Genomic DNA, 288358 nt, shown 5'->3' on the forward strand with positions numbered 1-288358 from the left:
AATCGATCGTTGTACCATAATAAATGTCCATGAACCCTCTGCTTGTGATCAACAACTTATAGAGTTGGCTTTCCTCGATCGATTGGTGATCGATAAGGCAAACAGATGGGACTGTAAAGCAAGAGATAATCACATGTCGGCTGGTGTTGGGTGGGTTTTCAGGTTTGCGCTTGTTATTGACGATAATGGGAACAGCTTCTTCCTGCGGCCCCGCTTGGTGTTAGCCAAGGACGGACACATGATACTGCAACATACTGATCAATAGTTAATGCTGCTCCTTCCATAACTTTCACAAGTCGCAGCTAATGATAATGTTTATGAATAACTCATTATGTAGAATGTGTGTCTCTGTTGATTCAAAAATTGTAGTTAATTGCAGACCTTTGATCTACAAGCAGAGATACGTCACTTTATGTACATTCAGAGTTCCTTAAATGTGCTGTAGGTAGGATTGTGAAGATCCAGGACTTAGCCAAATAATTTGAACATCAACTTCTCAGTCCCTCCCCCCTTTCTGCTAAAGCCCAAAACGATCTCCTAAGCCCCTCCCCCCACAAGGGAGAATGAATGTGTGAGCAGTGATTGACATGCAGTTAGACACCCCCCTGGCCCTGATTGGTGCATCTGAACAGGGAGCTGTAGATTTTTGCAAATCGCACTACAGGCTGTAGGTGGTGCCAGAGGAGCCGGATTGTTTTTTTTAAATTACCTGCTTGATGTAGTTCTACTTGAACATAGGGTCAGTTTCAGCAAATATGATAGTTTTATAAGTCTTACCTACTGCACCTTTTAAATCCAAAGTACAAGGCCGCAATGCGTAGAGTTTTTATGTGATCATAGCAAAAGTTTTGTTCATAGAAAATGATCAGATCTGTGGGGGTAGACTTGCATTGCTGTCTTCCACTGTGTCTTGACTCATGATTATCATTGTAAGAATGAGGTGCATAAGCACTTTTAAGAGCTTTACTTTGGTCTGTTAAAGCAAGGCTGTATAACTTCTGGCTGTTCAGCAAAAGTTAGACCTAAACCCGCTCTAAGGATCAGATTTTACCCCGTGATATGACTTTTTCCATGTGCATTCCACCTTGACCTAAAGTGTGTTTATATACCTGTTTTTAGCTTGTTTAGCACGTTTGCATTTGCATGATGGCTATCACACGTATCCTGTGTGGTTCTAAGTGCCAGGAATTAAAGCTACTGCAGGCATTTATAAGTTGTAGTTAAAGGGATTGTTCGGCTATTTTGAAGTCGGGCTGTATAAGGTAATAATAATAATAATCCATATTCAGTGTATTACCTACCTTAGAAGCCGGTCGGTCGATCAAGGCAGCGGTAGACCAGCAACTCTCGTGTTTTGCGAGGTAAAATTACTGTTTTTATCAAAGGAGTCTGGTGGCTTAGAAGAGAGCATAGATAGTGGCTTCAGTTCCCCGTCGGAAAGTGCTGTCTGACAGCAAGGTAAAGCGGTGAACATATTCTAAATATAGGGTAGACTTAAACTGATTTTTTTTAGGTGTTTAAAATACGTTTAAATGCTGCCCGCCCCCATCCACAGCAGTACATTGCTCCGCTTCAATGCCAGTACTCCAGTTTTCTTCTCCAAACTGAGGGAGTGCCGACCGCCATGTACTATAGGCAAAATACTGACTATGGCTGAGTAATAGTAGTTTTAAGGTGTTTTATGGTATAAATTATATGGTTCAGCTCACTATAGTCATCCATAGAAGAAGAAGAAAGAAAACATAAAAAAAGTATTTTTAATGAACTGGAATACATTTGTGTTGATTCAGTAACAACATTAGACATTAGATTGTGATGTGTGAGAAGATTCACTGACAGAAGAATTACTGCTAATTATTTTCGAGCAGTTCTGATTCACTTCATTTAAATCCGATTCAAACTCCTCAAAGACTTATCTCTGCAGACTGACACATTCTGCATGCTGTTGCTGTAGGCTGGCATTCATAGTAAACTATAAGGCTTGGCCGAGCAGGTGGGCTGAGGGAGGAAGTAACACATGTCAGGGGCGGCGGCAGAGAAAAAGGCAGGCATATGCTCTCTCTTTGTGGCCTGGCCTTCCCGCTTCACCGGACAATATGGCAGAGAAGCACACCATCCTCACAGACGGCAAACCAAACGTCATCTCGGCCGTCTCCGTGGCTCAAACTCCATGCGCTCCTCTTTTCTATCTGGGTTAGCTTGGAGCTATTTTCAGAAGTGTTCTTTTGACTGAGGCGGGGTAAAACAGCAAAGTAAAAGGCCAAACTTGGCTGTTGTAGATCCCAAGAGGGAGGCCGGATTTATCCCCGTCGTCTCCAAGTATTGACCAGTGTCATCTCGGCTTACACCTTGAAACCTGTGTTCCTCTGTTGCACAGTGAGGCTCTCAGTGCTCTCTGTCTGCTTTAATCCAATACTACTGCTTCTTACAACACAGTATAAATCCCAACAAATATTAGTTCTCATCATGTTGTTTGTTGATGAATCGTTGATGAATCAAATGTCTTGATTTATTTGCCCTCTTTTCAAGAATGAACATGTGCTTGGCCTACAGTTTGTGGCGGTGGTGTTCAATAATAGCAGCTATTAAGTGAGTATTGATTTGTCTCTTTTCAGGTCACAAGGAGTCCATAAAACTGTTCTAAATTTCAAGTTTTTTTTAGGTTACATAGAGCATTGATTTCAGTGTGAAGCAAGTCCTACCTGCACTATACTGAAATATATTCATTGAAATCATGTTGAAACAATGGTTATAGATACGTTATCTAGACGTTTTATGTCTTGCAACTTAGCAAAGGTGACTATTCACAACACTAGTTTTGGTTTATTTTTTGGTTTGTTTAAACAACCTATTCTATGTTACTCTATTGTGGTCATTAGAGAAATTACTTTCCTCGCTAAGTAGCACAGGTGGAAATAGTGTTTTTTTAATAGCCTTTCAGAACCTAGCAGCGGTGAGGTTTGGGGTGGACTGTTAAATTGCTAAAATGTCTTCAAGCTGTGATTTCAGTGAGTTTGTGAAAAATTTAGTTTTATATTCGACAGCAGCAATGTTTATCTACATTTAACATTAAAACCTCATCTGCAAAGTAAATGTAGTGGAATTAGAAAGTTCAGTATTTCCCCACAAAAAGAAAAGTAACAATACTTAAAACTTCTTACTTAATCCCCACATATGTTTAGGATTTGAAAATTGTATCAATGTTTTATATGAAAAAAATACTTTGTGAATGAAAGAAATCTGACCAGGGGACACTGAAAATTACTTAAACTTGGTTGTCCTAAAGGCGAGATTTGTGTTAAGGCCAGGTAACCCAGATTGAACATAAAACATGATACAAAATATGTAGACATATAAAAACAAACACACGCTCACATAAAACATGGCAACACAAAGCCTGAAGTAGGGCTGAAACGATTCCTCGAGTAACTCGATTAATTTGATTACTAAAAAACCTTGATGCAAAATGATTTGGCTCAAAGCTTCGTTTAATCAATGTTACCAACGTTGTATCGCTCACTGTGTTTCCGCACTGATGATTATTACTGTCGCACACCAGAATGACGCTGCCATGAAGACTGAAGGCGCAGATTACAAAATGAAGAAAGTGAGTGTAAATAGTGAGGGGCTAAGAGAAGAGACAGACTGGAGAAAACAACAGAAAGTGTCCAAAGTTTGGAATCAGTTCAAACGTAATTAAAACGAAAACTCTGTGCAGTGTCTCTACTGCAAAATCGAACTAGCTTACCACAATAATAGCACGACGTCAATGCTTCAGCATCTCAACAGAAAACATTGAGTCTAACTTAATCATCCATTCCACGAAGCGGACCCGACAAAAGTAAATCAGAGTCGTATGGACGATGAAACTACACCAAACACAACAACTACCAAAAACAAAGACAAGAAAATACGTAGTGGTGACCACAATTTGATCTAAAGAGCTGACTTGTTGACTATCCCTTTGGAAAAACAGCTGATTGTTGCGCACCATTTTTTCACTCTCTCTCTTCACGGAGAAACGGCTGATCAACGATCTACTAGCATAAGTGTAACAGAGCTGTGTGACATTGTAATCAAATATATAAATGAAAATAGGTATATAACTCATATTTACATATAGGCCTATATACAGATCAGTCTCAGGTTGAAACTTGTAGTTCTGAAAGTTAAGTTGCACAACTTAAGGTAATGTTTATGTATGTTTAAAGGTCCTATGACATGGTGCTCTTTGGATGCTTTTATATAGGCCTTAGTGGTCCCCTAATACTGTATCTGAAGTCTCTTTTATATAGGCCTTAGTGGTCCCCTAATACTGTATCTGAAGTCTCTTTCCCGAAATTCAGCCTTGGTGCAGAATTACAGCCACTAGAGCCAGTCCCACAATGAGCTTTCCTTAGGATGTGCCATTTCTGTGTCTGTAGCTATTGAGGAGGAGAGAGGGGGGGGCAAGGTGGAGGGTGGGGGTGTGGCCTTGACCAACTGCCACTTTGCTCGTTTGAAAGCCATGATGTTTCTCTCTCATGGGTGGGCCAAATTCTCTGGGCGGGCAAAGCAGAGAAAGGGGAGGTAATCTTGCTCCTTATGACCTCATAAGGAGCAAGATTCCAGAATGGCCCATCTGAGCTTTCATTTTCTCAAAGGCAGAGCAGGACACCCAGGGCTCGGTTTACACCTATCACCATTTCTAGCCACTGGGGGACCATAGGCAGGCTGGGGGAACGCATATTAATGTTAAAAAACATCATAAACTGAAATGTTCATGCCATGGGACCTTTAATATATGCCTTAGTTTGAGGTTGTTATTGCATTTCAGAAAATGTTTTCTTTAAAAACAATGTAATATGGCACTTAACTGCACTTAATATGTTTAGCTTTTGTGAGATATTGTAAGAAATGAAGGCAATAAAAAGGTTGCTTTTTCCGAAAATTAAACCAAACTATTGTATATTATTGCTCTTCAATTAAACAAAAGTATTTCTTTTTTCTTCCGATTACTCGATTAATCGATGGAATAATCAGTAGAATACTCAATTACTAAAATAATCGATAGCTGCAGCCCTAGCCTGAAGTACATCCAGCCATCATATTGCAGCACAATCATACAAGTGCCATCAGAGTTGTTTGACAGATGCTATCACATATAACTATAAATATGTTTAAAAATGTAAACAATCTGTGAAATTCTCCATGATGTTAACTGTCCTGTGGCGTCGTTCAGCTCTTCGCACCTCTTTTTTACCAGCCTCAGCTGGCGAGTCCGCTGGGTGTCCTGAGGCCGTCTGGTGTCTCCGTCCAGCAGCCAGTGGCGTTTCGGTCGGGGCCTGAGAGCCTGGACACAACTTGTCATGCCATTAAGCATCTGTGCACTCTGGGAACTCATGCCAAGCTGAGACCTGTTGCCTGATGGATGATGCGGTCACTGTAAACAACTCAACAACAGCGCTCAGGCCTCTGGTCCACTTTCTCTGTTTCCTACCATATGTCGTCAAAAAAAAAGTAAACAAAAATGATCTAAATATACAGAAAATGAGGCTCTGCTTAATTTGTATAGAGCCTGTTTGTTTCCTCACACACTATCTACCACCTGCAGCTGAGTTTAGCTTGGCTCTATAGTCACAAACGAGTGTACACAGAACCGATGTCTTACAATCTGCTACTGATAAACCTCCGTCAATCTGCTACTGATAAACCTCCGTCTTTGTCAAACACGCATCCTGGTGGCAGACACATGGCGGTGTTACGCCGTAACACACAGAACTGCACACCAGAGGGGAGAGATGTTTGCCATCCAAAGCTATTAGCTCAGCTGTCACAGAGTGATGGGACGCGTCTGTGTTTCTGGGCAGACAGTTACTGCAGCTGATGTATGCGATAGAAAAGTTAAAGATGCATAAGTGTACTGCAGAGGCCCTGTGGCTAACTGTGCTCCAACAAGACATCACAACCTGCTTATAGGCAAGTGTAGTTATTGAACCCCAAATCACAAGTGTGTCCCAATAATTTTTGATACTACTAGAAGACTTTGATACTTGATACGAGCTTGTCCACATACTTTTGTATACTGTTGGTCTGGGCTGTTTTTAATAGTTTGGGCTAGGCCTCTTTGTTACAGAGGAGGGAAATATAAATGCAACAGCATACTGTACATATGTTAGACAATAGTGTTCTTTCACCTTTGTGTCAACAGTGTTTGTCCTTTTTCTGTTTTAACATAACAATGCCTGTGCACAAAGCCAGCTCCAAATTGAAATGGTTTTCCCAGTTTGGTGTGGAAGAACTTGACTGGTCTGCACAGAGTCCTGACATCAAGCCCGTCCAACAGCTTTGGAAACTTGAACGTCGACTCTAAAGCCAGACCTTTTCACCCAACATCAGGACCTGTTGGACCTCACTAGGGCTTTGCAATATGGCCAAAAGCTTCTATCCCAATACAGGTCATGTCATTTCTCTTGTTTTTCTGGTTATTTTATATATATAGAAATGACAATGAAAAATATCTACGATAGACGTTTTGACGATGTATATCGTCATATTTCCCAGCTCTTGCGGCTGAATGGGAGCAAATCCCTGCAGCCAGATTCTAACATCTGGTGGAAAACATGAAAACAGAAGAGTGTACTTCTTTTGGGTATCCACATTCTTTTGGATTCATGAAGACATGAAGTGCCTCTGTTTAGTATGTTAAATTTAAATACATTTTTCAAAAACGCCTTCGGTGTTTATTAATACCCCAAAGTGTTTGGGGTGTTTATTAACACCCCAAAGTGTTAATGAAACAAATCTTTTCAAGTCGTGATTGGTCTTTACTCTCCAGTGTAATGATGGGAATTTAGATCATCATATTTTATCTTTTTGTTTCCTCCTGTGTGCTGTAGCAGGCTCAGAGGTCTGATTGAGGACGTTCTCTGCAGGTGAGCGTCACTTGTTAGCACCATCCCCGAGACTTCACACACATGCTGCGGCTGAGAAGTGTGTCCTCAGCACCTGCACAGACAGCTGCTGTCATCACCAGTGTGTCAGCGCCCTCTAAAGGCCGCTTAGAGAGATAATCTGACACCAATTAAACACTGTTTTAGCATCCAAAGCTTTGGCCCTTTTGGCTCAAAAAGGGGAAATGTAAAAGAAAAAAATACATTGAGATTGTGAGGTATCCACAATTTCCATGCTCTACATGCAGGGCACCCACCTGCATGGGCCTTTTTTGGCTTTGGTTCTACTAGAGCAGCCTTGCCAACCAGTCCTATAATCCACAGGGTGAATAAAAATGGATTTGGCTGGAACAGACGCCCGGTAAGCCGCCTTAAACCAACGGGCAGGATCGTCCATAACACAGATTCACTCATTCATGTACATCCTATTTTTTCCCAGGTCATACTTTCTCTGCTGTAACACCAACCTGCAGGTCTGTAAACACATTTTTATTCCAAAACTTTTCATCTAAAATCAGATTTGACATGCAAAGACAAAAAAAAGCTATATTTTATCATGATCCTCCCAGTCTATTTAAGACCAAAGGTGCAGAATAAAGCATCTTAATCCCATTAATAATAATGCCCAGCACAGATTGAGTGATCAGTTTGACAGCAAAGAGAGAAACCTCTGGAAATGCCTCTTCACAACTGAAGGCTTGAGACCACCTGGTCATGTTTTTTTCCACCAATGAAGCAGCATAACTGCACATGTTTGTGGAGGACGGAGGCTGTCAGGGTGAGCGAGTGTGTTCTGGCACGCCATCCTCTCCTCCCTCTGTCTCCAGAGGCCTCGGACAACAGACGGGTCACAGCGAAGCCACGTTTTTAAATCCGGTGTGCAGATGGACACCAGTAGTTGTTCTAAATCCTGAGCGCCTTGGCAGTGGGCGGCATCAGAGAGAGGAGAGAGCAGGCCTAGACCGATACTTCTTCATGTCGATATTGTGATTTTACTATGACCCACATCTAGGCTTTATCTGAGATATCAGAGCTGTTTTTGCAGCAAAAGGTCCCCAGTTATGCTCCATTTGAAATAACATACATTAAAGAATTATATTTGTTAAGGTGAGATGCAGTTGTGATAATTACAGCATATTATTGACTGAAATGATTCCAATGTGCTGCAGTTGTAGCTCCAGGCGTCTGAATCATAAAATCTGTGATATGATTAAATTAGCTTTTCAGGATTAACAATCCTTCTAAATGTCTGCTAATTTCTGGCTGTAGCTTCCTTTGATTTTAGTAAACATATTTAATATTTAGATTAAAAGTAATAATGCATCACAGTTTGCCCTCATTTATTCCCCAACTATAATTAACTGTTAGTAATTTGGGTGAATCTTCTCTTTAGGTTCATTTACGGTGGAGACGTTTTGTGTGCAATGCTGTTATCAAAGACTTCCTGTGACTTGTGGCAAGTTATTATTATACATAGGTTGGGCTGTGCTCATCAGTTGTTCTCTCTATTCTGTATGACTTGCTGCGTTTCTTTCAATTCCACCTTCCACCAGAAGTAAGAAATTCTGTGTAGTGTTTTAAAAAAGGTTTTAAAAAATATTTGTAATTTACTGTCTTTCAGACATATAGGTCTCACCGTAGAGGGCGGGGCTGATTGAGTCAGAATGGGAGAAGTGAGAGAGATCCAGAGAGAGAATAGAGTTTCTCAGTTATTTTAATTCTTTAGTTCTTTGTGCATTATTGCCCAATTAAAAGTGTATCCTATGTAGTGATTAGTTGATTCGTCATTTGTCAACAAAAATTCCAAATCTCTGGATCCAGCTTTTTAAATGTGATGATTTAATGCTCTTTTATATGCCTTTCGATTTATTATTTTCAAGTTTTGAACTGTTGGTCTGACAAAACCAACAATTTCAACATGTCTAGATCTTGGCAACTTTTTTTATTTTTAGACTATACATTAGTTTATATTAAACTCATGATTATTTCCCCTCACACTTCTTCTCCTCTCTCTCTCTCTCTCTCTCTCTCTCTCTCTCTCTCTTTTCCTCTTTCCTCAGCCTCATTTCCTCATGTCTCCATCTGTCTCTGCTGTCATTGATTCTCTGCCTCGTGCCAACATAGTGAGTTTTCAAATGCCCGGTTCTCACATCACCCATTTTCCTGTCTGACCTTGCATTAGGCCGCGTGCTCACCTAATTCCACAAATTGTGGTCGGAGCTCGTGTTCTGTTGAGCCCAGCACTTTTGTTTCCCTTTATAGCGTGGTGTTTTTCAGGATTCTCGTGATTACTTTCCCTAAAAAGTTGAAGAAGGGAAGGTGAATTTCAGCCCATCTAAACTCCTGAAGACAGCACCTTCCACACTGTTGTAACAAGTATTAAACCACAATCACATTAAGCTCAGAATGGAGCGAGTGTCACACCAGGCCAGTATTTCTTCTTGCCTTTGTGCTTCATGTGTGAGGGTGGGAGCACCTTGCGACTGAGGCTGAACAACTGCTTTAAAGGTATATGTGCAGCATGGCAGGCTGAGAAACATCCATTTGTGTGCTCTCGGTCAAATATAAGACATCTTCTATATTGTTGGAATGTGAACATGGTTATACTGTGTTGACCTTTTGTGCATTCTTATGTCAGCCTTTTTTTAACAAGTCGCCGGTCTCATATCACACCATTCCTTCCATCCCTTCATTGGCTTCTGGTAAAACTCAGAATATAGTATAAGATCCTGTTGATTACCTACAAAGTATTACATGACCTTTCCCCCCACTACATTTCTGAGCTCCTTGTTCCTCACTCCACTATACACCCACTCAGATCCTCAAACCTTGTTTTTTAGCCATTCCTCGCTCCAACTACAAGACCAAAGGTGATCGTGCCTTTGCCATTTTAGCTCTAACCCTTTGGAATCTTCTCCCTCAGTCTGTTAGGTCTGCTGAATCTCTGGACTGTTTTAAGCATATTTTAAAAACCCATGGTTCATACATTAGCCTTTCTGTAAAGGGCTGCACCCCTTTTATGCTGTATTTAAAATTACATTTGTATTTTGTGGCTCATGTTTAATTAGGGCCCGTGCACCGACAGCAGCGAAGGCCCTATTGAAAGGAATTATTATTCCTTCTTTTCTGCAAATGAATCGCCTTTTTGAGGGGCTTAACATACTCAAAAACTCACCAAAATTGGCAATCGCATCAATCCTGGTCAAATGTATGTATTTCACAAAAATGACGTTTAACGTAGACTAACGAACCTTTGTACACATATGTAGCATGTCAAGACGTACAAAAAAGCTCATTGGAGCCATACCCTAAACCCAACAGGAAGTCCGCCATTTTGAATTGAAAGTTCGAAATTAGTGTGATTTTGCCCATTTCCACATGTCGTACTTTAACGAACTCCTCCTAGAGATTTCATCCGATCAACTTCAAATTTGGTCTCTGCCATCTTAAGACTTTAAAGATGAAAAGTTATTAAAAGCAAAACATTTCGCTCAAAATGGCGGCCATTTTGAGCATTTATCGATGAACGAAGAAGTTGTTGTAACTTTAGTCCAATTTGGCCGAAATTTCTCACGATTGACAAGGGTCCAGGCCTGAGGACATTTATAGGCCAAAATTGACTTTTGGTCATAGCGCTGGCAACAGGAAATCAGCCTTATATGACAAACATCATCCGATTTACATGAAACTTATAATGTGTGGTCTACATGTGATACTGAGCTGCCCCCTATACTTTAACCATGCCTACTTACTCAGGCCCACCCCCTTTCATAACATTTGAACCGTTTAAGGTAGAGTCTTGTGTGAGGTATCATTGAACTCAGCAGAGAGTTCCTTCTTCTTTGGTGATGTTTTGGCCCACCCTCTATGCTTAAACCACGCCCCCTTTCATAACTGGTGACCCGTTTAAGGTAGAGTCTTATGTGAGGTATCAATGAACTCAGTAGAGACTTCATTTTTTATTGGTAAAGGTTTACCCCGACCCCTATGCTTTGACCACGCCCCCTCTCACAGCTAATGAACTGTATGACGGAGAGTCTTGTGTGAGGTATCATTGAACTCAGCAGGGAGTTCCCTTTTTATTGCTGACGATTTTCAGTGTCTGAGTGCCGCACAAATGCACGGTCGCAAGGAGCGCCGTCCGCCAGTAACCCCGACGCGTGCAGAGGCGCGAGGGCCCATCCAACGCTGCTTGCAGCTTTAATTTGATTTATTTTTTCATTGTATTGCGCATGTGTGTGAAGCACTTTGTAACTGCGTGTTTTTAAAAGTCCTATATAAATGAAGTGTTACTTACTTACTTACTTATACAGTAATCAACAGCCATAAAAACACACTATAAAACTTTTCCCAATCCCAAATGTACTCTGGGTTTTTTAACCACATCACAAGCAGGCAGCTGCTGCTGATGGATAATTCAATACGAACTCATGCTGTTCAGCCAAACTTTATACAAACCCTCAGAGCTTTGTGGAGATCCCAAAGTTTTCAAAGACACCAAATACATCAGGCTGAATTTTGTAGAACTTTGACTAAAATGGTGCAAAAGACATCCAGAGAGTACTGGGTTTGAGTGTGAACATCATAAATCTTCAATAAAGAGGTGGAACACATGACAAAGAATATGATACTGTCAGACTGTGGGATTACAAACAATACTTTTGGGAAAACAAAAGGGAAAAACTATGTTAAGGGGTGAATACCTCCACACTGATATAAACTGTTGAAACACTATTATTTATAGTGTTTCAACAGTTTATATCTTTAATATTTATTATTTTACATACAATGTGTCATCCTCTTAAGTAAATCACAACTTCAGCCGGCATGTAAAAATATAACCAAAAGTACAGTAAAATACAAGATTTTAAACATTGTACTAGTACGGTAATAGTAATTAGTAAAGCTTGTTTGTATATCTGGTCAAAAATTTAGAAGAAATTCTATTGTTTCGAACATCACATCCTAAAACATCACAATTTAAATGTCAAAGTAAATCTGGTTAAAAAAAAGTAGAGTACAAATTGTTATTCTTTCACTAATCTGCTTGAACTTCGAGGGTTCTTATGCTAATAGGTTTATTCTAGTTGCACTGCACTTTTTCAGCTAACAGCAGGAGTGGCAGCTTCTTTATTATTAACTTTCCACTCGGTAGCCCCATTCTTTTCTTTTTTAACAGTCTAACATCTGGTTCAACACAGCCTGAGAGAATATTTCTGCCTTCACAGCAGTTTGGGCTTTACAATGCTTCCAGAATTAACATGATGGTACACTTGTTCAGTGATGTGCTCTCAGTCTGATATTGAGCTTATATTATGATCGTTTGCCTGATGTGTGAACTGTTCTCTTTGGGTGTCCAGAGCTCTGCGTGATCTTTGGGCGTTTGTCTACCTCATGTGGATCGACAGTGTCATTACAGCTTGTTACATTGGATCACAAACCTTTGGACACTGTGCATATTCAAGCTAAATGCTGCCAGAATAATTAATGAGCCCTTAACATTAGGTCATTTGCGCAGGAAATCTATCAATCAGTATGTTGGATGATTGATGCAGCAGAAGGAGCATGTGATACACAGCTTTTTGCCTTTTATATTCCTCTTTGCACAAATAGGATCAACACTGTTTCATGAAGTAGCTCCTGTTCTTGTCTTTAAAAGCCACTCAGCACTTGTTGTGAGTCCAAAGTAAAACTTCTCAGAGCGATGTAAATGAAGCTGGCTGCAGATGGCTCTTAGCTGGGCCGAGCGCTGCAGTGTGAGCAGCAGATGGTGTAGCGCCGAGCTGATGGATGCACTGTCTAAAGCTCCAGACAAGAAACCTGCTGCTGCAGCTCCCAAACATCCAGGCATCACACACACAAAAGCACTGCAGCACGAAAAAAAAAAGATGATGTAGATTATGCAACTGATTAATGCAACATTAGTTGATTTATGAGAGTAGTAAGTAGTGTTTTTTTTAATTCTCATTTGATACTTGTTATAGTGTGTGATGGGACAACGTCTGTTGAGGAATTACGGTTTCTGCAGTTTAATTTAAGACCTTTTTATAATATCACATAAAATGCCATTTAATAAAAAACGGACATACTGGCCAAAGTGTGAAGGCATGATGGAAAACCAAGCCCAATATGGCCTGGAATTATTTATTATTATATCACATTTCTGCACTTCCCAGCAGTATATAACAATAACTCTAAAATTATATAATTTATTAATTTATTGTGACCTGGATCCATATAAGCGACATTAAGTGTATACCTTTATCGACCCATTAAAAATGATTCTGGTCTGGTGCTGACTGAAACTCCATAAAAAAAGGATTAAACATCCTCTACTGTCAGCTAAGATGAATCATTGTCATATAAATACTTGAATAAACTGAAGAGCGAACTGTGTTCTCAGCTGGTTTGGATTCATTTGGCTCATGAATCATCTTTGCTAATTTTATTTGCCACCAAATGTACATGAGGGAACTCTGTACCTACAAAATTGTTGGCGCCTACAAATATTTGAGCCGTGTTTTTCTTTGACACCATCAGACTTGCCGTTTTGTCAGCCGCTTTCGCGTTCCCCTCTGCTAGATGTGCCACGGCTTGATATATTGGGTCTTTTAGCCCCTGCTTTGGCTCAAATCCAAGGCCCATTTGTACAGATGGGGTTTTACGTGGGCCATTTTAGCAAAGCACCCTCCCCCATAAAGCCAAAGTGTCTCATCGCTTCATAATTGTGTGATTATGGTCAATTGCTGTGGTTGGGGTGACAGATTCTATTTGAGTCCAACAGATGCTTTTATAATATTTTAGATCCCCATTTCACCTTAATCAACCGTTACATGTATAAATAAAACTCAGAGATAATATTTCTCTCCTGAGGTGGATCAGGTGTCTGAGAGGAGCTGCTGTGGCAGAGGAAAGGGTGAGGCAGTGAGGGAAGATGGTCAAAGCTCAAAGCTGGTGCTGTTGAATGAATTATATGACTACTGAGGCCTCCAGTAGAAACATAAGAGACAGATAGATGGTGCCACCAAGTGGGATCAAGATGACATTGCACCTACTGTAAGGTAACATAAATACCGGATAGCAAGTGGTTGTTATATGCAAATATACTTTGACTATATTATAATTGTTGAGTTTTGTATCCATATTTTTTTGTTTCTTTATATATATTTGTACTTTTTTCAACATACTATGACTTTTTTATACTTTTTTCGACATACTATATACTATGACTTTTTTTGACATACTATACTATGACTTGTTTTGACATACTATACTATGACTTGTTTTCGACATACTATACTATGACTTTTTTTATACTTTTTTCGACATACTATACTATGACTTTTTTATGGCTTTTTTCGACATACTATATTATGGCTTTTTTCGACATACCATACTATGACTTTTTTCGACATACTATACTATGACTTTTTTTTGACATACTATACTATGACTTGTTTTTGACATACTATACTATGACTTTTTTTATACTTTTTTCGACATACTATACTATGACTTGTTTTTGACATACTATACTATGACTTCTTTTCGACATACTATACTGACTTTTTTCGACATACTATACTGACTTTTTTATGGCTTTTTTCGACATACTATAGTATGACGTTTTTCGACATACTATACTATGACTTTTTTTATACTTTTTTCGACATACTATACTATGACTTGTTTTCGACATACTATACCATGAGTTTATTCAACATACTATGATATTAAAATGGGTGACTTGTGTCTTGAAGTGAGTGAAGTGAACCTATAACTTCAAGGTTGGTGGTTCAATCCCAGGTTAATATATTTTTTCTTAACTGCAGAAAAAGAATTTCACTACATTGTACAATTACCTCTTTTTTTTCCCAACATTCATTAAAACAAGATGCTTGACAAAGTGTCAACATGGTCACACAAGATGGTACAGATACAGATAGTATTGACATGAAATTACATACACAAAGACAGACATATGGCAGCACAGTAACCCAGTGGATAGCACTGTGTCCAAAAAGGTTCATGGTTCGAATCCCTTTCTGTGTGGAGTTAGCATGTTCTCCCCATGTCTGTCTGGGTTTTTTCTGGGTGCTCCGGTTTCCCCCTGTAGTTTACTATACTATGACTTTTTATGGCTTCTTTCGACATACTATACTATGACTTTTTTGGACATACTATACTATGACTTTTTTTATACTTTTTTCGACATACTATACTATGACTTTTTTATGGCTTTTTTCGACATACTATACTATGACTTGTTTTTCGACATACTATACTATGACTTGTTTTTGACATACTATACTATGACTGTTTTTATACTTTTTTGGACATACTATATTATGACTTTTTTGTACGTTTTTCCAACAAACTATACCATGAGTTTATTCAACATACTATGATATTAAAGTGGGTAACTTGTTGCTTGGAGGTGTTGCTTTTTTTCGACATACTATACTATGACTTGTTTTTGACATACTATACTATGACTTTTTTATGGCTTTTTTGGACATACTATCCTCTGACTTTTTTGTACTTTTTTCCAACAAACTATACCATGAGTTTATTCAACATACTATGATATTAAAGTGGGTGACTTGTTGCTTGGAGGTGTTGCTTTTTTTCGACATACTATGACTTGTTTTTGACATACTATACTATGACTGTTTTTATACTTTTTTCGACATACTATACTATGACTTTTTTATGGCTTTTTTGGACATACTATCCTCTGACTTTTTTGTACGTTTTTCGACATACTATGACTTGTTTTCAACATACTATACTATGACTTTTTTATACTTTTTTCGACATACTATACTATGACTTTTTTTCGACATACTATACTATGACTTTTTTTCGACATACTATACTATGACTTTTTTCGACATACTATACTATGACTTTTTTCGACATACTATACTATGACTTTTTTATGGCTTTTTTCAACATACTATAGTATGACGTTTTTCGACATACTATACTATGACTTGTTTTCGACATACTATACTATGACTTTTTTCGACATACTATAGTATGACGTTTTTCGACATACTATCCTATGACTTTTTTATACTTTTTTCGACATACTATACTATGACTTGTTTTCGACATACTATAGTATGACGTTTTTCGACATACTATCCTATGACTTTTTTTATACTTTTTTCGACATACTATACTATGACTTGTTTTCGACATACTATACTATGACTTGTTTTTCGACATACTATACTATGACTTCTTTATGGCTTTTTTTTCGACATACTATACCATGACATTTTTGGAAATTTTATACTATTACTTTTTTGGACATACTGTCTGACTTTTTTATGGCTTTTTTAGACATAGTATCCTATGACTTTTTGCGACATACTATACTATGACTTCTTTATGGCTTTTTTCGACATACTATATGACTTTTTCCAACATCTGAAGAATCCTGAGGCCAAAACAAAAATATCAAAAATTCTCTTTGGCTTGCAATTTCTTCTCAACACTGACTGAGTGTTTTCCTAATGCACTATGACTTGTTTTCGACATACTATACTGTGATTTTTGTAAGACTTTTTTCGACATACTATACTATTACTTTTTGGACATACTATATTATGACTTTTTTCCAACAAACTATACCATGAGTTTATTCAACATACTATGATATTAAAGTGGGTGACTTGTTGCTTGGAGGTAGAGTAATTCCCCTATAATTTCAAGGTTGGTGGTTTAATCCCAGGTTAATATATTATATTTATATTTTTTTTTTTTGGAACATTCATTAAAACAAGATGCTTGACAAAGAGTCTCACACAACATGGTACAGACACAGATAGTATTGACATGAAATTACATACACAAAGACATACATGTGGCAGCACAATGGCCCAGTGGATAGCACTGTGGCCTTAAAGCAAAAAGGTTCAGAATTCGAATCCTGGTCGTACCTGGCCTTTCTGTATAGAGTTTGCATGTTCTCCCCATGTCTGCGTGGGTTTCCTCTGCGTGATCCGGTTTCCCCCTGTAGATTAGGTTTTCCGGTCAGTGCTCTTGATAGGCACTGGCACAGATCTGGAGTTGGTCCCCGGGCGCTGTAAATGGCTGCCCACTGCTCCCTCGAGGGATGTGTTAAATGCAGAGAATGGATTTTGCTATATGTATGTGCATGTGACAATAAAGTACCTTTACCTTTACATACCACTAAGAAAAGATAATGGGGAAGAGTTACTTTCCTTATTGAAAATGACCAGTTCAAATTGTACTTTATTCAGTTTTCTGTATAACAGGTGACCACCTCTCTAAATAAATGTCCACCCTGAACTGTTGTTTTATGGTTATATTTTCCACACAGTTGACAGCTTTGACTCTTTGGATCCATTGGTCTAAAGTAGGTGGGTGGGGTTTAAGTCAGTTTCTCCTAATCATTTTATGGGCAACCAATACCAGAGCTCTGAGCATATAGAGTTTGGTTTTTCCCAGCCCTCTTACACGTGTGTGCCCTAAAATGATTCTCTGTGGTTTAACTGTAACGTTCAACTCCGACAGCTCTCCAATTACTCTCATAAACTCCCTCCCTTTTTTATACTTTTTTCAACATACTATACTAGGACTTTTTGTCGACATACTATACTATGATTTTTTTATACTTTTTTCGACATACTATACAATGACTTTCTTCGACATTCATTATAACAAGATGCTTGACAAAGAGTCTCACACAACATGGTACAGATACAGATAGTATTGACATGAAATTACATACACAAAGACAGACATATGGCAGCACAGTAACCCAGTGGATAGCACTGTGGCCTTAAAGCAAAAAGGTTCAGGGTTTGATTCCCTGTCGTCCGTTGCCTTTCTGTGTGGAGTTTGCATGTCCCCATGTCTGCGTGGGTTTCCTCTGGGTGCTCCGGTTTCCCCCTGTACTTTACTATAGTATGACTTTTTTTATGGCTTTTTTGGACATACTATACTATGACTTTTTTATACTTTTTTCGACATACTATACTATGACTTTTTTCGACATACTATACTATGACTTTTTTATACTTTTTTCGACATACTATACTATGACTTGTTTTCGACATACTATACTATGACTTTTTTATACTTTTTTTCGACATACTATACTATGACTTTTTTAGACATACTATACAATGACTTTTTTCGACATACTATACTATGACTTTTTTATACTTTTTTCGACATACTATACTATGACTTGTCTTCGACATAGTATACTATGACTTTTTTATGCCTTTTTTCCGACATTCTATACTATGAATTTTTTTAGACATACCTTACTGTGACTTTTTTTATACTTTTTTCGACATACTATACTATGACTTTTTTAATACTTTACTATGACTTTTTTTGACATACTATGACTTTTTTCGACATACTATACTATGACTTTTTCTAACATACTACACTATGACTTGTTTTCGACATACTATACTATGACTTTTTTAAGGCTTTTTTTGACATACTATGACTTTTTTCGACATACTATGACTTTTTTCGACATACTATACTATGATTTTTTTCGACATACTATACTATGACTTTTTTATGCCTTTTTTCAACATACTATACTATGACTTTTTTTCGACATACTATACTGTTTTCTTTTTCCATTTTTTCGCTTCAAGCTCTTTGACAGTGACATTTTTCCTGACAGCAGGCTTTTCTTCCAACAAGCGTTTTCCACCAATCAGCACAATGCAAATATAGTAAAAAAGTAATAAAAAGTCATATTATAGTATGTAATACATTTCTTTACAAAAAGTCATAGTATGGTATGCCATAAAAAGTCATGTATGACATTAGGAAGTCATGGTATAGTATTACATAATGTCCCAAAGGTCATAGTATAGAATGTCAAAAACTCTGTCCGTTACAAAAAGTCATGCCATAAAAATGTAATAATGCATAGTATGTCATAAATAGCCATAGTATAGTACACCATAACAAGTCATAGTAGAGAGTGTCACAAAAAGCCATAGTATAGTATTTGATAAAAAGTCATAGCCCATGCAAAGTTCTTTGTTCATTCTCAGTTGGCAGAAATTTCTAGTTTTAGTCAACAGTCTGAACATAAGTACCTTTTCTTTTAAACCCTGATTGCTCAATGTAAATGATAAAAAGAACTAAACGTCAAATTTAATTGGCTTTTAGTAAAGGCCTCAGGCTAAAAAACATTTGAAAATGATGCATAGCACATTCACCTATTGATGTGGAATAGCAGTGACACAAAAAAAACAACAGTTTTCTCAATTTTTCTTTCTATCTTTTTTTTTGGGTGTGATAAAAAGAATCCCATCTCCCATTGTTTGTAGAGGCTCAAAGGATTAAACAAAGTCAACAATGATGGAGAGGCACTGATCTTTTGAAGTATTTACATTTGTGTGTTTTTGCGTCTCCTTCCCCCTGAAGGCGTGTGTCTATATTTTTCCTCTCACAAGCTTCAGTCTGAGTTTGTCTTTGCTCCGGTTGGGTAAATGGCGGCCTCGGCGACAGACAGGTGCACTCCATCTTGTAAACCCGGAGGGGGTTTGGCATAAGACAAATGGGTCTGGGACCGTCACCCTGCCCCATTCCACCTGGCCCATCTCACATGCAGAAATGTTGTGTCATGGGATTTGTAGTCTTACTGCAAGTCCCAGTCCGCCCCAAGCAAGCAGTAACTCATCACTCACCACAAAACAGCGCTGAGACATCGCGGCTGAAGTAGACAAGTTTATTAATGATAATAATGAGGATGATGAGGATGATGATAATATTAATCATTAGTCATAATTATAATAACGTTAATGTCATAATAAATAGAACTCTTCATCTGAAGCACATAAAGAGAAGCATACAGAAAGAGAAAAAACTAAAACACAAAGTTCAGAGTACAGAGCCAGAGGAGGGGGCAGGGACTTCTAGAGACATTTTTTTAACCTTTCAATATATCCATTTAATTTTTTAACATTTTTAAACTTTATTTAACTGGAACATTTACAAAAAGGAGAAAGAGATAGATTTTAAAAAATCCTTATAAATAAATTTTGTCATTATTAGAACAAAATACAAGATTTCGGGTAGTCAGAGGATGTAGTTTTTTTTTCTTTTTCTTTTTCCCCCTGAAAGGACAGCTGGGGGAGAAGGGGAGGGGTAAGACGGGGTGAGGGTTATTATGTACAGAACACCAGGAATACAAAAGGGGCCAGTCGACTCACATACTAGAAGACTAGGGATGGTGGGGGGAGGGTGTCGCAGGGGGCAGGTGTGTCGGGGTCAGTGGGGGAGGCGGGGGGACTCTCAGAGGGGACATCCTGCTAGTGTCACAGCTCAAGCAGTTGTGCTCAGGAAGATCAGGACCAGGTCATTATACTGAAGGCATCTGAAGGAAGGAAGGGAGGGTCGCTTTAACCCCGCCCCCCGCTGAGGTGCAGGCTGGAGCTTTACACAGACATATTTGTAAAGAATGTAAAAAATGTGTGTCAACGAGCTGAGACAAACAGCCACAGTTTAGTTAGAGTGCCAGTTAAAAATAAAGAAGAAATAAAAAAGCAATTAAAAATAAAACCCATACCTAACTACTGATGTAAGTACTGCTACTAACATGGAAGACCAGCAAGTCTAAATAGTTCGATTAGATACATTAATATTCCACCAATAAATATTTTTTCATATTGACAATGGTTTAAAATATGATGTGAAACAGGTTACACATTTTCTTGAACCCACAGAAGATTTGAAGGCAATACAATCTCAGGTGTGTTTTTAAGTGATTATTCTGTCAGTATTCAACTACCGCTCCCATGAGGCTTAGCCAGAGAAGCACTATCAAAGCCTTATGGGAGCTGAGGTTGTGGAATGCTAACAAAATGGAATCTTTGTTTTATACAGTAATGCAATTAAAGCTAAGCGAACAGGAGCTGACTCTCTTGTTTTGTAGTTTCTGACTTCTTCTGTCCCCAAGTGCCCAAAACAAATTCTTACTACTGCAGCTTTAATGTGGCTAGACTGCATTTCTCTCCCCCCCCAGTTTTTACCAAAACAACAAAAACACTTTTAAAGTAAGCAAGCTGCTTTCTCATCCATTGGCTCTGGCTTAGTAAGAGTTCTCGACACATATCTCATACATCCTCAGTGGGAACCAATGGGCTTGTAGCTGTGAGCCAGACACAGGAAATCAAAGTATCAAGAGGCGGACCAACGCATTGTTGGTTTTGTTGTTTTCATGGGATTTTTTCGCAATAAAAATATAGAATAGCGCCAGCCACACTCCTAAGATTTTAGGAACTACTTGCTAACTAGAATAAGTAGATAATAGTGGTGTCTTCACATGACATCATATCTGTTTTTGTTGCAGAGTGCATAGATCATTCAGTGGATCAAACCTTAATGATAATGAGCCAAAAAAAAAAAAAGCTGTGGTTCTTCATCTCTGCCAGTTAACGCCAGATTTAAGCAGATTTTTGCCTCCCAGGAAGTTCCTGTCAAAGTAAAGCTCCAACCTGCTCCTGAGTTGTTTCTGACCCACCACAAGTCTGTAGCGCTGTAAGTAGGCCAGATGAATCATGTGACTCTCAGAAACAAACCTACATGTATAAAAATGCTAAGCCTGCATGTGATCGCTGCATGGGAGAACAAATGACCGACTTTACCCCAATTAGACTTCACAACAGTTAGTTGCCATGATATAGATACTCTTTGTAATATATGAGAAGCTGTCTACAGATGAACAGAGGTCGCGTGGGTAGGAGCCCTGATTCAGAACGTTTTTTTTTGTTGTTTTTTTTGGTTTTTTTACCTGAAATAAGTTAATCAAGAAGTGTGAGGTGAGATTTACTGTACAGGATATTAACAGTACACACTGTAGTTTTTTACAGGAAGTCAGGAGCTTAACCTTCTAGCAATTCACACAAAACCACTACTGACTAAGTAGTGTACCCTGAACTCTCAAACAAAGTTGTGCTTCACCCGAACCTGCTCGCCTCTGATAAAAACAACAACTTTCTTTTCAGAGCCAGCAGGTTATTTCCAATACGCAATAAAGCAGCCTGCCCACCAGGGTCAGCATGAGAACAGCAGTTCATAAGCCTGCTGCAGGAAGCTGCGAGCTGGGCTTCATCAGCGGGGCTCCTTTATATTAGCAGAAGAGCGAGCTCTTCCTCAGTAGTGATGAGCGAATGAAATCTGGGTCACGTCAATACACATCCGGGCTCCGCTGTCATCACAGAGTCTCACTGTCTTCTGATCAAAGAGCACTGGGACTGTGTGTTGAAATCATACTTTGGTTCAAGTAAGGAAAGAAAAATCAATATTCATAAACTTTTTTTATCTGACACCCACAACACCTTGCGCTAATTAGCAAGTCTTCCCAGCTCCAATAAAGGGCTGAAATTACTGCAGATGAGGTTCTCTGTCGGGTAAAAGTAGGATGTGATGTTTTGCATTTGATGGGGCAAAAATGTAGTATTGTTTGTAAATCTGCATGTGTTGCCAATCTATGAGCATCAGCACAGAGTGTGTGTTTGTGTGGTTAGGGGGGTGGGGGGGGTGGGGGGGGGGTTCAGGGGAGATCATTTCACACTATCACCATCACACTTTCAATCATATAACACATGATCACATGTTACAGTAAATATCAGGGACATATTTAGTTGGAGGGGGTCTGATAGCTATGTTCGGGGGCCAGAGGCTTTCCTGCCCCCCCCCTCTACTCCCTGACATCACCACAGCCCATATAATAGATATGTATATATATTTATATACAGAAAAAGAATACATACTTATTGGACACCCTAGACATTAATGTACATTCAAAGAACTGAACCAACATTCTTGTTTAAACACGTTTACAGTGACTCTTCTGATATAAAGAATTAAGGTTTCGCTTTCACCAAATTTAAACTTTTTTTCCACTTTAAAAGTTTTCAGTGCTGCAAAAAACAAAACAAAAACACACAAATATTCTCAGAATACATTGACAAAAAAAATTGACATATTTCAGCCCTCGTTCCTTGTTACCGTTGGATGGGCACTACTGTATTTCTATAATGTTTTTATCTAGCGACATAGTCTATATGCCTCAGGCTTGTGTTTTGGTTATGCACCTGCTGATGTAGTACAATGGGATTATTCGATTATAATTCAATTTGTTACATGGACGTTGATGAGTTATTCTCGTCAGGTGGAAACGTGCATCCTTGGAAGTTGTACGCACCTTATCATTGTTGGTCTGATAGTTTGTCCGTCGGTGCAGAGTGACACAAAGGCTTGGGCTCGGAGTCTGGCAGGTGAGTAAAGTCGGCGACTTCTGCGCCATTTTCTCTTAACTAGTCCTCAGTCATTGACCTCTGCTGGGGCGTGGAGAGGGGCAGACCGGGGAGGCTCGGCGTTATACCCTCTCACCGTGGCTCACCCCCCCACTCCCCAACGCTGTAAACCAGTGACGCTGCCCATTGGGGAGGGCGGGGATGCCCAATGGTGCTGCCAGGAGAAAGTGACATCACGACAGTATCCACGGGGGACGCTGCTAACAGTAGGCGCTGCCGGCCAGTGACACCGCAGAGGAAGGAGCGACATCACCAGCCCGAAAAAAGGAAGGAAGTAAGTAAGTAAGGAGGTCAGGGAGACTGAAAGGAAGAAGGTGGAGCAGTGAGACCAGGAGGCTGACCTTTGACTCCACCCACAGGAAGTACAGCGTAGAAAGTGCTTCTGCCTGGATGCCGAGCTCTCCCTGCCACCTTTCTGTTTATGTTTTTGTTTTACACGACCTCGGCGACAGAGCAGTTTGCCATAGAGAGAGGAGGGGGGGCTCCTCCCTCCTCCTTCCTGCATACCACAGAATCAGCATCAAGGGCCAACTGTTCATCTCCCTTACCAAAAAACATAAAAACAGATTTGTACATATATACTGCTTTATACACACTTTTTTTTTACCATTGTAAATCACAAAAGTATAGAAAAATAAAATGTTTTATAATAACGGGACACTTTTCATTCTCTCTGTCTTTTCTATTCGGCAAAAAGGTGGTCCCTGGTGGAAACTGGCTCACTCCGTCTGTCAAGTTTGTGGCTGGTTTGACACCGCTGCTGCGGCGCCACTTTGTACGCCTCCCGTCTTCCCCCGCCAGCCTCAGTAGAGGGACTCCTTCTCGTCTTCTTCTTCTTGTGTTATTTTCTTAAAGCTAGCTCTCCTCTCTTCGTTGTTTTCATCTGTGATGTCCATCAATACTGAGTACAGCTCTTCCTTTTGTATTTACTGGAAACAGGAGAGAAAAGTGGGGGAGACTGGTAAATATGCAGACTGTAATGTTATGATAGGCATATACAGTATAATGAGAGGTCTTATTAAAAGTCAGTGTGGAGCAGCAAGTTTATTACTTTCTGAAAGTTTTTAAGACTGAGGATCTTGTCACAGAAAGAAAGCAGAGGCTAGATAATAGTTCTTTGAAAAAAACCAAAAACACAAGTAAACATATTGGATAATGTATGAAATAAACAACACATTTTCTGTAAAGCCCTCCCGACCCGACATATTTTCCCATCTATGTAATGTACACTGTTAAAAGGAGTAAACGTTCACAATGCAAGGGTTAAGACACAGCGACGGAGTCAAAACAGCCGAAAGGAAACGTCTAAAACTCTACTGCAAAAAGTTTGAGAGCAGAGAAACAACAGCTTCATTCACTTTTCATCCCGGTCTTGTAATGTTGCATAAAAGCAGCTGGAGCAGAGGCCTCATGCCTGCCAACACTAGTGCTACTCCTCTCCCCAGAATAAAGATCAGAGTGCTCTGTAATCATACAAGTGGAGATCGGCAGTTTGGCAGTGCAAAGTCAAAATCTCAGTGTAATGGGGCTGGATGGAAGCAAAGGAAGGTTGGGAGGGGGTTGGTAGGTTTGTTGGGGGCAGGCAAGGCGAGTGTCCCAGGACCCTCCTCATGACAGATGCTTGCTAATTCGGAGTGATCTCAAGCAACTCCGTAGAGCTTCTGACAAAGAAATAAAAAAAGGAATGAAAGAAGACGAGGCTTTAATTTGAAAACGCCTTTGTAGTGTGTTACCCCCCACGCCCCCCTCCCCCAATCCAGAGAGACAAACAAGTGGCATGCTCAATCAGCCTCCACCCTATCTGCCCTTGCATCTATCTCATGGAGGAACTGGCCTCACCGCCTCCCCTATCTATCCTATAGCTCAGATTTACTGAGCGCTCGCTAGGGACCGCCTTACAAAAATATCCACATGCAGTCTTATAGCCCAGCAGGGAGGGAGCACAATAGCACCGAAGCCACATATAGTCCTCACTGACAGGCAGCCTAGAACTGGAAGGGCTGCCGAGACAAATATATTAATCACCCACGGACGTGAAGGAATCTGGGGAGGGTTAGTTTAGGTATTTGAGCCTGTGCTCCTTTCGGTCATAGTTTGTTAAAACAAGTCTATCTTTAGGAATTAAAACTGGAGCCCGTTAAAGGGTCTGTTCACCCAGATTACAGTAAAATGCATTTCTCTACTTAGACCATAATAGTAATATCAAGCCATGCAAACTGTTTTGATATATGTGTTTCTAAGATTGGAGGTGAATAGAATTTAGTTTGTGGTGCTCACTGCAGTGTAACTTTTGAAACTGACATACTTAATGCAGAAACTGTTTTGACAACAAAACTACTTGGATAGGTTTAGGAAAAGATTGTGGTTTGGGTTAAAATAAGATATTTGTTAAGTCACTTGCGTACATGGCGTTAGTTAAGTATGAAAGTTACATAATGTCGTGGCGAAAGTTAATTACGTATGTTACATACTGTTAGTTAAGTATGTAAGTTGCGTAGCAAAAGTACTACAAAATAATTTTTGACTTTTGTGGTAACAAGAGACATTAACAGAGGGTGAAAGACCTGTTTCTTTGACCCATCCATCCACCCTGACCTCTTCCCTACGTGGACTTTGTCACACTTTATTCTATGTCCCCTGACTTCCTCCATCAGCCCTGCATGTCCTGGCTCACGATTACGCGGATTATATACATATTAAATAGTGCATTACCTTTCGTAGGTATAAGTATGGCCAGTGAATGTTTTGTTGTGTGTACATTGTGTTTTGAGTGACATATACATCCCATTAATGCCATTTTCAAACAACAAAAAGCTATGATAATGGTTGCTCGGAGCAGTTACCTCAACTTTATTCATGGCTAATGTGATTTCTTAAATGAACTTACGATGACGATAGTTGCGTTGATCTAGTTCACGCTTATCGTCATTTTTGTGGCTTGTGTTTTGTGTATTTGTAGCACGGTTCGTTGTGCATGTGTTGTCGAATTGGTGAATATTTCTTAACTTGCAGTGCTTTTCAAAATGGAAAAGATATTTTCTTCTTTTGTTCATGTTTCCTTAAGTCACATAGCATTGAGCTCTCTGGGCCACCATAAAAATAGTCTATTTGCAACCATCTGTATGGCCAGACACCACCAGATGTATAAATATAAATAAGGTGCACACATACAAAAAAAACACATCCAAAATCAGATAATGATGAAAAACCCTTACAACAGCATCAACGACATCCATGTGTGAAGGCAGACATAATGTTCTCATAACTGCTTTATTCTGACACTCAAAAACAATCAGAGATTACTTATGTCACATATTGACAACAAAAATAACTCATGAATGAAGAAATGAGTCATAATAGTATACTTTTACCCCAAAAAGAAAATTACTTTACACCTTTCAGACAATATATTCTCATTATATAAATTACATACAATTCAAGAACAAGTTCAGCTGAATTGAAAATACACAGATAACCCCACTTCATATAGGAATACATATAAAACAGTTACTCAGAGAATTGCGATATAGTGTGTGTGTATATACATTTAAATGTATTTACAAGTACAGTAGTGTTTTTTGCTTGGTTCTCGTTTGTACAAATCTTTTATGTGGACTACCAAATGCACCTGCCAGCTTATCAGGGTTTAGTGAATATTCAATATAAATGATGAATAGAGAGTATTTTTTTCTGCTGATATGTAAACGCATTTCAATAGTACTATCATTAAGTACGAACACGTTTGGATCAATTCAAGGTCTGGTTGCATAAGCTGGTTATGAAATACAATTAAAGCAAAGTGAACCAAAAAATATCAAAGTGTTTTGTTTTATAAATTCACATTTAAATTACCACTACAATACTGACTACGAGAGTTATTTACATGTTTAGTCTTTAACATTTATGCCTTGATAAGCTGACACTGAAACAGTTAAACTATGCTAATTTTAACTTTTTCTGTAAACTGTAGACAAACCCGTGCAGACAGTTCCAAATGACAATACTCAAACTCGTCCCTGTAATAACATGGCTGTCGTATCGTAGTCTGTAATGGACCCTCATGCTGAGATACTGTATTTGTTGGGATAACGTATTACTGGCTGTGCATGCACACATTTTCATGTCTGAGCAGTTGACCATCAGGCCCTTTAACATTAGAAAGCACAATAGAACTGCAGCTGTCTGTTCATTTTGGGAATAATCTTGTGATTTAGGAGGTTAGAGGAGGTTAAGGAGGCAACAAATACTGCCGGATCTGTGAGTCCGATTATTTCCATTACACGTGCTAATTCTCTAATATACAGTGTAATAATTACTCAAAGCAAATTACAACGACTTTAAAGGATCCAAGAACAATATAAATCACTAATCATTTGGATGAATTATTAGTAATCTAAATATGAATTTCAAATTTTGAAATTGAACATGAATTAGTATTTTGAATTTATATCTGAATTATTTTGAGCGGAGATTTTTGGATATACATCAGATGTTGTCAAACAGCGTCTTTTGAAATCTCTTAAAAACAGCCTACATACTTAAGTTAACATTACATGCTGTTAATTTGTGAGCAAAAATTACAAATTTAAGAGCGCAAATTAGGATATGAGTGTATGACTAAACTGATATTCTAGACTGTAAATTGTCGGCTGATTGACTAATCAGTTAATACCGCTTCTATCTAGTAAGACATTGTCATGTTTAATATTGCAGTGTGTAGTCATATTGTATTGGACTGCATCAACAGTCCTCAATCATTGGATACTTTTTTTAGTAATCTCTACAAACTGGTTAAAGTTAATAATCTTGCCACTGATATATTGGAGGTCAGAGTTGAGGTATTGTGATGTTATTACAGGGACTTAGAGTGAAGTCATGTAAAACTGTACTCTAACTACAGTATGTTAGCAAACTGCATTCACTTTCTCTCTCTTCTCCCCAACACACACACACACACATTATATATATGCGCGCGCACACACATTCAGATCAGAAAAGCAAAAATCCATTTCATTCAAGTGTAGCTTTCTAATAGTGATCACTAACTGAAGACCCACAAGAAACTCCAAATGGACAAACTTCCTATTTGAAAAATGGTAAAAATAATATTCAGTTTGTTTCGACTCATATAAAAAACCCCAAATGGTGCATACGTACTAGCATATAAAAGGAAGAACAATGTTTGTTTACCCACATAAAGATTTTCTTTGACTCATGAAATTATGGGTTAATTTTTTTTGTATGTATATATATATGTATATACACACATTACTCTATATCATTTTAACATCTTGACTAAACATAACTAGCTGCATATGATACTTTTTATAAATAAGTTATATCTCGTAAAGTTTTTAAAAAGCTGAAAACAAAGTGCAACAAACACATTTTATTTTGAGACCAAAAAACACTTTTGTGAGTACATATAAATTAAATACCGTTGGTAATAGCTTTGAGTTGTATTTCCATAGCTGCACTGAAATGCTGACAACTAACCGCTACATAGAGATTTTCTTTTTACCTCACGTAGCACAAAGTTGTAATAAAAGCCAATGCAACCACTGTATGTCGACTAAGGGGCGAGCACTGCTGCACTCTACACACATTTATATTACGTTTCCTAACTCCTGGGTGCTTCTATATAATATCTTATTGTACGTGTATGTGTGTGCAGTGTTAAAGTTGTTATACAGTATATGTCTACATATATATAATACAGTAGCTTTAATAAAGAACAACAGTACAGTCTAATTTTATCATCCTCTCGGGGTCTCTGCTTAAACAAAAATCATCTCTTGTAGAAAGCTGTGTTGCAAAGAGGACAAACCTGCTGGTTGTGTTTAAATGATTAAACTATCCTGCCTGCTGAGAAGCGAATAGCACTGTATTGTAGTTTGTGAGTTTCAGTTAGCTTATCCTGAGGTAAAACATTTTGTGCAATGCTTAAAAAAAAAAAAGAGACCGGTGACTCGTATAACAGAACAGCCCTCTGTCAGGTTCACCCGCCTCAGTGCTGTGTCATTTCTGTGTGTGAGTGTAAGTCCATGTGGAAACTGTTTGGTGTTATAGTTAGGGCTGAGTACCTATTTAGATAGGCACTGACCGAATTGCAGTTCTTAGTATCGAGTATCGAAAAATGCCAAATTTCAATACCTAAGGAGTAAATCTCATCAGTGAGCCAATAAGCATGCAGCATGCTTCTACCAATATCTAATAATGCTGCTGATTGGCTGTCTAACGTTACACGTTGTAGAGTCATGCAGGAAAAACTACGTTACCCACAGAGACAGGGCTCACGTGGTAGCAGCTGAAAAATAAATAAAAAGATTTTTAAGATTATTTTTTCGGCCTTTATTCTTAACAGGACAGATGAAGACACGAAAGGGTGGAGAGAGGGGGAGTGACATGCAGCAAAGGGCTGCAGGTCGGAGTCGAACCCCGGGCCCGCTGCGTCGAGGAGTAAACCTCCACACATGGGCGCCTGCTCTACCAACCGAGCTATCCGGGCGCCCAGGATTTTTGAGTTTTGTAATGTTGAAACTTCTTTTTGTTAAAATGGATTGTATAAAATTATTATTGAAAAAAGTTCGGATCATCGTTCAGGCACCGGTATCGAGGTCATGGTATACGATACACGATACCCAGCCCTAGTTATAGTGCACCTTGAGTATAGTTTATCTCCCGTGGTGTGTTAGTGAGGATATTCAGCCATGTCTCCTGCAAATTAAGTTCATATTCAAATATTTAAGCTTAGCGGTTAGATTTTTGAGGAAAGGAACACTGCAGACAAATATAAAGCGATTAACCAATGACATTTAGTCTGTGAAATGTTGGAATCAATAACTTTTGGCCATTTTCTTTAACAATCGTCTATGTTAATTGACTACTTGCATCCAATCCAGTCTTGTAATTAATCCTATTTAGAAGCTACAGTCTGTTCTGTCATGTTTTATAGTTCTGCATTATATTGTGTCCACCAATTCTGCTCCTCCATATTTGAAACGCCATCCATTATGATGCATTCCAATAAGACAACATTACAATTTGTAATGCTGACACAGTCATAAAAACTGACACAGCTACTAACACAAAACACATTTTCTTTAAGTAGGCTTGACATATGAGACAGAACTATAATCCTGCAAACAGCAAAACACTCAGTGCTAACTTTTTAGAAATAGAAAGGCAACTTAAAAAAGGGTACTTTTTTTTAAAACAAATTTTCGGAAAGCCTGTGTTAAAAAGACTTGGCGGTTTACCAAGCAGGGTGTAATGCAAAACGAATACCCCTTAAAGTAAAGTCATTTACAGCAGCTACTGTAAGAACACATGGTTCATTTAGTCTGTCTAAATTTGCAATCGGTCCTGTGAAGTTTAAAAAATATCACTGCCAACTACTGGCATGAGAAGCAATGCAAACTCAGGCTGCTGGAGGGAAAGGAAAAACGCTCACCCTTGATATTTACCTTTTGGTTGTTCTTATTTTGAAAGCCACGTGACTTTGTCCCTGAAAGTAACCCAGCCAGCGTTACATTTCCCCCTAAAACATAACCGCCAATACAGAATAGTTGCATATAAATGTTCAGTAATTTGCAGGAGACTGGGCCGGAGTGTGAGCATTGTGAATCCAAGACAGAAAACTGGCCTTCATGACCCTTTATGCCGCATGCTGTCATACCACATAGTACAGCTTGTAAGGTTCCACAGTAGGACACTCCAACGTTTAAAGAAAACCAAAAGCAATCAGAGCAGTGCCGTCTTTGAGCTCAGAATTACCAAGGCATGTCAGTCAGCGTGTGGACTGATTGCATGATTTATGCACGTTAAATGGAAGGTTAGAAAAGTAATTGGAATGGATCGGTGATCAGTGGCAACCTGATCAGACTTGGTATGTGTCCCGTTTGTACGGTTTATATTTTTATATCATAAAAATGCCCCAGTATATTCTTAGTCAGATGACAGCGGCTGCACACACACACCTCTGAGCATGCATCATGCGTGCTGCAGTAGGCTCACATTGGTTATGGTGACACAGCACCCATCTACAGCAATCAAGATAATGCATATGTGCATAAAACTTTCCAAAAGAAAACCAAAAGCACAAAATGAATACAAAACAAGAGCAGACCAATGATGACATCAAATAGGTTGTTGTAGAAATATCGGCTTGAGAGGGTGTCAGGGGAGGGGCTCAGCATGGGGACCTGGAAGCTTTTAGTTTGATTTAGCTCTCCACCAAGGACCGGGCGTTTGCTTGTCACGTGTTTGTCTTTTTTTTTTGTATTTTTTTTTTTAAAGATAGATTTTTGTTTGTTTGTTGGGGTAATGTCTCTGTCTTTTCTCGCTTTTTTTCTTTCTTTTAGTAGGGAGTGAAGCGACTGTACCCTCCTCTGTATAGGCTAGCCTGCAACATCAAAGATGAAAAAGTACCAATCAGTATTCAGTTGACAGCTTTAGTCGGTTTCTCTTTCTCCACAAATTTCCTTCCGTTTTCCATACAAGTTATTTATAAAGGTTTTCATATGGCAATGATCGTGATATATTTAAGCCAATATTTGGAGTGTGTGTTAGGAACAGGTACATTGGGAGTAAAGACGGATTAGACTTGGAGCAGTTGATTAAAAAAAAAGTATTTTAATATAGTAACATAGAAAATGGCACTTTCTTAAAATAAATAGAAAGCACTGGGCCTGAGCTTACGTATTTTATTTAATTAATTACATTAAGAAATACATTTAAAAAATAGTGCTATTTTACTCGGGGAAAACTATTCCTTTTCAGGCTGTAACAATATCAAAGATTCAACCAAAGCAGAATAAGTTCAGAGAGGTTTAATCACAGCTCCTTTTCAAGTCTAGTGGAGGTGTCGGCACATTTCTGGAGGGGCAAACCACCACAGGATATTAGCCCTTAGATTTAGCACCATGCTCAAGATATCTAGGGCAGACACACACATAAAGCATGCAAGTGGGCCTATGCATGCACACCTGTACATGCACGCACGCACACACACACACACACAGTCCCTCTCATCTTTCGGTGGCTCTGCTGCAATTAGGAAGTCAGACAAACTCCAAAGGCTACTGAATGTCTTCAAAGGCTAATTTTGCCTAATTTCGGGGAGCCCTCTTGCTTGTACGAAACTTTTCATCCATACGAGATGCTTCTGTATGCTGGAAATGAGTAAAGAGAATCTCCAACCTCAACCTCAGAGGAACTAATTATTGTATATCTTTAAAATGCAAAAATGACTCCTCTCTGCTGGAGAACCATTAATCAAACATGATTAAAGAATTAGGAACCAAACTGGTCTTTTCTCTTTAGCCCTTGAGTTTATTCGATGTTGGCCCCAGCACAGCCCATCTCCCAGTAGCCCTGCCATTTGTTCACACACACACACAAACACACGCACACACTTGAGTCTGTGTTAACTCCCAACACACACTACATTAGCTCTGGTAATTTTAGGGGCCAAATCCAGTCTTCTACTTTCATTGAGAGGACGATCAAAGTGTCAGAGAAATGGAAGGAAATTTGGATGAAAAAGAAGAAAGAATAAACATTCAAGCACATTTTTTAATTACGTAAATGAAGAGGAAAAAGAAATGCCTTAATTAATGAAAGCTTTTAGCTAGCAGCTGCACCGGGGAACAGTACGGGTTTTTTTATGTTGTTGAAAAATCGCATGCATGCCGGAATGGTAAATTTCAGTCATTTCTCAAGCTGAGAGCACGCCTCCGATCAAGCTTGTGGGCAGGAGGGGAGGGCGAGACAACTCCCTCCCTCCGTCTTGCTCTCTCTTTTATGTCCCACGGCACACTGCTGCATGCGTTTGAACGTCCGTAATCTCTGGTTTTGGTCTGTGAGCCCAGTCCCATTCCCTCATCATCATAAAACAAAAACAAAGAGAAGCTCTCTCTGTTTAAAAAAAAAAAAAAGATGCTCTTTTATTTATCATCACTTTTCATCTTTGATGTTACAGTAGCTGCAAAAGCTAGCTAAAAACAGACATTAACAATTCAACTTCATCCCTTCAAGTTTGGTTTGGCTGAATGGGAAAAACAAAACACAACAAAACAAAGGTGATCCAACTCACTCTGTAGCGAGCTAAGTGATGGAGAACAAACACTTGGAAATGCTTGGAAATGTAGTTGTTGCAGTATGTCGAGATGCAAAGTTTGTGTAATAAAAAAAACGCACTGCAGTAATCACTCTCTCATTTCAGGAGGAAAATGACATTGCATGAAGTGGAATAACATAACTTTGTTGCACTAAATGTCTGAGCCAATTTCCACATGCCAGGGTTCTATAGTTCTGCTCAGCTCCACTAGGGTGTGCCAGATAGCATGACAAAAACTGAATCAATTGATAAATAATACATAAATAAAAACCAGTGACCGTTGTAGTCTCTGGTCTTTATTTTTGGAGTGTGAGTCTTGTGTGTGTGCTAGCTTGTATCGTGATGTTTCAGACGGGGTGCAGACAGAAATAGGTGGTGGTCTCATAGACTTACCATAGTCCCCACACTGTATGTGGCAGCAGGGCCAATCGTGTGGTGGTAGGGGTCTGCTGTTGCATAGACTCTGCCATAGCTGCACAACAGGAGACACAGAGAACGCGGTCATTGATCTATCATTGACGAGGAGAGCGGAACATTTATGCATGCTTGTTCAATGCTCAGCCCCCTCAAGTCAACTCTTTCAAGTCTCTGACACAATCAATTATTTCTCTCCTCAGCCTCCTGGGCTTCCTACATTATACAAGGTGGTTCAAAAAGGGGAGTTCAAAGGTTGGTGAATTATACTTGTCTTCTCATTGTCATCTTGATTAGGTGGAGGGAATGGGTAATGAGCAGAGAGAGGGAGACGGAGAGAAAGAAAGATGCAGAGAAGCAGTTGGTGCTGGAGGGCTTGGTCTCTCACCCTGTTCTTGTTTACCCAGGCTGCACACTGGGCTCACGCCCCTGTCTTTTCATTGTTGCTGGTTTGGAACTAATCCTTCCAATTTCCTTCTGAGACAGGACAAGATGTGTCTGCCTCATTTATTTATTTATTCAACTTCACATATTCCTCTATTTACTTTCCCTTTTTTTCTCTTCTTCTTCTTCAATGCTCGCTTGCAAATGAGGGTCTGCACGGAGCAGATAAGGCACACCCAGCCAAGGACTGAGGGCACCAAATCAACCAGGAATAAAAAGTGGAGAGAGGGGAAGAAATTCTCCTAGAGGAGACAACAAGACATACAGCGTTCATGCCTTCTTTTTTTTTTTTGCGTACGCTACATTGAGTTATACAAGATCTAAATATGGCTCGGCACGTTTAAGTCCGGCAGCACCCAAGGTCAGTGAGCAGGACGTGTAATCAGAAAGGCTGTCTCGGCCTCTTGGGGAGGAGGCCAGTGCCATGAGATGGTCATGGGAAGTCTCCATGGTCCTCTTATCTTCAGTGAGCACTGAACCCCACAGGCCCTCTAAGGCTAATATATCTACAAAATGACTCTCACCAGAGTGGCACTGCTGACGGCCGGCAGGTCAAACCACCCTGTTCAATGTCACAGAGCCTCGACAGAGCGGATTGGAAGCCGCCAGCGTCTCTACAATAGAGCTCAACAGTGTGGCTTTCATTTTCAAGGATTTTGATTATCAGCCATGATGTCTCAACCATCCAAGGTAGACTGACCACATGCTACGAGGATGTCAAACCAAAGTTTCTGCTCCTGTAGAAGCGAGAAGTCCGTATGAAACCTGGTTTCGAGAAAAAACATGTTTTATTCGCAATCTTATGGAGAAATACTACATTACCCACAATCCAAAGTGTAACAGCGACGTCTCTGATTGGTGGAACTCGAGGTTACCATGGAAATGTCTACCGCAGCCGCGAACGGCTAGAGCAAGCTTCTACCATTAAAGTCTATGATCGTTTCTGTACACAGTACAGTAATACACAATAATGTTATTTTGCGCCAAATCAAATGTTTTATGGTCACCATTCAGATCATAGCTGGTTGGCTTGGTTCCAGGCTGAAAACTCTCTATATAAGCATTTAATGAAACGTCAATGGAGATATTGAATGGGGGAAACACTTCCGGAACCAGAGCCGTTAAAAAAGTGGGCGGTCACTTGCTCTGTATGACTGTCTCCTCACAATGCCGCTTTGATTCATCAGACTCACTGGTCATGAGCTCTGTTTAGTTACTTAACGGGCTTTGGTAATGCCGGCCTGTGAGCACTGTAGGCTTTTCAGATAATAAATGTTTCATATTTTGCAGGGGTTTCACATGCCTTCCACAATCCTGGTGACCTCTTCCACGGTTAAGTCTGATAAGGTATTGCTGAAACAATACCAACAAACCCCTATTGATCCAAGACAATGACTTATTCAAAAGGAAACAAACAGACAAAGCAAAACAAACAACTTGGGGGCGAGTTGCATTAAATCTCAGGGAAAAGTATAGGCAAGAGAAAGAGGAATTAAATCTGTGAAAAATTTCTGCTCTCGCCGAGCACGGCTGCTCATAATTCGAGCCGCGGCGAGGCCTGATAAATCTTACATTATCGATATGATCTTCAGGCTCTCAGGCAGGGTGTACGTTATCACAAGTGACATGCTCAATCCCTCCCAGATTAGATTCCCAAACCAGCCCACATCCTGGCTGACAACGGCTTTGAGAGGCCGAAATGAATCAGTGACGCCTCCTCAAACTGAGCACACCTGAACCAGATTGACATCACTCAGAAGTGATGGAGTTCCTGCCGGTCCATCTCTCCCTCTCTCTGTCTCCCTACCTCTCTTCCACAGACCTGAGGCCATTCATAAATACCGCAGTGATATACCCACTCTCCCATCACAAGCAGAGAGTCAAGACATATATCACTGCTTTTCTCATCCAATCCAACAAGGTTAGGCTTTTTTTGTGTGTTCTTTTGCTCCAAGCTAAAAAGAATATGGTGGTTTCCCTAATAGATAAGATAACTGGAAAGGAAGAAGAAAGCCCAAGAAACCTTAAATAACCTACATAGAATACTGTAAAATGCTGAAGCAGCCCCTCATTCCTCTCATATGTTCTCCATTGGCCCGTAGGCGTGTTGCTTTTTGTTAGGAAAATGCTGTAATTGCTCAAACAACTTTTGATATCGTTCTGTGATATTTACTGCATTCTGACACTTATTTTGTGAAGAAGTGTGTTTTGCGGTGTACTCAGTTTCCTTCAATCTTCCTCATCTAATTCTCCTTCAGTCTGTAATTTCCTCTATTTGACAGCCTGCGGGATCAACTTGTTGCTTTAAATCGAAGTTCACATCAACAAAGAGAGCTTGTCGAACACAGTGCAGACGTGTCTCTCATTTCCCTCTAAACTCACCATTTGTTTAATTTATTTTGCATTACATTCTGTTTCTTCTGCCTACTGCTGATGGGGGAACAAATGCAATCTCTGCCTGCTCTACGCTCTCTGTGTTTTCTTAAACGTGCAAAAGAATAGCTTGAGAAATACACCAAAAAAATAAATTAAAGATACCTGTTCAGACTGCTATTCAGTAATGCTTGTAAAACATAATGGTACATAAAGAAACTGGATGATAGGGGTTCTCACCTGTCACTGTAAGCAGCGGTGGTGGTGGGCTGGGCAAATCTGTATGCTGCATAGCCACCCTGTAAGAATACCACAGTGTTAATCAATGATTAAGCTCAACCTGCACAGAGGAAACAACAATACAGACGTAGTTTTAAATTGGCTTAATAGTTAAATATCACTGCACAGTGTTTTGTTCATTTGCCCACATTCCCCAACTGCACGGTCCCTTTCAGACACCAGAGGGTGCTGTTTGATATATGGTTATTAGGCAAGTGGTGGCAACAGGGGAATGAATGATGTTCTGAGCGGCAGCATATTTGGGGGGGGTCAGGGGGGGAGCGAGTTATTGTCACACTAGAGGCTCATCTGAGTAGCAGCAACAGCATAACAAAAGGCCACGTGAGCCAACTTCCCAAATTCAGCCCATTTTTAGATTGAGGAGGCTGTGCTGCTACATTATTAAAGAGACCCTTTTTCCTTTACACGACCCCCCTGGCTCACAAATGAAGGAAGAAGGCAGGAGACGGTCGGACCGTTGGGAAGTCAGGACCGCTGTATTCATTTGCCAGAGTGGGGAAGGAATTAAAGAGCTCATTGTGGAGTGCTGCTATTACTCTATTTGAAAAATGAAGCTGTTCTCCCACTGTTTTTCTATTAGTGCCAGTGGAGTGTGTGCCCATCTGCGGCCATACCATGGATAGGTGGCTTTTAATAATGCACGTTTTCATTCATTTTTAAACTCAAGGGGGAAGACGTCCAATGGAGAGTGGTGCAGACAGGCAACGGTGGGATGGTCGCGGCTGCGGCTGCACATGAAATCAGGTCAGGGGCCACAGCTATTGAATCTCTCTCCCCCCCAATTCTCCTTTAAGGTTTTCCACGGAGGCAGGCAGTCCCAGCACTTGAGGCAGATGACTTCCTGTGGGACAGCCCTGCCTTGGGACTGTGCTGATTACAGCAACAGCCTGAACAAACACAGACCAATAAATCACTCTCCCACATTGTCAAATCCTGCACACAACAGTGCAGCACATTTGTTATTTTGTCGTGGGAAGTGTGTGTTTGTGCATTCATGTATGTGCGCTTCTACATAGAGGTGCATGCATGCATGCATATGTTTTAGCACGTGAAATGTATGTAGAGTATATTCATGTGTTGACCTGCTAATGTATTATCAGGTCATCTATTTCCAAAAAGAAGCTTTGACACATCAGCTGGCTGGTTTTGACAGCAAGCCAGTGTCCACCGTATGACTGTGGAGGACACTAAGGGCTAAGGGATGGCTTCCTCTTGGTCACTCGAGAGCTTTACGCACACTCAGCCAGTCTGAAGCAGTGCAGTGGCCAGTGCCAAAACTAATGGCAGTAAAGCACCAGGGGCTGGTGTGACGGGTTGAGTGATGGACCAACCTGGCCAAGTTTTGGTCAAGGGACGTCGGGGTGCAGGACTTAGCTGGAGGTGGCAGAACGAGTGTGAGAGACAAACAATATCTCTCAGAGCACAGCCCGGGTCTCGTCTATGGTGGTGGATGTCGCTACAATAAAAACCCAGTGAAATACAGTCCTATCATGTGGGCTGGTGTGTAAGTCATATATCACTGGGGTTCAGCATTTCGCTCCCAGACACTGGTCGTCAGGGCGAAAGTGAGAGGCAACTGTCATTGCTGCTGCACCAACTGTCTTCTCGTTATCTTGGCAGATGGAGGCAGGGGAAAAAAGCAGCAGAATCAAAGGGACAAATTACCCCTCCACACACACACACACACACACACACACACACACGTTTGGACTAATGTCAAAGTGGGGCAGCGTGGTAATTTCAGCATTATCGCCACAGCGTCCATGCTTTTCTCTGTCAAGGGCGGCGTGCAGCAGGGCCAACCCCTGATATGACCCTGCCTACACGGACAGCTCCAGAGGGAAGGCTAATCCCTTTATCTGCTGCTGCTCCTCTTATCTCCCACATGGTGATGGCTGGGGGGAACCGGCTCCACTCGGGCCTGCACAGACCCCTTGGGGCAGGCAGGGATATCCCGGCCAAATCCTCTGAGTGTACACAAACACAAAACAGGAGAGAGGAGGAAAGGGGTAGCGAGAAAAGGGGGGAGGGCTGCAGAAGAGAAGCCACCTCAAAAATCCAAGGCAAAATAAGTAAGAAATGACCTAACTTGACACGAGACACTGAGCCCGGGTCTGCCTCTTTGCCAAAGTCTGAGATCATAGGAAGAGAGAGGAGAGAGAGGAGGGAGGAGCTGAGGGGGTTTTAAATTTTGTTGTTGGGTTTCTTGGCACAGCAGACAGAGGCCTAATCGACGCCGGTTTGGCAGCGAGGCTTGGAGAGCGCTGGGGGCTGAGGAGATCACGTTTTTCTCTCCAGGGCTGGGCTTTTTGTCTACTTTACTTCTGTTTCATCTAAGCAGGCAAGAGGAAAAGCCAACTGTACTTACATAGATCTCTGCACCATAGAAGCCATCTTGGTACACCACCCTGTGAAATCAGAGAACAGGAAAGAAGCGTTAGTTGATTCGGTGTACGAGCTACCCTACTGAATCTCAGCCCTTGACGTTCTTTCTTATTTCAACCATTTGAGGGTCTGTGGGGTCAGCTCTGAGCAGCTTTAGTGTACTGTACCACAAATAATGAATGACACATTAAAGCGAAACCATTTCACATCCCCGTCCAATTTTCTGCTCTGGTAAAATTGTTTGTCTTTCCAGTTGCTGCAGTGTTGTCAGGAGGGCTGGTGGTGGTGGTGGTGGTGGTGGGGAGAGGAGGGGAGGACAAAAGAAGGAAGCAAAGGAGCTCCATCACATGACTCCGCTATATAAATCAAACAGCTGCCATCAGTAGCAAAGGGCCCTGGAGTGGGAGGGAGGGGAAAGGGGACGTGGGATTTCCAGTCTCGGCTTCGGCAGCGAGTCTCTCTGCAGTAAGACGGATCCTGATCTAATCACAGATAGACAGCTATACTGGGCCCTCGGCCGGCCTCCGTCAGACCTCTCCCACGGCCACACAGACCACTGGTGATAAGAGACGAGTGTGAGGCAGGGCTGCACAAAGCCAGGAGATCAGCATAGACCCTAGTCACAGTCCAGTGAGATCTGCCCAGTAATACGCTATCTCAGCTCTCTACAGCTCTCCCTGTGGCTTTGTTAGTTCCTTCTTTGTCAATAGATAATGTACAAATATATAGGAGTTAGGGCATGTACATACCTAGATACAAACAATGATTTTACTCCCCAAAGACCCCTCTAGGGAGAATAACAAAGTAAATGGACAGCAACACCTGATGACCAGGTTTTTTTTCATTTTAACAACCTGTAGTTACCCCAAATGTGTTTAATAATAAATGAGAAAGCATGGTCTTATATACGACTAGGACAAAACAATATATTATAACACTGTCCCCTGTTGAGAATAAAGTACATGTTCTTCAGACATAATCACATGTCTCTCCTCTTTGAAATTGTGACACACCTGAAGTTAGACAAATACAGTATATGTTCAACTCCAGCATGTGCATCCAAATAATTGGAGCCTGAAAGTCTTGCATGCAGACAACACCCTCCACACTACAGCATGAACACAACTAGAAGTCAGGCACTGTCGGAAGCACTCATTGTTGTTGTTCTAGATTCAGGTTAAAGATTCAATACTCACGCTCCATAAGCTGGGATTGGTGGTGGCGGTGGAGCTGTGCGGAATGTGTTGTACACAGCCCGCCCCCGACCTCGCAAGTGGGCACCCCTATAGGCCACCGTAGCGCCTGTGGCAGGGTAGGGAAACCCTGTTACTATGGAAGGAAACACAGGAGAGAAGGGAAAATGACTTTCAGAGAACATCCTCGAGTTGGCATTGCTTACCTTATGACAGAATACATTAGAGAGAGACGTGTGGTACTGCTTTCCCTATGACAGAATGCATTATGGTGAAGACAAGGAAACAATAGATTTAATCTTTTCTAGGTGCGCCTCATCGACCACTCTCCCCTTTCTCAGCTCGCTGCTTTGTGCCATACTCAGCAAGGATCCACATTTGCTGTACGCATCCTTTCCTGAAGCCTGGCGAGGGGCAGCCTTGAAGCATAGGCAGGTAATGGATGCAATACCACTAGTTTCGCACCACAGCTTTTGCATAGTTTAGACACAATGGGCTAGCAGCGAGGAGAACAGTGGGAGGGTGGACGGGGGAGAGGTAGAGGGCGTTTCTAGGTTTTGGCTACAGTCAAATGGGAGGTGAACGTTGGTGAACAACCTGACTAGATGTTCAGAACGTTCCCCAAGGGTAAATGGAGCAGATGGGCTGGCCCAAACCTCAGCATGACCCCCATCTCGAAACCCATCTGGGACCATCTTTAGCCAATCACATACAGTATGTCCTCTGCTGATGGCCACCAGTGAATGAGAAACGGAGGGTTGTGGTGAAAGGCTTCAGGGTGGGTACAAAGGTTGATGTGATGGCGCGGCAAAATGTCGTGGTCACAGATTAGAGGACAGGCGATGTGATCCTCAGCTCTCTACTTAACCTTCAATCAGTCCAGCAGCTGTCTGATTACAAGCTGTGGAGGTGCATACAAACACACCGATCTCTAGACATGATTAAGTTGGCCTCCTCTCTTCCAGCAATCGAAATTCCCTCACATCCCCCGTCCCTCCGTTCTTCACCCTCTCTCCCTCCCCCAATGCCTAGTCCATCACAACACAGTCATCCCCATTATTCTTCATCCCCAGCCACGCCCCTTCATCACCCTCACCTCACCTTATTAGTCTTTATTCATTTCCATGACATGTTTTAGGCGAATTCATCATAGACCACTTCCGATTCTCCAATCAGAGATCAGGGAGCTGTGGAGCTCCTGTCTGGTCTTGTTGGGTGGGAGACAACATGTATCCGATGTGTTTAAGATGAACCCGCTGCCATCATGGAGACGGCAGGCAGTCCCTCGCAATGGCAGATAAACTGAACTGCAATAAAGATCCATGGTAACTCGTATATAAGCGGTGGCGTATAGGTTTTTGCCTGGGGAGTGATGACCCGGCGTTACTGTGCCGAGTGCAGCGTTAACCCTGCAGGTGGACGAGGCCAGTGAACACCCTAATGAACAATGCACACCCCAGCCACGCTGCCTCAATAAAGCTGACAGGGAGACAGATTATTGGTGCTTTTAAAAACACAGAGAGCCAGGTTTAATGTCTTCTGCCATTAACATCACACTCCATTAGTGGGTCTGCACACATATTCAAACTCTGCGTCTGATTTGGCCAGGTAATGCCCACACAGCCCCCCGTCCACACACACACACACACACACACACACACACACACACACACACACACCCACACCAAGGTGCATGGCACTTTGTTTGCTGCCCATGTACCAATAGACTGCCTGGTCTCGCAGGGTGCCCCCTTTCCCCCAAGTGATTTATAATGCTGACCTTGACATTTGAATTAGTCTCCTTTTTTTGGAGCAGTGGACATCTGAGTGCGGTTGCTAAAGGGCAAAAACAATCCTCTTTGATAGTTTCCAAGGTGTGTTTTTTCCCCTCTTCTTAACAAATCACTACTATTTCTGGGCCCCAGAAAAGTCCAATTGCCTCCTTCTTTCTCTTTTGGATATTTGTATGCAATATGCATGCAGTGATGTATGTGAATGTAAACTTATAATGAGTTGGCGATAGGCTACACTGCTTCAATAATAACCCATAAATCAAAGGCACTGTCACACCTTGGTAAGCCTGTGAAAAGCAACAACAGCTACGGTGTAGGAGAGCACAAACCTGGTCTAGCCACCAAAGTCAAACACCTTTTCCGGGAGGGGGGCTGGAGAAAATATGAGTTATGCGCTGGAGGGCGGCGGGGTCACGCTGCACCTCATATGTCATATGTGTCAACTTGAGAGAAGCTCAATACCTGCAGAGCCAGTTGGACCTGAGGTAATCCAGCTCTGTGCCAATGATGGGGTCATAACCGGCTCCCATAAAGAAAGATCTGATTTTCCACAAGGTTGATCTCTCTAATACTTCCTGCTCAAATACATCGGGCAATGAGCACTTAATCCACGCACCGGGGACCAAAAACAGCTTAATCTAATCAAGAGTCTGGAGTTTAATTATCCCCCTAACGTACACTCCAACAATGAAAGGACCTGTCTACATATATTAAGATGGCAATTAGCCCTTCTTTTCTGTCATTTACGCAGCTGCTAGATTTTCAAAAGTCAAGTCCTCAAGAAAACTCCACCTTAGTAGCAGAAAATGTGAGCCGCTGAATGAAAAGCTACTCATCTCCTGTCTCCTTAGGAATTAGCTGCAGAGGAGAGTCTCTCTCTGTTTGCCCGAGGGGACTGGCCACATGAAGAGGTTTCTAAGTGGCAGCTGTCCATGGTGCTGAAAACATCCAACACGAGGAACAATCCAGAAAAGTTTGCCAATTATTGTAAAATGAGCTAAACGGTGCAATGTATTGCACCCAGATCTCCCTCTGACTTACATTTTTTATTAAAAGATTGCATGTTTTGATATAATATCTGCAACAGTTTTGTTATTTCACATACTAAATATTAAAATCCATTTAAAATGATCATACAGATCCATATCTGTGCATGTATACATGCACACATACATATGCAAATAGATAACCAAGATCTTTACCCATATACGGAATATAAACACAAATTAACACTTGATAATATACTGTATATGAAGATATAAAGATGTTTATACACTGTCCCTATACACACTTACATTTGTACTGAACCCAATCACCTTGCTACTCTTTACTGGACCACGATCCCAACTCCTTCCTGTAGCAAGCTTATGGGGGAGATTCGGATGTTAGGCGGCAACAGAGGACATGGACTCTGGGTTTCCGCTGCCTGCCTGTACCCTACCAACTACTCCCTACACCCCTTCTCCATCAGTAGGAGGGGCCAATCTACCCTGGAAGAGGTTAAGAGCGGGGAGCCTGCATGAGGCTCTCATCCGTCATTCTCCTGAATGGGTTTTGAGGACAATAAACCTGTAGCGCCAGGACGAATGGAGACGAAGTGTGCTGTCACCGAGCCAGGATTTATGGCTCCCAATTTCACTGATCTCCCGCACAGAAATGAGGACTGATAAACAGTGATTAATCGCCTTTATATCCCATTTTACTCCCACCAAAAGTATATTAACTGTAGCTATGATGATTTTGGAATATGTCATGAATCCGGTCAACCTGATTCTTGTTTTCCTTTTTTTCTTAGGGAGGGGAGGAACATCATAGGCAAAGGCATGGTCAGTGTTTTTTCTGCGTTTTTTTTTTTCCTCAGAGCTAAAACGGCCTTTTGCTGCTCATTAGGGCAGTTTTGTTTCAAAAATGTATCTCTTATTTATGTTTCCCATCTTCCCAGCTGGCAAGCATATGTTGTCGTTTAGGCTTGGCAAACTCCAGTGCCATGTCAAGACGACTTGAAAAATTAGCAGCCAATAAATCACCCAACCCCTCCTGCTTCCCCTGCCTGGAGTGGTGGACCACACTCCCTCTGATTTATGAGATGATTTGGAAAGTGTGTGTGTGCGTGAGTGTGTGCGAGTGTAAAATGGAGAAAGTGTGCATGAAAGGGGAGACATGTATTAGTGTCTGTGTTCTACATAGGTTATCTATTTCTGTATGCTGGAATGCTTCGGTCTGAGTGCCGGGGATGGTGTTGTGTGTGTATATAGGTCAGTGAAATTATTGTTTATGTAACTTAAGACTTACCTAATGTTCACATTTTGAATCTAGGGATAATTCCACCTGACCATGGCATAATATGTTTGAGCATGTGCATGCACCTACAGAGGCATGTGTGTATGTTTATGTGTGTATAATTATCAGGGGAAGATGTCGAAACCAAGGGAGTGCTGGGGGGGGAGGAGGAGGTGGGTGGGAGGCAGGGGAGGAGGCATGGAGGGGGTGAGGGGTTGGGGATGAAATAAAAATGATAGATGACTGCTTTCTGTCATGGACAGTTATTTAGAGGTTCGCCGTAAAGCTGTCCGGGGAATGAACAGATTTTAGTCTAATGAGCAGAAAGGAAAGCCGTTAAAGTGGCGCGATGTGCTCAGCACTTCTTCCAAATGAAATAGTACCATTTCCCCCTCATTAAAATGCAAAGGGTTCATATAACATACAGCAATAAAGCTGGCACATCGAGGCAGAGAGAGATAGGGAAAACCCCACTGAGCTCTTCTCATTCCTCCATTACTGGGACCAGAAGGAATAGCGGCCTTCGACAGGGTAGGTGCCAACAATATCGCTCACTCAATCTCCCTTATTCGGTTAGCTCTGTAAAAGTCAATCTGGCGCACTTGGCAAATCCATCCACAGCAGCAGCCTCCACAATCTGATAACAGTTGCAGGGGCGCTTGCTCTTGAAATCATTTTTTTTTTCTTCAGCTTTACAGTTGCACACCGCGCAAACAATGGCTCAGGCTCCCTCGGCCACTCAGAGAGGCTTGGATCATCCACTGCTTATCTGGGCCGCTCTCAGATTCACTTTGATTTGAGGCGAATTTCATGTTCAGTAGGTTCAGGATGAGCCCGATTGTAAAAATTCAGGGGTCAGATTGGAATTTGCTGCGGCTGATAGTGGCCTCAGGTACAGTGCACTGCATGCGGTGGAAAGTAGATGGAAAAACTCAAAGATACTAACTGCAGAAACTGCAATGTAAGTCTCTTACCGGCATACAGTTCAGGACCATAGACAGCTCCCACCACTGGATTCAGCTTCCAGCCTGGTGAACAAAAAGAAAACTCAACTGACAATGAGAACTAGGGATGTTAATAATTAACAGTTTAACCGTTAACCAACATTAAGAATTTTGACCGATTAATACCAGTTGAAAACAATATCATTTAAAAAAAATGTTTAAGTCATTTTAAAAGGTTTGTTGCGTGGTAAAAGGAAAATAGGCTATACAATCTATTTCTTATATGCTAGTTGATTTGCTAGTGCGATGTCAAAGTAGGGGAAAGTAGCCTATGTCCGTGCCTCGTGGACAGATAAACTGTTGTGTGCTGGTCGGTTAATAGTTAATAATCGGTTAACGAGGGTCGGCTATCGGTAGCAAACAAATCTAAATTAGCATCCCTAATGAGAACTAACTTATTATTGTTAACTTTCATGATACAGTCTGAAACTTACCATTCGTGTAAGGGTTGGCCACTTTTTTGTTTGTCATCACTCGTGCTGTTGCGTTGTTCACCTGTTCAAAGCAACAAAACACAGCCTGTTATCACCGACTTTCACACTCACTATCCAGATATCTAGGATGGGCCAAAAGCATGCAGCAAACCAAGAAGAATCAAGACAAATTCATAAAATAAGAAAGAAATAAATGGTTATGTAAATGTGGCACTGATTGAGTTTGTTTCACCCTTTCATGAATTTATTCATCATTTCAATTTTCTTACAGATTATCAAATTACTGGAAATAGGGGGAAAGCATGCACCAATTACCCACAGGTATGAATAAAAAGAATAACATCCTCCAAATTCAGTAATTGGTTGGATACACAAATGGATTCCAAAAGAAAAACACAGACAGTGCTTTGATTTTCTTCTATTGACCTGATGAGAATGACTGAGTGGGGGCTCGGCTCGTCGTAAACAAGAGCAGAATTAGAGCAGGCAAGACTAAACGACAGTGACAGGGGGATGCATGTCTTCTCAGATTTTGACAGGAACCCAGAGGATGATGGCATGCATTCATTCTCCATTGTCAGGTAATGATGGACAACTGGCGTGTCCAGGTTGACATGTATGGATCTCGCATTCTACTAAGTTATATGCACCATTATGCATGCATGCATTCAGGCACACATAAATTCAGGGATGCAGATATCCACACATACACTCACAGCAGCCACATGCTAATGCATGGGTTTATAGGTAGGTTTAGGAGGCAGCAGGCAGGAAGTAGAAAATGATGGGGAAAAGGGAAAAAGTGAAAGCACCTCTATTTTGCGTCCCTCTACGATTGTACCGTTTAGTTTCTCCCGTGCACGATCAGCATCTGTGCTTGTTTCAAAAGTTACAAACCCAAAGCCCTGAGAGCACCACGTTAGCCACCGGTAGAGAAAAAGAAGAAAGAAAGGATGGACACACACACACACACACACACACACACACACCCCCACACACACCCCCACACACACCCCCACACAGAGGAAAAAAGAAAGGGTAAGGGAGGAGAGAAGGGAAAGAGAGGTGAGAAGACAGGAGTGGGTGAGCAGCAGCGGAGGCAGAGTCGAGTTGTAAGCAGCCAGATTAATTAGAGGCAGTTAGTGAGGCGTCAGGAAACAGCAAACAGAGAGATCCGAGGAGGAGAGGATAACGGTGACATGACCTCACACAACAACACCAACAAACCTGCCTGCTTTACCCAATTAAACAGCACAGCACCGCTGCCATGGGTGAATGTCAGGATGCAGCGGATGCAAAACACTGTTAGCTGACATAATAGTCGTATAATTATCTACACAACTTCGGCAGTGCGGCCGCTCAAACGGCCCTGTCTCCCTTTGAAGAAGTGGGCAACAGGAGAAGGAGTGAGTGTGAATTTTCCCGAGGAGAGATGCTAACTTGATCTCCGACTATTTCTAATTCACTGCTCTAATAAGTGGGACGTTTTTATGGAGGCAAATTTACACCAACTCATTGATGCAAAAAAGTGAATGGTGTCGCTGCAAATACAATCCTCTGTAATAAAGATGAGCAAGGATATTGACTTTAAACCCTGACCAAAATATACCCAACCACTCATTTTCATCCCCTCCCCCCCAACTCTCTGACTCCCTCGCTCCCCTGGGGGGGTTTGTCACTTCCTTGAGTTATGTGGACTGGGCTCTATAGCGGCAGCATTAAGATATGCTGGCCAAACAAGTCCCATTCCTTTGGTTTCTATATATACTTCTAGAGGTATGGGCAGGGGAAGAAGGAGCATGGCCGGCGCTGCCTGATAATTGCTTGAGGATGTAATACATGTGAGAGATGGCGAGCGGTGTGATCTCAAATGCATACACAGGATCTCCGGGCTGCTATTCCTAGCTTAAATAACACGGGACCTGTCCTTGGGGAAAGAGAGATAAAGAAATAAATTCAAAAAAACAAAATTGAGGGCAAAATTAATCCTTTGGACATTCACCCGACTGTGGTTACACCCTCTATCTTTTTTTTATATCATGCACAAATAATTAGCTTACAAGAGGGGAGAGTGGGGCCACCATTTTTCAAAGGAGACAAACATATTGAATGCAAATTGCCAAAGCTTCATAGAAAATAGATTGTTTATTAATGGCCTGGTAGGTTCATTATATAGCACACGGGGAAGAGAGAGAGAGAGGCATCATGGGTAATGGCTTTGTAGGGCACAAACAATAAATGCTTGTTACGGCGGAGGAGGCAGGTTTATCCGGTGCTCAATCTTGTCTGGCAGAGGGGGCTGAGTGCGGCAGCGTTGCCTGGTTCCAGAGCTCCCTGCATGCCTGTATACGAGCCCAAACTACTCCCAGGTATGAATGGGAATCAATAGTATTCATGCCTCAACACCCAGCCAGGGATCCTGTCTCCTTTATGAATGGAAAGCTGTGGAGCTTAGTACACTCTATTAAATGAACAGCTGGATGAGTAGCACTCGGCTGTTCACACCAGAGCAGGCTTCACCTGTCCATGGTAGGTGGTTAGGAGACTGATACTGCGGTAACGCTGCATCGCTGTGGCTATTTTTCTGCGGGCTTGTTGGTATTCGTGCTTTAGGAGTTATATTTGAAATGCATACATACATGATCAACGCTGTTAGACACTCTTAAATTGGATATTAAGAGGTAAAATTTACATTTAATATTTCAGTTTTTTGTTTGTTACGACTGACCTTAGGGATGTCCTTATATTTAATATTCTTAATATCAACAAATTACCATTAAAAGTCAAAATATAAAAAAAAAAAAGTATTTTCTGTTCAGTCAAAGCCTGTTATATGTTATCCCTGACTACCATAGAGCTCCATTGTTGTCCACAAAATATCAATGCACCATCACAAACTCATAGTGTATTTGTAAGTCCCATATTCACAGTCATGCTGCCAGAAATACTCACTGGAGCACCAAATGTGGATTAATACGCGGCTGAAAATAGTCCCCAACAACGGCACTATTAAGTCCTGTTCAAATAACGCTTACTGAAAACTACAGTTCCCAGCTGTTTTAGGAAAGTACTTACTTAGCATAAAAAATATATAAATCTGTATATCCGTGACCCAGTTTTAAACACTGTCTGGGCTGAGAGCAACAAGGGGAAGTCGGAAAGCGCTGAGAGACGGACTAAAACAGTGTTGGTTTTGGCCTTTTCATGGGTTCATCCTTTAACTGGCTCCTTTAAAATCCCACATTAAATTAGCTGGGATGTGGGCATTGACTCTGTGGATAAAAACTTCCATACAGCAAACACATGGTGTCCTGTTTGTCCAAAGCTTGAAATGTGAGGGTCATTTATTTACAAAACGTCCCACAGAACGTTAGTCTTATCCTGAATTATAGTATGTGTAAAAACAAAATGAGAAAACCTGAATAATGTAGGACCAACACCCAGGCTTTAAACACCCGCTTCTTAAACAAGCAGTTTCAATTCCATAAGCTTCAGAAACCTGCAGCCTGCTGGTGGATTAAGTGAATTGTGAAACAGCTCAATAATGAATTGATTGACAGGGCTAATGATTCACAACTTGGGTTAGAGCTGCAACAACAAAAACAATAGGGAGGGAGCGAGGGAGAGAGAAAGAGAGGCATGGTGGATGCAGCTCTCCAGGACCAGGCTTAGGGACCACTACTCTCAGCCAATGTACACACTACACTAATGCCATCATTAGGAAACAGAAGAAGTACATGGTAATGAAGCAGCTGGTGTTCTAGTTCACTTACCTTGGATCCTCGCTCATTAAAGATAATCTCCACATCTAAAATCTTTCCAAATTGCTGCAGAGAGAGAAAAGAAAGAGAGAAAAGTGGGCCAGAGATGGAGTTAGAAAGCATCACTGACTGTGAATTCATGAGAAGGACGACTGGAGAAAGAAAAACCATTAAGGCAATATGGAAATGTTACTTTTGTGTGGAAATGCTGGTCAATTTGCATTTGGTAGCTCGGTAAACAGTTCTTGAAGCCGGCTGGCACGCTTTAAAAAGAGAACTGCGCTTTTGTATTTCTATCAGTACTATATGAAATGAGATCACAGTATCTGTAAAAATACTGGATCTTTGATTACATATCAGCATTTCTGATGTTTGCTTGCTTGCTTGTTTTAACACGAAAAAGAAGAATTAGATTACATTTTGATTTTGTGAGATGTGATAACCTGGGGAAAGTTTTTCAAGTTTCCTGAGCAGATAACTAAGCTTTGACTTGGGGAGAGTTTGGTGCATCAGTTGTAAATATAGCTTTCTATACTTTCACATGCCTTTCTCTGTCTCTTCTTTATTCTCTCCTCCTCTCTTTGTTTGTTTGCTCTCACAGTCAACAGGACCTGAGGGCCAGTCCCCAGGGGTTAACATGCTCCAGCCTTTCGATTTATAAGGCCTGCCTTCGGATCATTAGAAAACAGAGGCATGAAAGTAAACTGTAAGTTCCTCTAATGAGTGGAGTGAGAGCGACTTTTAATTGCTGTCTAAAATGGCCTTATTATTTCATTAAAAGTAATTACTCTGTCAAGCGGTCCGCGTCGCCTTCATTTCGGCACAACAGGGAAGAAATGGGCCTTCCATGTGGTCGACACTCAATGGGAATGGATGGATCGTTTGACTGAGCCACTAACAGGGGTTAGGAAGAGCTGGCTATTATCTGGCTGAAGTGAGTGGAGTGGACTTGAGGAGGTGAGGGTTTATGGGTTAGCGAAAACACGTCCTCTCCCACTTGAAAGGGGTTATGCGGTGACCTAACCACATCGAGTTAAAGGCTTGGCTATTTAAAACCTCCTCTGTTTCAGCAGGGTGTATCTCCTCCCCTATATATCTGCTCTGGAAGGGATTCCATAGAGCCCATCCGCACATCTGCCTCATATGGCGCTCAGCTCCATTGATTCGAATGGGAAGCATTGGCTCGATCACGCACACAGGCATTTATATCCCAGCGTGATGTCCCTTTCTCGCCTGAGATGACAATGCTTCCCCCACGCAATGTGCAGATGCTAATTGTTTTAACCGAGCGTAATGGGCTTGTGGCGTCGATTAATTAGTTTCAGAGGAAGTCGTCTTTGTGGATTTCCACATGGCGCTGGGGACTGCTCGCTGCTCACCCGTGATCTCATGCACTCCTATCCCCGCCCACCCTATCTCACACACACACACACACACACACACACACACACACAAACAGCTGCATCAGCAGCACCGATAAACAATAGCTTCAATGGGAGGAGTCTCCAGAGGGAGGACAAGGGAGACTGACGTCATCTAAGAGGCTGCAGCTAGATCCATCCGTCAAAAGACGACAAAAACAATTCAATATCAATATGAAAAGAGGGACATAACAGACAGGTTTTTGCATGTTTTATCCCCTTTGTCACATATTTTTATTTTTATATTACAGCTGACCATTTTGCAAATCATGCTGCTACATTTAAGACATTGGAATAGGGCTGCAACTAACGATTATTTTCATAGTCGATTAATCTGTTGATTTTTTTCTCGATTAATCGATTAGTTGTTTGGTCTCTAAAATGTCACAAAATGGTGAAAAATGTGGATCAGTGTTTCCCAAAAGTCCAAGATGATGTCCTCAAATGTCTTGTTTTGTCCACAACTCAAAGATATTCGGTTTACTGTCACAGAGGAGAGAAAAAACAAGAAAATATTCACATTTAAGGAGCTGGAATCAAAGATTTTTTTACTTTTGTCTTAAAAAATTACTCAAACCGACTAATTGATTATCAAAATAGTTGGCGATTAATTTAAGAGTTGACAACTAATCGATTAATCTTTGCAGCTAAATTGGAATGTTTTTTTCTACCATTCCATGCATCCATTCATTTCTATTTCGATATGGCTTCCATTACATTCTCTACTTCAAATACATTACGGAGAAATAGAAATTGGATTGATATTTACTCAGAAAAAAACCTGGAATAGTAGAAAAAAAAGACATGGATGTGTAACATACATACAAAAAAATGGTCAGTAAACATGTAAAGCAAACATGATTTGCAGTTAAGGAGCTAAAACATACATATTGTCAACACACATACTTGGTATGGTATTTTTCGGTATGGTCTTAAACCGTAAGCCTTCCAGTGTGGAAGCAAACAAATAATATTGAGGCCACTGTGCCTCCACCTTTGATTTGCTGCAATATGTCTTAAGCTGTTAAGAAACCTTTAATTAAGCTACAGAAGCCCTGTGTATTCATACAGTAGAGTGCCAGTGTAGAGCATGTTCAGGCATAGCAGTCAGCGTGACAGCAGGATGGGAGGGGGGGCGGCAGAGGTCCTGATTGCTCCGGGGGAATGCTGTGAGAGCCCTTACATGCACCGAGAGAAGCACTGCTGAAGAACCCAGTCGCACAAACGAGGGCACTCTCGAGCAGCGCAGCATGGGCGCCGCACAGAGCTCGCTTGCGCTTGGAGTGTTTTCATTTCCCCCGTACTCGCTAGCTCTCAGAGATCACAGTTTCTAATTACTGATTAAGGTCCGCTGTGGTCGTCCTAATGAGTCCTTCATTCAGCGCCTCGTTAAAGGCTCACAGGTTTCTCCACACCCTTAACCCTGGGCGCATCTCAGACCCTCCCTTCTTGTTTTTAGGGTGCCAGGCTCCAAAGAGTTCTACTGGTGCTGCCGCCGTGTGTAGACAGAGCTCCTGGCTGCTTTAAGGGCCTTCTTAAGTGGACTGTGCAGCACCTCCACTCTCCTTCTTCTCTGTCCCCCCCCTTGCATGTCTGTGGATTTCACTCATGCGCAACAGTAATGGCGTATTGAGCCAGTGGCGCTCCAGAAGCCATTAGAGCTAGAGGGATGAGGCTTTGCACACGCTGATCACACAAAGGCCCATTGTGGAGGCCATGTCAGAGGGTGGAGCGGACCAGCTATCTCCTTGCCAAGTTCTACCCAAGACAATCAATCCCACAATCCTCTACTATGCCAACCAACCAAGAAGGGGAGGGGGTATGTAACAGGAAGGCACGGGCAACACGTGGGTGAGTCGGGTGATTGAGGGGGACTGGGTGGGCTGCGATCAATTTTGTATCGTATATCTGCATGCGTCGGCCAGGCACACAAAGCCTCCGAGCTAATTACTGAGGCGATTTGGATTCCACACGACCTGCACCAGAGCTGGGAACAATAAAGCCAACAATCAGAGGGAGAAAGAGAGAGAGAGAGAGAGAGAGAGAGAGAGAGAGAGAGAGCAGCCATGTTGTCTGCAATTTATAAAGCCACAGCCAGGGCTCTCAAGTAATTAATATCATCAGCTGGATGTTGTCTTCATAACGATGAGAATTAACGCCTCTGGGTTCTAATGGTCCAATTAGCGCATAACATTTAAAGTACATTTTTGGCAATCGTCTCCATTCAGATCCATAATGGTTATTGAATTGGGGATGTATGGTTCAATTCTTATTGAGGCTTTTGTGAGACACGAGGGTGAGCTGTTGAACTATTCATTGCCTCATTAATTGGGCGAGAGAGAGAGAGAGAGAGAAAATTTCTACTGAGGGCTTCTGGTATGCTGATATGTAATCTGATTGCATTTGTCTGCAGCTGACAGCTCTGTGTGTGTGTAACCTCTAATCAGGTAATCAGGAGAAATAATTTTTCTTTCCTGTAATGGTCTAAAGGCTATTTAAGCTTTTGGGGAAAACTCTAATATATGTGTACTGCTAGTGACAGAAATAAAGGAAATTAGTTAAGTGAATTGTTTTGTTTTTCATAGTTTTGGCCATCATTACAATTGTTAATAACACCATCATTTTCACCAAGTTAAATGCTGACATCTGGGGAGACAGCAACATTGCTAAAAAAAGAAGTCTGACAGGGCCACCAACTTGAGCACATCAAGTTGATCAAATGGGTTTTAAATCAACCGGTTCGCCAAGGCAGAGTAGGCAGAGTAGAAAAAGATGGACGGTCAAATGATCACTGTACTGGGTTCCACATCTCAACTAACTTCAGCCTGGTGTAACAGAGTTTTTTCTCACCCATCAGCACTTATTGTGACTGATTAGGCTGTTTTTCCTTACTTTTCCCAACTTGTAAAAACTCAGGAGGTTCTCTTGTTTCCTGAAAATGTAGTTACCACTAGTAGTTAGATGCTGGTTTAAGCAATTGCCTCACTCGTTAAACACGTGGCCTTTGTTGTGTGATTTAGCCCCACTACTATTTTTCTCTGAAGCTTCAATATTTGATTCCTTCAGTGTAATAGAGTCTTCTGATATAAGCAGAGTCACTCTTTGTTTCAGGCGAGGTTGGATGCCACTAATATAAAACTGACTTTGTTGTTCTGTTGCTACCGTGCTCCCAGATCGCAGGAATTAACTTAGTACAGTGTTACATTAACCGATAGAAAAAAGGTAGCACCTACCAAAATCAGTTGTAATGAATTGGAATTTTCTTTCAAGTTACTCACCCCAAACATTTGCCTTAGGTCAGGGTCCCGGAAACGGAAGGGAATGTTGGAGACATGTAACCTTTTCGGCTGCTGCTTCTCTGAAGAGTCTGAGTGCTGGAGCTGGAGCTGCTGAGAGCCCTCTGTTTGCGTCACATCATCTGTCTGCCAGAGGGAAACAAACAGAAAAGACACAAGCTGCTCATTAGCTGCTACAGTATACTGTACCTCCAGGTCCTGAAATACGAGAAGGGGGGGGCTAAAACAGGAGGGAGGCGGGTGCAGGGTGGCTAACTAACTTACTCAGCGTCTGCCATTTTTCAATCCGGCGAGAAAGCCAAAGCGATAAACAGCCAATGAATTATAGTGTCAAACCTGAGGTTGTGCATTACAAATCCACTTATTAATCTCTTGCACTTAGCTCTTGAGCAACAGGGAAGATTGAAGGCGCTGACAAAAAGGCGTGGATTTAGATCCCACGGAGCCCTGACATGTCTAGACTAAAGACACATTATTGGTGACGTTTGCACACAGCTATCAGAGTGCGAGGCCCAAAGCCCTCAGCGTTGTTGTTTCCATCATTATGCGAATGCTATGCTGACATTTCTATATAAATGACGTGTCTGATGTCAATGACAAATTCCACTTGTTTGTCCCTGTGACACCGGTGATGGATTTCACTGAGGGGGCTGGTGGCTTGTCTGTTTAGATGGACCTTGTTTTTGAGGTGGTTTCTTTTTCTGATGTATTTTCTGTGAACAAAACCTCATTGGTCAACAGCATAGTCCATTCTCTCTTCTATGCATCACCATATTTGGCAAAATAAGACATTGGTCAGTGTCTTTCAAAACACATTTATCGGTTTTATTATTCATACAAGTGTTTTTTTTTAACCTGCCATCTCTGTGGTTAAGGTTTGGTTAAGTTTAAACAACTAACTAATTAAATTAGAAGTTCAACATTTTGGAAGGTAAGATTATTTGCTTTCTTTCAGGAGGCAATTAGCCTAGCTTAATAAAGGTTTTTGCCAAACAACAGCCGGATGCAGTGACTTTCTGAGTCGTCACTTTTTAACCTTTATTTTACCAGGGAAAGAATCACATTGAGATTACAATCTCTTTTACAAGTGAGCCGTGGCCAAGAAGGCAGCAAATAAAGGATACACTTTAACAGACAACAAATAACAGACAAACAGGGATGGACTGCAAAAATAAATAAAAAATAAAAACAGAACACATTTTAAAAACAAGCGCAGACATGTTGATATATTTGATTTAAGTAGGTCTTGAATTCAGTATGTGAAATAAAAACCTGCAGTTTTAGCTGATTTTGCAAGTCATTCCATGAAGTTGGAGCACTGTAGCTAAAAGCAGTTTTGCCAAACTCTGTTTTAGTTTGTGGAACATCATACAGTATACATTTACTTGATCTTAGATTGTATTCAGATCTATTAGGTTGCCAGGTTTGGTACCATCAAGCCTCAGACCTACTGTTTACTTAAGGCTGTAATTACCGACCGTATCTGCTCAGTGCACAGAAGCGCTGAGCAGATGGATAAACCATTGTTTGTTGAGAAATATCAGCTCCTTAAAACCACACATTGACATTTTGTATTTCTCCTTATGTACCGATAAAACAAACAACCATAGAAAAGAGTTACTTATTTAGCTTTATATTTGAACTTTGTGGAGAGCCAGTCATGGTTAAACGATAGCAAAGTTGGCTGTTGGTAAAAGACAGGAAGTGAACTGCAAAGAAATGCTGTCAAAGTCACTTAAAAACCATCGCCTGATTAGCAAATCTATGCCAGCGTCGTACTACTACCACCTTTGCGTCTGACAGAGGACAGGAATTACTTGCATGATCACAAGAGGTCACTCATCAGGGAAACAACATGTTTTTTTAGCATGTTTTGAACAAACAGCCAGTGCTGTAGTCTTTATGGTGGGAACTGTCTGCAAATGATTGAAATGAACAAAAACGAAGCCTTATTTAGTGCTGGTGACTCGGAAAGGGACTAAATAAAGAAACACAGGAGGAGGGGAGGATGAGAAATGAGAGAGTGGAAGTGGCAGATATTGAGCACAAAAGCTGTTTGAATGTGATATGTAAACTGCAAGGTCTCCTGGGAAGTGCTCTCTGAGCATGGCAAACACACTATACTGGCTGGGAAGTCACATACACAATCTTGTACTGAGATACAGACGTGAAAAGGGAGTAGGTTGTTGCTGGAGAACAAACGGTTCAAATGACAGGCGCGCGCACGCACACACACACACACACACACACACACACACAGCTCTAAGGCTGTCACACGGCTGCAGGCCACTCTTAGTGATACATTTCCCACCATTTAGGAAATGGGATAGGGATTTATTCATTATAATTCATCATCACAGTATTATCATTATCATCATGATCGTAATGATGATCGCCTTTATTATTCTCATTATCATAATCACAATCTCCACTGTAATGGCCGTCATTTATTTGGTTTTTATGGCCCATTCAGAGATAGTGACATACATTGTTAACAGTGACAGTTGTTTGATTCAAGGTCCCACTTTGTCTCCCCTGCAGCCATCCAGGTAGGGCAGGTTAGTGGCAGCTTCCTAAGTCCTGCCTGGGCTTGACGGCTTCCGGACCAGAGGGTAACAAGTGGCGAAGGACACAGGGGCCGGAAAATGAACCGAGCTGGCCGGCCGGCTGGTAAGGAGTGGATTTGTGACACAGAGAGACGGGCGGAGGGGTCTTAACTCTGCCGTGTCCTCGCGTGCTGGAGGTTAATAGCCTGAGTAGCCATGTTGGGCCCTGGGGGTGACACATTGCAGACAGATGCTGGGACCGTAGAGGGAGACAAGGTACCAGAGCCCCGCGGGTCAATCTGTTTCATCGGTCACACATGACACTATCAACCTTTAGCGTGTGTTGCCAGACTACTGAGCACCGCTGTCCTCCAGCTCTGTCTGTCTGGCTTTTTATCACGGCAAGCGCAGTCGCGTTTGCAAACATCCAGATTAACTTTCACTCGGCGCTCAGACAGGCCAGCAGCATGCTGACATCGGGGGCAAATACACATACGGAGAACACAAATGCTGAACTGCTGACTGCCGAGCACACCAGACTGCATACTACTAACTCAATAACTTGGAGTGTCACTGAGATCTGGGATGCCAGCTTCAGCGCATCGCTCCCATGGCTCCAACCTGCCTGCCTAGGTTGTGAGATGGTGGTTTTGCAGTGGAAAATAATTACCTCCGTATTACCATAGGAGGCCACCTTCAGTGGCACTTTACTGTCCCGACAGCTGCTGTCACGGGGAGGAAGAGGAGGAGGTGGGATGCAAAACACGCCGTCACCGCTAAACCCAGCAAACCAGAGAGTGAGAGAGCTGTCAACTCCAGCAACTCTTCGGCTTCCTGTTCAGTCATTTCTCTAAAAGACTCCCTTGCTGTTATTTGCAAATCGCCTGCAAAGTGCTCTGCTCAGCACTTTCCCCCTCCTCACAGAGTGGCATTACAAGAGCATAATTGAAACTATCTGATTGGAATGCTGCCAAGCAGGTAGATTACATCCGATTAAATGGGGGGGATACTGAAGAGAATTATAATGCCTGAGCTTTATTTCATTATTTTCCTCTCCCGGTCTTCCACTGTTTGTTTTCTTTTTCTAAAGAAGCTGCAAATATATCCTCTTCATCACCTGAGAGAGCAGGGAGTGTGCCGCTCCCACCGCCCCCACCCCCCGATTTATATAAAATAGCGAAAGGCAGGAGTTATTTTTGGCGTTCACGTGACAGTACTGAGCTGTAACATTGTCTGCGTAGACAACTTTAGGTGATTGACAGTTGGCTTGGATAGACATTAAACTCTCCTACTTGAATTAATCAATGCAAAAGATGAGCAACTGCGTTAGAAGAGATCTGGTTCTTTGATTAAAAGAGAGGATATATACAAACTAAAGGAGGGAAGTCAACTACAGGTGCATTTCAGCGAGAAGCATCACTGAGCTTCTGGATGAATTCTACGGTGCAGTGTTTTGGTCCCAACTGCAACGAAGAATGACTGGCTCTTTTAGTAACGGTGGCTGAGGCTTATGGGTATTGTAGTATGTAGAGGTATCCTCCATGGTAAACTGACAGAAAAAACATGATTTCACTGAAACTTGAAACAATTAAACTGATGGACAAACCATTAACCTATAGTGTCTTTAAATGATAAAACTGGTGATAATCTATAGTTTTTATTAGGGGTGTTGAAATGAATCATTGCATCGATGCATCGTAATGCCGACCTGGACGATTCTGCATCGATGCAGTGACAGACCATAATCAATTAATGCCTAATGATGTTACTTGTCGATTTTCCAGGTACTGCTTTTTTTTGTTTTTGCCTTTTGTCTGCTGTGTTCAGACTCCACTACATTCAGGAAGTGTCTTTGTTATGATCAGATACAATAAAAAGAGGGGTTCATATACTGTATATGTGACTGCTTGAATTTGTTGAAGAAAACCATGTGTAGCAATATACATGTATAATAATATTGAGGAGGTGATGCATCGGGATATCGAATCGATTCGAATCGTCGACAGGATAACCGTAATCGAATTGTGACTCCAGTGAAGATTTACACACCTAGTTTTTATAGTCAACATATCCCATCCAAAGACCAAACCAACAGTGAATATATTGTGTGTCTCAGAGCCTGATATATCTTCTTACTCTGTGCCATTGAGCTCCATTGTTGTTGTTGCCAAACTGTTGCCCTGGCAGACATGTTCCTTCATTACCACGGATGGCGGTTAATGCGAAACAAAAAATAGTACACAACATATTCACAGTTTTTTTCCCCGTTTGTTTGATACAAACTACAGTGACCAGCTGTTTTACGAAATTACTGAGCGCATTTTCTTTTAATGTGAGGTGTTTTTAAAGATTTAGAGGCACAGACAGGGAAGAGAAGTCAGAACGTTTTGAGAGACGGACTAACACATTGTTAGTTTGGTGTAATTTGTTGACAATGAGAAAAATATCGAATAAAACCAGCATTTTTTTGTACCTTAAAATAATGTTTCCAAAATCGTTTCAGTGGTTCATCAACTCGTAACAGGGTGAACGGCACTTCTGCATTCGCTTTGCGGCCCTCTATCGGCTATAACCGCACTATGCAAGTTTGCCAGATCGGGTAGCGGATCGGATAGTTCAACTGAGACATGAGGGTTACGGTAATGGACAATTCCGCTTCCAACCTGTAGGGGGACCGAAGAGGAAAAGTGCTTTGGTGTTGCTTTAAATGATCCAGGAGAGGATTGTAGATATTTATAATATCTTTAAAATGGGAATTTACAGTGGTGGAAAATCAGCAGTTCCTCCCACTTCCAGATAACACAGTCATCCCCTTTTTAATGGTGGCCTACATGCTGCCATCAGCGCCGCCTCTGAAAGCTACACCCTGGTGGAGGCTCAATCCCTTAAACGCAGCTCGCGAGAGATGAGTGTGCGTGCGCGTATGTGTGAATGTTTGCAAGTGCTCGCACGTGTTTTCCACATGCCCTTGTGTGTTGGTGTGTGTGTGTCTATGTTATCACAGTCCCCCAGAATACCCTTCGGAAAGTCTTCATGCCGCTGACACGGGCTGTGAAAAATCTGGAATTGAGTGCTGCCCCAACGCCACTGCCTTAATTTGTTATCTGAAAAGAGAATGATTACTCATGAAATTCAACCAAACCTCAGACTATTTGAAATGAGCCAGATAACGAGCTCAGTTTTTTTTTTTTTCATCCAGCAGAGCTCCCTGGCAGCCCTCTGCTACCCTCATCTCTAAGGATTTGGAGAAAAGTTGGGGGCTGCCTCTCTTCCTCAAGTCGCCTGCTTTCAAGTCAGCTTGTTTGAACATGGCACAGAGCGAGGTCCCAGAGGTCTGGCTCTGGACAACGCCACCTTCCCAGCATAGACGGGGGACTGGTTGACACAGACAGAAACAGAGAGGCAAGCAAAGAGAGTCCCTGCGCCTCATTAAAACATACACACTCTCCGCTCACTGCGGGGAATTCACACAGAAGCCATACGTTTCACTGAATTTTCACTCTCTCTTGACTCTTTTTAAGTCTTTAAGTCGAGAAGATGTGCAGAGTAAAGCGTCTTCGTGGGGTAGAGGAGCTGAGCGCAGCAGAGTCGAGCCTAGGGAGGAGGGTGAGGGGGGAAGATTCGCAGTTAGTAGCTGATCTGCTCCCTCAATCTGTGTTTCTGCAGGGTGCCCTAATCAAAGGCACCCGGGCCCGTCTGTGGCACCCAGAGCAAACAGGCTGGGCCTGTCATTAAAGCTGGGGAACTCAGCGGTGGGCGACACTACACCAGCGGCCCCTGAGGATTAGACTCTCTGTTTACACCCCACTAATCTCATCCCTCTGTCCTCGCTCAGAAAAGATGGGTGGATTTGGGGAGAGCGTGGATGCAGAGAATGGAGAAGGAGGGAGAGTGAGGACGGCGCGAGAGGAGGAAAAGCACGAAGGAAAGTAAGGCGAGCTCTCATCTCTCCATGGCCACCATCTCTGGGCTTTCTTCACAGCGGGTGAGCAGATGAAATGAAATCAAATGCGAAATGGAGAGAGAGGAGACAGTGAGAGATAGCGAGTGGAGGAGTGGTGTACGGTGTCGGAGGGGGAAGAGGAAGGAGGAGGCGGCTAAACCTCCTGCCAAGTCTCTCCTCACTTTAAACTCTCTTGTGTGTCAGCCATTACTGTAAGTGTGGTGCATAACCGTGGAGCAGTTGGAGAGCGTCACACAAATCTTCAAATCAAACATTGCTACATTACAGGCCGATGGTAATACGCTATGCAGCGCTATGGCTCTGCTTCTGCCGTATAAGCACTTTTCTGCCGCCAAATGTCCGTAGCTGTACGGCTGTTGTGAGGCTCAGAAAATGGAGTTATTAACAATGCTCTTTATGAGTGACCCATATCCCTCTCAAGAGGGCTGTGGCCTTGCCGTGACCCCTCCCAGCAGCTGTTTTCATGCTAAAAGGGGAAAAGAAGGTCTGGAGGTCTTTTTTTTCCCCATCTCTGCCAGCATTATCCGTCTTTCTAGACACGTCTCTAAAGTTTGGAGCTAAGCTGTCCTCCCTTTTATCTACGTCCGCCTCTTGTGAAGGTAAATCTCAGGTCACGCTATTTCATATCAGAGTATCAGTACACAAGAATGAAATGCATAATATATAATTTAGAAATTCACTCAGTCCCAAGCTGCGTATCTCAGCATGCAGCATTGCCAGGGGTTTGTTTTCCACTCAGGGTGCCAATTCTTTAAACATATGCAATCTTATGGTGAGGGGAAAATTAGTGTAAAAAAAATAAGTATAATGAGGTCCTGGCACAGTTACTGTCCTATGTTTAAAGGAGCGTCTCAAACATCTGCATGCGGTAACAAAAAATTTGCTGATTTGACTCAACAGCAATTGGTTTGGGCTGACGGAGAAAAGTGCATCTCTCCTTTGGTCCTTTAACCGACCGAAAAAATGAGGAGAATAGGGCGTGTCCTCCTTTCAGAGATCCTGAATCATTCATGTCTACAGCATGTTACATCTCCTTCACGCAAATAAATAAAACAGCACAGGCTTACATGTTTTTTAAGGGCTCTTCAGAAATGCACTTTCATTTTAGGATTATATTTTTAGCCAAATACACCTCCTACATCGCGCACAAAGCATTGCCATGACATCAGTCTTCTGCTGCTTATTAATGATCATCTCGCTCTCACAGCGTTACTTCTACTCTCAACCCTCACTTTTTATTAAGAAAGGTCATTTTTGTGTTGGTGATGCAGAGAACATCCAAATTGTCAACTGAAATAAAGAAAAAATTAAAAATGTGAAATCACTTGTGGTATGAAGTGGTATGTGTATCTAGGGTGGGGGCATAGATGTACCCCATTACAACTCTACTGGTATAAGTGCAAAGTTTCCAAATGCAAATCTGGATAAACCTTATGAAGCTAAAATGACTAATTTATTTATATATATATATATATATATATATATATATATATATATATATATATATATATATATATATATAAACAATACAGAAGGATCATATTTGAAATTAAGACAAATTATCTCTCTTGAAGTCTCTTCAGATATTCCTTGATTAAAAGCATGTATAATATTATGATTTATGCCATGTATAATTAAAAGGTCTAGTTATTATTATTTCATCACCATTTTACTTTTTGAAATGTTGTGTAAATATTCATGCTATATTCTTTCCATATTAAACTGATGGCAAGTTACTTATCCTCTAAACTGCTTTTAACGCTGGATTTGTGGCAAACCTGTAAATCTTCTGTGTTTCTTTACAATACAGAGAGATGTTGCTTTATGGCACATCAGCAGATTACAGCAGATTTTCTTCCAGCACAAATGGTGCTGAAGCTTTCTGGTTTGAGGCAATGGCAGACGATGGAAAGAGTGAAGGAGTGGCAGAAAAAAAGCCAACATTCCTCTGTGAATCTAAAGTCAGGGAGAGGAAACAAGTAGCAAAAATAAGAAGATTTAGCTTTTCAGTCAAACTAGTGTGAGATAAAAGCCACCAATCATGTTAACTTTTGTCTCTTTTGATAATGGTAAAAACATACATAGAATAGAATTACAATTAAGCCATTTTAAATAGATCTTGAAAATTATACACACACATATATATATATATATACACACACATATACACACACACACACACATATACATATATATATATACACACACACACACACATATACACAGTATACTTTTTCTCTAGACATCATCAACGTTATGTAAAAAAAAAATAAAATAAGAAAATAGTGATAATAATATATTTTTACTTGCTGACAGCGTGTTGAGAACAGTGTTTGCAGATGATGAAGGACACTGACCGGTGCGGTCGTGGTGGCGGTGATGGTGGGTGTGCTGTTGTCAGTGCCGGCCGGATCGCTGTGCGTCTGTGTGGGCGTGTAGAGGGTCATGGCGTGCTCGGGAACCCGGCTCTGCCCGCTGTAGTCCTGGGTTGGAAGCGGGTGCGGTGCCGCAAACTCTGCGGGGATGCCATTCTGTGGGGGAGGTGGGTACTGGGCTGGGGTGTACGGCTGGGCCATCGCTTCTGGGGGGTTGGTGGCCTCTTGGTTACCCTGCGAGAAACGCACAACAGGAGGCAAGTGTTAGAACTACAGTTGAGATGAAAGTAAAGTACATTGTTTGACTCGTACAAGCAGTGTGAAAGACGTGCGAGTTCCCCCCAGTTCAGAAGGCAACTGGGGAAGAACAAACCAACTAAGTCAGGGGGAAACAGCCATCATATCACATCTCAGCTCGGATTAGAGAATGCCTTGATCATTGCTAATGAACACAGTTTATGTTGTAGAGCATGGCTCGCTGTTGGAGGGGCAAGAGTCAGGGGGAATCTCAAATGCACTTGTGGCAAAGCACAAGAGGAAAGATCAATTAATTGATACAATTTTGATTAGGGCCTTTGATTTCAATGACAGGTCTGTTAAAGCAGCAGCTGCTCCCTTTCCAAGCTCTACTCTCCTACTTTAAACATTAACCTGTGTCTCACTTCATGATACCTCTCACTATCCCTGCCTTTGTTTCTCAGGGTTTTATTTGGCGTTTTTGTAAGCGGCGCCAAAATGAGGATACTCGTCTGATTTCTTTTTTTTTTTTTTGATACCTCTTTGAAATCTCAAATGCACCAAGGTTTATTTTTGAAGTAGCTGTACAAGAACCTTGGCAACATAACATTATGTTTAAAACTAGCAAAACTATTGTTTACCTATTCTTTGAATGCTAAGAATGTGACCAAGATTCATTCTTTCCAGATGTCAAGTGCCTTTTGGTACTTGACAGTTTTTAATATTAATTGGAGACACATTGCAGTTGGTACTCTCGTACAACTCTCATTCTTCCATATGCTCCCAGAACACACACTATGTGGTATCTGCACCACATATGTTTTTTAGGCTTTGCTCCTGACTTAAGTGATAGATGGCCCTTTGCAATGAAGCACTTTCACAGACCTTTTGTCTCGTGCGGATGCTTGAGATGATGAGCTGCAGTAATAATGGACTTTTCTTGCTGGTGCACATTGTTAAACTCAGTAATAGTTGGACTACAGAAGTGCATGTCTTATTGTTGCGAAGCACTAGGCTCTGTGAATCCAGACTAATGAGCAGAACGGTGAGATCAGTGCTGCTGGAGCGGATATCCATCCCAACATTAAAAACTCTGAGGAAAAAGGTGAGACAATAACACAGAAATCCAATAACACCCCCTGCAAATAACCTCAATCAAATTTAAAGATACAGATCATGCGAGCGCAATGCATAACTCTTTCGATAAGAGAGAAAGGAGGAAAAGGCACCCAGAAGTAAAGGTTTATGATTGGAGAAAAACAATAACAGTAAACCGATAGAGAAGTTGCTGTCTCTTCCTTTACAAGCTGGCTGAGGATGGTGAGATAGGATATAAATGTGTTATACTCTTTTTTTTTTTTTTGCTACTGCTCTGGTGTTTGGCCTCTTTCTGCACACTTTCACAGAAAGCTCTATCTGGGTAGGACGAGGCTGTGGTTTTAATGAGAGAGCCGAGCATACACTATGCTGTAAATGTAGTGGAAATAATTCTACTCTGACGTGTTGGCAAACAAACCTCGGCTTAAACTGTGCTCTGCCAATTAAGGAAATGCTCCATTATCTAAATGAAAAAAGAGAGAAGCCTTGAGAGAGGAGAGGGATTGACCAGCTTCCTGCAGCCTGCTGGGTCTCGAGGCTGCAGGAGTGGACCTGACCAAATCCCCCTTCTCTTTTTTTATTACACTGTATTTCTATCTCAATCCATCCTCCCTCCTTTTCCCTTTCTTGCCCCCCCCCTCTCTTTTTATGCAGAAACTTTTTTAATCTCTACCCCTGTGCTCTACTTTTTCTCTCCCTCCAGTCATGGCATTATATAACACACTTGCATTGCGGGGCATCCTAATTCAAGCAAGCTCTTGATGTTGGCAATTTTCAACTTCTAAGCGCCCATTTTTAAAAGGAGAATGGGGTTGGTTACCTAAAAAAAAAAAAAAACATGCACCTCCCGGTATGACAACTCAAAGTACGAGCAGACCCTGTGTCTTCCTTTTAACCAGCCTGAGCAAACCCATCAACACATCGGCGTTCAGCAGTCCAGCAGAGACGGAAAGCTCAGCAGCCTGGAAACACAAAGGTGCTGTGCTCGACTGTACATCAAACACTGCTCGTGTCATTAAGGAGATCAAAGCTTCAGTTATGTCTTTACGGTTAGTCCCTGTCAGGAGCGCCGCCCTTGGTCCTGATATGTTTTTTAAGGATTTGTGTGGCGTTACTGAGTGTGTTTACACTAATACCAGGTTATAATCAGAAAAAAAACATCATCATATAACATTAAATCCTGCTTTCAGAATTAGGGATAAACCTTTATCCCAGTTATGAGAAACCTCATTATTTTAGCTGAGTTATTCAGATTTAATTTGGAAACTGTGGCACCTGAGGCTGTCACAACACAGACTCCTCATTAGGAGTAGAGGTCTCGATGCAGAGGCCTCCGGGAACACAACACCGGGTCATGCTGCAAAGAGCTTTAACCTGTCTCAACTTTTGCCGCAGCAAATTGCACAGTCACCCTGCACCACACTGCTTTGGCCAGGTAAATACATGCAAGCATTCATTGCTGGTAGATTACTTTGTGATGCCACCGCTTCTTCTAATATATACCTCACAACTGTGGAGACTGGGGATAAAATGATTGTCGCAGTAAGTTGTAAAATTCTGTTTTGTAGTATTATAAACAGCTATGCAGTGTTTTTCCCGCTGATACCTCTTCATGCTCATGGATGTATCACTCACATTGGACTTCCTGGACCATATTTTATCTACTCACTGGTACCTGAAGCAACATGTCCCCACCAAAACAGTGCTACTTTGGTTTTCTGATTACTCTCTGCCATGTGCACAGCTGTGTTCTCAATTCAACCTACAATTTTGGTTGATTAATAAATCTGAATGTTATGATCGACATGCTAAAATAAGGGTGAAAGGCTGAAGATGAAGTTGTATTGCATTGTTGCGTCTTGCATAACCAGTGATTAGATATTGACGCAGAATTCAGCAAAGTGGTAAAGCAACAGTGTCACAGTAGCCAGAGACCAAATTTGCTCTCAACTGCAATCTCAGAACCCATCGGCTATCGATTTAGCCTCTGGGGACAACGGCTAATTTTTTGGGGGAGGTCCGATGTAGCCAGCGGATAGCCAGGCCAAGACTTCCTCTTCCGTGCACCAGGTCCAATTAGCAAACTGAGACGTGAGAATGGAGTTGGAGTTGAGCGATAACTAATATCTATAAACAGAGATCTGCATATGAATCCAGATAAATAAAAAAAGCGAGAAAAAAAAAAGGTGAATCGTCCACCGATGGGCTTCGAGATTGCACTTCAGCCAACAAGTTCCGCCTCTTTGCTCTACACACGGTGCGTGTACACCGTTTACCTGCATGCAACCTAAGCCTGTTAAAACGTGATGGGTCAATAAGACCTTTTTCACGGCAGACATGTTGACATGTCATAGTAGGAAAAGCACAGGTGTATTCAAAACCATTAATGATGGCTGCATTCCACTTAGGAGAGGCCCTGGTATTTGTGCATGCTGACTCACTGAAACAGCTCACTGGGACACTTGATGGAATTGAGCCATTGTTAAGGTTATCAATTTCAGCTGTGCTTTTCCTACTATGACAAGTCAAACTGTCTGCTGTGAAAAAGGTCCATACTACCTGGAGTACAAACGGAAATCAGAATGCTTCTGATAACACAATCTTGTCCCGTTTCCTACAGATTCTGCATTCATATGCAGATATCTGCATGTAGAGATAACAGTTGAGGTGACTGAGTTGGGAAAAAAACGACAAGAGTGGCTGAGATGTATAGGTGTCAGAGACACACATGCACCAATGCAGACGGTCAAAAACTGTGGAATCATGTATGCACAGAACTAAACAACCAGGTTCCTTTGTGTTTCATGTGTTAATGTAATATCCCATATATGATCAAACCAGGATAAGACTTAAACTCAGGACACTAATGTGCATGTAAACCATCACACTATGATAATGTAGACTTGGACTGTAGCATTGATCAGCAGGTGGTGTTGACTATATTCTTAGCTTGTATATAGCCATGGTGTGATGAAATAAAAATCTAACCATACCCAATTTCTCTTGGGTGCTTTATTCTGTCTATTTCTGATGAGCAAGTTGTAAGAGATCTTTCGCTTTCAGTTTCTTGTTTGCTCAAGCTATTTATATGACAGTTCCTTGGTTTTGGGGAATCTCTGATTTAGTTTACTTTTCTCACTAGCAGTGCTGGACACTGTTTCTTCTTTATGCCTGAGTTCTGTATTTGTCATGACATGTTCTATTAAACTTGTTAAATCATCATCTGCCTTTGAGTGTTCCCTCTGCGCTCGGGTCAGACATCTGAATAGTTACACTCACAAGGCATACAGGCCAGTGCATCTGTGTCAGGTCTGTTGCGACTTGAGCCTTAAACAAGTGCAAAGGACTGAGACGCTGCCGAGTGACACAAACAGGATAACAGCCTGGAGCGCAGTTTTGGAGAAACGAAAACTACTTGAGCGTTGTAGCATCAAGGAGGCGGAGAGTACAGGCCTCATTAGTGAAACACAAAGTAACACTGGCTCTCGTATGATCTTCGCCTTCCTCTGATGTTTGTGACAAACGAGTTATTCAACTGGAAATGAACTGGGAGAAGAAAAAAGGGCCTGTGCAAATCAGTGGAGTTGTGCTCGTCCCAGTGCGACCACGCGCCCTCTTCGCTGGGGCTGACTCGCCGTTGTCAAGATAACCCATGCTGCCTAATAAAAAGACCTTCATGGCAAAGCAGTAAGGTACACAGCACATCTCATTCCACTGTAAGAGATTGCTGTTCATTATGGCTGCGAATGAGCCATACGAGTCATTGTTATATCGGGATCCTGGGCGAGTGTTTCTCTACCTGCAGGCCTGTTTATGGGAAAAGAGCAGGTCCCTTTGCGGCACTTTAATGCCCCCCCCTTACATGGCCTGCTGCCATGAGCCACCAAAACCTCGTCTCCACGGGCACAAACGACGAAGAATAAAGGCAACCAGAGAGAGCAGCTTTTATCGATCTCCCATCCTTTTCATTCCTCTTTCCCTCCTTCCCTCCATCTCTCCTTTCACCCTTTCTACTCCTATTACTGAAGAGCACAATAAAAAACACTATCTCTAATCTTAAGCACTCTCCTTGTGTAAAATTGGATTGGACACCCTTACTTAAGGAGATCACTTTTAGAGCAGAGTTTTTGTTTTTACAGTCGGCGTCAGGAGCCAAAGAGGTCAAGAAAGGCCTCGCGGCGATGCCCACTGCTGAGGCTGGCAGTCTGAGAGAAACCCCCAGCATACAGTATTCAGACAGAGAGACAGAGGCTTTTACTGGCTAGCCCCCGTGCACATGGCCAAAGCTATATTCCATCTCAGCAGGTACGTCTTGGCTGCTTGCCAGCGATTCGGTGATCCTCTTTAGCAGTGCTGAGAGGGACGGTGTTGAGAGGCCAAAAGGAGATGGGCTGTGCAAATACAAGAGCTGTTAGGAGGAACTCATATCGGCAGAGTGCTGCACTGACTCATACGTGCGACGGAGGGTCAAAGAGCAACGCAAAGGCAAAATACAGCAGGCGACTAATTGTGCTGCATTAAATCCGGAGGGAAATCACTCAAATGGGAGCGGGCTGATCAATCTCAGCGATCTCTGCCGTGATGGAGTGGGCAGCTTTATGGCTTCGGCTCAGTCACACGCAGCTTGGATCATTTTTCAGCGAAGGCCTTTCTACTTTACACCTTTCCTACTGTGTGACACATATAGTCTCAGGCAAGGAGCGTTCTTCCTGATTCTATACACTAAGCAATTCAAGCAGATTTATGAACAGCTCTGCAGTGTTCTTGCATAATCCAAACCGCATGAATAGTTCAACGTTGACTTAACATAAAGCATCGCTGTCTCGTTCTTTCACGGAAAATGTACACGAGCTACTTGCTTTGTCAGATTACAGATGACACAACATTTTCTAAGTGGATCTTAAGCTTTTTAGTGCACTAAAATTGTCCTCGTCTCATCTGCCGCGTTGTGCACTGAGCGTTCCTCTCTGAAACAACGCTCATTCGGTTTTAATGACCTCCTGACAGTGACAGTGGCAAACTTGTGACAAATCCCGCTGGGCCGTCACAGAATGAGCCGAGCAGAGTTGATGGTGAAAAGTGTAACGTAGCTGAGCGGAGGCCAACGTGCAGCAATCAGTTGACGCAACACAAACGAAACACTGAGTGCTTTCCAGCCAGCTGCATGAAAGCCTCTTGTTGTCCCCGGCTCTGCGGCTGATGCTCCGTTAATTGTACCCTGCACACAGACAAGTCAGGCAGGCGGGCAAAAAAGACGGCCTGAGATGATTTCCACTGGCAACTGGCATTCATTTTGTCTTGAAGGCGCATAAATAAAGGCTGTCTAGCCAGGTCCGTTATAATTAGGCAAGCCACATAATCTTACTCCAAGTCTCTCTGTTAACACTCACCAGAGGCTGCAGCGTGTGTTAATTACAACCACATGCCAACTAGTGAATCCAAGGTGAGCCAGAAAAGAGAAACTCAGAAGAGGTAAACAACAACAGAACACCTTCAGCTGAGTTTCTCATGATGAGGCACATATTTGGTGCAGCAGCTATTCCCCTCCCCCCCAGTCAACCAATTACAGCACCATGTCTGCAGAGAGAGCGAGAGCGAGAGAGAGAGAGAGAGAGAGTGAGAGTGAGATAGAGAGAGAGGGGGGAGATGTGGAGAAGTAGCTCAATTTGATGCAGATTCACAACACACCCCCACCTCAACAAAAAAAAACAACCCCGTCTTCCTCACCACTACAGCAGGTTTATGATTTCAAATAGGCTGGGGAGAGGGTTATTGTTTTGTCTCACATTTCCTCCCTTGCAAACTCCCGTCTTTCCATTTTTCCACCTCATTTGTGGAAAAATCAATTCATGGAAATAAACACTCTGTATCTTCGCTCCACGTCCGAGTCAATTTAGATTTTGAGCATGCTTCTGCCGCTCTTTTCCGAGAGGCTTAATCGCTTCCACACGTCACATATGTTTTCCTAGTTATTGGGAGCACTTATTTGCTCCACGGTCTTTGGATGGAGGTATTAGAAAGAGAGTTCATTTTCCCCAATCCCCTGCTGATTTCTTCATTATGTTGCAGGCGAGGCGCTGCACATGGAGCCTCGCACCGAGATGGGACTGCTCTTAGCGGTGCGACTGCGAGTGTTAAAATACCTCAGAGACGCTGGAGCGCCACTTAATAAACAGAGTAGACAGAGGATCACTTTGAACTCCGGTGACATGTAATGAACCTGTCTGTCTCAGCCACAGCTCCGCCTGGGCTCAGGCTCGGCATGGCAAAAACGCAGATAAATAAATAAGCAACACCACATCCAAATAAGCCTAGAAGCCCTGTGAAAAAGCCATCAGTTACACATGGTTAGACTCATAGCATTAGCCATAAGAGGAGATAATTGTCTGTTTCAGTGCTGTTGCCTCTTTTGTTGCATAACAGATATTTACATCTGGGACTAATTACTCCAGACTGGGTGTCAAAATTTGGATTAATTTGTGGGATGCATCCACGTTGGTGTTTAGACTCATTTATTAGCCAGCACAGACACCGTGATGCTATGACCCCATCAAAAACACACCAAATACCTTTTTAATCTACTTTTCATCTTGTTCCTTTTTTTTTTTGTTCTTCTAAAGTTGTCTGAACAAAGTGATATTGACATATATTCTATTAGAAATCCTCCAAACTGAACGACTTCTGTGAGATTGCTATTGATCACTAAGATAAAGACCTGGATGAAATGAAAACCGATAACTGAACTGTGGGATGTTCTGGCATTCTGGTCATATAAACCCGTAAATCAATTCCACAGCGCCGTCATGCCAGTGCACTGTTCTTCTGAATACAGATGAGTCTTTTGAAATTCTGCGGGGTATAAAAATGCCAACATTTGTTTTAGAATCAGCTGATTGTCATGTTAATTCACTCTTCTTTTTTTTTCTCCTATTCGCATGCTGGGATTATGATACAGGGGCCAGAGGTCCTCGTGGGGACAAAATGCCATTACTTAAGCATGCAGGAATCTCGACATGACATTCCTTGACCGCTGTGACAATGGCAAACATATGCAAATGAAGGAGAGTGCCACTCTCATTATGACCCTGTCACAGAGACTGACACCTCCCACTGGACCCCGAGCATGTTAGAAAAAGAGGAAAACTGAAAAAGACAGATAAAACGGAAAAGAAGCCACGAAAATGACCGAATTCTGCGAGGGGAACAGGTGTAACATTCTTGTTTATGTTATCTCTACCTTTGTTCATGCTCTCTGCACTCTTATGACCCCCTTTTGTGATGTATTCCATTGGCCTATTTGCCTCACTGAAATTTTTTTTTTTTCTTCTGTATTTGCTTTGCAGTGGAAGAAAGAACAGGTTTACATGTGCGGGATTCTTTGAAGTGAAAATGCAGACTACTCCCTGCTGTAGCCAAAGCTCATCTAATCAGGGGCTAATTCCAGTTATTAAGATTTGAGAGATAACTTTGATTCATCACAGTCCATCTACCCCTATCGGTTAATCACTGTCGCGCTAAGCTCTTTTTTAGGCATCCTTTTGTTTCCACTCCCTCTGGCACGCACAGAGGGGCAATAAGAGAGATAGAAGAGAAGGAAAGGGAGAAGATATTAACAATATTAATGACCCGTGATTCTCGTCTCCTTAATGAGAAGGGTTATTAACTGTGATTATCCATGATGAAATGGTGGTAATTCCTGAAAGCTTGAGAAAACTTGTACAATCGCTTGTCTGCTGATTTTTTCCTGTGATGTTTAAGAAAGAAGAAGGTGAGTGCGGTGAGAAAGAGAATTTAGAGGATAAAGAGGCAGGGGAAATCTGGGGAAACAAAGACGCTCGCAGCAGGAAGCTGGGAGGGAATTTATTTTATTTATTTTTTTTAAGAGAGGCTCAGGCAACTGTCTCCAGTCCCAGTGCTGCTGCATTTCAGACAGTTAAAATCTGTCTTCTTCACAGAGATGAATCCAAACTCTGAAGTGTTTTCTAGCTCTTGAAACCCTTGGCGCTGCGTCGCCTCTCACTTCCTCTCCTGACTCCTGTCCCGGTGGCTAACGAGTGGGCCAGGGTACGCACCCGGTCGCCCATCTGCTGGTTGACACTGCTGAATGGCTGTTTGAACACCTATGCTGCTCTCGCCAGATCCCTGATACAGCATTTCCACCACTATCCCTTTTTTCATTCCAATTATAGAAAGTTGCATGCTTGTGGAGTCCCTGTCGGCTCCATATGATTCCCTCAACGGAGAGGAGGGTGGGGTGGGGGAGATGGGGGGGTGCTGTCTGGTGAATCATTGATGTGCAGTCAGACTGTTTCATTGCAGATCTGTGTGCGTGTGTGCATATGTGTGTGTGTGTGCGCGAATGTGTGTATGGTGGAAGGAGGAGGTTAGCAGCAGACGGATAACATTCCTGAATTATGCATGTCTGTCGCGCGCGCGCGCGTGTGTGTGTGTGTGTGTGTGTGTGTGTGTGTGTGTGTGTGTGTGTGTGTGGGGGGGAATGACGACAGACGGGGATGAGCCACACTTTCTTATCCCCGGGGACAAATTTGGATAGAAAAGAGCTACGTGGGGAAAAGTCGGGACCACCGTGAGCGCTACCTGACCGCTGCAGACCTCTCTTTAGCTCCACAAACTCCTCAAACTCTGATGGCTGACAACTGCAGACGCTCCACTCGCTGACGCACAGGAAGTCAGTTCGGGAAACGGCCTCGTTATGAAGCCTGATGCTTGGTGATAATACTAATGGGCCGGAATGTGGCACATTTTCCAACTTATTTGTTAGATGTTTCTTTTTAAAAGCATCTCTGGGAATTTAAGCCTGGACCACGCGAAACACTATCACCCTCCTAAAATTACAGTGTATCACAGAAACACCTGCTGGGCCCATTCTAGATAATAATCCCATTTCTACATGCCAGTACAGCTCCCAGACGGGAGAAATTGGATTGTTTGCATTACTGACCTGTGGAGCAAGGCAGTCTGGGAAAAGCAACAGCCTTGAGGCTTTATTAGATTCAATCGTTCTTTCATAAACAAAACCTTACTTTTCAAAAAGGGTAAGAAAAAAAAAAATCTACTAAATGTGGGTAGGCCAGCACTTTGTGGACACACTCCATTTATTTTCTCCAATTAAATCTCTTTAATTGGATTGAGGGCCGGCACCTGGTTTACACTCTGTCAACCACGCAATCCACAATAATTGATGCCAGAGCCTGTGTGTGTGTGTATGTATGTGTGTGTGTGTGTGTGCGTGCGTGGGATGTGTAGCGATGGGGGAGGGATTTAGAGCATGTCTCACTACTCCACAATGCCACTGTGATCAATTTATCAATGGCCGCCTCGCTGTCCACCAGCGTCCACTGCACTGAGATGGGAAATGCCTCAACACTTTGGTGTGCAAGCCAGCATGCAGCCACACAAACACACAAGCTGTGGTGGAGGAAACAGGCAGATCCTCTATGAAGGCAATACTACAATTAAAAAAGTATATTATCATCTAGATAATACTAGATTCTACAAAAATAAGTATTTTGTGGAGAAGTGGCCCCTGTACATTTTCAATTTCTATTACTCAGGCATTACTGGGCAGTTCAATCTATAGCAATGGATCATATTGTATACTGATGATGTTTTTGGGTTGTGTCTGAAATCACTTTACTGTATTGTGAGGTCAACATTCCTACTGTTTTCCCAATGTTTCTTGAGAATTAACATTCCCTTTTACGTGCTCAAATGAATGCAACAATGTATTGTTGAAAGTAGTGCACAATCTATGGTCATTAACTGAGAAGTAAGTCATTATATTCATCTTCTAGTGTGTGTGTGCCTGTAAAACATTAATTCATTCCAATAGTTTTTTAACCCTACAACTTTGAATGAAGCTGAAAAGAGATCTAAATGAATTACAGATCTACTTGAAAATACTTCATATAGGCACTGTATATTCCTGTAAGCCCCGTATGATGTGAAATGTGCAGTGGATACTAAATTAATGAATTATTTCTGTACATAGCCCTGATCTGCAGCTGTTAAATACATGTACAGAAGTGGAGTAAAAGCCAACAGTTCCCTTGGAAATGTAATAATAATAATAAGTATCTTAGAATTGTAGTTAAGCCCAGTACTTGTGCCAATGTTCTAGTTTACTTTCCACCTCAACACTATGAAGAAAAAAACACACCCTCACATATATGAACATTTAAAGGTTCAGACACATGCTAATGCTGCAGATTTACATACCTAGTTGCGAGCTCTAATACATAGGTGAATGTGTACACCTAGAGAACCTGGATCCACTCCTGAATACAAATGCGCGCGCAGAATACAAATGGTGTGCGCCCACACGTGGAAACACGCAGAGATACAAATCCAAGAGATGCATCACGGTGCGCTGACAGCACCTTTAAGACACTGTGAGAAACACCCGGCTCCTGAATACCGAGCTCCGCCGCCATACAAATGGAGAGAGGCAGAGACAGAGCGAGAGGGAGGCCAAGGGAGACCCGACACAGTAAATAAAAATACAATTTCCTCCAGTGACATGCCCATTCTGTTGGAAGCCTGACTCTAATTATTCTAAGCACTTTGAGGGATGGCTTTCCACTGCATTAATCTACACATCCCACTAGCCCATCCACAGTCGATGCACTTTTAACTACCTAAGGACGCCCCGAAACTCTGCTTAAAACCTCGGGAGGAGGAGATTGACTTTGTACAGTGATGGGGTAAAGTGCTTTGCCTGAGTAAATCTTTCTCTAAATCTCACAGCACAACACCATGCAACAATTTTCATTTTCAATTTCAAATAGCGTATCTCTCCTCCCCAAAAAAATTATCAGATTCGAAGGTAAAGTGAATTCTCATTACAGGGCTTGTGTGTGTGTGTGTGTGTGTGTGTGTGTGTGTGTGTGTGTGTGTGTGTGTGTGTGTGTGTGCTTGTTTTCCTCTAGGCAGAAAAAAACACTCGTAGCTCATTTGGAACCGAGATGAATCGATAAATCACCTGGGACCATTGATCAATCAATGAGCCTATCAATGCTAGCTGGATGAGACTCCTCCCACTGCGAGAGGCCATCTTTGGTGAGAATATGTCGGGCAAATGGGCTTTTAACATAATAGCTCATTCCATTTGTGCTGAGTGCAAGATTGATGCTGTGCAATGTTTGCATGTTGACACAAGCTGTAATAGTGATACACAGCAGGTCCCATGTTTTATGTAAAATAATCAGTGCACACGCACGCGCACACACACACACACACACACACTGTGTGTGTCCTGTTTATCAAAATCTAAACAAGATCAAACCATCTTTGAAACAGCTCTGATCGAGGCTTTGGCGCGCGGCAAAATATCTACTCTTTATAAACATCTGCCCCCTCGACGGAGAAAAAAAAAGGAGGGATACAAAACTAGAGGGGCGGAAGCAGGGATCTAGCTTTCCTTATTAATCACCACTCGTTTTTTTAAAGTAAAAACGGAGCTTCCAGCGGCTCTTCCCGCCCACCCCCGAACAGACGCAGAGGCCAAACTGCACGGCACATTATGAGGAGAGTGACATTTTGATGTGAACCGTGGGGCGGCTTCTCTCTGTATTCAATATGCTCAGGACAAAACGCAGAGTAGGGATGAGGCTGCAATAACAAGTAGCAATGTTTCTGTTAGAAGATAAGGCTGGTGGTGATATTTTTAGTTCTCTCACAGTCAGCAAATTCCATGAAAAGACCAAACCAACAATGAATTGATCGTACTAACAAGTATTGTCACACCGCACCGAGCAACATGTTCCTTCCTTCATTACCGTGAATGGACACGGACATGGACACACATATACACACACACACACACACACACACACATATACACACACACACAGTTTTGACTCATTCCTGCACCGTCCTGCTGCCCCAAATACTCACTAGAGCACCAAATGTGAATTAATCCACTGCTGAAAATAGTCCCCAACAAATGCACCATTTGCTCCTGTTTGAGTAACATTTGCTTAACACTACAGTGGCCGGCTGTTTTAGGAAATTACTGAACCTTTTACAAGAATTAAACTGAGCCATTTTGAAAGATTTACGTCTTCTTGGCTTAGGGCATAGTGCCACAGACAGGGTATGGAAGTACAAGATGAGCTAACACATCGCTGGCTTTGGTCTTTTCATGGAATTTGTAGACAATAAAGGAAATATAGAATAACACCAGCCTAATCCTTTAATTTAGACCAAGAAAAAAAATGATTATTATGATGGAAACACAATTTGAATTGCTATATGCTTCACATTACACCTCATTCATTCTAATGCATTTCATTAACTGTATAATACCTAAAATCTAGTATTCAGTAAGAGGGATACATTTGTTATCAGAAGTAGCAGAAACCTGGAATTTCTTCTGCCAAATATAATTCTGCACGCTTGCTGCAAGCGTAAAGTGTTGGCGGGTAAATTTACTTCCCTCTAAGTTACCATCTCCAACCTACGTGCCCTTCAGCAAAGCACTTATCCCCTAACTGAGCTGCTCGGTTGCCATCAGCAGAAAAGTGAGACTGAGAGTTAACAGCTGTGAGAGAGCACTGCAGGGTAAGGCCTGAAAAAGAGGTTGCATACTCAGCAAACACTTGAATTAAAAGGGAAAAGTAACGAATGAATAAACAAGCAACCAAACTAATGTGTAAACAAAGTTTTCATGTTTTTATCACTACAAAAATCACTACAGCTGAGGACCGAATGTGAGCAGTTTGTTTGAAAAACTACGGGGATTACAAACACTGATTTACATTATGGGAAAAAATAGGCTGCTGCATTGTTTTTTTATTCAGGCACCTAATGAAGGATTTGAGACTTTTAAGATGCCGCAAATCTGAAAATGAGCAAATTGCAAAATTAAATAAATGTTGTCAAAGACACAAAAAGAGCTTGTGTGAATTCTGTAGCAGCATGAAGGACAGTGTGGCAAGGCAAATAAATGACATGCAACTGAAGAGAAGGAAATAAAGTGAAAGTGGTCAAACTGACTGAATGTTTTCTTTATGCTGGGAGCCTGCTGATTTCATGGCACAGCCTGACTGTCCCGGTCTGGTCCTGATGATGGGCGAGTAATAAATGGTTGTGCACGAGTTGGTCTGTTTGCATTTATGTGCACGTGTCTATAACAATTGGTGTGAAGACAGGATTATCAAATGTTTTCTGAGACCACTCAGTCAGTAAAAGAGATGAAACCAGTGAGGAAAAACAAAAAAAAATCAGGTAGGCTTGAAGCTTCTAACAGCAAAGTGACCGAACCCACTAATTTAATCTAAATGCTTTGTTTTACAATAAACAGACCCAAAATGAACAGTTAAACTGGAAACAAACGCAAGAAAACTGTAAAATATTATAGATATTCCCACAGTCAAATGGAGAAATAAAAAAAGAAAATATGTAGGCCACATTACCAGATGGTAATACTAAAACACTAATGCTGTTTGTATACTGCAAGTTACAAACGGCAGCCATAGGAGGGCCACTATTGTCCCATAAGTACCCATTAACGATACAGGTACTTATTTAAATCAATAAGAAACACAAGTTTTGTCCAATCACAAGCACTTCGAAAAAACATCTATACCTCGCTAAGGCTGCACATAATCCTCTAAATCTGATAGGAGACAAGGTTCAATCTGCATCTGGATCAAAATACATGTACACACGGTGACAGACAATTATACATACATTTGCCATTTGCTTTTAATCCAAAAAAAGGGCAGTAGCTCATGAGAACATTGTGAAAATGTTAAGTAATCATTTAAAAATCTCGGATCCACACCAAAAACTAATTACTTAAGTTTCTAGCCCATGTCCCAATTTACAGCAAATTTCACTGGTTTTTGGGACACTTTATCCTGCTGGCTAACAACCAGAACAGCCACCAAATTGGACCAAAACTCCTCCTCGGCAGAGTTCACAACTTGGGCCCTTATCTATTTAATTGAAATGCGATGAGCTTGCATCATATGAGCCTGCCTGGTGACATCAAGTGCCAAAATCAGCCGCATATATTGACGTAACCCGAGTACACAGACGTGCATGTGTGTCTGTGTGTGCTGAGGCTCTAAATACAGTGCTACCATGTGGCAGCTGACACAATGGAAACAGATTGCCATGGTTTCTCTGCAGCTTTCCATCACATCGCAGCAGATAGAGGGAACGTGCAGGCCTAAGGGTCAGCGCTGTGGCTGCCTGCAGACACAAGGCACGGGGCCCGGCCATTACAGTTAGCTAATTGGAGTTTTCCTCTGGGTCAGGCTAGCCATCTGTGGTGCCTTTACCAGCGAGGACCCCCACTCAACCCCCACATCATTTTTAACACTATGTCACCGCTTGACATGACTCGGTTTCCCCCTTTAAGGACAGAGAGGTGGGGGGGATTAAGGAAAGAAAGTGATCTCACTCCACCGCAGCTGCTTAATAGGAAAAGTCTCTGTCTCCTCTGTGCACCATTCATCATGTCAAATGGTAATATCTTTAAAGGTCAGGCCGAGTCATGAAGAAAAAAGAGCCTTGGCTAAACTTTCCCTGGGATTTCGAGAGGTCTAATCACCAAATCTGAAGTGTCTCTTTTGATTGGCTTTTGACGGCATTGATTCAAAGTGAATCATAGAAAAAGGACATTTAGAAGACCGGTAGCCAGCTAATTTTTTCTACATAGTAACATGAAGGGAAATCCCTGTATGGAATGAACCAGCATGACAAAAAAGAGAGAGGAAAAATAGTGGCTGGAAATAAAAATATGAAGGAAAAAAAAAACTGCAGTTGCATGATTTATCAAGCTGAAAAGCAGCAGGGTGCACAAAAAAGGAGCGTAAAAGCTAGATAAAATGGAAGAAGAAAAGGTGTCAGGAAATAAAAGAGAGACAGAGGAGCTAAAGACTGCTACTGTCTGACAAGTGTCACACTTGCGCTTCGATCCAGCCTTCCTCTTGCGCTAATGACTGTCAACACGACAAGCAGGGCCGTCTGAAGGGGGAGAAAATTACTCGCTGAAAAGCAATTGACTGACCCCCATCATTTCTCAGGGAACCAGTGACCTGTGAATATTTCATTATGGGGAAAGTCGTGAGGCCCATATAAATGTGCTGGGGGGGGGTGTTGATCTGCCGAGCTGTGCTGTCCCGAGCCGGAGAGGGAAACTGGGGGCAGACCTGCCTGCCTTGTAGCCTTTTTACTGCTCCTACAATGCATACTTTAGCCAGAGAAAGAGAAGAAATGAAAGGCCTACGTTACCGTTTGGAGAAATGTTTTTCAGCAGACCACAGTGAGAGCTAATGTAGATAGAGTGGGAGCGCATCTAGCTAACAGAGGTGCTTCTTTACCAAAGTCTGAAGAGAAGAGAGGGGATTTGAAGTGGGAGAGAATGAAAGTACAACAATAAAAATAAAAAAACAGATGTTTTGTAGGTGTGGGTCAAAGCAAGCCATTCTTTTACCCTCTGCGCGACATTCGTCTTACATTGAGAAAACATCAGAGGCCTCGGAATCGAGAGGGGCAGGAAGAGAAAGAGAAGACGAGAAAGATGAAAGAAAATCAATCCCTCGGCAAGCCTGATTGATCGGTGGAGTTTTGGACAATTTCATCAGAAGACTCCACTAACCAGAGATGACACGACCCATATTGGAGGGAGAACGCATTGTGGAGATTAATACCTGCATTAGAGGCATCAGGTCGGATAAACGTGGGCTCTGGCAGTAAATACACTGGGCCAGCGTGCCCCTTCCATGACGACTTAATGCTGGAAAAATCCTTGCAACCCACACTTTACTTTTCAAACTTGGACTGGACGGGATAATTGAGTCAATTAGGAGCACCTTAATCTGTGGAAGGGATCTTCAAAAGAAAAATACAGAGTCAAGGTTTGGGTTCGGTCTTAAGGATATAAATAAAGAGAGCTCAGAGATTGTCTCTGTTTATCCAACGATGGAGGCAAAGAGCAAAAGGATTATATCTGATCTCATTCAGGAACCTTGTGTTACATATTAACTTCTACCCTTGACTGTTTTAGGAAAACTTGAATTCATCATTTTTGTGGGGAATTGCAGCAATAATTACTTTGTGACAGTTAAGTATCCGTCAACATTGAGGGAGTTATGTTCAATCTGTGGCCCAACCAGCACTGATATGATATCAGGAATGGATTTGATTAGATAAGAGCAGGAGAACGGGGTATAATAGGGTTTTCTCTTTATTCACCATTATTTTCAAAGACGGGAGGCGAAAGAAAGTCAATAAGCGCACCGTGATCTAAAATTTCCACAGAACCCACCTCGGTGAAAAAGCAAGTTCTCCGCTCCGCACCGTGTATGTCAAACCAATGGAGGGAGGAAATGGACAGGGTGAACTAGGGGGAAGTGCAGAGGGACAGAGGGAATACTGCTGATCGAGCAGATTGGGCAAGAAAGCATGAAATACTACATTACAGGGGGAAAAGGACAAAAGCAGCCACCAGGGCCTGATCATGTAGGCCTGACAGGGAGGCAGGGGGTGGAAGTAATCGAGGGTCACACAGGCCAGATGACTGATCGGGGGGACGGCGGGCAAAGTGACAATTTTTGCGGATGGTAAATATTTCAACAGTGCTTGGTTGTGCGGTGCAGGTCAAGCAAGCTCCATTTTTAAAACACAATAGACAGACACCTTTAATAAAACATCCCACATAAGCACACATACCAGAGCTGCTCACAGGCCCTCTACACACACACACACACACACACACACACCAAACTCTCACTGTTCTTTTTTCTTACAGTAATGGTCTAATTTCCTCGGTTGCAGCCAGAGGAAGTTGCTTTTAAAAAAAAGGCATAAAATTCAGGTCTGTGCTCACAAGCAAGTGGGGGACGTGACCGTGACTGTCAGTGACATTTTGCAATGATCCGCATTTCACACATTTTAATGCAACAAAAAAGACCTCCTCAGTCTCTGTCTCATATCTGGTTTAAAAGCAAAGCCTTAAAGAGCATGTAGGATTCTTTCTTCCCTCTCTAAGTGCACTGCTGACGAGGGGAGGGGAAAAAAAAGTAAAAAGTAAAATAAAAAAATCCTTGCTTCCAGCTCATCAGACTGGCATCTCTCCAGAAGTGTCTCGTTGATATACAACGCCAGTGCCGGTGTGACAGCGCACATGGATCTCATCCATGTATTGCTGGCTGAACATCACTTGCAATAGCTCCTGTGGACACATCCAACTCAAACCCTTTGTGGACTACCCACAGTGCTCCTGTTCTCTTTGTCCGTCAACACCAGTAGCACGTCAAAGCGCAGAGTGACAAAGCCTGAGTCTGGTCCAGAGGCTTTCTGCCACCCCCCCTTCCCTCCCAGCTCCTGTAAACTTGGCTGCTGAGAGGGGTTGGGAAAGCAACGTTCCCCCGTGTGCCCCCCATCCTTACTTTGTCGGTGATAAGGCAGCTGAAGGGGAAGGGGGGTGTTGTCATAGTGTCAGAGACAGGATTGGCCTCTCATCCTCCGTTTTACATTACTGCATGTGTGCAGGAAAGTTGATTAAAGCCTGGGCACAGATGTGAACTCCTCACCTGCTCTTTGCTTTTCATCACTGTTGGAGTGGGGGAGCATGGGGCGGGGCCTCCTGCCCTGCTTTGCTATGCTGTGTATGCATCGAGATTATGACCATGAACGCTACCTTACAGTGCCCTCAAAGGGCAATCAGAAGCCTGGGGTGGGTGGGGATACAGTGGCCTGGGTGTGGGTGGCTGCAAAGTGCTGAACGGTGGGTGCTCATTTATCAAACACCTCCAGGATAACCTCCCTTCTCTTTTCTTTCTCCTCCATCAAAAATGTGCCGAGCATGAAAAAGTCGCCACTGCCTCTCAACCAGCTTTGCTTTGAGCCTGAACCTGTGCTTTCTGGTGCACCATCCTCGTGGCAAATTAGCATTCATAATGAGCCGGAATCCAGCCCTCAATGCCTCCATTAAAAAGGGCCCTTGGGTCCTAGGTAGACTCTGTGACAAGACCATCAGTGCGTTAAAGCGGTGAAATGCATACCCTAGACCTCAAGCATGTACCGATTGAACTCTTCACCCCCCCGTCTCATCTACATCTCACATCGGGCCCCTCCGACACGGTTCCTCAGAGCTGTGTTTCTTGATCCCAGAACCCATTCACCCATTTTGAAACAATGAAATGGTCACAATGACTTATTGGACCGGATTCAATAGGTACTTCAAGAAAAGGGAAACCTGCTGGGATTGGCTTAAATGATGAAAACTATTGTGCTCAGAAAGAATCAATTGGTGCTTTTCAGCATAATTCGATTCTATTCACAAAGGGGCTTGGGAGGCAATCTTAAAATGGAAATGCCAATTTGCTTGGAGTGGGTGGGGAAGAGATGAAGAGAAAGAGGGATAGTTTGCATGGCAAGACACCATCTCCTACGGTTAGAACACCTTTCAATCACGTCTGCATGTGTCTTACAAACCACTGCAGAGTTTGTGCTGAGTGCAACAAAACTTGACTAAAGTGGGTTATCGTTTTCAGCCAAATAATTACGGTGATGTGGGTGGGATGCACCGCACCTCTTCCCTTACATCCACCACAAAGCAGCCTCACGGCGGCTGGAATTTTAAATTGGTCTCTGCTTACATTTTCACAAACCGCAGTCCTTTAATTGAGCAATATTAGAGCAATTTAAAAAGACTTGCGAGTTCAGTCGGGACTGGAGATCAGTTTCCTGAAAGCAGAAAAAAACGGCTGTATTATTCGTTTTCGAAGGAACATGGATGCTGCGAGTTCAGGTAGTTGCAGCAGCCAAAAAGCCTTACAGGTATTTAATGTGGGGGGCTGTGTTACATATGGTTGCATACGATATAAAAATACGACAACCTCACGATAACATTTTGCTATCTAATCAAGGCAGAGCCACACATTGGTACATTCAGCTGGTTTGATAAAATAAGGCCAGAGGGCAGTCACAAAATACAAGAAAACATTTTTGTGCTCTAATCAAAAATGGCACCTTTTTCCTGGATTAAGCGCTTGCAAATCTTGGTCTGCACCTTGAGACAAGCAGGTGGACAAACTGCATTAGGTGAAAATAACTAAACATGCACAAGTTGATCCTGCAGAAGTAGAGCTATGATGCGTGAAAAAAGAGAAGAATGGGAGTGCAGAAAGGAAGAGCCAAAAAACCAACTTCCCTCTCGATCGCCAATCCAGCAGGATGCCGCTTATCTCTTGGGTCGGTAAAGTGCGGTCGAGGCTCCGGTCAGCATCCTTAACCGCTATCTGTCACTCTACCTCCTTCCCTTTCCCTCTCACCTGCCTCCCCCTTTGCTGCTCTGGGACCGGCTCAGTTTCAACCTGGCTGTGGTCGGAGACGGACAGGATGAGGTAGACGGGGAGTTGGACTGAGTCTGCAGGCAGGCAGGCAGGCAGGGAGTGTTGGGCATGCAAGGGTGGGGGTGCATTGTTAGAGGCTAACCCTTGGGGCTCTTCAGTTCAGGGGCCCTTCTCCTCTACCTCTGTCTGTCTTGGCAAGAGAAGAGGTAGTGTCTCCTGCATCATTAATGAAGGCGGTTGACGCCCCATATAGCAGGGCCCAGCAGCCAAAGTCTTCTGCCTGCCACCAGCTTGAAAGTTTGAAAGAGAGCTGATGTATAGTGTATATCTATACTATGGTAATGACAGAGGTAAAGCCAGGCCACACTCTGCTTTGGCGGTCCATGTTGTATAATCAGCCATGATGAACAGAAGATCCCAGGAGATGGAGAGGTCTGCTAACTTTAGGCTGGCACATGTTGGACTCCATTGTGAACTTTATGAGTTTATTTAATAAAAAAGGAATATTCTAAGACACACCATCACGTGAAACTTCTAAACATGAAAGCCACTGTCTGTCTCAATGAAATTTTATCTTGACTGAACAGTGAAGAACAATGAACTAATTAAAATGTGTTTGTTTTTTTCCATCCAAAATTCAAGTTTGATTGAATCCTGGATAACTTACATCTCAATGAGACGGAGGCTCTGTCAGAGAGTGTTTACTGTAAAATGCACAATGGAGACAGACAGAGAGGAGAAAAAAAACAACCTCTACTCTCCTTTCATCTATAGTGAAGACAACCATGTCACAATTGTTGCCTCCTCAGATTTCCTGATCAAAGTGCCTTAGTTGAGTTCCAAGCCTTCAAATCACAGCCATACTTCATTATGGGAGTTGAACTTTCCGTCCGTGCAATCAATACTTCTTTTTGGTTTCAGCTGAAGATTTCCACTTCTCAGAAATCTCAGCAAGCAGATGACAACAAGCATCTCAAACCAGGGACCAGGGCCTATCCCTCTGAGGCCCAATATGAAGCATCCTGGTGACAAAAAGTGGGACTACAAGTTCTGACAGTACATTCCAGTTTGTCAACACTGACTAAATTCAGAAGGCCAAAGAATCCTGAAAGTAATAACTGACTGTTCAAACTAGCACATGCAAATGGACGCATGCAGAAATATCAATAGATTGTCTTTGTATAGATTACAATCTGATGTCACATTGGTGGAAGAGTGTTTTTGTAGTTTCGGAGCCTTTTTTTTAAAGAATTATTATTATTTCTTATTATTATTATCATTATTATCTTTTTTTTATAGATTTACTCAAACATTGTAAATGTTTAAATTGGGCTCTCTTTTATTTAAATAATTTTCTCTTAATGTACTGTTTATTGTATTTCTTCTGTCAAAAGTCCTATATAGTAATACAGTTTATTATCATTGGATACTGATAATTATTTATCCAAGTATAGTATATTGTCAATTCTGATATCTAAAGATTCTGTGGAGTGATGGTCAACAACTTTAACTAATAACTTTAACAACATAACATATAGAGTAAGGCTAACTGAGACAGCCAACAAATAGGGAGGCTGATGAGAGGCAAGAGTTAATTCTAACTGCAGACAATTCCATTTCCATTTGTGGTCTTGAACATTAAGCTTATTACACACCTGCAGATGCACCAATTTTTTCCACGTTGCAGATAATTAGTATTACAAGTAGTTGACCTAGCTTTACTAGTAAGCCTTCAAAGCCTTCGGTGTTTGTGTTGACAAGCTGCCCAAACACATCAAAAAATAAGTTGGCCACTGTTGACTTGGTTTTTTCATGAATTCACATATTATTATACATGAAGAGGTGGTGTGCAGTAGGTGTACAGCTACATGAAATTGTGGAATGCGTTTACTTCTGCGACATATGGACTGGAGTTGGGTAGATTCAGAGAATGCTATTAAATATTTTATTCCACACCACCTGTTTTAGAGCAGAGCGATTGGGCACACCAACCTGAGAGTGTTACCCAACATCTCACAGACTCTTGTTTGCATTGTCTGCAGCATGGCCGACTGAGGAGTATAACACAAGTATGAATAGCTGAGATATTAACAAAAAGCCCAAAAGCACTACAACATATGCATATAGATTAAAGAAAAAGAAATCTGTGTGAAATCCTGAGCGTATTAAAACAAACCTGCATCCGCATAGGATTCAACATTTCAAGGAGCTCTTCCACAAAAACGTATACAGTACACTTCAACTACATACAGTGGAGAGATTGTAAAGGGGACATTTGTGCAACTGTTGAGAAAGTGCTTGTCAGTTCCATTCAAATGGGAGATTTTACAGAGAGAACTTAATGCTAATCGACATGTGAATGAAGCCAGGGAGGCGAGCTTATTCAGGAAGTGCACCACTGCAGCCCTCCACTCCCAGAATAGCCTCCAGCTTCACTGTATCTTTGGCTCTTTGTTAGCACCTCGCCTCTAGCCTCAGCCTGCTGCATTTGTGCAAAAGCGACAACAAAACACTTGTTTTTCGAGGGAAGAGCCCGAATCTGATTCAACTTCAGAGGATTAGAGTAACAATAGGGAGCTCGTGCACTCATACATGCATTCACACACTCACACTGTCTCTCTCGCTCTCTCACACACACGCAGAAGCAGTCCCTGCCCAAGTGGGAATGAACTGCTCCAGAAAGGCCAGGGCCTTGGCAAGGTAATTAACCGAGGGTGCTTGTTTCACATGGCAGAGTCCATTAAGTGCCATGTCACACTGATGTCAGGGTAAAGGTATTGTGCGCGCACGCACACACACACACACACGCGCGCACACACACACACACACACACACACACCCACCCACCCACCCACACAGCTTTCAAATGGGGGCAAGAACTTTTGAGGTGGCGATAGTGAAGTGAGAACGACAGAGGAAAACGAACAGAGAGAAGTGGCTGTGGCTTCTCCGGGGCTCTCTGACCGATCCCCTCCCTAATCAGCAACCCCACTCCCCCTCCAGGTCCAGCCATCGATCGGCAGCACTACCACCCCAGCGCCGTGATGAGGAGCAGGGGGAGAAGTGGATGCGTTACCCCTCCATATACCCTCTAATTGCCCTGTCTGGGTTACCGCCACCCAGCTTTCACAGCAAAATTGCCCCCCGCACCAACTGATGGAGCAACAATTTTGCTGGCAAAGCTTGGAAACGGGCCCCAACACAAGCCCATTAGGCACAGATGACCACACCAGACGCTCCAAGAGTGGAGGGCGGTGGGATGAGTGGGAAGGGCTGCCATTAGCTACGGGAGGAAGTGGGTACACTTGGCCCCATAACCACAACAGTGAACAAACCGCGATGGCACCACACACCTGAGAGTGTATGCCTGCTTGTATGCACACAAGTATCAACCAAGCATTTGCACACACACACCAAAGCATATACCTTTCTGTGCTTCTCAGAGTACTGCTGCATCTCAGATAACATTGTCCCCACAGAAGAGACTTCCACACAAGCTAACTGAGGTTTATCTCCCACTTAACAGATGAGCCAAAGGTAACAAGAGAGGCACTCAGGGACTGAACGAAAAGAGGAATTAGGATAGAGGAGGGGACAAAGTAGAGGTAGCGATAGAGAGAGACAAGCCAGAGCAACAACGAGGCAAAGCAACAAAGTGGCGCTGCAACACATGGCTGCCTGTGTCGGGCTTTAGGTGATACTGCACTATGAGAAGATGCAAGTGAAAGGACGATCAGCGCAGGCAGGTTTCTCAGACTGCTCTTAAAACAATGATCACGCTGAGCACTGCCTTAAACTTGATTGCATAGAGTGAGTGTGTGTGTGCGCACGTGAGCGGTGGACCGTGGCGGAGCGCGGTGACGGATGGATGTGCGCCCGCAGCCCTATAAGCTGCCGTTACGCTGCCCAGAGCAGCACTGCAATTAAACCAGTAAAGGCATGAACGCTAAGACCGGAGGAGCAGGGGCCGGAGAGCTTTGGACGGCGAGTGCTGAACTAAACACTGTGCTGATTTGTGCACTGACTGTCCCCGAGAATAGGGCCATGTATTTTTAATCAATGTCAAAGTGATGAAGTGTGTGTTTGCTTCAAAAAAAATCCCCTGACAAACACAAATAGAGAAAGACAAACTCCCCAAGGGGCCCCTTTGTACACACACACACACACAGATATAAAGCGCCACAGTGCAAAGAACATTCCAGCAACTCAAACAGCCTCCTCTATCTTACTTTTAGTCTGCAACCTCATAAAAAAAATCTCTTCCTCATTAGTATTACATGAAACGGACAGGAAAAGCAGCCTCATTTGGAATGCAATCAACATTTTTAATAACAATAAATACTCTTCAGATAAGTGGTCGGCTGGCCGATAATTAGAAATTGGCCGATCCATGGCCATCCCTCAAGACAGACACATGCTGACTTTTCTGCAGGTTATCTGGTATTGGGAATCATTCCTGAAGCATAAACAAGCCAGGGAGATAGGCTGGCTAGCCTCCAACAGCCTGTCTCCTCAATTTTACAGGCCTCTTTTCCCCTTTCAGCCAATTCAGCCCCAAATATCGATCAGCAGAGAGAGAGAGGAGGGAGGGAAGAGTAAGAGAGAGAAATTGAAAGAAGGAGATGGGTAGAAAAAAACAGAGAAAGGGGGGAATTGGAGAGATGGGATGGGGTGAGGGAGGAATGGCGGAAATGGAGGCCAAAAAGGTGAGCTATGTGGCTAAGTTGCAGAAAGGCAGAAAGTTTCTTAGTGAATTCTGCGCGCACACACACACAACCACGTGACTTGAGTGAAAGAGTGGTTACAAGGCGGGCGGGTACTGTACTGTAGAAGAAAAGCAACCAAACAGAGGTGTGAAAAGGATGAGAGATCATGTTGTTGTCTCAATCCCTTGCAAACCGTGACGCTGTAATAAGATCATTACCCCAAAGACCACTGACCTAAGGAGAATGCTCAGTGATCCCTGACTGAAACTCAGAGTATTAAGGAGCCTTCTGGATGATTGCTTCAGAATTATGGGACCACAGAACATGAGAAGGCTGGCTTGTGGGCGTAAATGAAGCCACAACCACAATTCTGTGATACATTATTCTCATAAGTTCCCTCAGCTTTTATTGGACTCTTTACAATATTGCCCCCCATTTGGACTCCACTGCACTGTATGTAATCTGACTAGGGGCATTGAGGGCCTGATGCAATTATATTAAAAAAATTAAATTACAACCCATTCATTGCGTCAAAGCACTATGCCTTGTCAAAACCACAAAAAAAAACCCTGATTGGAATGCTACTTAAAGAAGCGCCAGATGTTATGTGGCGGAAGACATTTGATGATCCTTGACCCTGTAGGAGAGCCAACAACGCATCCAACAGGCCTCCAGCAGCATGAGGAGGGGGCGGAGGAGCAAAAAGGGGGCAAGTCAAAAGGCAGGCTGCACATAGTTTTACACACTATAAAATATGCATTTGCTAAGTGGTACAGCATTTTGCCCTTTGAGAGGTTCATGCATTGTTTAGGCAGCAGAGCAGAGGAGAAGGAGACCGGATGGTGGTGGAGGAAGTGCTCGGTAATGGGGCCAAACTGGAGTGCTGATTTATGTGCACAGTCACCTAAGTAAAAAAGAAGCACGGGGAAAGAAAAAGGAGGAAGAAGTAGTGTTTCACCGATGCTCTATCTTCAAAAGCAATTCCCCCCTTCTGTACTGCAACGCGTTTGGCCCAGCTATCAGCGTACAACCATAGCTCAGTGCTCGTGATGCGGAGGTTAAACCTTTTCCTAAATAGTATCTACTGTATGTTTCAATTGTGTCTGTTCTCAACTGTCTATTAAGTTAAAGTGAAAAGCTACAATAGTAGCAGATGTTGGCCTGCAGAGTACCACCCAGCAGCTCTGACTGATTGGTGGCATGTGCTGCTGACAGCCACACAGCCTCCCTGTCTGCGGCACAACACAATGCAAACCCAGTGATACTGTCATCAGGGTATTATGATATAAAAGGCCTACCCACCCTTTTAATCCCTTCTGGCTCATTCACACTAATATTATGGCAGCCATACGTAACATAAAAACTCAAAGTCAAGCTAGAAACAGAACATGACAGGCTAGAACTGACTAAATTCTCAAAACGCAGTGGGTGAGTTGAGGAATCGTCTCTGTCTGTATACCAGGACCCCCAGGCCTCTGGGCCTGTTATGCAGTGGACCCTCCCTGCATCCCACATTCACAACAGTAGCATACGCTAATGCATGGGCCAGAAGTGGATGCCACATTCCTGGCAAACACAACCCAATCTTTAACCTCTTTACAGTGTGCATGATATACTTTGGAAGAAGAGGCCAAGGGGTTATCCATTATGAATGAACCCATATTACTCCAGGCATTAGCAATGTATGAGCTGGGCTTTAGAAACACAAGGTCTAGGGGTTTTCTGCCTTCCCTTCCTACCCCCCTCTCCTTCCATGCTGTTTTCCTCCCTTCCTAGCCACGTGCTGCTGTTCTCACACAGCCTCCCATGGATGCCCTGACTCCTGCCTGACAGCTCATCTGGGCTGAGCCCCGCCTGTCCGATCGGCAGCTCCGTGCACGCAGGGCGTTGGAAGAGGCAGGGCCACGCCTGGGGCTGAAGCCCTCCACTGAACTTAGCTTTGCTCGCTCTGCAGCTCAGCACTCCTAAGCCGGCCGACCCTCGACTCAGCTTCATCGCTCGCCGTGCCCTGTCTCAATGCATCTACTGCCTTCGTGATGGTATCTGATCTCTCAAAGCCAGCCGACTGACACTTTCATAAAATGCAAGCATTAAAAAAAATGAAATAAAGGCAGAATATCCTATTGTGCTATTCTGACAATGCACACAGCTTACAGCTTTTAAGACATTTTTCATGAATCTGTCAATTCACACAGACTTCATATGGGTTCTTTTGTGTGTTGCAAGTGTGCGCAGAGTCCGTTATCAGGAGGTCATGTTGAGAAATGCCGAACAGACCGTAAAGGCATGTCACAAATATGTTCAAAAATGTATCGACACCTAGCAGAAACCATAGATAACTTCTTCTTTTCATCAAGCACACTTCCTTCCTCATCAGATCCAACAAACAAATCAATGAGGGCAGAGCTTGCAAGGGAGCGCTTGTGATGACTAGAGCATCTTTACTGCTTACTTTTAGCATTTTGGCAGCGCAGCGTAAGGTGGGAAGATGGAGCAAGTGCTCTTGCTGGAGCCAGGGACTCCCCAGGGCTGCAGCCCTCTTCTCCACCTCCTCTCTCCATTCCCTACTGTGAGACAACGAGATTACAAAGGTCCCTCGGGAGAGCCCAGCTCCAGGCGGGCGCCATAGTCCCCCGCTGGTTGCCTCTATGAGAAAGAAAGCGCACTACAAAATCCTCTCTGGCCCTTACGTGGGTCAGCCTAATAAAGAGTATTCAAATGAACAAAACAACACACTCAAGCCATTAACCTCTAGTATAGTCTTGCATCGCATTACAAGAAAATTGCACTGGCCAGCAGAGTTTGAACAATGTGGTTTCAAAGACCATAATGATTCGAAACGGACCGAATGTTAATAGCTACAAGGTAAAATGTGAGCACTTGTCCCATGTTGTCCCCGTGTAAAAAGGGAATTAACATAGTTTCAGCCACAACAAATAGCGGAGGACAGGAAGGAGTGTGGTGAGCAGCCGAGCAGTGAGAGGCCTGGACAAGGCCTATTATGACAGGAAGCTCGACTCATCAGCCATTCAGGGCGCTGTAAGAAGAGACATAAATCAATGGTGTGCCAATTATGACACCACACTGAGCCGTGTGAGTGCAGGGAATTAGCCGCACAAATCTCAGTATCAGGTTCAGTTAGATGGGCTGCTCTGGAGTGGGGAGGGAATGCCAAAGAGACACCACAGGGAGGATAGAGGGGAGGCAGGGGAACGGAGAGAGAGAAGAACAGAAGTAAACGCTGAAATGTGAGGCAAGTCATTACAGTTGATAAGGAAATCAGCCAAATGCATTCCTGTTGATCCCTTTTGTTCTTTTTTTTCCTGCCCCATAAAAACCATAGTATTTATTGAAGGACGGAAGTTGGAAAGGCTCTGCAAGCCCCATTATCAAGTCTTCACTGAAGCAGCGAGGAGGCAAAAGCATCTGAGGTGAAAGCTGTAAGACTGCAGTCGCATCACATCAAGCACGGTTCTCATATTTCATTCTGTCACACTGAGATTTCTCTTTTAAGAACATTAAACTACACCTGACACCTCCTTCTCTACGCACACACACACACACACACACACACAGTGCAATCAAGCAAGCGTCTTGGCCAGTCTCTGGAAGCGGGGTGCGCGGAAGCAGGCAGACAGCAGCAACGTTCAGCTGGGCCTGAACACGAAGCCTCAACACCACTGAGCACACAGCTGTATCCCAGAACTTAGATTCTGATTAAATGGAAACAGAACAGCCCATTAAAGTCATTAACATACATCTAGAGTATGCATGAGGAGGATGTGCACCAAAGGGTGTGCATGCACAGTAATGTAGCGCATATATTAAGAGAAGATCCGCTGATAGGACTTGAAAGAGCATATCTTGAAAAAGCTTATATATATTATTTATCACTCAGACATCAAAAAGGAGACTTTGTAATGACCTTTTTAATTCATATGCAAAGGTAATGCAGATTCAGAAGCTGGAAATCCACCCAAAAGCGCATGCACAATTACAAGAGGCTGTAGCATGACTTACTGGCCTGGCATGGGTCTTCATTTTAATAGCTGCCTGTATGTTTAATTTAGTGTTATACTGGATATGGGACTGCTTTATCTCATATCATGGAGCACATATGCTCCTTTTAATTTCTGAGATTAAAAATGTGGTAGTTATCTCACTTGTGTGAAGATGAAAAAAACGTGGGGGAAAACGTGTAGAAGAGAATGCGTGACCAACACGGGAACGTAAAGCAAAATAAAAATTTCAAATCATTTCTGCATCGCTAATGGAATTTAGTGCTTTTAGTGTAATTTAGTGAATTTAGAGATAATTTGTAAAAAAAAAAAAAAAACTAGTCAAGAATATGAAGTAAAAAAACCAAAGTATTTGTTACCAAATATTGATTTGCAATATTTCAAGAAACTAATATCTCTTTTCATCTTGCTGCAAACACAAACATTAGCATATATTGAAATATAGAGATGTTGACAGAGATGTATCCTGTGTGTCTGATAACTCATCACCTCCAGAGTCCACACACTTGGGAGAGTGTCACTCTGGACTGAGAGTCATTTGATACCCCCAGTGAGCCGCTCAGGTCACACTCCCCCACACTGTGTGTGTGTGTGTGTGTGTGTGTGTGTGTGTGTGTGTGTGTGTGTGTGTTCAAGCCATCAAACATCAAGGTTTGTTGCCTGCAATCCCTGCTGATTTTGGTTTCTGTTCGTTGGTTGATAAATCATGAATGTTTTAATTGTACGCTGACCTTGATGAAATGAATGGACATCATTTGTCAATTAGGAGTGCAATGGGGTGAGTTAGGGAGAAAGTGTCTGCTGACAGAATTATTTTTCATCTTGTCTTTGGCTCGGTCAGCCTCCCTCTATAGTGTGCCCCTTTAAAAGGCTTTCTCAGGCTGAAACAATTTTCATCTTGCAGTGATGATGTTTGTCTTTTTATTGTTATCATTACTTTTTTTTCCCCCCCGCTAGTAAAATCGCTCCCCTCGGTACAATCCTCAGCTGTTTATCAAGTATAATTCTAAAGGGGGAAAAAAAAAAAAATAAAGACAAAAATGTAAAAAAAAAAAAAATGAGAGAGAGCTAGTGTGACCGGCCTAATCTGTGCGTGGGTGCTTCAATGTGCTTGCACAGTATGGCTTTTCATGACATAAACATCAAATCCCCAGAGAATACAGCTGCCATGATGAGATGTGTTTTTATGGGGATTTAGGCTCTGGAAGAGAGATTTGAGTATTACCTATTGTCAAAAAATGTGCAATGTTAGGAGAGCTGTAGCGATGGAGGATGGGGATATTAAACAGGCCTGTTAATGTTTTACACAGTGTTGTTGATGCTTCTGTAGCCCTGTAAAGTCTTGACAGTAACTCTTGGTGTTGAGTGGTAAAGGAGACTTATTGAAAAGGTGGTGAGTGGGAGGTACATAAAGGAAGATAATTCCTGAGGGTTTTGGAGGGAGCTGCAACCCCCCCTCCCTCATCAGCCATTTCTTCCTAAGAGCAGTCTAGCATGCAGAGGGACATCGTTTTTCATCCCTCACAAAAGGCTCAGTGAGCCCTGTCTTTAACCAGCTAACCACAGACCAGCCTACCCTTTAGTTCTTCAGACAGCTAAATGCTGGCGGCGTTCATTTTAGTCGGGCATTGGAGAATCAGCACAGGCCAGTTTTTCTAACCTGGAGTGTAGTCCAACAACGTGCCCAGATAGAAGTGTGACCACGAGCCAGAGAAGCCCAGTGCCGACCTTTTGAATGCTGGGCTGCCATTCTCAAACACCGGGCCCCAGATTGACTTCGCCCTCAGCCAGATGAGAGAGCCTGCTCATGTGTGAACAGCCCTGACTGCCTGCATGGACTTGCCAGATCCAAATGCCCTGCAGGTCTGAGGGAGCATTTTACAGCCTGTTTAACAGTAACTTCAAAAATCCCCCTGTCCTATTTTTTCTTCCACAAAGAGGTTTCTCAGACATCAGGCCTTGCTTGCTGATTGCCTCTGAACGTGGTGTTGATTAAAAAGTCAGCATTGTTCAGGCTTTCTTGTTTTCTCTTTCTTGTGGATCCTGGGAGTACAAACAGCTCGATAGGCTGCGTGTGAAAGTCTTCGGGCCTTGTGTCTGACGAGGGACCTGCGGTGAGAGAGAAAGGGGCCTGCTTGCCCAGCTTTTGGAATTCAATAAAGTGCTTTATTCCAGGGCTGGGGCCGACGTGAGGCTAATCTTTGATCTGAACTGGAAGCTGAGGGCTCCGGAGTGGGCCACGCTGCCCGATTATTTATGGGAACTTCAAAGGTTCCGCTGATCACACTTGTGTCTCTTATCTAGCGAGCGAGAAACAGCCACAACAACAAAAAGTGACTTTCCGAGGAGAGTGGAAATTCAGAGCACGGAGAGTAAGGCAGGGATAAAGGTGTGTGCGTTTGAATTAGAAGGGGGGGGTGGCGGGCGGGGCGGGAGATCTCCAGATTAGAAGTGATCAGGCCGCTGTATATGGGCCATCTGCCTGGGAATGTGCCTCTGGCTCTGTCCGAGAGACAATTGGACCTGAGTGGGATAAGTGCTCCTCCTTTCCTCTCTGTTCCCATGGCGGAGAGGAAAGGCCGCCAATGTCAGGAAAGCCCGCTCTCCTCTCTAACCCTTTTTCTTTTCTTTTTTTTCTTTTGCCCTGGCCGTCTCCCTCACTTCCTCTCTAACTCCCCCCTCCATCCCTCCTTCCACTATCACCACCGCCACCTCCACATCACATCAGAAATGTGACTGGCCTCAAACTGCTGACTTGCTCACAGTCCATTGAGTTTCCTCTCCTTATCAAATTACAGCCACCTCAATAACCCACTCGCTGCAGCACGCCGGAAGAAATGAGGTTTTCTCCACCGCCCGCCCCTGGCATTGCACTCTTTCCCTCGCTTTTTTCTTCTCTCTCACATTTTTCTTTCAAAAACAGCAGACGGGGGAAGAAGGAGGGGTGTGAGAGGACGGGGGTGGCTGATGTGAATGTTGGCGTATATTTTCGAGTGGGCGTACGATCGTAATGTTCGGTACGAGCATGTGCAAAGGGGGTAGAGATGGCCCGTCGGCTGCACATTGCTGATTTGCAGACATGGGCCGATGTCCAGATGGCAGGCGCCTTCCGGGAGAGCGTTTTTTTTATTTATTTTTTTTAACTTCCACACCAACAACTGCTCAGTCACAGCAGTCCACCAAGACCCCGGCTAGCTCCTAGCATCAGCTACGCTGGGTCACTTCTGCTTTTTGAGCCAACGGTCGTCAGAAACGGGCCACCATCTATCTCTCTCTCTCACTACGCACCCCATCGCCTTCCTTCCTTCCTTACCCCTCCAACAAGAGAACTACCACCACGTCTCTGCAGAGAAAATGACAGTCCCATCACCTGTTATATACCTGCAATGAGAGAGCTTTGGGGACCACGCAAGGTCATCCGTCTCATTTTGTGAGTGAAGCTGCAGTTATTACAAAGTCAAAATGAAAAGCCTCATCCCCAGGTCAGCTGTCTGACAGTTGATGGATGTCATTTAACCTTCTCAGCAGCTGGTTACTGGTTTAGACACCAAAGTAAATAAAGGCAGGCGGAGGAAAGTTGAAAACACCTCTACAGGCCCGGGTCCATTTTCTCCTCATGTGATATAGTGGCTTTCGAAGAGCAATTGATTTTTTTTTTAACGTCAGCAGCATTGATGTTTTTTGAGGTTGCAATTGCCCCTGCGTTAATGCATGCAAATGAGAGTTCAGGATACATTTACAGCAACTTGTACAGCCCCCCCCCCCAACACACACACACACGTTCTCAAATGTGAATTAACGTCAATATTTATCTTAGTTCTATTATCCAATTCTTACCTCATTCACATGCTAATTGCTACAATTACCATTAAATAAGGGCCCCGGTTCAGAGGAAATAACCTGCTGCTGAGCACTTGAATTACTGATTCGTCACCTGTGTGCACATGATGCGCGTGCACACACACACACAGACAGACAGACAGACAGACAGAGCGAGCATGGAGAGAAGAAAGAGAAGGTATGTTAACATCTGCCTTGTGGTTGATTTTTTTTAAATCCCACAGCCCCTGACAAAACTACAACGCAACAACGAGTTTATACATATTTTTGGAAAGCTATCCTGTCAGTGGCATCATGGTCGGTACTCTGACATGAGACGACAGCAAAGATAACTCATCGCTAGAGGAGCCCAAATTGAGAATGAGCGCTCATGTATAATGATTGGACGGGGCCCAGAGAGGGTTAACATGAAAGCCCAGCAGAGTGCCAGCCCCAGTTACCTGCAGAGCCGCAGTCGACGTGCTCTGCCTTCACCTGTTTTATTGGAGACGACGCTGGCGTGTCAGTGACAGCCAATGTCCAAGTTGAGCGGGAGTAGATTAGATTAACTCCCCTGTGAAAGAGCCTTGTCTGCTTCCATTGTGCATCTTGTCTAGTTAAAACGACACAGGTATGCCATGGCAATAAGCAGGTGTGCTGACATCAGAGTTGTGTTGGGAATACTGCCACTGATTGGAAAAACCTATAGAGTATTCTTCAAACACAAACACCCCCCCCCCCCCAGAGCAAACGTCTTACATGAAGATCAAGTGAGTGATTCTTTAAAGCCACCGGGGTACAAACTGTACTGTACTGCACTGCACCCACCAGACTCCATGCTCGGTCCCTTAAGGGGTGTTTCTCCCTGCAAAGACATCCATTTTGTAAATCGACATGGTGGAAGTGCGAAGTGTTATTGAAAAAGGCCTTGCAGGGAGTAGAGACTAGAGCCACTGCTGCAACCAAAAATAAAGGCCTGAAACCTAACTGGATAGAGACACAGAGCCCAGTGCTAACTGAGTTGTAAACTTCTATTGCCCTAGGGCTGCTTCTTCTCATCGAATCAGCCTGTAACGTAGAGGAGTAAATTCAGACCTTCAAGTCAAGAAAAATAAATAAATAAATAAAAGCACAGAGAGACAGTGTATACAGAGAGAGAACACGAACAATGCAAACTAAATAAGTAAGAAAAATAAGTCAAGATAATCCAATTCTCCTCTGAGGAACAATATCAATGCTTTTGAAACTTTCAGAAAAAAAACTCTTTACTGTAGTAATGCTGGAAAAATAAAAAAAACTGACGTCAGAAACTGATCCAAAGAGGCTATCTTTATTTCTTGGTGGGTTAAAAGTTGCCTACAGTAGTTTAGGATACAGAGCGCTATTCTCCCTCAAACAGAAATATGCATGAAGAATAATTACCAATGTCAGAGCTGTCTTGCCTTTTGGCCTGGCCTCATGCTCATACAGCACAATCAGGGGAGCTGATGACCTTTGCTGATGGTGAAATACCTCATCGTGAAGGCCTCTCGTAAAGTAGTAGACACGCCGCGCAAGATCTATTAGTTTGCTCTTTTATCTGTAATAATCCTGACAGAACAAATAATATCCAGGCATATTCTGAGCAAAAAATAAAGGGTGAAAAAAAAAAAAAAAAAAAGTATCATAATCATTCAAAGTGATGCTTTGGTAATGAAAGGAACGAATGTGAAAATAAATTCAGTTTCGATAAATCGACCACACTTGCAGGGTCTGAAGTGAATGGAGGCTGCGGAGTCGATGGATACCATGGAGCACTGTCTGTCTTACGCACACAAACCTCCCTCGTAAATTATCTTGAGCCATGTAGAATTTATGAGGCAGAGATATCTCACTGCCGACCTATCATTTCCATGGCTCTGTCACCGTAATTCTCTCCAAAACTGCCCAAACCCATAGATAAAAGCCGGCCACTGCAGCCACAGATGAAAAAGCGAGAAGAGGCAAAAAGGGACAGTAAGTGAAATGAGTGAGCCTGGATGAGGAGGCTGTGGTCTCAAGTACCCACTACATCTGGGTAAAAGTGGCCGGAGAATATGCAAAAGTAGAGTAGAGGAGAGGACAAGTGTGACAATTAGAATTTTCTCTGTTTACGTTGCGTGAAATCGAGTATCGGTCGGAAATTGGTGAAATGGAAGATGAGTCAAATTGCCAGGCAATACGCTGCTTATATTTTTACCTCAGCTGGTGCGGCTCCTCAGCTCCACAATGACTTTTACCTTTTGAAATATGTGTTTGTGTTTCCCTGTGTCAGTGGGAGTGTACGTGAGTGTGTGTGAAGAGATTTGGGGGAGCTTTTAGAGCGCTATCATAGAGTAGGTGGAGGACGGTGGAATGTATCAGAGAGGGCAGTCCGCACATGCTGCCCTGTGAGATTGGATTCTCACCCATGAAATGTAAGCACACAGAGAAAAAGCGCTCCGCCGCAACAACCTCCTATTTACACAGACATTTTCCACTCACTCGCGACAGAACTAAATCGCATTTGTCTCCCTGCCGTTGATACCACGCTGTCCTAGAATTTCATTCATATCCAGTTAATTAGCACTTCCTCTCCCGGCACCAGAAAGAGCAATCATTGGACAAAATGTGCAGAGTAATTTATTACAGTTTATTACAGTTCATTGAGGAAGCCAGAAAGTGTTGGATATTAGAATGATTACTTGTGTTTGCGCTGATAGCAGTCTGTGTGACAGGAAGAAGAAAAAAAGTTATTTACCCAAAACAGCTGGACGTATAAATTAGCCCCTTTCTCTGCATGACAGTATCTCCCACTACTGCGCTGTTTCAACAATTCTGGGTGAAAAGCAACGTCTCTCAAGCTTTACTCCCTCCTTTGAAAGCGTTAATTGCTATTCATTACTCCCTATTGCTGAATGATAACAATGTTGGAGTTACAATTCTGAGTCATTAAATTAGAAGGAAGGGGAAGGGGATAAATAGGAGTGGGCAATGGGAAATTCTCATCCCTGCTGAGCCTTGACAGTGCGTTACCGTTTAAAGGGATTCATTGTCTTCTAGTAGTATCTAACTATGCAGTTAGTTCTGGTTTGATTTGCAGAGTTTTTGAGATTTCTGCCTCCACCACAATGACGGGGAATGGAATTGAATTTGTGGTGCTCAACTTATTGGAAAAAAAAAAAAGACACACCCACTGTAGCAATATGTCTTTTTCAGGAACAATGTGTTTCGTAGTCAGGAGTTCTCACAGGGACTATGCATTCAGTGGAAAGTAATTCCACTAACAACTGTTCGCGTTGAGGCACCACAACTAAAATCTGTTCACCTTCACTGACTCATAAATATCTACATGGATAGGAACCTGTTTCCTAAAATGCACATTCATACTGTGCATTACTGAATGGTTTGCCAAATGTGTTTTGAGGGGAAACATAATTGCTGCATGGATTATGTTCACCAGCAAGGTTTTATTTTTATTTTATTTTTTCCTCCAGTGTTGAGTTATTGTACTGCACAGGATTGGTTAGGAGGTGGTTGAGGTAGATGGTGATGCTCACGTCCTGCGCTAACTACACTTTAGTTGCCAGGAGTGGATATACACATTAAATGTGTTGCGAGTGAACGTTATGCAGACGAATGCACATGTTGTCAATGTGCAGATATGTTAAATAGGGCTGGGTGTCGTTCAAAAACTTTTGATATCGGTACCGATACCAATACTGTGAATTTGATACCGGTTCCTGCATGACACATTTCCCGATACCAATTTTATGAAATCCATTTTAACAAAAAGAAATTACAATATTACGGCCCAAATCCTCCTACATGAATTAAGGTTTTCCTGCCTGCCTCTACGGCGTGTAACGTTAGACAGCCAATCGCAAGCAATATTAGATCTCGGTAGAAGCATGCTGCGTGCTTATTGGCTCACTGACGCTGATGAGATTTAATCCTTAGGTATTGAAATTTTGTATTGAATGACGAGGCATTTCTTTGGATACTCGGTACAAAGGAGGCAATTTGGTTGGTGCCTCAAAAGTATTGAATTACCCAGCCCTAATGTTAATTAAACATGTTTCCTCACGATGTTCGTTTAAAAAAAAAAAATTAAAAAAAATAAATAATCATATTCAGGAAACATTTATTTCAAAAACATATTTGCTCTTGCAATTACATAGCATATAAACACACTTTTTAGGAGACAGTGTTGATGGCAAGGTAACACTACAGGTTAAGTGAATTTATTTATTCGTTCATTTTTGCAATTTGGGTTCATTCACTTAGCCAGCAGGTGCAGCAGTGGCGGACATAAACACATCCATGTGACACTCGACCTCTCTCAAACGCACACAGAGCCATTCCTTCACCAACTGGCCACACTTGCATCTGTCTCTGCACAAACACACTCACAGCAACACACACTCAAGAGGCCAACGCGCGAGCCTGCGGAGGCTGTAATCTGTAATTTGTAAGTTCCATTTGTTTTTAACACACACCAAAGCAGTGGTCCTGTGGGACCTAATAAAACCTCATAAGCACACGGAGAGGAAGCCCGAGGCGCTGCTCTTTCCCACAGATCTCACCTTGATAGATGATTTTGGAAAAACACAGAGGCGTGCTGCACTAACAAAGTGCTGCGAGAAAAAAGCAACGCTATTTAGACCCTACATCTGAGGAGAGGAAAAGTGAGGAGGAGGAGGGCTCTGATTTGGGCCAAATTACATGAGCTTCTCTCCTTTCTTACAGATTACCCAAAGAGAAGCAGAGTAATCAGTACGATACCTGTTTGGTTGCCCGCGAGGAAACAAAGTCTGAGCTTTTGCTATTTTTTTCCCCCCCCTCTTGTTGTCCATGTAAGACAGAGCTGAGATTAACTAAAAACGAAGGCCCCATTTTTCTATTTTCAAGTCCATCCCGTAATCATTTGTTTCATAGTGTTAAAGGGAGTAGCCAGCGGAGATGTGCTGGGAATCGTGGCCATTACTTTATATTGCTTTAGGTCTCTAAAAACGAACGTGGCATAACTGGCAATTTCGGACCCTCAGCTCTGCAATATAGAAATAATAATAATAATAAAAAGGCTCATTTAATTTGGAGAATCAAAAACAATTATGAATCTGCCTGGGTGGAGGTCATCCCCTCTCTGCGGCACTTCTCTTGGTTTCATTTCAGAATACCTGTAGACTTTTTTCAAGGAGTACTTGAAATCAATTTCAAGCCCCATTTAATTTTATATGCCTGTACATGCTGACCCACGCTGACCCACAACAGCGTAGTTCAAATATTGATCTTCTTCAGCGGGTGACCCAGGGTGCCTCTTAGTAGTCAAAAACGCTGTACGGTTGCATCCTTTAAAAAAATGAAATGAGATCGAGGCAAAAGGAACTTCTCAGGGCTGTTTGGTAGGGTAAATAATTCCCTCAAACTTGGTTTCCATGCAACAGGCCTGATGAAGACAGATAATGACCTTTTGAAAAACAAAATTTCAGTGTTTGCCTGGAGATCTATTTGTCAGCAGCAGCAGCAGCAGTGTGACTTCTGGCAGTGGAGGCAGGCTTGCAGGAGCACAAGGAGAAGCAGTAATAATGCTTCGCTGTTCACCAGTGCTATTAAGTCACTGGTGATAAAAAGGTGCAGTGCTTTTAATGGCTTGTGATAGCTCCTATTTTTTATTTTTTTGCTTTCACTTGTACGGCCACTCTGTTAACTCAGCACACAGGGTAATACGTCTCATTTGAGAGGATCCCGCCGAGAGGAGAATGCTTGAACGACAGCATGAGAGTGACACTACATTATAAACATACTAATCACAGCTGGCTAAGATACTGCAGTAAAGAAATAATTGGACTCAAGCTGGTCTGGCTGCTTAAGCATTTTAGCGTGCCATTTGCAGAAATAGAAAAACCTCAGGACAGATTATAAGGGGAAAAAAAAGGCTTCAAACGGTTTCTACTGGGAGGTTATCCCCCTTTCTTCATCCTCCTGTAACTGTATGCGTGTCTGTGTGTGCGTATAAGTGTGTGTGATGTAGTGAGAGCTCTGGCACTGTAAAGACAGGGAGGTGTTGTGTCGTGTGTCTTGTCTTTTCCCCTCTCGCCAGTCCCTCTACTCGCTCACTGTCTCTGTTTGGCCTAAAGGAGCGCTCAAGCGAACCGAGTAGCAGAGATTTCAAAACCAAGCGGACATTCCTGCTGTATTAAACGGCCTGTGTGGGAAGTAAGGCCGCTGCAATGCAGATTTGACAGCAGCGAGTGTCAACCGCCCTTAGCAACCAGCGGCCTTTATCTGAACCTTTGCAGCTTTCGATATCCAACCCTACTACATTTGTGGCACTGACCAACAATGTGTCAAAGTTTTGTAATCTTGTTGATTTAGTCTTTAATCTGCAAGTTCAATCAACATTTTAGATTATTTTACTTTTAAGTTCTTATATGTTTTTAGTTTAGACATTTATCGTTTGAGAACCTTGACTTCTTTTGTTAAATCAAAAAGAGGCTTACTAGAAAAAACACAAGTAGTAGTAGTGAAATGCAGGCATCAAAACACCCATACTAACCAAACATGTCCCGATGATTCCCAGCCCTACAGATTAGCAGGTAATCTCCTGTGGTGTTATATTGTTTCCTTTCTGTGTGATGAGCAGCAGTAAATGTTTGATGACCCTGATGTTAATTAAAAGCTTCATTAGAAATGTGCCATCTACTAAAGAAAAAAAGGTTGGTAATTATTGTGAGGTGAGGACATCTGCAACTGCAGCTTTGTTTTCCACAAGTGGAGTGTATTAGCATCAGCAGCAGCACCGTGAATGCTAATTCACTGACACTATAGGTCCAAAATATAGACAGGAGCACTCCTTGCTAACGCTCAACATTAATGACCGCAGGATATTTAGCATTATTGGCAAAATGTAAATAGACTTTTATCGATGCAGTGCACGGCACCATGTGTGCAAAAGCCCTGCAAGCATCCACCTACAGATGACAAGAATTTCTCACAGGCAGACAAATAAATATACATATCTAAGCTCAAATATGTATGCTCGCATTAAAAATGCAGCCAGACCCCCGATGAAAAACCTTTGTTGGTTAGTAATCTATTGCACTGTTTGTGCCATTCTTCTATAGAGGGAACAAATTTAATTTTGTTCCATTTACAAAGGTCTAGTGGAGTAAGACGGTGGGTAGCCTTAAGAAAATAAAACACACAAGTCAGCCTGAATGTGAAGTCTCTCTAAAGAACAAGGCAGCACTCGCTCACACACCAAATGAAATTTCAAAATAAACGACTGAGCTGTGATTTACAATTCTCCTCCGGGGCAGAAAGAAGTGAGAAAACATTTCAATCAGCCCCTCCGCCTTTGTTATGCCGCTATGAATCAGCTGTTTAAGGGACAAAACAGCTGAACAGCAGTGAGAGAAAGACTCTGAATGATTTCACACCAAAACATAGAACATATTGAGAGGTATATTCCAGAGCCCATGAAATTGGGTTTTACGTTTTTATTTTTTATTTATTTGTGCCTGGTTGAATCTGAGTGAATTGTGCTTGCTTAAATTGACTGAAAAACAACAAAGCTAGCATTGCTTTATGGTATAATAGAAATATTTCAAATACGGCGTTTACCTATAACAGCACAACAGAGGGAAATTGGATAGCTTGTGAAAGCGGATGTAACAAATGCCTAAATCTGAAGATCTGGGTTGGAATCAAAGTGGATGAAGTACAAGGCTGGTGGTTTTCTTCTTGTTAACAATTGTCCAAAAAAACAACAACAAGCAACAATACTCTCTGACGCGTCTGTGGCACTCAGCCCCAAGCCCATTGGTTCCCTATGAAGATGTAAGTCTTCTCACAAATACATTTTTAAATTTCCATAAAACAGATGGTGACATTTGCTGTTACTCAAACAGGAGGAAATAGTGCATTTGTTGGGGACTATTTTCTGCTGCGGATTTATCCACATGTGGTGCTCTAGTGAGTATTTATGGAAGGACAGAGTATGTTAGCCTGGTCCTACCAGACTCTCGTACATTTCATTTGTACAGAGAGTCTGGCCACACTCCATTGGTACTCGGTTGAAGTTTAAAACTATTGGATCTGCCCAGAGCCACTCTGGATCTGCCATAACCAATCGCTAACGTTTGGTCGTGACGTCGGCTTAGAATCGCTAGCGTTCGCCTTAGCCAACTCCTTTACCACTAACGGAGCGAGCTGGAAAATCTAACTGTTCCCGAACCCCGTGGGGAGGAGGGCCACAACTTCATGGCCACCAACAAAACTCAGCAAAGATTGTTCTTGCTCTGCCGCCGCCATTACGGAACTACAACTCTAGCACACGGCCTCAACGTCATCGTTCTCAGCCACTCCCTCTGTTTATTCATTGGACCGCCAAAATTTGGCTGGAGAAAACCCAAAACCGCAAACCCAGATGTGGTACTGAAGGGAAATGAAAATACGTAGGAGTGCGGAGCCAGGCTAAGAGTATGTGGGATTGAGTCAAAATAAACTCCAGTGTGTGTGTTCATGGTAATGAAGTGTGGCTTATTGATGTCTTTTTTAACAACAATGGAGCTCTATGGCACAGAGGAAGAAGATAGATAAGGCTGTGATGCAGGCACAACACTTGTAAGTAGATACATTCACTGTTGGTTTTGGTCTTCTCAGTTTTTGATGACAATGGGATAGGATGGCAATAAGAAAAATATAGACTATCACCAGCTGTATTCTTTATAGATGGTGGCAGCGTATACACACTTAGAGTGTAATATATAATGAAACAGAACCAACTATTGTCTGTTAACCCTTTTCCTGAGAGGTTAGGAGGAAAATGCCATGGCGGGGGTCTCTCGGTCCAATTTGAAGCCCAACGAGGCTGTGGCTCATTTCTCAAACTCATCTCCAATGCACCGCCACTGGCCTGACGAGAGCCCATGTAGGGACAAAAACCTATTAAACCTCCCCAGTCACAGACACCATCTCCATTTACAGCTGTCAATAGTACAGCTTGGCCTACAATAATTATCCCCCAGGAAGCAGCCGTCTCTGTGCGGTTCGCATTAGTCCTTCCCCCCGAGACCGCCAACCTGAATCCTTCGATATCTAAAGTCCCCGTGAATAGCAGCGCTTTGGGAGGCAGGATCAAGGCCTGAACCGAGGGGGAAGTGTGTCACGAGTATTCCCAGTCCTCTCCTCTCTGCATCCCTCAGCTTTAACCAGATGTATCAGTCTGTGTGTGTGTGTGTGTGTGTGTGTGTGTGTGTGTGTGTAAGGAGGGAAAGAGGGAAACGCTTCCAGTGCAGTCGTAGAAAAGAGATCAGCATGAGTAGGAAGGGGAGAAGGAGGAGGAGGAGGAGGCCGCTGAAACCAGAGAGCCCGGGCAATTCCTTTCAGGATCCACCGACACAGAAAGGATCGCATCTCCTCGGTGACCTAACCATTTAGAACGATACCGAAGCCGTGTACAGTTAAGGGGGAAATTCAAAACAGGCCGACCAAAGAAGCCACAAAAAAGAAATCAATAGATGCAACAATAACAATAGACATCAGCACAGTGGAATGCCATGATCGAAAAATCCAATTACAAATCAAAGGAAGGCAATTTTAGAAAATGGGAGATCTCGAGATAAGTCCGAGGCAAAGACAGAGAGAGAGATGTGACATGAAGACAATAACAACTGCTGCGTTTTCCTCTTTAGACATAAGTAACACCCTGCTTCCCACCCAACAGCACCGTCTTAGATAATAGAGTTACATTTACGAGCATTGCCATATGCCCACCCAGTGCCTGGTAAATAGAAAATCCATGAGATGCCATGTTTTTATGGCTCTGAAGACAGCTACTAACTACCATGAGCAAACCTGAGCTACCCCTTCAGCTTCGGCTTGTGCCATAAATATATTTATACTTAAATACGGGCCTACAGCGGTGAGCATTGCATCCCGTAAAAGCCTCCCCACACTGTAATTCATAACTCCCTCAATATCCAGCGCCATAACTCATGAAATGAGCCACTACAATACAAACTGACGCTAGGAGAAAAGTGACATCATCCTGCGGAAGGATGAAGCCGGCACCCCATGTGGTAGAGAAACTCTCCCCGTGTCGAGAAGAGGGACGGCCCTTCAGCGGTGGTGCGATACCACCACTTTTTTTTTTTTTTGGTAATCAGAAGCCCACAGTTCTCCCACCACACCGCAGGGAGTCTCTCCTTGTGTTAATGAAAACAAACATTTAGCCGGGATTTATATGCGCCGCAGCCGACTACAAAGAGCATCAAAGCAAACTGCCTGAGAACACACACCCAAACACTGCTGCACACAAATAAAGGCAAGGTATGCTCCACTAATCTTTTATGTAATAAACTCCTGTCTTCCTGTGATATCATGCGGCGCCATGTTCACACATAATAAGCAAAGCTGTTCGCAACCCAACTTAATACAGTGTCTTATTTGAAATGCAAACAAACTGTGAGGCAGAGGCTATCACCTCAATCTATTCCCCCTTCTGTTCTCTAGCTGTCATCTCACGCGAGCCGGCGCTGTAGCCCTGCACTGTGGCGAGGGGAGGAAGAAGCAGGAGAGTGGTGGGGGGGGGGGTGGGTTAGGAGGAAGGATGCGTGATGTGGGGAGGGAAAGGGATGGTGGGGGGGAAAGACGCTGGCCACAGTGTGATTCAGAGGGTTGTTTCCCCTCACAGCGCTGCAGGGCGAGGATTTACCGCAAAGGGGAAAAAAAAAAAAAAAGAAGAAAAGAACAAAAGCTGCTGATACATTAAAGGGATTTGAAACAAAAAGGGATGTTTCGTGAAAATAGCACACAGGAAGTTTCAATTTCAGCTCTGTCTTGGACTTTAAAAGGAACCTACTAAGGCCACACACACACACACACACACACACACACACACACACACACACACACACACCCCTAAACTCAGTTTGCGAACATTTTTACTTGTGAAAAAGAGCTCAGGAAGCTTTTCACAGCTTGACATGGACATTTAAGATGTGAAATATAGTTGTCTCTAAAAATATTATGAATATGAAGTTATATTATAATCTATTAAGTTAAAAATAATCTATTTAAATTATTAATTTGAAAATTGTCATGATTGTTTCAACCTGAGGTGACAGATTATCCTCTTTATCACCCCTACCCACAACAAGCCAAAAAGTGTAATATACTTCTTTATTTTTGAGGATTATTTTAGTATGAGAATTAGTTTTTGGAGGCCTTGGCTCCTCTACAGTGTGCGTTTTGGTGGCACCTGGTTGTCCACATAGCTCCGCTTCCCCCCCCCCAATCCCCGGCTGGCCGGCGGGGTGTGCCCGCTTTGGACAGATGGGTGGGAGGGGGTGAGGGCCATTACCATGATGGTGGGGGAGAAAGGGGAGGAGGAGGGTTCAAAATGAGAATGTTTCCATCGCGAGCAGCCTCACCGTTATTTCCCCTTCACTGCAGTAACACACATCGTTTATTGCAACACATGCAGCCGGTAGTAAAAACTAAATTGGACACTCGCCCCCCCCCCAAATCATCCCATCACTAACAGCACTCCCGTCCCCAACTCGCTGAATTAAAACGTGTGAATAATTTAGCAGATAGACAGGCACACAGGCTCTTAAGAGTCACCTTGTTGTTGATTTTTTCACCTCCCTTCAGAAAATTGCAGTCTTCAGGTTTTACAAAACAAGCGGATCAGTGATGGAATCAATTTCCAAAGAAGGAGGACACAAAATAAGAAGAAGGGGGAAATCAATGTTAATTTGCAGAGATGTATAATTATTCAAAGTGTTGTCACTTGGATGGTGATCACCATTAGAAAAATGAAGGGGTGTGGGAGAGATTGAAGTGTTCTCTGTGGCCTTTTTCATAAACTGAGCCATTTTGGGAAAAAAAAAATAAAAAAAAAAAAAATTTTACAAGTCAGAATGTAATGTGCATTTTAAGCAAATCTATGGATGTTCTTTGATCTGTAACAGCGTGATTTTACCATGTAAAACAGCCTTTAAATCAAAGGGATGTTTTGACAATGATAAGCCAAAAGCTGTGATGAGTAGAGATGACACAAACAAGAAAAATAAATAGAATAAAAGTTTTCTATACGTTTTCACATCATAAAACTAAAATGCACTCAAGCCGAGTATATTTCTTTATATATAAATGAATGCCAGAGGCCTCACAGCTCTAGCTTCCAGAGTTTAGGGGTTGAAATTGAAACAGGTTATTCATGTTTAAATCAGCTGAAATCAGTTTTCTGCAATTTTGATCAGATCTAGGGTTTCGATCAGGTGACACATTAAAAATGCACACCGCACCGCGCCGCACAGATACACAATGTAGATCAATTAGGTGGTTTCTGCGTTATGATTAGCAGACAGCTAGAGAAAAAGTTGACATCCTTATGCATTGAAAAAGTCAAGTAGAAGAAGCAATTTCTTATACTTGCAAAACTGCAAAACAGCCTTATCTCTTTAGCAGAGATGTGATGGGAAGAATGAGCACAACAAACATTGAGTCATGAAGTGACTGATGTACACAAACACTGCGTGGCTCCGCGTTACAGTAACTGCTAATTCACTGCTTTATTTCACTCAAAAAGGGGAGGGAGGGAGAGAGAAGAGGAAGACAAGAGGAAATGAAGAACAGGATGGTCGAGAGGATATAATTAAAGAGGTGACCCCCCCCCCCCACCACCTCCTGTCTCTCTTTTTTCCCCACAAAGGCAGGGTGAGGGTCAAGGGTTAAGGGGGTGAAAGTACTCAGGGCAACAACACAAAGCGAGCGCGATGCTATCACGTGCCGCGGAGGAGCGCACGGAGGAATGAAAGGCACGGATGGAGAGCGAGGGAGAGGAGAGGAGAGGAGGGGGGAGGGGGGGGAGGGGGAGAGAGAGAGTGCGAGGGCGACAAAAGCAAGCTTTCGTTCAGTCAGTCTTACCTCGTGCAGGTAGAGGAAGGCAGGGGGACACTGGAGCGAGTGTGGTAGCATCCCGGAGCCGGAGAGCAGCAGGCAGCCGGAGTTGGCCATGGAGCTCAGCGTGGGGTGACGGGACGCTTTGCGCATTTAGCAGGGAGATCCTTTTCGCTCGACTCGCTTTCTTCCTCTCTCTCTTTCTTTCTCTCTCTCTCTCTCTCTCTCTCTCTCTCTCTCGCTCTGGCTCGCCTGCTCACACTCACTCTGCTTCTTCGGATCACTTCCTTTCTCCTGCCTCCTCTTGCCTTTTAAATTTCCCCTTTTCGCTGGCTTTTGTGTCTCTATTGAAGATGTAGCAGGGAGTCGAGCGGTGCGCAGACAATGTGCATGTTCAACCTTTATCACTATTGCACTCTCTCTTTCTCTGTGGGTCTCCTCTCTCTCTCTCTCTCTCTCTCTCTCTCTCTCTCTCTCTATCTATCCCTGGCGCGACTCTGTTTACTTTGAGCACGATAAAAGCCAACAGAAGCATTCAGACAGAAGGGGAGGTTCTGTGCAAGCCGAGGAGGAGGGGTTGTAGAGCCGACGGGGGGGTTGGGTAGGTTAGGGTGGGGTTATAAAAGTGGTGGTGTTGGTGCTGGTAGCAATAAGGGAGGGGAGGGGGGTTACTGATGAAGTCCCCAATGGATTCATACATCAAACAGGGCTGGCTGAATAACAGAGGGGATGTGAATGACATTAGAACAGCTGATCCTGGGCATTAGCGCCTCATGGGACACTGCATGCTGCCTTTTAATTGTGGCCCCCCCACACCGCAAACACATACATAAACACACACACACACCCTTGGTGGCCAGCACCACCTCCCTCTTCTCTCCCGCCTCTCAAGGACACATACTGTACAGCATGTATAGCAGCCATATCTGTGAATCCGGGGGGAAAATGCATTAAAACAAAAGATCTTGTTATTTGGGCCGATAGTGACATCCTTCTTCATCTGCCTGCATGCGTCTACTGAGCTAGTAATATGCATCCAGCCGAGCATGTACCGTAGCACACGCTAAACAGTGCAGGCAAAACAACTCAGGGCTTCCTTTTAATGTATCTTTTTGATTCATTCTGTTTGATACTGCTTTAAAAGAAGCGGACAAAGAGAATGCACAAGATGGATTCATTACATCATAGGCGCCAGTTGGGGTATGGAGATTCCATTACCTTAAAGATGTAGAAAAAATGCAAGAAATCTGTCTTCAGTCTTATCCAACACAACCCTTGCTCCGAAACCTTGATGTCTCAGCAGAGATTGGTGGAACATGAGCCATCGCCAGGGTACGACGAGGTGTGCTTACCCTCGATCTTATAATTTTTCTTAATACAATCAGGTCAAGTCAAGACAATTTATAAAGTCCAAAGTCACGCATTTGCCTCTAAGTGCTTTACAATCTCTACAATGCCCTCTGTTCTTAGATCCTCGAGCAGGACACTATCACATGCCACCAAAGAGTGCCCGGAGGAATTGAAGGCATGGATGGAGAGTGATCGAGAATGTGCCAGTCAAGAGATCCAACTCGGTCCTTACAAGATGATTTCTATCTTTTGGGTGGCCTATTTTTTTCAGCGATTCAAAAAGGTCTAGTGTTGTGCTGGTTGATGGCTGTTTCCCCCGGTTGGAAAAAACAACTAAGACAATCGGAGCTCTTTAGGCGGGATTAAGAAGGGGGATGTTATCTTCCTGAGCCAGAGCCAGGATAATGGCAACAGAAAAATTGCCTGAAAAAAGGCGACAAGCATGGATGAGATTAACGCAGCTGTACAGGTTGTTGGAAATCAACTTAAGGCTTGAATGTGCTTCTGCAGGCTCGATGTAAGCAAACGGGGACATTTTCTTTTTTTTCATATGTATTTGAGCACAGAGTTGTTTTGTTTTCAAATCTGCCTTTTGACATGAGTCGGGTTAACCAATCAGCTTGCTAGAAGCTCAGGTCTGCACTACGTGTCGTTGAGGTCTTCTCTTCTGTGACCCAACACCCTTCTCTGCAAAGATCTGCAACTTGCATGTGCATCTTCAGTAGGACTGGGTATCGGGACTCGATACCTTCAAAGTATCCTTTTTGTACCCAGATTTAGAATTAAAATACTATTTGTATGGTTTTGCTTACAGCAAATCCCAGCAAGCGTTCCTCAAATTAATGTGACATGTGAGCAGCTGTATGGTGAAGTTGAACACTTTAAAAATGTATTCCTGTAAAAATCATGTGGATGGGGAGGAGTGGTGGTGGCATTTTATACGCTTCCATTCACATGAAGGGGTATCGAATAAAGTAAAAAAAAAAAATCTCTTGGTATTGGGTTAAGGGTACTGGTATTGAAATGTTTTAAGCAATATCCAGCCGTAATCGCCAATGTTTTACAGAAGCAACAACTCTTAAACCATCTTCTTTCTGCCAGCGACGTAATAATAAAATAAAAACTGCTCCTACCAAGCGCTACCACAGCTCCTGCCTCCACTGAAAATGACGTAGATGGGACGTATACGCGTATTGTAGGGGTTACTAAAACATTTTCCTGTCTTTTTGCAAGTACATTACCTGAAGTCACCTTGTAAGTTTGGCGATTTGGCCACACTGAGAGAGTAATAATAGGGTTTTGCTGTGGGAGACACAACATGACCCAAGATGAGAATTAACTAGCTCTGGGATGCTCCCTCTGCAGATTAAATAATTCCAAGCAGGCGGCAGGGGGACGACTGACCCGTAATTACACATTCATACTTGTATTTCACAAACTCAACTGAAAGAAACTGACTACCAAAAGATCAGTATCTCAAATAAATGCTCACCTCCATTAGCAGCCATCTTTATTGCCAGTTTGCAGTCTCACTCCTAGATAATTGGCCTGATTGTTTGATGCAAAGATCAGTCGTCGTGGATATGTGTCGTGGTTTATGCTGAACTGTTTGGCATTGCCTGCTAAAGATGGGAATCCATCTCCTGTCTCTTCTCTTATGTGTTTTTCTGTCTCGCTCTTTTGCTCTCTTTTTTTTTTTTCGGTCTGTCTGTCTGTCTCACCCAGTTAATAATTCAAATGAGCACTGCCAGATGACTCCCTTCAAAAGGCCGTTGCTGGAATGTTCTCAATGGTGCCTTTTCTTTTTGTCATGTGAAATCAAAGCCCTCAAACGCAGTAGAGATATCCTCAGTTAACTCCCCACGCGGCTGTTCTGCCAATTAAAGGAAGATCAACAATGGCTGTGAACGGCTCAGAGTTGATCACCAAAAGGAGAGAGAAAAAAAAAAAGAAAAAGTGATCTTAATCATTATCATCCTCATCATTTTTGTCACTGCCGCCCTTTGTCTTCCTCGCGGCGCAATCACCACATCGCTGTGGCAGCCCCGCAATAATCAGCACAATAATTATTACCACAATCACCATCATCATCACTGGCACTGTCAACTCTGTCATGTCTGTCTTCTGATCCTGCGCTGCTGGCCTGTTATAGAACAGGATTTACCCTCCCAGGATTTAGCGAGTCTGCATGTTTGTGTGGATTTGTGCAGGTGTGTACACGTTTGTATTGAGTCCCAACTCTGAGTTTCACCTGATTTGAAGCATTACGAGATTTTAAATCCAGTTTTAATCTCCACTCAAAAGCATCCACCCAACATCAGTCTTTGGATGTGAGACACAGCATCGGCGTGACAGAAGATATAGAGTGGTTTGTCTTTGGAGCCAGTGTTATTTTAATGTGCTCCTTAAAAACAAAAAAATAGGTTGAAAGCAGCAGTTCTAGCAGTAAAAAGCCATCACATGCACTGGGAGCTCAGTCAGCAATTATCAAAGGCAGTACAAGAGGAGACTAATGGGGCCCAAACGATTGGCGGCGCATTCCTGTTCACCACTGTTTATCGTATGACCACTGATCAATACGGCCCACTCGCACTAATCTTCATAAGAGATGACTGTTTATTTCCCTTAACTCCCATCACTCTGACAGTGGAGGAAGAAGTACCCAGATATTTTACTTTAGTAAGAGTAGCAACAACACAGTGTCAAATAATCCATTCAAGCAAACGCGTGGCATTCAAAACATTTTTTTATGTGAATGTGCAAAATGTAGTGAAAATGTCAAAAGTCAAATACAAATGATGTACTGTAGAGCAGTGTGTTATCAACAAATGTATATGATGTTGGGTATTTTATCTATAAATACCACATTTCATAAAATGATCATATTTTGTTTGCAAAACTGCAAAGTGGCCAACCTTTGGGGTACTCTTGGATTCACGTCACTTATGTTTCTCACAGTTTGCCTAATATCATTAACACATTATCATCAGCTGAATGTTACTGTTTGTCTGTTATCATTTATTTTTGAACTTTTTGTCACATTTATCAGGCCTTTTTTATTTTAAGTGTAATCTTTAAAAAGGTTTAAAGGTGCTGTAGGTAGGATTGTAAAGATCCAGGACTTAGCCAAAAAACATCCATTACTTTCCAAAGTCTGTTTCAAAAGCCTCCTCCACATTGCCAGGAATAGGGTTCTGGTGGGAAAATGTGGAATCTACAATTTTCTGTTGAATTAATTTATTTCCCAAAAGTATGGAAATGTGTGATCACTTTTTATTATTATAATGTAAAGTACCCCAGGGTCACTTAACTCTCAAAATTCCCTAAAAGATCCTGAGAACATAACCTTGGTGTCCTCACCTGTAGTTACTGCCCTGGTTTCAATTAATTAGTAACTGTCAGAGCTGTCGGATAAATGCTGTGGAGTGAAAAAAAAAAAATAAGTACAGTATTTCCTTCCGAAATGTAGGCGAATAGAAGTAGGAAGTAGCAGAAATTTTAAATCCTCAAGTAAAGCCAAGTACCTTGAGATGATTATGCAATATTATGCACAGACCCAAACTTTGTTTGAAAGTAAATATGGAACTCCCCGATATATATTAGTCAAAGTGTGGAGTATAATTAGTCCATCTTAGCCACTGATGTTATCAGTCCAGTTGTAGAAGAGATTGTAGAGTCTGAGGGGAAGCTACACCCTACCCCACTGGACACACAGCCAAGACCTCTGGAGACGCACGAGAAAACAGCGGTGGTGTTGGTGCTGGTGGATCTAGTTGAAAAGCGCGAGGCCTTTGGAGGGGCACCTTTGAAGTGCCCCTCTGACAGGCTTCCTCATTATCTGGCATCTCCAGAGTGCCAGCCAACCCTGCTGTAGAAGAGGGGGCACGAGGACGCCTCGATCAGCCGGCCCCGGGGGTACTCAGAGAAGGGAGGGTTGTGCTCTCGCTAAAGGTCCGCTGATTATATCTCAGGCCCAGAGCTTCAGAGATCCCTACTAATTAAAGGTTGTGTCATATCTGTTAGAGATAACAAACCTATGTAGTTCCATCATTTTTTTAATTTATTTTTTTAATCAGGGAGTCCATTTTACAGACTTCCCTCCTCCCCGCCGCTATCTGCGCTCTCCAGCATCATGTCAGGTTGGTCTGTATTCAAGGCTGAACAGCTTTCTGCACCTAGAGGAAAGGGTTACTGTTTAACCTGCCCTCACCCATCTCAGCGTGTCAACGGTTTGTGTGTGTGTGTGGAGGCATCAGGGATCCTTTGTCTGCAGGCATAATTAAAGCTCTCGTTCATTATTTCTTCACTTTGAGCGCAGATCTGAGTAATTAGGAGGCAGTGCCACAGGGAGGGGTGGAGCTTTCATGGAAGCACACACCATCACACATGCCTGCACTCATAAAAAAAAACAGAAGTGTGCCTTTACGCACGCACATGCACACACACACACACACGGAAGAAAGGCACTTGTTCCATCTCTGCACCAAATGAGCCACATTCATTTCCCACCTATCTTTGGATGCCAATATCTGGCTCCGAGTGAAGTATGCTTTTTCTTCACTCAAAGCTGTCATGTACTAATGCATTGATTAAAAATGTTGATTAAATGGACAGTTAAAGGAGGAACTGGAAGACTGATCTGTGATCCATGCCTCCATTGGACGCTGGGATAGGATGCGAGGGCCCTGGATTTCGCTGCGTCTGGTGCTGAGGCACTTGCTTCTCTAATGGATTTTGAAACAGAGCTTGGCTTTTATATGGTGTCATTCATCCTCATATGTTTTCGCCTGCCGCGTCTCACAATCACTGCTTCTTTATGGCAAACTAATGCACCGGGTGCTAAGATCAGCAGGTTGGCTCTGGCCATCGCTCATGGAGCTCCGGCCAGATATTAGGACGTTTCGAAAGCTTCCACCGGAGGAGGCAGAGCAGAAACCAAGAAGTACTGACTCTGCCTCCCACACCGTCATACATCAACCCTCCACGCCACAGCGTCTACACGCAAAACACACATACACACACCGAGCCACTGCTCCTCCTGCTGCTTTGACGAAGAAAGGAAAGGAGGGGGGTGATCGAGCTTTATGGCTGCGGACAGTCAACGTCAATACATTGAGCGTTTTACCACGCTCTTATCCAAAGGTCTGGTTGGCTCGCGGCTACAAAGCGCAGAGGCCAAGGTGTGTGTGTGATAGTCCTAGGTGGTGGGTGGAAAACAGGGAAGGGTTTTGTTTAGGCAGGGTGGGAGACAACCAACGAGGGCGACGGCTCACGCCCTGTTATCCCTCTAGGCCAAGAGAGGCTGTGATAGAGAGAGAGCTGACATGGCAGAGGGACGGCCAAGCATGGAAATCACATCAGATCAATGATGAAAAATTTAGTGGCGGCAAGAGTCGCTCTTGGGGGACAATGTCACATGGTGCATGTAAGCGTGTGACTACTGAATGTACAGTACATGGAGAGGCTAATGTGTCAGCCAGCAAATATGCAGTCGCCCATTTTGTCTACCAGGGTTGGAGTGGTTGGTTACAAATGAGCTTAATAACAGGCAGGAAAATGAATATAAGAGAGACACAAAGGCATGTTTTTAGAGCTATACTTGTATATGTATATACCTCTGTTGGTAATTAAAATTACAAATTTATGTCATCCTATATTCCCAAACCCTTAGTTACCACAAAAATGCCTTTCTCAAGAAAAACCAATGGTAAGAAGCAAAATAATGCGTGTGAACTCTTGCTTCTGTGCTTCAAACTAACACCACTAACAGTAGTCTACCAATACAGAGTATCGTTTAAACAATTACGATACCAGTACCAATATCAGTACCCTTAAAGTAATGCCAATAGAGTACTTCATTTGAACGCTGAACTACCAACTCTGTCAAATACACCTGGCTCGACTTCACCACAACACTAATGGTGGCTGTGAGTGAAACCATGCAAATAGTCATTTTTTTCTAGGTCTGGGTACAAAAAGGATCGAACGCAGGTATTGTTCGACTGGAGAAGTTTCAATACTACTCTGTACTGGGTAACTTCGGTCAATACCTTAAAGCTATCGAGTACCAATAATCAGCACTAAATACAGGTACACAAAATATGACGTGAAAATATATATAACGCTGTTGTGAACCACTAATATGATATTATTTTCTGTGTTTCCACAGGAAGAGTACATAATGGGACATTGTTAAGAAACTGATGAATACTTGGTCGCTCACAGAGTACGCAACTGAAGACTTTGAAAGGCTTTAGCTCTGACATCTTTTCTGAAGACTTGATACTTTGTGCCCTGCCCTGTGTTGATTGCAGTAGAGTTAGGCCATTCAATTATATATAACCATGTACAGCATACCTTTAGATTAGGGAAATTTGTCAATTGTGAGATATTTTTCTTTGGCATTTATACCGAGGTAGCTCTCTCTTCAATATCCGTGGTATAACATTTACTGAATTAGCCAAAGAACACGCATTGCCATCTGTAAAATACAATATACACAATCAACAAATACAACCTATAAAATATATCATAGAGGAGTTTACTGATGTTGCGCAAATTTCCAAGTATTTGATGGACATTTCTTCAGACGTGTTGGGGCTGACCATGGGGTGCTGCACTAGTGTCTGTTAGGCAAGGTGTTCTCAAACCTTTTTTACACCAAGGACCTCTAAACTTACACAAATTAGACCACAGACCCCCATTTGATAAGATTTTGTCGCAGGGTCCCACACCTGATCAGGATTTTTTCTTTTCGTTATTACAGAAAGTGTATGAAACCCATAGCCAAAAAAGTCACACATTCTGTCATTGTGTTACTTATGGATGGAGTTATATATTGAAAATAAATGATTTTCATTTCAGCTGTGGACGCCCTGAAGCCCCCTCAAGAAAAACCGGGGGTCCCCGGACCCCACTTTGAGAATCACCGTGTTAGGCTACTCTAATTTAATAGAAATCCAAACCTTTAAATCTACACTCAAATTCAAACATAAATTCTGAATCATGCCACATAACTTTACTTTGGAGCATTTTGTTTATTTTGTATAACCCAGAAGTGCAAGAATGCAAACACACACGACCAAGCACTACTGTTAGCACGCTAAGTTACCAATTAAAATAAGCCACGCCAATGTTCTCAAATCCAACCGTCAGGGTCCAGAGTATTGCTGCTTTTCTCTTCTGCCCCTTTGCTGATTGCATTCACCTGTTGTCCAGGGCCTAAATCAGTCTCTGATTCAACAGCTAGAGTAAATACTACATGGTAGCGGTGAAAAGCAGCATTGCTCTGGACTCATGAGGACTGAGTGTAAAGATACCTGACAGGATGTGCTGCTTGACAAGCACATTACACTTATCAGGTGTTCTTCTTAGCCAAAATGTCCCCCAATTCAGATCTATCCAAAGCAATCATTCTCAAAATCTACCATCCTTGTGAATTTCACATTTCATTGATATTCCCTTAAATAAATAAAAAAAGCAACCTTAACCACTTTGGCTGCAGCCCAAAGCGAAGTCAATTACATAGATTGGTGCGGTGACATAAAGTGTATTCCATTTGGGAGCAGATTGGTCATGCCCCGTAATGTTCCTTTCCAGCAGGCATACCTTTGACCATTACTCTAAACAGGCAGTTGGGGAAGCAGAGACCTATTTTCCACAACTGTGAATGCTGCTGTGCATCCCAGAGGGGTCAGGGGTTCACACTGCAGCTACAGTACCATGCTCTCATATTTAGTAGCAGCAAGTGAGAAATGGTACATCAATACTGCCAGACGCACAGGGCCACAGCGGCCCTCCAGCACACACATATGATATGTCATATCGGAATGGTGCGTCAGATTCAAAAACCCCAGCCAGGCCCGAAGGTGTCAGGAAATGTGTGAATATGTGTTTGTCTGTGACTGTACGACTTTCAGCATCCAAAACACCTCGAATACTACTATTCTTGGTGTATATACAGTCATACCTGAGTGTAAAAATTAAAACAAATGAATGGTATCATTGTTGATGATTGGTCACCTCAAATTCAAGCTGTTGGTGTTCATCTTTCTCCAACTTAAGACCGCATTTCCCATAAGCCACACTACTTCCGGTCACCAGAAGGATAATACCATTTGCCACATTTCCACCTACTTGCTGGTTGTTAGCACATTTGTTTTATCTTTCACTTAAAGGGATACTTCAGCGATTTAGCATTAAGCTTTTTATCAGTAGAAACACGGTAGTATTTTCGAATGACCATGCTTCCCTCCCTCATGTCCCCCTGAGACGAGAGATCTCTGTATTGTGGGTCTGGAAAAAATCTTCCGATGACGGAAAGCGACGAGTGTGCAGAAGTTCGAGGCCAGCTAGGTGGAAAGCTAACGCTAGCCGGCCACCTGTTCCATCAATCCTGCTTGCAAGTGTCCGCTCATTAGACAACAAACTGGACTACATCCAACTTCAACGAAACTCCCAACACGAGTTCAGAGACTGCTGTGTTTTTGTTGTTGTTGTGGAAACATGGCTGAACAACAGTGTACCGGACTATCCAGCTACCAGGCCTGCTGCTCTGTCGCCAGGTAAGACTAGTGGAGGTGGGCTGTGTTAACACGGACTGGTGCAGAAATGGGGTGATTTGTATCCAACTAACTGCTAAAAAATTTCACATTTCTACTACATAAGTGACCCAATTTAAAGATATATTCGTCTTTCCAACGGTGAAATATCCCTTAAACTGGTGAGGATAAGTTAAGTCTCCAAATTCCCTGGAAGCAAGTGACAGTTGTTTGCCTTATAGATAGTTTAAGAGCTCATCAAGGGCCTGCCCTCAGCTCCATCCCAAACATTTTAACCCCCTTTGAGTTTAAGAACAGGCTAAAGACTAATAGTGACCCAACTTTTCCATCGGATCCTGGAGGCTGTGGTCCTCACAGTGGCTAAACCAGAGCCTCTCTTTTAAATCGCCTTTTCATAAAGCTGAATGTTTTATGATGCATAGTTTTTCCCACCAGTGTCTTTTTTTTGTTACCGTTTGGTAAGCGCCTGTGTTTTGAGAAGTGCTACTTAAATAGAGGCTCTAAATATAAAGTCTGTGTGGGTGCGTGCCTCCGTTCCAATGTGTTTCCCTGAGTGTTTGCTGTGTCTCTGGCTATAGATGCATTTTTGTTTTGGGTTTTTTGTGTGTAGCCACCTGCCAGGCTATAAAATCTTCCTGTGCAGCATGAAGTGCCCGGAGCGTCTGCTGTTGTTACCTAAGATCCAACCCTGCCCTCTGACCACATCCCAAGCAGCACACAACAACAACAACTCCGCCACCTACTGCATTCTTTCTATCCCACCGCCATCAAAACGTAGCTACGGGGACTCTCTCTCTCTCTCTCTCTCTCTCTCTCTCTGATACACATTTTCCGCGGACATCTGCCTCGAAACGATGGGGGCTGGAAGAGAAAGGGGTTTAAGAAATTCTGCCCAAAGGAGGTGGAAGAAATGTGAGCGTAATATCTCTGAGAGGGGAGTCATGAATGTGATATTATACTGAACCCAAATGCTGCGATCCCTGCTCAATATTTCAAAAGATGTCTGGTTGTAATGCTGCCCTGTTCAGGGCATTATATCAATGGCTCCGGTGGAAGATGTCAAAAAGTGTCAAACTCTGCCAGCTGCATATCTGTGACAAAGAAAATTACAAACACACACACATATATATATATATATATATATATATATATATATATATACACACACACACACACACACACACACGTGAAGGGGTCACATAGGTAAATGTTCAAGCACAGCACCCTTGGCGAGAGCGATTGTTTTTTGTGTTCATGCGTGTCTGTTGTGATCAGTCATGCTCATGTTGCTGTATTACTTTCTGTGATACTCACTCGCTCTTTCCCTAATGCTTCTTTTTCTCCACTCTCTAAATGCTATCCGTCAGTAGGTGTTGCAGGACTGATAGAGGCTCGTCTGTTGCCTTTCTCATTACAGCGGGGGAGACAAAACCCGGCAAGCGCACTAACCTTTCATGGAGACAGAGGGAGGGAGGCATCCACACAGAGCCAGCACCTCCGTCTACTTGACATAACCCTATTACCGCTTCCTTAATTTGTCCCGCCTTGACAATTCACAGCCAAAGAAACGGTTAAAAGAATGAGTGAACAAAAGCTGCATTGCATTATGGGGGGTGGAGGAGGAAAGGGGGGGAGTCGTTGAGGGTGGAAGACAATGGGGAGGCAGAGCTGATGCATCAGCCATATTGGATTATTTCGAAAACGCAACACATTATCCGGAGGTGGGCCCCAATACACTCCACTTAACTGATCGCTCTCCGTCTCGACTCAAAGGGCTCTTCTTTAAAATCTCGTTCATTAGTTAACTTTTTCTTTCAAAATGTCTTTCTCCGTCTGAGGTGTGCAAGCTTCAGAAGGCAACAGGCTGATAAACTGTGGCTTAATCAAAAGAGTTTGTGAACAGTTTACGCGAGCCCAATTTCAAAAAAAGCTCAGAAACGGTGATAATGACTTACTCTGTTTGGCCTTGTTTCCCTTGGAGAACGTCTACAGAACTTTTGTTAAACGTAATAATGTTTCCTCCCTCATTTAATATTTACAAACAGCAAGGTTCTAAAGAAACCTTTAGTGCTTCTTCCTTGTTTCCTAAACCTGCTTGTACGAAATATGATCAAAGCTCCATGCAGACAACGTTTCAAAAAGAACTAAATGACTGGCAAAATGAGTAACAGCTCCAAAAATGGCTGATAATAAGAGTCACTGATGTATGAGCTCAGTGAAAATGCCAGACACTCAGACAAATGTGACACTAACTCCCGCATTTGGCACATCCTAAGTAAACAAAAGTGTTGATAAAAGGAAGCCAAGGGAAGCTTCTTTTGTAAGCAAAATTATATATATATATATATATATATATATATATATATATATATATATATATATATATATAAAAAACTAGCTTGTGACACAACACAACATCGCACACAACTGGTTTTAAATAAGCTGTGACATCTCAAATGTCCATAGTGATTAACCTAAATAGTACACCTCCATGTTTTATACAGTATTCTCTATTATACATAATACTATATAGTATGTGTTTTACTAGCCGTGAACAGTAACTACATTTACTCATGTACTGTCCATACTGCATGTACAATTTAACAACATTTCATACTTCTTACGACTCATTTCTGAGGGAAATATTCTACCTTTCACACCACCCAAACTATCCATTTGTCCATTAATGTATGTAAAGGGGACAGGGCACATTTCATGGGATTTGTTGACAAGAAGAAAGATACAATTTCCAGCCTTATCTACGCACAGCTTGTAAATAAACAAATCTGTACTTTTGCTTGAGTACAACCTTGAATGCAGAACTTTTTTCCTCGCAATGGAGTACTTCTACATTGAGGTATTTCTACTTTTGCTTAGGTGGAAGAGGTGAATATAACCCCACCACTGTGTGTGTTTATGGTAGCAGCAACAGCCGCGTGTTTGGAATTTTTATTTTGGGGGGAAAAAAAAATAAAAATGAGTAATGATTATGGCCTCCATGGCTAAACAGACTTCCAGAGATGACTTCCTTTTTTTTGTCTTCGGGTATTCTTTTTCTCTCGACTCTAGTGAGCACCGGTTTTGCAAGCACAGTTTTTAATGTTTGAAAGAAGCATAAAGAACGGACGCAGTCTACATAACAGTGTTGTTTAGAGGATATTTGAGAGTATTTTTTTCTTTTTCACGGACCACGTGTGGGTGACTCTCGTGGCTCCCTCTCTCTGGCCTCTGATCTGGGCTGCAGCGGTGGCAGCCATGGGTGTAGGTTCAACGCCTGAGCGCGGGAGCTGTCTATGTAGAGAGATTAAAGGGCCTGTATCGATCCACAAGCGCTCATGCATTTTGCATGAGGAAGACATTGTCAAAGAGGCCTCTCAGATTAAAGAAAAAAAAACTGGTAGAGGGAGAGTTCTAGAAAATATGCTGAAGTCTGTGAAAAATCTTAATGTTGAAGTGTTATGCATGTAAACTCGCTTCTATATATTGGATTGTCCATGAACTCTCATCGACCCAAGATATTAGTCGTTTTTCACTTCTCCCCCCCCCCCCAAACTCGCCGTCTTCTCCTCCTCCTCCATCCAGTTTTTGGTGGTTGAGGTTGTAATGCTAAAGTCAGAATCTGAAAAACAACCCCCCCCCCCCCGAAAAAGAAAAGAAAAAGAAACACTGCCAGCCAGAGACTGTCTAATGGCGGCAGTGAGTCTGTTGGAGAATTCTCAAGTAGAGTGTGAATTATTTAGGATGTGTGGCTAGTGTTCAGAGCATGAAGCCACCCCGCCCGGCAACCGCCAGGCAGAGTGGCCCAGAGAATTCAGTGTGCAACAGACATTTGCCCGCCTGAGCTCTTTATTTCTTCTCCTCGCCATCACTTTGGTGGAGTTACTGTAGAGACTGAGGTTGAGCTTGCAGCTTACAGACAGAGGAGTAGATTTTAGGCAACATTTTAAAGACTTTGACCTATTTACAGCCCCCGTGATGCAACTGATTATGCATCATCAACATTTCATGCAGGTCATCATGCATGTTTAACGACACGCCGCTGTACTGTACCAAGGACCCCCCCACCCCTCACAGTCTGAGCGCCCCTCGGAGCCTCCTTATCCTGCAAGCACATGTCAATCTCACCTGAACGACCCCGATAACGAGACAAAAGCAATCAATCTCTGATATTGGCCGGGTAGGAGAGTCGGGGATAACACAGATGCTATCAGTGAACGCCAACAAAAACTGAGATTTTCTGCGTGAGGATGATTAGAAACACGGCGGCTGCTGTGACACGCTGATCTGTGGCGGTTAAACAGCTGTCATCACTGGCAAATGATGACGCCGAGCGGCGATAGAGGAGATGGGATCTAGGTGTGTGTGTTGATCAGAGGGGCTGTGTTGATGCAAAACACTGCAACGCTTTGCGTGCACACACACATGCACACGCACGCACGCACGCGCACACACACACACACACACACACACACACAGTGAGGCAGGGCCACACACAGGGAAACATCCAGACCAGTCAATGAAAAACACAGACATACTGTATATGTGCACATATCAACCTATACTGTAGCAGTGGAGTAATAAACTACAGTATTCAGGCTTTTGTATAAACTGAGATTTTGGTGGATACTTTTCATCTTCAGGCAAAAAAATAAATAATCAAACATACTCAGTGTCTTGATAAACAAGAATCAAAGTCTAAAAAACCTTTAATTTACGGTTAAATGAAAAGTCCAAAGACATGAAATTGATTGAAGGCTGTTGATCCGAAAGCTAACCTTCATTATACCAACACTGGACACTCATACCGGTTCACATATCTAAATATCTCAAACTGCGCTACAACTAATGATTTTTTATATGTCTATTATTATTTTTTTTATTAGTCAATTAATTGTTAAGACAATGAAATGTCAGGAAGCAGAAGATGGGAAGCATCAGTACCTTGCTTACCAATTAAAAAGATATGTCACTCCTCTTATCACAAATTGGGGGGGGATTATTGGAAATCACTCCAACAATCCATTACAAGAGCCAGGACCCAAATCTGGAACCCTTTTGTTTAACAGGCTACCTGTTTACATACATGAGCCATGCTACTCTGTACTAGTTTCTAAGAGTACACCATTTGTGCACACAATATTACTCACATTCTCACTGCATTCACCTGTAACAACGGATTGTACAACAGTGGAAGAAGGGACAACATACAGAACAAAAAGGTAAAACACAATAACCCAGTATTGCATTGTAACCCAGTAACAATGCAGAGAAAGAATAAAAACAAGACTAATGTCAATGCGTCTGGTGTCCTGGTGCATGCTGGGAGGTTTCCCTACACACCTACCCCGCATGAAACAATATAAACTTTACAAACTCAAATGGTATGGAACAATAGAAGATAACACTTTGGTCAAACTCTATAATAAAATGTTTTAGACTATAAACATTAAAAAAAACTATTGTTTTTAGTGTATATGAGAAAAATCTGCAAATCCTCACATTAATGAAGCTGGAACCAGAGATTAGTTGGTGTTTTTGCTTAAAAGTCTTTCCAGCACAGACCACAAACCGAAACAGTGCCTTTAGAAAGAGGCATCAGGACTTCAATACGGTTGTGATGTCACAACTACACTATATATAGGTAGAAAGTGACGCTGCATTGCCGCTACAGTCATTCCCCGGCTGCAATGACGGAGTAGAGACTCCAAGAGTACATATGCAGAAGACCTGGAAACACTGGCCAATCAGAGCAGACTGGGCTTTTTCAGAAGGGGAGCTTAAAGACACAGGCGCTAAAACAGAGCGTTTCAGACAGGGGGTGAATACAGGTATTTTCAGATAGACCATATGAGGAAAAATAGTGTTTTAAAAGTGTTTTCTGAACATTAAAGCATGTAAACATGTTCTAGTAGAAACTCAAAATACATGTATGAAACTGAAAATGACCATGATATGGGACCCTTAATAAATGACAAACAATTATGCAATTATCAGAATTGCTGTTGATTAATATTCCGTGCTTCGATTTTCAATTGCTTATTTCAGCACTAATCCAAAATATGGTAAAATAATTACTAAAACATAACCTATAACAGCCACAAACACGCACACACATGCACAGCAGCACTCTCACTGTATACGCAGAGTGTGTGCGGGGAATTTCCCAACATCAAAAATCAAAGCATTTAAGCAGATTGTACACAAGCACGTCTTGGAAGCTTGATCTTACTAATCTACAAATGGCTTCTTGTTATTAAACTGCTAATTCAGAGGATTAAAGGATCCATGAGAACACAATCCCCTTTACTTCCTTTCCAGGGTATGCTGAAGGTGGCTTAAATATTAATTAAGCACACACACACACACACACACACACATATCCATCCATATGCACACACATGCGGCAGAGTATATAGAGTACTAGCTTCAGCTCAGGACTTAGTACAGTATGTATAGCCGGGACTTTTCTCAGTTGTTGTCTCATTTTGTCAAGCAGTGCCTTTATTTCTCTCAGTCACAAACACACATTCAGAAAGTGTCACACACACAAGAGCCCATATTCATATCGCAGACAACCATATCTTACGGATTTATTCCTTTCATTATGTTTTTAGGATGCTCAGCGCTGTCATCTCCCTACTTCTCTTCTTTCACACGACTCAAAAATCCTCATTTGACTTCTTTTTTTTTTTTTTTTCAAAATGGCACAGGATGAGGAACTAAACTGTAGTACAGTGCTCTGTGTGAGGAGATTTCACAGGCTTACGCAGCCAAACTCAGAGTAAGAACACACCTGTATGTTCTGGGCAGCGTGTGATTTACTTTGTGGCTTGTTCCGGTTGTATTTTCTGCTTGTTCAAAAACGTTCCATTCAGAATACAGCTCATTGTGAATTCATGAAAGCGTGTTATGTGGAGAATCTAAAGTGTAGCCACAAGATTTGTATTTTCTTTTCATCTGAAAACCCAATATTTCCATTTTGGGAAGAAATAACAATGTGAATCATTTTTATTGTACTTTATCTCCAACATAAAAAAAAGGACTCGGGCTGAAAAAAAAAAAATTGCTCATTTTTTCAGCCAAGGGCATGCCAGCTCCTTTAAAAAGTGCTGTAAATTTTTCCAGTTTCCTTTTTCTTCTGATTAATTTCTTGTTTCCACATTTTTCAAACAGCAGAGATCTCATTCTGTGATTGAATCAGTTATATATAGCACATTATACATTATATATAGTGCATTAAGACTGACACTAATAATACATTTTGACATGCTTGCCGTGCTGAAGCTGCACAAACTGCTGATAACGTGGATTTACAAGGTGTATCACTGCGCCCCACATTAAATAAAAGTTAAATTATGAACCAATCTATTTCTGATTTTAACAACATCCTCCAACGACACATTATTTTAAGTGTTCCTGTAAAAAAAAGCCATTATGAATATAAAGCGCCTCAAATTATTGTAATATCTTGATGAAAAGGAAAAGTTCATCTCGTCCAGTCCCTCCCGGTCTTTAAAAAGAGACAGTAAATTGACATTAAGTGTCAAGCGTGTAAAAGTCAAAGAGTCAAATCTGCGCCATAAGCCAGAGAGAGAATGTACCGGGGCCAGCATGAAAAACTACTCACAGCGGATCACATTACCTGCCTTTTTCACTGAAATAAGCAGTGTAATTTATCCTGACCTTTTTAGATTACTATGAATGTGCTGTCTGTGTAATTTTAACTGAGGGCCTCAGCAGCTTTGCTGGTCTGGAAACACTGGCTATGAAACCTGAGGAGGCGGCCGCTGATGGGGATCAGTGGGCTGATGCCACCAATACAGCAATGATACAATAGCAAACAAATACGGAGGGACTGCCTGACATTCACAGCCCACTGTATTAACACACATCCAGGCAACTCACTTTATTTCATCATCATCATCATCAGACTCTGTATTCTCGCCGAGACCGAGTCCTTACCACTTCTACTGACGACTAATAACAAAAGTAGAAGCCTGTTTTAGCTGTGACAAGTGTTTCAGGATTAGAATTTCATTCCTAATGGGTTCTCTGGTAGCTGTTTAATTCACTACCTATGCGATATCAATTCCATTATAATCTCATTAAGCTATTGCACACTGAGGTGATTTTCAAATGAATGTGAAACAGCCAACCGTACGCTCCCCTCTAATTGAGCAATACTTTTTATTCATTTATATTAGCCATTATTAAATTAATGAACTTAATGGACTTATTTTCTAAATTGCAAAGACCCCTGGCTACATGTTTTTAATTCCATTAGCAGACATATTGAAAGAAAGAAAGAAGGGAAAAAAAGAAAAAGAAAAGAGATACACAGAGGTGTGTGGGCAATTAGCCTACTGCTGCGTCAGATCATCAGTGGCACAGTTTCCCTTCTCTCACCAGCGGGAGTTTGTCCATCTTGTCCTGGATCTCTGGTGACAGCACTCACCTTCACACAAATGTTTTCTACTCGGATATTTCTTTGAAGCACACACTTCTTGTATAAACTGCTCCACTCAGCCTCAGATCTGACACCGTTTTAACCTCTAACCTGTCGCCCCTTTGATATTAAGACACACCGTACATGCCATGACAACATATTTGAATATTGTATTGTAAGCCAAACTAAACATAAACCTGAATAATATATGAAATAGATTTTCTGAAATGAGATCTTTTCAGTAACCAGAGGCCGCCGCACAAAATTGGCCAGAAGATGAAAGCGATGGATCTGCATAACTGAACGGGCCGATCGATACGTCTCAAACTAAAATGGCAAGTCTTGATAAGGTTATTGAATTTTTCTTTTTAATTAAAAACCATACGACTGCGCTCTCTGTCAAATGCCATGCCGTCACTGATGATGAGAAGCGGACAGAGTGTTGTCCTTGTTTATATATGTTCATCGCTATGTTAAAAAAAAAAAAAAAAAACTGCAGGCGGGAGTGTCGGCACGTCATCAATCAGCGCAGCAGAGACGTTTATTTTCTGTTTGTCTCTGCTGTGTCCCGGGATTAAGCTGTCATGGAAGCTCTCAAACCACAAACGATGACATTCATATAGATATTAATTTTCTTTACATGTCACGCGTGAGCTCTAAAACTATCAGCATATCATTTTTTATGCTCGTGCAACATCGTTTTCTATTTAATGCTTACACCAAAGCAAAACAGCTGCCATCCTTTTATTTATATTTTCCCTCAGAAAATGATGCAACAACAGAGGCAACACTAATGCATCCATATGCCCATGGATTATGTAACACGCGAGACATTGCATCCTTTTTGTTTAAAGTTAACGTCCAAAAGTGGCACACTCTCTCCCCATATTCTAGTCATGAAAATGCATAATTTAAAAGGAGCTGAGACCAAGCTGTTCCTCAGAGGTGCAGAGCAAGCGCTGCATCGTATCAGTGTGAACATCAGTGGATAGAAAACGCTGCTCCCCGGAGAGAGTGCCATTACATTCAATCGTCAACCGCTGGATAAAACTCATTTCACTCTGCACAGTGTCTGAATGGCTTTGTACAGTACGTTCTGCAGAGGCCACGATGTGATAGCACAGCATGTCAGAGCCACACTAAAGGGATTTTAAAGCAGGTTAGAGCGCAGCACAGAAGCCAGCCGCACAAAGCCACAGAGCGCTGGGGCAGAACTGCCGCCACAGCTGACCGTCCTCGCACAGCCTGAAGGACCCCGAGTAAACAAACAGCGCAGAGTCGCCGCTTGTCGGGAGGTCCAAGCCAAGTGGTTGACAACAAGATAATGTCGGCCTCTATTTTTAGATGAATGAAAGCGTCTGTGGGTGAACTGAGTTTTAAATATTCATTCCTTGTCTCTATTTAGCACTATCTCCATGCACCTGAACCAAAGAAGAAAGAAAACTGCTTCCGATCAAGAACCATTGAGATTTGTTGAACATTATTAACACGTTTGCTTGGTTTTCACTCCCTTTATTTACAGGCTTATGGCACAGTCACTGCATATCTTAGCCAGGCATGTCAAATATTATTATCAGGGTAAGTTGGACTATTTAGAAGTGCTGTGATTTGACAAGTGAGCGGTCTTCTACATGTTTGACTGAATATTTTTGTTTCTAGTTGAAGCTTAAACAGGAGCTTTGTCCAGCTCACACCGGGCATGGAAACAGACACCAGTAGCTACAAACTGCAGGTTATATAATGTTCATGAAAACTATATGAGAAAAACAACACACCCCCGCACCCAACAAACACCCTCAACATCACACTGACAGGAGCGTGCACGCATGAGTAAATGAACGCACGCACGCACACACACACACACACACACACACACACACACACACACACGCGCGCCGAGAGAGGCCAAGCCTGACACGAGGTGAGATGAAGTAGCGTTTCTCATCATCCGCTGCCTGGCTGTGTCTGACCTGGAGGATAGAGGTAGGCCCGGGCCATGGCCTCAGGACCCAGGCTACCGTAGTGAAAAAGAGGCTCCGCCGAGACTTATGAAGTCCCAGTCACAATTTACTGGGTAGGCTCAAATTGTGGTGTCCAGTGGCCACAGTGCGGCCCTGCTGTCAGCGCCACTCTTATTTGCTTCATTCCCTTTGACACTGCCTCTCGATTAGGGTCATAAATTCCATGAAATCGGTCAATAACCTATAACACTAATGTCACTCTCCTGCCATTAATTTTACAGCCTGTGTGCCACACTGTTTCTTAACTCCTTTTTATGTGACGGGGGGAGGGTGGGGGGTGTACACTCCTATGGATTGATTGAGAAGAGTATATAACAAGCTTTGAATGGAGCCTTTGCAACCGTAAAGATAAACACATTTTTAAAAAACGCAGGTGGGAGGGTGGATATGACTGGGACTGTACGTGGTTGGATGACTGTTGCTGCACACCTAACGACACCTGGAGGATTCTCACATTAAACTCTACGGCTCAATTAAATGAAGAGTTTAACTTTGAAAATACTGGAATCAGCAAATCAAACCCACACCGTGTGTAACTTTTTGAATTGTACTGCAGAATGTACGCCGCCCCCCCGCAAATTAACGAAACAATAAATAAAAGCCGATGACATGGCATCTGTGTTCTCAATGAGCTACAGCGCTGTGAAAAGCGGCTTTGAGCCTCATATATATCATAGAAACCCTGTTTTTTTAATTTGTGTATCATGAAACACACGTGTGTCGCTAATATTAAGACCAACTTCCCTGCATACAGCTCACACTAATATATGCTAATATGTGTAAATGTGGTTGTTTGTATGGGGATATGAGCTGCATAGGGACATATGGTTACATAATTTGGATATCAAATTTAAGGGGGTGATCCAATGAGATTGTCAGTGAACTCTGAGGACACTCCTCTTCCCAGAGGTAGCCAGTTGATACACATGCTGGCAATGATTCACACTCATTGGTGAAAGGTTAAAAAGACTGAAGCTAAATGATCACACACTGAAGAAGGCATCACTGAAAAACTGAAAAGCATATTTATAAAGCATAAAAGCACATTCCAGGGTGTGTAAACTCATTTGTACTTGCACTACAAGACGTAGACATTGGTTACACGCGCCAAGGCTCTCTTCCTCTACCTTGATATGATTTGAACTTACTCCTTAAAGCATTGCATCTCAAAAACAGTTTGTCAGAGACATTTCATAACAAGCACAACACCTACTGCCGGGCAATTTTTGTTTCTGAATTTTAAAGAGTACGACTTGAGGATTCTATTTGAATAACTGAGTATAAAATAGTGGAAGAGCACACAAATTACATTTGTTGCTGTGAGAGAGAAAGAGAGAGAGGGCAGAAGTGGTTTTCTTATCATGCGTGGCAGGTTGCCAGTGGATATGTTGCTGCTGTTCTCACAGGGGTTTCTCCTCCAATCTTTTCCGTATGTGAGAGCTGACACTTCAGGGCATATCTAATGGCACAGGCGTGTTAGTGATGCACACGCCTTCTGCTGAAACACTGCTGACGAGGATGAAGGACTGCCATGAGAGACTTCTGGAGTTACTGGCAGCGCAACAGGCCGACCGCAAAAAGTTAAATAAATAAATGAATCAGACTGCCAAAAAAGAATTACTGCATATTGGCATTTGGCAGTGGAAGAGCTCACTTAAACAGATACTTCTCTTTAAGTACGTTTTGAACCGAAAGAGGAGAGGAAACGGGACATTTTTAGGCCACTGCGTCTAAATCCTGCTCCTCCAGAGCTTAAATGACACATGCTGTGATCCTTACTTGTGTCAATGCTCAAATTAAGTCTTTTTCTATTTTCTAGGTTTGAGACGTCATGAAATTTGGGGCAAAATCTTTCAACCTTTGCTCCAGTTTGTTTTTGGATCATCATTTGTTGGAGCCATCATTTCAATATTTAATTCTCCAAGTCAGTGAGATGTAAAATGTCTGCTTCGCTTAAGTTTAAAACATTACGCTGCATAATCGCACATCCCTCTAGAATACGTGTGATCCACTCATCCGGGTTTGTTCACTCAGTCACAAGTGACAACCCGACAATATCATCTGGTGTTTTGGCAAGTTGGTGTGCGTTGGCAACCTTCCATCCTACTACTCCAACAGCTCCTCATTGTTTTGCTGTTCAAGCTGCACTCCTTTACTCCCTCAGAGAGAGAGAGAGAGAGAGAGAGAGAGAGAGAGAGAGAGAGAGAGCCCCCTTTTAACAATGCCGCTGCCGTTAATCATTAAATTAGATTTTTTATTTTTGCCTCCTCTGGAATGGCTAGAGTTGAATTGACGCGGAGCGAAGCAAAATGGCCGCTCGTAGTAACAGCTCACAAGCCCCTGGACAACCTGAGGCATGGCCATCCAATCCCACATCATTAAGGCTAGAGTCCTTTATTGTGTTGGAGGCATTAAATGGTGCGCTGGCTATAGCCCTGAAGTCACACTCCACTAGGAGAAAACAGCAGAAAAATAACGGCACAGCTGGATAATGACTTTTCCCTGGGAGGCTGACCATGTGTACAAAAGCGCTAATGATAGCAGGTGCAATAAGCGAGCGCAAGGCTTTTACTGCGTCCGGATCTATTTTCCTCTTCTAAACTCACCAGTGATTTCCCCGGTGTAGGTGTCTTTCTGTAGTTTAAGAACACCACCCCCCCCCTTCCTCCCTCTCCATTCTCTGTCTCTCCTCCTGTATCTAATCTCTTCATCAGCTGTGCGGCTAATATCAAAGAGGACTGCGGTGTGAAAATCCTGCAAGTAAAACCTGCTGTCAGAGTCTAATCACAATTAGCTGGGCTCTAGACCCATTAGCCCCAAGGGGAAGAGACCAAAAGCTGACAGAATTATTGTTAAAGCTGCTGATTGCTAATGATCCCACAGAGCACGAAAGGGTGGGGCAGGGGTTTAAAAAAAAGGGGGGAAAACACAATTCTACTTCCCTAATTTTTCATTGGGGATTGATTTATCTAGGTTGTCAGAATTACTCTGGAAAAAATGTACAATTTACAATTTGCTTGAATCTCATTGGTATTAGCGGTTAAACAGATAACACGTTTCCTGGATGTACTGACTCCAGTGCTTCCTGAGCCTGGCTTTGTAGCAGAGCTGTTACATCAGCTCTGCTACAAAGGAATGTGTGCCTTCCAGAATATAAAACATTAAACTGGAAATTAATGACTGATTGCAACAGCCTTTACTGAAACTTACTGAAAAGGAGAGCAACAACTCGCATAAACATAACAACGGCACGTGACTACCCAACAGTGAATCACCTGCAGTATAAGCCTTTCAAAGAAGCAAGCGCCTCGCATTTGATGTTAAGCCCCCAAACTGTTCTGGCTGTCGAAGAACTTGCCGGGAGATAGAAATGTCTAAAGTTATTACAGCAGTCAGGTAAAGTGTGTGGCAACGCAGCCCTGTAATGGGGGTGGAGAGCCGGCCAGCAGTAGCTAATGAAGGCGTCTCGAGGAGTACTAAAGAGTCTACGTGACACTACTCCTGATTCGCCCGTCTGAGGACACAGATCAATTAATACATTAACAAACGATTGCAAGCACTTCATCTTGCAATATGAAACCGGTGGCCTGGACTCGCTGCCCTCCCGCCCAGAATGGCTGATCAGCTCTGCCTCCATACACAGTCCGCCATGAATTTCAACAGCCTCTGCCGGTTAAGCTGCAAAACCCTCTGTGTGGGTTTGTGACGTCTCACCAGAGGCTGAGACCATATGCATGCATTGTAACCACAACACATGCTCCACATGCATGCACTGTGTGCAATAAGGGAAGATGCTTCAAGCTATTCTTCATCTTCTAAGAAAATCTAACCTACTGATACAATCTGCAATATAATGTACCATATATGACCAAATCCCAACAGCTTACATTGAACGTCTGCCAAAAGGGAATTCACGTTTACTGATGACCACAGCTCGAAAGCCTCAAACGGCTCCTTCCACATTTTTAAACTGCTACTTGCGGACGTCTGTTTTTTCTCTCCTTTACAGATAAAAACAAAGCATTAATGCAGGCCAATCACACCATGTGAGCAGCCTGCGGCACTCTTCGCTGCGTTGGTTGGGGAAGTCTAACGTAAACCATTGCTCCTCGCCATGCCATATATATCCAGTCTCCCCATTACCACCATCTCTACTCGACAGCAAGGGCCCTGCACTGCTAAATTATTCATCACACTGAGGGGAGGACAGAAGCATGCATGGTTTCTCCACTCCATGCCTCTTCCCTTTTTCTCTCTGTCTCTAATGCAAAGGAACAGCCGGGTTAGAGAGAATGATATACAGGCCGTCTCTCCTTCACTGTGTGGCCATTGCGGGAGACGTCGCCTCCACTTCCTCCAATTACCATGGGGTTAGGGTTGGGGGTTTTGGGTTGCGTGCTGTGGCATACCAGACGGTCGCAGGCTTACCCGCCATGCATACTGTATGGGAGAAAAGGGTGGGTGGCACCCAGGGGCCCCATGCATAACCTGGGACGTCTTTGTATACACATTCATCTATATCAGTGGGCAACAGGGAAATGTAAGCCAAAGGTAATTGCCCTGGATAAGAACATCTGCTTGGTGAATAAATATTCTAATGAGGTGAGCTCACAGGTTCCCCAGACTGATGCACGGCTGACAGGCCTCCGGAGGGACCGCAGGTAATGCTCACCACCTGCAGCTTCCTCTCGCAGCTAAACGCTGGCCGACTAACGGTGCCTGTCCACAGTGAGCGTCATTCATATGGTCATTCATTCATTGTCTACGTGAGCTGCCGCGCGATGCATTCTGGTTTAGTCACACAAGTTTCGAGAGATGGGGCGTTAAAAATCTTTCGTCGGTCTAAAATGAAGACAGCTTCAGCAATTGGATATTTGCTTATTTATCGTCCAAAATATATACTATTTTCGTAAATTGGAATTGAAAGTTTCCAAACGAGCTGCCATGTTGATCCGGTTTGAAATCCGGGGAGCAGACAGCCCACGAGAAAGGGTTTGTCCAATCAGGTGCAGCCATAGCGGTTGTCAGGGGGTGCATCCTGTTTTCTTTGCTTGTCAGTGGTCTTGAGTAGATATTGGTAACTGCTAGTGGCAAGCATATGAAGCGTTAAATCCTGGCAAGCGGGGCAATTCCTCCAATTCCTCTTAAAAAAGCGTCACTGTGGACACGTACCCTAAAGCACTGGCTGGTAAATCATTGATCATGCACTGCTTGTGATGTTACTGTTCTCAGGAATGACAAGTGCAATGCTATACTACAGCAGTTTCACTTTTCATGTCATCCAGCGAAAGTTCTGCTGCTGAATAGATGTTGATCTGAGAGTGAGGTGAGAAGACGGCCATAATTCTATTACTCTCTATTACTTCCTGCAGTGAAACTGGAACTGTAATATTTTTCAAAATTGTCTTACTCCTGCCCATTCTCACTTGCTATTTCTTGGCTTAGCAGACAACAACGTATGTCAACACTTCTGTTATTACGCAGGGCACAAACAGACATTAATTTCCACTGTCTATTAATCGGTTGTCTGATTCATTTTTAGTTTAATCAATAAATTGTTTTTGTCTAAATGTCAAATAAATGTGAAAAGGGTCCAATACAATTTCCTAAAACCCACCGAGTTGCTTTCAAATTGCTTTTTTTCTTAGTTAGTTAATAACTTTATTGTCCACATTGTGGAAAATTGTCTTCGGCTTCATCAGACAGCGTTAACACTTGACAACACAACTGATTTGGACAAACAGCTTTGGTCACACCGACAGTTCAAAACCTAAACACATTACGTCTACAGTGATATAAAACAGACAAAAGCAGCAAATCCTCATATTTGAAAATATAAACATATTTGTCATTTTGTCTTGATAAATGAGGATTTATCTATACATTTTATTTCATATTAAAGTTTGCCAAAACTAAATCCCATCCTCTGAATTCAAACCTGACCAGTCTGATGTCACATTTTAGGGCAGCATTTTACAATCTTTTTCATGGTCTGTTAATGTGACCATTCATTTCCCGATTATTTCTTCAATCTTTTAGGCAACAGAATGTCTGAGTATTGTCAAAAAGGCCCATCACATATTTCCCAGCCCAAGGCAAAATCTTGAAATTGGTTGTTATGTCTAAAACACAAAGACATAAAATGTTCAATGATATAAAACTGAGGAAAAAAATCAGCAACTCCTCACATTTCAGAAGCCGGGGACGGTAAATGTTAAGAACTGTTGCTGTATAAATTATTTAGACAGGTAATTAATCCCTTACCTAAATTAATGTCAGTTGACATTCCATTGATGATCATATCAAATCAGCACTATGTATTTTTTTCTTTTCAGATTGAGGTTAAAAACTGGATGATAATAATAACAACAATACTAATAATAACAATAACTCCCATGCATTTGTCTTCTTTTTTTTTTTAAACATCCTATCTGTAGCTAACCTGAATAAAAAAAATATACTGTATTACTTTTCTTTTTTGAGCAAAACATTCCCATCAACACTGGACATTTGGCTTCAGCAATCATTCAGAAATGTATCCTGATACTTCAAAGTGACAGAGATAATTATAGATTTTAGAGTTAAGGATGGAAATGATAAAGAAAAGGCAGCCATGCATTGAATTCATGCTTCAAGCTAAATGATAATGCTACTTCACAAGTGAATAGAAAGTGAAAGTAGTAAAATGTCCAACTTGTATTTAGCCCAACATTAATGAAAACCACTCACAAACACACACAGGAAAACGTACAGTAGATACATTAGCTTCTTCACTGATCTGATGACAGAAACAGCCCACTACAACACAAGTAGGAGGCCCACTGTGACACCGATGAGCCTCCAGGGCTGTAGACAGTCAGCAATACTGCTTCACTCTATTCAGCCTGAATCTATCAGTGTGTGGTCATCGCTGCCAACAAGAGTGCAGGGAGAATTAGTAAAGAAACTGGCGGTGAAAAAAAGGGTGAGCTGCGTCCTCTTAGCACTGCTTCAAACAGGCCATGAAGTCTCTCTCAATAACCATCAATACCCAGGAGGCATCACAAGAGTATCAGGGAGGCCTGTGTTGGAGTGAGGCCCTCAAAAACAACACTACACACTGTATTATTTTCTTTTAGTTGTGACATCATTTGGAAATCATTCACCTTCCAGTCATGTCCAATCCACTTGGAAACAAAAAGAAATCTTTTTCTCGTGGTTCAAATGGGAGCTCGTTTATCCACTTAGAGTAACTTTGGCCCCAAAACATCCTCTCTCTCTAGAAATCTGAGCTCTGAATCAATAACCCAGTGCTGCTTCATTCATAGCATGCTGAACATGCTTTTGTTATTCAAGTTTTGCTCTCATTTACAAGTAATAAAAAAAAAGTGTGGTTCTAGTATTAAGTCATTTTATAAAAGTGAAGTCATGCATGTAAAATAACTTTCCTGCCCCCCCCCCCCAAAAAAAAAGATGCTCTCTCCCCAGAAATCTGAACTCACGATCAATAGCTACACACACAGTCTGCAAAGATGCAGCCCAAACTGTTTACAGTGGCAAAGCTGGAAAGATGTGGTGCACTGGAATATAATTCCATTTATTTTGTATTTCTGTGAAGGTAGAAAATAAAAGTTAGCAAAACAGTGGAGGATTAAAATGATCTGTAATGTGCATTAGTAAATAAATAAATGTAGCGTGCAGTGTGAATGCTGAAGCAGCGAGCACTGGGCGGGTATTGTTGTGGTGAGAATACAAACCACTGAGGAGACAAAACCAATCTGACTAATCACACATGATCTCAAACAGAATTAATCATCAGCTCTGGTTAACTATCTGTAATCATCCTCATTCTGAGCTTAATGCTGCTTCATTTATGAAAAGGCAGAAATAGGAGCAATTCTGGCTGACTTAGATGTATTGGCGACGAAGACACAAAACGCGGTTGAAACACAGCACAGACGACGAAATCACAATGTGTCCCCAGAAGACCCTGAGCAGTTCGTTCTAAGGTGCCAGTGCTAAAATGAGCGAGATATAGTTTCAAATGGCAGACATGCTACATGCTGGGTAATTTGACTGTCAACGAGAGTTGAATAGCAATACTTAAAGGTATACGTGTGGGTAATAATCACACTCCAACATCCTCTCTCATTTAAAGGCTGAATAAATCCGACGCGTACACACAGGCCTCTATTGCATCTGGCTGCAGCATCCAGCATCAATAAAACACATGGAAGTGAAAAACCATCAGCTATGTTCATGCATGTGGGACGCATAACACCCCCCCCCACCCATCCCCAAACACACACACACACACACACACACACACACACACTGTATATACTGTAGGGGCTGAAACACTTACACCACACACATCCTTCACACCAACTCTCTTTCCAATGCCGGAGCACTGTGAGCGCAAACAACATCCTCACTTTGTGGTCTGGTACTCACCCAAAAGTACATCATCATGGTAGAAGCGGGACAGGTGTGGGCAGGCGGGCGGAGGATAGAGCGGTAGAGCGGGGCCGAGCACTGGGACCAGTCCAACCAGTGTGGGAGTCAAGAGGAGTCCGAGCGTTTGGACAGAGCTTTTTCGTACTGGTCCCTGGTCCACTGAGGCAGCCCTCCCTCTCAACTGTTCAATAGGGATTGACTTGAGGTTTTTCCCTTCCCTTCCTCTTCTTCTTTCTTCACTTATTCACTTATTTCTCAAAAGCCCCCTTCTTTCTCTTCTTCTTCCTTCTTTCTTCCAGCACAAGAAAGAGGGGGGGGGGAGGGGGAAGCAGACGGGAGAAAAGGAAAGAGAGCTGGGGAGGTGTTGTAGCCTCTTTTTTCTTTTGACACTCTTCCACTCCACTTGCTTCTCCACACCACTCACTTCGAAACTCTCCCTCTGTCTCTCTCTCTCTCTCTCTCTCTCTCTCTCTCTCTCTCTCTCTCTCTCTCTCTCTCTCTCCCCCCCTGTGCCGTCTCTTATTGGTGAATGTGAAATCAGTCGGTACGGCGCCGAGGCTCAACTAGAGCAGCAGCAGTCTGCACTTGACAGCTGCCTCCAGCGTTCCTCCACCGGAGCCGTGTTGCTCTGCATAGAGGAGTGTGCCGAACAAACCGGATCATGCAGACGGTACTGTAAAATTCAGCATCCCGGGGAGGGGGGGTGGTGGTGGGGGGAGGAGACGGAGGAAGAAGGGGGGAGCCAGGAAGCCGGGAGTCACGGTGGAGAGCTATGCGGGGGGTGAGGGGCGGTTGATGATGATGCTGGTGATAGAGGAGGGCTAACATATTGCTCCTCTTTCTTCTTTTCACTGTCTGTGACTGAGATGTTGCACTGAAGTTGTGGCAGTTTGAGTCCATTGAAGAGAAGAAGAAGACAATACTGAAGGAAAGAAAACCGGGTGATCGCAGAGAAAACCTTAAAAGTATGCCACAGGCAATCGGGAGGCACAGCCTATTTTCGACTTGTTTTCTGCTTTCAGCTGCTGAGCTTCCCTGTCTTCATGTGTTTGTGTGTGTCGGTGCATTTTCTTTCTTCTTTACCAGTGCAAGCAACCAAACTTATGGATTGGTGACCAGGAGTGGGTTTGGTCAAAATCTGTTTTGTGGCAGATCAGAGGCCAGATGAAGTTGGTGTGATGAAGTTGGTGAGAACCACCTTTGTGTGCCAAGCTATATTACATTACATGCTTTACTGTGTTTTCCATCAGGCGGCTGTAAAGGGGGAGGGGAAAACAGGAGGGAGGAGGAGGGGGGCATGGCTATCTTCTAGACTGTAACAATGAGCCTGCCTCAGCAATTTTCAAAACATATCATCAATACACGACTGGGAGCTCACGCTTTTAAATATTAACCCTGTGGCAACCGGGGCAGGCTGCGGAGAGCTCGAGTGGTTTTGCGGCGTCCTCCAGTGCTGGATCATCCAATAAAAGACGTCCTGGGGGATGAGCTAATTTGCTGTAGGATCCTAAAGAACATTTGCCAGCTATAGAGAACATTGCCGTAATGAACGGAGCAGATATATTCAGGTTATGTTACCCATCAGTAATTGCCACATAAGGAGGCTGAGTTAAATTTGCAGCTGGCTTTGAGCGAGTTGATACACAAGGGGCCTCATTCATATGGCGTAACTGTCATCTTGAATTTATCACCCATTTTATTTTTCCCACCTCCTTCAGGAAAGCACAAGTGGATGCTGAAATATGAAACGGCAGTCAAAGAATCATATGCATGCAAATATTGTGATGTTTTTAGAAGAATGGTTTATTCTAAAAGTGAGCTTCGCTTTTGATAAATCAAGACATGCTACACATAATTCTTCTTTCCTTCCCTCTCTGTCACATCACAATCCAGCCTTTCCATTACTTTGCACGCGCGCGCACAGAAACACACACACACACACACACACACACACACACACTATATCTCTTATTTGTGGCATAACCATGCACATACAAGTCCTCCATATCTTTATACATGTCCACCAGAACCCAATGGATTTACATTAGCAATCACAGAGTGGGTAACCGCCCCACTCCTGCATCAATCTCTGATGGGAAATAAAAATGAAATGCACTTCTCAGGCAACCCGGATTAAGGATCACGCTTTTATCAAATACTGAAGTCTATTTCAAGTCCTGCTCATAAATAACTGAGGGGAGAGAGGGAGGAAAAGAAGAAGGGTGGAGGCAACACCAAAAAAAGGAAAGAGAGAGAGACTGGAGGGGAAGGGGCAGACAGGCAGGGGTGGAGTGGATATAGACAGAAAGAATCATGGTCTGAAGCTAAGGGCACTTGGGGTTGGAGGGATTATGGAATAAGGTAGAAAATAAGAATCTGAGGGCATTTTAGCATCATCTAATCCCCACTTCTCCCTTCTAGAAATCTCCTTCAATTACAGATGAAAAATGGAATTTGTGTTAAGACCTGGTCTTCCCTGTTTCCTGTCTCCCTCCTTCCCGAGCTGCATTTCTCCCATACTCCAAGCTGCTTACCAAGGATGCGAGTGGCTTTCCCGACCATTTAGATTTCCCACTTTAGTCTAGACACTCCCCAGAGACTCTGCCATCCATTATAAAAGACAGAGCTTTCAAAGAGAGAAGGAAGTGAAGGCCTCACACAGAGCTCGTTCTGCCTAAAATGTCTGTTTCCGACCCTCACCGGCTCGAGATCTGTTGTCTTAATATTTTATGATGATCTCACCTCTCTTCTGTAGTGTGCTGCTACTTACAGAGCATCTTCTGTCAGACTACACACAGATCCTTGTCATTAGGAAGACTCCTGAGGAGACAATGAGCACCACTTCCACCGAGTTCTCACTCTCAACCCCACAAAATCCCAGTGGAGTTCTGGGCTAAAGTTATGGCTATCTCGACCTATCGTCCTCATTCATCAAATACTGAGCCCAACGCTGTCTGGTCTCAGCTGGTGTGAGGCCCGGTTGGTTGGCTGCAGACAGGAAAAGATGGCACTCCATCCTGAGTCTCACAGGTAACTTTTCTCTAATCACACACTTCACTTTATGGAGTGACCCGTTTTACTACTCGCTGACAAGGATCCTCAGCTATGCTCGTTTTATCTGCCTTCATCAGCTCCACAGGTGGGTATTGACATTTCTATATGTATAAGTAAGGCTGTGCACAGTCAGACTGTTATGCAGTACTGCACTCAAACAACAGGAGGATTTAAGGCTCTGTAAGCTTTTTCTGTAAGTTTTTGTGGTGATGACGTTTTACATTTCGCATTTCTATTTGTAGTGACAGGAAGTAATACTGTTTGCAGCTTCTAAATACGTGCACTCTTGCTCACGCTGGATTCTGGATTGCACACAAATGTTTTTCACATTTAAAAATGTTTCTCGGTTTGACTGAAGTGACACCTGCAGTTTAACAAACACTGTGAAAAAGTCTCACATGGAATCCAGGCTGAATGGGTGTGTGTCAACTTCATAAAAAAATAAAAATAAAAAAATAAAATACTTGAAAGTGTAGAATGGTTTTGGCACAGCACTTTTATTTTTATGAACGGTTTACGGCTACAGGGTAACAAAGAGGCTATCACCACGCTAAAACTCTCACCTTCTCCTGCCTACTCAGCTTTTATATAGCCCCTTTCCCACTGGAGAAAACAAACACTAACACCCACTAACATCTGGCCTTTGTCTTCAATGGGAAATATTGCAATCGGCATTCATGCTACACAGGTGGACATGCTACCTTTTGCCCCTCTTCTGGCGCGATGCTATGACGTGTTAAAAATTCTAGAGATGGTCCGATACCATTTTTTGCTTCCCGATACCGATACCTGAACTTGCGTATCGGCCGATACCGAGTACTGATCCGATACCAGTGTGTCATATATTTTATTATGTTTTAACAACTGTATACTACTATCCCTGTATGGATATTATTTCTATCTTTGTTGCCGGTCTGGCTCAAGTTAAACTCTTTGTGAAACATGAACACACACAAACAATGAACGCCACAGAACTTTCTTTTATTATGCAGTTTGACAGTCAGTTATAACGGAAAAAGAAGAAAACTACTTAACGTAGATTTTCTTTAGGGCTTTATTACGTGGTATCGGATCGGTGCATAAACTCCAGTACTTCCCGATACCGATACCAGCATTTTAGGCAGTATCGGAGCCGATACCGATACTGGTATCGGTACATCTCTAAAAAATTCCATCCGTCCATGTGCAAGTGGCGCTCCAACATTGTTTCAAATTAGTCGGCACCGAGAAAAAGAGGGGGAGTAAAGGAGTCCATCTACTATTTTTAGCGGGTTTCCTGTTTAAAAACAACTGTATATACAATATGCCCTAATTTTGGTGGGGGAAAAAAAGTATAAGTCACCAGCGATCAAGAGGGAAGCAATGCTACCTTAAAGGTGCAGTAGGTAAGACTCATAAAACTAACTTTCTGTCATATTGCGGAAACTGACCCTATGTTCCAGTAGAACTACATCACATGTCTAACTGTGTGTCAGTCACTGCTCATGCACACGCATTCATTCTCCCTTGTGGGGGGAGGGGCTTAGGAGACCGTTTGGGCTTTAGCAGAAAGGGGGGAGGGACTGAGAAGTTGTTGATGTTCAAATTTTTTGGCTAAGTCCTGGATCTTTACAATCCAACTTACAGCACCTTTAAACAGTGGTACAGAACCATTGGAGCACTGTGACAAAGTGGAGCTTACATTAAGCAGTGTGGCTGGAGACATACACTTTTTCCCTTTGGGGCTTGACAAAGCTGTAAAGCTCTTGATTTGCTTGCTGCTCAGATTACTGCCAATCTGTATACTCGACTGCTGGTGATATCAAAGCCAGTACACACTGGTCCATGTACCAGTTTCAGGCAGTGCATCCAGTGCTTGTTAGCCTGTGGATACTGATCCTGGCTTCCTGTGGACTTTGGTGAGACTCACAGCTGCAGTTTGGTTGATTGTTAAACGTCTTCATTTGCGTGTTAGTGTTAATACTGTTATGTGTATTGTTTGTAATACTTCAATTCTCTATTTTCCTGCTACTCTCATGCTGCAAAATGCAAGCTAGAAGTCTTTTGTCTATGCACTCTTCTGGCTTGAAAGTTGCACGATGTCTACAACTGTAAAAGAAAAAAACAAACAACAAAAAACTAAGTTTGATACATTAATAGGTTTTGACCTGATATTTACCAATGCAACATAATATTTTATCTTCCTGGCTCCGTGGGAATAAAAACAGTTTGCCGGCCCTTTGTCAGATTGGCAACTTGTCTGGGGAGTACCCGGCTTCTGACCCAATGCATGCTGGGATATGCTCCAGCCCCCCTGCAACCCTGCACACGGTAAGCAGGTGGAGATTATAGGTGGATGGGTTTTACGCCTCAAAACTGCACTTTATTTATTTTTCATTTTGTAAAATAAAATGAGAATTTAGCTCATGTGTGGGCCGCAATGACAAAGGAGAAATTGTCTTATGTCATCAAGACATCCTGACAGCCGATAAATCATGGATAATATAAAAAGAAGACTACATGGTTTGAAGTATTTCTTTAACCCCAACATTGAGCCTGCATATTCAGCCCTGGAAGACATCATTAAACATCATTTGTAAGCATACATTACACTACACGCAGCAAATTGCCCATCTGGTGATTCTGGAGCTCACTGTCTGGGAAACAATAAATCTATTGTATGACTCCACGTAAAGAATCCTGCTAAAGTAACGCCTCCGTGTAGACATACGTCGAGTATATTAAACATAGTCGTGTGCACAGACTGTATGTAGTGTTAATAATGCAGTGTTTACACCTTGGCACTGAGCAGGCAGTACTGGCCCAGGGCTGCAAACTGGCAGGGCTGTGCAGTAATTAGGGGCTGTGTGTTGGTGATGTGAAGGCTTGCTGCGTGTCATGCTGATACCACCGCCGGGCAGGCTTGGTGTGTCGGCAGCAGGCACACCGAGTGCTACACGAGGCCACACCTTTCTGTCCCAGCAGGAAGTCGCACCTTTTCCCTTCAACAAGCGCTCCTGCAGCCTGTGAGCGCGGCTGTTACTCAGCGGTCCAAGAAGGGACACAGAGGATGTTAATGCGGTGACAGCAGCCGTTGGTGCTCTTCGCAACATGAGCCACGCGTGTCGTCGGTGTGTTCATGCACACATTCATATTAACCCCTTACATTTGTTTACATGTTGGCATCAATGGGAACATTAGGTCTAGTTTGAAAAAAAGTTAGGGTATATTAACTTTCAGTGTTTTAATCCTGCTTACATTTTATGCATAACATCTTGTTTGTGTTGCATGGTAATTATTGTTTGTTTCATTGTACTTTTTTATATTTATTTCTGTCTTAGCGTGTCATGTATATGTTTGATTCATTCATTTACTTCCTTTTTGTCAAATCAAATCGTCCCTGTTGCAACGTAAACCATGGATTTAGAGACAATCACCTGGGGGATGATCTTATTTGTATGATTTTCTCTGTATGTACGATGTACGTCTATTTGTGGTGAATGTTAGTGATATAATCATATATGGAAAAAGGCAAAAGTCGTACTGATTCCAGCAGTTAGAGTATGACTTCTGTGACGCATAGGCGGCGCTAGGCTATTTTTAGGGCTGAAGCACCCCTAAAAATCATCTCAGCACCCCTGAAAAACAAAGTCCTTATCATTGTGATTTTGTGAAATCGTTTATTGCTCAAATGTTATTACTTTTGCAAACCTCATTTTAGCGATGGAATAGGATAAATGACGACAGGCTCAGCTCAGTTATAGCCTAAAGTCAACAGCCTACTGTTCAGTCTGCGCAGATAACTTCGTCAGAGTATGGCTACTTTCAACCACTGAAAAGATATGGCTAATGGAGTGAAAATTAAATCTAATCGAATGAACACGTTAAGTAGGCTACAGGTGTAGTATTTGTGGAACCAGTCTGTGATTCCCTGATCACAATGATGGCAATTATATCTGAATTAGCGTAGCTTATTCACCACGGAGTCCAGTTTTGTTGTGCAACGTTAGCCAAAATTGCTAACTGTAAGCAAATGTAACTTAGGAGTAGCCTTCAACGAGTTTTTAAAGTGTGCTATTAATAGCCTGCCGTAACGGCTTGAGCACCACTAAAAATAGCCTAGTGCCGCCGCTGCAGTTACCTCCCTACCAGACACTTTATTTTTTTATCATATATATATATATATATATATATATATATATGATAAATAAGTCAATGCCAATGAAAAATAAATAATTTGACTTGACGGATCATCAGACTCATTCATATCAGAACTGAAACACTGGAACAACAAACTCTGACTCTCAGTCTGTTTTTTTTAAAGAAAACAGCCAGGTTCAGGTGAGAAAGTATAAGATAAGCCTTTAACATTATCCCACTGCACTGAACAGTAACCCCATATTCACATATGTTATAAATAGGTGAATTTATAACCTTTGGTAGCCTACACCATGCATTCTCTGTTGATTAGTATATTACATTTGCCTTCTGGTTGACAGCACAAAAGAGTGAGGAGAATAGAGAGGGAGAAGGGCAGAGAGAGCAAGATGAACAAGGTAAGCAAATGGTTAGGTAGCCTATAAGACATATATATGTATATATACATACATACACACACACACACCTATATATACACACACACACACGCACACACATATATATATATATATATATATATACATACATACATACATATATATACACACACACACACACACACACACACACAGTCATGTGAACAAATTAGGACAACCATGCTAAAGTTGACTAAAAAGAGGAATAAAAAAAATCATCTTTAGGAAATTGATCCTAATGCCTTAATGCCTTAATCAATCTTTAAGAACACCAATTTTCTTTGTGAATGAATAATGTATCATAAATAAATAAATGTTCTTCCTTAAAATACAGGGGGCATAAGTCAGTACACCCCTATGTTAAATTCCCATAGAGGCAGGCAGATGTTTATTTTTAAAGGCCAGTTATTTCATGGATCCAGGATACTATGCATCCTGATAAAGTTCCCTTGGCCTTTGGAATTAAAATAGCCCCCCATCATCACATCCCCTTCACCATACCTAGAGATTGGCATGGTTTTATTTCAGTTAGCCTAATAGCTTGTTGATTTGCACTGAGAGATGATTTTATGGAAAGTACCCCATGCTAAGGGGTTTTAAGGAAGAACATTTATTTATTTACGATACATTTTTCATTCATAAAGAAAATTGGTGTCCTTAAAGATTGGATTTTTCCTCATTTTCTTAATTAAGGCATTAAGCTCAATTTCCTAAAGATGATTTTTTATTCCTCTTTTTAGTCAACGTTAGCATGGATGTCCCAATTTTTTCACATGACTGTGTGTGTGTGTGTGTGTATATATATATATATATAGTAGGACTACTGTGTTTTGTTTTCTCTTTTATTTGAAAATTATTTTCTAGTTGATTACACAATGTTTTGTGTGTGATTGTCAGTGATACAACGGAGGGAGGGGGATAGAGGGAGGGAGCAGGATGGAGAGAGAGAGAGAGAGCAGGATGGAGAGAGAGACAGCAGGATGGAGAGAGAGTGGACAAAGAAAGGGACCTGGAAGAACCAGGTGAGAAAGTGGATATATATTGTATGGGCAAAAACACTTAAAATATTCCATTCACATTATATTTACATATGCATTTCATGGAGGACTAGGCTCTTAAGAAAAAGAGATGTTGTATTTTCCCCATCTGGTTCAGAGGCATTATTAGATTAGATTGTTACCATATCAGTTTCTATCAATGATGTAAATGAAAAAGTTGAAAATTAACAACAGAAAAAAACATGAATCATCCTGTCTAAGAATATGTTAAGGCTTATTTTACCAGTTCAAGGTATGTGCAGGGGCGTAGCTCAAAATTCTGGGCCCTGTAGAAAGGCATTTTCTATGGGCCCTCCTCACATGAGGAACTCAGTCCCCTTCCCCCCCAAGTCCGATGCCCCTGGGTATGTGCTGCAATAATCATGCTTTGTAGTTGCCATCTTTTTTCACAGCAGATGCCATGTCATAATTGCACATCTCAATATGTGTATTTCTTTCCCCAAAACTCACCAGAAGTCATGATTCAAGGGTTTAAAAAAAAAATCTTACGGGGGCATGCCCCTGAACCCCCCCCCCCCCCAGCTTAACTGCCATCAACTTTTCATTAGGGGCTGAGCACGCCCAAAGGTCAGATCCTAGAATCGCCCCTGCTGTGACGAAAGGATGCGATTTTGATGCAAATTGCACCATTCATGTAAAAAAATAAAGGATTAAAGGCGCACATCAGTAATTTAGTGCTGAACTTGCATGAGACAGAGAAAAAGAATGCAGTTGAAATCAAAGCAGCAGAGGCCGAAATATCTCGACTCTTAGTCCCTAGCATGGTCAAGCTTCAAAAAACACTGCATCCTACATTTCCCATAATGCAACAAGTGTCTTTTCTGCGTGGTAAATGCCAGCACATTTTAAACTCTGCACCTCCCACTTCTAACACAGGCTTTCTGTTTGCAATCCCATGCCACAACAACCCTGATGACATCACTCTGACTTCATTAGGGATTGACAAAGCGTTTATAGATGCCACATAGCACATTTACAACTTTCTTCATCAACCGAGCAGTACTACACATGGAAAGTAAACTAACACTGGTGTGTAAAATCAGTGCACTGCTTCTTTAAGAAGAGTTTGTTGGAGGAACTATTTATATGGTAGACCATCCTATTATATTAAATTCTATGCTTTAAGAAAGGTGCTTTGATGAGACTTTTGAACTATGAAAATATCCGTTTAATGTTTTTCCTCCCACATACTATTTGACTAATAACAACAACACAAAAAGCAACACTTTCTGTTTAATTAAACGCCAAATCTCGGTCAGCTGTCGTGTTTGATGCCTTTATCATTTGTTGCATCTTTCAAAGTTTACTTTACTTTCATTGCATGCATGCTTGAGTTTTACTTTGAATGAATTAGTGTATGTATAGCCTGTTCACGCTGGCTGTGTGTTGTGAAGAAAAGAATAAGATTCACTAGCTTTGCCACTTGCAACACAAGCAAACCCAACTGGAATCCTAACAGCCTCTTGCCTCTCCGTTTGACATTAATTGATAATCAAACAAGCCTTGACATTAGACATTTATGAGATCAGCTGAATTATCTATTTAATGTAACCCAATTATATGCAACCCTTGTGCACCAATCAACAGTAATTCCCGACTCATAAATGACAGCTACAACGACAGATTTAATCAATAATAAACATTGATGAAAACTTGCAACTCGCTTAGAAAGAGGGTAATTAACAAGAAGAAAAAAGTGCTGTGCTGAATTCATTTTTTTCTTTGGGAAAATCGCTCTGTGATCCTTGGGGTTTATGCTGTTCACGAGAATCTCTTCTGCGTCGCAGCTCACATGCCAGCCCCAGTAAAACAAACATTCAATTTCCCTTTGACAATTAGGGATAGACATTCATCATTAATCCTTTACACAAGCAGAAACTGCTCCAGCTCTTAATTACAATCTTATCATCTTTTAAAGTCGTCGCCATGAAGCTAAATGTCATGAATTATTTAGTTGTCAGTACAAACTAGACACCAGTCCAGCTTCAAGTGGGAAGAAATGAATCCATGCATGGCTTCACCTTTGTTTGTAGGGCCAGAGAAGACGCATCTTTGTTGTGCCTCACATGGGACTTTCCTTCCTGAAGCTCAAGCCAGAAAAGGTCTGATATGAAATAAAATGCTAAGATGTGGTTCCCTAGCCTTACATGCCAAGCAAAGCACTGTCACATAAAAAGCAGCCCATTAGAGACGTTGGGGAATTCTGCACCTGAAGCCTGTTTGGGTTTAAGCGCATGAAACTCTTATGAAAAAACAGAGGTAAGTGTGCACACAGGGGGCTGCTGCTCTTACCAGTCTTGTAAAGAGGGGCACTCCCAAATGCCAGAGGTGATCGTTCAGCAGTCCGCTGTATACCACGTTCCCGAAGACAGCAATGCTTCCTGACTTACACAACGTGTTTCCTACGGGGACACAAAGAAACACAGGCAGGCGTCATTGGAATGGACAGGAAGCAGCCAGGGGAAACTGCATGCACTCCAGCAGCAAGATACTTAGGTCTGAGGGGGAAGCCAAATTCAATCAATAGAAATGTTTGCACAGGAAGAGAAGTAATAGAGAAGGTATCATTGATTGTTATAAATGTTGATTTCAGAGGTTTATTGACCTTACATGTAATGTCAAATACTGATATGTAACTCGCCTACAATCAATAAAGTTGCACACAACTTGGCCAGGCTGATTTACCAACAGTGTAGGACAATATTTAAATAACCAAATGAGGTACAATATGAGGATGGCATTGGAGAGAAAAATCTCTAAAACCTGTAAAAAAGAATCATGTTCATTGTCACATTAAAAGCATCAATTATTTATTCACATCTTATCTGTTCGTATTTGTATCTCGTCTGTGAACTGTCCTTTGTGTGCTGCTCTTCGTGCCTCTTAAAGTTAGCAGTAAAGTTATTTGAATTTAATTGAATCAAATTACTTAAAACTCTCTTAAAAAAAAGAACTTTTGCACAAGCCCCAAAATGACATGCCCAAAACTAGAAGAGGGCACTCTTGAGAGCCACAGACTAGAGCCCTGCGCGGGACTGATTTCTTTCTCCCACCCCCTCACGGTGGATTTCTGACCATAACCGACTGCTCCCGTACTCCCGCAGCGCGTGTGTTCTGCCCCCGCCCGGTCCCGCACTGTGTGTTTTGGGTCCCGCCCGCAAACATTATTAGATTGATTTTGAACAGATTGCCCATTGATTTGTGTCTTCTTTCGTCTCTCAGAGAAAACACTTGTATACTGTGTGTATTAATTAAGATATGCTGGCATACATGTCTGTAATAAGTAGCAAAATTGCGTTATTGTGCATAATGGCATTATACGTGTCGATGATGGACTTTATCTCTGTTGTCACGGACGCCTGCAGTGCCTGTGCTCTCCCCTCAACATGTCTGGATACAGTGGTTGGGTGAGGCAGAACATCCTTGATACAGTTAGTACGGCTACATTAACAAGATGTTGAACTATGTCAACAAAGCCTTGCCCAGCGAAGAAAGTCATCTGGCTGAATGTCTCAAAGGGAAAGTGCGATTTGTCGGTCGTCTCTTTTTAAATATGTGAAGAAAGAAGTGCTTTATCTTTGAAGGAAAGCTTACTTTGACCAGAGAGAATGGAGCAGGTATTTGGGCCATGGTCCGACCTCTGAGGCTGTGGCATTAACTGCGTCTGCAAGCCTGTTGTCACTTTTTTTGGCATTAGTAATGCCCACACTGTGCCCTCCAAACATATTTTCCTATTTCCCACCTCTCTAACAAGAACTACAAGTCCTTTGCTTTGTTTTCCTCTGTGCGCATGATGTCGGTATGGATGAAAATGAATTAATATTAATAAGAGATAGTAAACTAGCTTTACAGAGGCACAGACGAGGTAACATTTTTTTTCTTCTATTTTACGGTTAAAAACAATTCTATTGTTCCGTTTTATATTGCACTGCTGTTACAAAATTAGTAGTCTGTATCCATGACGTTCCACTTCCAGGAATGCTCAGTTGCCTCTGGAAATTCTGCCAGATGTCACGCTTTACGGCTGGATGTCCATCACCTTCCGCTTGCTTTGTGTTGGAATTTTAAACTCCGGTGGATTTATGAGGACTATGGATTCCTCAGATCTCTGCAGGGTAAATCCAGACATCTAGCTAGACTATCTGTCCAATCTGAGTTTTCTGTTGTACGACTAAAACAACTTTTGAACGTACATGTTCCACCAAAACAAGTTCCTTCCCGAGGCTATTTTGCAGCGGCACCGAGGCTCTGCCCGGTGCTTAGTAGGGATGTCACGAGAACCGATACTTGCGATACCTTCCGGTTCTGAAATGACAAAACACCGACGATGCCCTTTTTTTTTAAGCACTGTAGGCACCGTTAGCGACGATGCTAGTGTTAGCAGCATCGGTGCTGTGCCTCTTCCGGAACTGATGGGGGAAGTATACGCTTCAGAGTGTTCCAGTCAATATATTCAGAAGAAGGAGGTCACGAACAAGTGGCACTTCTGGTACATATCTTTATATCTGAAAACTACAACATATTTTATCAGATGTGCCTTTCGTTTAGACGACGATGGCGTTTTTGGGGCTTAAAAACGCAAAAAAGTGAAACCACGCTCCCAAGTGGAAATCTTAAAAACGCTCCACCGTCACATTCCCGTCTAAAGGGTAAAAACGCACTGTGCGAGTGTATGTGTGCCGCGCGCGTGTGTGTGTGTGCCATGTGTGCCGCATGTGTGTGTGTGCGCCGCAATAACTCCACCTCCTCGTCTGTCCAGACAAAATTGTCAGCTTTTGTTGTGCATACTACATCGAATTTCACACACTTTTGCATCACCATATGCACGCAGATTTCCCCCCCCCCACAACGCTCGTCTAAACGCGGAATAAAAAGTGAGAATGCAACGCCACTTTTGCGTTTTCTCTTCAGATCGTTTCCGTCTAAACATAGCCTTAAACAATTCAACCATACATCAACCCAAAACAGGTAACAATCTGCCACATGATCCGTATTCAAGACGCTGCTTATTAAGCAGTTTATTTATTTATTATTTATTTAACCTTTATTTATCCAGGTAAGTCGATTGAGAACAAATTCTCATTTGCAACGACGACCTGTCACATTCACACAGTTACACATTCATACCTGGAAGCTGCCCAGTACAACCACAGTCTGATCTGCTGGCCACTGAGCAGCTCCACTGGAGCGGTTGAGGTTAAGGGCCTTGCTCAAGGGCACGAGGGAATTAACAGGAGCATCCATTTAACCCAAGCCAGTGATGATCTACTAACGAGTTTCCTGTTTTATTTTGCTTAAAATGATCTTGTGATATACATTTCTTGTAATGTGTTTTATGTGTAGTCTTTAACTAATGTTGGGGCTGCTGCTTGACTTGGTCAGGGCAGTCTTAAAAAAAAAAAAGAGCCAAAGTTCTCAGTTTGGAGCTAACAGCGGTTCCGCTAACTTCTTTGACTGAATGCATCAACTGTGTTCCTTATTCCAAGATTAAGTAAAAGTAACTACTACAGCATTTTTGTATAATAAAATATGATCTATAATATGTAAAAATACTGACATTTTTTTTATTTATTTTTTTACAACAACCGGTAATTGCAGGTGTGTTTTTGGATCTAATTTCCCAGAGATCCAAACAGTGTCGCCGGTGTGACGTCAGTCTGCAGTTGGAGAGTGAGTCTGTTGCGTTAGCTCCGCCTACCCTCTCTGCCGGACCAACCACTGCTGGGTGATGGAAAACGCGTCACTAACTATGCACCGCTTGTGATTTTTCCCGAGAACGTCGCTACAAAAACCCAGTTCATAATACTGCAAATGCAAGGACTTCCATCAGTGGGCCATAGGCTCAGTCACCAATATGTTAGCTCATTTGTTGATAGATAGTGACATAACAGACAGTTACAGTTTATATTCCAAGGCCAGATTCATAGTAATTAAAAAAATGTTACGCAAACAGAATTCGGAAGTTCCAGGTTAACTTTAGCTCTCTGTGAGGCTTTCCCAGTTAAAATAAATAATTAAAACGATAATCTAACAGTACATGCTCGACAGACACAAAACAACACTGGCATACTCGCCTGCAGTAAAATGTATAGCAGCGGCCTTTCTATAATGAGTCGTGTCCACGGCCACTGAGCCTCGGCACACGGTTCACCCTCTCAACGACACTTTTAATTAGCTCAGTTGCAATGAGGGGCCTTCACAAACAGTAACACACATGCATGCATGCCCACACAAACACACACACACACACACACAGACAGACAGACACACACACACATCCCCACGAGTGTGATGTACTGCACACTGATGTCCCCATGTATGTGATGAATGCAGCTTATGGAGCAGGCAGCACAGAAAACACAGGTCCCTGTTGTAATTTCTGCACAAAGGAACACCGCAAAGGCACACCAGGGGTGGAGTGAAGCAGTGCTGACAAGCAGCACATGCATTATTTAAAAACAAAAGTAAAAAATGCCCATTAAAGTGTCAGTGGTGCTTTCGGCAGCGCTGGCTTGGGCACGGTGTGCGTATTACTGTTATTAATGGGCCAGGCGTGGGGGGCATTTCTTCAGCGTGATTGCTCTGCTGCTATCCGAGGTTCAAGCCTCCCCCTTTTTCTCCATTTCTTCGGTCTGTGTGCGTGTGTCTGTGTGTGTGTGTGTGTAAGAGGAACAGATGAAGAGCATGATACAGACAGAGACGGAGAGACACGGCGAGACCCCGAGTGCACAGTCAATGAGCTCCTACAGCTAATATCATTTCACATTATTGAATGCATATGAAGGCAGAGAGACCTTGTCAGACGAATAGGAGCACCAGTGCTTATATCAAATTCTGATCCGCCGTCACGGCCTTGTCTAAAAAATGCCGGGAATGGAGTCAGCATATTGAAAATAAGTGCATACCATTTTTCTTTGCAGTTTAAGATCAAGAGCTATCCATTACCGCTCCTGACGCAGCAGAATGAGGTCATTGTGCATGTTGTAATTACAGCTGGGTAAACACTCTGCTGCAACACTGGGAACGCACAGAGCATGCAGGACTAATAAAGAAAAAAAGAGGACATAAACCGATGCCTTCTGATCTCTCCGCTAACACTACTGAGCATGTTTAATACATCGGTGGGAATAAATAAATTGAACAAAATGATCATTGGGGTTTGTTGTGATCACTTCCAGAGCAGTGTAACATAGAAATCAATGCAGCAGCTGTTTTTACTGTGAGATAACGTGGTGCACACACAACACACATCCCTGACCTATTCCTCTACAACCAGTTTGTTATGGTATTATTGATGGTGTTTACATGCAGCGAACAGAGCATATAATCAAATTCTCCACATATGCATGTAGAAAATGTCAAGAGACATCTTAATTCCCCCCCCTCATAAACTCGGCAGAGCTGTGAAGCCAGCAGCTTTTTTATTTATTTATTATTATTTTTATTTTTGTCTATACTTTTTTTTTTTAATTCAATGCAATTGCATGTTTGCCCCAGTGGAGCATCTGTAGTTTTCTTCCATTTCATAAAATCTAACGTAAACTGATGGCATGTTGCTTATTGGTTCACGATGAACTGTTAATGTTTTTTTGGGGGGTTGTTAATCCTGCTTTTTTAGGGCCCTTCTCAGCAGTTGGGTGTTCTCTCATCTGCAGACTCGACAGCATTGAGCCCAGCCTCTGATTAATTATTAATTGTGTGATTAAAGTGTGAGTTTGTGTGTGTGTGTGTGTGTGTGTGTGTGTGTGTGTGTGTGTGTTCGTGTGGTTTGCAAGCAGGGCTAGAGGAATGCAGCCTGCAGTCTACTTTGCATTTACAACTTTTACTTTTTATTCCTTCGCTCATCCTTTTTTGGGATCTTGGACTTGTTTGTCAGAACAAACTATGACCCACATGTTGAAGACGCAATTATGTGAAAAGATACGGATTCGAAATCAAAATATGCAGTAATACAAATATTATTCAATTAATTGATTAATCATTACAGTAACTTTTCATAAATAAATGCTAAAAGGTCTAGATCCAGCAAATTTTGAGGATATGGTTATTTAAGCTATTTAATGACATGATTGGCACTTATATTATACACATACTTACAAACTTATAGCCTTAATGGTTAATTGATGATGGAAATAAATATTTGTTGCAGCCAGACTATAGATCCTGATCATAACCTGCTTGATATCTGAGAAAATAAATGTAAGCAAACCACCTGAGAGTAGTGTCTCCATTATAGGTGATTTAGATACATATTTATTTGTGTGTGTGTGTGTGTGTGTGTGTGTGTGTGTGTGTGTGTGTGTGTGTGTGTGTGTGTGTGTGTGTGTGTGTGTGTGTGTGTGTGTGTGTGTGTGTGTGTGTGTGTGTGTGTGTGTCCAGCTGCCTGGTCTAAGGCCTCCTCCTCTGGCTCTGCCGTTGGAGGTGGGTCGCTTTAAGCATTCAAAGTCCAGAATGTGCAGCTCATTTCTAGCAACGAGGCACATTGCTGCAATGCAATAAGGGAAAACAACACTTTTAATAATTCAGGCCCTGAGACCGTGAGGGGAGATGGGTGGAGGGAAGACGTCTTAAAGTACCGCAGAATGGCTCATTTAGCTCCTGCTACGCATTATTAAAGTTGTATCGAACCCCCCTCCTGGGTCTTTCCCGAAGTTTTTTTTCATTTTCCTTTCCTCTTTCCCCCCAAAGCCTGCGAGGTAACCAATAACAGCTACCAACATTTATAAACGACAGAGTATCCTGCACCTTAGAGGAGGAGGTAAACAATGGTGTAGCTCTTAATCTCTCTTTCTTCCTGTCCTCCCCGCTCACTAGCCCTCCGGTCCGAAATTTGTCAGTGCTTTATCCTGTTTGAACCGTAATACAGAGCCCCGCGCTGTCCAGATTATTTTCTGCCTGAGCTAAGCCCACGATGCATAACAAATGTGGGGAATGAACCTTGTATGGAATCAAATTGAGTAATAAAATCGTGTACGCTGTGGCACTGATGGACGCATGATGGTACTGTTAAGGACGTGTTCAAAGGTACAGTAAATTGCCTCTGAGCCTGATGGCAGTATCCAGAGCAAAGAGAGGGAAGGATAAAAAAAAATAATACAGAGGCAGAAGACAAACGGGAACAAGCTCACATGCAGATGTGCTCATTATATTTTGTGAGTAGGAAATAAACAGTATATCAACGCACACAACGGGTCAACCTGACCTGTTATCGTTCAAACCACCAGCAGATGATATTAACTACCTAACATCCAAACATTTTCTCTCTCCAAAAAGCAGCTTTAAGGTGGGAGAAATGATCTTAATCCACACTGTGACTGTCTGACAGCATCATACTGTATATACAGTATTCTGTTATCATCCAGTTTCAGCTCCTAATTGAAGCATTATGATGTTTACACTGAGTGAAATATTCAAGCACAAGAAACCATGTTCTTTATGGCTGCATTATTCCATCAAATGGAAATATTCCAGATGTGTTAGATAGTTAGTTAGTTAGATAATTTTACAGGTTTCCTTAAAATGCAGCCTGACATATTTGGTATATTTGGAATATTTGGGACCTTGCCAAGGCAGAGATCTTCAACAGGGGGTCCTAAGAAATGCTGCAGGGGGGGGGGGGGGGTCACCAAATTGCTGATCGATAGTTTAAAAAAAAAAAAAATTCTGAAAATATACATTTATGTGAATCCAACATATTATTAGTAAAGATACATCTTTTTTAAATGTACACAACATTGATGATAGGCTTACTGACCTATAGGTAAGGTAGCCATCCACATACAGTTAAGCTTAAGGATTCGATGTGCCACATTTCAACATTTAAACATAATGTATAAATATATGAACATGGCAACAATTTCTATTTTAAAAGCTTGGTATTGTATGCACCATAAAAAAAGGTATGTGTAAAGGCTTTAGGCTGCCCTACACGTTATTTATTAATAATAAATATCCTTTCAAATCCTCGCACACGCAGTAGTGGTCAACCTTCAAACAAGGTTTTTTTTCTTTGTGAAAACTTGACATTTCAGAGATACCACACAAGGTTTTTTTAGCCGGGAGCAACAAATTATAATTATTATAATTTATGATTACTGCTTACATTGCACAATACAATGGGAAAAAAAAGTAAAAGCCTATTAAAATGTCCATTTAGGATATATACACCATAAACTGCTGCAGCGATCTTAAATCAAAGTCCACTGAGCTGTAAGAGACGCAGAGACAGAAGACAGCAGGTCAGGAGAGATGAGGAAGACAGAGGATGTCACATGTGTTATGACTGGCTCATATATTGGCCTTTTATGAGAAATCAGTGTGGTCGAGTCAGTGTTATTCACCTCTGAAATGGATATAAAACAGTCTGATCACATATTCATTGCAGAATATGACACTAATTAATGCAACATGTTGATTCCAGACAAATTATATCATTCATGGAAAAATTCAACATTTTGGGAAATCATCTCATTTGCATTTGGGCAGAGTTAGATGAGAAGCTGGATGCAACTGTCACGTCTGTGCAATAACTATAGTATGAAGCCTGACGTTCACCTTAACATATTGACTGGTAGTAAGGGGAAACCGCTAGCCTTGCTCTGTGCCAAGGTAATAACACCTGCATGCCAGCATTTCTGAGGCTCACCAATCAACACATCTCGTTTGTTTACAGTTTTTTTCCGATCGCTATGACAATTTTTTCAATACTTTTAACAACTTTCCTAAAACCTCTTAACGCACCAACACACAACTGACAAAACAGTTAATTACATGCTCAAAATCACACATTGAAAACTAAACTCTAACACTAATTTTCAAAATACAATAATTCACTAACACAATACACCATGTCCACCAAAACATTGCAAACATGTCTCAAAATCAAATAATTCTTCCAAAACACTAACACATGTTCTCTTCCAACAGGGACATTTAGTCAATCATAGCACGATGTCATACAAAACACTAACATCGGATGGAATTACAGAAACTGCATTATTTTATGTGTGTCAGGTCTGCCCTTATACAATAGCCAATAGTATATTGTATTGACCATAGATTGTGTTTTGCATTGCAGTTTCTCTTGAAGCCTCTCTACATTTTTGGTTTGTTGGGTTTAGTAAATGCATGCATTTTGTTTCTTTTGCTGCAGAAATTCAATACAAAAAAATTAATGACCCATCTCAGAGTAGCTTTATAGAATGTACGGTTTACTGTATAAAAAAAGAAGAGACAGAATTGTCCTGGTACTCTTCTTCCTCTCACTCGTGCAGGAATTTTTCTTACTTTCTTTGTGTTCATCTTTATTGTTCCTTTTCCACACAAAATCAGCCCAAATAGGTCCTCTTTTACTGTATGTACTACAGTAACATATGGTCATGCGATTGAAAGAACCTCAACACCTGAGTGTGTTTCCTAGATGGGGATCAGCTGTGATTGATCTATTTGCATAGCTTCAATCAGCTGTTTCTCAGTAGCAATGGAACAAAATGGAGGGGGTATATTTGTGTTTATTTGTGAACAGCTGTTCACTTTCACTTTAGCCTATATGTTAGGTTTAGAACATGATGTTATCTGTTCTGGCATACAGTGTGAAAGCATTTGCAAATTGGTCTTGGTTGAGCTTGTGTGTAGAAGAAGTTCAATGTGTGTTAACTGTATGCATTTTGTGTCAAAGCAACAAGAAATGTGTTAAATGTATAGCCTACACAGACCGATGTTGTGCTAACTATGTTAAGAGTTTAGGAAAGTTGTTAAAAGTATTGAAAAAATTGTCACAGCGATCAGAAAAAACTGTAATCCATATGCATTAGGGCTGAACGATCAATCCTTTTCAAATCGAAAACGCAATTTGAAAGAATGCGATTAGCTAATCGTAAAGACCGTGATTTATCCAATGTGCAATATTTAGTTGAGTGTTTGGTGTAACATTTGGTTTAACATTTTTCATTCCTCTTTTTAATATTATATTTAATGTTTTTTCATAAGATAAATGCTGGGATAATGTTACATATCACAGTGTTTACAGAAATGTCCTATTTTCAGTGGATTTTCCTTTCTTTTTTCCTTCTTTATTTAACAGGATCGTAAAAGGTGCAATATGTAGATGCTGCTATTGAACTGAGGCATCAGTGTTGCCAACTCTTTTCCAATGAAAGTAGCTAGCACCAGCTCCAAAAGTCGCTAAAAGTAGCTAGATGACGTCATACGCTCATTGGCATATTTGGGGGAGATGCAGGGAGATGGACAGAAATAGAAATCTTTAGCCAAATAATCACAAACTCACTAAAGGAATTTATATTAAATTATTATTACTACGTAGGTAGCCTATATTTGAAATAAAAAAAGAAATTCCACAAATTTAAGATTTTTTTGGGGCATTTCAGCCATAAATGGAAAGAACAGCTAGATATGAAAAGGGGAGAGAGAGGGGGAAGACATGCAGGAAAATCGACTCGAACCCTGGACCTTCTGTGTCGAGGCATACACCTCTATATATGTGCGCCTGCTCTACCCACTGAACCAACCCGGCCACCTGATATTTCTTTTTATTGAAAATGTTTTTTTATAATAACTTTTGTGATAACTGTTCCGTGTTTGACTGTTCAATGTTCCATGCTTATTAAAGCTATAGTGCGCAGTTTGTCTCCCCCATGAGGAATTCTAAGTAATGACAACAAAACTATCGCCGCGTCCACATGATACAAGCCTTCCATGATCGCGTACCCCCCCACCCCTCTTCCACGCAGCTGCTAGTAGCCAAGGAGGACACGGAGGATTAAAAAAACATGGACTTTTCAGAAGAGGTAATTATCGTCACTTGAGTTTCTGCGCGGGAAAGTCGCCGGACGACACCATCTTCTGAACATAGCCATACTGAGAAATACAGAGAGTTGTGTGGAGCTGATAGTCTTAATTAGCTTTGTAGCAACTCATTTGGTAATGGCCTGAATGTAACGGACATTCATTATTATCAAAAAATGATGCACTAAAGCTTTAAAAGAAAAACACTTATTGCTGGCAAATCATGTTCTCATCCATGCATAAGAATATAGAGCAATTTTGATGGTGTCTCAGATTACAATGTTCCATGACACATTTGTTTTCTGTTACACAGTGAATACTGAACTTAAGCTAAAGGTTGTTTTTTTTGAAATCGCGAATCGTAATCGTAATATCTGGCAGAAAAATTGCAATCAGTTGTCCGTTGTGTTTACTGGTTTTAGGCACTTGCGCATTATTAATTGCCAAGTTGGATCTATTTCCAAGTTGGATGATGGTGCCAGTACCCTAATTCAGCAGTTGCATGACATGGTCATTGCATGTCTCTTGGATATTTATATTATAAGTACATGTATTTCATATAGGGGTGACCACGAATAGTCCACTATTCAACGATTCAATCTAAGGAGCCTGATTTGACTACCAATCTCACAGTCGAATAGTCGCAGTGTGTGAAAATGTGGTTATAAAACAAATGATCATTCCATTTGGGCTATACGGGGGTGCTGAATGTTTACATAGAAGCACTTTGGCTTTTTCCAATAAATCATGATATACAGCCTATGCTGGTGTTAATATCAGCCTATTAATAAGACTGTTAATAACAATTAGAACTATGAGTGCTTATGTGGACATAAATCAGAAGTGCCAGTACTATGTACTGGTGAGTACTGGCCCATTTCAGGCACTGACGTTAACACTCTTTACAGGTCAGAAACTCGTAATCACGATAACTCCGTCATGACATGAACGTGGCATTAAAGTCTGGATGGGACTACCTATGACTAACTCATCCGGATATACCTGTTGTACCTGAAACTGTGTCCAAGATTATACACATTATATATATATATATATATATATATATATATATATATATATATATATATATATATAAGGGCTGTCAATCGATTAAAAAATGTAATCTAATTAATTACATACTCTGTGATTAATTAATCAAAATTAAAAACATACATAATTAACGGTGCCTGAACTGATATTTTTTAAGAAAGTAAAAAAAGAAAAGAAAAAAAAGGGTACTAAACAACAGTTGGTGACATTGTTTATTGCTAAGGCCATATGGTCAAAATTAAATGATTTAATAATAATGTATAACAATAACTTATTTCACTAGTAAATTGCTGTTGAACGACAAAAACAACAACCAGATAGGAAAAGGACATTTACAATAACTTAAAATGCACCACGAGGATGTAGTTTACCAGTTTCATTGAACGCACCGGCTGTGTTGTTTCTCGGACGACAGCTGCAGATTGTTACATCCCGGTGTTGAATCCTCTACAGTAAAACACAGTCAAACTTTACACCGTTTAGCGTTAGCTGTCAGCATTGTAACCGTGTGTAATCCAGCTACTAGCTAGCGGTAGGCTAACGTTGCTGCTGTTGAGTATTGTGTTAACTAGTGTCATGTGCAGCGGTGTTTGTGTTTCCTGTATCGTCTGTTTCAGAGCAGCAGAGAGAAGCGCAGACATATCAGTGGCACCAGATTTTCATCTGTATGCAAACATCAATATAGAATGGATTAATCTGCGTTAATTTTGTTAACACGTTATTTTTTCTCAAATTAATTAATCGAAATGAACGCGTTATTTTGACAGCCCTAATATATACATACATACATACATACATACATACAGGTGCTGGTCATATAATTAGAATATCATGAAAAAGTTGATTTATTTCAGTAATTCCATTCAAAAAGTGAAACTTGTATAATGTATACATTCATTCCACACAGACTGATATATTTCAAGTGTTTCTTTTACGTTCGATGATTAGAACTGACAACTGATGAAAACCTCAAATTCATTATCTAAGAAAATTAGAATATTGTGACAAGGTTCAATATTGAAGACACCTGGTGCCACACTCTAATCAGATAATTAACTCAAAACACCTGCAAAGGCCTTTAAATGGTCCCTCAGTCTAGTTCTGTAGGCTACACAATCATGGGGAAGACTGCTGACTTGACAGCTGTCCAAAAGACGACCATTGACACCTTCTGCACAAGGAGGGCAAGACACAAAAGGTCATTGCTAAAGAGGCTGGCTGTTCACAGAGCTCTGTGTCCAAGCACATTAATAGAGAGGCGAAGGGAAGGAAAAGATGTGGTGGAAAAAAGTGTACAAGCAATAGGGATAACCACACGCTGGAGAGGATTGTGAAACAAAACCCATTCAAAAATGTGGGGGAGATTCACAAAGAGTGGACTGCAGCTGGAGTCAGTGCTTCAAGAACCACCACGCACAGACGTATGCAAGACATGGGTTTCAGCTGTCGCATTCCTTGTGTCAAGCCACTCCTGAACAAGACACAGCGTCAGAAGCGTCTCGCCTTGGCTAAAGACAAAAAGGACTGGACTGCTGCTGAGTGGTCCAAAGTTATGTTCTCTGATGAAAGTACATTTTGCATTTCCTTTGGAAATCAAGGTCCCAGAGTCTGGAGGAAGAGAGGAGAGGCACAGAATCCACGTTGCTTGAAGTCCAGTGTAAAGTTTCCACAGTCAGTGATGGTTTGGGGTGCCATGTCATCTGCTGGTGTTGGTCCACTGTGTTTTTTGAGGTCCAGGGTCAACGCAGCCGTCTACCAGGAAGTTTTAGAGCACTTCATGCTTCCTGCTGCTGACCAACTTTATGGAGATGCAGATTTCATTTTCCAACAGGACTTGGCACCTGCACACAGTGCCAAAGCTACCAGTACCTGGTTTAAGGACCATGGTATCCTTGTTCTTAATTGGCCAGCAAACTCGCCTGACCTTAATCCTATAGAAAATCTATGGGGTATTGTGAAGAGGAAGATGCGATGCGCCAGACCCAACAATGCAGAAGAGCTGAAGGCCACTATCAGAGCAACCTGGGCTCTCATAACACCTGAGCAGTGCCACAGACTGATCGACTCCATGCCACGCCGCATTGCTGCAGTAATTCAGGCAAAAGGAGCCCCAACTATTGAGGGCTGTTCATGTTCATACTTTTCAGTTGGCCAACATTTAAACTAAAAATCCTTTTTTTGTATTGGTCTTAAGTAATATTCAAATTTTCTGAGCTACTGAATTTGGTGTTTTCATCAGTTGTCAGTTCTAATCATCAAACGTAAAAAAATAAACACTTGAAATATAATCAGTCTGTGTGGAATGAATGTATACATTATACAAGTTTCACTTTTTGAATGGAATTACTGAAATAAATCAACGTTTTCATGATATTCTAATTATATGACCAGCACCTGTGTGCGCGCACGCACACACACACACATATATTTTTTTATTTATTTTTCTTGGACACAGTTTCAGTTATTCCTGCTTCTGCCATCTGAGCTGACTAAACACAGACCCCGTTTTCCTCAAAGCTATGTAAATTAGCCACGTTTATTTTTTTATTTTTTGCAGAGCCGCAGGGCCGGTTAGGGCCCATTTCTATCCACAAAATGTGTACACACACCTACATACAGTAAAAAGCAACACTCCCCATGGGGGACTTTAGGTCTTCCTGTTCTCATAACACAGCCCTGCTTTAATAAATCATTTGTTGAATATAAAGTGAAAATAATGTACATTTCTCAGCTATAACAAAATGGAGGGAAAAAAAACGGAGGGGGAAGGGAGCTAATAAAGATCAACATACAGCACAGCCACAGACACACAGCGGCATCTTTGCAGCGGCAAACATTTGTTCTTTGATTGCATAATGTACTGTGTAGACACCCCTGTCCAGCTAATGTGCTTTTGGTGTAAGACTTACAGACTTCTTAGTTCCAAGGAAGAGAAAGTTTAACACTACACATTTCTGCTACACAGAGTTAGGATCATTTTTAGACCTTTCTCTAGTCATTCGTATGCAGTTGTAACTTCAGAGTGTTATCTTTGTGAGGCGTCACAAATGAGGCGACATTTCCCGCAATGGCGGCCAAAATAGTGCTGGTGGTAACCACTAACAGGACTTTTTATAGGTTTATACATAAATGTACAGTTACCACTATATTGAGGAACAGAGGCGTCAGAATTGATGTACCATTGCAGCCAAGTAGCCCTATTGGTAGTCTCGCTTTGCCAGACCTTCCTCCACAGCGCTGCAAGGGAGGGTCTGGCTAGCCCACACAGCCTTCCGGGATGGGAGAAAAACGTTAGTTAGTCAACGGTTTGTTGGCATGTCTTTAAACCAATCACAATCCTCATGGGCAGTGCTAAGCACCGGACGGAGCCGCTGCAAAATAACCTCGGTAATGTACTCAGATTGGACAGATAGTCTAGCTAGCTGTCTTGATTTACCTTGCAGAGATCTGAGGAGCAGTTAACCATAGTCCTCAGAGTTTAAAATTCCAACACAAAGAAAGCAGAAGGTAACAGGCATCCGGCCAAAAAAAAGGACATCTGGCAGAATTTACGGCGACACCGGCGCAATCCCCGAAGTGGAACGGCACAGATATAGACTACCCTATTGTTAATTAGTTTTTGAGGTTTCTGATTGGCCAACATGGCTTTAGTGGTAGGCCGGTTACACACTGGATGTGTCGCGCGAGCGTGGTGTTTCTGTTGCGTCTCAGAAGTGTGGCGGCTGCGTGGATTTTTCTGTGTCCTACACACCAGAAGTGTGTCTGACGCAGCGCTGCTCCAGCTGCTAGGTACAGGGAGGGCTGATCTCGGGACATAGCGCCGACAGATTCAAACTCTGAAAAATGGGTAAGTGGGCTGTCTGTTTATAACAACTTTGTGTAGCTGTAAAGAGCCTATATAGCCTATCTGATGTTGGACCGTCACTCAGAACACACACTACGTTGTTATTGTAGCCTATCCTACCCTTTATATATAGGCTTGTTCGACGTATGGGGAGAGAGTTGTTAAACATAAATATATAGCCTACTGATTTGGTTAAAGCAAGACAACGTCGGCAGTATTGACTGCAAAATATGTTACAGAACATATTTGAATAATAGGCGTCGGTTCTATTTCTAGCAGGCACGCGTCTCAGGCGCATCCAGTGTGTAACCGGCCTTAGGGGTGCATCGCCACCTGTTGGTCTGGCTCTTGGCAGTGCTTCAATTTTGCTTTTGCGTTTTCATTTGGACAGAGATTTTTTTTTTTTTTAACAGTGCTTGTGTGGACAGGATTTTTTTGAGAATGAATTTAAGTATTTTTGAAAACCCCGTTTTCAAAAATACCCGTGTATATGTGAATTAGGCCGTTGTGTCAAGAGTTCGTTTGTCCCTTTCCTTCTTCAACAATACCTCATGCACAAAGATAGGTCCATAAATACATGGTTATCCCAGTTCTGTATCCGTCTCTCTTCCTTGCTTCCCTTCATTTGACACTCCTCGCTCTCTTTAATCACTCATTAGTGCACAGCCCCATTCACTTACAGTGGAGAGATTAATAAGTCATTGGCAGGCACTATTCACCATTCACTGACCCAGGCTATAGGGACTGGGTAGGGGTGTCAGATGATGGGGTAACTGGTAAAACGTCTAGTAGTAATTAAAACGTCTCAAGTAGTGCTGTGACCCCTTCAGTCACTTTTCTGATGAGAAGCAGCGGGGATGAAGGTGAAGGAGGATGACAGGGAAAGGGGTGATTTTGGACTCATCATCATCATTATAATAATAATTATTACAGTATCATTATTGGTGTAAGAAAAGTGTGTTGTTGCAGTTGTGGAATCGTACTAAAAACAGCAACCATATTTGCTACAGTCATTTCCATCCCTTCTTATCATTATCTCTTCATTATCATCACCATTACGATCGGTCACGGCATTATTATCCTAATTGTTCTCGGCATCACCGCAATATACTGCGGCTAATGACAACCTCAGGATGTGGAGAGAAGGGGCTTTTTAATGCAGAGATAAATAATGCAAATACAAAACGACCAATGAAATGTGTGTGAACTGCCCATCTGGTTTGAAGTGTTCTGGAGAAACAGGCGAGAGGATAGAAACCAAAAGCTGTTTTGATGTCTCAGTCTGGATGTGCGTTGGCAAGAAGCGAGGGCCTCGGGATTCCATCAGACTATTGATTGTTACCAACGCTCGAGTCCTGCTTTACTACCCTTATAAACAATCTCTCTGTCAAGCACACTATAGGGCAACAAATGATTTTATTTCATAGATTTTTGGATTTGACTGATAAATTATTCATTGATGTTCTGTCCTTGGTGCAACAGAAGGGGGGAGAGGGTGTTGAAAGGGACAAATAAAGTTCAAAATGTATCATGCACAAGCCTGTATACATGAACGGTTTCTCTTTCAAAAGCTTTTTCTCTTCTTTCCACTAACCTACACCAGCCCTGCTTTGTCAACATCAGAGTGAGAACTCCCAGGGGCCGACAAATCTCCTGTAATCTGCCAGACCTTCCCTCCATGTCCGGCGCTGTTGTTTTCCTGTATCCTTCTAAGTGTTATTGAGTCTGCAAACTCTGAAAAATTGTTAGCAATCTGGATCGAGTCCAGCACCTGTGAAACGCACAGTATGGCTGACTTATTTTTTTATTTTTTTGCCGGTGTTGTTGAATTACGCAGGCTTTAGTGCCACACACTCATAGCCCAGATGTTCGGGATAATGTGACAGTAAAACTACAAAGAAAGATGGTTACAGGTGGTAAAAATTTCACAGCTTATATTCTGTGAGGTTTTCTGTTTTGTAAGGTGTTAAACTCTGGAGGTCAATTGCTGTTCACTGATTTGTTCGGGTGGAGGTGTGTGTGTGTGTGTGTGTGTGTGTGTGTGTGTGTGTGTGTGTGTGTGCGCGCGTTTGGGTAGCGGTTGATGACGTCTATTTGTTTTAGATCTCTGGTGACCACAGGTGGATCGCATTAGCAATCCAGCATTGGAAAAACACTGGGCAACAGCAGCAGCTCATACTGGTGGAAGCTGAGTGGGGTCTATAAAATATCAAAGCAGATTGATCAGTCTGACCTCATAGCGTATCCACGCTTAACAGCCAGACGGGGTTAAACCCAGTCAAGAGAGGAAAACAAACACTTCATAACAGCGTTTGGCTGATTTTCCAACAGAATGCCTTTTGCTGCTTCTCCTCTTACAATAAAAATACATAATAATGCCGCTACTTTGTGCATCCAACAGCACCAGCTGGAGCCGTGCTGAAATTAACTTTAATGCCATTCTCTCTTGTCTGAGAGACATAGGCTGAATAATGTAGCAACGGTAGCTCACTTCCTGAAGAATCGCCCAAATCACAGGGGATGATGATTGTTGCATCGCGCCTGGCATTTGTGCTGTATCCAGTATCGGACCAAGGCACTCTCAATTGCACCCTGGAGGCTGGAGCTTGCTAACTGAAGAGAAACCAGGTCAACTGATAGGGGAATTGTGTTGTTATCTTTATATGTGCATGCTGCAGATACAGTGGCAGAGCTCTTGCTAGCTACTCGCAACATTTACGCATTTAAGCAATCAGGGCCTGTTATAGACACATGGGTAGCAGGGCTAAACTACAATAATCCACTTCATGTTTACTAATGAATCACCATTGAGGGACTCGGCTCAATTCTGCATCAGAGGCTGAGGGCGGGGCCAAAACTGGGGTGAATTCTCACCCGAGGGAGGAAGCGCAAGCATGAGGGGCGAGCCGCAGTCTCCCAGACTTGACATCCCATCATGAGGGGGGCCGCTGGCTGGGCAGCTTGCTGGCAATGCAGAGTCTGTTTGTTGTGCATCCATCAACCCCTGTGTCCTGCCCAGGAGCCGATCGATAGCCAACACAAAAGCTCATTGATGACAGACAGCTCTTGACAAACATATAGCATTTTTTCTGTCTAGTATAGCAATAATCTCCAAGGTCACTGTGAGTCATTCAACGGCGGGCTGGGACGAGAGCGGCTCATACCGTTTCTTCTCTGTCTTCTCACACGGGGGAACAAAAAGCTCCGATGCATTTTAAGTCGGCGCTGAAAGCTCTTGGCACATTGTTAGGCAGCTGCACACAGGGAGAATGAAAGCACACATACTTGACAAGTGGTGAAGCTGCCGTGACATGTCACGGACTGACAGCAAAACCCCCCAAGGACACATAACTAACCCAATACTTATATGGTGTAATGGAAGGCCAAATGAGTGGCGAGTCTTGGTCAGCATGAGCACAAATAGAAACACCAGATGATAATAATACTGTTTGTATGAGAAATCTTAATGTTCTGTTTCTCTCTTGCACAAGTTAGTTTGTGTGACAGCTGAGAAGATGGACAGCCGCGCACGCACGCACGCACACACACACACACACACACATTCATTCTCAGACTACAGGTGTGTTAGGGCACAGACTTGGAGTTATAATGGGAGGACCAGGCTCCCCCCCCCCCAGGCCATCCTGCCAGCTGGCCGGACTGAGTGTGAGTGATGCCCGAGCGAGGCAGCCCCATTAGAGAAGTGCTGGTGGTGAGTGCAGGATAGCTCAGGTAATTAAAGCCAAACCAAAGCAGGCAGACGAGGCGGGGGCTCCCAGATTTATGTGGCTGAGTAATGCACATTCTGAAGTCAGCTCGCCATCCAAAGGCCTCCCTCACTTACAAACAGTCTCAAGAGGCATTAGCTTCCTCACCACTCTGATGCAGCCTATTACTCTCGCTCTCTCCATCTTGTTCTTCGTTTAACGGTTTTGTTTTGGATCCCTGCTCCCACTCTGTGACTCTATCAGATAAAACATCCAGATATCTGACTATTAAGACTAGATTTAGATTTTCTCACATCTCTGATATTACTAGCCAATCACTAGCTGATGAAAACATATCTACTGATTGGAACACAAGGTTTGGATTAGGACATGTGTTTGAATACTGGATATGGAACAAGCATTGTGTTCCAACTTCCAGCTAACATTTCACTAACACCTTTATGTAGTTCTACGTAGTTGCTATTCATATAGAACTGCAGAGACAACCATTAAGTGCTGGGTGTTAGAACCCCTAGACAATGTCAGTTACATAAGTCCTTGATTTTTATAAAATAAGCATCATTGAAAATAAATGAAATACAAATGAAAGTGATTTATTACATTGCCTGAGCAGACACAAGAGGCCTGCTATTATGGGGGTAGAGCGCAGCTGCTACTTCTTCTGTTTTTAGGAATTTTAAGAGTTAGAGTGAAGAGTTCTTAAGTCCGTATTGTCTAAATATGGATAACAGAATTTCCAAAGTAATATTCCACACCCTTAGTGAAAGGTGGGAAAATCTTGTAGAGCCAACAACATATTCAAACTGCTTCTTTAACATTACTAACATCCATAAAGCTGGATTCCAAACAGGACTCAATATGCTTCATTCTAAGTTCAATGGGAATATATACACAATTTCTCCCAGATGATTGAAAATATGTATTAGTTGGTTGATGTAACAACTGGTGGTCGCTAAACTCTCCGCTGATAGGGATGACTTGTCCTCGTCCTTTGTGTTAACTTTCACCTCTCAGATGGAGATGGGGATTCTCCATGATCTCTGCTCAGACTTATAGTGACATAAAAGCTCAAACCACTTTGAGCTTTTATGTCACTATAATGCAGTGCATGTTTAAGCTTGTTTAAGTGCAGCTGTGAATAGATAACAGCACGTCTGAGTGGTAGATACAGTTCTGAAGTCAACACTGTCAAGAAACTGTCAGAATAAAATCTCAAAGATGAAGCTCTCAGAGGAAATCGACCACACTCGGCGTTGAGGTTTTTGGTCGATCACACCTGTCAGCCTGTACATCTGTTACATATGTGGGTCCTTGTTAGCTGCCTGATGATGTGAACAGCTTCGGGCTACCTGCTGCTGTGGATCGGCTTATTTCTGACCACAACATAAGCCGGCCTCGCTGATCACATATGTCGGAGAATGGATCAGCTCACTGTACGTACACACCGCCGCCGACTTGAGCTGCAAAGAAGCCCTGGCCGCCCTGTCAAGGACGCTTGTCAAAAAAGTACAGGGAAGCTTTGACCGCTCTGACGTAGTAGCATTCTATGTTCGATCATGGAAAAAGCACAAGCAGCCACTGCACGGCCAATACATTGACACTAGAAACCTTTTATAAATTACATACATATTTTTGATCAGGATGTATCCTTTAACGCCCACTTAAAACAAACCTCAAGAACAGCCTTTTTCCATCTTCGTAACATTGCCAAAATCAGGAACATCCTATCTCAAAACGAAAAATTTGTCCACGCATTTGTTACTTCCAGGCTGGACTACTGTAATTCTTTACTATCAGGTTGCTCAAATAAGTCCCTTAGGACTCTCCAGCTGATCCAGAATGCTGCAGAGCGTGTTCTGACAAGAACTAAGAAAAGAGATCATATTTCTCCTGTATTAGCTTCTCTGCATTGGCTTCCTGTAAAATTCAGGATTGAATTTAAAATCCTTCTCCTGACCTACAAAGCTCTAAATGGTCAAGCACCATCATATCTAGAAGAGCTCATAGTACCTACTTGTGGTTCCTAGAGTCTCTAAAAGTAGAATGGGAGCCAGAGCATTTAGCTACCAGGCTCCTCTCCTGTGGAACCAGCTCCCAATTTGGGTTCGGGGGGCAGACACCGTCACCACATTTAAGAATAAACTGAAAACCATCCTCTTTGATAAAGCTTATAGTTAGGGAGTGAGGAGTTGCAGCGTCCGCCTAACCCGGCCCACCTGCTTCTCTTCATTGTCATCAGATTTATCTATCATATAAACAATAATATAGTGAGAGTAGAGGGAGGCAGGTGAGTACAGCCCGTTCCGGCAGGGGAGAGTTCAAGCCCGATCCGGCACCTCTCTTTAGCCTGCCTCTCTTAGTTATGCCATTATAACTCTAGACTGCTGGGAAAGTTCCTTCCTTCCAAGGACACAATGAGCTGCTCTTTCTTCTCTCTTTCACTTGTTTTCTTTTGTGTCTATCATAGTCCCAGAAATGCTTGTTACTAACCTAGCTCTGGGGAGTTTACTCCCCAGGAGTCCTTATGTTACTTCTCCACCCAGAATATCGCCTTGGAATGGGGTGGCACCAAGACCTGGGTCTTGGGTGCAGCTGTCGCTGTGGACCTACTACACCAAGCTACGCCCTGCGATTCCCTGCAGTGTCCGGCTGCATCCTGCTGCATCCTGCCGCATCCACCCATGCTCTGCTGTGCCACACTACACCCCATAACGCCTGCTGTGCCCTACTATGACATGAACTACTACGACTACCATTGTGAGAGTCTGGGTCTGTCCGAGGTTTCTTCCTAAAAAGGGAGTTTTTCCTTGCCACTGTCGCAATAGCTACTGCTAATGCTTGCTCTTGAGGCAATCACTGTAATAATTGGGGCTTTGTAAATTACAGAGTGTGGTCTAGACCTACTCTATCTGTAAAGTGTCTTGAGATAACTCTTGTTGTGATTTGATACTATAAATAAATTGAATTGAATATATAATGACAGAATTTGTATTGGTTGTTGGTCGCAGCAGAATGCAGGCAGAGCGAGCAGCCGCCAGCTGTTGATCCGTGCAGGACTTCACCGTGAGCGGCCCGTTTAGAGACAATGTGACCGGCAGGTAACGTTAACTGGTCCCTATACGCAAATATCATAAATGATAGGGAACCCAGCAACGGCGATGATGAGCTTTTCCTCCTTTTTCCCGGAACTAATGTTTTTGTAGGAATGAAAGTTTACATCGTATGTTTCTCTGGAATCAGCCAGCACGAAGGACGTCTATATTACGATTGGTTGCTGCTGCTTGCCGCTGAACCGCGTCATAGCTCATTACCATAAAGTTGACAACTTTCAACTTCAACTTTCTGATTGACGCTCTGGTCGCTCAAAACGCCCAAAACGCGACGCCGACAGATTTGACGCTCCTTGCAGCTGAGAGAAGCCAGCTTCCATTGAAAATGAATGACTTCCGGTATCTTTAGAAGCTCAAGTCGGCGGCGGTGTGTACGTACAGTCAGATACTCAAATGGAGAGCTGAGATCAGGGGTAGACTGAGTGACTGCAACGTGGCATACAGTAAATCAACCCTCCTGTCAGATCACATTTCGTTTCCATCTCCACAGATGGAAAAATAGCCGTGGACACACAGACGTATCAGATGGACAATGCTTAGATCGTCAAACAGAAAAACAGATCAGCGGGAGAGAATGAGAGACAGGTACTCTGGAGGGGGGAGCCAATGAGAAAAAAGCCAGATGGGCAGACAAGCATAGAGTAAATCATGGAGAAGCTCCTCAATATAGGAGCAGTATGGAGAATGGCAGCACGGGTTGCAAGGAGTTAGCCGCAGTGTGCACCAGCTAGCATTATCAATGCTGACAGGCAGACAACCCGTTTATAGGGAAAGGGGGGAAAAAAGCATCAAGGAAATCCTGCTCTTGTCTATCCCCAATTGAATTACTGCCATGATCCAAGGGAGGGTTGAGGTGAGGGGGTGGGGGGGGGGATAATATTCTTTGACGAGGGGGGCCGCTCCAAATGCGAACAGAAAATGTATATCCGTACAGCGAGTCCCTCAGGGCTCACATCTCACAACTTTGCCCATCTATTTTTATTTGTTCCCCGTGCTTCTAGTTAATGCAGTGCTGCAGCCGCCAAAAAGGAGAAATGGGAGGGAAGGGGAGAGCAAGGGGGAAAAAGGGGACGATGAGATGCACTGCTGGGAAGGAGCGGGGCGTAGATCGCATGACCCCTGCGATGTTGTTGGAATACTAATGTCACACAAAGTTCCACGGGAAAAGATTTGAAGGAACAAAGTGCATAGGGGACTTTGGAAGGGAAACACATGCACATACACAACACACTCAGGTAACTGCACACACGCATGCATGTGCACAGACACGTGCACAACATCCACCAGTTCCCCAAACTCACAAGCCAGAAGAAATGGTGAAATCTCGGGAAGCCCAGAGGGAAAAATGTCCGCCAAATGAGACCCGTTGGGGTGCCAGCAAGATGACAGGAATTTGGATGAGACGCCTGGTCCAGTACCATCCACGTTAGCCAAAGAAACATCCAAAGGACACATCGCACATGACATGCAAACACCACTCCCTTATGGGCCTTACAGGATGATTATGATGTATTAAAACTTGGATCTTATTTCATAGTTTTGGCCAGCAAACATTTCTCGCTACAACAAAGTTATTCGAGACAGGAAACTTAAACAGTCAGATTTTAAACAAGTCAAAAGTGTAGCCAAATTATCTTCTGGAGGTTAAACCAGAAGTGAGTGCCCCTGAAATGTCGGTAATAATCTCTCATTGCACAGGAAAATAGTTTGCATGAATCAGTGGTACTGGCAATGGGCTTTCCGTAGCTTTGCAGGCAGCCATATCTGCCACTAAACACTAGTGTGCTAGTGTTTTAGCTCTCAGAGAGACTGATGCCCCAGCAGAAATTGTAGTATGACTGCCGATACTTCCCCTCAGTCGTCAGTGAGTAAGAAATAGGAAATGATGCATAAGTATCAAGGATTTACTGTCACATACAGTACGGCTGTCATCACTCCGAGGTGCATCATGATGATATACGCCTCCAATCCTCCATTTCTACCGAATGTCTTTATAACTCTGCATTAACCCAAATCCCCGGCTGGCACTGGGATGTGTCAGTGGTGGTTTGAAGGTGGGGTATTTCCTCAGTCACACCTGCCTATTAACGCTTGCTATTCAACTTAATGGCAATCCCAGGCACCCCAAACGTCTTGGTGAAGATCATTTTCTTGACAAAATGCTCAGCTCAGGAATCTATTCTGCAATATTTTCAGAACACCTGTACATTGCTGTGTTTGGTTGAAAAACTGACACGAGCAAAAGAAATCTACACACAATGGCTCTCATTATTATCAATTTCTTTCACTCAACACCTCAGCTGGTATGAGTAGGTGACACAGTTTGAAACATGTTACAATAACAAGACTGTTTTAAATTGGGAGGGAGCCTTGTATAAACAGGGGAAACACACTAAAATACAGCCAATTTTCCTATTAATTTGTAATTTCAGATATTCAGAAATTAAATATAAATGTGACCACTCTGATGACGGTACTATAGCCATTTACAATAAAGCTACTAACTCATTACAGACTTTTGGAGTGAGCCAATTGAGCACATGCTGCTTAGGTAATCCCACACATTTCTGTACGCCATTGATTTCATTTCACCATTATTGTCCGAGGTTGTGACCAAAATTAGATGCAGCCTGGCTAATTATCTGACAGTCGGCAGCTAATTATCCGGCTGTAGCGAGACAGGGAGAGAGAAACCTCCTACCACCTCTCGCAAACTAGTCATCTGCGGGACTCGCGATAGAGACCACAGCGAGGGTGGGGATCAGGTTGGGTGATTCCACTTAAGATCTGAAGAAGGTTCCTCGAGGGAAACGGAGCGAAATGAAGCTGCCTGTGAAACCCAGCCCGACTCCAGCAAAACTCCTGGCTTCACAATAAAAAAAATGAAAAAAGAAAACATGAGGCGTGATGCTGGGCCTGATTTTCATCTGATGTAAATTATTTCCATCATTCACCTGACGGCAGGAGGACTCCGCAGACAGAGCCAGCAGACCGTAACACACACTGTGTAGTCAGTCAGCCAAACAAATGACTGGAAGATCACGCATAATAGCAAATTAGCTCTGGTGCTACTACCCGTGGATCAAATGCTGTTTTTTTTTCTTTGTTTTTTTTTTCTTTGGCAGAGATTCATGTGGAGATGTCAGCATTGACGCCGGGGCAGGAGGGGAAAGTGTGTGTGGGGGGGGGGTACTGTTAGAAGACAACTCCTGAGGTCAGAGGTCAGAAAGATGAACCTGCCTTAGATACGCTAATTACCCAAGAGTCTACAGCCCAGCCTGCTGCCCACACACAGCTTCACTGCACCAATGACACACCTTACATATTTTATATTACTGTCCTAACTGTGATGGAGTATCTACTTACGTTGAGCACTGGAACAATTTGTAAAGTAATCATTTTCTGCTTTTTTACTGTTTTATATTATTGTGACTTTGGTATCTTTGAGTTTGAGTCAGAAAAAGAAAAAGAAGAAAAAGAAAAAATAATTATGCCCTTAAACTAAAATGATTAGGGGGGTTGATTTGCAGAAATGGAATATACTATTCATAACTAGGTTTTTATTAGTGTATAATAACCTTAAACTAAGAACCGTTGGCTTTCCATTGGCTTAGAATGAGCCCTTCATGTCTACATAGGGAGCAGGTCCTCTTCCACGGAGCGCGCCATGTTGCATGTTTGACGTTTACTTTTATTTTCAAACCAGACACGAACCCCAGTCTCCAGGGTGAAAGTCCTGTGGTTGCTTGACCCTTATCCCCCCCAATCTATCTCCTTACGTGGAATTTGGCGCTTTAATACTTCATCACCTTACTTCCTGATTTGCTCCTGTCATAATTACTAAGGCCACTAGAGGGCAGCACCACTATTAACGAAATATAGGTCAAAATTAATGCTTGAACAAACGACTTACGGGGGTGCTTTTCTGGGTGAGGACAGTCTCAACCTAACGCCGGCTCTCAAGAGGGCCTTTTGGGTTTTTACGTTACCTGATAGCCACCGTGGTAGATGCTACAATTTAGTAACAGAAAGTCACTGGCGTCAACACTGCGAGATATAACCTGTCTCGTTGGGTGACTACATTCTAGCATCTAGCCTCACTCTTGGAAAAGGGAGGGGTGAGCGGACTGGTATTCAGTTGGTTGCAATCTGACATCACGTTACCGCTAGATGCCACTAAATCCTACACACTGCTCCTTTAGATAATTGTTTAACGTCTTCTATGCCCTCATGAATTACATTTTACTGTAAATTACATTTGTTGGCCAGTCATATAGTCAGGCATGCATATGAAGAGACATTAATACAACTTCCGATTCCGTCTACTGATCTAACCCTTAACCCTAACCCTAGCTGACAATGTTTCTTTCAACCATGACCACAATAATTCCCCAACCCTAACAAAGTAGTTGTATTTGCTTGAACCTAACCATGGAGGTGGCAGCCCAGGAAACGATGATATGAATCACCTTTCTTAATAGTCATTTGCAACAATTTTGGATGGCACTTATAAATGATGTTGTCATGCTGATAGAGGCGTTGGATCAGAAAGTGCTCAAATGTGTCATGTTGGAAGGCAATGACAAATTACCTATTTTGTCATCGTTAACCTAAATGTTACTGAGGGCCTCTCTGAGGGAATTTAAAAACTTTCCTCAGACTGTCATCTATGGAGATCAATAGTAGCTTATTTGCCATGATTTCCATGTCTTTTTTGTTATAAAGCAGGTCGAATACTGTGAAAGTATCAAAACGCTCAATCCACAGAGAAATGCACACAGCCCGTATTCAGAAACCGTGCCTTTAAACGAGCCGTCAGGACTTATGCTCCCGACACACCAACCCGACAGCCGACCGTCAGCAGAAAAGGCAGTCGGACTGATCAGTCGGCTCCCCGAGGTCCAAAAAGTGCCTCAGAACACACCGAAGAGACGCCGAATTTAAACCGCTGATTGGATGAACGCGTCACGTGGGTCTGGCTGCTCCCGGATTTTTCAACCGGGCATAATGGCGGCTTTGTTCGTAATACGATCTCATATTTTACGAAGATAGTTCACCGAAACGTGTTTCTGAAAACATTTTAAGCGAGAAACAGACCATTGAGTTGCTGAATCTGTCTTCATTTCAGATCGACAAAGGTCAGTTTAAAAGATTTTCGTCAGATTTTGAGAGACTCTAGTCACGCTCATCCCGCTCATCATTTCCGGGTTAGCACTCCACCAATCAGATTGGTCATTGAGTCCGACTGCCCGCCCTCCGACCCAGCAAGTCAGGTTGGCCAAAATGAAGGCCGACAGCTCCTCCAACGGACGACGGCACGGAACACACCGAACAGACTCGAGTCACTGACCTCGCCAGACTGTCCGACGGCCGATTATCGGGTTGGTGTGTCAGGGCCATCACATACGGTTGTGATGTCACAACTACACTATATATAGATAAAAAGTGCCGCTACAGTTATTCCCCCAGCTGCAATGAAGGTGCAGAGACTCCGAGAGCGCAGATGTGGAAGACCAGGAAATGCTGACCAATCAGAGCAAACTGGGCTTTTACAGAAGGGGGGCTTTAAAGAGAGAAGCGCTAAAACAGAGCGTTTCAGACAGAGGGTGAATACAGGTATGAACCTGAAAATGAGCAGAATATGGGGCATTTAAGTAAGCTAATAAATGCTTCAATAGCTGTACACTAATGTATATCAGAATTGTTCTTTTGCTTCATACTTTAAATGTTGCATCTACTATTTGATATTGTCCTTTTTTTAAACACTAGAATTTGTACCTCTACAAAAGTATTAATTTGTCTTTTCCCTCCTGCCACCACAGGTATCCATAAGGTACTGTATATATCCCAGATCACCCTTTTCCTCCCTTACCCTCATGCGTGACCCCGGAAGCACTTTGACAGGAAGCCCCCAGCAGGCACAGGTTGCCGACGGGCTGGGCCGCCTGGCTCTCGGTAAACAATCTGCGTGTTTGTGTGAGCGATGGGCACGTCGTTTGTTTTGCTAATGGGTGTTTTTCTCCTTCACACTCTGCGGGGAGTGCTATCTAATGAGCCGCCCACCCACGCTTTCCCTCCTGCAGCCCCTGTGCCCTGAGTGTGCGGCTTTAACCCCGGTGCAGAGGAGGATGGATCACAGGGGCTGGGGCTACACACACATATGCAGAGGCCAAAAAAGAAGAGACATATATTCAACTAAACTAAACACACACAGAAGAAGTATGAGACCAATCTAAAAAAATACGCTCTATCGAATATGTTACACATCTTTAAATTTTGATAAGAAAATGCGGGGGAAAAAAACATACCCACGTGAACATACATATTTATACATGTAACTATTCCTGGCTAATGCACAAAATCTTTTCTTACACGTGCACATTCATGAACTGACAAGATCTTGGCAGCTCAGTTGTACTACTCTATAATGCACCAGAGAGGACGTTAAATATACATGTGAACCTATGAAGCCAGGGCAGCGGGTGCTCAGTAACATATCACACAGGGGATGGGGATGTCACGCAAGGCTGTAGATGAAGGAGGTGCAGTGATCAAAGCTTCAGCCTTTATGGAAGTATGCATGTTTATGTGCCTCCTTTAACGTTGTCTGGCTGACTGACTGGATAGCATGTTGCAGCCTTTTCAGAGTATAACACTGGATTGGGTTTGAAGTAGATTATAATTATGTAAAAGAAGGTGAACCCAGTCATCTTTCAGTATTAGTGTTCCTGGAATGAAGTTGCGGGTTGTCACTATTTTGAACTGACAGCTCATGAACTTAAATACAGCTATGATGTTGTTCATGTTAGGATGTCTCCAATGTGAGTATTTCCATCAAAACTGTATCTATATTTGTGAACAACCTACAAAAGGGTAGTTGCATAAAAGAGAATCATACCATTATTATTATTATTATTATTATTATAATAGTGATATAACCAATGACATTTGATGCAGTTTACAGTATGTGGTGTAGGGCTTTTCCGAAAATATCCTTTTTCGGCTTGGTAATCAAACCAAAGCTTCGACGGGGGACTACAGTAGAGAAACAGGATGCTTTTTTTCTTTAGTTTTGCCTTTCAAAATGTATATATTATTCCAGACGCTTGACTTTTTTTTTTTTTTACATCAGATAGTTGCAGCTGAGTTGCTTGCCCTCACCTGGTCAAACTTTAAGTTTTCGGTGCTGGTAACGTTAGATGATAGCTCAGGCCAGGCGCCAGGATGAAGTGAGGAAGACCATGACATGTTTTTCCGTCCGGCTGTCTATTGATTTCAGCATCCAGGACAGTGCCGCTCTTAGGCCTACACATACTAGTCTATAGCACTGACGTTCCACTTCTGGGATTATGCCGTTGCCGCCGGATTTCACTCATTTAGGCCAGATATGCCTTGGGCTTCCTTTGTGTTGGCATTTTAAACTCCGGTGGATTTATGGATTATGGTTAACCTTTTCTCAGATCTCTGCAGGGTAAATCCAGACAGCTAGTCTGTTTTCTGTTGCACGACTAAAACAACTTTTACTGTAAACGTACAAATGTTCCACCAAAACAAGTTCCTTCCGAGCCCATTTTGCAGCAGCACCGTGGCTTTTCTCAGGTGCTTAGCGCCACCCAAGACGATTGTGATTGGTTTAAAGAAATGTCAATAAACCAGAGCAAGTTTTCCTCCCATCCCCGAATGCTATGTGGAGTAGCCGGACTCTCCTCTGGCAAAGCGAGGCTAACACATAAGACACCCACGCCCCTACAAACATAAAACAAACAGCGCTCCGTCTGAGAATAACAAATTATAATTATTGTTGATGCATAAATGAAAAATGTGGGATTACTATTCCTTATTTCATGAGCTATTCTAGATTTTTGAGGTAATGCATGTATAATAAAAATAAAATATATATTATATTATATTACACGAATTGGACGTTGATTACCATGGCAACAATCAAAGCTTAGAAGCATTCGGGTCAGCCCTAATGTGGTGCTGTCAGCAGTTCATTTCTGTGTTTGCTGGTCATATCCACGGGGAGGTATTGCTGTCTTTTCTATATAACTAGTTATGGGGAATAAATAATAATAAATAGATTAAAAAAGAGTAATGGAAATCCAAGCATGTCTGAAGTGATGAAGAACATTGTGACGAATGTAATCCTCTTGTATACTTTACTTTCTTCCCTCTCAGTAACATAGGTTCTGCACGAAAATCATTACAATAAAACAACACTACTGTAAACATGTTCCATGCATGATGGCATATGGATGCCACCGTCACCACCTAAGGCATAGGTTTTGATGTGCATGCCATGCTATATTCCGATTAGTGTGACATCATATAAAATGCATTTAGATTTGCTAACCATCTGGAGGGCAGGCTGAAACAGGTGTTCCTCCAAAGTGGGGGCGCTCCCTCAACCCAAATCTCTGCATCGATGAGAAAACACATCAATAGTGAATAGCAACACAGAAGTGCAACAATCCAAAAATCTCATATGCAGAAATAATCCATCCACTGCCTCGTCTTAAACATCCAGCACTCCTACTGAAACGAAGAGAAATGCTTGGAATATGAATGTGAATAAGATGTTTTCTAATTCAGCCACAGTATATTTGCTCCTTCTTCATTTTGAGAATTATCTTACAGAAAAAAAAGATCAATGCCAAAAGACACCCGCGTTTCAAATAAATTATAGATCCAAGGCATACAGTTATTTTAGCTGACTGAAGATGGTTCATCCCGCACAGTAGGCCTCCCAGGGTGTCTACATTCGTATGTCAAATGATGAACACCACCAAAGCCATCACTGATGAGGCGACTGAGACAGACAGGGGCAAAGTGCTATGGGTGAGAAGGAGGAGGAGCAGTATTCCTGGAAGCGCTGGGGGTATATGGGCCTTCTGTAAAGCGGCGGCACAAAAGGAAGGAAGAACTCTCTTTTTTTTAGACCATATGCTCCTGTTCTGCACAGGAGCTCGCCTGAATGGCATATGAGGTCCAGAGACACTGATGGTCCAAGCAGAGCAGGTGTGCTGCTGTGGCTTTCAATCTCACACACACACACACACACACACACACACACACACCTGTTTACAGCTGTTTGCAGAGTCATAACGCAACGACTCTCAATGTAGCAGCTGCCCAGACTGGCCATCTCGAGCAGGGACGCTGCATACTTACACTGTTAAGCAATTTTCAGTCAGTAAAATTAAAGTTTTACGACTATGAGTGTATGAGACAACATCACCGGAGAAATATAAGGCGGCTGCCAGTACTGCTGCTGCTTTTAGCTGCGGTGGCAAGCAATATGGTCCACCCAATATCTGTGGGGCCTGAAGATAGTGATCTAGGTCAGTCATCCCGAGCAACTTTTGTCTTTAGATATTGATAGTCGCGGGACGGTTACTGTATGCTCCCGAGAGGATGCGCACTTTCCATTATGGTGATGTTATAAGCATTCCTCTTGCGTCAACCTCATGTCAAACTTTAAGTTTCAAGGCAAAAGTGCTCCCATGAAAATCATTGAACAGATTCATGCTCCTACAAAGATTTTTGAAGCACTGAATCCATGGTCTTTGCTTTAGTGCCACCCCCAGAACGGAATTTGTCAATTTTGAACCATGATGTGTGGTGAACACTGTAGTCCTGCTGTAAATGGTTTTAACATACATATTCTTCAATTTAGACTGCCTTTTTAAAACATAGTATTGCTAGAAAATGCTCTAGGGGCTGCTAGTGAGGCTTTTGAAACAATGTGCCAATGTAATGCTCTTACTTTTTACCTGCAAACTTCCAAGTGTCCCTCCTTTTTCCATGACTTTATACCAGTACTGGTAAAGAAGCTTCAAGTGTCCTAAGCCCAGGATAACACCATCAGCAAGGAACACATACTCAACTATACCCTGTGAATATCAACCCCAGACCAATATATTGTTGATAAGCACCGAGGTTTGCTCCTCGACGCAGCGGGCCCGGGTTCTGCTCAGACCTGCGGCCCTTTGCTGCATGTCATTCCCCCTCTCTTTCTCCCCTTCTCTCTCAGTCTTCAGCTGTCCTGTCAATTAAAGGCCTAAAAATGTCCAACATATATTCTTAAAAAAAACAAAAAACAACTAGGCTGATATTAAACGGTGAAGAGTCACTCAACGATGCTGGAGAAGATGGTGCTCCGTTTTGCACTTGTGAATACAGCCAGGTGTACACTACACAATCCTACTGAAATACCTGTGCTCAAACGCATACATTCAACTTGAACATGCAGGCGCGCGCACACACACACACACACACACACACACACACACACACACATCTATCAATTCATCCCTCCCCTTCTTTCCACAGAGGCTCCAGTATTAGTGAAACCCCAGTCGGCTGGCAGCCCTATCCATCATCGCACCACTCCAGACAGACAACAGCCTCTCTAACACAGTCCCACATTTGCATTTGACCACCTTCATTAAATTCAGCAAAGGTAAGACTAATTTGGACTCTCGAAGGCAACTTGATCTATCCATTCATTTTTTTAAAGATTGTCCTCTAATAGAATTAAAAATAAAGGTCATGCGTAGTGTATCAGTTTGGTGATTGAGTTAGTTACTTCCCCGTTGTTCTGCAGCTTAGGGTGACATCTTCTCAATAAGGATGCTGGTAGCACAGACTAAGCATCATCAGTCATCAACAATACCTTTCTTTCCAGCACTCAAGACAATTCTAAGGAGGAAAAAACAGTAGGAATTACACCTCAAAGCCCCATTTTAAAAATCAAAATTTAAGGTCCATTTACTACATGTTTATGCTTTTTCTGGAGCTTTTTTCTGGAGAAGCCTGAAAAGTGCAATGGATGAAATCATAACAGCTGCTGAGCTCACACATGTCCACATGTCCACATTCATGATATGTTAAGCTTGGGATAAACTGGAAGATTACCTGAAACCTAAAAATACTGCAAACCACACATAAATATCGTTTCCACCAACTTGCACAGATATTTTAGTCTTTGAGAGTCAGGAAGGAGCATAAACCTTATGACTGAGTAATTGCACCAGACAACACACTAAACGACTGGGAGTAAACGGCCACGCAAATCTTGCGAGAACGCCAATTGTCGACAACATCAACGTTGTCACAGAAAAGGCCTAAAATGGAGGACAATAGCACAGAGTTTGGGTGAGATTCTGGATGAAGAGGCATGGGCAAAGAGAACTGTAAAGCCGACACAGGGTTAGAGTGAGGTACAATTAATTAGGTTATATTTGCGGACCAGTTCATAGTTAGCAGATAATCACAAAAAAAATGATTTTAATGATTTTGTTTAAGCAATGGGCCAAGAAACAAGTCATTTGTTTTTTTATATGGATCCAGCAATTTGGACATTAAAATTATGACGAACTGCTGCACCAACTATTTGCCACATGTATTCCATAATTGTCTATAAGTTACTCACTTACTACACCATTATATGTTCACGGCTAACTATTTATGATTTCTATGTTACCAAAAACTTTCTTTCGCAATATAAAAAAAAATGATAGATTTTGCCACTTTGAGTGAGCCACTTTGAGTGAGTGAGCTTTTCCGGCTGATTCCGTTTCCAATTTGCATAAAAACCTCTTGGACTGAAACCTAGATCTGGTCTATTTATTGGAATTATCCGTAGGAGGACCATAACCTCTTGCCTCTACTCTCAGATGGCCTCAGATAGCCTTCTACTATATTGCACACTACTTTTATGTTGTTTCGAGAGCTAGGTGGTGTACATGTTGCACCAACCTCTTACTGCTTGGGGCGATCTGAATGCAGCGCGCCAAACACAGGGCCGAGCTTTCATGCACATACAGTGCGAGAATGTTTTCGCTCGTCCGTTGGCCTCTGGCCCGACTCTTGCTCCGACCAGGTTCTCTACAAAAGAACTGGATGCGCTGGAAACAAATGAGATGTCTCCTTTCTCAAAAACTGCTTGGGTCTACCGTGTACACACGGTGCACACACTGCAGTGGAAAGCACACTGTTCATATAATCTCACACAGGCTGAGCGCTGTCAGCTGGGGCTGCTGTCAGAATCTCTTCAATCCCTCCCCCCCTGTGTATCACCGACTGCAGGTAAAGGAGCTACCTTGAACAATAAGACAAAATGGGATGTGTTATCCAGCTGTGACACGCTACAATTATTTGTATCATCACTAGGGCTGGGTATCGTTCAAAAACATTTCGATACCAGTACCGCTACCAATACCGTGACTTCGATACCAATTCTATAAAACAAAAAGGAATAACAGTACAAACTATGGCTCAAATGCTTTCATTTATTTTTCAGCTACTACTACGTGAGCACTGTCTCTGTGCGTAACGTAGAGTTTTTCCTGCGTGTCTCTACAGCGTGTACCATTACACAGCCAATCAGCAGCATTATTAAATCTCGGTAGAAGCATGCTGCATGCTTATTGGCTCACTGACTCTGATGAGATTTACTTCTTTTTAGGTATTGAAAGTTGGTATTGAATGACGAGGCTTTTTTTCGATACTCGACATTATTAGGCAATTCGGTCGGTGCCTAAAAAGTATTGAATTCGATACCCAGCCCTAATCATCACAGATGCTAACTATATATAAAAAAAATAGGTTGTAATATGACATACCATCACCACCATGCTGTTACTCATGTAAAGCGCATAGCGAGGGCAAAGGGTAAGCTAAACATAACACTTTCATTTTTAACAATAATAAAATAATCAAAAGGAGATAAAAAAAAAAATTGAATAGTAATAACTAGGGCTGTCAGCATTAGTGCCATTAATTTTTTTAATCGCATTAATCGCATGCCGCCATTTATTAAATTATTTATTTTATTTATTATTTTAAGGCTGCAGGCCTGATGGAGAAAGACAGCAGCAATGAAATCCTGAATGGCGCTTTTTATTTTCCAAAACTCCCGGACGGCTCGTAGACAAGTCGAAAGCCATATGCACGTTGTGTAAAGCCAAATTAAAATATCACCGAAGCACGTCAAGCTTGAGCTACCACCTACTAGACCACTGGCCCTCGGGGGGGGCGGGGGAGAGATGAATGTTCGGAAATAAGAGGTTGATGTGGCCCGCCGTACAGGTTAGTTTGACCAGCGGTGGGCGGAGCGGGCAGCAGCAGTGGCCGGAGCGAGCAGCAGCCGGAGCGAGCCGGAGCGAGCAGCAGCAGCTGCGGTGACCGGAGCGAGCAGCTGCAGCGGCCGTAGCGGGCGATCATGGGGGGACATCCTCAGCGGTAAAACGCGAACGGGGGCTGGAGTATAACCTAGCTAGGTGGAAAGCTAACGCTAGCCGGCCACCTGTTCCATCAATCCTGCTTGCAATTGTCCGCTCATTAGACAAAAACTGGACTACGTCCAGCTTCTACGACACTCCCAACGCGAGTTCAGAGACTGCTGTGTTTTTGTTGTTGTGGAAACAACAGTGTACCGGACTATCCAGCCTGTTTCTCTGTCGCCGGGTAAGAGTGGAGATGGGCTGTGTTAACACGGACTTGTGCAGAAATGAGCTGCTCATTAACCGGTGATCACTGGACGTCAGTGAGTAATCAACATTATTTAGGAGTTACTAAACACTATATTGACTCTAGTAAGGATAGGGATTTTTAGTTTTTTATTAGGTACTTGGAGGAATTGTGCAATAATGACAGATTCACACATTTTTCTTTTGTTTACAGTAAATAAATAATTACAAATCTTAAAATCAAGTTCATAAAGTAACTTTCTTTGCATTCATTTGATTCCCAATCAAGATACACTGGTAAAAATGGCTTTCGATTGTTAATATGTACTTAAAAACTGTTCTGAAATGCAAAATAATAGAATTGTAATCATGTGATAAAATATGCGATTAATCGCGATCAACTATAGAAATTCAGCGATTAATCGCGATTAAAAAAAATAAATCATTTGACAGCCCTAGTAATAACACAAAAAATAATAACAGTAAATGAAAAAAAAAGAGCTCTTATGGACATTATAAAGCATTAAAAAAACAGGAAGCCTGTGCATACCGTAGGCTGTGTCAATCACACATCCTACTGAGCGCAAAAATAATTTCATTTTCATTCCTTAGGGAAACAGAAATCAAGTTGCTCGCTGACAGTGAGCAGTGAGACAAGCTGTTCAATAACTGTGTATGGGCTCGACAAGCTGCAAGGTTTTCACAGCGTGTCCTGCCGACTCAAAAAGCCACTAGAGGCAGTTAAAAACGACAATCAGATAAAGGAAGAAGCCAAGGTTCTTTTCTTTCGGTGAGAAACTTCCCATTACATGTAGACGGCCTCATCAGGGGTATCTTTGTTAAAGTGGTACTCTGCAGGTTCATTCTTTTATTGATTTTGTCCCCATCTTTGGTAATAAGAAGTCATTGCTGTGGTCCTTTACACCGAGGAACACAGAGACTCGCAATCAAACTCTACATTTGCTGTGGCATCTTTTTTACTTCTTTTATTGACAAAGTTTAAATGTATGTTGGTGTTCTCTTGGTTTTGCTTCTATTTACAGGGGTGGGAAGTTGGTGCTGTATCCTACAGCTGCTATGTTCCCCCAAATAATTCTACCAAACAAGCTTTTTTTTTGTTATTCATCAATGTACCAGACCAATGTCTCAATGAAGCCTAAAAGTTGTTCAAAGTTGTTTCGAATGTTAGATGTCAGCATCGGTCTAACAAAGGCCTTCTGCACTATTTCCCCATTTTACAGCTCAGGCTTTAGTTTTATGATCGTTTTATATATACTACAGTATATGGCCAAAAGTACAAGGACATCCTTGAACACATCCCATTTTCTACTTGTAGTCTAAACCAGTGGTTTCAATGAAGGGGAATCTTAATGCTAGAGCATACAATACAATACATATTCTGGCGTTACTTTACCTTTGTGGCACAGTTTGGGAAGGGCCATTGGACCCAGGTCCATAAAGAACTGGTTTTCCTCACTTTTGTATGGAACAATCTCGGAACCCATCAGCTATTGGTCTGACGACGACTTAGCATCTGGGGGCAATGGCCAATATTCCGGGTGTTCCAGTGTAGCCAGCAGATATCTGGGCCAAGACTTTGTCTTCCGTGCACTGGTCATTGTTTACAGTATAATTAGCAACCAGATCCAGGTCCAGACAACATTTTGGCTAATCTATATGAACAGACATCTGCATATGAATGCATATTTTAAAAAGAAATGTAAATTAATAAAAGACTAAATGTTCGTCAGATAATAGCCAATGGGTTCCGAGACCTTATCACCAAACATCAGTGTTGGACCTCACTGATGCACTTTGAATTGCCTTGTTGCTAAAATGTGCTACATACAGTATATAATGCTGCCTTGCCTTGCCTAATGCTCTTGTGGCTGAATGGCAGCAAATCCCTGCAGCCAGGTTCAAACACCTGGTGGAAAGCCTGAAACCATAAGAGTGGTGGCTGTTATAGCAAGAGATTAATGCCCACGATTCGGGGATGACATGTTCAACAGTGGCATATACCGTATGGCTGGGATGTTTGGGTGAACGCATTCTTTTGGCCATGTAGTGTAATAAACCTGAGATGATTTGTGATTAATTCATTAATTAAATAGCAATGATTTTAATTAATGTGCTAATGAATCATCAACAGTAATTGTTTTAGCACTTAAGTCCAGCTGTTATTGTTTATTTCGGTTGTTAAAGCAGAACTTATTACAGTGGAGGATGAAGACATAACTGTGCTCGGCCCAGCAGGTGTGCATATCTCAGATTGAAATGGGAGAGAGAAAGCAAAAGGGAATAAGACAAGGTCGCTGGCTGACTTATCACTTGTCTCATTACTTGAAACAGCGACTGTCAGCAACTGCGCATCTTGCTCCTGGTCCAGTACATATCCATACTCTAGCAGAAAAGAAATCAGTGGAACAAGGAAGCTAACTCGGATTGCTCCTGGTTATCCCTCACAGCAGTGATACGACTGCTGTTGAGCTCAATTAGCGATAAGAAATCAGAATGTGGATGACCGAGTCTGTGTAAGTATAGAAGGATAGCAGAGAATATTTAAAGGAGTCATAATAGCAATTAAAGATATAATGTCAGCCTTTAACTGACGCAGTGTTTTCTGACGATACCGAGGACACAGGGTACATTAGCGTTTAGCAATGATGAGTTGTAAGTGAAAGCCAATTATCTCAGCGGGATGCATATTACTGTACCGATGAGCTGTTCGGCCTCTGAAACTTCTGTCAAGGTTGAAAAACAACTTTTCAACCTTTAGCATGCTGACAGAATGAGACGGAAAACAAAAGGAGTTCAACAGGGAGATACACAGAACGCCAAAAAAAACCCTGTGTGGAACAACAACAAAAAAAAATAATCTGAGGGAAAAGAGAAAGGGAAAGACAGAGTGGGAGAGTGAGAAGGAGAGAACACAAAAGTGTGGCCCTCCTGGGTTGGATGCTGACACCAGTGAGGGATTACTGAGGGGAGGAGCGCGGCCATATGGCTGCATGGTAAAGTGGAACCCACGGGGAGGCAGCGGGCACATTAGCTTGCGGGGCCCTACCATCGCCGCCTCTGCACTGCGGTTTGTGGGACGCACAGGAACATTGACAATGACATCAGGCTCTCCCACCTCTGTGATGGCTCCTGGATCCCAGCTGACACCGCTGGCAAAAGGCCAGAAGGAGAAAAAAAAAATCACCTGCTCCGCCCCGCGAGCACAGAGTTACTTATGCCACTCAATAATGACCCGGGGACCGCTGCAAAAACAACGAGCGCCATGGTCATGGGAAGGCTGAGACTGAAGGCGTTCACCCGACGCTCTGTATCGCTGGCCCCTTTCAAACAACAGAGGAGAGAGTCATAATAGCACCGTGTTTCACACCAAAAGCGCCACTGTCGTTAAATCAATAAGTCATTACCTTTAATGGGATAAGCACTTTGAAAACTAATTGAAAACAGCTCCATTTACTCCAGCCAGGCCCTTAATGCAAACAATACTGCTGTTGTAGCGAGAGAAAAAAAAAAACAAAGAAAAGAAAACAGAAGGAAAGAATGGAGAGAAACACATGCAGCGCAGCTGGGGATCTAGTATCTGATCGTTTGGTCAACCGTTTCACTTTGTAATACACGCCTTTTTTAAAAACCAATCCAGCCAGTCGACCCGCATCACATTTCAAACAGGAGTGTAAATGCTGGGAATCAAAGGAGACGTGTAATGACACTGAACAACAGTCGACACAAACCACCAGGGCAGGCAGTGCCAACAGCAGCCGTGAGCCGACACACGCTGGACTTGGGGGAGACATTTCAGAAGTTTGAGAGGAAGAAGGGATCTGAAACTTCTTACTTAGCAAGGTAATATGATTAAGTCTGAGTGTTTCCTAAGTGATTTGTTTTCCAAGATTTCAAAAACAGACTAATCTCGCTGCAAAAAAATGTGTCAAGCATTTGACCGTTTCACTAGTGCTCCGAACTGCAATTGAGCAATAGTGAGCATCTAAAATGTGTGGTGGCAGGTTTGGGGAGTATTGATTTATATTAGAGAAAATGACTGTGCATTCAATTCCAATCAAAAGCCTCTGTGGCAGGCAGCCAGTTCCGTTACTGGGTGAAAGACACTGTATTAAATGTAAAGCAAATTGAATGCGCAAAGCCAAATATAAACCTTGGCAAGTGTTGCTTCATCAGAAATGGATTCTCATCAACACAGTTACTAAGTGTGATACGTCACTGGGTGGTTTTTGTCATATGATTAAAAAGGAAGAAAGATGTGTTTTGTTTATACTTTCAATTGCACGTATGACAGTTCCGCCAAAGACTTACAAATATAAAAATGCAATGTTTTTTTGGACTATTATGTGGTCACGGTGATAATTTAAAAATGTGTAGTAACTCAAAATGAATCTGCTCTATAAAGAATTTAAGTTTAACATTTGGTGTAACCTAATCTATGGTAGGTGCCATATCCAATTTTAATATATCCAATATTGTTTAAGTGTAGACACCAATTGTTGTGTTGTGTACAGTTTGTCTGATAACTAGGTTAGCCATTAGGCTGTTGGAGGAAGAGATGATCGTGCTGCCAGACCAAGCTGAAAGATTAGTTAACAGGTGGGAGTGTGCAGGCACCCACAGTTATCCCTGAGCACCTGCAACCCCCACCACACACACACACACACACACACACACACACACACACGCAAATACTCATTCCATCTATTACTTTTTTTTTTTTTACACTTGGAAGAATGACATGCCCACATAAATGGGTGAATAAAAGAACGGGGGCACCATCTGTTTGATCCCAGTGCTAATGGAGCAGCTCAATTACGTTTTGACTTTCAGTGGACTGACCGGGACAGCGCACTAATGTTGGTGTGTGCTGTTTATGTTTAACTCCAGACACTGAGTGAACATGCTGGATTGCTGGAGGGCAACAACAACAACAACAACAAAATACTTTGACAATGTGTCAATTGTGGCCTCCAATCCAGGAACCACTTCCTGTTCTCTTGATGATCCTCAACCACACAAAATGGAGGGTGGTAGGTGGTGTGGTTTGTGGATGCTTGGAGTAGTGGCGGTGGAGGGGGCGATTCGACACTTGTTGTACTATCCTTGAACGAGGTGCTCAAGCTAAATTGGCTGCGCAAATGGCTAATGTGTATAATGGAATTGAGAGTTGCCCTGCATAAGGGCGTCTGCTAAGCAAATAAATAATTTAATGCAAATCCTAGCATCGTGCCTCCTGCCAATTAAGCTAACCTGTTTTAGCTGTAAGTGATTTTATTACATTAGCATGCCGTAGCTCTGACTGCATTAGGGAGGGTTTAATCAGTCTGTAATCAAATTAGAGCACAAGACAGAAGGAGGAAGTGCCGTGCTTCCACAAAGCACCTTGCTTGCACACCTGCAGGTCTCATCTGAGAAATCCATATTTAAAATGCTTTTTATACATACGTCGTGTGCACCATCATGTGGCACGCATGCACACGCTTTCAGCGGTTCACTCACCGCAACCCACGTCTAAACTGTGACTGTAAAATAGGTTTCTTTTATTAGCTTACATACCACAAACCAAACTGTGGTTGTACATGGCCAATTCTTTTATTATCCTGGTGACAAGCTAAGAGGGATCGATCCAAGGATGCTCCTTTTGTTTTTTAAACACTATGCGTATGGCTAACTACATGTCATCTTGTCCCTGTTGATGTTCGCTGTCACATTCAATAACGTATCACCAACAGGCAAACTGCATTACCGCCGTGATTAACATAACATGCTCAGGCAATCATCCGTGTTGCTTCATCACGCTGACCCAGAGAAAAAGGGATTCGGAGATGATCTATGGCTACTTTGCACACAACGTTACAGAAAATTCACAGTGAGGTAGCTGCTGTGCTTAAGCTGTCAAGGAGCAGCCTCGCAAAGCCTGACAAATCTGCCTCTGTGAGAGTGAGCGCTCAGAAGGCACTGCCAAAACTGATACCCTCATTGCCTTGTTTTCCAGCTTTTGTTTTTCTTTTGCTTATTGGAAGCTGGGGTGGGGGGGGGGGGGGTGTGGGGGTGGTGGAGTGATGGTGGAGGGGTACCAACATGAGTAATGAGTTTGCCCTGAAGGCAAAGTGCAGAGGAGAGTCTTTAAAGATTCTCTGTGCTGACAGATGGTAGTGATGGCTGACACACACTGTCTCACATGAAGGAGACCTGCTGGAGAAGAGTTCAATCGTGACTTCCTTCACCTTCCTTCCCATCATTCACCGATCAACGCAAATAAATAAATATACAGACAGTTTATTCACAGCCAATTAAATGTGCGTAGACATACGTCAAACATATAAGAGCACACGTGACCATCCAAGTGGTCAAACTAAAACTAACACTGAGTGCCGAGAAAGAAAGCCTTTCTCATCTCACCTCTTTTCCAGAGGAAAGAGAGGGGAGGCTCTCACATCTTGATGCGGTTATCAGCTGGTGCCACGGGTGTGTGTGTGTGTAAAGTGCATCCCTTTGGCCTAATTAACTGATGCCTCCTCTGTCACTAATGAGGATCGTTACAGGTGGGACAGTAGAGAGATGTCCTCACCCTGACATATCTTATGACATTTCCTATACCAACACACATTTAAGTAATGAGGCAAAAGGAAGTGCGTACGAGCCGGAATAAAGAAATAAAAATAGGTAGGTTACAGTGAAATGGGCACTGATAGCTTAATGTCTTTCCACGAGTGTGTCAACCAAAAGATGGTTATCACGTCTCTCAAGTCAACGTCACTGTTAAGGCACACATGTACAGCACTGTAGGCAGGCAGTGGCGTGATGTAATACATTTTTACATGCACTTACCTATGCACTAAGCCCAGTCCTCACTCCACTCCCTGCGGCCCCCTCTCATGAATTATGGCCAGGCAGTTTGAGAAGTCATTGATGGGAAGGCCGAGTAGGAGTAAAGGAGGGAGGAGGAGGAGGGTGAAGAAGAAAAAAGAAAAAAAAGAAAATCAATCGGAAGCGTCTCAATTAATCTGGCGAGTGGCGGATTGATTGCAGCCCTAAACTGGGTAAACAGGATTGTCTATTTAAGGGCCATGATCCCTTAATCATCACTTTAGCTCAAATAGACCAGGATCGCCACATCTGCTGGCCTGGCCTGATGCAGATGCCAGGGCCTCGCCTTTCAACTTCAGCCTGTCCCCCTCCTCCTCTTCGCCCGGCTCCCTCTTTTCCTCCCCTGTTCCCTTTCAACCTGTGATGGACGGACAAGGCGCATGTGGCCTGGAGCGCTCTTGCCCCAAATTGCCAACGTGGGACTGCTCCGAATGGTCCAACCTGAACCCTGACCAACGTGCAAGCTGGGGCCCCTGGTTTGTGGCTTTGCTGAAATGGCTGCTATCGGGGTTGAATACAAAACATGGTATTATGGCTCGCTCAGCTCACCATAAGGACCATATCATAAGGCTGCAAGCGGGGTGGATGGAGGAGGAGGAGGTTGCGGATGGGGTGGGGGTGGTGCATGCACTTGCGAGCCTGTACCGAAAGCCCATGCTCTCGCGGCATAACATGAATTACAATGGGAAATATTTTACGGTAGGATGCAGAGTGTAAAGGACCTGAGGGTGCAGAGATGCAGCTCTGAGAAGATGGCTGAGGCCAGATGAATAGTATACCTCACTCTGAGCATAGTCATCACCATACCGGAATATCACTGTATCTCCTCCTCCCTCCCTCCCTCCCTCCCTCTCTCTTATTGTCTGGAGTGCCAGAGTTGCCCAGGCTCCATTCTCTAGAGCCTGATTGAAGAGGCTCTCCTCTCCTCCTCACCGGTTTGATTTACTTAGGCTATCTGTGGGAATTGGGCTGGAAGCTTCCTTATTAAGAGGAGACTGTCTGAAGGGTTCCACTGACTGATTGGGCAATTGAAGGCAAGGCACGTGAGCGGAGATACAACGGCTATTGCTATCTCCGACAACACACACACACACACACACACACACACACACACACACACACACACACACAAACACTCCAGTGGTTTATGTATGAGGTCTAGCAGGCACATGTCTGTCACAATTCTTGGTAGCCAGCTTCAGCCCAGTAAACCGGACGGATCTATCTCTATAAAAGGCTCTTAAATCGCTCCCCGGTGGTGACTAGCATGCATTCAGTGGCTGCTCCCACACATCCTCTACACGCACCGACACACTTGTGAGGAAAAAAGGAAAACAAAGCTAAGATCAGATCCTTTGGCTGGAGACAGAAACAGCTGAAAGACAAAACCTGCTTTGTCTGTGTGATGCACGAACTGTAATGACAGCGCATCATTTACATTTTAGACACAGCCACACGCATGCACATACATTACACATACTCCCCCACCTTCCTTTCCTTAACACCCATGTTGAGCAACACAAGCTCAAAAGAGGAGAAACGGCGCTGGAGGGAGGCTGATCACAGAGATTCCGTTTTTGTGTGTGTTTTTTTTTTTTTTTTACGAAGTCACACGGCCCTGCGGTCACGCAGACGAGACGAACCAGCATGAATACAAAATGTAGCAAATTCCACCACTCTCACTTCATCTGAGAGACAAAAATGAAGCCAGAGAACAAGAAATCTGGTTATGGAGGGGTGGGGTGGGGGGGTGGGGGGGAAGAGAGTGGGGAACGCATTCATCAAATTATCCCTGCCCATTGACGGCTGTCTGTGCCCAGAGGCCGTCCTCTTCCATATGCGCTGAATACATTTGCGCCAAAGACACCTCTTAAACAAAACTCTTTCCTCCCTGCTTTGCCCGACGTCTTGAACGCACGATTCACAAGACCTGCTCGATAACCTCAATTTGCTTCAGTCTCTGTATCTGTAATAGCCCATCTGTTTATTCGGACTCATAAGCAAAGCCGCCCGTCGTCGCAATCTAATATCATAGCCCTTATTTTAGACACAACAGAGAGATATGGATTGCAGCAGTAACTGTGATTGTGTTTTCGATGATACCAAGGAAGCAATGGACCTATAAATAAAAATTCAAAGTGGTTCAGACTTGATACTCTCGGAGGCTAATGAAATGACGGTGACATATTGTGGCGATGCATGCGAGGGAATGGTGTTCGCTGACATTGCCTCAGAATTCCCGCGACTTCCTCTTATGTTTCCGTGACGCTTATCATCCATCTACCACATGACAGAGCAGGGCTCGGGTGCATATATGCCTCGTAAATATTAGCCTTGATCTTAATCAATTCTGTAAATTATTTCATCATGCAGGGGAAATCACATCAATATAACCTGGATAGATATATATATATATTTATTTTATTTTTTTCCTTCTGCAGGTCACTTGCTATGCATAATGTGTGTGTGTGTGTGTGTGTGTGTGTGTGTGTGTGTCAGGAATACTCATACTTATGTGCTGCTGATGAATAATGTCTGTTTATCCCAATGAAAAGGATTGTAATGATCAAACAAAATTACCATTTATGACAGTTATGGTTCCCTCCTAAGACTGTGACTGAGTGCCATTGATTCCTTGGTCTAAAGAAGGTGAACTTGGTAATTCCATAAGTGCCATAGTGTAGATTGCTCTGTTAGCTCTGGCTCTGCCTCTCCCCCTCACTCCATCTCATCCTCCATTTGTTACCTTTCACCAGTGCGACCAGGGCAGGGTCTTTCCTGTAATTCCATTACTGCTGCTGCTATGGCATCCCATCATCCCGCAGGACAACTTAGGGACCACTTAGAGACTTGTGCACGTTTAGCTGCGTTACAGTAATGCTGCCAACTGGGCAACAAGCACTATCTATCACTATCTAACAAACAGCAGCTGTGGACGGATCCGTTTAAAAGGACACTAGTGGGACAAAGTAGAGTGGGGAAATACATCAAGACGCAACAGGACAGGGTAAAATAGAATAGAATTAAAGATTATCAAATTATTTTTTGCATAATGACACACAGCATGAAATAATGGTTTACTAGAGTATCAACTGTGGGTAATTTTCATTTAATTAATGCTCAATCAACTCAATTGGGAACTTTTAACCAACAACTGTTTGATAATTTTCACTTATACTTTTACAATAAATCCGTTGTTGCGTCTGATTAGCTTTCTATTGATTTATAACAACATAGTGGCACAGAACAGAGCTGAGCAGAGCAGAGGACCTATCAGCCCATAATGGTTTATTTTAGTGCTGTGATGGCTCAGTGGATTAGAGTGTGACCACAGCGGACTCTGTGATGGGCTGAGGAAGTGCTTTTCCCCCCCACACTGGGCTCGCTGTACTCAACAGATTAGCAGCCTTTGTTACACAAGTGGCGTTTTCTGAGAAAGGACAGAGTGTCTGAGAGGCTGGCCGAGGGCTGAGAGGAGAGTGAGAGTGAGAGAGAGAGAGTGTGTGTGTGTGTGTGTGTGTGTGTGTGTGTGTGTGTGTGTGTGTGTGTGTGTGTGTGTGTGTACAGCACAACAAAAGCTCAACGGATCAGGCCTAGATCTCATCACCAGCCCACTTTAAAGCACTTGTTTCTCCCTCCATCTCGCAGGCTTGGACAAAGTCCTGCTATGCCGGACCGCTTTGGCTGATCAGCCTCACTCATCTCCACCTACGCCAGCGAGGGTAAACCGGGGCTGGAGGAGGGGTCAAGCGCGAGCTCACCTGATAAACCTGCCTCCCTCTAATCACCCTTCTCTCACTCCTCCCTTCCATCCCTCCATCTCCAAGCCAGAGTGCATAAATCTGCCCTTCTTGACAGCCGCAATCAACAAGGGCCGTAGTGAACCATGTGTAATGGGCGGTTAAGACAGGGGCGTACGGGAGCGGCAGAATTTACAGCAACAATTATAGCCCCCATACAACGAGATGCCTGGGGGCGGGGAGCTGCTCAGGAAAAGAGGAGTTGGGGGTGGTGGCTTTAAGTGAGACACAGGTACGTCCCCATACAGCCAGCCACTCACAGCAGCCTCATAGTAATACATTTGGATCTCTAGCAGAGCAGTGCAATGAATTCCCCAGCGATGCAAGGGAGCAACTGCCTTGCAGCAAAGCCAGAATCTGGTAGGAGAGGGCCAGAGCAGCGCGAAAATAATGTGTAAGAGATAAATGGTGACAAGTGTGAGGAGAATACATGGATAATCCTTTTCAGCGAGTACTAATGCTACACGTCTCTTCTTCTGCTTGTACTGTATCTCGGGTTTGGACCATATTACTAAGAAATCCCTCACATGCACGCTCGCTGTACCGAGTGATACAAGCAGAATGTGACGATATTTCAACAGAGTGTGGAGCTTTTCATATATTTGCCTGACCTACTCCACTAATTCATCTATCTGCGGCCGTCTCTGCATACATCCATAACAAATGGCACTATAGACTGTTGGACATGACCTGCGGATATGCGTACGTGTGTGTGTGTGTGTGTGTGACCAAACGGGTGCTTTTAACCATCAGTCATTTTAATCAACACGTGACCTTTTAAAAGCTATTATGACAAACAGATCAGCCATGAAAGCCGGTGACCTGGTGTGTGGCCCGGGGACGTCAGGCCGCTGCTTCCCAACATGACCCCTCCCCCTTGTCATCACACATACACACACAAAGTGTCAAGAGAAGAAACAGCACAGGGTGACAACACAGCGAAACCTTAACACTGCAATCTACTGCCAAAACTGAAGACAAGGACGGTTAAAAACATACATCATGCTTCTTATGTTGCATTTTACTAGATGCATCGAATGATAATTGGACCTACCTTTATAATATCATATTTTATCACACAGGCGTCAACGCGAGGTAAAGTGAAATAAAATACTTTCTAATTAGGGATTCAATGTGCAAATTAATTTAGTTTCAATGAGTGGAGAAACTAACAATATCGGCGTTCAATTTCCAATCTAATTTTTCTGCACTACATATTAAATTACTGAACTGCATGGGGAGGGATTTGGTAGTGGTGGGCTGGGGTGGGGAGATAAACACTTGGTCATTACTTCTAAACAAGGACTGAGATTCATTAGGATTCACTGAGAAATAACAACAAAAAAAAGTTTAGATAAACTTTAGGGGAGAAAAGAGAAATTGTAATTAGACATGAAAAATATTCCCAATAATCAAATCACATTTTGTACTCGGGGCTTTGAAATTAAATTAACTGAGTTCATATACTGGTATATCTCTCAGCCACTTTCTTCACTCTAAAATGTGTTGCCGGAACACCAGTCCCGAGAGACTAGATAGGAATCTAATTAACTAAGATCAATATTACTCTGAATTTTCTCTGTCTTTCCAGCTCTCCAGCTACTAGTGTCTCCTTTGTTTGCCAGTCTGACGCTCACATGAGTTTTATTTCTGCAAATGTGCTCGGTATGAGGTGGTCAACACATGAGCCAGTCCCTCCATCTGGGGCATGCGAGCTACAAACAGGACCCTGTCTGTTTCCTGCCAAACAATGTCTACAATAAGAAGTGATACAAGACGTGTTTTGTTTTTGTTTTTTCAAAATTGAATCCAAAAAGTGCATTATTTTCCTGCTGTGGGTAGAATGAATGGAGTATATGTTTTTGGGATAACACCTTTTCAACCGTATGGGCAAACAGAGATGTGTGTTAATGAGTGATGCCTTGATGACTGGATTCTGGCGCAGCAACCTTTGCACAGAGAAGCCAAACGTGCTGATTCAGGTGAAAGAAGTGAGACGTGGTGCAGGGAGAATGAGATCGCACAGCCATATGCCGTGTACAGACCAGTGGTTGGCCTTTTCCTCTCACGACGGTTCAGATTAATTACGATCATCACGTCTTGAGTCTGGGCCCCATAAATCACACTGACTTTAAAATAATGTAGTAAAATAATATTCCATATATGGCAAGCGCTAGAAATCCAACACCATTATCGGCCATCAACAGAGACGAGGGGGAAAATTAGATAAAAATGTGAGGCTGCTTATAAAATCTTTTCTCCACGCTGGAGCATAAATAATTACATTTCCAGGAAATGGCTGGAGGTTGAGAGCCACTCAGAGCAATGACGACACAGCCGTGTGGAAATGTAAAGTTCAAATAAAGTGTAAAAACGGGAATATGCGAGGTGCAGAGCGCCAACAACGCTGGTGCCTACAGAACATAAATCCACTCTGAGGAAATATACAAGGCTGTCTATCAGCAAGATAAGTTGGACTGGACACAAATCCTCTCAGTCATAAATCTGCAAAGGGAGAGAGGGACAGCCCCTCAATCAGGAGTCAGCTCCCGTCAACATACCCCCCCAGGTGAATGCAGCGCTTACATGTGTGTGTATGTATAATTCCATCTCTGCAAATACTCCCAACAACCAGCCCTGTATTACCCTACAGCCGGTGTCCCAGCAGGTCAATCCACTGTGATCTGTTTTGCTTAAGGATATGAATGTTGACATTTTATTGACATTACATGCAGCTCCTTCTAAATTACGGAACCCCCAAAGTCCCAAAAGATAATGGGGCTCCATACCAAATGCAGGACTTAAACCTACTCTTCTGTCCAGTGCTGCACAGGTTAGTCTCTTAAACGCGGAAGAAACTTTTGTGGATGCTGCTGAAGTTTTGATGCAATCCCAGAACCATATTATAGAATGTTGGGTTCCTGGGGCAAAAATGAGCGAGTCTATAATTAAACCCCAAGTTTGTAGTAATTTGGTGAATTCCTGTACGCAATCTTGAATTTTTTTCAACTGCTGATGTCCTGGTTTCTACCAGTGGTGGAATGTAACTACTAAGTACATTTACTTAAGTACTGTACCAAAGTACTTGTATGTTACATGCAACTTTATACTTCCACTCCACTACATTTGGGAAGCCAATATTGTACTTTTTACTCCACTACATTTCTTTGACAATAGGGGTGTCACGATTACGATTTTAAATCAAAAATCGAACGAAATGAGCTTTTAATTTCAATTATCGAAATCAAAAGCAGTATCGGCAATTCTCCTAGCCTACTTACGCGTGTCCGAAGAAGAAGGAAACTACACTCTGACGACACAGCGTAGCTACCGGCGGTAGCATGCAGCTAATGAAACAGGCTAACATTAGCTTACCGGTAGCCTTCAGCTGCACTTTTCCAGACACCATGGCCACTGCCGGAGTCGGAGTTAACAGGAAAAACAGTAGAACGTGAAACTCCTCCTGCTTCCCTGAAGTCACCGGTGTGAACATTATGCATTCCCCGTGAGTTATGCAAACAAACAACAAGGTAAAGCGTGCGGGCTTGGACGGTGCATTCAGGTGTCCCTTGTTATTGGGAGTGTGAGTGCTGGAATAACAAAACAAACATTCGAAAAAATATTCGAATTGTAACTTTATAGTCAAGATTCAAATCGAATCGTAAATTTGGAGAACCGTGGCACCGCTATTTGACAACATTAGTTACTAGTTACTTTGCAGATTCAGATTATTACTACAAAATATAAATCAACTGATAAATCATGATCTATTATTAAGGATTAAGCTACCTGGAATTAACCCCATCTTTACCAGCTGCAACATTAGTGATACTTTCATAATGTATCACGTAATGCAATATTAATATCAGTAATTATAATCCTGTGATATATTTTGTTTTCTGAAATGGGCCATTTTGCATAATGAGCACTTTTACCTTTGGTACTTTATGTATGTTTTGAAGGTAATACTTTTGTACTTTTATTTAAGTAAGATTTTGAATGCATTGCAATTTAGCCTACTTGTACAGGGTATTTTTCCACTGTGATATATCTATCTAAGATCTGAGCACTTTGTCCACCTCTGTTTTCTGCCTCTGTGTATTTATTTATTTGGTTTATTATAATGTCATTATGTTCCTCGCCTCTTACATGCAAATACAAAAGCAAAAAACAAGTGTGGAGGGATTTGTATTATAGCTGAAAATCTCTTGTTATCTTGGTTTGATTGCGTGTTTTGCTCTCCACATTTTATTTTCGGGATCAGCAACAAGTCCTTTATTAGTTAAACTTGTTAGTTTGAGTGCATCTTATTATTAGCATATATGGACAGATTGCCTTGTGGGTAAGTCCATGACAGTTTTTGACAGGTAGAAAAGGTGACAAACTAAACAAAGGGACAGAAAAGAGGTTTTCAGGTAACAACTTCCTCTCCACTGCTATGTTGCTGCTATTTTTACATTGTATTTGTATGCATGTACCAGTCAGTGGTGGGATGTAACTAAGTACATTTACTCAAGTACTGTACTTAACTACAAATTTGAAGTACTTGTACTTTACTTCAGTATTTTCTTTTCATGCCAGTTTCTACTTCTGCTATGTTACATTTCAGAGAGAAATATTGTACTTCTTTTACTCCACTACCTTACTCTGACAGCTTTAGTTACTAGTTACTTTACACATTAAGATTTTTGCACCCAAAACACATGTAGTTTATACAATACAATGTTTTTTTCATAAATTAAACTGCCCAAGAATATAAATGCCTACACGTCCAGCTGAAATGATTAGACCACTAAACACTAGAACTTGTTTCCAGTTTCTAAAATGTGAGGATTTTCCTGCATTGAGTACTTTTGATTTTAATACTTTAAGTACATTTTCCTGATGACACTGACATACTTTTACTTAAGTAACATTTTCAATGCAGGACTTTTACTTGTAACAGAGTATTTTTACAGTGTGGTATTAGTACTTTTACTTAAGTAAAAGGATCTGAATACTTCTTCCACCTCTGGTACCAATAATGTTGCTTAGTCATTGAGTTGCATCAGGTGCGACGGGGGTCAGGCCACATAATACAATTTCTCACATTTTCACTTGTGTAGGACTCAGCTGCCCTTTGTGCAATTGTTTGTTTCCGAGGAAGACCGCTTTGCAGTCAAGTGGTAGTCTTGTTTTCAATAATGTAGCCGTGTTAATAAAGGCTTTTCCCACTTTAGGAAAGCAATATGCCTTGCATTTTGATACAATCACTTTCTTGTGGACATGCACAGGTTTTCAATTGCTCAAATTACCTTAAACCAACTGATAAACAATGAATGTGGGGCCTTTGAGGCCCTTGGGGGGGGGGGGTCTGGGGCCCCAGGCAGTAGTTGATTGGCTGGTAACGCAGCCTTGCAAGCAAGAAAGACAGAAAATAACACAGAGTCCTTGTCTTACCTGCTCTGCTCCATCTAAGGTAATACTCAAATACGAATCAGATATACACATATGCGATTGAAAAAGCGTGACATTTTGGAGCATTTCCCCCCCCCCACACTGATTACAAAACTTAACTCGAAAGATTTATGCGAGTCATTGATTAGGCTTGGAGTACTGATAGCATTTGTGGCAGTGTGTATTTCTTAAGCCTCCAACAGCGGTTCAGGCGTCTGCTCCAGTCAAGACGGGCGTAATACCTAGAATGTAACAAACAGGAAATGTTTGCTGTCTGCTTCATTTCAGAAACACTGATGCCGCCTGGGGAAAACAAAATGCAAGCAATGTCTGTTTGTGTTTGCGTATGTAGTGTACACAGGTCTAACACAATACTGCATAATGTCTTCCTCGCAAATAACTCTATTTGAAATATGATCCACCGCATTGCACACGTGTCATGGCAAGCATAAAAATCACACTGATTGGGAGTGACTGGAGGGAGGTGTTTTACATCTCTGTCCACTGTAAAATGGTGCAGTGGCTGGCTTGCAAAGTTGTAATTCCTCCGTGTTGATTGTTATTTTTAGGAGCAAAAGGATTAAAAAAAAAATAAAAAATTTAAAAAAAAGCAACACTGAGGACACTGTTTACTGGTTCCCGCCGCTGGATTACTTTCACAGATTTTGTTTGTGCCATTTCCAACAGACTCATGCATTTGTTAAGTACAAGCAAAAATTAGAGGCTTTTCCTTGTCCTAGGCTGTTACACCGGGGGGACTGTAAAAAATTGATTAGTCATCGTTTCACTCCTGATGAGATTTCAACACTTCATTTGATAGGAGAGTGGAGTAAAAACAAGCGATGCAGATTCCTGCCTTCGTTCCCCAGAGATCCTCATATCCCACCACCCCCCCCACGTCATCCTCCTGAGATCATAGTTTGGACTCCCCGTCTTAAAGAGGAGAAGAAAATATAATTCTGGCTTAACGTTAACACCCACATGTTCTCACTGTCTGTAATTCTCCTAAGCATCTCAAACAACAGATAAAAGCTAGCAGGCATCAAGCAAGTAACGTCAAAGAGCCTGTGGCCATGCAGGGTTTGATTCAGGCCATTGTTCTGAGAGAGGAACTCTATTTCTGGAGTACAATCCTCGCCCCTCCCACCATCACCAAGCGCACCCACCACCACCACCACCAGCAGCAGCTCCTAACCAACTCTCCCTCTTCACAGGGAGTCTGAGCAGTTCTGTGCGTTCAGCACATTTCAGCACAGTGTGGATATTTGAAATGTCAGGACATTTTACTCTGCTTATGTGTGGTAGATCTGAACTTCCATAACGTCGGGCACATTCCCCGAATGGGCCACATGTATTATTCATTCTGGGATGTATACAGTGGGCTAGTGCACTTGACTTTGTCAATGTTCTGTAAACACATGCACTAAATTATTGAGGTGTCTAAAAAGGAGGGCCTGTTGCTCGGGCTTGGTGGGCCCGGTGCCATGACAGGTCGGACGGGCAGTAACGAGGAGCCGCGTAAGCACCCCTCAGACAGCCATTAAAAATGTATGATTCACCATCTCCCTGTGGCCAGGCAGAGGATCATCACGCCACCCACAACTTCAGCTCACTCCCCTCACCCCCACCGCCAAACAACTGCAACAAGGTACACCTGCCAATTCACTCCTGTCACATTATCTGTGCAACATCACTGTCACCTCCATCAGCTGGAGATGGAGAAAAAAGGCGCTGTCACTCCCTCCCCATCAGCTGTTAGATTCTGATCCTGCGGGGGCTATTGCATGGACACTGATGTTCGCTGCAAACACCCTGTGCAGCCGGCAAATTGCTGTAACTGGGGCGATGGAAAGAAATAAAGATCATACCCACGAGGATAAAATCTCTTGGTCTCGTGTGAATCACCTAGATCATGTTTTCCTGACAAGTGTTTGTTAAGAAATATCCTCAATATGATTTCTTTTTCTGATGGTACACAATCCAATAGATAGTAATTTCCTGATGGTCTAATTAGTCCCTGGGGGAGTTTTGTCTTCATCTATTATGAGGAGACCCATAGGACCTTAGTTTTATTGGATTTATGACAGCAGAGAGAGAAAAGATGCTAAAGGTATAATTTATTAACAGTTTTTTTTAATTGAGCCGTGTATTGTAGCTGCTTCCTCCTTTGGGTTTTTCTTATTTCTGTTGAGAGGCAAAGAGCCATTGTGGTGTCGGTCTCAACTAACAGAAACGACCGTTAAAGATTATTTAAAATAAGAAAGACAGCAAATGATGATAATTAATTATTGTGGTAGCTTGTAGATTCTCGGGATTTGGATTCTATTGATTCCTATTGATCTAGTTCTCTTTGAATCCTTGTTTTCTCATTCTTGGCATATCATTTCAGTAAAAGTTAACTAAACATGCTGAGAGCAAAAAAACCTGTGACATTCTTCTGATTTACATGTAGGCTGTCATAAAAAAAGTTAAAAGTGATGTCAAAAGTTTTTGATTCCTTTATAAGAAAAAGAAAAAGATTTGTACAAGTTCGATGCCGTCTGTTTGTTTTGACTTGAGATAGATGTGCTGGATCATTCTGACAATGACTGGAGACACTATCGTGTTAGACCAACTTCTTCTCCTAAATGAAATTATTTTCGTGCCATGATTCAATTTCAATAGATAACTTTGCTTAGCCGCTCTTTTGGGCTCCAGCCCCAGTCTGCTATATATTGAAAACACAATGCATACATCAAGGTGCATGCATAGTGAAGATGTGGATGAAAGAGCAGAAGGTCCAGAGATCTCTTTTAGGGATCAATAAGTTGAATTAAAAAACTTACTTACCAATTTGTTTAAAATTTGAACCAGTTCCAATTCAGAGCTGGGCATCAATACCCAACCCTGCCTGTCAGAAAAAAGTAAAGCTTGTATGCTCTCAGCCTTGTGTTAACCCTCATAAATAAAACAGCAGCACACTCACGGACTCCACCTTAACCTCTCCCATTGACAATAACACTCGCCACACTCATCTCCCCGAAGACCCTCCCTCCTCAGCCTTTCATTGGCCCCTTGGTATGCACACCTAAGATCCAAAAGGCAAAAGTCAAAGTAATTAGAAAACCATCTCCTCCCCTAAAGAACAAGGTTGATCTACAACACCAAGACAGGTCCCTGGGGTGCGCCATTTAAAGCTGAAACACCATAAGCGGTTACACGGTTAGGCCCTGCCATTAAGGCAATCTGTTTTGTAAAAGGATGGCCATCATAATTTATCTGTTTTTAAGCTGCAGAGTACTTTTCCACATCCATCTTGGCGCGCATTAGAATTTCAAAAGCATCTGTGAATCAGGGCTGGAGACTGGCTGAGATGATTGCAGTGGTTTTCTATAGTCTCCTGTGGCGCTCTCCCTGACCCCGAGTCTGTAATCTATATTTTCAGAATAATACAGAGAACCAGAGATGTTCAAGGGCATAACCCTCTAATCTACTCTACTTGCCCTGTACTTGGAATGTCCACAACCACTCTCGAGCTTGAAGAAGTAAAAGCTGCTTAATTTAACTGGTGTCAATTTACTTCAACATGTCATGTATCGAATTAATAAAAAAAGGTGCAAATATGTTCACTAGTTACATCACGCAATTAATGCCACACACATCTGAGAAGGCAAACACACATGCTCCCCTGCACACATTGCATGTGACGGGAGCAAACACAAGCCCAGAGACAGACAAACACAGAGCATATGCTCCTTCCACAATGATCAGTGACCTCCCAGGCTCGCAACACAGTGCTAAATGAGCAACTTTCCTCTGCGGAGTAGTCAATAACCACACAGCCACAACGATCGTGTCAGCGTCCAGCCTGGCCAACATCCCCCGTAATTAATTAGTTCATGTCTCCTCCGCTCAGAGAGAGGAAGACAGCACAAGGCATATGTACTCATCCATTACATGTGCTATCCAGGGGTCAGTAGCCCTGGCAGGAGCAGTCGGCAAAAACGCTGCAAGGCTTCAACCCGGGCCCCTTTTAGAAAATTGCCTTTTGGGTTAAAAAAAAACGTGCCTCTTGGCCACTGTGTCAGTCGAAGACAATTTGATTAATATCAATCAGAATTAGAAGACAGCGGATCTATACGCCGGAGGACAACTTGTCCAGAAGCAATACCACCCGGCCTGAGAGAAGTCTCTGGGCGCAGGGTGGTTGGAATGAGGCAGTGGGCCAATCCCTTCGGCCTCAATGAGCAAGTCCGCTTTTCCATCTCTGTCTCAGTTTTTCACTTCTTTCTCAACTCCAATCAGTCCTGCCTATCCCCACATCACCATCCTGTCATCTCCACCAATACCAATCCCACTGCCCCTGCACAATACCCTACCCTATTCTCCCCCCCCCCCCGACTATTTCTGAAAGTCTCATATCACCCTATGTGAAAAACAAGCCCTATCTCTGTGTGGGAAGAGAATCAATCTCGGCTCGCTATGTGGAATCCCTGACCGTCAGATACCAAGAGGAGAGAGGAGGAAAAGGAGGGGGGAGGTATTCGGCACATCAGTCTTCCCTTCGGTCACATGCTGCCTTTTTGACTTTGTGCTGAGTCAGGATAAACACTAAAGACAAAAGTCGACCCCCCCCTCCCCCCGATCACAGAGCATTCCCTTTATCGATTCCCACCACAGCCACCCTCTGCGTCCAAAACAAGGCGGAGGAACGCAGCACATCTGTATCAATCTGTATATTCCTATAAGTCTGCACTTTGAGCATCTGCGTTGTCTGTGTGGGGTAGCATTTTAATCAAGGCCTGCACATCAGATTAATGGAGAAATTTGATAAACGTCTCCTATTCGCGAGTGAAATTTTGCCAACTCAGGACTTCGGCTCTGAGCAATGGGAAATGAAGAATTAGAGCGGAGATGAGAGAAGTGAGATGTTTGAGGTCATCTCTTTAAAAAATGACTTTAAATCAGAATTAAAACCGTCTGCAATATCCCAGTGATGGTTTCATTACTGGGGAATCAAGATGTCATCCATTTTGAGGACAGGACGTCAGAAGTTTTGGGACTGGCTCACGGGTGGCTTTGCGAAATTTAGAGCAGCTGCTAGCAGAACCATTCCCAGTCATCAAGACGGACAAGACAGGTCTCATTAAATATTCATGTTTTAAATGTTCTCTCTGCAAAGTGAGCCTTTGCACATTTAATTATTTAATGAGCATTAAATATCCCCAACAAAAACTAATTGACATCCCTTCAACTATCAGGGTTAAGATTATGTACAGTGATTGAGTTCAGCAACCTGTAAAAAAAAAAAAAAAATGTGCATCTGCATGTGCCGAATTAAAAAACCTCACCATGAGTAACAGTAGAGTAACTCAAATGTGAGGAAAACACAGCAAAGGAAGGATATTTACTGCAAAAAGCCATGCAATGAAAACACAGGATATTAGTAACAAACTGTCTAGAAAAACATACCTCCATTTTTCATTAGGGTTTAAATGGCTGCACACAACACTGGGAGGATGGCAAACTTTCATAACAAATATAGATTGGTTGTTTTCTTGCTCTCTTTTGACACTGTCACAAAGCTGGGATAATATTGATGCTGAAATTATTCTATTTATTAAGTAATCTTTGTGAGGCAGGGTTTCAATCGCACGCTGGTTCCACAGGCAACCAAAGTGGCACTTTGCGGGCACATTGAACCGTGTCACTGCTAAGCGAGGCTGACACATAGGGAGATGAAAGTATTGTCATTCATTTACCCGTGACAACCTGTGTATGCTAATGTCCAAGCATCTTTAGCTCAAGAGAGAGGACAGTTCTGCCCGTGTCGGCACACAGTCGGGCCTTAGGGGAAATCTGCAGGGACTGATATCTCATAACAATGGAAGTCACTGATACAGCATGTGGGTCATAATGGCACTGCATTCTGCATTACTGAACTGGACTCAACACTGCATATGTGGTTATTGTATTGTGTTTTGTTACCTTTGTCAAGGAAGTTGTGTTTTCAGTCCTTCTCTGTTGTTAGAAGCATCAGAAAAGACAAAGGGAACACAACAGTGGTAAAGTTGAGCTATAGGTGTGTTTTGTGAAGGATATTTCAATTAGTATTATGTACCATTTACGTGATTTTCTCATGTAATCTAATCTGGCACACATTGTATGCTGTCCACAATGTCCACAATTCAGTTGTGTTAAAGGTCCCATGTTGTAAAAAGTGAGATTTCTATGTCTTTTTTTATTTTAAAGCAGGTTGAGGTGCTATATGAATACTGTGAAAGTATCAAATGCTCATTCCACAGAGACATAACACACAGCCCGTATACAGAAACTGTGCCTTTAAACAAGTCCTTTGGGACTTCTGTACGGTTGGGATGTCACAACAAAACTATATACAGTATTAGGTAGAAAGTGCAGCTGCAGCGCCATTACACTCATTCCCCGGCTGCAATATGCGACGATGCAGAGACACTGAGATCACAGATGTCGAAGACCAGAAAATGCTGACCAATCAGAGCAATCTAGGCTTTTTCGGGAAGGGGGCTTAAAGAGACAGGCATTAAAACGGACAGTTTCAGACAGAGTATGAGAAAAATAATGTGTTTTTTTTTTTTTACATTAATGCATGTAAACATGTTCTAGTAGAAACTCAAAATACATGTATGAACTTGAAAATGAGCACAATATGGGACCTTTAGATCAACATTTTTTCAGTGTATGATATTTTCAGGATACAGAAGATAAAGATAAAGAGGATCTAATCTAATCCACGTTCATACCAGCACAGCTGAAACTACTGTATGCATCAGAATCCCTGCCCTCTAATCAAATTGGGGATATCTTACTAATTCGCTGTTTAGTGCCGTAAACTAATATGGCTTTTGTATCATAATGCAATAAAGCAATTTTCCTACTGTATACATCCTGCTGTTACACAACCTTAACACGCAATGTAGAGGCTGCAACACCTGGAGAAGTGGTGTCATTGTGAATAGAATGTTATATGTAATATACATGTTATATAATGTATATATGTTGTGCATTCTCCACTGTATTTTTTTATCTTCATTTTTTTTTATATTTGTTCTTGTATTCTATCCTATTTAATATTTCATGTATATTGTATCCTATTATTTCATGTATATTCTGTATGTGTGCTGTGTGTCTGATATTTTGCTGCTGTAACACTGTAATTTCCCATTTTTGTGATCAATAAAAAATCTATCTAGCTATATCTATCTGTCTAATTCTTTATTAATGCTGAAATCAAGTGGCACAAAAAGTGGGTATGCGCTATATGCGGCGCATAGGGGCGCAGCACCATGGGGGCGCCAAAGTTGTGCGTTTGTGCTTTTCTAAATAATTTCTGCATTTCCTCAATGATATATAACATTTTAGAGGACTAACAGGCTAGAGTAGGCGCCCTATCTCTAAAGATTCCATCATAGAATTTTGACATACTGTAGAAGAGGGAGCGGGGGGCGCTCCACTATGGCCCATAGACTATATAAAAGGCCACGCTATATCTATGGCCACGCCAAGACCCGGGCTATTGAAGGGCAGGTCTTGGCGTGGCCATAGTAGGAGTTGCAATATTGCGAGCGAGCAGGTACAGAAGTGAGTTGAAAAAGATGGATAAAGCAAAAAAGCTGTCGGTGGCTAAAAATAGAAAAACAAAGAGGGAAAAGGAGATAGCATGTCAATGGATGCAACAGCAGTTCAATAAGTGGATGGTGAAAGGCAACAGGTAGGATTTAAAGTGTGACGTCTGTGCTTGGAGGCTTGCAAATATTCATGTTAACAGACAGCCAAATGGGGGTTTACGGCTAGCTTAGAATATGCAAAGCCGAGGTTGCTGAGCTGAAAACTGGAAAATATAACGTACCTTGTACAATAAATGACAAGAATCTGGAAAACATAACTAATGCAATAACTGTTTTACCATTAGCTGTCAGACATACAGGCTTTAGTTACATCTGTTGGGTGACATGTAAGCTGTAATTTCAGGGTCCCATCTCTCTCTCTCTCTCTCTTTAAAGGTCTGTGCTAAGTGGCTCTCCATATTTGTACTTTTTAAAATCCAAAATGTGAATGTAATTTCAACAGCAGCACAACCTTACTGCATAATAGTTGTCTTATCTGATGCCATCACTAGGCTGATTTAAGAATTGAATTTAGGCTGCTATATTTAACAGTGAGTTCATTTCATTCAGGAGGATGGTGGATCAGGAAAGGCAGGGGAAGGCAACAGGTAGGTCTAACATTAGGTGGAAGCGTAGGGGGATCCACTTGATACCAACAGATTCATTTCTTAATATTAATATGGAAAAACTAATATGGAAACTCAATTACATAATGTTTGTTTGCCAATATGTCTTAGTGGAGAAGAACACAGGCAAGGAGTGAATGAGACAGACATGAGGTCGGCGATGGCATCACGTAGAGATGAGCCCAGTGATGACATCAGGTAGAGATGAGACCAGTGATGACATCAGGTAGAGATGAGACCAGTGATGACATCAGGTAGAGATGAGACCAGTGATGACATCAGGTAGAGATGAGACCAGTGATGATCAGGTAGGAGTTCCATTAGTTAGACCACACAAAACTAAATGTCCAGTATGGTTTGAAGTTCTGTTGACCAACCTATTCACTGTGTCCTTTTGGGCGAAAAATAGTGCAGGCAGAGATGGAAAATATAACAATTAGCCTATGTCTGACAGCGGGGACGTAGTAAACAAATCAGAACGCAAATTTAAACATCCGCAACGCGTATGCTCGAATGCCATCAATGATGATTATTTATTGTAATGAAAATACAGTACAAGAAAAAAGCGGGCTACAATAATGTGGTTGCCACGGGGGAAACCAGGGGTGATGATTAGGTTGCCACTTGTCACAATTTGGTTGCCAAGGGGTATATATGTACACACATATATATATATATATATATATATATATATATATATATATATATATATATATATATACATATATATACATACATACACACACACATACACACATATATATATATATATCTATATATATATATATCTATATATATATATATATATATATATATATATATATATATATATATACACACACCATATAATTATTTATAATTTTGGTAGGCCTACAGTGGCTGATATACTTTAAAATAAACCTTAATTATTTAAAGCCCATACATGATGATGTCCGCCAAAATTGTTGCTGCATACCCCTCTGACACTAGGTAGTTGTGCCCCTGCTGACATCACAACCTTTCACATCATCTTAAAATAAACAGGGCAATGCTCATTATTCTAGATGATGAGAAACATTAAATACAGCCATCTGCAGCCAAGTTCTAGTGCCCGTCACCTGGCAACCGAGCCAAAAACAAAATTCTTCAAATGCTGCGCATCAATAGAATTCGCCTTTGAGCAGTATTGACATACAATTAGCCTTTCAAGTATTAACAGGGGCTATTTAGAGGGACAATAATTGCATAGTATAGATCTCTGTTTGTTCAATGAATTCATTGAGTGGATTGATTCATTCGATGATGGCGTATATAGTGAGTAATGCTAAATCTATCCCTTATGCTATCCAGGGGTCAGTGGACGTTTCTTTGTACTGAGCTAAAATCAGACTTTGGTTTCATGTGTTTAATATTTGTGTATGTCAACATTACATCACATGCAGTTCATCAGAAGTCCTATTTTATAACCCTCCAGCATGCTCATACAGGCAGACAGAAGGAAAATAACATGTGGAGCACACATTATATTGATTGTGCACATTGGTTAAGGCAGTCGTACATGGGAATGACTGTGAGCCGAGGCAGAGTACTAATTTTGCTGATAATAATGGTCATCAGTGTTTTTCTCTTCCCGTACCCAACCATTTAATCAATGTTGATTTTGGTCATTTTGTTTTTTTTCTGAAACTAGTGCTAGGGCTGATGGATTATGGAGAAAAAAAATCATAATCACAACTATTTTGGTCAATATTGCAATTGCGATCATTTAACACGATTACTCATCGACTTTTGGAAAGATATTGCATTTACTGAACTTAAAAAACTGTGAAACAGTTAAACAAATCAACAGTGAAAACACCGTGACATTTCCCTTAATACTTTTCCTGTTGAACCTTTTGAATTCCTCTTCAGTACACAAGACAAAATAAGAGTTTACTTGCAAAATGTAAGGTACAAGATCATTGTTTTTCTGGATTACATTGTTATTGTGATCGGTAGGAGCATTAATTGCACAACCCTAACTATAGAGTTCTACAATTCAGCAAGACATCAGCTATTACCTGTATATCATGGCCCATGCTTTCCCGTGTTTTCTTGCAGCTACTAGCTAAACCGTAGCACCGAGGTGAATGTCAGGATGTGAGCATCTTCCTTTTGACCAAACACCAACACTACACTTATCTAACTGTAACAGCTCTCCAATTACCAGCATAGATTGACTCCGTTAATAAAAGAGTCCATTTGATCCGGTGAACCCATTCATGTTTTGGCTCTGAGCTACAGTGTGTGTTGGTGTCGTGATCAGATGTATCGAAGCAGACACCTGACATGCTGGTGTTACTTTTCACAGCAGCTGTCACTGCGGTCTGTCAGTGATTGACTCGCACCAGATCTGCTTTCAGATTAATATTTCATCTTTCACTTAATAGAAAAACAGATGTTCTGCAGCCGTGTACACTGGGAAATAAACTGGTTGTGATGTATGCATTACTTACAGCCAGCTAACTAAATTTAGAATGAAATATGCATCTGACAGATGCCTCACAATCAAGTTCCAAAAGCCTATAATGGGATATCGACAGATTTCATTTATGCAGGGCAGACTGACCTCATTGGGGGGACTAATAAAACTTTTGGTACATTCAACCGGAAAGATGCCCTGGCTGTATTTCAGTCTTAGGCAGCTCTCTGGGTGCCCTTTAAAGCATTGACCTCTTCACAGAGTGAGGGCTCCTATGTGATTAATACTGCTAGGCATTTATTGGCACGCAAGGCACTTTTACCAATAGGTCACCTGCTTGACCCCAGCGCGAGCACGAGGATCGAAACCGAGTGGACAGGAAACTATATGGCTTAGGGTGGTAACAACAGGCAACATACTAAAAAGGCATCTCAAAACTATAACCATCCCACTCATATAAAGCTATTTGGACAGACACACACACACACACACACACACACACACACACACACACACACACAGATGCTTAGTCTCTATCACATTCACCAAGACCCACCCACACAACACACACAGCCCAGGGCATAAAAGGTTTCTGCGGCCACAACACAAACAAACTCATTTGTAACCTGCCATGACACACTCCCAACACACACACACACACACACACACACACACACACACACACACAAGGCAACAGAAAAGCCAAGTAACATTATCCCCCTGTGCAGCTCGATGGATCAGACTGTTTATCAGAGGCTCTCCACCAGCACACTGGAAGAAGGATCATAATGTCAGCAATCGATTCCACAGTAATCAATATAGATACCTATTCAGATATCTATTGATGCAATTTAACAGGAATATTAGTCCGAGCTCAGGTAAATGTCAGGAGTTCTGCTAAACAGTGTTACTGTGCCTTAATTGCACTGAAAGGTGCCTAAGTGACATTGGGTGGTTAGATGAAGTTGACTTAAATGAGCTAAAACGGTGTTCGATAGAAAAAAAATTTTGTTTCTGTATCGGGTCAACACGCTTCTTAAAATAGGATGAAATTTGTCTTACATAAAGCAGGATAGATGGAGCATCGGAATGAGAATAACAAGCAACCATGGAATGGCGATGCAACACAACAACATATGCACACTTTGGTTTATCAGCAGTAAATAGCCAGTGCCATGTTCCCATGCTCCTTAATCATACCGATGCATGTACACAAGCACACAATAATGTACAGGCAGGCGCAAAAGCGCCCGCACACACACACCTCTTCTCTATCCTCCACAAGCAGTCGCAAAACACGCGCGCGCAACATACACGCACTCATTCGCACATATTTTCCGAGACCAAAGGAAGAGCTGACTGCAACATTTTTCTCCACTTCAAAAAAGTAGCCAGTGTCAAAATGATAAATGAGGGATCATGAGGGAGAGCGTGCATACTTACATTAGACTGCACAAGAGCTTCAAGAGCTGGAACAGCATGGACGAACGATGGTTTCAGATGGTTTCAGCTCCGCTTCAAGGCTGTTGTTATCAGAAGGAGCCGATATGCAAATGACATGCCACGACACTGATTAGGAATGTGAAATTACTATCAACATAACAATAACATTTTCATACACAACGGGCGTGCAAGAGTGTGTGACCTGACATTAGGAGCGGCTGGATGTGGGAAATGTTGTGTTCCTTATACAGGTGTTGGCTGGTAAAAGGTTGATTGCTAATTTCCCGGAGGTGAATACAGCTCACAGATGTGTGTGGAGAACATCTGACAGGCCTTCAGACTGCTGATGCAGGGCGGCGTGGGGATATTTTCAAACATCATTTATAACATCATTTCAGCATCAGTTACAAAATGGCGCCGGGGAAGATTGATGGGTGGCGAGGGCTGGTTAATATGCGTGATTGGAATGATACACAAACCGCGCTGTTTGTTGTTGCGAGAGTGACGGCACACATACTGAAAAGACACACATTTACGCGATCAGCAATCATTCCAATAAAGCAAATATTGACATGTGGGTTCTGTCTGAGCTTTTTTTTCCAAACGGAATGAAATGTGTTGAAATGTGCACATGGCCACAAATCAACATTTGTTTTTCTATGTGTTTTTTTTCCTTTTTCTTTTTGCATGTCCATGTTATGACTTTCAATAAAAACGCAATCTTGTCTTTTCAGTTTCATTTGGTCTGCCATGTAATCACTTTTTTTTTTATCTTTTGCTTTTTACTTGTACGGCAAGATTTTTGGTCCGACAACAGCAGGTTGTAAAAAACATCACAAGGGTTTGCTTACAACGATACTGTAGCACTTCTCCAGATAACAAGAGAAAAGAAAGCCCTTGCAGAGTTACTGCATGGGCACTGCCCAGCAAAACCTCAGATCAATTACAATGTAATTACAATAGCAGACAGAAATACAACCTGGGTCTGTGCTCTGTCTGCACTGATAACTGATAGATAAGCACCTGAGGGATGGCTGAGAGAAGCACCTGGCCAGAAACACATCTCAATGCTGTCAATAAATTACTCTGCTGGGACTGTTCTTTCCTGGGTATGGCTACATGATCGGCGGCCACCAGCCACATCCCAACCTCCTGTGCAGTCCATCTAGCGGTCCGCCGGGAATGACAAGTGGGGAGAAAAGCATCAGTTTCGGCTACTGCGGTAGGAAAAAAGGCCTGGCTTTCTACCATTCCCCCACCACACTCTTCACTTTCCGCGAGCCCTTCAGTAACCCCAACAAGTAGGTGCAATTTCAAAACTCTGATCAACCCCTTTGCTTATCAAGAAGCACTCAGAGCTCAAATGTGTGACACTGGTGCAGATGTGCCAGTGATCGGCGGTCAAAAGGATAAGTGGAAGAGTGAATTTCCGCTGCAGAGAGGGTACAAAGACAAAGAGATCAGCGATAAGACAGAGAAGTGCACCCATATCGACTGCTGTCACTTAGGAGCATGTTAAGGAGTGTATTAAGGATTAGAGGGGATTAGTCATATCAGATCACTAGAGGGTTATCAGTGGTCGCAGCTCCACAACGAGGAGCTCCAGGCCGCTCCGTAACAAGCACCCCACCGCCCTCATATAAGTCTTAATATTAACCCATTAAGTTGGACGATTTATGAGTTTGGAAAAACAATTAAGCCTGTGATTTTTATTAGGAGCTTGATTGAGTGCCTCCTCCCCGGTGTCTTGACACGACCAAACTTTACCCCCCTTCGGAGAGCGGGGGCCCCACTCCAAATATTACCGTGATTTAAGATGCAAAAGCAACACACATTAAAACAGCTCAGAGCTTATTCCATGCGCGCTTCCACACAAAACCAATTTAGTTTCCATTGATCGCTTTTCAAGCAATTAGATTTCCATTGATGGAAAAAAGTAGAGGCTGCTTGTATGAGACGGGGAGGGTCAGTGGTTGGAAGCTGTGAGTTGCACGTTTATTCAGGCCGTTCGACCACCTCCTCTAACCCCTGACAGATCCCTGGCTCCCTCCCTCCCTTCTAGCTCCCTCCACGTCCCCACCTTCCGGACAACAAATAATTCACCCGGCATGAAAAAACGCCTGGCATCAGATTATATATCCGTCTTTATTTCCGATATTGCCTCTTTGTTTCTGCAAACTTGGCTGATTTTCTAAATTGTGGAGTATTGACTGTTTCAGAGCCTGACCAAGCGAGTCTGATGTAACACATTGGAGGTAATGATATCCCAGCGACGGGAGAGGCAGTGGCTGGGGCAGCACTGGACGATGGCCAGGCCCTGTAACCATTAGTCTCCTCAGGAGCCAGAGTCTGTTCAGTTCCAGCACGCCAGGGCTTGCCATCGGTACAAAACGGTAACCCAACTCAACCAGTGAAACCACCAGAACCCCTCCCATGTGCCCCCGCCACAGACAGAAATGCCATCAGGAATCACTTCCTTTCATACAGCCAAGGTCATTCCTCATCTTTCTGTAAAAATCAACAACCTGCTTCACCCGTGTGTTTTCTTCCAGTCTACCATGCACTTGTTGTGCAAAACTGACCTGGTCTGTTTGGCCTATTTACAAAGAATAAAATAGGAGTTATCACCCAGTTTTGTGTTACACCTTCGTAGCCTATGCAAATTCTATGAAATTATAAGCAAAAATAATGAATTATATTGACTAATTGGTAAGATCAGAGGAACGTATGTTGATGGATCATCACAGACTTTGTCAGTTTAGTCAAGATACAGTTGTGAAACCATTTCAACTTTCTTTAATCCTAATCTGCCACATAGCTGAGGAACGATCCCATATTCAAAATACGCCTCAAAGGTAAAAGGGGTGAAAAGTAGATTCAAGGTATAAAACAGGAACACTGCATGCCATTAATGTGAAAGTAGGGAGTAATTCCCAGCATGCTCCCAGAGGAAATCCACCTTTCTCCAAAGCCTGGGGATTTTGACAAATGCCTTTCTCAACACCAGCAAAGGAGACAAATGTTACATTTAAACAGAAATACTTAATTTCCGCTTTTGGTGACTTGCAGCAGATATCATTAATCAACAGAGGCCTACCACGCTCAGTGAGCCTGCTAAGAACCAGATGATCGCCCTCCTCCACTCAATCCATCAAGTATGATTGGAGAAAGAAAAGGTTCAAAAATTTTGAGTTGCACCCACGCAGGAAGAGTAATTACCCTTGTGCCAGTCGCTGAGGTGTTCCCGTGACACCTCGACCCTCTGTTTATCATGCGCCAGATTACTCATGGGGGTGTCAGCGCGGCGTGACAGAACCAGCACCCCCACCTATGTTCCCCTCACTCACTGCACCGGAGGAAGACAAATATGACGTACGAGCGTCCCCAACTTTTAACAAGCAAACTTAGCTCGGGACCCAGAAAACATAATGCCCTTCATGTTTTGAGGAAATCTGAAAACAAGGATGGCATCTCTGCTCCATCTTTAAAGACCAATCGGTTGATTTTTTTGTCATTATCTTGTCACATCAACCAATTGTTGTGCCTTAGGGGGTATTACTCACTGTCTACTTTATGATAATATGCATTGAAAGAGTTTATTTTTTAATTTTTTAAAAAGGTGCTATGTGCAGCATTTTTGAACATTAATACATCATTGTCAAATTAATTGTGATACATTTGTTTACCTCACTTGTATACAAATGAGACCATTAGAGGAATCCAGCTCATGCTACTGAAAGTGTTTGTGGTAGTGGTTCTGAAAGTTAACTCCACCATACTTCCTGGTGATGTTGGCTTCTTCAGATTAAAGTTGTGTTCATTATTTTAGATGAGAAATTAGTAGAAAGCAAATGATTAATCAGACACTGTGGGAAGGACTTTTGACTCTTGGCTTGCACTGACAGAACAGTGCCCTCTTCCTGCTTAATGCTGTAAACCAATGTAAATGTTCCAATTTACAAACAAATTATGGACAGTTGCTAATAAAACTAAAAATTTAGGTCAGGTGTAAATTAGTCTTGCATTGTCAGACCTTCCTCCACAGAGCTGCGGAGGAGGGTCTGGCTAGTCCACACAGCAATCCGGGATGGGATTGGCATTTCTTTAAACCAATCACAATCGTCTTGGGCGGCGCTAAACTCCGCGCAGAGCAACGGTGAATCTGCAAAATAGTCAGATTGGTCTAGCTAGCTGTCTGGATTTATCCTGCAGAGATCTGAGGAGCAGTTAACCACAGTCCTAATAAATCTACCGGAGTTAAGAAGGCCAACACAAAGAAAGCGCACGTTAACGGACATCCGGCAGAAAGGAAAGACATCTGGCGGAATTTCCGGCAGCACCGGAGCAATAATATAATAAAGGTGTGGCGAATTAGCCATGGCTATAAACACTGTGATACAGGCATCGGATTGTTCTTTGTGTAATAATCTATGTTTTTTGTATCTGTCCCTATTCAAATAAACAGAAATAAAAATAAAATAAAAATAATTCCAATAGTGCAACAACTGAGAAGTGTCATTCTCAGCACTCTCAAAACTGCTATTTCTTTTACTCATCAGTTCCACTTTGCTGTTTGTTTTTTTTACCACTCAATCCAACAAAACAGCAGTATGAATGTGATTGGAAAGAAATATTGAATGAAGGCAAGAGTGGTGATTATGACATGATCTTCTTGCACTGATGGAATTAGTGCTGCGGAAATGTGTGTATGTGTATTTATACTAGAGATGGCCCGATACCATTTTTTGCTTCCCGATACCGATTCCGATACCTGAACTTGCGTATCGGCCGATACCGAGTACCGATCCGATACCAGTGTGTCATATATTTTATTATGTTTTAACAACTGTATACTACTATCCCTGTATGGATGTGATATGATTTCTATCTTTGTTATCGGTCTGGCTCAAGTTAAACTCTTTGTGAAACATGAACAATGAACGCCACAGAACTTTCTTTTATTCTGCAGTTTGACAGTCAGTTATAAAGGAAAAAGAACATAAATAAACTACTTTAACGTAGATTTTCTTTAGGTTTTATTACATGGTATCAGATCAGTGCATAAACTCCAGTACTTCCCGATACCAGCGTTTTAGGCAGTATCGGAGCCGATACCGATACTGGTATCGGAACATCTCTACTTTGTACTGAAATGATCAAAACAATGGGTAAACATGGAGGATTTATTAAGTTAGCATGAATAGTGTTCGTTATATTAGCATGCTACAAAAGGCCTGGTTCTCTGTGCTTGAGGTAAATAAAGGCAACTATTACGGGCATTTATGCTTCACACCAAATCCTACACAGTTAGGGCTCATCATGTAAGGTTGTTACAGAGTTTCACCGAAATATACACCAATGTTATGAAAGGAGAACATTGGTTAAAGCTGATGTTAACATGATTTAATGACCCCAATGCAAATTTCTTTTGTTTCCTGCTGCAACAATACACTGTTCACTCTACGGTAAATTAGGTCCGCTTAATACCAGGATAACAATGGGGACAAAGCACTAATGAGCTGCTGTATAATATATTATACAGCTGCTGTATAATATATTACACAGCAGTCCCTCTAAGTAGAAAACAACACATGGTTAAACTACAATTTTCACCAAAACTTGAACTTTTCTTTCAGTTCTTAAATACAAACTTTGACCCATTTTCTAATGTTTGAAATAAACACCAATACATTCTTTCCTTTGGCAAATAAAAACGGAAAATAATGAGCTCTTCACACGGTGTGAAATGCAGCATTCAGACTGGATCAGGCCACCAAAAACTTCCAAGTGATGGTCTTAAGTGCTTCTGGTAATTACACTGATTTCTTAAAGTTAAGGTGGTGATGTGTTATTGATGTCAAAAATGCCACATGCGGCTACGTTAAATTGGAGTTCGCAAAAACAAAGAGACAACTGATGTTCTCCAAAACAGGAGAGATAGTTCCACCCCCCGAAAAATCAAAGTCGAACAAACTTGAGAGATGCATTTAAAATGTCCAAGGAGGAGGAGTGAGACGAGGAAGGACGTGCAGAGGCAATAACAGTAAAGCAAACAGGCTGCTTGCCTTTGCACCACTGCTCCTTGCCTCCCTAGTGATACAGTACATGCCAGAGATAACAGCTTAATTTCAACCTCAGCACTTTTACTGCACTGTCCGAGGCATTCACTGCATCGATGTATCAATGTACCGCCATGCTAGTCACTCTCCACTGCGACAACTAACAATTTTTCCATGATGGAAGCTTTCAGGAAAGGTGCCACGGTTTAGCTCGCACACAAGGCCGCCCCTCCTCTGATGGCTTTGGTCTGTGGAGACTCTGCTGGCTGTTTGTTTCTCCGAGAACAGGTCACAGGGCAGACTTTTGATTGAATCCCCCACACTGTGACGAGTGAAGGGGCCGGAATTGTTCTTGATTTTTGCCGCAGAGGCTCTTCCCTCTGCGAAACATTTCCTCCTTCGCCTTGAAAAAGGCAGGTGCTGGAGCTACTTCAACTGTCCAAGATAAAAAATAAAAACACCGTAAGAAAACAGAACAAGGAGCCTGAGATTCTTTATCTGAAGAGCTCCGGCGACTGAGTCCAGCAAATCATGCCAGAGAAAGAGTAGAAGGCGTCTGTTGTTTTTCACATTTAATGGGCAGGATCAGATCTACTGTACAAAATAATTCAAATAAGTATTATATACTTCAGACAAAATGCACCAGTTCTCCTCCTTTGAATGGCACATAACTTAAAATCAGAAATGTTGGACTTCAAAGTGTTTCCTTTTCATTTTGAATCAATATTTTAAAAAAAAAAAAGTAAGAAAGAAGAAATGACTGAAAACTAATACTTCTTTTTAATGGACAAACTGGTGCTATTCATTTGGAGCCCCTCGCAGTCACGAGAGAGGATTTATAAAGAGATAACACTGACATCCCTCTGTGGAAAGTTGACATGTCAGGTCCCAGAACACACATCTCATAAACATGTGGTTCTGCTAAATTTAATTGCTAAATTGTTTATCTGTTTATTGTTTAACAGAGTGCTCGAACCAAAGACTATTCTCAAAGCAATGAGTTAAGCAACGGTTACATTTAAAACGTGTTAAGATAGATTACATCCATGGCAAATCCTCCGTCAATTCACGTTCATTCTTCATGCTCCCCAGTGTAGCAGGAGACTCTGCACCACGCTGGCTGGGGAAAGCATCGATCTGCCGAGCGTTGACCCTGCGTGGCACTGACGGTGTGGCGAACATGCCGGACTGTTATTAACACTGACGTAAAAGGAGCTGCATGGGGTGCTTAGGCCACCGAGGGATCTGGGCACCAGAGGAGATTCCACCTTGTTGGGGCGTCACGGTGAGAAATCGGCCACATCACACAACACCTCCATCTGTGGGGGGTCGCGAAGGGGGCAGTGTTTAAAAGGGCAAACATGAGTTGAATGGAGAATAATGCTTTACAGCACGTTTTCTCTGTTCTCCATTACAAAATAACATATTTGCTTACAAGCTGCCTGGGCTGTTGAGATGTCATTCCACAAAGCTTTATTTCAAACGCAAGAGAGGCCCTTTTTTCATCGGAAACATAACTGGAAACGACGTGCTCTTTTCGGAGCTCCCCATGCTCGCCGTCCTTTGTTATGACAGCAGATCCTCTGCTCACGCATCTTACACATGAGTAATGATCTCACAACTTAAAAATAACACCGCTATCCTACACTTTCACATAGGGGGGAGAGCCGTGGCAGCTGCATGTGTCTCCTGTTATCCTTATGTGCTTTTTATCATGTGTCATGAAGGCTCTTCATGCCCCCCCCCCATACACACACACACACACACACACACACACACACACACACACACACTTCACTCGCATCCACATTGAACCACCCGTCAAAAAAATATTGGCAAATGTTGTAATTACGTGCCGAGTATCTGCGCCTTACATGGCTCGAGGCGTGGAGCAGTCCTGGGCCTGATACTTCAGCTTTATCATATTTTAGTTTTATTTGAGGACTGTGGCAGCGCCGTGCCTCCAGTCAGCCATAATTGAAATGAGGGAGGAAGATGTAGAGACTGTGTGCCCCACTCCTTGTAATCAAACCCTTAGTCCTGTGCGGTTGCCATTTTTCAAATTGAAATATCCTCGCAATCTTTACAATACGCAGTAAGTCCTCTTCATGCCTTAGCCCTTGGCTAATTAGGCATGAGTAAGTGTACTTTTTACTTTTTTCTTATGCAGAAGAGCCATGCATTAGGAATGTTGAAGCCACATACTGGGCCACGGATACTGCAAGTGCACAAATCCAAATTCATGATCACATACATAACAACACGTGGCGTGGTGTGTAACTAATTTCTAATTCTTTTTGTAGCAGTATTCAACAAGCGAGGCTATCCCTTTCCCACATTAGCTGTGTGGGTCGTGTGTAAGAGTTGTGTGTTGGGAGGCGGATGGTAAAAAAAATAAAAAGTGAAGCCGGGGGGACTGATGGAGAAGTTGATGTATGATCCCTGGTGGCTGTGCTTGTTTGAAGCGTGGAGTTGGGCAGGTGATTCGGAGGCACCGGCTCTTTAAACAGCGTAATGAGCCAGAGAGGACGCTGCCCCCCCCCCAAAATCCCTCCACCCTCCCCTTCATATCATTTCATGTTGCAATGATATAAACACGTTGTTACTGTTGTTTTTATATTTGTTATTTTCCATGCTAACTATCATTACAGACTAACAAAATGAGTCACACCGATTAAAGCTCCACTAATCAATAATTGTTTGTATAACCGATGTTTGAAATGAGTCTGTGTGAAGAGAAGAGGTCGCTCACAGGGATATAAACCCTACAGGAAATGATCACCACCTCTGCAGGTTTTTAGCTAATAGCTTTGGTACACTAGCTGCCCAGCACCAGATGAGAGAAAGAAAAAAAGAAAAGAAAGTGGCTGATGAAGAAATTGGAACATGCAGCTGCTGAAGTGCCAGATATTTTTTCTCAGGAGTAGGTAGACATTATGTATTATAATAAAATAAATATTCTAAAATGTGAGGATTTTTCTACATTGAGTACTTTCAATACTTGAAGTACATTTCCCTGATGATACTTACATACTTTTACTTAAGTAACATTTTCAATGCAGGACAGGAAGAATATTTTTACAGTGTGCTATTAGTACTTAAGTAAATGATCTGAATACTTTTTCTACCACTGCCAACAGTATATTACATCATTGACAACTTACAGTCCAAATTCATCACAAGGGTCTATATACTGTATATATAAGTAGCTCTTTTGCCTTAATTCTGGTGGAATCCATGTGTTAAAGGATTCAACTTCAATATGATTATTTTGCGATTTTGCACAGTACAGTATATGCCCTGCCCTCTCCATATATTCCAGTTGCATTGCAGGTCTTGCAGCCTTCTTGTAACACTGCCCTCTACAACGCTGTACAAAAAAAGCACAGCACTCACACTCCACCACCACAAGGTCTGAAGACACTCCAACAGGTACGTACACAGAGGGGTGGCAAAGTGTTGGTGTAAAGTGTGACAAACACAAAGTTACTACAGATACTAAATGTGTTTCCATGAAAAAAAAATAAATAAAAAAAGTCTGACCGCGGTGAAACTGGCCCTTATGCACGATTTACCGTGTGTCTGTTTGCTGACATATTTCTTTGCGGTGCCGAACTAAACACGGCAGCGGCGGCTCGGGGACAGAAACAAAGACAAGGGGGCACACGGGAGGAGAAAGATGGGCTACAAGCTTTCTGTGCAGCGTTTCATTGCTGCTGATAATATATAAATGCATGCACACATGGATGCCGCTCGTAAATGAATAAACACATACGTCAATTTCAAAATCCAACGCATTTGAATTTCAAATGCAGCTGCGCTTTTTTTTCCCTTCCTTTTTACGATATGTCTCATTTCTCTTGTGGAGATATAAAAAGGAAAGGGCTGAGAGGAAAAATTAGAGGGGTGGGGGAGAACAAATGCTGTACGGAATTTGAGATTATGTATTTGGTTTGTGTGTTTCCCTCCTGTTTAAATCAAACGCGTGGGGGCCGTGTAGCCCCGGGCTTGTTGCTGGTGACAGTTTCAGTGTTTCTAGACTTCTCTCCTCCCCCTTTTCAACGACAGTCCAGAATTGAGAAGCGGGGTGGAACGGGGTGTGGGCCTCTAGCGGAGGGTGAATTAAATAGTCTCTCTCTCTCTCTCTCTCTCTCTCCCCCCCCCCCCCTCCCCTCTCTCTCTTGCACTTTCTCTTTTTTTCAGTGGCGTTTAAAATCAATTCATTCAGTGGACTGCTGACACAGCCCGGCCAAGAGAGCCCAGGATTTATGGCTCCCTCTAATGGGCATGCTCTGAACCAAAGCCCTGCCGTCAGCACAATCCTGCCAGCCACCCGTCCGCCCCACTCCCTCACTCCATCTAGCTTTTAAAGACGCAGGCACTCCTCCTCCTCCTCTCTCTGCCCCCCCCCCCCCTCCCTCGGACGTGCCTCGGAAACACTCAAGGCCATGAAAATGTAGAAATGTGGAGCATTTACCGTAAATGTGGAGCATTTACTGTAACACGACACAAAAAAAAAAGGGACAACGTATGATACGTCATCTTCAATTGTTAACATTGTTGGTGTTCAATGCTTTCCTGTAGTGCTGCAACAGTGACCGATATCTGAGGTATTTCTCTGGCCTTGTACACAGGAAGCTTTTCTAACAAGTGGTGCTTCCCAGAGCAGTGCTTATAGCTCTCCATCTATTCTGATAGATATCTATTAATATCTGCACTATTTGCCATGACAGCATGCTTTTTGTTGTTGTTGGGAAGAACAGGAACTTCAGTTCAGTTCACATTTAATGTTAATATTTTCTAGTGTTGTTATCACTGATATCTAGGCAAAGCTCTTTTTTTTGTTGCTTCCCAGAGGAGTATATCTAATATCTCTCTCTGATTATTAACCATAATACTAATTCCAGGAGAAAGAGGAACTGTATGACTCAAATCAAATGCATTTTTTAGTGTTGTGGGGAGACATGTGGCTCTGTTTTCTTATGATTATTAAAAATCCAGGGTAACAAGTGGTGCTTTCCAGAGCAGTATACAATATAATATCTCTATCCATTACCTTGTCTGACTAGGGGAGCCTCCTAAGGTCTTTGGAGTGTATATTCATATATTCATAACCAAGTCTAGTGTCACAGGATCTGAAACAATTTATGGCCACAAGAAGAAAAAAAAAAAACCCTGATTGAAAAGACTAGCCTATGAACCCAGCCAGTCTAAAAGGTATATAAAAAGGATCATGGTCTGAATTGCGATGACAACATGAAGTCACTCCTCCGCGACACTTTGAGCGAGTTAGCGAGTCTCTCCGTCTGAGTGAGTGTGTTTCTGGGTTGTATTTATGTCGGTGACACCGTGTGTGTATACACTCAGGAAAATACGCTACGCCACTGTTGACCCTGTTATAGCTTCAGGCAACCTGGCAATTTGCAGACAAATACAGACCTTTACTTCAGCCCCAGAGCCTCTAACGTACATCCTTATCCATATTCCGGCTCTGCTCGACAGCTTGTCATGGCGTTATGGGCCCTGAATTAGCCTCCCATTACAGCAAGGCTCCAGCTCCCCCTAAAGTTAACCATAACTGACCATTTGCCGTGGCTTCATTATAAAGCCATGCATGTAAAATCAAGTCACGGTCCCCGGCCGTCACATCCAATTTCAAAATACAATTCCCCCCTCCCCAGTATCTCCATCTTTCTCTCTTACTTAAGTTCAACCTTCTCCTTGTTTCATAAAATATGATCTGATTAAAATAGATTACACACCTTGTTAGCAGAGCGTTTCATATTTGATACAGTGGGGCTTTAAGACGGGCAACCCTCCTTTATGATTCAAAGCGATTGTGGCCTTGTTCTCCGGCCTATTTGTTTAATAAGCTCTGCTACATCCGTGTTCCTTTTAAGTGAACGCACTCTCCCTGCAGCAAAGGCAAAGATCAATACCCATACCTGTAGAATTTTTTATTTTTTTATTTAAAAAAAATAAACAGGAATCACGGCCAAGGATTTTCTCCTTCTAAGGAATAGGAGGCGAGATGATCAGTAACAATCCTACTGTACTAGGGGAAATCCAAAACAGGAAGCAGCTTTTATGTGCTAACCTGTAGGGAGAGCTACAGGTCAGCTGTGAAATATTCAGCACCGATTAGTCCACCGCAGCTTTAAACTAAAGCTTTTCCAATGTCTCGATCATGAGAGACTACGCTATGCAAATAGGATATTATAAACAGAAAAGAAGAAAGGCAGAGTCTTTGAGGGTAAATGAATTAATTATAATCCTCACCTCATCTGCTGACTGATGGAAGACTTCTCGTGTAATTGCTGATGGGGGGGAGGGACCTTCTACTATACTCAGGGAGCTCAGATTTGGGAATAATACTGGGTCATATCGCCCTTAAAATGAAAATCATAGTCGCCCATTTACCGTGAACAAAGTCCATGTAAGAGGGTAAAATGTAATACTGTGCTTGAGGAATGTAATTATCATTTAGCGAGTCCGTGAGCTGTGTTTGACAGGGCCTGAACTGCGTGAAAAACTCATTTTCATTTTTCTTATTATATCACGATTATACAAACATTCTTAACCAGTGGCCACAGCGGCAGCAAATTATTGCAAATTAGCCCCATATTGCCAGTTTTTTTGTAGTGAAAGCAAATGAACAAGCACTAGAACTCCAGTGTTTGTTCCATAAATCAGCCGAATGCCGCACCTGTTGAGAATGTAAATGGCTGCGGCTATTTGATTAAACTCTTAAATCAAAACATTTGAACAGCTCTCTCTCTCTCTCTCTCTCTTTTTTTAGTTTTTTTGGGTTGTTTATCCTCTGGTTTTCTTTCTCAGCGTTTCGGCCTCTCCTCATACACCCACTGCAGGTGCAGTTTCTATGGGTGGTGACGGGGGAGACATAACACCCACCAGCTATACGTGGGGGCACGGGAGGTCCATCATTACCAAGCCACAGTGGTGATCACGGCAATAATATAGAACTATAACAGAGCAATTAGACTAATGGAAAACGTCCCTATTTCTCCCGGTGTGCTGCAGCTAGATGCGCTGCGTGCCCTGCGGGCCCCCCCCCCCCCACTGGATATGAGGCTGGAGATGTGAAGTGGAGAGGAGGTAATGGCGGAGGCCCATTGATCCTCGCTGCCACCTGCTATATGGCCCCGCAGAGGCTGGGCAGGGAGGCAGAGGACTCCATCTGGGGAGAGATCACGCAGGCTCCTGGGCTCTCAGGCATATGGATAAGAGTCCTTCTCTAGTCTTCCGCTTCTTAACCAGCACACATTAGCGGAATATGGCCGAAAAGGGGAGAGCAAGGCGTGCATGCATACAGGCTTTATAACAGTCAGGGCGCATCCACAGCGAGAGGGCGTTTCCTCAAACTGGGGGGCGCTTGGCTACTCATGTAGAACAGAAGCGCTCCTATATTTAATTTGCCTGACGATGGTCTAGTACCGAAACTAAACAACTTTAGGCCACTTACGTAGGCTACAGTGAAAGCTCTGCGTGGAGCCTCCGCACAACCATAAATCACGCTTTACTCTTTAGTAAGGGAGACAACTGTTTGCTTCCGGTTTACTACTAAAAAGAAAACATGGGTTTCTTTTTTTAACAAAGTAGTTTCTTTAACCCAAACTATGGCCTGACCCTAATTAAGTTATTTGTATGCTTAAACCTAACCAACATGAACTTAGCCAACACCTGGCTGACACCGGTCACTGGTTTTCAAACTGGAAAATCATGTTGGCTTCTCTGGGAATTGTTATCCTAGACAATGCACCAAAATAATTTTTTGAGTAAAATTAAGAAGAAAGTACTGTAGGCCATGCAGTTACATGTGCTTCATATGATCTGCACCTAGTTTTAATAGTTAATGAGGTTTGGGAGTTTCAAGAAACAGGGAGTCTCAAAAATCTAACTTTCTAATTCTCCACTATTTTCTGGAATCTCAAAGCAAATTGAACATTTGGATTCTGAGCTTGCGTTCGGGCAGTGTGAACCTAAACAACTCAAACGTTCCTATCATGGCTCAGTCCAGAGAAAACAAACCTTAAGTAGGAGTGGTTGTAACTTAAGCCACAGACAAACGGGACCTACAGTGCACAACACACGGACATGAGGGGCTAAAAGGGATTGTTGAGCGGCTCACCTGCCCAGCTGGGGGTCTCCATGTACAGGTAAAGCCGGTCGGGCTGAAGCTCGGTCACTCGATTCACTGCTGCTGCTGCCACCACAGGTGCTGACGAACCTGCAGAAAGAGAAAGAAATAAAGCTCCTGGTGAAAAAACTGACTGCAGTAGAAAGAGGTACGTGTGTGTGTGTGTGTGTGTGTGTGTGTGTGTGTGTGTGTGTGTGTGTGTGTGTGTGTGTGCAGCTGATAAAATAACAACTGCTAGATCATTTGAAATGGTGGCAGAAAACAATACATTTATTCAAGAGCAACTTCAAGATGCAGACTTTTTATTCCACTACATTTTAGAGGGAATTAGACGGAAAGAGTGTACTTTTGTCTGACAATTATAGTTTTTTACTTTTCAGTTGAGGGTGTTTCATCCAAAACATAATTTAAAGGAATATTGCAGATTTATTTATTTATTTATTATTGTTATTATTTATTTAACTACTCAACTGGATAAAGTAGATCCGTAGATCAGTAGGTCAACTCTGACCAGCAACAACATTAAAATACTGCTTACTCATTAATACAATTGCACCATTAACCCCATCAAATAACATTTAATGTATAGAATAATGTAACACCGTGAAGTGGAAATTACACATAATGCACTTTCACTTTTACTACTACTGCTGATAATACTGTGAATGCCAGAATATTACATTATATTTTGGAATTTCAACTTTCATTTAATGCACAGTTCACCGCTTTGGATCTTTTTTTTGGCCTTCATTCATAGAGTTAGATAAGAAGATGAATGTCTCATATCTGGTGGTTAAGTACGTAGCTGAGGTCAAGATGTAGTTAGCCTAGCTTAGCATCAAAACTAGAAGCAGGGGGAAACAGCCAGCCAGGCTCTGTCAAAGGTTATCTACCAACACCTCTAGCTTTCAATAATAAACATCATGCATCCCATTTGCATGCATCCATTTGCCCACTACTTTGTCTCCAGCCAGCATGGGCTGCCAGATATAGTTGGTGAGTTTTTGTTTTGGTCTACATTCAGGCACAATGGTACCAAACCTGGCAACCTCACTGCGATAAATCCCGGCTCTTCTTCGCTAAGAAACGTATAGTGAAATATTCTTTTAAGTCATGGATCTAGACACTACTTCTTTTACTGTTAATGATTTCTCAACAACAACAAAGAGCATCTCTCTGAATTTAGCAATGTAAAAAGTAATGATGGCAGGGCTTCTTGTAATTATGTTTGGTACATCAGCTTTTATTTCACTGTCAACAGATTTAGACAGGTGTTACTGCATTTTAGTAACAACATTATCTGGCAGTGATTTTATTTTTTTGGTCAGGGTGACTAATTGAGTGCATGATTGTGTCTGAATATGCATTTGCATCAAAGTCTAACGACATTTTAATCTCGTGAGCGAACATTACAGCCCACGTGCACGTCTGTTACGCAGCCCATCCATCCATACAGCCATACATACATACATACAGCAGCATGTTTCTGCCTCAGTGTGGGACTTCTCTCATACAGCCGCTGGTTTTTCTGCTGACTTGTCTATCTATGCAGGTCTCAGGTTGGCTGTTGCCCAAAAGCCCAGCCGGTGAACCGCAGAGAAAGCGCATTGATTTCATCCCTTTCTCCCGGTACCCGCCTTCCTACCCCGCCCTGCACCTGATTAAGCATTTGCAGGGAGCCATGCCAACACAATTTGTCATTTATCAAAAGTAATTAAAAGCAATTTCTTTTCTCTTGTTGATTGGGAATTGACTAATTGTTGAGTCTGTGAAAACGGGGGGGAATAAATAAAACAGGGTAGGATGAATTTTACATAAACTCAGAGGAAAACATAAATGCTGTAAAATGAGGCCCAGACATCTGGCTCTGTGATTTCTCTCTACTTGATTATGACTCCAAAACCGAAACAGTTGTTTAGCGCATTCTGCTATACAACCCATAGGCAGTAAATAATATATTAGAAACAGCGTATTGACTAGCCGACTTAAAAGGCCGTTTTCACTTCATGTTGTGTGAACACAAGAGTGGGAGGAAAAATACAAACACTGGTTGGTTACTTGTTAACAGAAAAAAAAAAATGAAAAATGCTGCTCCCACTTGTGCCAAAGGAGATATTTGAGCCGGTAAATAGCAATGTTTTTAGTGTGAGAGGAAAAACAACAAGATAGGAGGTACAGAGAAGAGAGGGAGAGGAGCAGAAGCCAGCCTCCTGCAGAGGTTACAGTATGTCTAGCCAATGAAACCAGGCAATACCGTTTCAACATTATCGGTAACAACCTCTGAATGCACCATTACCTTCTATAAGGGCAGAATGAAATGTCAGAATTGATTCGAGAGGGAATGGTTGAGATATAAGTGGGCAGCTAAGGTGGCCATTTTGTTTCCGTGGCTCTTTATTCGGTGTCCCTGGATCATTAGCAGACAGCAAAAAAAAAAGACCTGGAAGAACATAAAGGAGGTGCAGGCGGCCATCACACGTGCCTCAGGTGACAGCATGTGAAATGAAAACAGAAAAAGAAACCACACACACGCACGCACGCACACACACACACCAGGAATCAAAGGGAAAAAAAAAAGGCACGTGGGAAACGCCAGAGGAGTCCTTTAAATTTCCCACCACTTTGTAAATAACTTTAGTTGCACAAATACCTGGCTATGCTCTGAGCGGATAAAAACCTTTTCTAGCCAACAATTTATTCTCTGCCAACAAATGGAGCCGTTGCTTCAATGAGACGATTTGAATATCCCTTTGAAGGCTGCAGATGGACAAGCAATTCTATCATTGCCTGGGAACACAGAAATAATTGGGCAACAGTGGGAGAAGCCTACATTCCCGTCTCTGCTGAGACAGAGCCCTGCTCGGAATATCTAACTGAGCGTCTCACTCTCTTGCCTTTTGTTTACATTCCCCATTCATCATAAAAAAACTCAATTACTTATGTTACCTAACATGTATGGTTATTAATGTTCTAATTATGCCTCTCCCCTCTAATCCTTCGCCTTGCAATTTGGGTGATGTATGTCTGAACAACACAGCGAGTCCCCTGGAAGTGAAAGCTGAATTAGGAATCTATGGGCAATAACACACTTTCTCCTGGGAGCCATGTGACGGAGAAAGAAAGCTTGTCATAGTTTGTCTATACATGGAGATTTATTCCAGCTCAGTGAGCATGTGTTATCATATACTGTCTTTGTTCGACATGCATTTCGAAGCAGAAAGTTGACTAATCAGCTCTCGCTAGCAACAGAACAGATGTAGCTGAGGGAAGCTGACAACAACCAAGAAAAGAAAAAAAACACCTGAAAAAGAAGGTAAACTACCTCTGGTCAGCTCTTCTTATTCTTCTTGTGAAAGGCTATAGGTATGACAGCTTTAGAGGTATGAAATAATGTCGGTGAGAGCCTTGAGGAGCCCCTGCAGAGAGGCTGAGAGGGTCCTGTACTGCCTCAAGCAATGAGTGTTCTTCAAGGCTTTTCCTCAGAGCACTTTTACAAGAGCACAAATTAGGTGTAAGGAATGCCTGTGTCGGCGGGCGCACCCAGCCAGCACACGGAGAAAAAGGGAAAAAAAAAAAAGGGGGCAGAAACTTGGGAGACAGTGAAGAAACGGAGGGCGTCGTAAAGTGCGGAAAATAAGCTCTCACTTTCAAACGTTTACGGCGGCTCAAATATCTGATGATACCTCTCATAGCTTTTAATCTTTAATGTGAAAAATTAATCATCCCATTCATTATTTTAATAGCTGTCATTTTTCTCTCCCCAAAGTGATGATTTATAACCATTAAGCCCTGCGTAGGCTTGTGTGAGAGGGATTTATCGTAATGTTTGCACCAGGTAGCCTCCAACCATATTTCATTACTCTGACAAGCCATTAAAATGCCCTGATGATTAAACAACAGCTCTGAGGTCAGTGTGTATGGCTGGTTCTTTACCCAAGCAGGAGCGAGCGGCGCAGCCATGCAGGCGGGGACCCGTAGCCTAACAAAGCCCTTTTCCCCCCGGTTCCCTCCAGACTGGAGATCTCTATCGGTTGTGCAGTGCAAGGGCGACAGGGGCGGATGAGAATAATGTACATGCACAGAAGCTACAATGAAATAGAGTTAAGAATGGGAACTATTATGCATTTTTCCCCCTTGGAGGGTTGACATTGTGATAACTGTGCACTTAAAGAAAAAACTCTACCCTAAGATACTCTCATATCCATGCTTGTTGTGTTCACTATGTTCCAGGAGATATTTTGTGATCATGTATTGCTATTTACCCCTCTGGTGTACCCACTTGACTCTTCTACTTCTATTTCAGTTATTGACGTCCTACTGATCCTAAAATGCAAGGGCATGTTGAGCAGGGGTCTGGGGGTAGAGGGCCAGCGCCATCACAGGCTGCCCCCAAAGACCCACCTCTACTTTTTGGCTATTCAAAAAATGGGCAGAAACCTGTTGCTGAAAAGAGTAATGCCTATAATGTGACGTAACATGTTTTTAAATGGTTACCAAGCCCAAACATTGAAAAGCTGAAAGATTCTGTGATGAATTGTGTAAATGTTTATATATTGTGTATTTATTTTTTTCAATAAGATTTACAATACTAGATGTGTTACAGCTGTTGTGTTAACCTAACAGCTATGTTTCATCTCAATACTGCATACTAATTGTAAGGCTTTATGTAGCAACACAATTCACAACATTAAAAGATACCAATATGTGGCCGGGTTGACTCAGTGGGTAGAGCAGGCGCACATATACTTAGAGGTTTATGCCTCGACGCAGAGGTCCAGGGTTTGAATTCGACCTGTGACAATTTCCTGCATGTCTTTCCCCTCTCTCTCACCTAGCTGTCCTGTCAATTAAAGGCGGAAAAGCCCCCCAAAAAAATCTTTAAAAAAAAGAAAAGATGCCAATATGCAGACTAATGGCCCTGACACACCAACATGATAATCGGCCGTCGGACAGTCTGGCGAGGTCAGTGACTCGAGTCTGTTCGGTGTGTTCCGTGCCGTCGTCCCTCGGGGGAGCGGTCAGCCTTCATTTTGGCCGACCTGACTTGCTGGGTCGGAGGGCGGCAGTCAGACTCACTAGAGTGCTAGCCCGGAAATAGCGAGCAGGATGAGTGACGAACGCCTCTTAAAATCTGATGAAAATCTTTTAAACTGACTTTTGTCGATCTGAAATGAAGACAGATTCAGCAACTGTATGGCCTATTTCTCGCTTAAAATGTTTTCAGAAACACGTTTCAGTGAACTATTTTCGTATAGTAAAATACGAGATCGTATTTCAAACAAGCCGCCATTACTATCGGCTGCAGAAACCAGACCCACGTGACGCGTTGTCATTTCCGGTTTTCATTTTTTTCTATTATGTCTCGCGCACGCGCAGAACGTACGCTCAAGACGGCGTCACTTCGGTGTGTTCTGAGGCACTTTTTGGACCTCGGGAGCCGACTGATCAGTCCGACTGCCTTTTCTGCCGATGGTCAGCCGTCTGGTTAGTGTGTCACAGGCTTGACCTCAGACTAGCTGGTCAACAGGATCATTCATACTTGTGTTGTGTGTTTCTACTAGAATATGCTTGCATGCTTTAATGTTCAAAAAACACTTTTCAAAAAACTATTTTTCTCATACTGCCCGGCTGCTGCACCCTCTGTCTGAGACGCTCTGTTGCAGCAGCTGTATCTGTAAGCCCCCCCCCCCCCTCCCGAAGAAGAAAAAACAGTGCGCTCTGATTGGTCAGCGTTTCCGGATCTCTTGGAGTCTCCGCATCTGCCTGTGCTCTGCTGTCGCTGTTTCTGTACAGTCCGTTGCAGCTGGAGACTGCAATGGAGTATGTAGCTTTATACCGTAAATCACCAATAAAGGCTTCTAAACCAAATACCACACAACCGGACATGCTGCAGCAGGAATGGGATCGGAAATTGGGGAGAAATTAACATATGCAACCAAGTTAACAGCTTCCCTGGCTTTAGCATGTAGCTACATGTAGTTAGCAGTGGACTGTAACGGAATATATTAGCACTTCAAAAATCACCGTCACAGGTTACAGGTTTCCCTAACATTAGCATTTAGCTACATGTAGCAGTGGATGTAATGCAAACACTGCAATAGTGTGCCTGTCTTGAGCAGATGACCATGTATAGAAACCCGACTCGGTATGACATGATACGGAGCCGAAAGTAGAAAAAAAATGTTGAAACCAGAGCGTTCAGAACAGTGTAAAATCTTTAAATCTTTAAGATATCTTTTAAATATGTTCACCTAAATATTGGAAGCGTTGGCCACGTTTAATGTAACATTATAGATATGACAGAAAATGCATAAAAGCATTATAGGATCTACTTTAAGAACTGGTGGGGAAAAAAAAGTTTTGGTGAGGCAGGTGATTTTTTATATTCAGGATCAGTGTGCTACTGTTATTGTGTTTGCTGTTGTAATATTAATTTCAGCCACAAGAGGCTAAAGTGCACCATTACCCCATGTTCTAAACAAGACTAAAAGCATTCTTACGGGTGAGTTTTAATTTCTCCATGCACTCTTAACACAGGGCACATATATTGTCTGTTAGCAAGTTACAGTATGTAGCATTACCGTTATGTCTTTCTCTTGGCTAGAAATGTAGCCTACCTTGTGTTTACAGTAGAACAGTAAGTAATGAATGCTTTTGGTCCTACTGAGAACATAGGGGAAGTGGTGCACTTCAGCCTCTTGTGGCCGAAATGAGTATTATTACAACAACAACCACACAAAAAATGATCCTGACAAAGAAAAAACAAAAAATAGGCACCTGACAAAACTCTTTCCCCCACCTGTTTCACAGATGAAAAGAAAATGAAGGAACTTTTTTTTCCACCTGTACTTATACACAGGAGATTTAGATCAGTCTTTTTCTCACTTGCCTCAGGGCTTCCATAAATTTAGCAATATCTCAGAAAACAAAATAATATATAGTTTATGGTTATAGTTGCCTTCACTTTGTGGAAAGTTTGATTGACATCTGTCTGTGCATATATTGCACAAGTTGCTGTTCATAAAAACAGGGAAGTGCATTGATGTTTTTCTGTACTAGGGGGAAAAAAAGAACACTTATTATACACTACATACTGTACGCTACAAGAGTGTAGTAGCAGTAGTGGAAATCTTCCTGTATTGCTGTTCAATGTCAGTGTGAAAAAAGCCCTTAGCGTTTCATTCTGAGGGACTGGAACCAAAACCTGACATTTCACTTTGATGTTTCGGACGGTTGGAGTGAAACATTTTCATTTCATCAAACCCATTCCTTTGAGCAGAAAGGTGCCATTACTGCATTTGGCCAGTTATCTAACGGAATAAGGATGATAGAGACAAACAACAAGTATGGCCAGAAACACAAGGTACATTGTCAAATACTGTTTTAAATGTTGGATTTTTTATGAAGGGGACTATTTGGAATTTTGTGCAGTAAAATAGACAGATGTTTCATGATAAATAGCAGGAGAAACAGCAGCCTGCAACACAAAATGGATTCCCAGTCGATCCCAGCGAAGGAAGTTGATTGAACAGCAGGCTGGGGAGCTGGAGGGAAGGCTTTAACTCCCCAGCATGTATGTTCATGTCTAATGTCCTGAGTCCAATGGGCTGGATTGATCACCGATGCCACATCTGACAGTGACTGACAGTGCCTGTAATTGCTATGTTTGCTTTGGGAGAAGAGCAAACTACCATGGTGGGACCATGGGGATGAAACATGCAGGCCTTTCTCAATCACCTACAAGTACAGCTAGGGATATCACATTATAGTACACAATGCCTGAAGGTTCACACGCGGCTTGATTAATGGATGTGATCAGTGCCATTTGGTATCACGAAAAAAAAACAAAAAAAAACACCTGCTGTGATTCCTAATTGTAGTCAACTGATATTCAGCATTCAATCCAACATTGTTTTCATCACTCTATAATGTTCAAGTTCATTTCCTGTCTCATTAAAAGGATGTTCCCATACACAAAAAAACTGCATTCTCAATTATGTTTCGAGGAACACATATTTTCTCCCGGATTATGTTTGTTTTGGACGTGTCACATGTGCCGGTCACTGGAAATGAGACTACAGTTTTGTTGAATGGGAAAGTATATTTTTAGGAGACAGGGTTGCCCAAAAGGACTTTAGAAATAAAATGCAACAAAAGAAAGAGAAAGAGGGACAGAAAAACAAAAACAAACAAAAGACATTTGGTTGATTGAAATCTAAGAGAGGAAAAGTGCATCAAATGCATTATGATGTACGATTACAGATGCATTGACATGTATGACATTTTAATGTCGCAGCTTGTGGAGGAAGCTAATACTCACTACATGCTAATTCTACGATTTCACATTTTGCTGGGCATTTTAATCCAGAACAATAATAAACTGAGTAGTTCGTTTTCACAATCCTTGTTTTGAAGTCAGATGAATAAAGTGGTGTAAAAAAGTATAATATTTTTCTCTGATAGTGTCATAGACATATCAATTGAAATGGAAATAATTGCATACAGTAAAGTACAAGTACCTCAAATTTGTACTTAAGTAGAGTACAAAAATAAATGCACAGAGTTACTTTCCATCACTGCCCGTGACGATGGGTTAAAGCATATTAAACAGCAGAGAGATATATTGGTGGAGAGATGGGATTTCAGCCTGTGCCAGATTCTAAAAACTCTGTGTTGTTAACATTTACAGCTCCTGCTCCTGAGGGAGAGAAGTGATCATCAGTGAAATCACCCTCATAGATTTGAAAGCCTGAAACTGAAAATTGGGACATATACTGTAGACCGTGATTTCTGCCATTTTATTTCTTCTCACCACTGGTGATTGGATCTACTGTGGATGAATGTTGGAAACATCCTGTTCGGCTGCTTTTGCTACAGCGATCCAACAGTTGTCACTGCGACGGCACCAAAGCTGCAGAGGGAAATTTGCATTCTGATGCGTCTAACGTCTCGTGTTTGTTGTGTCCCCGATGAGAAGCATGAAAAAAAATATATATATATATATATAATATATTGTGCTAATTTGTAATAGATTTCAAAATTCCCAGCATTAAAAAGTTAATTACCAAAGCAAATACAGCAGTGATTAATGGCAGATAATGCTATTTTCTGCAGATGACTGTCGTTTCCGCCAACCAGAAAAATATTTAGTATCCAGCTGTACTTCTGGATGCAAGAGGAGGAGGGGAAAAGGTACTTGTAATTCAGAATATTTTTTTTCTGCAACTTAGCAAGTTTTTCATCTATCAGCAAGGCACATTAAATCCCAGCTGGTCAGATGCTAGACTCCTGATGCTCGGCTTTACACATGAAACAAACTACTGCTGAAATGAAAGGTCTCAGCGCTGTGGAAATCCGACTCCTACAAGGGTCTATTAAAAATACATGTTGGAATGAATATTGGTGGTGGATGACAAGTTTTACCATATTCTTCTTAAACTTTTAATGTACTCGGCCGCGACTTCAAAGTGGAAATTAAATATTAAGGCTATTATCTAAGCTGTTCCCAATATTATCCAAGCTTAGGTTATTTATATAGTACAGTAATAATTATGTTATATAAGCCAGTTTTCTTTTTTGAGCCAACATAATGATCAAGAGGTGGCTGCATGGTTTGTAGTTTTGCAACCTAAAATGAGTAACCTAATTTATATATTTGCTGAAGTAAACCCAACAAGAGCATGTTGATTTATTATAGCAGTCCTAGGTGGATATTGTAAATGTAAATATATTTATAAGTTATGACTGCGGGGAAATAGATCATTTTTAATACAGTGGATATGAGGAGCAGTACAATGTTTGGCAGAGGCCAGTGCACACTCAAACATAATTGTGTGCATCTGTACAAAAGCAACACCAAACAAACAAACAGTGAATTATTATCTGCTCTGATTGAGAGGAATCACAGTCAATCTGGTGCTACCTAACCCGGATCACCACTGTTTACCCACCGGCGAGACGGTAAATACTCTGGCTGACATTTGAGGGAGGTTAGTGTGCTCAGAGAGCAAAGTGGAAGTGGAGGCTCAGATGAATTTGTCTGACAAATGCTCCTGGAGTATGTGTTGTCGACTGTGCTTCGGCGAGGCCCTGGACTGGGATTTGAGTCTGACTGAAGCCAAGCAAAGCATGCCAGATCACTAATTGCGCAATTTAAAACCAAAGTCCCTGGCAACTTGTCATTTGAAATGGAGAGAAGAGCCATTGCTTAATCAGTGAGCTCAACATAGATCTGCGAGGCTCTCCACCGAGGAACCCCAGACGTACATGGTTGAAGCGCAGTCAGTCAACAGCCAAAGCAGAGACAAAGTGATTGGCTGGCTGCTGCCGCAGCTGCTAATGAACCGTTTTATTGTCCGACGCATGCATGCGATTGGATAATTGAAACGCTTTGCATCAAATGTGTGTGCGCTGACAGTGATTTTATTTCCATTTAATCGGTCATGTATGAGCAGGCGACTATTGCTCACAGTTGGTGGTGATGAAGTTCACAGCAGACATTTGATGTCTCTTAAAGGCATCAGACAACTGTCTGGTCTCATGCAATATCAACTGTGATTCTATATTTCACATTCATTTGCAGTGGTGGAATGTAACCAAGTACATTTATTTAAGCACTGTATATTTAAGTGCATATGTTGAGCTACTTGTACTTTACTCAAGTCTTTTTTTTTCATGCCACTTTCTACTTCCACTCCGCTACATTTCAGAGAGAAATATTATACTTCTTTTACTCCACTACATTAATCTGACAGTTTTAGTTACTTTACACATTAAGATGTTTGCACACAAAACACATGTAGTTTATAAAATACAATGTTTTATTATAAATTAAACTACCCACAAGTCCAGCTGAAATGATTAGACCATTAAACACTTAGTTGATTGACAGAACTGTTTGTGTCGTTTCCAGTTTCTAAAATGTGAGGATTTTTCTGTATTGAGTACTTGTACTTTTAATACTTTAAGTACATTTTCCTGATGATACTTACATACTTTTACTTAAAGTGACTATGTGTATCTTTTTAATGTTTCTGAAGCTCTGTCATTTTTCATACAATGGTCTTAAAATGACCTGTAACAGTAAACAAGACTAACAGTAAAAAGAACGCTGTTTTAATCTAGTTTTTAGTTAGGCATCTGCCCGGGTCCGATTTTTCCCACAAAGTCACAGAATAATTTGCGGCTGTAGACAGCGGGTCACAGATTTCTTTATAACACCGGAAAAGCCTGTATTGGCGTATGCCAGCGCAGCCAGGTAAAAGGAAGCAGGGGATTTCTTCATATAGGCCTAATTGTATTTTTTTATTTTATTTTAGAAGTTATCTGCTGTAGTTATGCCTGATACTGGGGTAGGGCCATCACAGAAACCAAGGGAATTAAACGAAGAACAACTAAAAGGGAAAGTGAAAGACAACGGGCGATAACAGTCACACTCAGTCGGGCTTTCAACAGATGGCGTCAATTACGGGATTGTAAATGATTCAAAACCCACCCCGAATTGGCCCTCAGGTAGGTGTAAAGCATTCGTGGGTTTCATGAAATGCGCTATATTAATCTAAGTTATTATTACGTTGGTTGCTACAACAAACTCTTAATGCTTTGGCTCGTGACACAGTGACAGTTATAACGTTACCCGGTTTAGCTCAGGATACATCCAAAGTAGGCTATGTTACCGTATGCAACACTTGAAATGCAACAACGCATCTGTAACTTATTCTCTTATTGTAAATGAATGATTTTCTGGTTGAGCAGAATATTCATCACGACTATATGACCTCCCGGTAAGGCTAACTCAGTAATCTACAGTGGGCAATACATCACTGTAAAGAAAAGAGCTTTGCGACAGCAGGTGTGGTAAAAAAACTACCACTTTTGTCCAAAGCGGCCGCTAGAATCAACACAAACTGAACGTTGCATATAGCCACTTTAAGTAAAATCTTCAATGCAGGACTTTTACTTGTAGACGTTTGTAGAAGACTTTTACTTTTACTTGTTTACTTGAGTATTTTTACAGTGTGGTATTTTTACTTAAGTAAAGGATCTTGAATACTTCTTCCACCACTGTTCATTTGGCACTTGATACTTTTGTAGGAAGTACATTGTATAAAACAAGTTTTTCTCTGACAGTTTATATCCACATGGGGAGCAATCGTAGGTTCAGTGTCCTGCTCAGGGACACTTAACATTTGAAACGAAGGACTAGAAGAAACTAGCTTCATCATTAATGGCTAACACTATTGAGCTATAGTGGCCCTGACATAAACACCAAGTCAGTGATGCACAATTTTCTATTAAATCATTTAATAAAATCGAGGTTCTGAATTCTAATTCCATGAATTCTCCATATCGCAATGAATTTACGCAATGTTTAAAGCTGTAAGATCCAGTGACTTATTTAAAAACAAATAAATAAATAAAAAATAAAGAGAGAAAGATAATTCATATTCCTCTTAACTAGATCGCTTTATAACATGATATTCCAGAAATCAGCGAGACATTTTTCATTTAAACATGCAAAACTAAATATCTTAATCCTCTCACTAACAGGCTGGTGAGCCACAATAAGAAAGGCACCCTTCATCTTCATAATAAATAATGAAATATATATTTTACTGCTAGTACAGTGTAACTCTACGGGGCATTAAAATCTCTATTTCCTGTTATAGCTATGTTACAGGTTCAGGCAATTCTCGACTGGCTAGCGGGATGAGCTATAAACATTATTACTATTGAGGCCGAGTGGTATTTTGGTGAGAACATTAGCATAGAGGCAACTTACTCATTGCCCCAGCGACATCAAAATGAAGTGGAGTTTTTTTTTTTGTTTGGTGTTACTTTTTGGCTCGGGCCTAACGAGAGAATACACACACACCATCAGGGAGACAGACAGAATAAAGGGTGGGGCCTGACACACACACAGCTGCACAAAGTAAAAAAAAATGAAATAAAAAAACATTGCCCTGGAGTCAATTCCACACTCAAGCAACATCCGTCTCTGATCTGGGAGCGTTTTTGCAGCAGCCGCACAACAAGAGTGATGCTGCACTGAGGGCCATGAATTAAAAAGTCAATATGTAAAACCATAGAGGGATGCCATTTTGAAAAAGCGTTCCATCAATGGAAATCATATTAACATGATAAAGGGCAGATTGGGAGGCGAGGGCATTGATTCAGATGCCGCTCTGTGGCCCGCCATGTGCACCTCAAACATGTTAATGAATCGCGCTACAAAAACAGAGGTGGGGCGGGCTGACGGGGGTCACGTAAAGGGGGGGGGGGGGGGGGCTTTAAAGGCTTTGACACACCAACCCGACGGCCGACCGTCGGCAGAAAAGGCAGTCAGACTGATCAGTCGGCTCCCCGAGGTCAAAAAAGAGCCTCGGAACACACCGAAGCGACACCGACTTGAGCGCATGTTCTGCGCGTGCGCGAGACATAATACGTCTCCATAACGTGCGTTGGGGGGCTTAAAACACTGATAAACAGCAGGCGGCCCTAATCTGTATTGTCGCCCAAAAAATGAAAACCGGAAATGACGGAACATCTCTCTAGATCTAGTAAAACACAGAGCACGCTGGCGTCAGTCATTGTTTTCATCAGAGAGTGTTGATAGAAGTCAAGAAGCATCGTTGTTGTCATTACTCGCTGAACGGAAGAAAATACGTTGGCTGGTAATAAGAAGTTACTGGCGTTGTCAGCTCCGGTTTTCTCGTGCACTGAGTCAAGGGCTAGCACTCCACCAATCAGATTGCTCATTGAGTCCGACTGCCCGCCGGCCGATTCAACAAGTCAAATCGGCCAAAATGACAACAGACTCGAGTCACCGACCGTGCCAGACTGTCCGACGGCCGATAATCGGGTTGGTGTGTCAGGGCCTTAAAGCAACAGGAGGAGGCTGGGGAGGAGGTTGGTGGCAACCTGGTGAGCTGCACCTCTGGGTGTCACATCGGTCATTGTCTCACCATCACTCCTGGATTGTTTTCTGTGTTTCGGGGAGGGTTGGATAGGTGGCTGACTTGCAGAGATCTTTTTTTTTTGGCAAGTTGAGAGTGGATCCAATTAGAACGAAGCCTGGGAGAGAAAGATGAAGTACTATAATGCCACCCAGAGACCCAGAGTGTGAGAGCAGAGGATTCACTCCCTGTTGACCATGACTACAGACACACAGCCTGGGGGAGAGCGCATCCAAGGCTACACACACACACACACACACACGGAGAGGGATAGAGAGAGTGACATGAAAGAAACAAGGCAGTGCTGCGAGGCCAAACAGATGAATTACTTATCAAAGACGGGCACAGCAGACCGGCTATGAGGCTGCAACACACAGACAGCTGGGGCATTATCAATTCACATTCAATTAGCTGTCCTTGGCACTGCCTGCCAACGGGACCTGGAGTATCAGTACATTTACAACGCATAAGCTCTTTCAACAACAACAAAAAACATGCAGAGCATCAGGTGGATTCTTTTGAGGAATTCAACTAAAACATTGTCGAAATTAAAAAAAAAAAAAAAAAAAAAGAGAAAGAAAAGAAAAACACGGACACAGTTTGTTGGATGAAAGGAAAAAGGATTATTTTCAATGCCATAGGAGGCGACGACGAAACAGAGAGGGAGGAAGGAGAAGAAGAAAAAAAGAAAAAGCTCCTTCCTTGGAGTCTGATGGCACAGCACCTTTGTTAAATATGAACTAATTAACTGGAAAAATGAAAGTGTTTCATCTTCATTAGCATCAGACAATAGGACTATGAAACATAATTGAGAGTAGTTCCAGTTTAATAGAATGAACAGAAGTCATTTGGTATTGAAATGTGCAGGGCGATTTAGCCAAAAGAAAGTGTATTATTAGATTTAATAGAATACCTACACATGATCAATGCTCAGAGCACAGGTGGTAGTTTGTCTCTGGGTCTTCAAATGATTAGGCCAACAGAATAATGGCCGGCCGGATTTACGTTGCTCCTGCATTGATTACAAGGAGCAGCCCATTTTTCATGAAGTGGAGCTGCACACACCATTTATTAAGTCTTTACACATGTGACATAACAACTGCCGGGCGCATAATGCAGACTGGATTTGGTGGAATCAGGACACAGTGGTGAGGCCTGTTGATGATGACGCATTACACTAAGTGGCACAGAAAACATGGCCAAAGTATGTGGACATGTGTAAGCATTTCATCATATGGGACTGTTGAACATGTTCTGTGTCAGTACTGTAGGACTGTAACAGCCTCCGCTCTTCTGGTGTCAGGCTGTCCACCAGTGGTTTTAGAAACCTGGCTGCAGGGACTTGCTCCCATTCAGCCACAGGAGCATTAGTGATGTTAGCCACTGATGTTGGGCGATAAGATCTGGATCACAGATGGCATTCCAGTTCATCCTAAGGCTGGATTACCAACTGGGCAAAGTAGGCCCCGGACCCCCAGTGAATGCATCAATGAATGTTTGCTGCCAAAGGAGGAATTACAATATACAAGTACAATATTAACAACTCAACCTATAACCATGTTTTGTTTTTATTTCTTTGTATATGTTTCTATTTCTTTTTAAGGTATGTTGTATGTCATGTCTGTGTCTTTTGAATGGACCTTGAGTCTGGAATAAAAAGTTGATGATGATTACCTGTTTGTGTGTATGTCTTATACTGTACAAAATCTAGTAATAGGATCTTTACCATTTTTACTTCATACCGTGTTCACATGGTGCATATTTCTACATAAAGTTCTGTACGGCAAATCAATTCACACACAAAACTATATTCAGTTAGCAAGGAATTCAGAGGCGACATGGTGGTAGGGTAGACGGCGGAAGATTGGTAGGTGGGGGTTTCAATATAGGCTTGACAGAAGAGTATTCACCCTCGAGGGCCTCTAATGGCGCTTACCCACTGCTAGTACCAGCTCTACTTGGCCGCAGTGACCCTTCCTTCTTTTTTCATTGCAGATTTAGTACCGCCTCATGCGTGAGGCCAGCGTGGTTGGTTGTCATAGCGACGCCGCAGGAAACTGCCGTGACCTAATGCGATACACATACACACAGAACGTTGAAGGTGTGTTGTTTTTGATTCTCAGCATGTGGCTGCCAGAAGACACATTTTGTTTCAATAGAAGCTGGAGGCAGCAAAAAACGGAACCTCGACGGAGGTGATACTAAAAAAAAGTACCAGGGACTTTTTTTCATAATGGAAAACCAAAAAAGGTTGAGTCGCGGCGAGTCAAGTAGGTACCATGTAATGGAAAAACCCCATAACAGGCTAATCCGGCAATGGTTGGACGGGGTTGATGTCTGGGCTCTGTGCATGCCAGTCAAGTTCTTCCACACAAAACAGGAAAAATCATTTCTGTAAAGGACATGGCTTTGTACACTGGAGCATTGTCACGTTGAAAACCAGAAAAAGTTGGAAGCACCCTATTGTTTAATATATGGTTTTATGCTGTTGAATCAAAAATTCATTTCAATGGAACTAAAGGGCATATCCGAAATCCCCAGACACCAGGGTGTCCACATATAGGAACCCAGAATCCAATCCAGGAGCATGTGACCCCCCCCCCCCCAAAGAAAGGCACAGTGCACAAAAGCAACACGGTCATTTAAAAAATAAACATGAGCGCATCACAGAGCTCGGCCATATGAGACGGCTGTCTTGAGAAACAGTGGGTCTTTATCACTTCAAAGGCGGACATCCCTCCGGCGTCTCGGGGAAGCCGTGACTGGCACTCGTACAGCCCTCGTTCTGCTGCATTTGTCCAATCTTAGAAAGCCCAGAGTCAGGAAACACAAGGTCTTTTCAAAGTTAGTCAACAGGCCTTTGAAGCGCAGCCAACAGAGTCAGCAACCCAGCGACAAGGTGCCGAGCCATTATCATTCAATAGACAGGCGGGATTTTGCATATTTAACAGGAAATTTCACTTTGCTTTTTTGACACGGGGCATTATGCATCCTCTGTACATAAAATCCATCAGCACCTTGCCAATTTTGTTTGTGCTTTTTCCCCATTTTGCTGGGCAAATGTGTTTCTCTTGCAATGCACACTACATTCAAAACATGCGCTGGAATTAAATTATATGTCTGTTTGGACAAACAAATTGGACCACAGGTTCAAGGTAAAATGTTTCACTTGTGTATTCATGTACATATTTGGTTGGCTTGTTTGTTTTAGTGGTGATATCACCTCCAGGGTTGCTTGTTTGTGAAAGACTTTAAGATTACATGTCATCCTGCTGCTGGGACAAACAAATAATCCACCCTAAAATGTCATGTTTGTTTTTTAATGATAAACTGCACATTTCATAAACTATCCAGATGCTGATCATTACATTAAGCCTCTTGATTTGACACATTTCTACAGTACAAAAGGGTTGTTTGACACTACATGCCAGAAAACCTAACCTAGTTGGGCAGCTAGCTACATTTCTTTTTTTTTATTTTTATCAGTGGTATATTTAAGCAGGAAAACATCCCAGTGATATCAAAATCTCTTCTTCAAGGGAGCAATGGCTGCATCATAACCAGAGTTACAACCACTGGTGGAAGAAGTATTCAGATCCTTCTACAGGTTCTGATACCACACTGTAAAAATACTCTGCAATGAAAATGTTACTTAAGTAAAAGTATGTAAGTATCATCAGGAAAATGTACTTAAAGTATTAAAAGTAAAAGTACTCAATGCAGAAAAATCCTCACATTTTAGAAACTGGAAACGATCAAAACAGTTCTGTCAACTAAGTGTTTAATGGTCTAATCATTTCAGCTGGACTTGTAGGCCTGTATATTGTTGGGTAGTTTAATTTACAATAAAACATCATATTTTATTAACTAAATGTGTTTTGTGTGCAAAAATCCTAATTTGTAAAGTAATTAGTAACTAAAGCTGTCAGATTAATGTAGTGGATTAAAAAGTACAATATTTCTCTCTTAAATGTAACGTAGTAGAAGTAGAAAGTGGCATGAAAAGAAAAGACTCAAGTAAAGTACAAGTACCTCAACATTTGTACTTAAGTAAATGTACTTGGTTACATTGCACCTCTGAAAATGAATGTAAAAAATAGAATCACAGTTGATATTGCATGAGACCAGACAGTTGTCTGATGCCTTTAAGAGATGCTTAAGTTAATGTACTTAGTTACATTCCACCACTGGTTACAACCATAAACACAACACAGACAACTGAATAATGCTCACATACACAGCACCAAGGTAGCCTTGATACAGTAACCAAAAATGTATGCCATTAGTCCTGTGGACTCAAACAGATGAGTCTTGTTTCTAGACTAATTGTGTTTGCTCTGATGTATAACAGTAATAAACACCGAACACAGAACCTACAATGGATCAGAATTCAAGCCATTATTGTTAAGCAGGTCTGTACTGTACACGCTCCTGGACAGGCCCAGACACTTATGAGTTGGCCGCCTATCATGTTCAGTATGACCATTTCAAAAAAAGTTAGTGCCTCTCCTCTGGGATGGATATGAAATGATGAAGGAAAGGCTTGAAATGCAGTGAACACCACAGACTGATGGTGTCTAACAGCATCTGTTTAAGAGTTAGGAATCTCCTTTTATGAACTAGTCATTATTTTAAACTCTTCAGTATGAAATCAACAGCAAAAAACATCCGCAAAAAGCACACTGTGGGCATTTATTATTTGGACTGGAGGGCACTATGTTGTCTCTCTGGTGTCTTCATGAGCTTTGGCGTCCCTCAGCAGTCCAACAGTTAAAGTAATAGCTGCGTTCTCGCCCGCTGGGATTTGCTCTGACAACCCAACTCGAGTGCATACATTCCTAATGAGCGGCAGCCAGTGGCCCGTCCTCTCTCGTGGGCTGTCAGCTGTCTGTCCCCTGGTACAAGGAAGGAGGGAGAGGACCCAGCAACCCCTCAGTCCCCCAGAAGGGCAACTTCATAGGACGGGGGTCCCATGGCGAGCTGCTAATGATCCATATGATGGTCTGGGCCAGCCATTGTTTGGGCTACATTACCCAGAGAGGGACAAACAATCGTTCGCAGTGTCACTTGATAATGGCCCAAAAAGCAAATCTCACAGACCTTCGTTCTTCACAAGGGTAATTAATTTGCTGCTGTGCTGGGATGCTTCGCCTCTTCCAGCACCTCTCACACTGCCCCCACTATACTCTCCCAAAGATTTCCAATTGTTTTGCAGGCAATGGTTTCAGAAGGCAGTAAAAGACCATTGATCTGAGGGCTATTTGCAAATACCCGTCTCCATAAAGAGAAATGCATCTTACTGTGTTGCGTTAAGCAATTCCACATTTTAATGGGTGGACTATTGATGGTTGATGCCAACAGAGTATGGTATTGACGCGCTCAAACACATCCACAATGAGGTCTGGAGGGGATAGCACCAGCTCAGCACAATAAATAAAGGAAGGAGCATCAAACTGAGGAGGAGGGATTGCCTAACGTTGCAGAGCCCTCATAAAAAAAGTTACTATAATGTGTGTCATGATTGACTTTTATGATCAATGCTGCTGTGCATCCAAAAGTCCGCCGCAGCAATAAGCAAGTCAGATCTATACTCCTCAGGCTGGACTACGTAGTAATTACAATTGCCGGTTAGCTACATGTGCATTATTGGATGTAATGTGATAATAGCAGGGCCAAAGATTAGACCTATATCTCCATTCTTCATTTTAAAATATACAGGGTACATAACAAAAAAGCATTTTGCTCCCCTCTTTCTATATTACCAATAAATCCCACGCACTGAGAGAAATGAATGTTTTTTCGACGAAACAGAGACAGCGCGAGACAAGACAAATGTCTGTGCTTACATCAAATGTTCCCAGATACGAAACAATCCAACCACACCAATAAAGCAATCAATGCTAACCTAATCTCGGCAGCCTCAGCGGCACTTGCTTGCCATTTCTTAGCCCCAAAATGAAGAGGAAAAGAGAGCCTCAAAGGCATAAATAAATAAACCTCAAACCACTCATGTTCTATTGCTGCCACTAAGGACAAGGGAGCACAAACAGCCATCACACATCTACAGTATATAAAGCTCATTTCGGATAGGAGTGCAGCTTTATTCAAGTGCAGAGGTGAATTACAAACACAGTCACTTTCAAATTTGGTTAAAGGAGAGGGAGAGAGAGAGAGAGAGAGAGAGAGAGAGGAGGGAAAGGAGGATGAGTCATCTCTGTCGGTCTGGTTGCCCACACACCTCTTGCAAGGTCCGACAGGGTGGGGTGAGCACTTTTCCATTTCCAAGGGGGAGCAGAATGAAGCTGGCCTAGTCAAAGGTGCTTTAGGGAGGATAAGCTGGGCACTGTGTCTCAAATGGGGACACTCGAGTGGGTAAAGCCTGCCTTAAAGAGAGCTGCGCCTTTTTCCCCCACTGTGACTCTTCATACCTCCATCCAAGCAGAACTAAGGGCGCTGCTCGTAGAGATACAAAAGGGACAAAATCACTCTTTCACACTTCCACATTCCTATCGCTGCATACCCCGCGTGTGCACGAGTGTACGTCCTGTAAAGCACAGACTCACAAACACACACTAAACACACACACACACACACACTAAACACACACAGGCACAAGACTGCTCCCTTCTGGTCGCACCATGTGGCTACATCGCCTCCCCCTCCAGCCCATCGTCACATTGGGAGCAAAACGTGGCTGGATATTGTCCAGACGCAGTTATAATTTCACTAATGCTCACTCAAATGTCAATGGGGTCCAGTGACAAAGGATTCTTAATCCCTCATATGAATGTGGCGCCCCAAGACAGAGAAGAGGCGGTGTGTGTGGCAAATATGAAGGAGCTGCATGAGGGGGCATACATTACACACGACTTGTCTTTGGCCTTAATGGGAGAGTTCAGTGAATTCCGCTGATATTTAAATCAGCCAGGAGAAAGAGGGGAGGCTATGGTGAGAATGATGAGCGTGTCCGACTATTGGGCTTCTCTTTCATTCACCTGTCCCTGCTTGGAAACATCATGTGCAAGTAAAACACAGATGAGTTGCCGCTGAGCCAAACGCTGCACCACACAAACACACCCATGCCATCAGCCTAAATCACCTAAGTGGGGCAGAAACAGAGAAGAGCTTCTCCCTCGTCCCCTAAGTGAGATGCTGTAGTTTCACTCTATTTGCCCAAATTATACTCTGCTGTTGGAAGGGTCGCCTCGTCCTCAGGAAGTGATGAATCAAAAGTAAAAGGCCTAAAACTGCTGCAATTTGACTCACCCCCCCCTTGCTGCCGTTAAAACCTGGAGAAAAAAAGTCAAAACCTGACGATGTATTTCAGAAACTGCTCGACAGTCTGCTCGGCTGCAGGTTTGCTTCTGTGCCCATTGCTCTCAAAAATCCATTAAAAAACAGCTTGCAGAGCCATACTGCTGCCTTCACAAATGTAATATACATCGGGCTGAGCAGCACTGTAGTTTTATTGTTTTATCTATTTGTACTGCAGCTTCTTACAAACTTTATCTCGCAGCTGATGATCGGTCTAATGGGGACCGTTTTCATTCGGGAACATTCTTCACTTCTCACTGTTGTGTTTGGTGGCAGCTGCCTTCGTGCTTACAACCGCCTTTGTGTTGGATTCTGCTATCACATTACAGGATTTCTGGGTATTGAAGTTCAGATTTTTCGGAGCTGAAAGTGCAGAGTGTCAATCTAATTTCAACCATAATTTACTTCTTGTTAATTCTGAAGGATCACTTTGGTAACATGCTGTAAGATTAAAGGACTATCACAACTCCGCGTTGAGTGATTTTGTTGTTCCTTAATTTAAAAAATTACCCTCATGCTCACTCTTCTTGTCCCACACACACAGGGACCATTGTTTCCCTCTAGCAGTGGCCCTCATCAGAAGGGACAGCTCCTGCACAGTCGGCACCAATAATGACTTGACTTCATGTCATAATCAAATCCCTTTAATAATGGGAACAATTCAGCGATTGCCTGGCATAATCAAATTAGCCAGAGTCTTTTTGGATTTTCAATTATCTCCAGTCGGTGGAGCACTTTATCCGGGGCGCTGGCTCCGGCTCTGACTCCGAGCTCTGTGCTGCACTGCAGCTGACAGCAGCAGCCTCACAATTACAATGAGACCAGGCTAATGTGATGACAAGATCGCCTGCCCGCCTTACTTAGCCTTTCATTTGTGCTGGGTCTCCTTGGCGTCCCCAGTCTTATCGCCATGTCCATGTACCTGCTCTGCACTGCTCAGCCCCACAACACACTGCTACTTCTGTTCACTGACCTCTTATATGGAGGGCAACCAGCATTAAAGCGGCGGGTCCAACATTTACTCTTAAACAGTTTGCAAAGAAAAGGTTTGTTGCACAGGTCTGCAACGTCTTCCTTTTCATACCCCTTTACAAATGCACACTTGGAGGCTGCTCAGTACAACTGACGCCTTTTGCTAGTTTGCCACTAGCTTTGAAGCAAAGTCAAGTCTTAAACACTGGCGGCCATCAGTGGGGCAAACGGTACTACCAGAGAGGGAACTGGAAACTTAGAAATGGAAATGAAATCTGTTTGGGTTAAACATGTGCTTTTGCCTTTAGAGGAGCTTCACCTAAACCGGTAGGCATCCATTCAGCAGATGTAATAGTGTCATAATGGCTGCTCCACCCAGGACCCAAGTCTCATAATCTGCCACAGTGTGGCTACAAATGTGTTAAGGAAGTGTTTTCCTTCTTTTTCTGTGTTTAAGTAATGAAACATAATTTACTGTAGATCAGCAAAAAGGCTTTTTCATTTAATGAGGTATTTGGGGGTAGTGACATTAAAAACAAAAATGTGTTTTGGCCAAACATCTAATTAATACGATTTGGCTGGTGTAACTGATTTAGAGTCTAACAGTCTAAAACTAAAAATGAATAACACGTGTAAATCACAACTTGCTAACATGCAACCCTGGTAGCTTATATACGCCATTTCTAGGAAGGAAAGTTGCAACATGCATGCATTTTTTTGATAATCCATAAAACAAAGCTCTCAAAATCTTGCTTTGTTTCTACCTCATTCTTTATAGATGGATGGTGGATGGGATCAGCTTATAAAATAAACACACATTTATAAATAGAAATAGATAAATGCTCTGTTATTATAAAACATGTTTTTTTTGTTTAAAATACTGTAATATTGCAGTCGAGCAGGCAAAACACCACAGTTACCATAATGACTTTACACTTCATATAGGTCTATGTATACATATTTATCAGAAAGTCCCCGATTGATCATTTATCCATGCTCTAATCTGCTTTGATAATCTTAATGTAGACAAGAACTCAGAGTACTAAGAGATCAACTTAATTAGCTCCTGTGCGTATGATGTCATGTTTGATCTGACCTCGGAGCCCTGCACTGATTTGTCATTAACTGTTGGACTAAAGTGATCTCAGAGGCAACCCTACTGACTGTGTGTTCCTGACATCCTGTGGTGCCTCACTTATCGTTGCATTTAAATGAATGAATAAATACAGGCGGTGACACTGAAACTTTGTGTCAAACATTCTGCTCCCAAACGCCTGCATGTTCAATACATTTTACCGTGTATGATGAACTGATAGAGAAGCCCTTGAAAATTACACATTGATGCAGATAAATAGAGTTGTCCCAGAGCCTTTGGTGTGATTTACCTTTTGCAGGTAAAAAAAAAAATCTGACAGCGCAGCCAGGTGAACGAGGGAGTAGACCTATCTTTTCGGTGAAAATTGTCAAATGTTGGTCCGCAGGAAGAGGATTAGGGCCACCTGTAAGAAATGTAAGTCTGAGTTTAAAGTCAGAATTCTTAGAATAAAGTCAGAATTCTAAGAAAGAAGTCAGAATTCTAAGTAAAAAGACTTATATAATTACTTTTTTCCTTAGAATTATGACTTTTTTTGTACACTTTTTGAAAACTTTGAACTCAGAACTCAAATGCATTTTTCATGTGTCCCTACTCCTCTTTTGTAGTTCTGTCATATTTACAGCGAGACAGTTATTTTTGTAGTTACTGTGGACTATGAAATGAACTGAAACATTGCAATGCATATCAACTTTTTGGGTAAATCTGTAGTGTCCTCAGGACAGGTGACTACATGAGTTACACTGTATGAAAACGGAGTAAAAATCTTTCTCCTCGTACAGGCCGACACCCAGAGAAACCTGCACACCCGTCACACATATACGGCAGATTCAATAAATCTATATTTTTAAACTTTTTGTGGCAGCAACGTAGCAGCAATAGGCTCACCAACAAAAGGATTTATTTAGTTTATTTTAGTTTGAGGCTTTTTGGACCAGATCACAAAATTGAGGAAAGTTTCATGAATTTCTGTCAATGGTAGGACCCTTTCTATTTGAAGAAAAAAAAGCCAACACACAATTGGAACCACACTGTGCAGTCTGCAGGCCGAGCTAACTAAAGGCCAACTCGCAGTGTTTTGGATTTGTTAAGGACTATTTTCAGTGGCGGATTAGTCCACATTTGGTGCACTAGTGAGTATTTATGACAGCAAGATGGTGTATGTGGGATTGAGCCCAAACAAACAGTACACCCAGTGCAACAGTGTGGCTCACTGATGTGTTTTTAATAGTCTTTGGAAAACAACGAGGCTCTATGGCACAGAGGCAGAAGATATATTAACAGGCTTGGGTAGTAGAGAATACATGGAATGGCATTATGTAAATAGGATATGAAAAAAAGGTAACTATATTCCATTAAAGTTAGAGAAAAAAAAAGACTTTTCAGATTACTGATACATTTAGTAAAAATGGGGATTATTAGCAAGATTGCAATTTTAAAATACATTGCAAACTGGGTGATAATGTCACCATTATTTTGTATTTAAAGGAGTAAAGAGGAACAACATCACAGTACAGTGCAGGTTATGCCCATAGTTGGTATTAAGGTAATCCAAAAGTAACTGAAATTAATCAAATTCTGTACTGTAATATATTGATACTTGGATTGGAGGTTACTGACTACATTTTCTAACAGGTAATTGTATCGGAATACATTTTTAAAGTAACCCTCCAACCCTGTATGCACCAAATGCATGCTCTTGTGGGAATTGTTGTAAATTATAGAGCGTGGTCTAGACCTACTCCCTCTGTAAAGTGTCATGAGCTAACATCTGTTATGATTCGACACTATGACTAAAATTGAATTGTATATTAAACACATACGTAACTTGTCAGCGGGATAAATAAATTCATTGTTAGTTTTTGTCTTTTCACAGGGTTTGTCGACAGTGAAATACAGTATAGAATATCTTCAGACGCATCCTTTAAACTGCGGTAACTTGTCGCCCTTTTCAAGCAGCCTGAATGATGTCTTTCTAATGTAAAGTGCCTTGCCAAAAGGCATGTCAAAAGCATCATGTATTCTCTTTCAGTACCTGCCTGTCTTGAAGATTCAAAGCAACTGCTCCCAGTCACAAGCCCACGAAAAAAATGAACAGTGCGCAATCAGACATTTACATAATTTAAACATTACATTTTAATCATGTGGTCTTGTGAAAGGACAAACGGATAAGTGTAGTCATCTCACTATTTACTGTAAACGTTCCTACTCTCTTTTTACTCATTGACAGTTTCACTGAAGTGATTATTCACCCTGTTGAGGAGTTTTTTTTTTTTTTTCTCTTGAATATTCTCCCTTTGAATATGATTCCATAATCAACACAACATGTTGCTGCTTGTCTGTGTTTACATCACTGATTTGCATTCAAATCATATTTCCTATTTCTCTCCCAGCATGCTCAAGTGCAGATGCTCCAGAGGTAACTGGGAAAAAAAGGTTGCGTGTGCCAAACATACTGTAGGAATAAATAAACACTTTATCGGGCCGTGGAGGAGAAACAACCTATGTACGGGGGAGGAGCGCGACCGAAAAAAGGAGGGGAAAAAAAGACTCCATTGTCCTCTTTTGAGCAGTGTGAGAAATGATAATTAACCGGTAATTAATTTGGTGGTCTTTATCTCAGAGCAATGTGTGCTCTGCGAAAGATTAGGAAAGCTTTTTAATAAGCAGCAGAGAGTTTGATTCTGCCTATTTCCGCCTTGCAACAAATAAGCCAGTGTTTGTTTGTTCCAGACAGGCAGCTGGCAGAGAGCGGCTGATACGTTCACAGGAAGGCTTTCCCAGTTTATTCGCAGTCTGCTGCTGCTGGTGGAGGCCTGGAACCCTGCATGTGCTGTGCACACGACATCAGAACGCTACTGATAATTACACATGAATGGCTGTTCTTGTTTTTCTCCTGCAGCATTGCATTTACAGCGCAGCAACACATTCAACACTGGCAGTTTATTTTGGGTTTGAAGACCAAAGTGTTGTTATGAATGAGATTCATGTGCACTGTAGATAGGACAACTGACAAGAGAACATTTTGATAACCGATTAATCATTTAAGTCACTTTTTATTTTTGTATTTTTTTAAGTAAAAATGCCAAAACACCTCTGGTTGCAGCTTCTCAAATGTTAATATTTGCTGGTTTTCTAACACTTATATTGAATGTGTTTGGGTTTTGGACTGTTGATTAGACAAAACGAGCCATGTTCAGGCTCCGGGAAATTGTGACAGGCATGTGTCGCAGTTTTCTGACATTTTAGCTTAGAAATAATGGGCAGAGTAATGGATAATCAAAATAACTGGTAATTGCAGCCCTTGTGCACTTCATATTTTAATACAAATCCTCTTGTGAGCCTTTTTATGTGTTCATGGAAACGACTAAGGTTAAAAAAATACCAGTAGATTTAGTCATGGATGGACCACATATTTGTATATTTTTGTGTCCAAACAGTGAAATAAAAAGAAGTTAATGACCCAACTGTTTTAAACAGCTCTGAGTAATTTCCTGCTGTTGATGCTCAGCATTTGCTGTATAAGGGATGGAGATGAATACGGAAGGATATGAGATAATCTCATTAAGAGCATTATTTCCTTTGCAACATGGACATTGCACAAAGAGTTTATTATATTCAATTGACATATATAAAAAAATAAAAATCACACACACACACACACACACACACACACACAAGCATGTAAGCAAAGAAATACAATAGATAAATACATTCCTTCACATACAGAGGGTGTTCACTGGCTTTGTTGGCTTCCAGTACAGCAAACCCAGGGCACTGCTGCCATCTACTGGCCAACAATGACAACAGAGCAGCACAGGGGTGGGAGGCACACAGTCACAGCAACTTATAGACATACGACTGCAAATATGTGAGATCCATGTCCAGTAGTACACTAAATCCAAAACATCTGAACGTGACATTGCTGAGAAGACTTAAATCATATCTGGTAAGCGCTTCACAAGTTAGTTTATACTTCAATGTATTAGTCAGAGAAGCATATAACCAAACAATGCCATCCATCTCTTTAAGTTCACATCTCTTCAAAACAGCTGCTGTGAAAACCTGCGGCTGATCATTCATAGAGAAAAACAAAACAAATGTTCAAGTATGTTTTGCAACAGCACACTGCAGCCCCGTCTTTGTCCACCAGATGTCCCTGTGCAGACAGAAATGCCACAGGCGCGCGCTACTCCTCTGTCCTCAGCCGACCCCTTTCCAAAACTGCAGCAACCACCCAATGTGGCCCGGTTGAAAGCCCCCACCAGCCCAAGCCACCACCTGCCTGCCTATACCCATCAGCCCCTGCCTTCTCGATGGAGGAAAGCCATCATGTCAACTCTCTGGACCTTGCGTTATTAAATCCTCCTGAGAAGCAAACTGTCTCCTTGTTTGTTTATATTGTTTATATATATATATATATATATATATATATATATATATATATATATATATATATGGCAGACTCTGTGAGGAGCTGTGTCCGAAATGCCAACCAATACTTCCTACTGTACGTCCTTCGCCGGATGACCTAAATCAATTGTCAGCCCACACGACGGGGTGAGTGCCCCCTACTGGAGCTTGACCTTAACACTCCCGTCTGCTGTTCACAAAGAAATGGGAAATAAATAAAAAAAGATTAAATTAGACTGCTCGCAAACACAGTCAGCCTGTGAATAATGAATAACAGATGAACGCTGTTCGAAAACAATAGAGGCCCCGGTTGTCCGTTCCGCAGCTGTTCGGATGGCTCCCAGCATGCACTTCACTCCTGGGCAGTCCGTGCCTCTCTACCCTCTAATGCAGTGGCACACAGAGGCCGCACCTGCCCCGGGCCCTCCGACAGCAACGCCACATAGCCAATAAAAGAAATATGAGCAGGATGTAGCGAGAGGGCAAACACACACACACACACACACACACACAGCTCCCACTCTCACTATGAAGAATGAGGATATACGAGCACACAAAATCCAACTCTATTTGTCTCCACTACCCCCCCCTCTCTCCGTCTCCATCCTTTCCCTCTACACTCTCTCTTCATCTCCCCACGGCAGAACTGACTAAAAGTAATTATACATGTTTAATAACTTCGAGGACTATAAAAACCGCTGTCGGGGGGCGAGGAGGTCCAGTTTAACGACGGTGATAAAAAATGGGGGTAAGGAAAAGGGTACAGAGGAGGGGGGAGCGGTGACAGTAAGAGAATGAGCTTGTGAGAAGAACCGAGGCCTTGGAAAAATATCCAGGGAATTACACTGCATGAAAAGTAGTTCAGGCCTATTCGGCTCTATTGGCATTAGTCGAGCTGAGTGGCTCCCAGTCAGAGGCTGGTGTGTACTGTGTTACCCGCAATCCTCCCCGTGTCTGTCTACATGCAAAGCCTTCAATATGCCATGCCCATATTCCTCGGGAGTATAGTCTTTAAAAGTCAAACAGACAATGGCGATGAGGGAAAACCTGTTTCAAAGGCGCGGAAGTGAAGCAAATCTCTTGTAGCTCCTATCCTGACGGAGCCAGACACTCGTGGGCTGGGCTTGTATTAGTTTGAATTCTGGGAGTGTGGGATTGACGAGACAAAGCTACGCTGTCTGCTGTGTGTGAGAACACAGGACGTTGAAGGAGAGATCTGTTTTTTTTTTGCTATAGACACGGAGTGATCCCGGGGTTAGTTTCTCTGCCTGCTCTGACTGAATGGTTCTGCCTATTTGGTGTGCAGCACAGCATGAAACCCCCCCCCCAAATTTCTCCCAGTTCACTCATTCCCACAGCAGCCTGAACACAGAGCAGACTGGCCATGTTTCTGACGACGGAAACAGGTATTGGAACACGTAGCTCATCTACTTTACTGACCTTGGATGAGTTACATTTTTTACCTTCATTTTGATTTCACTTTAACCTCCTGATCATTGAATTATTGGGGAAAAAGTCTAGGTTTTTTCTCAGACTGGTTGAACTGTATGGAGGAATTCCTCTTCCTGGGTCCATGCTGCCTCTGCTCTTTCTTGCCCCAGGCTGGAGAATTTTGCGGGTTATGTTTTCTTTTCTAACTTCCTGACCTTGTCCAGGTCCAGGTAAGTGTAGACGGGTTCAGTCGACCCAGATGCCCGGCAGGTCTACTTGGCCCGAGCTGTGCGGAGGCGCCCGCTGCCCTGCTGAGGGCGTGGGCGAGGAGTGTGAGGGACGCTGGGAGGAGGAAGAAGAGAGGACATTCCTTGGCCTCAGGTGGAGCCGGGCACAGTGCCGCAAACACACTGAGAGCAGGAATATATAAACACACTGAGCTGCAAGCTGCACCCGCTGACGCACGCACGCACACACACACACTTGGATTTACACATAAAAATTATATTCATAACAATGCTGGATGTAAACAAACAAAATGACTAACATGATCCCTTATGGCATGAATAAATACACACGGCTGGTTTGACTACCCAGGTATGTATTTTCTGTATTTATATCACAAACACAACACCGTTGCACACTGTTGGGTATTGTAGCACACTGCTATCCTCATGCTGCTACTTCCGGTAACGACGGCCAAGGCCCAGGCTCTGAAGAAAGAGTGAAGCCATGGATCAGGCCTGCGTGCCTGCCAAAACAAACCACCACCACCACCCCCCCTCCCTACAGGACCATACTGCCCCTCACATAAACCCACTCAGCTCCAGCAGAAAAGCACAAAAGGATGTGGGAAGACCGTGGCATGTGTCCCAAAGCGGAGTGGACACACATGCACAACGCAATATTTTGCTGATGCAAACACAGGGAAGAGAAAAAGAAGAAGATGTACAGTAGGTGCAAAGCTGCATATCGACATCCAATATTTGCTCCAAAAAAAGAATCCCAAGAAGAACAGTGTTCAATACTTTCTCCAGATTTGAATGTTTGTCAGGGGGGAGAAACCTCTCAAACAAAAGTTGGAACATCTCTGCACGAAAAAAAATCATACTCAATGATAATGGAACTAACATTGAAGCTCCACTAATCAATATTTTTATATTATGAAATAAAATGAATCAAAGCACTACTCTACTGAGTACTTTAGCCTCTTCTCTCTCATAGTTTTACGGCACATTTGCTATCTGGTTCAGTCTCACCGCTCTCATCGACCACCCATTTCCAGCACGCAGCAGTTTTCATCAAATAAACTCTGATGAAACCACTGTACTGGAACTACAGTACCTGCTCAGCACCAAACAGATAAAGTTAACATCTAGCATCTAAAGAGACATTTTTCTCAAGAGTCTCGGCGGAGACCAAAACAGAGCATATTGTGCTTAAGGTTAACAGTGGACCCTGAATGACTGATAGTGTCTGCTGGATGTGAAAATTATATATATATATATATATATATAAATAACATGTTAGCCATAACAAATGTAAAAGGTGAAAATATATCTGGGATGTGATCGCTGCGATGTTTTCCTAGTTTAAACAGAAAAGCCCCACTGACTTTGATCCCTGGTTGTCTGGTTTTTAGGAGTTGGCAATCACCACTGTGACCGAAGCGTGATTCTCAGAACACATTATGTATCCACAGTGTAGTGGTTATCATGTCTCCCTTACATTCAACAGGCTGTGGTTTCATGACCAAAATGGAAACACACTTCACATATGATCAGTTATCTTAAACAAAGAGCTTCCCATGGACAACCTGCTGCACTATTAATCAATTCTAAACAGACAATACATATTCAATCAAACAAACTGCATGTTTCTTAATCATATTACTGCAGGTGTGGACCACACTAACTGGATCAGATTTGACTTTTAATTAAAAAGGCCAGCACTGAGCCAATACAGACACAGAGGAAGAGGAACACGCTCTGACACAAACACACTTGCGCCTGCAGAGTGACAGAGGAGAGGGATCTGTCGAGGAGACGTTGCCTTGGCCCCAGAAGATGGCTTCCCCTCCAGAGCCGCGGGAGACAGGAGACTCAGCGCTGGCTGGCTCCGGGTTAGCTCCATTTGGCAACCAGCTGGCCGAGCTGGCCTCGGCGTGTTCGCGAATGAGCGTGGAAGGGAAAGGTGATGATGTGTGCACGGCGGCCAAAGCCAGCGGAGTCATTATGCGAATCCATCATGACTTATTATCACCATAACTGATCATATCGTACACACCCGTGGTTGTACCGTTCTTGGATGGCAGCCTCTTATTTTCCCCGATACTAATGCTGATAGAAATGAGAGGCTTGTTGTTGCCATCACCAACGCCCCCGCAGCACCCAACCCGGCCCGATCGTGAGATACATGCAGTAAAACTGCACGCCTGCTCGTTTGATGACAATGACCTCCCCGACTGCCGCCTATTTCCAGGGAGCATTCAGGAAATGTCTTTTTGACAGGCTGACACGACGCTGTGCCTCCTCACGGAAGACAATTCCAATCAGAGCTTCATTCAGATAGCATCATTCAGAAAACAGGAACAATGGAATAACTGAAGTCTATCATGTTCTGCCATGTAAAACAACCTTTGGGCTAATTGTTCCCAATTAGGTGGCTGACACAAAGGGAGTCTGACAAGCACACAGGTGCCTGTCTGGCTGACTGTCTCTCAGAGGGGTATGTCCGAGCTACTTTAGCTTTATTAGCGTCACGCAGCTTCTCGGTGCGTCTGTGCGCATCAAGACAGAGCCAGAGAAACACCGAAAAAAAAAAATGCTGTGGTGTGATTTATAATCAAACAAAAAGAGAGGAGGAGGGAGAGAGGCTACAAGGACTTTTTCTTGCTTTATGTTTTTTCCCAAAACATGTTGATGGAGCAGAGTGAATTATTCAGGGTGTCAGCCAGACTCTCGCTGGGATTCAGCTATTACGTGCTGTGTGCTTGCTTCAGGGCTCAGTAAAAGTTTGTGGTGATTCGGACAGGAAGTGCAGAAGTAACTCAGCCGAATGGCTCACTGTGCATTATACAGTATGGTACCTTATAAAGATCATCTTACTTTGGTCTCATGGAATCATCAGGTTATAACAATTTATAACAGTGATATGACAATTATTTAATATCCTATCCTATTCATTAGGGCTGGACATATATATATATACACTTTTTTTCTTTTTTCTTTCTATAATGTTTCTATCGCTCTGTCCCAACTGCATTTCGGCAATATTTACGCCATTTGGATGAGGCTTTACAGTATGTTCTGATACTTGCGTTATGTTCATTTCGCCCCTAAAGTGAGGAAATGCTTCTAATTTGTCAAGTATTTCATTCTCACAGGAGTATACAAACATAGGCTTTACTGTGTGGTTATTTCATCTAGACAAGATATTAAAGGACCTACATCGGGATAAAAGATTATTGCCCCAGCCCTACAATTTATCATTTAATATGATATATCATCAGGTAAATATGGAGTGGTGTGGGTGTTCCATACAAGTTATATTCATTAATAAGTGACTCGTGTTTATTCTCAACTCAGTTGAACTTCCTTAAACGTCAAATGTATAGAAGATGTTTCCCCTGTCATGGCTGGATTAACCTGTTAGAGGGTCCCAGGGGAGACATTTGCTGTTGGGCCCTTTGCTGCTGTCTGTGCATTGTGTATAATCTGCATCCAGAGTCACATTAGAGCAGACCACACATGGCAACTGGCCCCGCGTTTTCTGTGTCAGTTAGTTTGTGGTAATTTGATTAAACACAACTGTAATTACAAATGGGCACCATTTGAGTGCAACATAAACGAAAAACGATAAGGAAGAAACTTAGATTTTAACACTGGGATCATCTAAAAAAAAAGGGTCACAAGATTAAGTCCAGTCTGAAATCAAATAGCACTTAAAACGTGTAAATTCTCTCACAAACACTGAAATTACCAAATACATTGACATGCAATGAATCCAGGACCTTGGAGTCTGTGACCTCAAAGCAGCTGCCCACTTTGCCTGGCAGGTAATCCAGCCTAGTCTCCCACCATCTACAGCAGAGATATTCAACAGGGGGTCTGTGACCCCTAGGAGGTCCTCAGAGTTGGTGTAGGGGGGCCCCCAAATTATGTTTAAAAAATATTTTTAACAAATATTTATTTTTTCAAAAACTAAAAACAGGTCTACAAATATACATAAAGATGAATCGAACATTTTAATAGCAAAAATAAATTGGCCTATTTGTGAAGAAAAAAAATGTACACATTAATTTACACATTGAAGGTAAGCTTACTATAGGAAAGGTAGCCATGGTAGCCATACAGTTAAGCTTAAGGATTCACTGCCATTCATTTTCATCCATCCGGCCCAGTTTATATATAGTCCCTACTTGTCTCTCTTTCAGCTAAGGGGTCCTTGGCCTAAAAAAAACCACTGAATACCCCTGATCTACAGTAATAGGTGCATCGGGAGCTTTCATCCTAACACCAAGCAGTCATATTTCTGTGTCTCGTTGTTTGTGACTTTGTCTTTGACGAATAGATTAAAAACAGCGGTTTAAAAGTCTTCACAAACTCACAGCAGTGGAACTCTTCTCCTTTCTCTCCTCAACAGATTTCCATCTCCAGCATCTCCAAATTTGAATATTGACTTGACAGGATGAGACCTTCCCCTTGAATCTGCTCAGTAGACACAAACTGGTGCCATTCATCACTAATGTGACGATAGAAAACGAAGGCTGACATCTAAATGATTCCGCCCAATCCCCCATATTTCACAGGAGGCCTGCTAATATGAGTGTTGACATTTAAATGAACATTCTCATCTATGGCTTCCCATAATTTGATCAATGCAAAAATCCAAAAAGAGGTCCTTCTCTACACATGCACACACACGCACAGCAATGTGCATCTCCCTTTACATCCGTCACCGTCATGAAAGGGGACCTCCTGGTGACCTGGCCCCACGTAAAGACAAGTCGCTGCTCACTGATTCACTGACGGCTGCCTGCATCTGAGCCTCATCTGCTACCAATGGCGCTTTCATCCAGCATGGCTGCAGGCAGCAGGGAACATACAATACAGCGGCTTCACACAGACAGGTGACGGCAGACCAAGACATGTACACACAGAGATACGAACAAAACGCTTTCCACGGCAGCCATGGCAGCATAAACTGAGATAAAGATCCTGCCATTCTGCAATGAATCTCCCCCAAAACCTGCAACAAAATCTCAGATTTTTTTGGTGTTAAGTTTGATTTAACAAGGCCAGTGTGGTGCATTATTCCCTCTTCGCTTTGTGACAGCTTTTTATTTTTTTCCCCAAATGAGCTACAACACAAAAAATGAAAAGACATCTTGACAATGTTACTTTAGATCTAAACATACCCTCTTTGTTGAAAAATGATGCCAAAGGGGTACCCAGATTGTTAAGAATGTGACGCCAGGGGGTCCTGACCAAGCGATGATGATTCATCTTAACTTAAACCCTTAGCGCCCCGTGATATCTTGAGACAGATTCAGACAACACTCATGATCAGCTGGAGATCCATAGTCCAAGAGCAGAAATCAATGGCACTCTTTGTATAAATGGTACCAACTTGGAGGAAGTTTATCCATTTATAATTTATTCATTTCATGCGTTTGTTGGTTTCATTTTGGTTTTGTTTTTGTGTCTGATTCACACACTGTATTCTGGGATTAGTTTTTTGAGTTATTATTGCACAAGTACTTCTGGTATACTTTCATATAGTTAATGTTAAATATAAGAAAATACATAATCAGCAGGTAATGCTTCCAGTGGTTAATAAACCACTGATTTAAAAAAAAAATTTGGCACAGTAAACGGTTAACGTGGTCAGAACATGCTCAAAAAAAGTGAAGAGAAAAATGGATAGCAAGTGAATCAATTACCTAGAACACATTCACGGTCTCCCTACTCACGCATTCCATGCATGCAATACTAAACAGGAAAATGCAGCTGGGTCTTATTTCACTAGATTCAGAGCCTGGATCCTAACTATATCATGTACAGTAACTGCAGGAACAGATCAGCCAGCCCCACCAAGCGTACAGCAAGATGCACCCACTCAGACACACACATCAATCGACAGCATATCGACACCCACTGTGGCCTCCCGCCTGCTTATGAGAATGTGTCACCTCTTGTGGCACCCGGAGCAGATAGCAGGAGGCCGAACCAGAGTGTTTAACTCGGGCCCCAGTGAATGGCTGTAGGTCACCACTGTATCATCCCCCCACCGCACAAACACACGGGGGCTGCCAGGTGGCTCTTATTTGACTTTAATGTGGAGAAATATTAGATTTTTCCTGGGCAGGCTAAATCCTTCCCCTGGGCTCCCAGATAGCCCTGCAAAACCGCACACTGAAGATGGGTCAATAAGAGCCCTGATGCCAAATCTCCTTAAACTCGCTCTTTATTCATGAATATGTGCTGAAACAATCTTTCGGAGGTATTAGGGAGTTTTGTGAACAGAGTACAGGCCTCTCTAATCCACTTTAGTTAACACTTTGGACAGAAATTTAAACATGCTCACTACTGCACTTTAAGCCCATAAGGAGGATAAATGATGTGGCACCTTTGGCTGCTCTGGCTGTGGAGGCAACATTTTTACTTTTTTAATCAACAGTGTGTTATTGTCAAAGTAATCAGGCTACCTACTGTAGGTATAATTACTGCAAACAAACTCACGTTGGTGGAATTGTGAGTGCCATTTTGTTTTCCAGACCACATTTACTATACTTTGCTTCATCTAATAAAGAATACACTGCTATTTAAGGCTTTATTCAATGGTATTAATCATAAGGCAAAATATAAACATATATAACTTGGCTGTTACTGCTCCCACTCTGTCCACACTAGAGAATCTGAACTTTGAGCTATTTCATTCCAAGTCTATTTTAAAATACAGCACAGCTCATTTTCACAATTGTCAAAAATCTCCACAGTTCAATCTGGTCCAAATTCCAGCTGTTGGGCTAAAATTGATTCTCAGCTGTTTTTTCTAAACTCAAATGTTGGAGGATTTAGGTTTGCTTCTGTAACACTACCACAGTGTAAAAACGTGGAGGAGGCTGCCAATCTTCTCTTCAACGTTCCCGTTTTTCTTTTGCTTAATTATACTAGTGTGTCAGAATTCATCTAGTAATGACTATTCATGTGAAAATAATGCATGTATTACCATTTTAGTAGATTTTTCTCAGGCTATTAAGAGCAACTTGACAGGTTTGGACAATACTGTTTCAATACTGCACCATTATTGCCATTAAATCAAACATGGAGTTGTCATCAGTACCTGAATTAAGCCCAAGAAACGTGAAGCGATGATGGAAAGGAATGGTTAGAGAAGTTACAGATAGACATGAAGTAATAGTCTACAACCTGTTTGTGTAGTTAAACTCTGTCTGTCTATGACACAGACTAACATAACAGTGATCCTGATTAAGTATAGATGGATCATGAAGGCTAGAAGGCAGCGCTGTACAGTGCCACACAGGAAGTGTCACATTTAACTTGTCTTTCAACTGCTTCGTTAGCAGGAACACTAACAACCAGTGCTGAAGAAAACAATCAGCCTTCATTTAGAGAAAATGCAAGGATACATTTGTCACAGCACTAGAACACTAATTGATTGGCAAGTTGTCTCTGGCAAGTGCATTAGACACATTATCAAGCCAGCAGCAACAACAGGAATCACATTTAATTTAAAGCTGCACTAATTATTATTCTTACACTAGAAATAAACAAAATGACTAATGTGAAAGGGGTTGCTTGTAGTGGCAAACACACAGAAAGTTGCAGAACGTTTTTGCGCCAAGAGATCGTTTTAGCATGTTTTAGCTCATTGTTATGGTTTTAAGGTGTGCAAGTTATGCTTTCTTTAACGTTGTTTTCAGCAGCAGCTCGGAGCTGTTTTCAGTGAAAAAGCTCCGATAAGCCCACAGTACATGACCTGCACCAAACAGACCGACAGAAAAAGTTAGCCACTAGCTGGTGAAGAAAGATTAACATATAGCAGCTAAAAAGCCAGACATTGTTCTCAGGAGGTGGTGGAGACCAAACCAGAGCTAAAATGAGAGTGGCAGGAAATAAATCCAACGGGATGCTTATATTGCTCTGCATCTGCTGGATGTGTAAATAGTAGTGATTTCCCAATTTTGATTTTAAATCAAAAATGGGCTGAAATGATCAAAATCAGTATCTGTGATTCCCCTAGTATTTGTTTTTCTCTTCAACCCCGCCTATTTGCGCGTGTCCGAAGAAAACAAAAACCCAACAACACGGGGTACATCTAATGTTGCATTACTACGTTTTCATTTTAAGCGGCGTTTTGATACAAAAACGATCTCCAAGACAACACAGCGTAGCTACTGCTGGTAGCATGCAGCTAAAGCCACAGAGTAACATTAGCTTACCATATCCTGTAGCTGCACTTTTTGAGACACCATGACCACTGCCGGAGTCAGAGATGACTCAGACAGAACTGTTAAATCATCCTCCTGGCAACAGCATTTTTCCTTCCCCATGAGTAATGTAAACAACCTACAAAAGGTACAGTGTGTGGGCTACTACGACGGGATTCATGGTGCATTTAGGTGCCCATACATAAACTCATGCTGAATTCAGTGTTCCTCCTTATTGTGAGTGTCAGTGCTGGGAAAAAAAAAAAATTCCGACTTCCGAGTACAAATGGAACACACTATAATGGTACCCAACAGACTTTGTCGGCCCATCCCCCAACAAATACACACAGCCTCTACACAGCACGTAGACAAGAATATCAGCACTGTGGAACATTAATTAAGCCTGATCATATGCACGGCTTGCCTTTCTTAATGTAAATACGCAGTATGGCAGAGGTGTGCGGGAGTGTGGCTGCTTATGAGAGTGTGTGCGTCTTTGGGTGGGGTGCACATATGGGAGTGGGTTTGTCTGGTTCGCCCCTCAGAATGACCCATTAAACGCAAAACACACACTCATACCTTTACACCCACACATATGCAGAGAAATCTTGACGCCTAATGATTGTACTCCGTGACCTCGGATACTCTGACGTTCCGCCCAATTCCTCTCTCTCCGCATCAGCCAGCTCGGTGCATCTTTCGCTGTGTTAATAAAATGCTACATCCCGCTCCTACACACTCCTCCTCCCCCTCCACACGTTCCCCCTAATGAGATAAATTAGAGCCTTGCAACAGATGCATGGAACATACACTAATGGCCACCATCTGTCACTCATCTCTGGGAGACGGGAGTGAGAACGCGCGGTGCTAAATCCGATCACAAGCCCCTGGCAGAGCCCCACCGCGGTGAGGAGGAGGGAGGAAGACACACGGAGAGAGGAAGACAAAGAGAGGGAGAGATAAAGAGTACAGTACAGCGCGAGGAGGGGGTGGCAGTGTGGAGGTTTAGGTGCAGACTGGACCGAGGTACAGTACAGTAAGTGGTGGAGAGGCGTTGGAGCTGCAGCACAGCAGGTTAGACCTGGTAGTGATTCAGCAAGCATAACGAGATTTTTGTGTGTGTTTCGAAAGGGGGCTTGTTCAACTCCCTCTGGTCACTATTAAATATTTTTTGGGTTTTTATATCACTGTATTGAGTTCCTTTTTTAACCGATGAACTTGCTGATATTTTATAAGTAAACGCAGGAAGATCATGGCGGTCGAGCCCTGCTAAAAGACCTCCTTCATGCAGGCCTGTAAGAATTTTTTGATTTCTATTGATTATTGGGTTTTTCCTTTTCTATGCTATGTCTTTGGCATATTTTGATTTGGAGGTGATTTTTCTTTAAATGTTGTATTGTCACTCTTGTAGGTCTTGAGGTTATCCCTGTATTTCTGAATTTGGAGAGCATTTCTTGCGCATGTTTTGTCGTTTAGGGCCATGGTACCCCTTTCTCAAATGTATGTACAACTCTGCATACTTCCACCTTCAATGTAACACTTGAGATAAGAAAAATAGCAAATAAGACCACTTGTTGTACTTGAAGTGGCTTAAAAATGAGATAAATTAGATTTTTTTAATTAAGAAAAAAAAAATATTTGAGATGGAATCTGTAAAAGTTGAGCAGCTGGCTTGCTGAAACAGATCTCCATGTGGTAGCTAGTAATATTTATTTTTCATTATATTTTAAAAACCTAAGTGATAACATAAAAAAGGGCACAGAACAATTAGGCTGAAATTAATACAATTACCTCCAAGTTAATATTCTCTTCAGTTTTATATTGATATTGATCAACGTTTCACTCTAAATACTTACATCCTTGAATACATAAAAGACAGGTTTTGACTTTCAACATCAGTCTTAGAGATCGTGATTGCCATTTCCCAGACAAACGTCCTTCCTGAGGTGAAGTGTGAAGCCTTTCTGTGATAGGTAAGCATGCTCATACCATTTCAAATTGCACAACAACTTTATGTTATAGACACCCTTTTATTTTGACAGATAAAGTTGTACTTATTGTAATCGGTTTACTTAAAGTGTGTGATTTATCTTGTATAGATGTCAAATGTTGCCAACAGTTTTTTTGTTTCGCAAGAGAACTTGATTTCAGTGAGACTAACCAAGTAATCTATATTTCTTGGTACAAGTACACAATTACACTCTAATCAATTCCTTTTTTGTTTCTTCTTGAAATCAAAGTACTTATTTAAGACTAGCAACAACAATATCTTAAGATTAAATAAATATGGGTTGGAGACAGTATTGGACTTCATGGGAACCTTTAAATAATGCATGAGTGTGCAACTTGCGGGGAGCAGCACAGCTTTGCACTTCAGTTCAATGTCAGAATGAGCGGGAGGAAATTGTGTGTGAGACTTAAGCACCTCTGCCAAGGGCTTAAGTAGCAGTCTGAATTGCACCATTTATGAATAAGGTACCTAAGAAAAATCACTCAGGGGAAGCCCCAACATCAACTCTCACTCTGGGATCCATCACAGACATTCTAATAGAGCCTCCCGTTGACGGCCAGTAATTCCCTCAGCAGCGTTCGCCCGCCAGAATGGCAAGCTGCTGCAGAGCAGACGGACGTTCTGACAACCTGCAGCGGCTGTACCTGCGAAAAAGTCAGCTTTTGATACGTTATGTCACCCTGACACTTCCTCAGTACAAATAGCCACAAAATCCATTTATAGAACATAATCAGACTATGATACATTCCAGCCTCTACCCTGGCCACACTGCACTGTAGCATGCGGCTTATGATGAAAGTAAAGGGAAACAATGCACAACAAAAAGAGTGATGAAAAGGCAGACGAGCTACGTATCTTGGGAACCTGGAGAAATGAATCACCCGGGGACTTGCCCTGTACAGCTTCCATGAGAACAAATGGACTAAAGCCAAACACAATTAATCACTATTTGCATGGAGTTGGCCATACTTAACTGGTGTAACTAATGACAAGTGGAAATGAATTAATTGTTGCAAGAAAAGAAATGGACCATTAGAGAAGAAGAAGAAAACTTCAGAAGACTCATGGCAATATAAAAGTGCTAAATCACAAAATAATGAAAATGTTCAACACACTGGGAGTTTAATCCTAAAGAAATACTATTATACATCATGTATTTAAAGTCAAAGTTAAAATTATGAGCTCAGAACAACTTTTTCTAAGAAGCTCTCTTGTTAAACAGAGGATGTGTATACTGGACAGAACCACTGATCCCTATAAACTTCCCAATTCAGCAATCATACTGCATCAAAATTTCCACTGAAGGCTTCACATAAAAAGTAACTGGCCTCATAAAAGCGTGTCAAATATGGCCAACCTCTCATAAAAGCACTGATGAAATTCTCAGACAAAACTATAAATGGCATCTGCAGAGAAAAAATAAAATAGTGCACTTTATAGAGCGGCGCTGGACTGCTTTAGTGCATTTTTACAGTCAGATATGTGGACCTTGTGACACACATCGGAAGCGCTAATAATACGCATCCTCTGCAGCCTTCAACATCACAATGATGCACAAAATCCAATCTATACATCCTGTCTTTATCTTTATAATCTTTAACATTTCGAAGACCGCGGCTGGTTAACACCTGAGGTTGCATCGTAAATTCATAAATGCATCACTAAGTTTCGGTTTAAAGTTCCTTACTGAAGTCTAACAGTAGTCACTTTTAGTGACTAACACGAAGTAGGGCTGCACGATATGAGGAAGATATGCAATATGCGATAACATGGTTGAATATCGCGATGACGATATTACTTGCGATAAACAGATATTAAAGTGTACTCAATTCTGCCTTTCTGGTGTTGCTTGTTGAATTTAAAACAAACGAAAGGAATCATTTCCAACATTCTTTTATTGAACAAATTGAACAGAGAATTGAACATAAAAGGCACCACTAAAAAAAGAATGGCATTTACATTATAAAGTGCAGTTTTCTACTGATATTTTCACAACACAACAAAAAGTCTGAGTGTCTTTCGCAATATGTTTATTATGCCAGTTGATATTGCAATTCCGATCAAAAAATCTATATATTGTGTAGTATTAAAGGAAGTCAAGGGAATATCTCGAGTTGTAACGCACCTTAGAGTTATAATACAATGCAATACATTAAACTTAGCAAGCAATTATTTTTAAATATTTATTTACAGGGACAATGCACAGCTCCTTAGCAGTACCAGAGTTGGCTATAAGCTAATTTTCATCTGCAGTCCATGGCGATATGACGATATTGAGATGGATCAGGCACACACTACAGCACCAGCGTCAAACACCAAACATGCTTTGACATGGAACCCTCGGTTTCAGGAAGCGGCGGTTTCTCAGTAAAAAAAAAGGATTGATCCAATGTGCGCCGCGGGCTACTAGCGGTTAGTCAATCGGGCGCCATGAGCGGGACTAACGCCGTTCTCAAGCTGACATCGTAGTTTGTTTTAACCTTGCTGGTCCACTAGAAAAAAAAATGTGGCTACACATCTGTGTTGACTTAAAATTACATTAGATTCAGGCAGATATGTTGGTCTCTAGTGATTGGTGAGGCACAATCAAATCCCCCTCCCCAACAGAAATTAGAGTGGAGGCAATGTCAGGCTGAAGACAGAAACAGAGTATAACCAGTTGACAATTCTGTACTGCAGGCAAGATCCAAACTACAGCCTGATACTTGTCCATGCTACACGCCCATCCACACCCTTATTTCCCACTGTGTTACATGAAGAGCTAGCTTCTTCCTGCACTGGCACTAAAAGTCGTGAATCCTTGCCAACTTGTCTTATTTGGTCATTTAGTCTAACATTATTGGCATAACATTTTGTAATGTGAGGCATGTTTTCTTGTTACCAGCTTCTTAAACATTCACGGCAGATCTACCTTAGAATCCTTGATGGTGTAAATTAAGGTTACTGTTGCGATTGGAGTCTTTACATCATAATTAAACAGCATTTTGAGTAAGTGTCAGCAATGTCAACTAAATTACATAGTACCTCATATAGGGGTGATATTTTAGAAAGCCAGTGTTGTCAGTTGGTTCAGTTACTTACATTAAGGTTACACATTAAGATAGTTAGTGGGTGCTAATATTTAGTAGCAACTGATCTTTAATAAGAAACTAGTTTATTGGTGCGACCTGTTTAAATGTACTAATGCGCACATCTCTGAAAAGACTTAGGTTGTGACGAGGCTAAGTTTGAACTCACTGCCGATGATAGGTGAACAATCACTTACTGCATATTAATGAAACTGGCCCTGCACAAAAGAGTGGAGCTTTGTTATTGAGCAGATTTTCCTGAGCTTAATAAAGCATCAGTCTGTCTTTTTCTCATGCTGATTAGAAGCGTTGAGTACGCAGCCAGGTCCTTTCATTTTCTTTTGTGATCGGTTGCTGATTAGTTGGATGGGATTGTTTTTTTGTTTTTTTTGTTGTTGTTCCTGTCTTTTTTTCTGTCCCTTTAAAGTCCATTGAGACTCGCGTGTGATAAAGGGCTATGGAGATAAATGACCCTGAACTTTAACTTGAACTTTATCTGCCTCTCTGTCTCCCTTCTGTCTTCTTTTTCTCCGCCTTTCACTCCATCTTGCTCATCCTCATTTACATGGCCTGGGCTGCAGCGCTCTAACAATCCATTAGCTCTGCGACGATGTTAAGGAGATCCATGCAAATAAGTGTGAAATTACACTGTAATCAGTCATGTAAATCGCAGCGGTTCTCAATCTGGGCTTCATCATTTCTTTGTACTTGTTTAGAAAATGGTGTGCGGAGGCAATGGGTGAGGTTTAGGGAGAGAGAGAGCTCAAGGGAGTAAAAAAGACAATAAAAGAAGAGTTTAACAAGGTGGAGGATATGAAAAAAAAGATTTTTAAAAAATCATACCGTGATCAAAATTGTTTAGCAACGCGAGGCTTCCAGCACGAAGGCTTTCAGCCTCTTCTTTGATGATGGAGAGAAGGAGTCTGATGAGACAGAGGATCGGACAAGTAGGTCGGTATGAGCTTTGTTCACAACAGAGCAGCTGTAGTGCCACAGAGTAATGTACAGGAGGAAATCACTGAAGATGGCTCCTTTAAAGACAAACAGAGTAATGCGAAACACGTTTTGACCTTAATAAAAGGATGACTTTTTTTTTTTACTTTCGAAAAAATATATGAAATTAACAAACATAATAAATGCTCTGCTGTCTCAACTTTAATTTTGTCTTTAGAAATACAGATGTCATCTTTACCATCTAAGAAAAAAAAACTTTCAAAGCTGACAGGACTGTACAAAAAGTGTTTGAAGCATAAGAATGGTGTAACGTCATCTTGCTATTTTTCAAAAAGAAGAAAACCTGTGTCTCTTTTTGGTCATTTTCAGTTTTCTTTGTGGTTTGGGGGTTTTTGTGGTCATTGGCGTCTCTTTGTGGTAGTTTTGGGTCTCTTTTTCACATCACTTTGGACCACACGTATTACCATATCTGTTTATAAAAAGTTGGAAAAGCTAGAGTAGATGATAAATAAATAACACTCAAAAAGCTTAAAGACAAAACTTGCTAAAGAAGTCCAACTATAATTATTAGATCTGAGAAAAGTCTTAGTTACATTCATTCGGCTTCGGCGCTGCCCAAAATGGCTCGGTTGCTGTACTTAAACCTTATAATGGTGGGGAAAACCCTGGCATGATATAGTACATTTCTGGGAATTTGCAGGAATGCATGTGCTGTATTTGTTAATCCAGTAATTAATCCAGTAATGATACAAATCTGATATTGCCATAAAGCAGTACTCGTAATTTGCACAAAAAAAATGAATAGAGATAATAAAAGGAGAACTGCCATTGGATTATGGCAAAATCTCTGATGGTGTACAGTATATCTTCATGTCGCTTTACACTAGCATCAGCACTGAGAAATACAACAGTGGTGTGTCATCATGCAGAAAAAGGAAAATAAATCTATATAAAAGCATCAGGGCACCGAGCTTGAAGTAGGATTAAGAAGCCTGAACAGCAGTAAATAGGCTCTTTGGCAAAAAAGGAATACCATTGGCAGGAAGTGGTTTGGTTTGTTGGGAGGAACTGGTGCCATTAGAGCTGCAGTTGTGAAGCTGGACCTGAGCAGGCTGCTTAGTGAGAACAGACACTTTCTAGTTTCACAGTGTTATAGACACCCTTTTATTTTGACAGATAAAGTTGTACTTATTGTAATCGGTTTACTTAAAGTGTGTGATTTATCTTGTATAGATGTCAAATGTTGCCAACAGTTTTTTTTGTTTCGCAAGAGAACTTGATTTCAGTGAGACTAACCAAGTAATCTATATTTCTTGGTACAAGTACACAATTACACTCTAATCAATTCCTTTTTTGTTTCTTCTTGAAATCAAAGTACTTATTTAAGACTAGCAACAACAATATCTTAAGATTAAATAAATATGGGTTGGAGACAGTATTGGACTTCATGGGAACCTTTAAATAATGCATGAGTGTGCAACTTGCGGGGAGCAGCACAGCTTTGCACTTCAGTTCAATGTCAGAATGAGCGGGAGGAAATTGTGTGTGAGACTTAAGCACCTCTGCCAAGGGCTTAAGTAGCAGTCTGAATTGCACCATTTATGAATAAGGTACCTAAGAAAAATCACTCAGGGAAGCCCCAACATCAACTCTCACTCTGGGATCCATCACAGACATTCTAATAGAGCCTCCCGTTGACGGCCAGTAATTCCCTCAGCAGCGTTCGCCCGCCAGAATGGCAAGCTGCTGCAGAGCAGACGGACGTTCTGACAACCTGCAGCGGCTGTACCTGCGAAAAAGTCAGCTTTTGATACGTTATGTCACCCTGACACTTCCTCAGTACAAATAGCCACAAAATCCATTTATAGAACGCAATCAGACTATGATACATTCCAGCCTCTACCCTGGCCACACTGCACTGTAGCATGCGGCTTATGATGAAAGTAAAGGGAAACAATGCACAACAAAAAGAGTGATGAAAAGGCAGACGAGCTACGTATCTTGGGAACCTGGAGAAATGAATCACCCGGGGACTTGCCCTGTACAGCTTCCATGAGAACAAATGGACTAAAGCCAAACACAATTAATCACTATTTGCATGGAGTTGGCCATACTTTTTTTTTTTTTTTTTAACTGGTGTAACTAATGACAAGTGGAAATGAATTAATTGTTGCAAGAAAAGAAATGGACCATTAGAGAAGAAGAAGAAAACTTCAGAAGACTCATGGCAATATAAAAGTGCTAAATCACAAAATAATGAAAATGTTCAACACACTGGGAGTTTAATCCTAAAGAAATACTATTATACATCATGTATTTAAAGTCAAAGTTAAAATTATGAGCTCAGAACAACTTTTTCTAAGAAGCTCTCTTGTTAAACAGAGGATGTGTATACTGGACAGAACCACTGATCCCTATAAACTTCCCAATTCAGCAATCATACTGCATCAAAATTTCCACTGAAGGCTTCACATAAAAAGTAACTGGCCTCATAAAAGCGTGTCAAATATGGCCAACCTCTCATAAAAGCACTGATGAAATTCTCAGACAAAACTATAAATGGCATCTGCAGAGAAAAAATAAAATAGTGCACTTTATAGAGCGGCGCTGGACTGCTTTAGTGCATTTTTACAGTCAGATATGTGGACCTTGTGACACACATCGGAAGCGCTAATAATACGCATCCTCTGCAGCCTTCAACATCACAATGATGCACAAAATCCAATCTATACATCCTGTCTTTATCTTTATAATCTTTAACATTTCGAAGACCGCGGCTGGTTAACACCTGAGGTTGCATCGTAAATTCATAAATGCATCACTAAGTTTCGGTTTAAAGTTCCTTACTGAAGTCTAACAGTAGTCACTTTTAGTGACTAACACGAAGTAGGGCTGCACGATATGAGGAAGATATGCAATAACATGGTTGAATATCGCGATGACGATATTACTTGCGATAAACAGATATTAAAGTGTACTCAATTCTGCCTTTCTGGTGTTGCTTGTTGAATTTAAAACAAACGAAAGGAATCATTTCCAACATTCTTTTATTGAACAAATTGAACAGAGAATTGAACATAAAAGGCACCACTAAAAAAAGAATGGCATTTACATTATAAAGTGCAGTTTTCTACTGATATTTTCACAACACAACAAAAAGTCTGAGTGTCTTTCGCAATATGTTTATTATGCCAGTTGATATTGCAATTCCGATCAAAAAATCTATATATTGTGTAGTATTAAAGGAAGTCAAGGGAATATCTCGAGTTGTAACGCACCTTAGAGTTATAATACAATGCAATACATTAAACTTAGCAAGCAATTATTTTTAAATATTTATTTACAGGGACAATGCACAGCTCCTTAGCAGTACCAGAGTTGGCTATAAGCTAATTTTCATCTGCAGTCCATGGCGATATGACGATATTGAGATGGATCAGGCACACACTACAGCACCAGCGTCAAACACCAAACATGCTTTGACATGGAACCCTCGGTTTCAGGAAGCGGCAGTTTCTCAGTAAAAAAAAAAAAGGATTGATCCAATGTGCGCCGCGGGCTACTAGCGGTTAGTCAATCGACGCCATGAGCGGGACTAACGCCGTTCTCAAGCTGACATCGTAGTTTGTTTTAACCTTGCTGGTCCACTAGAAAAAAAAATGTGGCTACACATCTGTGTTGACTTAAAATTACATTAGATTCAGGCAGATATGTTGGTCTCTAGTGATTGGTGAGGCACAATCAAATCCCCCTCCCCAACAGAAATTAGAGTGGAGGCAATGTCAGGCTGAAGACAGAAACAGAGTATAACCAGTTGACAATTCTGTACTGCAGGCAAGATCCAAACTACAGCCTGATACTTGTCCATGCTACACGCCCATCCACACCCTTATTTCCCACTGTGTTACATGAAGAGCTAGCTTCTTCCTGCACTGGCACTAAAAGTCGTGAATCCTTGCCAACTTGTCTTATTTGGTCATTTAGTCTAACATTATTGGCATAACATTTTGTAATGTGAGGCATGTTTTCTTGTTACCAGCTTCTTAAACATTCACGGCAGATCTACCTTAGAATCCTTGATGGTGTAAATTAAGGTTACTGTTGCGATTGGAGTCTTTACATCATAATTAAACAGCATTTTGAGTAAGTGTCAGCAATGTCAACTAAATTACATAGTACCTCATATAGGGGTGATATTTTAGAAAGCCAGTGTTGTCAGTTGGTTCAGTTACTTACATTAAGGTTACACATTAAGATAGTTAGTGGGTGCAAATATTTAGTAGCAACTGATCTTTAATAAGAAACTAGTTTATTGGTGCGACCTGTTTAAATGTAGTAATGCGTACATCTCTGAAAAGACATAGGTTGTGACGAGGCTAAGTTTGAACTCACTGCCGATGATAGGTGAACAATCACTTACTGCATATTAATGAAACTGGCCCTGCACAAAAGAGTGGAGCTTTGTTATTGAGCAGATTTTCCTGAGCTTAATAAAGCATCAGTCTGTCTTTTTCTCATGCTGATTAGAAGCGTTGGTACGCAGCCAGGTCCTTTCATTTTCTTTTGTGATCGGTTGCTGATTAGTTGGATGGGATTGTTTTTTTGTTTTTTTTGTTGTTGTTCCTGTCTTTTTTTCTGTCCCTTTAAAGTCCATTGAGACTCGCGTGTGATAAAGGGCTATGGAGATAAATGACCCTGAACTTTAACTTGAACTTTATCTGCCTCTCTGTCTCCCTTCTGTCTTCTTTTTCTCCGCCTTTCACTCCATCTTGCTCATCCTCATTTACATGGCCTGGGCTGCAGCGCTCTAACAATCCATTAGCTCTGCGACGATGTTAAGGAGATCCATGCAAATAAGTGTGAAATTACACTGTAATCAGTCATGTAAATCGCAGCGGTTCTCAATCTGGGCTTCATCATTTCTTTGTACTTGTTTAGAAAATGGTGTGCGGAGGCAATGGGTGAGGTTTAGGGAGAGAGAGAGCTCAAGGGAGTAAAAAAGACAATAAAAGAAGAGTTTAACAAGGTGGAGGATATGAAAAAAAAGATTTTTAAAAATCATACCGTGATCAAAATTGTTTAGCAACGCGAGGCTTCCAGCACGAAGGCTTTCAGCCTCTTCTTTGATGATGGAGAGAAGGAGTCTGATGAGACAGAGGATCGGACAAGTAGGTCGGTATGAGCTTTGTTCACAACAGAGCAGCTGTAGTGCCACAGAGTAATGTACAGGAGGAAATCACTGAAGATGGCTCCTTTAAAGACAAACAGAGTAATGCGAAACACGTTTTGACCTTAATAAAAGGATGACTTTTTTTTTTTACTTTCGAAAAAATATATGAAATTAACAAACATAATAAATGCTCTGCTGTCTCAACTTTAATTTTGTCTTTAGAAATACAGATGTCATCTTTACCATCTAAGAAAAAAAAACTTTCAAAGCTGACAGGACTGTACAAAAAGTGTTTGAAGCATAAGAATGGTGTAACGTCATCTTGCTATTTTTCAAAAAAGAAGAAAACCTGTGTCTCTTTTTGGTCATTTTCAGTTTTCTTTGTGGTTTGGGGTTTTTGTGGTCATTTGGCGTCTCTTTGTGGTAGTTTTGGGTCTCTTTTTCACATCACTTTGGACCACACGTATTACCATATCTGTTTATAAAAAGTTGGAAAAGCTAGAGTAGATGATAAATAAATAACACTCAAAAAGCTTAAAGACAAAACTTGCTAAAGAAGTCCAACTATAATTATTAGATCTGAGAAAAGTCTTAGTTACATTCATTCGGCTTCGGCGCTGCCCAAAATGGCTCGGTTGCTGTACTTAAACCTTATAATGGTGGGGAAAACCCTGGCATGATATAGTACATTTCTGGGAATTTGCAGGAATGCATGTGCTGTATTTGTTAATCCAGTAATTAATCCAGTAATGATACAAATCTGATATTGCCATAAAGCAGTACTCGTAATTTGCACAAAAAAAATGAATAGAGATAATAAAAGGAGAACTGCCATTGGATTATGGCAAAATCTCTAATGGTGTACAGTATATCTTCATGTCGCTTTACACTAGCATCAGCACTGAGAAATACAACAGTGGTGTGTCATCATGCAGAAAAAGGAAAATAAATCTATATAAAAGCATCAGGGCACCGAGCTTGAAGTAGGATTAAGAAGCCTGAACAGCAGTAAATAGGCTCTTTGGCAAAAAGGAATACCATTGGCAGGAAGTGGTTTGGTTTGTTGGGAGGAACTGGTGCCATTAGAGCTGCAGTTGTGAAGCTGGACCTGAGCAGGCTGCTTAGTGAGAACAGACACTTTCTAGTTTCACAGTAGCTGTGTTCCATTCCACAGTGCACATAAACAGTACTCCCTACTCCCTGTTTAGGAAATGTCAGTTAAGGGAACTTCCCTCGACAAAATCCCTCGCTTTGGAACACCCTGCAACGTCACCGACGTAGATATCACTGGCTACGTTGCTGCTACTGTGGAAATTTCACACTACTGAAATAATAAATTGAAAACAAAAACTGATACCAATACAAAACATATGCTATTCAAATGTATGTAACTTGTGAATTCATGTGTTTTGATTCATTTACAAATTGTACAGTGTCATTCCAGCGAGGCGCAATGACGGACGGTTAATCTTGCCTGTCAACTGGCCGGCCAAGTGATGAACCGCAGTTCAGTTCTTCAGTTCACAGTTCCCCCTTTGAACTCAGCACGTTTGCTCCCTACGGTGTGGAATCCTACTTAACATGGCTGAATACCCTGCACAGTCCACTTTGCAGGGAACCACTAGGCGATCGGAACGCAGCCCAACTGTGTCTCCTGTTGAATTCCACAAAGCTGTAACACAACATACCGCCCCATGTGTTAGTGCTTGTATCTACATGTGTGAGTGTGTCGGCATACAGCGTGCATGTCGACAAGCCGGGAAGGAGTGAAAAAAAGCAAAGCACGAGAGGAGAAGCGAGACGAGGGATCAGGATTTTGGCTCAAATACAATCTGTGGAGGAGTCACTCAATGAGCTGACAGCCGTCACTGAATCCTGGTGGGGAGAGGGCTGAGCCACTGTGGTCAAACACACACACACACACACACACACACACACACACACACACACCCACCCAAACACAAACAGAGAGACTCCATCAGCACCGGGAAGCTCAAACAGACAGATGGGCTAATTCGTGACTGACTGTGTGTTATGAAACATTATCTCTGTGTCAGTGAAATCAAAACAACATTTTGGGTGTAAACGCCGAGCTTGTAACTGCCAACAGAACACCACATGGTCGTGATAGATGCATATGGACCGTGATGCATGGCCTCGGAAAAAAAAATTATTTTGTTGCTAAACTGCTGCAAATGCTGTTTATCGAGTCATCCGGGGTGAACTGCACGCTGTCGTATATGTTTGCCAATCGCATCCCACCTGCCAGCGCCAAATTAAGCCATTGAATCAATTTCAAGAGTCTGGAGGAAAATGAAGGCCATTATAGGCATTGGATTTTATTTGCTCTCTATTCACAATTAAAAGCTATTGACAGACGGCTTTTGTTTTGTTCTCTTTCAACCACTCTACGGTTTGAGTGGGGGATAGGTGGTTGCCGCTGCATTTTAATGGCCTGCCCCTTTAACGGCCGGCTACAGAGCTACTTTATAATCCCCCTTGCTGGGTATTTGTGTATGCGGCGAGTGTATTGCAGCTAACTGAACCTGGCTCACTGCTCTCCACGGATGTTTTGTTGTCAAATAATGGGAGAGTGATGGGGTCCTACCCTGCTGCGAGCCACCGCAAAGATTAGACAGATCTTCACACTGGACGATTGGTGAAATTTATCACTGTCACTGGGTGCCAATCCAGGCTACTTTTTCTTTTTTTTCCCCCCTTTTCTCCTACCCCCACCCACACTGTGCGTGGTGGTTTCTCATTTGAAACCTGCGAACCAGTTGTCATGTGTACTTTCCACTCCGATAGTGATAGCTTTAAGCAGAGCCTCAAAAATCACCCTCTGCTTCATGGTCTCTGCACAAATGCTCGTCGCGTTCTCTGTCTGGCGTGCATGAGAAATGTTTTAGGTGATATGTGTTGGTGTGGATGTGTGTGCCGTGACATCATTGAGCAAGTGATAAATCTGAAAAAAAAAAAAAAAGACTTGGTATGTGACAGGTAGGCCTGTCACATACGTTTTTTCTTTCTTATAAAGACATGTTTGTATCATTCATCCAAAACCAGAAAGATTTAACAAACAAAATGCTGACTTGCATGAAAAACCTTTCAATTTAAATAAATGATGTACATTCTTCTTCAAAAGATTTGCTTTGGCAACAGAAGAGGGGTTTTGTGTAACCATAATGTATCAAGTATGTAAGAACACAAAATAATACACATCCAATCTCCAATTGTTACGTTCAATCTTTTTATCTACTGAGGGTCCTCATGACCCTAAAACACTTCATTTAAACACTGTGCGCAGCTGTGTGTTAATATGCATGTGTGTGCAAACTGGTTGCTCGTGAAGCATCAAGCAGGGAGGAGGATTTTTTTTCCTTCCTTTAGCGAGTTGAGTGGGCATGTCTCTCAGCCAGCAGATTTTGATCCCTTTCGAAACCCTGCTGGAATTAGCATGCAGGCGAGGGCGCTGAAAGGTGCTCTGGCCCTTAACTCAATCTCCCGCTCCCTCTACCTCCCCTTTTCCTCAGGTAGAAGTAATGGATTGCAGCTGGCTCTGGCCTCCGTCCTGTCGCGTCACGCCTTCTAGCCAGCCAGCCAGCCAGCCAGCCAACCAACCGGCCAGGCGCGAGGGCAGAGCTGTAGGCTCTGTTATTTAGCGTCCATTCCTCCACAGTCACACTCGCTAACTCTGAGGCCAGCTGTCCAAGCACACCAGGCCTCGAGGATGGCAGCGCCGCCTTAACTGAGAGGTGACACCCCCCCCACGTTCTTAAACAGATTGGCACCTCGGGAAAGCATATCTGAATACCAATGAATAAAAAAAATATATATATATTCCTTACAGCAGCAACGGACAGGAACAGTGAGGTAAAATAAAAGAAGGGAACATTATAACAAACAATGAACTTATGGCTCAAGGTTAGGGTGTAAAGTATTGTCTTTGTGTGCACTTGTACTATGTGAAAGCTCATATTGTTACTTGTATTTTGAAAATAAATCAATAGAGAGTAGATTTTCATTATTGATTATTAGGTCCATGTTATTTTTTAATGAATTCATTGTCCAAAAAATATTTTTTTTAAAAAACAGTGAAAATCCTTGTTTCGCCTGACTCACAGTCCAAAATCAAAGATATTCAGTTTAAAAACGTTTTAAAGCAGTACATCTTCCCATTGGCTCGAGAATCTAATGGCTGTGTTTGGTGAAAAAGGTTGCTTGCGGTGATAAACCTGCAGATCATTCCCACCAACTTTTCCCCCTTCTGTTAGTCCAGTTTTTTCTTTTTTTTTTTTCATTTTACGGCACATTTTATAATTGAGTCTCAGCGCTCTCATCAACCCTGTTTTTACAGCAGCAGCAGGCAGCTGTTTTCAGCAAACAAGCTCTGATAAACCCTCTGTACTGCCAAACAGGAGATGGGGAAGCTAAGTGACTATAGCTGGCGAAGAGAGTGAAATTTTCTCAGGAAATGGTGGAGTCCAAACCAGAGCTAAAAGCAGAGTGAAAATTGGACTTAACATGTGACTAACAGAAATGGAAAAATGTGTCCCTGAACAAAGGATGGTCAAAATCACAAGTTGCAGAACATTACAGGGAAAACATCCTCCTTCCTCATGTGGTACCCTTCCTGCAGGCCCATCCTGACATGACCATCCAGCATAATAATGCCACCAGCCATACCGCTAGTTCTGTGTGCGATTTCCTGCAAGACAGGAATGTTAGTGTTCTGCCATGGCCAGCGAAGAGCCCGGATCTCAATCCCAGCACATTTGGGACCTGTTGGATTGGAGGGTAAGGGTGAGAACCATGCCCCCCAGAAATGTCCGTGAACTTGCAGGTGCCCTGCTGGAAGAGTGGGGTAACATCTCACAGCAAGAACTGGCAAACCTGGGGCAGTCCATGAGGAAGAGATGCACTGCAGTACTTAATGCAGCTGGTGGCCACACCAGATACTGACTGTGACTTTTGATTTTGACCATCCTTTATTGAGGGACACATTTTTCCATTTCTGTTAGTCACATGTCTGTGAAACGTTCAGTTTAGTTCTAAGTAGTTGAATTTTTTTATGTTCATACAAAGTTTTAAGCATGTTACGTTGGCTGAAAATAAAAGCAGTTGAAAGTGAGAGGACATCTCATTTTTATTTATAATATATATATATATATATATATATATATATATATATATATATATATATAAAAAAAGCATCCACTTTAACACAAACCTGAACATTGGTGATACACGTGGGAGCAAAGGTCGTAGCTGTGTAATCATTCCTGACAGCCGCCCAGCGCTCACACTGCAGCGGCCCCGGGTTGATGGGTATGTAAATGTCGAAGTAAGTATGTGCAGTGGAATGTGCAAGTTGGAGGGAATCTTGACGTACAATCAGCGCAGGAGCCACTCACTGAACTGACAGCTGTCTGTGAATCCTAGTGGGGAGAAGCCTGAGCCAATGCGCTTAATGAATGGGTGCTGCCATCAACTTAAAATCTCAACCAAAACAGACGAGCACGCACGCACACGCACGCACACGCACGCACACACGCACACACACACACGCACACAATACTGCAACATTAGCAAAAAATCTAAAATAGAACCTAAGAAAAAGAGTTTCTCGGAGTAACTTGATCACAATTACAAACACTGTGGTGATTCATATCAGGTTAAATGCCAAAATGAGCAGCATTATCAGCTATAAAAGACATCTGGCAACCAGCACTTATGTAACTTTTCAAAGTAACATAACAGTTCCAAACAACTAATCTGTGTCCACTATGGAAGGAGGAAACTGCTGGCTGCCGTTGATTCTTTTTCAGAATCAGAATTGTTGCCAAAGTAAGTTTTCATTTGCAAGGAATTTTGCTTTATGCTGTTCACTCTCTGTTCAATAAGGCCTAGTGAGAGTTAGGCCTTCGCTAAGGTATTTTTTAATACGTAGCTTTTTCTCTGCGTTTTGGCCTTTCGTCAACATGCAAACTGCATTTTTTGATCACTGAAAACGTATCTTTTGAAAAACTCCTTCCAAGGTGAAGATGTTCAGAAACAGTTTTTAGTGTGGGCGGGGAAAACATAGTTTGGGCTTGTAACGTTAGAGTATGCACAGTAATCTACTTTGTGAGGCGTAACAAATGAGGCGACATTTAGTGCAATGTTGGACGTGTGCTGGTTCTAACCGCTAACAGGACTTTTGCACATACATAGAGAATAGAGTTACTCTTCCACTACGTTGAGGACATTTTTTTTTAACAGTGCTTGTGTGGATTGGAAAAAACCCGTTTTCGAATATACTTGTGTATGGGCGGACTAGGCATAAGACTCAATAGCATAAATCAGAAATGGATCAGGATTTATATAATGCAGCTGATACCTATAGATAGAAAAATGCCTGGATCAGACATGATCAGCACATGCTGAAATTCAACCCCTTTATATGCAAAGACATGGAGATATTTCCGAGTGTGGGCATACACTATTTAATCTACCTCTGATGTTCTTAATTTTTGTGAAGGGAGAAGAAATTAAAAGATAGTTTGGCATTAATCATGTTCATGGTTTGTTGTAGCATCGTTTGTGAAGATTCATTAATTTTGTCTAAACTTGAACTTCAGGTTGGACAGTAAAAACCAAGACATTTCTAGCCGCAATTTTTATGTTGCACTAGGTATATCTAACTATAACACAAGAAACACAACGCCACAGATTCATCTTATTTATCCCAAATTCAACTTTGGCATAGGGAAGTGAAACAAGAAACGTCCCCGCTCACTTAAGGTGACAAACAAAAGCACAGTCCATTAGAAACAGCATGCGGAGACATACTGCTACATTAACAAATGTAATCGTGTTGAGCGGCACATGTATTTTTCATTTCTCCTGCCATTGCCTCATAAGGCCACAGTCACGCAGCTGCAATCATATCACAAGACAAAATGAATTTGAAGAGCTCGCTGTGTGTATCTGCCTTTCATGCTGCCTTAACTTCTGTTCTGCCTCCTCACTGCCAGGAGAATTAAAGCACAGTGTGCAGTAATGGCAAAAGTGAAAACAGTCTCCATTAAATGTGATAATGAGCTGTGTGATAAAACCATGTTTGGAAAAATTGCAATACATGTGTCGTTCAACAAGATGTATTAGTTCAGGTGGCAATTTGTTTCTGAAAGCATTTTTTTAATGGATTTTCCGAGCCTATGACTTCCAGAAGGGGAAGGCAAACAAGCACTAGAACAGACAGGATAAGCTTTGAACTGGGACATTAGTGGATTTAGATGTTTCCTGGGCGATAATGGCATTAGAAAAACAAAATGCATCATCTCATAAACAACAGGAAGTGAGTTCTACATCCAGAAAGAGTTTCCCTCTCTGCCAACATGCACAGTTTTTGCAGTCTCAGTCCTCGGCTGTAACCCCTTTGAAAATAGTTCATAAAAACATCAAAATAGTCCTCGTTCATAGAGATGCAGAGGGGGTGTATGTAACTGTTGGCAACAGAGGCAGACAAGAGGGGTTAAAAGGACAAGTCATAAGGCCTACATGCCGTGGACCCCTTCATCTGGAACCGGAACTGCTGCAGTAAACTTTTCCGTTGACCAAAATCTGTCACACAGCTGTCATTTAAAAAAAAATGTAAATTGTCCGATACGCAGGCAGCAATAACAGTCATCTCGGAATGTCATCTAAGCGAACAATTAACAGAGCAGCAAAAATGTGAGGTCAGATATAATTAACATATGTGCTGCTCAGCTATAATTGCTCAAGTCTAAAGCAAGTAATTAAATCATTTAAAGTGAGCCATGCAGACAAGGACTGACTGAGTTTTTTCACATCTGCAAAAAGAGGTGGGGGTGGGGGGTGCATGGAAGAGCTGGTTCTCCTTGCCTCTCTCCGCCACACCACTACTGGGACAAGCCACCGCATAGTCACTGCACACGCATACACAAAAATGAAGAAGCAATAGGCACTCTGCTTGTAATTGTCTGGCACAAGGCTGAAACTGAGGGGATGCTACGTGCACTTGAAGGAGAAATGATGCTCACTCCCATGAGCCAGGAGAGATCCTTCATCCCTTCCTTTATTCTCAGGAATCACAGAAGTTCACTCACACGCTTAAGGAGCTCCTAATTGACGGCGTAGAGATCCGCTCATTATGATACATGCATCGGGCCGGCCTGTCAGACAGAAGGAGGTGGAAGGGAGCGGCAATAGGCGAGTGGCAGGAGCATTATCAGTCTATATTTCACAGGTGTCAGCAGGGACTTGTCCCCGTTTCGTCCTCTGGGTGTCATTTATTAAATGAAGGAATGAAAGGGATGTTTAAGGTAGAAATACAGGCCTGCTTGGACAAGGGATTATACATTGTTACAGGAAGAGGAATTGCATCTGAACCTCGGATACAAAACCCAGTCTCCAGGGCATTTCATTCATTTATTTTCCTAACAGCTATTCATGGTCACATATACACAGCATTAGGTGTACGTTTCTGATTAAACCTGGACAGGTTTCTGTACAAATCACTGAGGGATCGTCGCCAGCAGCGTTTGTAACAGTGAACGTTTGGACGACAATAAGTTGCAGCAAATCTGTGGATTTATTTGCTTTTACACAACCTTTTACACACACACACACACACACACACACACACACACACACAAAATGGGTGTCACGATTCTCCAAATCCTCGATTCGATTACATTTTCGATTCTAAGGTCACGGTTCGATTTCAGATTTTTTTTTTTTAAAGCACAGGTTGCTATGCCATTTTTAGACTAGACTTTTATGCAATATAATATGTGACCTTTGTTCGCAATGTACCACATTGTCAAATTTAAAACATTTATTAAAGGGGTGATAGAATGATTATATAGGGTATTCCACACTGTTCCTTAAGGTCTCCTAATAGGGTATGTAACATTGGTTGGACTGAAAATGGCCCGAGTGCTATTCTATGGGCCCTTATAACTACCCTGTGAATATGGCCCTATTTGGAACAAGAGCTTTTCTTCCAAATATGGTATGCTGATGAATATTTAGATGTGATGCGCAAAGATTGGTTGAGCGAACCACATACACATACATTGGAGACGAGACGGCAGGTCAAATATTTCAGACACTGCAATGTTATATATTGTTTGTCTGCTATTTCGTTATTAAATTCACTTCTGAGACTTTTTTATGCGAGAAATCAACTATATCAGTGGTTCTCAACCTTTTTTGTGCCAGCGCCCCCCTATACATTATCCAGGTCCCTAACCGCCCCCCATCAAATAAGATGTAGGCTAGTTGCCCCGAATATTAATGATTACGCCCTAATATTAAGCCTTTTATTGTTGCAGTGCCGTGAACTGGCAGGTTTTATAATGTTGCAGACCACTGTTTTTTGCAAGTAGTTTAAAGTGTAAACATGTATTGTTATTGTGAATCTTTGGTTTAAACTAGCTTTCAAACAAACGCCCCCCAAGGGCATCTCAACGCCCCCCTTTCCAAAATATTGCTTCCAGCGCCCCCCATCATCTTCTGAACGCCGTTGAGAAACACTGAACTATATAAAGCTCAAATATGGGCTGTTTTACAAAAATATATGGCTAATTGCAAATTTGGTAAGACGTGTCGGACTTCAGGAGCTCCACACACACACACACACACACACAGGGCATTAACTGAAACGTCCTATAATGCTCAGCCGAATGAGAAGCAACACCAATAAAGCAAACAGAGTTTGCATCCAAAATTAATCAAAACACTTTTTTAAATTATTGTAGTTTCTATGTAGGAATTAAACCAGAGACGGTTTAGAACCGAGACGCCCTAACTCAGAGTAATTTCCTGTATCTGTTTCACGTGGGCTCCGCCGCCGCCACACCTTTTTAGGAGACTAGCAGCAGGTCCCCAGTGTATTGATTCCAATGGGAGAAGTGAACATGAACACAACGATTATATCGCCCCATAGTCACCAAAGTAAATATTGGACCCACATATCTCCAGAAAATTCTGACACTTAAATGGCAATGTTCAGACGGACACAACTTGTTTTGTTCGAGGCCTGTTTCTGTCTCAGGAACAAACTCTCGCGAGATCTGGCAACACATAAGCTAACGTCAACGTTCAGGAACTAATTATAAATAAATAAAAACTAATTTCCGTGATGCTAAATGTGTCTTTTAGCTGTGTAAATATCAAATGTTAGCAAAAGAAAATATTAAATTATAGAAATATAACTTTTGATCCATCCACATGGCATTCATTGCAATTTCAAAGGAGGCCACGCCCATTTAGGAGACAGGAAGTGTGTACCGTTTCACACCACTGGCACAGCGTGTAATGCGCTTAGTAAGAGAGAATTTTTGATAAAACTAGGCACAACCAACGGTTGCCGCTATTAGAGCTGTATGTTTAGTCTCCACATTACTGAGCTTCCACCACGAGGACACATGGGACCCCGCCCTGTAAAAATACACATTCTCATTCATACATTTGGGGAACTGAAAGTCTCCAATCCACCCAGCTTGGACCGTGAGGGGAGAATGGAGCACCCAGGGGAGACCCACACAGGCAGGAAGAGAGTTTACAGCCTCCACACAGGGAGGGAGGGCCACTGAGTCCTTCCTGAGGATTTGTTTCTGTCAAATGAAGAAAGGCGCTGGCAACTTTTGACATTATGTTCTCAGCGGACCATGGATGAGGTCAGAAGCAGTATATCATCTTTTTTCTTTTTCTTTTTCTCTTTCAATGGTAAAACTCTGCCACAGAGTGTCGTGTAACAGTATGTGTTCTTTTCATAATAAACCAATATGATTTCAACCTTTCTGACCCAGGGACTGAGGCCTTCCCGAGCAAATTCAAAACACTTTGTGTGTGCTCTATTCTTGACATTTAAAACCATATGAAAAAATGAAAATGGATCCCAATTAGAGCTGCAGGAAGCATAAGGACCTCTTGCTTCGCTTAGTAACTAGCTGGTTTAAACATTTCCCTGCACGGAATGCCTTAAAAGATGACCTTCTCATTCCGCAAGCGGCGTTGAAAGCAGCCTTGAGTGGCCTCGGATCAAGCTGTTTTGATAGTTGTCTAAAAGTAAAAATAAGGCAAAGCAAAAGGGAACATAATTATACAGCGTATAACTGCAGAGGTAGCGCCTTGCACTTGAATGTTCCACATACTCTGAGTAAAGAAACATGACATTAACCACAGGGTATTAATGTAAATCACCGGAGTGGAAGGCGCTAATAGCCACTTTAGGACAGGCGATTATTATTGAGGTGATCATCAGAGGATTGACATTGCGTACTGAATAAAGTCTAAAAATACATGCGATAATGTGAGTACATCTTACAGAGCTACTGACATAAACACAGCAGCGCTTTGAAGGCAGGGTGAAACCAAAAAAACGAAAGAAAACTATGCTATATTTAAACTTGAGGGTACCGAGGCAGGGATGTCGGTTAGATCACCTGTTGAAGAGCATTCATTTCAACAGGGGAACAAAGGTCAGCATCCTTGCTGGAGCTTTGATTGGCAGGCGGGGGAGCTTGATGCCCAGAGCAGCGGCCCAGCGGAGCAGCAAACGGTGGCGTGTGGCTTGGCTGGGCCATATTTCTGACTCAATGCTGACTAACTGAGTGTGTCTGCTGACAGTGTGTCTGACTGATAGGATCACCCCGGGAGGCTCTTCCAGGGCCTTTACAAAGTGTCTCTGATAGGCCAGGCCCGTAGCACTGCCGCGAGGGCCTGCCGACAAATTAAATTTAAGCCCCGCTAATGCATAGCGTAATCATAGAGTGAGGTGGTGATAAATTTTTCAGCGGGGTTACCACGGGCGCAGCAGAGGAAGAGCTCGCTGTAGAATCCGAGATGGCAAAAGCGAGGTGAAGCTGCAGCAGCGGAGAGAAAAACAGCCGAGTGTGACTTCCCGTGAAAATCCCGCACTAAGGAGCCAAGGACTCGTATGAAAGAACAACAATAACACGCCATTATGAGATGTAACATTTTGCGACGACCTGCGTTTCCAGGGGGAAATTTGAAAGAAAAGCAATTTCACATTAAACTATCTGACACAAT

The 288358-nt window shown here is 42.2% G+C and overlaps 1 protein-coding gene across 5 annotated transcripts; it reads right to left on the reverse strand.

The window, feature by feature from the left end:
• Positions 1–19663: 19663 nt before the first annotated feature.
• Positions 19664–199234, reverse strand: LOC144529823 (RNA binding protein fox-1 homolog 3-like). Of its 5 annotated transcripts, none has more exons than XM_078269142.1 (12): positions 199048–199232; positions 149263–149372; positions 63304–63606; positions 54470–54613; positions 49783–49836; positions 46010–46070; positions 45546–45599; positions 40502–40634; positions 39289–39328; positions 36861–36919; positions 33783–33861; positions 19664–24198 (listed from the first exon to the last, which is right to left on the reverse strand). In XM_078269142.1, exons 1-12 carry the CDS (start codon positions 199163–199165, stop codon positions 24196–24198), a joined length of 1158 nt encoding a protein of 385 aa, XP_078125268.1. In that variant the 5' UTR covers positions 199166–199232; the 3' UTR covers positions 19664–24195. The 5 variants fall into 5 exon arrangements, with proteins under 5 accessions (XP_078125268.1, XP_078125267.1, XP_078125269.1 ...); XM_078269141.1 differs by lacking the exon at positions 19664–24198 and adding an exon at positions 26530–31673 and having other exon boundaries at positions 199048–199234; XM_078269143.1 differs by lacking the exon at positions 19664–24198 and adding an exon at positions 26530–31673 and having other exon boundaries at positions 63355–63606.
• Between the last annotated feature and the right edge of the window lie 89124 nt (positions 199235–288358).

The sequence above is a fragment of the Sander vitreus genome, chromosome 15 (assembly GCF_031162955.1).
Source record: "Sander vitreus isolate 19-12246 chromosome 15, sanVit1, whole genome shotgun sequence".
Classification (NCBI taxonomy): domain Eukaryota; kingdom Metazoa; phylum Chordata; class Actinopteri; order Perciformes; family Percidae; genus Sander; species Sander vitreus.

Bases quoted from the DNA above. Each gene is read 5' to 3' on its own strand.
- LOC144529823 (XM_078269141.1), bottom strand. From the start codon at position 199,165: ATGTTCACACCGGTGACTTCAGGGAAGCAGGAGGAGTTTCACGTTCTA. The intron at 40,635-45,545 runs GTAAGAGACTTA...TTCCTTCCATAG, and splicing joins TGGTCCTGAACTGTATGCCG to TAACAGGGTTTCCCTACCCT. The intron at 39,329-40,501 runs GTGAGTATTGAA...CTGATTTCACAG, and splicing joins CCAATCCCAGCTTATGGAGC to GGTGGTGTACCAAGATGGCT.